Source organism: Acinonyx jubatus, chromosome E2, assembly GCF_027475565.1.
Source record: "Acinonyx jubatus isolate Ajub_Pintada_27869175 chromosome E2, VMU_Ajub_asm_v1.0, whole genome shotgun sequence".
NCBI lineage: Eukaryota > Metazoa > Chordata > Mammalia > Carnivora > Felidae > Acinonyx > Acinonyx jubatus.
In genome coordinates, this window is record NC_069396.1 from 26,967,541 (window position 1) to 27,226,627 (window position 259,087).

The 259,087-nt window shown below is 52.9% G+C and overlaps 9 protein-coding genes across 30 annotated transcripts; 3 read left to right on the forward strand and 6 right to left on the reverse strand.

Moving 5' to 3' along the window:
* Window positions 1-1,373: 1,373 nt before the first annotated feature.
* On the reverse strand, window positions 1,374-22,858 carry DRC7 (dynein regulatory complex subunit 7). Its single transcript, XM_053210493.1, has 18 exons — window positions 22,738-22,858; window positions 19,009-19,240; window positions 18,435-18,609; window positions 17,287-17,412; window positions 16,332-16,526; window positions 14,466-14,624; window positions 13,419-13,637; window positions 10,592-10,720; window positions 8,220-8,292; window positions 7,280-7,408; window positions 6,966-7,094; window positions 5,472-5,692; window positions 4,466-4,681; window positions 3,776-3,886; window positions 3,576-3,686; window positions 2,482-2,676; window positions 1,748-1,887; window positions 1,374-1,655 (listed from the first exon to the last, which is right to left on the reverse strand). The coding sequence occupies exons 2-18, from the start codon at window positions 19,203-19,205 to the stop codon at window positions 1,562-1,564; spliced, it is 2,619 nt and encodes an 872-aa protein (XP_053066468.1). The 5' UTR covers window positions 19,206-19,240; window positions 22,738-22,858; the 3' UTR covers window positions 1,374-1,561.
* A 5,199-nt stretch (window positions 22,859-28,057) lies between these two features.
* Window positions 28,058-58,708, reverse strand: ADGRG3 (adhesion G protein-coupled receptor G3). 4 transcript variants are annotated; one of them, XM_027075855.2, is made up of 13 exons: window positions 55,304-58,708; window positions 50,601-50,760; window positions 38,767-38,902; window positions 37,073-37,219; window positions 36,082-36,216; window positions 35,503-35,542; window positions 35,233-35,333; window positions 34,987-35,099; window positions 33,634-33,849; window positions 32,662-32,942; window positions 32,373-32,466; window positions 30,778-31,061; window positions 28,058-28,913 (listed from the first exon to the last, which is right to left on the reverse strand). In XM_027075855.2, exons 1-13 carry the CDS (start codon window positions 55,362-55,364, stop codon window positions 28,801-28,803), a joined length of 1,881 nt encoding a protein of 626 aa, XP_026931656.2. In that variant the 5' UTR covers window positions 55,365-58,708; the 3' UTR covers window positions 28,058-28,800. The 4 variants fall into 4 exon arrangements, with proteins under 4 accessions (XP_026931656.2, XP_053067383.1, XP_053067382.1 ...); XM_053211408.1 differs by having other exon boundaries at window positions 33,634-33,819; window positions 53,655-58,708; XM_053211407.1 differs by having other exon boundaries at window positions 53,655-58,708.
* A 148-nt stretch (window positions 58,709-58,856) lies between these two features.
* Window positions 58,857-114,931, reverse strand: ADGRG1 (adhesion G protein-coupled receptor G1). Of its 12 annotated transcripts, none has more exons than XM_053211402.1 (14): window positions 114,563-114,931; window positions 70,418-70,515; window positions 69,227-69,664; window positions 68,461-68,593; window positions 67,758-67,905; window positions 67,084-67,215; window positions 66,609-66,725; window positions 66,353-66,398; window positions 66,006-66,109; window positions 65,112-65,230; window positions 63,198-63,466; window positions 62,127-62,235; window positions 61,459-61,727; window positions 58,857-60,241 (listed from the first exon to the last, which is right to left on the reverse strand). In XM_053211402.1, the coding sequence occupies exons 2-14, from the start codon at window positions 70,479-70,481 to the stop codon at window positions 60,111-60,113; spliced, it is 2,079 nt and encodes a 692-aa protein (XP_053067377.1). In that variant the 5' UTR covers window positions 70,482-70,515; window positions 114,563-114,931; the 3' UTR covers window positions 58,857-60,110. The 12 variants fall into 12 exon arrangements, with proteins under 12 accessions (XP_053067377.1, XP_053067380.1, XP_053067378.1 ...); XM_053211405.1 differs by having other exon boundaries at window positions 69,227-69,649; window positions 114,563-114,928; XM_053211403.1 differs by lacking the exon at window positions 114,563-114,931 and adding an exon at window positions 98,016-98,235 and having other exon boundaries at window positions 69,227-69,649.
* Window positions 114,932-130,621: 15,690 nt separating this feature from the next.
* On the reverse strand, window positions 130,622-150,030 carry ADGRG5 (adhesion G protein-coupled receptor G5). Its single transcript, XM_053209961.1, is given in 14 exon segments — window positions 130,622-132,339; window positions 132,722-132,999; window positions 135,626-135,743; window positions 138,363-138,622; window positions 138,877-138,998; window positions 139,713-139,865; window positions 141,331-141,444; window positions 141,956-142,072; window positions 142,636-142,792; window positions 142,943-142,974; window positions 142,976-143,042; window positions 143,433-143,511; window positions 143,711-143,812; window positions 149,610-150,030. Coding segments are annotated over 13 exon segments (1,662 nt in total). The 5' UTR covers window positions 143,775-143,812; window positions 149,610-150,030; the 3' UTR covers window positions 130,622-132,238.
* A 5,295-nt stretch (window positions 150,031-155,325) lies between these two features.
* On the forward strand, window positions 155,326-177,094 carry CCDC102A (coiled-coil domain containing 102A). Of its 3 annotated transcripts, none has more exons than XM_027075839.2 (9): window positions 155,326-155,452; window positions 163,548-164,286; window positions 166,429-166,655; window positions 169,581-169,689; window positions 172,168-172,284; window positions 172,644-172,853; window positions 173,234-173,404; window positions 174,398-174,501; window positions 176,705-177,094. In XM_027075839.2, exons 2-9 carry the CDS (start codon window positions 163,702-163,704, stop codon window positions 176,832-176,834), a joined length of 1,653 nt encoding a protein of 550 aa, XP_026931640.1. In that variant the 5' UTR covers window positions 155,326-155,452; window positions 163,548-163,701; the 3' UTR covers window positions 176,835-177,094. The 3 variants fall into 3 exon arrangements, with proteins under 3 accessions (XP_026931640.1, XP_053065938.1, XP_053065937.1); XM_053209963.1 differs by lacking the exon at window positions 155,326-155,452 and adding an exon at window positions 158,248-158,468; XM_053209962.1 differs by lacking the exon at window positions 155,326-155,452 and adding an exon at window positions 159,895-160,079.
* Window positions 177,095-197,966: 20,872 nt separating this feature from the next.
* On the forward strand, window positions 197,967-210,520 carry DOK4 (docking protein 4). 6 transcript variants are annotated; one of them, XM_027075832.2, is made up of 9 exons: window positions 197,989-198,122; window positions 202,722-202,822; window positions 203,381-203,630; window positions 207,105-207,212; window positions 207,379-207,493; window positions 207,791-207,910; window positions 208,001-208,190; window positions 208,912-209,050; window positions 209,208-210,520. In XM_027075832.2, exons 3-9 carry the CDS (start codon window positions 203,565-203,567, stop codon window positions 209,565-209,567), a joined length of 1,098 nt encoding a protein of 365 aa, XP_026931633.1. In that variant the 5' UTR covers window positions 197,989-198,122; window positions 202,722-202,822; window positions 203,381-203,564; the 3' UTR covers window positions 209,568-210,520. The 6 variants fall into 6 exon arrangements, with proteins under 6 accessions (XP_026931635.1, XP_026931633.1, XP_026931637.1 ...); XM_027075836.2 differs by having other exon boundaries at window positions 203,384-203,630; XM_027075837.2 differs by lacking the exon at window positions 197,989-198,122 and having other exon boundaries at window positions 200,054-202,822; window positions 209,208-209,331; window positions 209,449-210,520.
* Window positions 210,521-210,812: 292 nt separating this feature from the next.
* Window positions 210,813-219,514, reverse strand: POLR2C (RNA polymerase II subunit C). The gene is made up of 9 exons (XM_027075838.2): window positions 219,352-219,514; window positions 219,120-219,169; window positions 216,713-216,781; window positions 216,514-216,566; window positions 213,445-213,573; window positions 212,971-213,022; window positions 212,584-212,752; window positions 212,364-212,438; window positions 210,813-211,837 (listed from the first exon to the last, which is right to left on the reverse strand). Exons 1-9 carry the CDS (start codon window positions 219,435-219,437, stop codon window positions 211,693-211,695), a joined length of 828 nt encoding a protein of 275 aa, XP_026931639.1. The 5' UTR covers window positions 219,438-219,514; the 3' UTR covers window positions 210,813-211,692.
* Window positions 219,515-221,237: 1,723 nt separating this feature from the next.
* Window positions 221,238-235,313, reverse strand: COQ9 (coenzyme Q9). Its single transcript, XM_027075831.2, has 9 exons — window positions 234,995-235,313; window positions 232,261-232,429; window positions 230,745-230,880; window positions 226,400-226,542; window positions 226,032-226,116; window positions 224,444-224,548; window positions 222,565-222,720; window positions 222,250-222,303; window positions 221,238-221,923 (listed from the first exon to the last, which is right to left on the reverse strand). The coding sequence occupies exons 1-9, from the start codon at window positions 235,296-235,298 to the stop codon at window positions 221,888-221,890; spliced, it is 1,188 nt and encodes a 395-aa protein (XP_026931632.2). The 5' UTR covers window positions 235,299-235,313; the 3' UTR covers window positions 221,238-221,887.
* CIAPIN1 (cytokine induced apoptosis inhibitor 1) lies at window positions 235,095-251,875 on the forward strand. Its single transcript, XM_015074522.3, has 9 exons — window positions 235,095-235,236; window positions 240,864-241,039; window positions 241,498-241,650; window positions 243,105-243,181; window positions 244,861-245,029; window positions 246,475-246,548; window positions 247,437-247,552; window positions 250,553-250,634; window positions 251,157-251,875. The coding sequence occupies exons 2-9, from the start codon at window positions 240,883-240,885 to the stop codon at window positions 251,265-251,267; spliced, it is 939 nt and encodes a 312-aa protein (XP_014930008.1). The 5' UTR covers window positions 235,095-235,236; window positions 240,864-240,882; the 3' UTR covers window positions 251,268-251,875.
* Window positions 251,876-259,087: the final 7,212 nt, after the last annotated feature.

A 259,087-nucleotide genomic window follows, 5' to 3' on the forward strand; every position in this document is an offset into this window, starting at 1 on the left:
TGTAAATTGGAAGTTAAAACTTGATTAATTCAGGATCAGCATTTTAAAATACTTTGTACTGAAGTATCATGCACATGCTCCAAAGGGCATAGACTCTAAGTGTCAAAGTGAGTTTTCACAAACTGAACATGCTCAGGTCAGGAACATTACAAACTTCCCAGAAGCCCCCCATGGTGCTCCCTCACATTCACGAACCCTTACACCCCAAGAGCAGTGATTACCCTGATTTCTAATACCATCAACTAATTTGTCTGGGTCCCCCCACCCCCCATATAAATGGAATCAGGCAGCATGTACTTTTTTGTATCTGGAAATCTTTTGATATTGTATATGAGGAATCTCCATGTGGCTTATAGTTCATGCATTTTCACTGAGCCTAAGTAGAGTTTCTCAACCTTACCATTACTGATATTTTAGGCTAGATCCTTTTTTGTAGCAGGGAGCTGTCCTGTGCATTGTAGAATGTTTAACAGTATGCCTGGGCTCTACACACTAGAAGCCAGGAGCATTCCCATACAGTTATGACAAAAATCTCTCAAGACCACAATATATGTCTCCATTCTACTCTTGATGTGCATTTGGGTTCTTTCCAGCTTGGTACTAATAATAGTGCTGCCATGAATGTTCTAGTACATGCCTTTTAGTGGATGTATATGTGCATCTTGGTTGAGTTGTTCATCATTCTTGTTCATTGGATGAGCGGGTGAATAGATGGATGGGGGAGCGTGGATGGATGGGTGGATGGAATGGAACCTAGGAGCAGAATTGTTGGGCCAAAGCTTAGTCCTAGATACCTCCAGTTTTCCAAAGTGGTTGTACAGATTGACCTTTCCACTGGGAAAGCTACGGGAGAGTTCCATTTGCTTCTTATCCTCCTGACACGTATTCATGGTATACATACTGGTGGGTTTGTGGTGGCATTTCATATCCCTGATGACTAATGAATTTGACACTTTCATGTGTTTCTTGGCCACTTTTTAAGCTAACATTGAGTGCTTTCTAAGTGCCGTTTCCAGCCCTCTCTGATTTACAAGTGTTATGGAAGACAACAATGCCATGCCATTTCACAGATGGCTAAATAGTAGTTGCTAAGAAGAGGAGCTGGGCGCTGTTCCTGGCAGTCTAATATGGAGCCCCCAGGTCCTGGAGCATGCACCTTGGCTTTGCCATTCCCACATTGTCAGCTGGGCCACCCTAGCCACATTGAGATCTAACCAGTTGTTTGAAGGTGGCTGTGGGACCATCTGCAGAGGTGCTGCAAAGACTCAACATTCCAATGGGAAGATGGACAGGAAGCAAATAAAGAAGGTGGCCAAGGTGAGTGGGCAGATGGTGGCCCCTAGGCTATAAAGACTAAACATGAGGTGCAAGCAGCAAATTCAAAGGGTGTTTATTTACGGGAAGGTCATGAGAAGCAGGAACAGACAGGGCCACAGGGAGGCGGTGTGGCAGTGAGGTCGCCCAAGTGGACTGTCATTTTCCGGGTGTGGGGGGCACAGGGGCCAGGCTGTGGGGGAGGTTTCTTGCCCTGGCAGCTTTGGCCAAGGCCCCATGGCGGGCATCAAACAAAGACTTTCATGAACTCCACCAGGCGTGGGTCCTTGTAGAGCTTTTCTTCCAGAGCCAAGTACTTCAGCGGGGCCAGCTCCTTGTGCCTGAAATCAGAGGCAGGAACAGGAGGTGGTGAGGGTTCACAACGCTCTGCTCCAGCCTCCTAATGGTCCTGTCCAGCTCCCCCGTCCCTCACCGGTTGAGCCGCTGCTCCAGGATGCGGATGCGGAACATGGCCTGAGAGCAGTAACTCAGATACAAGTCCTCGTCCTCAACCGTCAGGGTCACCTGGTTCTCCTGGTACCACTGCTGCTGCTTCTGCAGCTCCTGGGTCTCCTGCGGGCATGGGGAGCAGAGAGCAGAGGAGTCGATGAGGGCCGGCCTTGCTACCACCATCCACAGAAGCCAGAGCGGCAGAGGCAGGGGCCACACAATGTCTTGCATGGGAGCCAGTGGGGGGGGTCACATTTAGAGACGTGTCGTGTTCATGAGGAGCAGGCCTCAAGACTGAGAGCCTGGTGAACAAGTTTCCAATATTTTCAGAGCTTCCAATTCCTTGTCTGCAGAATGAAGGGTACTGTATACCCTTGCACACACCAGAGAGCATTGCGTGCAGGTTAAAGGAGATAATGCATGGAAACTACATGGCACGTAGCTGAATATGAAATGCAGCGAGGACTAGGGGTTGTTATAATATACCACCCCTCCATCCACCCCCCACCTCTCCACCCCTCCACCCCTCCCTCCCCGCTTCCACCCAGCAAACAACGAGGAAGGACAACTCGGTCTTCTGGAAAATTCCAAGCACTGATTGACTCATTCCCCCTCACTGCTCCCTCGAAAGTGTGGAGATGGCGAGCAGACAGCCCTGAGTCCATTTTCTGGATGAGGATGCCGAGGTTCCCTCCCCTGCCCAGGCCCTGGCCGCACCTTCTCGAACCGGGCCTGGATGAGGTTGGCCTTGTCGATGAGCCGCTGCTTAAAGTCACTGAGGCACTCGTCCTTGACACGCATGGCCTGCCAACGTGTCATCTTCTCACTCGGCGGGAGCTGTGCCAGGAAGGGGGCCAGATAGTCCAGCTGGGCCTCCACCTGCCGCAGGTGTTCCTCGTGCATCACGCGCTCCTGTGGGGGGGAGGGGGAGGGTCAGCTGGACCAGCAGGAGCCGCAGAGACCTCCTGACTAGCTCTGCATCAACATGTGATGACACAAAACTAGGCCTTAAATCCAGATCCCAGGGCCTGGTGCCTCTGGGACGGAGGCTGCGGAGGGGCCCTTTGTGCCGGCCCTCGTAGCAGTGGTCACAGTCAGTAATAGCCAACTCTGCATACCTGAATTCACATCTCTCTGCCTGAGCCCCGGCAAATAACCAACGCTCAGCCGATGCTTGTTGAATAAATGGTAATAAATGGTGATCATAGTAACGGTAAATCAAAAATTGCCAATAACTCCCTTCTTTCTCTCTCTCACCCCAGGTATTCTAGCCTGTATCGGCTGAGAACCAGTGAGTGGTCTAATGCCCTGTCCTGCCTCGACAACCCCAAACTATTTTTAGAAATCTCCACACTTGGTGGGTGAAGGAGATTTAGAAGCTGGCCTTGAAAACCCAGCTGGGCCTTGCAACCCGAGGGTATCACCCGAAAGTCCTGTGCGGCAGGTGCCCGAGAACTCAGGCCTGTGGCCAGAGTGGGCTCCCTGGGGCTACCGGCCCAGGTCCTGACCTTGAGGGGAGCCCTGGGTGGAGGTGGGTACACGATTTCCATTATTTTCCCATGTGGCAGAGGGCCTTGGCTTGGCCACAGCCCCTGGAGGTGGGGGGAGACCTTCTGGATCCTGAGCACCCTTTGGTGTTCATTACAGAAACGATCAGCTCAACAGCAAGGAGGACCACAGTGGTGTCAATAGCTTTGTCCCCTATAAGGAGCTCCCTGGCAGAGTCCCTGATTGTCCTCACTGTCCCGGAGGCCTCGGGGGGCAGCGGTGTCCAGGAAAAGCCGGGGCCTGGGCCAGGACACGAGGCTCACCATGGCCTCCCGATACTCTTTGCTCTTCTCGTTGCGCTTGGTGTCATAGATGGAGATGGTCAGCCTGTGCTCCTCCTCCTCCTCCTCTCGAAGCTTCAGGATCTCCAGCACCTAAATTGGAAAGCGGGGGATGGCATGGATAAGACACCCTCTACCCTTGCCTCCTCCCACCCACCCACCCACCCTCACCACGGGACCACCTCCAGCTCCGACTCCCAGGCCTGATGTCTGGACAACTTCTCCTCATTCTTCAGCTTCATCATGGCCTTATACTGGTAGAGCAGCTTCTTGGTGTGCTCCATGGGCTCCACCTGGGACAACCACAACCACAGTGACAAGGAGAAGCAGCAATGGCTAGGGTCATGGGCAGACTCTGGAGCCAGACTGCTTGGGTTCAAATCTTCCCTTGCCGTTTTCTAGCTGTGTGACAACAAGCAACTTGCTTGACCTCTCTGGGCCTCAGCTTCTTCATCTATGAAAGTATAGATTATAAAAGAAGGTGAACTGGAAGCTCAGAGGGACTAAGGAATGTGCCAGAAGAGTGAGGAAAGCCAGCTCCTCAGAGGTGGTAGGACCTTCTCCTACTCCAGTGTTGGTCCGGGATCTGGGGTCAGCTTGGTCTAGGACTGGGGGGAGAGGACGAATAAGGAGAGTAGCCTGCTGGGTTGCCTTTCTTGATGGAAAAAGGGCAGATTTTCAGAGGAGCTGCAAAGATGAAGGTCCCCAGATGGGAGCTCTTGATTTTCCCAAGGGGCAGAGATGCATTTCCGGGCTGGGAACCATGAGTTTCCATCCCAGTTTCCCCAAGTCGTTGGGATGGCACAGAGGGCCCCGGGAACTTCTCCTCACCCACCCGGCCCACCCGGGCCAGCCACGGCGCCCAGGCCCACCTCAAAGCTGATACACATGTCGGGCGTCATGACGATCTTGTTGCCCTTGTTGTCCACCTCGGAGCGCCGCAGGAACTCGCGCTTGGAGGCCGTGATGTGGTCGTCACGGCAGTGGTAGCGCAGCTGGATGCGCTCCTCCGAGATCAGAAACACGCGTTCCGCCACATCCTCATCCGCAGGCTGCTCGGGGTTGCGGGCAAACCGCTCTGTGATTTTCTGGGAGGCCAGATCATCATAGGATGGGAGGTGGGGAAGGGGCTCTCTGTGCACACCCCTGAGGGTGGAAGTAAAGGACAATCGGACACTGGGCTTTGGGGGCTCTTGGGACTTTATATGGAGCAGTCCTTCCCAGCCAGACAGTGGCTCTCTGGCTCCGTGGGTTCTCAGCACCCGGCCACCTCAGCCCTGTATGGTGCGGCGTTTCTTCTCTAGCTCTCTCCACAAGATTCTATTTGCTCACCTCCAGAGATGGGGAGCTCACCACCTCTCCAAGCACCCTGCTTTATCATTAAACATCCCTTACTTCCAGGAAGAGCCTCTTTGGTATACAGCCGTTAAACACAGTTGCCAAATAATTTGTAATGATGTAGAGGAAAAAGTGCAAATTTAATGTTAAGTGAGTGATGCAGGGATTCTACCTTCCCTCGCACACACACACCACACACACACCTCAGTTAGACTTAGACTCTCAAAACCAAACCTATTAACACATGGCAATATCTGAGAGATACCATCCCGAGATACTTTTCCTTTTCTTGTTATATTTTTCCATATTTTCTAAATGTTTGGTCACGAGTGTGCACTTTTTATAATAGTAAGGCAGTAACACATCCATGGCCCAGTGGCTGAGGGCACAGCCTGGCATCTGACAGCCTCAGGGTCACAAAACAGGAGAGGGCACTTGGGAAAGATGTGGCTCCAGAGTCAGAGCTGTCCCCACCCAGGGTCACCTCAGCCTGCCGGAGAGAGTGGGCACCCTATATCCCCAGGCCCAGTGAGCGCTCACCACAATCGGCCGGGGGTTTGACTCTGCACTGTTCAGAGACAACTTCTTGACCCTGTCCCCGAAACTGACATGGCGATAGGAGAGGAAGTCAGACCGTCCTCGGTAATACTCCGTCATTGTCTTCGATGTCTCCTCCCGCTTTACCAGGCCGTCCACACGGGCTCTGTCGTAAAACTCCATGATGCGGTCCGTTTCAGGTTGCATAGACTTGTACGAGTGCACTGTAGTGGGAGACAGGGTCCGGGAGGTCAGCAGGGTGAGACCAGGAGCTCTGGCCACTGGCTTGAGAACCCAACCCCAGACCCCAGGGACAAGGCATGCCCCTGAATGCTCATGGATGACCACGAGTTCTGTAACCAATCCCCTACTGCTGAGTATTTAGGTTGCCTCTGTCCTTTTCGTTATTATAAACGACACCATGTTGAACATCTGCATCATGCATTTTTCATTCTTGCCCATTATTTGCTCAGGACAAATACCAGCAGTAGCACTGCTGGTCAAAAAGCATACATAGTTGAGGGGCACCTGGGTGGCTCAGTCAGTTGAGCGTCCTACTTCGGCTCAGGTCTGTGATCTTGCCGCTCGTGGGTTCGAGCCCCGCGTCGGGCTCTGTGCTGACAGCTCCGAGCCTGGAGCCTGCTTCGGATTCTGTGTCTCCCTCTCTCTCTCCCTCTCCCCTGCTCATGCTCTGTCTGTCTCTCTCTCTCTCCCTCAAAAATAAATTAAAAAAACATTAAAAAAATTTTTTAGAAAGCATCGTTGGAAGCTACTATTGATTATTTTGCCCAACTGCTTTCCAGGGACATTGCACCAATTTTCTGTCCTACCAACAGTGACAGGGGGCAAATGTGTTTGCTCACACCCAGTAGGACCATTTTCTTCACCTTTGCCAACATGAGGCTCGTAAGATGGTCCCTTATGGATTTCCTTCCTTCCTTTCTTCCTTTTCTTTCTTTTCACTTCAACTACCAAGTGAGATTGATAATTTTTTTTAGATGTATATTGACACTGTGTTTTTCTTTTGTGAGTCTTCGGTTAGGGCTGTTGATTCTCTCCCAACACATGTCCTTCCCTCACTTCCCAGACTCTGGGGCTCATGGCCACACCTCCGCCCCCTGCTGCATCGTCCTTGCGGAGCACATTCATTGGTTTTACTGCTCAGCATTCTGACCCCTTGGAAATGTGACACTCCCCCCCCCCCCCCCCCCCCCCCCCCCCCCCCGTGTACCTAGGCCTAGCCACAGAATGGGCCCCGTGGCCCTAGTTTTGACTTTCCTGGAGGGACATTTGTCACATTTCCTTGGATTTTCTGCACTTCCCCTGACCTCCCACACATCTGATTTGCTCCGGGAGGCAGAGGCGAAGTACACTGCTTGCTGCCTAAGAGCCCTGCGGATGCCTGGGTACTGGCTCCTCCCAGCACAGGCCAGCCACATGGAGGCTGCTCCAGGAATGAGAAGCGTCCCCACCCCGGCCTCCCAGCCGGACACTCACCACGCAAAGCCTGGAGGTGGCCTGGCTTGAAGTAGTCGACATTCAGGCCTGTGCTCTTGTCTATGTGCTTCAGCTCCAGCATGTCCTCCCGATTCTGAAACCACTCCTTTATCTCCAAAGTCTTGGTACCTGCGGGGCGCGATGGGTGCTTGGTGCAGCCAGGCCGGCTCCCCTGGCCTCCGTCCACCTGCCCAGCACAGAGGCCGGCAGGGCCCGCACTCACACCGAGAGAGTGGCAGCGACGTGCCCGAGGTCACACACCGGGATGGGGACCCCGGCTCTCCTGCTCCCACGGGCGGGGCTGCCCCCCTTACACTCCAAGTCCTCGTAGGTGGTGAGGCGGCACACGAGGCCGTTGCTGTTGAGATATGGGGCCCACTTCTCCAGCTTCGCCCTCTTGTACTGGATCACCTTCTTCCCATTTGGGCAGCGGGTCTCGAAAGCTGCAGAAACAGAGCAGGCTGGGGTCGCTCCTCCCCAGATCAGGGCAGTGGGGGGGGGGGACCAGAGGGCCACCCTCCCCGCCCTCCCCAGCCACTCATCTAGTCGCTGTCCGCTGTGCTGTCTGCTTAACTCCAGGCCCCCAGCCCACTGCAGGGAGATGGAGGAAAGTGGTCACCAGGGTGGCTCTGCCCCGGGGGACTTCTCAGGTTTGAGCCTGGCCGTGGGAGCTGTGACCTACCACACCAGTCACCCACTGCCAGGCCTTGGCCTATGCAGGTCTCCCTGCTGGAAACACTCTCTGCCGGGAGGCTGGGCCGGGTGTTCCTCCCCTGGTTCCCATGAAGCCTCCTCTAGCCCTTCCCACCTATTAGAATAGCCCATGCCCTCGCCGTGGGTCTGGGCACCCCCAGACAGGCACCTCAGCACCCAGTAGATGCCGGCATGGGACACGAGTGTCCCTGCTCTCCTGCTTTCTCTGCCTGCTCCTCCTGGTCCTGACACCTCCACTCCCCTGTGCCACCTGTACTATGCTTGGCCTCCTCCTGGCAGGGAGGGTGCGGGAGGGGAATGACTGCGTCCTGGTCCCCTGTCCTTTATCACCCACCCTGTGTCACCCAGCGCGGCTTAACTGAGCCCCCTCCCGCATGCCAGGTGTCAGGCCCTCGGCCACAGAGCTACTGCATGTAGCAGGAAGGAAGGACGAGGGTGCGACAGAAGGCAGAAGGGTTGGAAATGAGGGGCTGGGGCAGCCTCGGCTGGCTCACCCCGAACGGGTCCTGGGGAGGTGGGTGAACACATACGTGCATATACCTTCTGGGGAGATCTCAATCTGCTCCACCCATGAGGGCGGCATGTCGAAACTCTTATCCTCGTCCTCCTTGCCCTGTTGGGAGAGGGCGGAGGGGGCAGGCTCTGGTCAGGGCTGGGCCTTGGAGCGGCAGTTAGAGGCAGAGCCTCTGTCTTGCCCGCCAGGGCCAAGCCACAGTGGCCATCAGCTCCCCCAGGGGAGCCAGAGGTCACGGACGGTTCTGACCTGGCGTGACCCAAGGTAGAGAGGAAGAGGGGTGGCTCAGGAGCCTTCCCTTGACCGCCTGGCTAGGACAGGAATCCCCTGCCCTGCGTGTCCCACCTCCTGTCAGTCAGCACGGGCACCGGGAACAGCTACACATCCTTCCTTAAGAAAGGGGCTTCTGGAGTCAGGTGGACCCAAGCCCCACCCTCCATCTGACACCAGCTTGGCGTCCTGGGGGAGTAAGTCCCTTAACTGCTCTGAGCCTGTTTCCTAACTGTTAACTGGACCCCGTGGGAGGACTAACTGATAGAATATACAGGGACGCCTGGGTGGCTAAGTCGGCGAAGCGTCTGACTCTTGATTTCGGTTCAGGTCATGATCTCACGGTTCTTGGGATTAAGCCCCAAGTCTGGCTCTGTGCTGACAGCTCAGAGCCTGCTTGGGATTCTCTCCCTCTCCCTCTGTCTCTGCCCCTCCCCTGCTAATGCTCTCTTTCTCTCTCTCAAAATAGATAAATAAACATTTACTAAAAAAAGAATGTACATAAACCACTGAGGCACTGCCTAGCTACTGTTTTTTTTCCCCCTCTTCAAGCCTTAGTTTCCCCATCTGTAAAATAAGGACTGGTCTACACAAATGGTCCTCAAGCTAGGTAACCACAGAAACGTGGATAAGATTTTCTCAATGTAAAAATGTTCTCCCACAAACATGGCTCACACCTCTGCCTCTTGTTCATCTAATCTGTGCTCCCTGGAGGCCAGCAGGGGGCGCCTGTGTCCCAGGATTTAGGGTACACGGAGGCTCTCTGGTCTCCAGAGATGAGGACGATGAGACAAGTTCGTCGTACCTATGGTCTCCTTTTGTCCCTGAGCAGTCCCAAGAGGTAGAACAGAGTCACTCTTCAGAACCCAAACTTGGGAGTCAGACTGTCAGATCCCAGGTTCAAGCCCCAGCTCTGTCACTTACAGGCCATTCACCTTTGGGTAAGTTACTTCACCCCTGTGTTAAGTCTTCTTGTCTGTAAAATGGGATGATGATAATCATGAAGGATCATACGAACACCCACCTCACCAGGTGGTTGTAAAGACGTGGACGAGTTAGTTCAGGTCAAGTGCCTCCTGGCACTTAGGGTCATTCGAATGTTACTGGGGTGGGCTGAACTGTGTCCCCCTAATCATGCCCCAAAACCAGTACCTCAGGATGTGGCTACATTTGCAGACAGGATCTTTAAAGAGGTAGTTAAATTAAAATTAGGCCATTAAGCCAACGTGACTGGGTCCTTATGAGAAGAGATTAAGACACACACACAGAGGAAAGACCGCGCGAGGACCCAGAGAGAAGACAGCCATTTGCAAGTCAAGGAGAGAGGCTTCAGCAGAAGTCAACATGCCCACACCTTGATCTTGGACTTCCAGCCTCCAGAACTGTGAGAAAATTAATTCCTGTTGTTCAAGCCCCCCAGTGTGTGGAACTTTGTCATGGCACCTCTAGCAAACTGATACACCTGGTACTATAACTGACCCCACTCCCACATTTTACACACAGATGGGGAAAATGAAGCTCTCCATGACTGGGAAGTTTGCCCAAGGTGTCGCAGCCAACAGCCAAGGCCTCTGGGCCCCCGACCTCCAGGCACGGGTCCTCATGGAGACCTGCCTGGAAGGCCCCCGGCCAGGATATAGGAGAGGGGATGCTGATGCCGTGGGGAAGGCCCGAGGCCAATGGGCTGATTAGACAGACAGAGAAAGGCCTGGAAGCATGTGAGGGGGACCGTGGTGGCTATGAAGGAAGGTCTGGAAGTGAGGCCAGGGCTTGTGGGCATGGTCCCATCACCCTACTACAGGGGACATGCTCTTAACAGAAGCAGGGCAGCCCCTGACCAAGGCGGGCTATGTGTGGGGCAGGAGCCATGGATGCAGGTCTCAGCCCTTCCCTACCCCACTGGGTGTCCCAGGCAAGTCAGTGGACCTGCCTGGGCCTGAGTTTGCCCATCTGTAAAATGAGAGCAGGGTCCAGGCCCTTCTGCTTTGAGGGATCTATAACTAGTCTGTCTGGCACATTCCCCACCAATACACATACACATGGTGGGGGACATGGGTCAGGTGGGCCTGAAGCAAGACAGGGCGTGAAGACCCCGTCCCACCACCCAGCCCGCGCTGCTGAGACTCACCAGGTTTTCCATATCGTCGTCATCATTCAACCCATCTTCATCTTCCTCAGTCAAGGACAGGTGAGACTTCTCGGTCCCCAAGAGCAGGTACTCCCATCTCACAGGGTCTCCCAGGTCAAAGACCAAGTCCTGGTGGGGGAAGGATCATCTGAGTGCACCCCACCGCCAGCACACCCCCTCCCGTTCCACGCGGTAGCGGGTAACAGCCGTATCCGGAGTAGAGGAGGGACCTGGGCCAGGGTCTCAGGGGGGCAGAATGTCGGTTCCAGGCCACCTCTCAGAGGCCACACCCATCCTCCTCATTTCAACAGGGAAACTGAAGCCAGCCCCGCTGTCCAATCTCCCTGCGAAGACAATCCCGCTGTTGGTCTCTGTGAGACTTGGCCACTCTCCGGCCTGGGACGGTCCTGGATATGGGGCTTATCCTGCTGCGTCGGCGGGGGAGGGGGTGTCCCAGGCGGTGTTCAGAGCAGATGCAGGCCAGCAAGACTTTACGGATGGGGAAATGGTGGGTTTGAGAAAGGGCCAACTCACGGTTTCTACCCGTGCCAGGGAGAAAGGAACCAGGCAGGCACACGCAGAACTGTATAGAGGAGGCAGGCGGGAATCTCTCCTCCATGGTTGGGGGGGGGCTCTCACCTTTTCAGCCCAGCCTACCTGAGCCTGGGTTCACCTGCCAGATAACTCCCAGCAGATGGGGGCACTCAATGTCCCAATCTACCTCCCCAGGATGGCACCCCCCTGACCCCAACACACCCAGAATCAGTGTCCCAGAGGGAGGTCAAAGGCTTAAGAATAGCTTCCCACAAAGGACTTCAACATGACGCTGTCCTGAAGGCAGCTCTGATCTGAGACCACCCTGAGTCCTGGGGGGCTCTTACTCTGCTCTAGCTGGGAAGTGGGGGGAGAGGAACGAGGAACATGGTGGAGGGCAGGGAGGGAGAGAATTGCCCGCAGATGTAGTAGTGACTGCGGATAGTCAAGGCTTAGAGGAGAGGAAGCTAACCACACAGATGTTTGTATTTCTTTAAAGCACGTCCGCCATTCCATCACCTTGGTAACTAGAAGCAGTAGTTAGGTGTTCTGATACTTTAACTTAAAGTTCTGTTTCCACAGAGAAAGCATACATGAATGGACAACCACCACGTCCGTGAGCCTGGGGTGTGTTTGCACCAGCCAGTTTCTGTGTGGGTGCCTCGCGTGGCTCTCCGTTCTCAATGTCATTTCAGGGTCGTCCGAAGGAACAGAGCAGCCGCTCCCACTCTCCCCTGGCAGAAGTGACAGCCAGTGTCATGATCTATTTCTTCATGGCCTCACTTGGTGATGCAGTACAGCCTCTCTGGCTTCACTTTCCACCAGACCACCCTTCCATCCCCACCTCATCTCATCATCTTGTGCTATCCCCGCCACAGATTTCCTTCTCCTGGCACTGGTGCAGAGCATGCTGGGAGGGGGAGGCTGAGGACCTTCAGTCCAGTCTGGGAGGGGGCGAAGGAGGACTGTAAGCAGCCTCTAAGGGTCCATTAGCCTTTAGAGGGCACTGACCGCCATGGCAGTTAGGAGACTGGGCTCTGGGGGAGGGCAGTCTGGGCGCTGCTCTATCTGTGTGGTGGAGTAGAAGCTCTTTCTGTAAAATGAGAGTAACAATAGCTAACATTTGTTGCACAGGCAGGGACTATTCTAAGCATCTACTGCACATCTACCCCACAACGTTGTGAAGTCAGTGAGAGCCAAGCCTGGAATCAGGCTGAGAGGCCAGCGTGGTGACGGGCGCGGGGGCTGGGCTGATCCTCCCTTCGCTCAAGGCAGAAGTTTCCCCATCTCAGAACATCTGACTTCCACACAGGGTGACTTGCACTGGGGCACAGGTGCATCAATTCTGCCCATCTGCCACAGGGGTGATAGCAGTCCCCTTGGACAGGGTCACCTTGGAAGAGGGGGCAAAGGGCCCAGGATCCACCTTTGGGAAACTGGCCTGGTTGGAAATGGAGGAATTTGGAAACAACAAAAGAGCACAGGATGTGGAGCCTGGAGCCTGTGTCTCATTTGATTTGTGTACAGCACAATGAATTTCTAGAAACTGAATGCACTCTGGTTCCCTGCACCCAGATTAAGAAATAGAATATTGCCCACACTCCAGAAAGTCCTTTTGTGTGCAGTTACGACTCTCCCTCTCCCCCAAACGTGTGCATGTATTTTTAACTTACGTAAGTGGCACTGAATTTTATACACACACACACACACACACACACACACGTATGTGTGTATACATATCTACACACACATTCATGGGAATTTGTTGGACTATACACTTAGGATGAGTATATTTTCTGCATGAGTATATTTTTCTATACTTTAATACATTGTTTTAAAAAATCACTCATATAGGGGCGCCTGGGTGGCTCAGTCGGTTGAGCGTATGACTTCAGCTCAGGTCAGGATCTCGCAGTTCGTGAGTTCCAGCCCCACGTCAGGCTCTGTTCTGACAGCTCAGAGCCTGGAGTCTGTTTCAGATTCTGTGTCTCCCTCTCTCTGCCCCTCCCCCACTCACACTCTGTCTCTCTCTATCTCTCAAAAATGAATAAATGTTAAAAAATCACTCATATAAACAAGAATCCACTTTTCATAAGGATACACAAATCAAGAGAGAGACAATAATATTAGAATGGTTATTTATGGACAAAGGAGTGGGCTATGGGGACTCAGCTAATGGGGAAAGTCTGAAGCTCGGTGTGGTCAGCTCACCCCACAGGTCACTCCCCCAGCATACCCCCCCACCCCCGCCCGACTGTGCCTGTCACATCGCCCCCGCCCCCTGGCCCAGTACCTTGCAGCAGTTCCAACAGTCCTGCATGTTGACCCAGTAGTTCTTATGGTTCCAGAGGCTCTCGATGCCCAGGAAGTGGTCGTCCTGGGTGCTGTAGCTACGTGCCGTGAATGGGTCGATAAAAAAACTCTCAGGCACCTCACGCTTCCCCGACAACACCAGGACCCAGGAGTGCACACGTAGGCCATGCAGGGGGTCAGTCTTTGCTTTCTCCACATCCTGCACAGGAAAGGTGGGTGACCATGGGCCAAGGGGTGGGAAGGGGGGTGTCAGGGGCCCAAACACCTCCCCAGGGCTGGGGAACCAGCAGGCGAGCCAATTTCTGATCCTGATGGCAGCACTGGCTGACTGCATGACCTTGAGGACATCACCCCCCTTCTGAGCCTGTTTTCTTATCTGTAAAATGGGACGGTCTGGGTTTATCTGTAGTTTACAAACTGGGCCCTTTGGAGTCCCGAAGTATCTGGGATTTACTGGCTTTCTGCGTTGTGATTCTGGGTGAGATATCATCCAAAGGAAGGTGGAGGGGTACTGCGTGGCCTCTTTGTCTTCTTCCCTCTGGAAGAAGGGTGACTGTGTCATGTTCTTCTTTGTATCCCCAGTGCCTGGACCACAGGAGATGCTAGTAGATACTATATGGAAGTGAAGGATGGGAGGGAGGGAGGAAAAGGGGGGGGGCGGGGAGATGAGAGTGTGGATGCATGGATGCATGGATACATGGGAGGATGGATGGGAGGATCCAGACCTGGGATGATGGGGAACCAGGGAGGATGGATGAGGAGTATAGGGAAAGAGTCTGGAACAAGGAGGACACCAGAGTCCGGCACAGAAAGGCTGGCTCCAGGCAGCAGAGCTCTCTGACATTAGAAACCCGTGGCAGAAGCTGGCTGACCACCAGTGGGAGCCTCCCACATGGCTGGACTAATGTGGGGGATGGTGAGGCGGGAGGAGGGGATGCTGACCCGGGTGTGTGGATCTGTGTCGGTTTACAGTTGCCAGTGGCCTCTCCCGGAGGACTGAGTGCAGGGGCTGAGGACACGGACCCACCAGGAGGCGCTCTTGCTCCTCCCTCAGCCGCCTCTCCTCCTCCGCTTTGATCTCCTCCTGCTTCTTTGTCTCCTGCTCTTGCTGGAACCTGCTGGTCAGGTCCCTGGGCGGTTTAATGGCGTACTTCTTAGGTGGTACCTTTTCTTCCTCCTGGACCACCTGTCTCCCAACGAGAGAAGGATCAGTGGCCCTGCGTCGCCCGCCCCACTGACCAGGAGGTCACAGCTGCTCCTGGAGTCCCCAGGCTTTCTGGCCCTAAATGCAAGAGCCTCAGCTCCCATTCCCTGACTTCAGCCTCTTCTGTACAATGGGACGGGAATAAGAACCTTCTCTCGGGCTTGTTCTGAGACCTAAAGACAGGAAAACGCCCACGGGAGGTGCCGGGCGCGGCAGAGCTCAGGAGATGAGATTTTCGCCCCTTCGCCCCCCACTGCCCTTATTATCTATGATCTGGATTTGACCCAGAAGGCGGGAGAATTGTCAGGAGTCGGACTTCCCAGATTCTGGCATTGGAGGGTGTCTCGTGTTGACCTAAAGACTCTTCTGGGCTAGGGAGGAGAAGAAAGCCTGTGTGCGTGCACGCACGCGTGTACAAATGTGTGCCAGGTGGTCAGCACAGTGTCGAGGGGAGAACACCGCAGAGGCTGCGGAGGGGGCCTGCCACAGTGAAGAGGGAAAATGGCCAGTCTCCGCAGCTGCCCATCAGCCAGGTGGGGCCTCAGCCCCTGTCTCCGTTCACCAGCCGTGTGGCTTCGGCCACGTTAGTCCATCTCTCTGTTCATCTCTACATACTCGTCTGTGAAATAGGAGAGATAACACCCACCACACAGCGCTGTTGTGAGGGGAAGCCCCGTCAACGGACGTGAAAGCGGTTTGTAAACCCGAAAGTTCTCTGCATCTAGTAGCTATTCTATCACTTTAATTATTAACATTTTGGCGGGGGTAAGAGGCCTGAGTGTGGGCTCCCAGGCCTGCGGAAGCCAAGCGGAAGGCAAGGCGGCCTTCCCTCCATCTTCCTGGGGGAGGTGGACCTGCGAGAGCAAGACTCTCACCCGGTGCCTCCCTCCAGCAGAGCACCAGCCCCAGGGCCCCCGGGAGCTCGCTCAGGTGTGACACAGGTGCACATGCACATAGTGCTGGAGGCCCCAGGCCCCCCGATGCCCTGTCCTGAGCTGCAGACACCCACGGGGGCTTAACTCTGATCACAGAGCCCTGGTGTCACTCCAGTTCCCCAATAGCATTTTCTGTCTGTACCGTGGCTATTTCCCAAAATGCAGAGATGCTTTTGGAATCCTAAAATTAAATTCATTTCAGAGTGTCTCTTGTGTTCACAGCAGCCTCTGGCCAGTTGGGAGCTGTCATGTCAACAGATATAAAAACACACCCACCACCTGCTGGAGAGTTGGTGACAATTTTTTTTTGCTGTTAAAAAGGGGTCTTTTGAATTGGGAGGAAATAGTGGGGCGGAGGGGGGGCGGAGAGCGAACTAAATGCCCACTTGTCTGTTTTTTTCCTTACATGAAAACGGCTAGGGGGATTTTTATCAAACACGGAGGATAAATCTGGGAGAGACTGACTTTAGAAGCCGGTGGAAGCCGGCGGCAGTCACAGAATTCACCTGGTGGGGAACAGCCGCTTGGAAGTGAGTTAGGGACAAGGGAAGGAGGACAGCGATTCAGGGAGCCGGGCTGTGTGTGCTGAGACACCGGGACAGACACACCAGAAGAGACACACCAGCAGCGTGAATGAAGTCCAGGGCAGCGGGGGGCTGCTTGTGGGGCCGGGAAGGGGCAGAAAGGGAGGGGACGCGCTGCGTCACCAATGACACGCCTTGCGGGATGCCCGGGGCAGCACGAGCCCCCGTACCTCCTGGTGCTTCACGGTGAGTGGGCACACGTCCCGCGTCAGGTCCATTTGACACATGTCCTGTGAGCCGTAGCCGTTGACACAGTAGGCATCGTAGCCAGCGCCGAGGAGCATGGAGCAGAGCAGCGTGCTGAAGTCGAAGCAGTTCCCCTCCTGGTACTTGAGCACCGTGGTCGGGGAGTACAGGTGGGAGGGCTGGCCGCAGAGGGCTAGTCAGCGCAGCCGCCCCGCTGCACCCCTACCTGTCCTCCCACAGGCCAGCAGCCTGGTGTTAGGGCCAATGCGCATGCGGGACCCCTCCCCACCCCAGGCTCCTCCCCTTTGTCAGGCCGAAGAGCCTACCGAGAATGGGATGGAAACCTCGAACCATGTGTAGAAACTGCAATCCACATTTGCCTATAATTTTAAGTGGCTGTGGACTTCCTGATAGGAAAGACCATCTGGACTAGTTAGAAGCTTCTGGTCTAATGCTCTCTGATTGGTCGTTTTACGGTTTTATCCAAAGTTGTCCTCACTTCTTCTGATCGAAGGATCTTGCCTTTCTCCCCTCTCCCTGTGCATCTATCCCTCTCTCCCTGTCTCCCTCCATGATCAGTGGGAAACACATTGAGCTAGACAGAAGCCCAAAGATGAGGCTGGGGGTCACAACCAGCAAGGCCCTCCCCTCTCTCCTTTTCTCACCTCCTCAAGTCGTGAGAGGAAGACTCTGAAGGCAGAAGGAGGCAAAGGAGGCAAAGAGGTAGGAACCAGGAGACCAGGCTTGCTGTGTGACCTCAGGCAAGTGGCCCTCCCTCTCTGGGCCCATTTCCCCACCCCACCCTAGAGGGGTCTCTGAGGGGCTCAGACCAGATGCACTATGGCCTGTGGTGTGAGCCTCACTGAGCCTCCTTCGCCATATCCCCGGCTTCCCCTCCTAGGTCCCATGGGCCTAAGGATGCAGCCAGGGGTGGCTTACCGGCTTGAGGGGGTCCGGCAGGGGCACCATGGAGAGAAAGTCTGAGACGAACTGGGCACAGCTGTCCCAGTTGTAGAGCTCAGGGTAGGGCATCAGTGTGGGTCGGATGGTTGTGCTCACGAACTTCTGCAAGGGGAGAGACCACAGACCCCCGGAGGGCTTTCTACCTGGGGGTTGGTGGGGGGAGGCCAGCACTCCCAGCAAGCCAGAGCCCTGGGTGGGGAGGCTCTCTAGGCCTCTGCCCCTCTAGCCCAGATGCCAAATAAGCTTGTGCTCTGCTGAGTGCTGCCAGACCAGGCACCACCTCCCGATCCCCCAACAAGCCTGTAAGTCAAGCCCAGTGGCAGATGGGGAAACTGAGGCTCTGGGAGGTGAGCTGACTTGTTCAGATTCACAGTCAGTAGCAGATCTGGCCTGTCTGGCTCTTGACCACCACCCAGTGCAAGGGAGCTAGTGCTACCCCTTTGAGGGGCTGCTGTCACCCCAGGGCCCATGGCCCAGTCCTCCGTGGTCTCCCTGCAGATTCGAAGAAGGCCCGCCAGCATAGGATGTCACATGGCCCCACCCGTGCAGGCCCGCTGATTGCTCCAGGGGAAATGCACACCTGGGGTTACCAGATCAAGAGAAGCGGGAGCTGGGACCCGTATGGGAATCACTGAGTTTCAAATGCTGGCAGCTAATACCAATGTTAAAAATTACCATGTGGACGAAATAAAACAGTCTGTGGGTCCCTATCAGCCTGTGAGCTGCTGTTTTGCAACCTTTGCATTCATCCCATGCCATTCCACCTAGAGATGGGGGAAACTGAGGCCCAGAGACACTCAGGACGTGCTTGGGTTACAGGGCTGGAGGGAAGGAGGCCAGGGCTTGGGTCCCAGTCTATCTCATCTTATTTCTCTGCCCTTCCCCGGACAGAGCTGGGGTCCGGGGCTGGAGACTGCACCAGATGTCTAGCTGTCCCGTAGCTGGCATGGGGTCTCCAGGCCCCCAAAGGCCCCCAGGGGTGATTCACATCGACCCTGCTGAGGTCTGCTGGCATTTGGATTTATGCTATCCCCGGATATAAACTCTGACCCATGAGCTTTGACCCACCTCCCTCCACCCTCTGCTCTCCAGCCCTTGCCCTACCCTCCACGACCCGGCCTTACGGGCACTTCGCACTCGTTCAGTGGGTGCAGGAAGAGGGGCACGCGGTCTGGGCACAGGTGGCTGTACTGGCAGGAAAAGCTGTCCGCCACCTGCAGCAAGTGTTCCTCCTTGAGCGTGTTGCTTTGGTAGGAGAGGGGTAGCTTGGAGATGTCGATAGTGTCCTTGGTAAAGGTCCTGTGCCCGTAAGAGGGGTGGCATTAGTCCGTGTGAGGCTACGCCTGGCACACAGGGAACCATCAACCCACCTTAGCTGCCGTTGGCTCTATCCTTTCCTCATTTAATCCTCACAGCTGCCTAGAAGCATCATCGTCCTGTGCACTTTTAAATAGAAACGGGAACGGAGGCACAGAGAGGTTGAATGACTCACCCAGGGTCACACGGCTAGTGAGGGGCAGAGAGGGGACTTGGACCAGGCCGATTGAAAGCAGAGCCCTCCTTCATATCTGCCTCCCTCTATGTCCGGTCCTGCCTCCCAGCCCTAGGGCCACCGTTCTGTCTGGCTCTTCTCTCACCCAGCCCTGGTCTGACCCTCATCAGGGCCGCCAGGCCCGAAACCCCCACCCTGGCACGCACGAGAGCTTCTCCGGGATGGCCATCTCAATGTCTGACAGCTTCTTCTCCAGGTCTCTGAGCATCTCCTGTGTCATGGGGGCTTCCTCCCTCTGCACCTCCATCGGCCTCACCACCTTCTCGCCCCTCTCAGCCCGCACGGCCGCCTCTTCCCGCTCGGCCTCCTCCTCCTCCTCCACTTTCTCCTTCAGGACCTCCATCCTGGCACGTCTCTGGCTGCCTAGAGGCGGAATGTCTGTGGGAGGGATAAATGCACTCAGAATGGCCCACTTCGGCCACCAAGACCACCTGTGTCTCTGGGAGGTGGTTTAGAGGGGGGACAAGCGAGCCCCTCTTAAACTTCTCTTCTATTGGGGAGAGTCTTGCTTGGTGCTGGCATACCTGTAACACCTTTCTGACATGTGCAGACCTCTCTTAAAAACAAAGACACAGCAGGCCACAGGTTGAAAGCTATTGTCAAGGCCAGAGTAGGTCCTGGTCCAAACTTACTAATGCTGCTTGCCAACCTTCCCTCCATCCCTCCTTCCCTCCTCCCTCCATTCTTTCTTTCTCTCTCCCTTCCTTCCTTCCTTTTCTTTTTTCTTCCTTCCTTCCTTCCTTCCTTCCTTCCTTCCTTCCTTCCCTCCTTCCTTCCTTCCCTTTCTTCTTTCTTTCTTTCTTTCTTTCTTTCTTTTCTTTCTTTCTTTCTTTCTTCTGAAAGTACCTTCTCTTTATGGCAAGCAACACTAATACCATAGGGGTTACAATGGTATTATGAAGTTTCCTATTAAGATATACTTATTAAGTCGGACAAGTGAATTGGAAAATTATTCATAACAGTAAAGTGATATGGAATATGATGAAAGGAGAAAGAAGGAAGGAAAAAAAAGTAACATCACCAAATTCGGAGCTGAGGCACAGAGAAGGCAAGGGCAGGGCACCTGGCCAGGGGGCAGGTGTGTGGGGTGTGACATAGCCTGTACTCTCCGGGCCAAGCCCTTTGTCAGCCCACAGGATGGAGGTCTTTTGGGGAACCACATTGAGATGACATTTGTGCTCATGTGCCCTAGGGAAGCCCTTACCCGCAGCTACAAGGCAAAGCCTCACTGTAGTGGACCACTAGTTGCCTCCCCAAAGATCCAGTCCCCTCTTCCATATATGGCAGAACCCCAATTTCACTGGTGGCAGCAATGTGCTTGGTTTGAAATGTTCAGTTCCCGGCCTCACTTGCAGCTGGGGGTGGCCTCGGCGATGTGAACCCGGTTCTGGCCACTGAGATGTGAGTCCAAGTTGTCGGATGGTAAAGTGCAGGGCCCAGATGGCACGGACTGTTTGCCCTTCTCTTCTTCCCGAATAAAGCAGGAGGTGGGACAGCCAATGCCTGATCTTGAGATGACCACACATGAGGACCAAAGCTGCCTGTTAAGGACAGCAGAGTGGAGAGACGGGGGGATCTGGGGTCCCAAACGGAACCCTGGCGGCCCTGAGTGCCACCTCCAGACTTCCCGTCATGTGAGAAAATCCAGGCTCTGCTTATGGAAGTGGCCATGTCGGGTTGCTATTACACCAGCCCAGCTGATCCAATGGCCTCCTGCCTCCTGACTCCATCTCCAGTCTTTGGTATTTGCAGTGCTCTACCTCAAATGTCCCATTTCTTTATGGCACACAGGGCAAAGGTCCAGAGGGGAGGGAAACCAACCCAATGCCCAGGGTGTGGTGGAGTGGGAACAGGGGAGAAAAGAGCAGGGTCTCCCCAGATTTGGGTGGAGCCAGGATCCAGGGGTGGGGCAAAAGGGACCAGGAGGTAAAGGCTGGGCCCACCTCCCCACTCCAATCCCTATCTGGAGCCTCAGCTTCTTGGGGAGGCAAACTGACCGCCAGCCTGGCTAAACGGAGAACTTGGCTGTGCCATCAGTTTCTGCTGGGGCCTTGGGCCACTCCCTGCCCGTTTCTAGGCCTCATTTTCCCCTTCTGCAACATGAAAGGAGAGACAGATGTTTTCTGTCCCATGCTGACATTCTGTAGGACTCAGGACCCAGTAATGCACCTGTTACTGGAGATCAGCCCACTTGAGGCCCAGGTGGCCGACATCACGGTGGAGGCCTGTGTCTAGCAGGCTCATTCAGGACCCCAGTTCTCTGCAGGCAAACCTCCCACTGTGCCTGCCAGCCCCGCAGCACAGCCCAATGCTCAGATCTGTTTGTCTGCCCCTTGGGCGCAGAGAGTATTCCTCCACAGGGAGGACAGTAATAACCATCACTAGGTGCTTACTGTGTACCCAATACCTACTGTGTGCCAGGCACCGTGCTAAGGGCTTCCCAGAGATAATCCCACACATCCTGCAATGAGTCAGTGAGATCCCAGAAAATATGTATTGGTCTGTGCCTCAGTTCCTGGCACAGAGCTCCAGAAACGCTTGGAATTTCCTGAGTGATGAGAGCACAGGGAGCATCTTTTGTTCTGACGAGGCGACTCTGGGTGGGCTGTGGATGGGGCTGGTCGCCGCGAAGGCCATGCTATGCTTAGAAGCTCAGAATCTTCAGCCCCACGACCCCCCACTTCTCTAAAGAGAGGAGAGCGGTTTGGAAATGAAGTTAATAATTGATGGTGCTAAATGAGGAAGCCTCCATAAAATACCAGCCGGAGGGGGGTTTGGAGAGTTGCCAGGTGGGTGAACCTATCCACCTATATGACACCACCACCCCCACAGGGACGGAAGCTCCTGTGCCTAGGTCCCTTCCGGACCTCACCCTATTACCTCTTCATCTAGCTACTCATCTGTATCCTTTTTGGATCCTTCAATAAACTGATGAATGCAAGTAAGTGTTTCCCTGAGTTCTGTGAGCCATTTGAGCAAATTAATCAGACCTGAGGAAGGCGTCATGGGCACCAACCTCCAATTTGTAACCAAGGAAGACAGAAGTTGTGGGTAAACCTAGGGACCTACTACTTGAGATCGGTGTCTGAGGTGGACGGGCCATCTTGTGGGACTTAGCCCTGAATCTGTGGGGTCTGATTCTATCTCCAGGTAGATAGTGTCAGAATTGAGTTACGTTGTAGGACACCCAGCTCACAGAGAATTGCTTGGTGAGTCACACATTTGGTGACCAGAAGTGTCAGGGGTGAAGTGTCCCATGTGAGTAGTAAAGGAGAAACACACAGGAGATAGGACACTGAATTGAGTTTTTCCATTACGGACTCTAAGAAGCAGACAGTGCTATGATACCCACTTTGCAGATGAAAAAATTGAGTCCTAGAGAGGTTAAGTGCAGTGCCTAAGGTCACAGAGCTAGTAAGTAGCAGATCTGGGGTTAGAAGCCATATATTTCTGGCTTTGAAAGCCAGGCACTTAAGGGCCTACTGAGATGGGAAAGTTCTAGAAGGGATGAGGCGGGGGGAGTGGGAGAGGTAAGTAAAGATAGAAATGGGGATAAGGCCAAGGTATCTGTGGGCTGCAGAGGGTTACAACTGTGACAGGCACTGAGATGGGCCCTGAGCCCAAGGTCACAGAACACCTTTATCAGAGGTGGAGCTGAGCTAAATACTCCCCAAACCAGACTGCCTCCTCAGCTACAGCCCAGTGTGGGGAGGGCAGTCCCTGCCCAGAGGCCCTCCCCAACCCACGCAGGCCCTTTTCTGCACCCGTCCCTGGCAGCAGCCTACACACACACACACACACACACACACACACACACCCCTTCCCCAGAAAGATCAGGGCTGGAAGCCCCCTCCCACCACCACCCTACTTCTTACCCTGCCACCAGCTACCTCAGGTCCTGGGCTCCCTCCTCACCCCTCTGAGAACAGCCCGCACCATCTGTTAGCCCATCTCCATGGTAACAGCTTTCGGAAGCTGAGGACAGGTTCTGGGAGAGGAGGCCTCTGGGAAATGTAGTCTGTCACTGTCCCGGCCTCGGTCCGGAAGACCACCTGCTATAGGTCCCTCAGCGAGCGACAGGCTGGAGCCAGTTTGTGCCAGTTTGCAAGAGCTGATTGTTAAAATTTCAGAAATGTTTGCAAGCCCTTTGACAAACAGCCACGATTACACATTAAATTAGAAAAACTTGTAAATAAATAGGTTATATTAAAGCAAATGTAATTAATACTCAAAATTCATCACTTGTTAATTATTTTACTACCTTTCTCTATCATGTATGTTCTTGGAGTTGTTTACTACTATTGTATCTCTATAATGGAAATAGGCAATGGTGAGCTCCTCTGTATCTCTTCCCAGCTTCTCTTCAGTGATGTCATATCAACGGCTTAAAATTGGCCATGGGGTTACTTACACCACAGAACCAGCCTGCCTAGCTGAGGCCTGGGTTCTAGTCCACCCTGGGCCTCTGCTTAGTGTCTAACTCATGGGACAGGGAAAACTTATCCAGAAGGTTAGTGGTCTATAAAAATTAATTCTAATTGCTTTCAAATTCAGAAAAAAAAATGAACAGACTAATAATAAGTATATAATTATGAGTCCACTCTGGATTGTATTCGTCTTTGTACCGATGAGGTAAAAAAAATATATTTTTACTCTTTTGTTATTGGAGGAAGGAGCCCACAAAAGTTGTAAAGCACCCTGTGGGGTGTGGGGGGCCACTTCTGGAGAAACACTGTCCTGACAAGTTTACACAGTTGCTGCTACTGGGGGAAACATAGCAATAACCTCAATTCTCAATAATAAATCATGATTTTAAATTCTGGATGGAATATTATGCAGTCACGAAAAATAAAGTGTGAAGGATAAATTAAACTGTCGTGGGACCGTGTGCCCTGCAATTACCCCTGAGGAGTCCGCCTGGGGCGAGGGCAGGCAGGGAGGAGAGAAAGGTAAACACAGGGTGTGTCAGGCTACACCCTGTATATTTCTTTATTCCTTTTTATCCTCATACCCACTCCAATTATCTGATTCTTTTTTTTTTTTAAGTTTATTCATTTATTTTGAGGGAGGGAGGGAGAGAGAGAGGGGGAGAAGGAGAATCCCAAGCAGAGAGCCTGATGCAGAGCTCAATAATGAACTGTGGGATCATGACCTGAGCTGAAAATCAAGCGTCAGAAACGTAACTGACTGAGCCACCCAGGCGCCCCACCCCATTCTCTGACCTTTATAGGCAGCCATTCTGATACATTTTTTTTGTTTCAAAATGAGCATTCTTTTGCACGTTGTTGTTTTTAACTCACATAAGTGATACGGTGTTACTACCTCCTCTGTTTCTTACATTATTGCTAAAAACTGCGTTTTTAGATCCATCCATGTGGCTGTGTGTCTGCTGTAGGGATTCATTCTATTCTCCCTGTGATGGACCCTACCTCCCCTTTGCCACCAGCTCCTTTCCACTACAAATAATGCCATAAATAATGCCACACACCCGTCCTCGGTCGTGTCCCTTCTAGGCATGTAAGAGTGTTCCTCTGGGGTCAATAACCAGGAGCAGGATTGCTGGATAATGAGCAGCAGCACCCCATTTACTCCAGGCCATGAAACCTACACCCTACACAACCTCCACAATGCCCCAGGAAGCCAGCATCCATAGTATCCAGCTTCCTATCATGCGTCCTCCAGTTTAATAGGGATACAATGAGGTCCCTCTGTCATCTTAATGTGCAACTCTGTGATCACTCATGACTTTAAAATTTGTTTTAAATTTTATTTTTGAGAGAAAGAGAGAGAGAGAGAGAGAGGGTGAGCAGGGCAAGGGCAGAGAGAGAGACACACACACATACAGAATCTGAAGCAGGCTCACGGTCTGAGCTGTCAGCACAGAGCCTGCCCCGGGGCTTGAACTCATGAACTGTGAGAGCTCATGACCTGAGCTGAAATCGGACGCCAACCGACTGAGCCACCCAGGAGTCCCTTTTTTAAAAAAAAAAAATTTGGGGGGGGGGCACCTGGGTGGCTCAGTCGGTTGAGCATCCGACTTCAGCTCAGGTCATGATCTCTTGGTTTATGGGTTCAAGCCCCGCATTGGGCTCTGTGCTGACAGCTCAGAGCCTGGAGCCTGCTCGGATTCTGTGTCTCCCGCTCTCTCTGCCCCTCCCCCACTCGTGCTCTGTCTCTCTCTCTCTCTCTCTCTCTCTCTCTCGCTCCCTCTCAAAAAAATAAACATTAAAAATTTTTTTAATTTTTTTTAATGTTTGTGGTCACTGATGACTTTAAATGTGTCTTCACATGCTAAATTCTTACTTTTAGATATTGTCTTCTCTGAAATTGCCTTATAAAACCTCAGCCCATTTTTCTGTATTAGGGAAGTATCCTTGCTTTGATTTGCAGGCCTTCCAGATGTTAATCTCTGGCTTCAGATATTGCAAATACCTCGCCCTATTCTGTCCCATGCTGGCTAACATCGCCTATGGTGTCTTCCATGGAACAACAACAAAAAAACTCCATAATTTTGATGTACTTAAACTCACCAGGTTTTTGGTCTGATGTTTCGCGCTTATCGTTTTTTGTTTGAGAAGTCCTTCCTTGTCCTGAGGTCACAAAGCTATTTTACTGCATTAACTTTATAGTTTTGCCATTTTGTTTAGAACCTTTACTCTGCCTGGAGCCCATCTCTGGATGAAGAATTAGATATGGATCCCGTTTTATTTTTCTTCATATAATAAGCCAGTTTTCCAACACCATCATCACACCATCTGTCCCTTACTGGTGATGCCACTAATATTGTGTCTTAAGTCCCCCAGGTGTATATAAGTCTGCTGCTGAGCCCTTCATTCTCTTCCACTGGCCTTAATGCCTCTCCCTGCTCAGACCCCATGTTGGATTTACCATGATGGCCTCGTAATATCTTTCTACCAAGTCTTCTTTCCATGCCCTCTTTCACTAAGGGTGACCAGCTATTTGAGGCCTATATGCCTTCAAATGAATTTTAGAGTACATTTTTGGGAAGTCTAAACAATCCTTTGGAATCTATTAGAACTGTATTGTATTCATAGGTTAATTTGTGAAGAACTTTTGTCTTTCGATATTAAGTTATCCATCTGGCACAGAGCCAGTATGTCTTATTTCCTGTACATTTGTTATAATGTAATGAAAAATACAAGGAATGAAGAAGCAGGAGCAGAACAGGAAGAACCAGCCATGGAGGCATGCTGGAGGGGGACCCTCCTTGCAGCACACAGATGGCCACTGCAGCCCAGGGCCTGAGAAGCTGGTGGCCCAAGCAAAGCTCTGGCTTAGTCACTTTCACGCTGGGCCGGGGGTCCGGGCACTGGGCTCTCTGCCATATCTCTTGGAAGCCTCATCCATTCCGTGGGGCAATTACTGCTCTCCCTGCTTTATGGGTTCAGTAGGTGAGGAATTGGACCAAGGCCAGTTGCAGAGGAAGAACTTAGTCCAGACAGGCTGACCTCAGGCTTTGTGCTTTTAATCATGGTGCTGTCTACCTCCTAGTTTGCTACTGGATCACGTGGTGATAGTGGAACCCCATCCATCCTCACCGGGCCTTGGGGTGCCTTTTGGCCATCACTCCACCTGGCCTTAGTACATGCTCAGCTGGACACTCAGAGTCACTTTTGCAGTGACCCCAAGTAATGACGGACCCCGGCCCCCCTGCCCCTGCCTGGCCCTGGGGTAGACAGCCAGCTGGAAAAGAAACACATCCCTGCCATCGACCACGTCTTCCCATCTTCCCTCTCCAGCTGCACCAGGAAACCCTGCGCGTTTGGGACTCGTGGTTTGGCTGCCCCCACGTCGGACTGGGAAAGCCAGAGCCCGGGGTTTCCGCTGAGACTCAGGGACCAGGACTGAGGCAATAATTCTTGAACCCAGGAAATGCTCTAGGAGGAAGCATCAGCAACCCAGAGAAGCCTCGCTCTGCATCAGCCCAGCTTGGAGAATAGCCTTGGGCAGGTTGCTAGACGTCTCCCGGCCTCCATTTTCTCCTCCCCACATAGGGCTGGTCTACTTGGCAGAGCTGTAGAAGGAATCTGGAAGGGATTTTTAAGGTTCACACCTCTCCTATTTTACACACAGGTTGCAAAGGTTCCCGTTTCACACAAGGGTTCCACCTGATCTTTCTGTGAGCCTCAGGGGTCTCTAATTCCTGCCGTGTCTGTACCCGGCACTTTACTTTTGTCCCTTCACTTAATGCTCTCAAGTCGGGGCAAGAATTTGATGATTTTCGTTCTATGGATGGGGCACCTGAGGCTCAGAGAGGTGAGGCGACACACCCAACATCACACAGCCCCTAAGTGGCAGAGGCAGGCCTGTCAGACAATGAAGCAGCCATGGAATACAAACGTTTGCCCTCAGAAACTCTGAGACTTTGAGGTAAGAGGGCCACGACCTTCAGCGTGAGAAATTGGTGTCAGTGAAAGAAAGTAAGTCCCCAGACCCACCAAGTTTGTCCACAAAAACTGATATACTGTGGCCCGGCTGATGCAAGGTCCACACCCTAGAATTTCCCTTCCAGGAACACAGCGACTTGCATAAAGCGAGGGCCCCTGCCTTCCTGTCTTTCATCTGTTTGTTGGGCGGGAGGAGGGAGAAGGGAGGGCGTCCACTCAGCATAGTCATCGGGGAGCAGGAGATGGCTGGCGGCCCAGAGGCTGTGGGGGACGGTCTGATAACAATAACTTCTCACCTACAGCAGGTGCTTGACCTTGGCCAAGCCCACTGGGGAGGGTGGGGGTGAGTAGGGAAGGTGAGATGTCCCCAGTGGTTCGGAACTCAAGGCTAGACTTGGGGCGTGATCGTGGGCGTGGGGGTGGGCCAGGGGGCTGCTGTCTTTCTGTCCCCTCCACTCTTTTCTTTCTTTGTGTTGGTTTATCTGTTAATTCCCTCTCTCTAGCTGGCTTTCTCTCTCTCTTATCTCTGCCTCTTTTGTTTCCTACTGAGGAAACCAGCAACAGTTGCGAAATGGAGGCCCAGCCACGGGCCTGGCCTGAGACACTCCCCTGGCTCCGAACCATGCAGGCTGATGCCAAACTCATACATCCATCTATTCAGACAACAGATATTTATTTGGGGCCTGAAACGTGCCAGGCTCGGGCTGGGCTGAACCGGTGAATGAGGCTGATGGACCTGCTTGATAGGAGCTCAGGTTCTGGGAGCAATGCCTGCCCTCTCTCTGCTCAGCCCAGCCCTCTCCCCTGCCCTGCCCCTCGGCCCTCAGGTGTGCGGAGCTCTGGACCATCTGCCTTCCACCCCACTATGACAGCAGATCAGAGGTCAGGCCACACGTGTGGCGGTCAGGGTGGGGAGGGGAGCCTGCTTATGGTATCCCACCCACTATTGAGTAAGTGGCCTTCTCTGAAATTCGGTGTCCCCAGACAGCTGGAGGGTGGGTGGCCCCCGGTGGCAGGGGCTCCTGCTTATCTATCCATAGATAGACCCAAACCTCTAGTGCACAACTGTCCAAGTGCCTGAGAACAGGCAGCCAGAGGGTGGGGTTGTGAGAGGGTGGTGGTAAGAGGGAGAAGAGGAGAGGCTGGGACTCCTTCAAGGGGCAATTCTGATAACAGAGTCCCCTGTGACTAAAACCAGAGGTGGCCAATGGCAGAGATGAGCTGTTTTGCTCGGTAGGCAGGAGGTGCAGGTACAGGTACAGGTGAGGGCACCTGCTCTATGCTGGCAGCGGTCTTCAGACTCTCGCAATCCTGGATTTGTGGACTCTAGGACCCACAGAAGTATCTGGACGGAACCACTGAGGCCAGGTGGTCCAAACTGGCCCCCATCACCTCCCTTCCCCAGCCACATTGTACAAACATAGAAACTGAAGGCCAGAAGGAGGCAAGGAGCAGCCTGAGTTCACACAGGGAGTCAGAGCCGAGTCCACAATGTGCGGCCGGCTCCCAGCCTGACCCCAGGGAGGCCCCCTATTCTTGAGACGCGGTGTGGACCTGGTCAATTCTGGCAGTGCCAGAAGAGGAGGCCACGGCAGTCCGGCTGGGGAAGTAGAGCACGGCGAACCAGCAGAAGATGAAGACACCTGTCAGGAAGGAGAAGGACTGGATGAGCTTGGGGTCGGACCGGCAGGGCGCTGGGCAGCCTGGCTGACGGCCGTCCGGAGGAGAAATCTCTCCACTGCAAAAGCTCAAGAACGTATGGAAAAATCAGGCAAAAATGAAGCCAACCCCTGAAAGAGAACCAAATGGAAATCTTGGAAATGAAAAACGGAGGCCATGAAATCACGTATGCGTACATCTATCACAGAAAAGAAAGAGCAGATAAAAGCATTTTCAGACATACAGAACAGCCACCACTATAGTGACCTTCCTTTACCCCCCTCCACGAAGGATGATTACAGGATGCACCCCAGCCAGAAGAAGGGGGAAGGTGGGAGCTATCAGAAGTGTAGCAAGTACAGACATTGATAGAAAAGTTAAAACTTTGTGTGTGCTTAAAAGAAATTTACACCACAAGTTTTAACCACGATAAACTATTGAGAAGCGTTCAAGGGCAGCTGAAGTGTAGGGACTGTTGCGTTTGGGAGGAAGAAAGATGGACTGAGACCCGCACACTCAGCTGAGACAACTCGGTAGGGTGAAGCGTTCAGGCGTAAATATTAAGAGCAACCTCCAGAAGAATAATGATATAATCTAGTTTCAAGGTGTGTCCCTCCCCAGCCCCAGATGTTCCAGATGTGGGCTCCTGTTTCTTCCCCCGGGGATCGTCTCAGAGAGCCTGCTGTTGCTGACAGAGTCCGCACAGACCGAAGGCCTACTGTGTCCCCCACAAGTACTGTCTCAGGTACTCATTATGAAGTCTGGTGAGATGCCTGGGTGGCTCGGTCAGTCAAGCGTCTGACTTTGGCTCAGGTCATGATCTCACGGTTCATGGGTTCGAGCCCCGAGTTGGGCTCTGTGCTGTCAGCGTGGAGCCCACTTCGGATCCTTGGTCTCCCTCTCTCTCTGCCCCTCCACTGCTTGTGTTCTCTCTCTCTCTCTCACTCTCTCCCTCAAAAATAAGTAAACATTTTAAAAACTTTAAAAAATAAGATGGGGGCGCCTGGGTGGCTCAGTCGGTTAAGCATCTGACTTCTGCTCAAGTCACGATCTCGTGGTCTGTGCGTTCGAGCCCCGCGTCGGGCTCTGTGCTGACAGCTCAGAGTCTGCTTGGGATTCTCTCTCTCTCCTCTCTGCACGTCCCCTGTACTCTCTCGCTCTTTGTCTCAAAAATAAATACATTAATTATTTACCAAGCTGTGTGTATGGCACAGTGTGAGGAGCGAGGAGGATGGGGGGACCGTCACCCACACCCCGGGTGCCTTCTCCTCTGCTGGGAAATCAGAGGGAGGACGAGGTGGGGAGCAAGGAGCACACCTACCCATCGTTTCCTCTGCTAATCACTTCCTTCTGCCAGCACAACTCCTTACAGACTGTCCATGTCATGTGGCCATCACATCACGTGACCCTGCCCTACAGGTCACAGCTGACCGGACCAAGATGGCTCAGTCTGATCCTTGACTCTCCTAAAAACACGGACCGGACTGAATCAGAGCACCCTCCCTAGACAGAGGTCACAGAGGGTGGAAGAAGCCGTCTGCGAGCCTGGGTAGGAAGGGACAGAAGCGACAGAGGACAGAAGGGACAGACAGAAGGTGAGAGACTACACGCAGCTCCAGAGAAAAAGATGGAGGTGGTATCTGCTTTGGTTTGGGTGGCTTTTCCTGATTCTGGTACCCGTTCCCACGAGGCCGGTCAGCCTTCCCGTCCTGGGGTCCTTGGGAGAGCCCTTGATTTGAGCCAGCCTGAGTGGAATCCTGTTTCTCGCCGTCTGCCTCCTCCCCGTGCCCCCAAAGCACCCCCTTGCAGGTGAGGCAACCCGCCACCGCCCTGGCCCGGAAGCCTCACCTTGCAGGGAGTTGAACAGCGCGAAGACATAGACGGTGGATCGGCCCAGGGGCGTGAGGATGGCCAGCCACCAGGTCACACCCACCAGGCTTGAGAGGCCCAGCACGGTGAGCACTCCCTTCCAGTTCGGTCCCTGCTCCTTGCCTGCTGTGGCAGTCGACAGAGTGAAGATCTTCCAGGCCACCAGGCCCAGGACCACAGCGCTGAAGAGGCAGGTGATAAGGAAGTAGCCATGGACGGTGACGTAGAGGGCAGAGACGGCGGTCTTCTCACGGAACCAGCACCTGGAGGCAGTAGATGGCCCCTGGGATTGGAGAGGTGGCCCTGTCCAGCAAGCCCCACGCAGTCTTCCCTAACTGACCTTCTGTGCTCAAGAAGACTCCTTCCCCCACTGCTACCCACCAACCCCCTATTCTCCTGGGAAGGGGCTGTCAAAAGGCTCCTGTCTGCCATCTCTTTAGGCCAGCGAGGGCAGGGGCACCTGGGTGGCTCAGCCGGTTGAGCGTCCGACTTCGGCTCAGGTCGTGATCTCGCGGTTTGTGAGTTTGGGCCCCATAGTGGGTGCTGACAGTTCAGAGCCCGGAACCTGCTTCAGATTCTGTGTCTCCCTCTCTCTCTGTCCCTCTCCTGCTTGTGCTCTGTCCCTCTCTCAAAAATAAACATTAAAAAAATAATAAAAATAAAATTCTTCCTAGACCAGCGAGTGCAAAGGGGCAAATTTAGGCCCAAAGACATGTTTCATTTGCCCCACATCATGTTGTTAAACAATTGAATTAACAACCACCCTTTAAAAAGTGGGAGGCTTGGCGTAAGCATCCAGATTTCTGCTTCTCTTGTAAAACGACACCCAGCAGCTCTGTGGATGCCCTCCAGAGGGACGATAGATGGGTGTGTGACTGCCAGTCTACTGCAGTCTCCCCCTGGACCACCGCGTGTGCTTATGTTACCTCTCTAGCCCCTGTGGCCCCTGCATTTGAGGTCCTGGGAACAAGACCAAGGCCCCACCAGCCTCTCTTAGCACAGAGCCATGGGCCCAGGGAAGGCATTCTGGGGGAGGCTCAGCTCAGCCCCGTGCAACACGCACTGCAGGGCAAAAGGTGTGAAAGAATATGTTCATCACACCTCATTGTACAGATGAGGAGACTGAGGCCCTGGGAGGGGCCAGGCTAGGCCACACAGCAATTCAGAGGCAGAGCCCAGAGAGAACCAGGGCTGTCACTAATGTTGGGCAGGTTGTATCCTGCACAAGGGCAGCTGGCTGAGGGGGCAGGTGGGGCTGAGCCCCTGGCATGACAGGTTGGCAGAGCACCTTTTTAAATTTGCCCAAAGGTACCATATGGGCCGGTGGTGGCCCAGGCTAGAGCAAGGCATACTGCCTCCGTTCGCTTTCCTCCATTTCAGACCCTCTGTCTCACTGAGCTTTCTCCATCCAGTCCTCAGTTTACCACTCCAGGCCATGAGCTAGCTGGAGGATCCTTTGCCTTGACTTACTCAGTCTCTCTTCCCAGGATTCCCTCCTCTCCCCACATCCCTCTGGCCCAGATATGTGCAGCCAGGGACCTGATGTCACCCCTGCTCCCACAGCCACCACTCACAGCTCCAGCGTGGCCATGTTCTTCTTGTCGCGGATGGCATAGTGGCCATAGCTGTTGGCGCTCCCGGTGCCAATGACGATTAGGGCAGGCAGGCCTGTGCACAACAGGAGGGGCTGCGGCACTGCTGGGCTCCCTTGGCATGTCCTCCTCCCAAATCCCCTCCAGCGGCCCATCCCCCAGGTCCTGAGCCTGTACAACAGAGGGAGCCCCTTCTCTGCCCTAGGCAGCTCTCCCTCCTGTCCCCCTCCCAGGGCCAGCCATGCTCACTGCCTGTCTGAGCTGCACCTACCCCAGCCCACGAGGCTCAGCTTCAGGAAATAGTGCCCAAAGTAGGTGTTGAAGACCTTGATGACGAGCAGGTAGAGGTGGAAGGCTTCCAGGCCCATCCAGGTAAAGGTACAGAGTAGGAAATAGTGGAAGATGGCCCCCCGGGCCCAGCAGGTGGCATCTGATGGCTCACGGCCATGCCCCACATTGATGAAGAAGGCTAGATTCAGGAGAAACAAGCTAATGCTCAGGGCCACGTGGACCTTGGGGGCATCTTCTGACTTGAACCGCTGCCGGTAGAACCTGGGGTGAGAAGGGCCAATGAGAAGCTGCAAGAGGACGCAGCTCCCACGGGGCACCACGGCCTCTCCATTCCACCTCCTCTGTTCCGCCCCTGCCAGCAGCTGGAGTGTGGATGCTGTCCGGTTCAGGTGCAGAAGCCATCTCATGGCCCTCAGGGTCCTGTGGGGTCCAGATCCTGCTGGCCTCATCCCTTGACTCAACGCTCTGGCCAAACTGCATTCCTTGCAATTCCCTGAGCGCATTCTGCTTTTCCACACCTCCTGGACTTTGCCCCTGCTCTTCCCTCTGCTCTCAATGCCTTTCCCTACTCTTCCTTCAAAACTTCCCCGGGCCTTTCCTTCTGAGGAAGCTGTCTCTGACTGCCACTTATTCCAGGCTGATTTGGAAGTTTCCCGCAGCTCACTGTTGCCACCCCCCTCCTCTCTGGCTGTGACCTCAGGCTAGCACAGTAGGCCGGAGCCAGCCTTGCGTGCATTTGGTTGAGTGAGTAGATGGACTGCGGGACTGGGCATGGGTGCAGGAGGCTGGGACGTCGTAGGGAGAATGAGGCCCGGAGAGGGCCGGAGGCTCACTCCCTGTCCGTGGAGTTCACACTCTGAATTCCTAGCAAACAGATCCCCAGGGCTCTCACTGGAGGGATGAGAGCCCAGGGCTGCCTGGACAGGAGCATGAGGCATAATGTGCATCTCACTTGAGACGCCAGGGCCCACCCTCGAGAGTTGGTGACGATTCCTTCTGGCGCTCCAAGCCGGGCTCACAGGGTCCAGCAGCGCGGCCAGCTGGCAGGTCATGCTCAGCTTGTTGGGGATGGGGGCTGTGTCCCAGGCGGGGGCTTGGTTGGGGACAGGGGTGGCACCGCTCACACTCACGGCTTGCTCTGAGACGGAGGGAGTGGGGCTGCTGGGGGCTGCAGCCCAGGCCCGCATGGTGACAGAGGCAGAGAGGCACGTGGAAAAGGGCAGTCAGAGGGCCCCAGACTGAGTCAGGAGACCCCAGGGCTGCTCCAGGTCAGTCACGGGTGGGGAGGCTGGGGTCCAGGGCAGGCTGGGGCATGTGGCTGCTCCCGCAGGCTCCTTCAAGCCCACAGTTCCTGTGGGTCCCTCGCCCATGGCCTGGACCCAGAGAACCTGAGCACAGGCCAGTGATCTCTGCCTGTCGGGCACCCACTCCTCCTTCTGGAACGGGTTTCCCTGAGGAACCCCCTTTCCCGCTCTCAGCCCTGCAGTTTGGCTGAGGTTAACCCTTTGTTAGTTCAAATAAAAGCAGGCACATGACCTGGCTTGGCCAATCAGTGTAACCCACCCCTTGACCACAGTGACCTGTTCCATCATGGGCAAATGGTTCAGGTTAGAGCAAAACTCAACTCTGGTATACACGGGATAAAATTGCATAGAAATACACACACACACACACACACACACACACACACACACGCACAGAGGAAGGAATGCATGTAAAAAATTGTGGAAACTGTATTCTAGTTAGTAGCACTGTACCAATGCCAATTTCCTGGTTTGGGTATTAATACTACAGTTATATAAAATGCTATCACTGGAAAAAACTGTGGGACTCTATGTGGTATATTTGCAACTTCCTGTCAGTCTATAACAATTTCAAAACAAAATGTTAAAAGAAAAAGGCTTTAATTCTGGAACTTCGCTTAGAAAATTCACTGCTTAGGCAGACAAGCCTGGGACTCCCTGAGTGTGAAGAAGCTGCTTGACAAGACTGACAAAGGAGAGAGCAAAGTTGGGAGAAGCAGAGGGAGAGCAAGTCTTTTGAGCCCCTGGATCCAACCGTGCCTGAAGGCTGCCTTACAGGAACCACATATTCCCCGTTATATTTGAGTGACTTTGAGTTTCTGCCACTTTCAACTGAAATAACTCTGACACATTTCAACCCCCAACCCCATTTTACAGATGAGGAAACTAGGGTTTGGAGAGGATATCTATAATGCTGCACAAGCAGTGTACTTTCTAGCCTGTACCTCTCCTGACTTTCCGGACAAGAAGGAGACATGGGGTGGGGGGGGGGGGTCACCCACCTCAGGGCAGCATACAGGAGAACAGTGAAGGCCAGGAAGATCATCGAGGCTCCACAGCCAGCCTGGGAAATGCGAATGAGGGCCTGCACCGTGGCCCGGTCCAAGATCGGCCTCTGTGGGCAACACCCCCGGAACCGGAACCACATCAGTCAGAGGCCAGGCCCCACACATCCCAAAGCCCCTGGCCCCTGCCAGGCAGCTTTGGTGCCTCCAGAACTGCTGGGATCAGGGCGGGTGAGCTGTTACCAGCAGCAAAGCGAAGAAGGTCAGGTGGTCACAGCGACAGACAGTCCTCTTGGCGCTGAGCTCTGTGGAGCAGCCTGTGGAAGACCAGTCTCCTGTTGACCCTGGAGAGGAAGGGAGGAGAACATAGGAGAGTGTATGGGAATATGGGGGAGTGGCAGGGATCTGAGAGGAGGGGAGGGGAACAGAGAGGAAGGAAGGGAGGGGGAGGGGCCCTGCCGGTGGCATTCTGCCCCCCACCTCGCCAAGGGAGCCCGCACTCTCCCTGCCTACCTTTAGTCACATCCCAGAATACACAGCTGAAGGTCATGTTCTGAAACCAGAGAATGGGCATCAGGGTGGAGGCATGGGGCGGTTGGGAGAGGAGAGAGGGCCGAGGAGAGTGTGGGGAGAGGAGGGGAGAGGACAGCGTGCCCCCCCACCCCCCGCTGAGTGCGCATTGGGTAGAAAGCAAGGCTCACCCCGTGGGTCACACAGGACCATGGATTGCACCATTTGGAGTGCCGTGGACCAGCGCGTGAGAGGCGTGGGGCTGTGAGTGGGAGGGTTGCGTGTCTGTGTGCATGTGCCTTTGAGGGAGCACGTATGTGGGTGGCATACTGGTGGGTTTGCCAGGCCCTATGTGCACGCCCAAAAGCACGAGTGGGAGGGGACCCGGGGGTCAAATGGACATTCGTGTGCAGGTGGCATGTGTCCCTGGGCACAGCCGTGTGTATGGTCTTTGCGGCTTCTGCCGGGTGGCTGTGGAAGGATGGGAGGTGCAGAGTCCTATGCGTGTCTGCCTGTGTGCTTGTGGGTGACCACCCGCCTGTCTGCCCCTTAGTAGCAGCCAGGCCCGGACTGGGGGCTCACAGAGGGTGGGCGCTGGTGGGAGAAGGTGATCTCCAAAGGCTCAGCCAGCCTGCTGACAGATATATTGCCCAAACTCAAGCCCACCAGGCGGTTGTTCAACACGCTGCTGCTGTCCTCCAGGCTGAGCTTGGGGCCCTGTGGAGGGAGATGGGGAGCTGGGCTTAGGGAGGGGCTGTCCCAACCAAACGCTGTGGGGGTTCCTGGGAACGTCCAGGACCCATCACCCTTGTCTAGAGAGTAAAGTCTGTGGCTAGGGGACCAGGGGACCGAGGGATCATGGGCGACTTTCCTCCTGCTGCTCCCTGTAGTCCCCTGCCCAGGCTGGACCCCAGTGAGCCCAACACCCCAGGCCAAATGGTTACAAAGCCATGCGGCCAACAGCTCTCCATTGCCGGCCCCAGGGCTCCTCTGCCCACTTAGGTGGAGAGCGTTGGGCTAGAAGAAAGACCATGTGTCCTACTGGAGGGCAGTGGGTGCCTACGGGGGGTGAGCACCAGCCCGCAGCAGCACTCATCGTGCACTATGTCTACACGTGAGTGGATTACACACCTCTGGACAGGCATGCCTGGTACACATTTGCAAGAACATGGGTACCCTCACTTGTGTGGACACGGTCACACAGGAGCACACGCGATTACATACACACCAGGAGTCTGAAAGAATATGCGCATCTGTACATGCACAAGGACACACAAGGGGACATGAATGCTTGGGATACACGTACAGGTCCAACCAAGGACACTGGTGCGTGGGGTCCAAACATCTGAGTGTGTGTGACCAGTGTGAGTTTGCAGTGCACAGACTCCGAGGACAGAAGTCTGGGATGACCTTGGGCTGCTTTAGAAATGTTCTCCGGAGGCTCATCACCTCCTCCATCCCCGTTGGGACCCACAGCAAAGACCCGAGAGAGGGCAAGCTGGGGCACAGGTCCCTGGTGAACGGAGCACTGACCCACTGAGCTGCCCTGAGCCTCCATCAGGCCTCTCCTCACCTTAAAGAGATTCCCTGGACCGATGTCCAGGAGCGTGATGGCCAGCCGGACCACCGACCTGCTGTCCTGCAGGGATTCAAAGAGACTCCGGGGCAGCCGGACTCTGTCGGGGGGCTCATGCTCCTCCTCTGTCACTGGCCTTGGAACCTGTAACCACAGACCCCGCAGCTCCCGTCTTTCCCCCAGGGTTCCAAGACACCTGTCTTGCCATTCCCCTAGTTGGGAGGGGAAACTGAGGCATTGGGTGGAGGGGTGGTGCCCGAGGGCATCACTCTGAGAGGCAGGACACCTGGAGGCACACTGCAAGCTCTGCTCTGTCCAGACTGTGAGCCCCTGGACAAGCCCCAGCCTCATGGACCCTCAGTTTTCCCAATACGGAGAACGGAGCTAACAAGTTGCCTGTGTGGCCACCCGTCAGGGTCAGGCCCAAAGAAGTCAGTGAAGTTCAGTTTACAAGTGTGAGGGAGGGTCGGCCAGCTTCCTGCCAGCCCTTGTAATTACGTAGGGTTTTATGGTGATGGTGTCTGGCTTCTGATGAAGGAATAACTGGAAAGAATAAAGTCCCCCAGAAAGGGAGACCATGAGAGCAGAGGCGGAGAATACAAAACACATAGAATGTGATTTCCCCCCTGCCTGATGACATATTTGGTAAAAGCTGAGAATGGTTAAAATACTAAATTTCATTGGTAACTTGTTCATTCTCTGACCTCACTGGTCCACTGGGCTGCAGCCGGGTCCCAACTGGTCCCGCCTCAAAAGCACCCCGTGGACACTGGAACAGGAGGAGCTAAGGGTAGGAGGCGAAAGCCCCACCTTTGTCCTTCCCATCTGGACCCTTGTCAAAGAACATGGGGGTGATCTCTGGGGCCAGCGGGTGCCCCCAAGCAGAGGGCTCAGCTGCTTGGGTCACATAAATAAAGGGTTGGGAAAGGTCTTCTCTTTCATCACTCCTTTTCCAGACAGACCTAGAAGTACCCTGATGATAGCCAACCTGTCTGCTGCCTGAACATCATCCTCAGCTTCCCTCCTTAAGGGAGTGAAGTCCCTGCACCCAGGACTCCCTGTGCATTATCTCACTTGCTCCCCCCATAACCTTGAAAGTGGGCACTACTGTCACCGTTTTACAGATTGGGGAAACCAAAGCTCAGAAAATTTCGGTCATGAGCTCAGTATCACATTAGCTGGTAAAGGGCAGCGCCGGGATTTGAATCCAGACCAGTGTAAATCTGGAGTCTGCCTGTGGGGCCCTTTGCAGTATGGTGAGGTGTGCCTTTACCTGGTTTCAAATGTGTTCCCTGGGAGGGAGGGCAGAAGGGAACCTCTGACCTTGGAGGAGCCTTAGTGCTCATCTTACAGATGAGGGCTCCGGGGCCCAGAGACAGGAAGGGGTTTCCTGGAAGACACCTAGGGAGGGGGTGGGGAGCCCAGGACTGGAACCCAGATGCCCTGACTCTCAATTTGATGATCTTCCCTATGTGTCTTCCTCCACCCTGGGTAATCTGTCACCAGGATCCACTCATCCCAGTAACTCCCTAGCACCCATTAGCAAAGTGGCAGAGCACTACCAAATGGGACAGGAGAGGGATATAGTTTGGGGGGCACCAAGCACAGACCAGGAGTCTCTCAGAATTCTGAAAAATACGTCTGAGGGAAATGGAGCCAGAAACAGCCAACAGGGACAGGGGCCTCTTCACCTGGGAAGGCGTCAGAGAGAAGAGCAGGTCTTCTGAGATGTTGGTGCTGACACTCTGGACAACAGCCTTCAAAAAAGACGTATTCACTATCCCCATCTGATTCTCCACCAGATGGAACTCGTATTTCAGCCAGTATCTGCAAAGGGCCGGGAATCAGGGACAATAGATAGAGTCTTGCAGGCTGGGATTGCGCACTCACCTGGTCCCCAGCCTGGATGGCGAGGAAGCCACCATCAGGTTCCTGGGGGAGGAGGGGTGACCCAGAATATCAAAGAAAAGACTCTGGGATCACGGCAGGAGAAGCAGGGTGTCATGAGAGCAAGCCAGGCTCGTTCTGGGAGATTCCGGCCAGTAGTCCCTCTGAATAGTTTATGTGTTCGTCTTTTTTGGTAACAATATATACGTAACATAAAGTTTACCATTTTAACCGTTTTAAAGTACACGATTCAGCGGCATCAAATACATTCACAGTGTTGTGTGACCGCCATCGCTATCTAACTTTGGAACATTCTCATCCCTCCAGAAGGAAACCCTCTACCCATGAAGCAGCCATCCTTTCCCTCAGCCCCTTGCAAACACTAATCTATGAATTTGCCTGTTCTAGAAGTTTCTTATAAATGGAATTGTATATCTGGTCTTTGTGTCTGGCTTCTTTCATTTAGCCTGTTCTTAAGGTTCATACATGTTGTATAAGCATGTGTAAGTATTCCATTCCTTGCTATGGATGAATAAAACGCCATTCTATAAATATACCACATTTTCTACATACACTTATCCATTGATGGACATTTGGGTTGTTTCCACTTTTTGCCTATGATACCCAGGGCTGCTTGTATTCAAGTACAAGCTTTTGCTTGAGGACTTGCTTGGAATTCTTTGGGGGTATATACCTAGGAGTGGAATTGCTGGGTCATATGGCAGTTCTGTGTTTAACTTCTCGAGGAAGTGGCAAACTGCTCTCCACGGCTGTACCAGTTGACATTTTCACACCAACGCTCGAGGGCTCCGTTTCTCCACATCCTTGCCAACGCTTGACATTTTCATTTTATGTTCTTTTGTTTGCAATGATGCCATCCCAGTAAGTGTGAAGTAGTATCTCATTGTGGTTTTAATTTGCATTCCCCTAATGACTAATGATGGTGAGCATCTTTTCGTGTACTCAGTGGTCTTTGTATATCTTCCTTATATAATCTTCTGAGTATTTCAAACAGTAGGATGATAATTGCGTGCCATGAGTGCCAACTCACATTTATTGAGTGCTGGCTACATACTGGGAATTTGCCCTCTAAAGGCTGAACTGTATGGGAAATGGCTTATGGGCACTGAACCAGTGTTAGAAGTACAGAGAACACAAAAGTTAATTGCCATTTATTTTATCACAGCCCCTTTGCCATCAGCTAAAAGCAACCCCCACCCCCCGCACCCCCCCTACTCTCCATGGTACTGAAAGATCCCCATGACCAGAGTTCCTTTTCCTAAGCTGGGGTCCTGAGATGTGCTGCCTACCTTTCCTTAGCAACTCTGAATAGGTGAGGGCTGAGGTAGCAATGGGAGAGAAGGGGATACAGCCAGATACAGCCAGATCAAGGCTGTTGGAAAGGAGTAGCTAAGGAGAGCCTGCCAGGGAGACAAAAGGGAGGCTTTATATTGCCCACTATAGAGAGTAACGCATGCAAATATGTGCAAATGTGTTTAGGTGCGGCAGGCAATTAGAACACCATCCAGCTAGAAACGGTGGGTTGAGGTTGTCGAAATCTACTGATTGAGCTACACTGAGTCTAGCTTTTTATTTACCCTTTAAAATTAAAAAAAAAAATTGTGATTTTCATTGTTACCAAATAAAATAAATTCAATATTTTTTGTGCACTTAATTGTATCTCTCTATGTGTGTGTGTGTGTGTGTGTGTGTGTGTGTGTTTAAAAATCTTTGACCTCACAAAACAACCCAATTCACTTAAAAAAATATTTTTTAATGTTTATTTTTGAGAGAGAGACAGAGAGACAGAGTGTGAGCAAGGGAGGGGCAAAGAGAGAGGGAGACACAGAACTCGAAGCAGGCTCCAGGCTCTGAGCTGTCAGCACAGAGCCTGACGTAGGGCTCAAACTCACAAACTGAGATCATGACCTGAGCCAAAGTTGGATGCTTAATCAACTGAGCCACCCAGGTGCCCTGCTCCCAATTCACTTTCTTAAGGGAAGATTTCCTGATCTAGTTTCCAGAGCACTTTTAAAAATTGTTTTAGTTGTGAAATGTAACATAGAATCAAAAAGTCTAATGCATATATGTAAAGTCGAATTTTTAATTACAAAGTTGATACCCATTTAAACATCATATTCTTTGTCTGCTATTAACATAGCTACTCAGATATCTTTGGTTCATGTTTGCGTGATACGTGTTTTCCCACATTGTGCCTGTTTTTACATTGTTAAGTGGTGGGAGTTTCAACAGCTTGCCTTTTATTAACCTCCCAAGGAGGGGATATCTCGATGTTCTCCAGACCTCTGAATACCTAGGAAATTCCCTGAAGGGAGGGGCCCCTGAACTCTTGTGGGGTTTATTTGCCGTGTTCTAGTTCACTTTCATCTTCCTAAGGCATCTTAACTACTTGCCACTTTCTGCTCATCAGATCCAATCAACATGATGTTGTCCATAAAGCAGACCAGGGTGATGCTCTATAGAATATCAGGATTAATACGGTCTCTGTGAACTATATGACAGAGATCAAGAGAATTGACACGGCTCTGCAGTCTACTGTTGGCTTTGCCAGGTAGAAGTAAACTGCTTCCAGTAGCCCTTGAAAATTAGTATGGAAAAAAGTGCATTAGCCATGGAGTAGCTACATATCAATTGCCAAGGGAGGTGTGTTGATATGTTTGAGTACACGTACTCATCTGGGACAGCAGCTGCTAGTGGTGACCACCTGATTAGTGTAAGACAGTCCAGAGTCATTCTCCAACACTCACCTGACTTATGGTGAGGTAAATGGAATTATGGGAGCCATCACCACCCCTGCATCTTTCAGGTCTTTCCTGGTGACATTAATCTCTGCAGTTGTCCCCAGGGAGGTAGTTTGGTTTCTGGTTTACTATCTCGGTTGGGAGAAGACATTCCAAAAGCTTCCATTTAGCCCATCAATGGAATGCCCTTCCAAAACAATTCAATGGAGAAAGCATTCTTTTCAACAGATAGTGCTGTAACCATTGGACCTCTAAATGCAAAAATTAATAACTAATAATGATATAAAGTTAGACATTTACCTCACCCTGTGCACAAAAAACTAACTCCAAATGCATAACCTAATTATAAGAGCTAAAACCATATACACTTGTAGAAGACAACTTAGAAAAATCCGTAGCTAGATGAACATCTCTGATGTGATATCAAACACACACACACACACACAAACACACACATTTAAATTTGATTTCCTCGGGGCGCCTGGGTGGCTCAGTCAGTTGAGCGTCCGAATTCAGCTCAGGTCATATCTCATGGTTTGTGAGTTTGAGCCTCACGTCAGGCTCTGTGCTGACAGCTCAGAGCATGGAGCCTGCCTCAGATTCTGTCTCCTTCTCTCTCCACCCCTCCCCACTTGTGCTCTGTCTCTCTGTCTCTCAAAAATAAATAAATGTAAAAAGAATTTTAAATTTGACTTCCTCAAAATTAAATGTTTTTGATTTTCAAAAGACATCATTAAGAAAACAAAAAGACAAAACATACACTGGGAGAAAATATTTGTAAATCATACATCTGATAAAGGACTTGCATCCAGAATATAGAAAGGATTCTTAAAACTCAATAGTGAGAAGATAAAACCCAATTTAAAAGAAGAGGGAAAGGTGGGCAGGTCAACAGTGGGCAGAGAAGTAGGGGGACCCAAAGTTCTCTTGTCCCTCAAACGCAGCAGTATTGAGGCTAGAAGATTGGGAATTCCAAGAATCTGGGCTGAAGAGTGACAGAAACGTCTCTAGGGGCCCACGGGGACAACTTGGCAGGCCATAGGTGCATGATTGTGAACTGGGAGAGATAAGACAAGTGGTGTAGGAATGGAGGGCAGGGATCCCCTTCTGTGCAGAGACAAAAGGAAGAGAAAGATAGCTGTGGAAGTGTAGGATTGTATTTGGACAAGAGAAAAACCACGGACCGGGGATCGGAAAAAAACAGAAAAAGATCCAATTTCTAACTTTGGGGTTTTCCCCAGACTGGAGCCAGCTGCCCAGTTCACATGCCTGTGGGGAGGGGAACCAGCCCTGGGCTCGGTAGCCAGCTCAGAGGCGCATTTGCGGTCGGTCGGAGAAAGCAATCCCCTCCCTGGAGGGCAGTGGAAGAAGGCAAAGAGCTGTTCCAAGGACAAAAGACCCTGCTTGCACCCACCAGCCAGAGACCCTTTGCCGGCTGGGCGGAGTGGCACTATCCCGGAACCAGGGTGTGCAGGGCGGGATCCTTTAAGACATTGGGGTTTGCATCCCAACATCTGGGAGGAATGGGAGGCTGTGGAGTGGAACTAATGGGCCTGCTCACACCTGCACAGCACTGTGAGGATGGCCTGAACAGAGTGGTTTGGGTCACCCAGTCCGGGGAGGAGAGACTGGGGTGTCACCATTTTTCTTCCCATCACCAACAAAGTGGGGCTTCAGGAACAGACAGGGCTGGCAGTGGAGGCAGAACCTGCCTGCACCAAACCACACCCCTCCATGCCTGGTAACTGTGTATCTACCAGAGCAAGACTGACACTGACCTCGCCCAGCGGCCCCTCCTCCAGACCAGCACAGCCACGGGTTCCAAGGCACCATCAGATATCAGTCCAGTGGTTTTGCATCTTCTGACTTAATTCTTGGTCAGTTCTTATTACATATATATATTTTTTTCTTTTCGTCTTCTTATTTCTTCCCTTCTCTAGTCTGGTTACACTGGCCGTTGGTTTGTTTAAGCAGACGTAATTAATCTATTTGTTTTAAACCTCTTCTGTACCTCCTTCTTTATTCTCCTCTCTCTCTCTCTCTCTCTCTCTCTCTCTCTCTCTCTCTCTCTGGATTAAGTTGTATAGTTACTCTCCCTGGTCAATTTTCTTTTCTTTTTCCCCACCCCTGTCATTTCTCTCTTTGTATGGGATAAGGCTTCTTCCGCAACCACCACCCCCGTTTTTTAAAAATTTTTTTCCAGGGTTACTTCAATGAACAAATCAAAACACACCTGATGGAAGGTCCAAACCACCACTACGAGTAGAGAGATAAAGCAACCAGAGTCACAACAGCAGACAGCACACAACACACTCCAAAAACACCTCCTGAAGGGCCAGGCCCTGGACGGCATATGACCCCTTTTTAATATAGTAGTGCTCGCAGGTGCAGGACACATAACAAGCTATTAAAACACATAAAGACAGAAAACTAGCCAAAATGATGAAATGGAAGAATTCTCCTCAAAAGAAATTCCAGGAAGAAACGATAGCTAAGGAATTGCTCAAAACAGATATAAATAATATATCTGATCAAGAATTTAGAATAATAGTCATAAGATTAATCGCTGGGCTTGAAAAAAGCATAGAAGACAGCAGAAAATCTATTGCTGCAGAGATCAAGAAACTAAGAAATAGTCACGACGAATGAAGAAATGATGTAAATGAGGTGCAAAATAAACTAGATGCAGTGACAGCAAGGATGGAAGAGGCAGAGGGGAGAATAAGTGAAGTGGAAGATAAAATTATGGAAAATGATGAAGCCAAGAAAAAGAGAAAAAAACATACCGGACCACAAGGAGAGAATTAGAGAACTAAGTGACTCAATGAAATGGAATAATATCCGTATCATAGGAGTTAAAGAAGAAGAAGAGAGAGAGAAAGGGGCAGAAGGTGTACTTGAACAAATTACAGCTGAGAACTTCCCTAATCTGGAAAAGGAAGCAGACACCCAAATCCAGGAGGCACAGAGAACTCCCTTCAGATTCAACAAGAATAGGTCTTCTCTATGGCATATCATAGTGAAACTGGCAAAATACAAAGATAAAGAGAGAATTCTGAAAGCAGCTAGGGACAAATGGGCCTTAACCTACCAGGATAAACACATAAGGGTAGTAGCAGACCTGTCCACTGAAACTTGGCAGGCCAGAGGGAGTGGCAGGAAATATTCAATGTGCTGAATAGGAAATATATGCAGCCAAGAATCCTTTATCCAGCAAGCCTGTCATTCAGAATAGAAGGAGATAAAGGCTTTCCCAGACAAAAAAAAAGCTGAAGGAGTTCTTTACCCTAAAACAGCCCTGCAAGAGATCCTAAGGGGGACTCTGTGAGTGGAATGCTGCAAAGACTACAAAGGACCAGAGACATCACCACAAGCATGAAACCTACAGATAACCCAATGGCACTAAATCCAGATCTTTCAATAGTAACGCTGAATGTAAATGGACTAAATGCTCCAATCAAAAGACATAGGGTATCAGAATGGATAAAAAAAAAAAAAAAGATCCATCTATATGCTGTCAACAAGAGACCCATTTTAAACCTGAGGACACCTGCAGATTAAATGTGAGGGGATGGAGAACCATCTATCTTGCTACTGGAAGTCAAAAGAAAGATGGAGTAGTCATACTTAGATCAGACCAACTAGATTTTAAACTAAAGGCTGTAACAAGAGACGAAGAAGGGCATTATATCAGAATTATGGGGTCTATCCATCAAGAAGAGCTAACAATTATAAATGTTTATGCCCCCAATTGAAAGAACACAAATATATAAATCAATTAATCACAAACATAAGCACTCTTATTGCTAAGAATACAGTAATTGCAGGAGACTTTAATGCTCCACTTATAGCAATGGACAGATTATCTAGGCAGAAAATCAATAAAGAAACAGTGGCTTTGAATGATATGCTGGACCAGAGAAACTTGACAGATATATTAAGAACTTTTCATCCAAAAGCAGCAGAATACACATTCTTCTCAAGTACACATGGAACATTCTCCAAGATAGATCACATACTGGGTCACAAAACAGCCTTCAATAAATATAAAAGAATTGAGATCAAACCATGCATATTTTCAGATCACAATGCTATGAAACTTGAAATCAACCACAAGAAAAGGTTTGGAAAACGTCCAAATGCATTGAGGTTAAAGAACATCCTACTAAAGAATAAATGTGAATTAAAGAAGAAATTAAAAAATAAATGGAAGCAAATGAAAATGAAACCATGACAGTCCAAACCCTCTGGGATGCAGCAAAGACAGTCCTAAGAGGAAAACACATTGTAATCCAGGCCTATCTGAAGAAACAAGAAAAATCCCAAATACAAAATCTAACAGCACACCTAAAGGAACTAGAAGCAGAACAACAAAGAAACCTCAAACCCAGCAGAAGAAGAGAAATAATAAAGATCAGAGCAGAAATAAACAATATAGAATCCAGGGGCATCTGGGTGGCTCAGTCAGTTAAGCATCCGACTTTGGCTCAGGTCATGATCTCACAGCTTGTGGATGTGAGCCCCGAGTCAGGCTCTGTGCTGACAGCTCAGAGCCTGGAGCCTGCTTTGGATTCTGTGTCTCCCTCTCTCTCTCTGCCCCTTCCCAGCTCATGCTCTGTCTCTCTCTCTCTCTCAAAAATAAATAAATGTTAAAAAAATTTTTAAAGAAATTGAAGAAGACACAAAGAAATGGAAAAACATTCCATGCTCATGGATTTGAAGAACAAATATTGTTAAAATGTGAATACTACCCAAAGCAGTTTATACATTCAGTGCAATCCCAATCAAAATTGCATATGCATTCTTCTCAAAGCTGGAACAAACAATCCTAAAATTTGTATGGAACCACAAAAGACCCCGAGTAGCCAAAGTAATGTTGAAAAAGAAAACCAAAACTGGAGACATCACAATTCTGGGCTTTAGCCTCTACTACAAAGCTGTAATCCTCAAGACAGTATGGTATTGGCATGAAAACAGACACATAGACAAATGGAGTAGAATGGAGAACCCAGAACTGGACCCACAAATGTATGGCCAATAATCTTTGAAAAAGCAGGAAAGAGTATCCAATGGAAAAAAATCTCTTTAGCAAATGGTGCTGGGAGAACATGGGCAACAACATGCAGAAGAGTGAAACTGGACCACTTTCTTACTATACACAAAAATAAACTCAAAATGAATGAGAGACCTAAATGTGAGACAGGAAACCATCAAAATCCTAGAGGAGAAAATGGGCAACAACCTCTTTGACCTCAACTGCAGCAATTTCTTGCTTGACACATCTCCAAAGCCAAGGGAAATAAAAGCAAAAACGAACTATTGGGACCTCATCAAGATAAAAAGCTTCTGCACTGCAAAGGTAACAATCAACAAAACTAAAACCTTTGGATACTAAAGGGTTAGTATCCAAAATCTATAAAGAACTTATCAAACTCACACCCAAAAAACAATCAAGTGAAGAAAAGACATGAATAGACACTTTTCCAAAGAAGACATCCAGATGGCCAACAGACACATGAAAAGATGCTCAACATCACTCATCATCAGGGAAATACAAATCAAAACCACACTGAGATACTACCTTACACCAGTCAGAGTGGCTAAAATGAACAAATCAGGAAACAACAGATACTGGCAAGGATGTGGAGAAACGGGAACCCTCTTGCACCGCTGGTGGGAATGCAAACTGGTGCAGCTGCTCTGGAAAACAGTATGGAGTTTCCTCAAAAAATTAAAAATAGAACTACTCTATGACCCAGCAATAGCACTGCTAGGAATTTATCCAAAGGATACAGGAGTGCTGATGCATAGGGGCACATGTACCCCAATGTTTATAGCAGCACTTTCAACAATAGCCAAGTTATGGGAGGAGGCCAAATGTCAATTGATGAATGGATAAAGATGATGTGGTTTATATATACAATGGAATACTACTTGGCAATGAGAAAGAATGAAATCTGGCCATTTGCAACAATGTGGATGGAACTGGAGGGTATCATGCTGAATGAAATAAGTCAGTCAGAGAAAGACAGATATCACATGTTTTCACTCATGTGTGAAATTTGAGAAACTTAACAGAAGACCATGGGGGAAGTGAAGGGGGGAAATAGTTTCAAACAGAGAGGGAGGCAAACCATAAAAGACCCTTAAATACAGAGAACAAACTGAGGGTTGATTGGGGGGGGTGGGGAGAGGGGGAAATGGGTGATGGGCATTGAGGGGGGCACTTGTTGGGATGAGCACTGGGTGTTGTATGTAAGCGATGAATCATGAGAATCTACCTCAAAACCAAGAGCACACTGTATACACTAAGTTAGCCAACTTAACAATAAATTATATTTAAAAAAATTTTTTTAATAAAAGATGAGGGAAATATTTAAATAATCATTTCACCAAAGAAAAGATACAAATGGCTAATACGCACATGAAAAGATGTCCAACATCATTGGTCATTGGTGCAACACAAATTAAAACCACAGTGAAATACAACTCACACTCACTGGATTTGCAACTGACAAGGTTGCAAAGACGTATTAGACCTGCAGTCCTTTTGCATGCTGATGGAAAAGCAAATGATACACTTTGAGGAATAGTCAGGCAGTTTTTTAAAAGCTAAACATATGCTTACCAGATATCCTTGCAATTCTGTTCCTAGGTATTTACCCAAAAGAAATGAAAACATATGTCTACAAAGATTTGAATTCAAACGTTCATGGCAGCATTATTCATAATCACCAAACTGGAAATAATTCAAATGTCCATCAACTGATGAATGGATAAACAAAATGTAGTATGTCCACACAAGGGAATATTACTCAGTAATAAAAAAAGAACTATTGATACATGCTAATATATGAATATAACTCAAAACCACGGTAAGTGAAGGAAGCAAGATTTAAAAGACAACTTATTGTATGAGTCCCTTATGGAAAATATCCAGAAAAGGCAAATATATAGGGTAGAAAGCAGATCAGTGGTTGACTGTGGCTGGGTATATGAACAGGGATTGTCTGCAAACAGGTATGAGGGTACTTTTGGGGCTGATGCAAGTGTTATTAAAATGATCATAATAATGGTTCCACACACTGCATAATATACCATAAATTATTGAACTGTACCCTAACAATGTGTAGATTGGATGGTACATAAATTATACCTTAGTAAAACTATCAAAATTAATAAAAAGAAATGAGATACCACTATATCCTTTCCAGAATGGCTAAACTTAAAATGACTGGTAATACCAAGCATCGCAAAGGTGTGGGATAACTGGAATGCCCACACATTACTGGTGGGAATGTAAACTGATATGGCCACCACAGAAAATTATGGCAACGCTTACTAAAATTCATCATACCTTTGACATCGATTCCCTTCTAGGTATTTACTCAAGAGAAATGAGTGTATATGTTCATGAAAAGACATGTAAGAAAATGTTGATGGCAAGATATATTTTAAAAATTCATGCCAGTGTTATTCATAATAGGCCCTATTACGGACAAAATGTTTGTGCCCTCTCCCTAAATTCCTATATTGAAATGAGTTGATGGCCAGACCCACTTCAGAGGGTTGTGAAGATAAAGGAGGTAACTCGGTTAACTGATGACTTGGGAACAGAATCCACATCTTCTGATCCCAGAGCCCCTGCTTTTTCCAAAGTGTTTATCCCCGTCATAAAAGAGCACACACAGGAGAGCACAGGCTATCCCTGAATAGCCTCCCAGAGCTAAGAAGCTACTGAAGCAGGTGCCGGTGGGAATGGGAGTGTTTTCAGGCCCCTGAAATGACATAGTTCAATCAGATTGCCATCTTAACACCGAGCCTGAGAACACAGGCTTTTCGCTCATTTTTTTTGCAGCAAGCATGAATTGAGTGCCAGCTATGAGGTTGTCCTGCATATCTCAGAAGAATTCAATTATAGCCAGCTTTGATTGGAGGGGAGAGAGGCAAAAATTTTTGGAGATGATTCTTAGAGACGTCATATTCTAAACCCCTTCTCCCTCAACCCACTAATTTTTTGGCCTTATCAGTCTCTTGGTCTTACTGATTCTGCGTCATACAGTGTTTCTAATTCATCCCTCCTTTCCAGGTGCACAGGGCTAATTGGTGCTGCTGGTGGTGATTTAGCACCTACCCAGGTGATTCACTCCTACGCAGACACTGTGGTTGCATCCTGGTCCATGTCTCTTCCTGCACCACCACCCTTGTATCCTTCCCTGAAAACGGAGTGATCTTTCTAAAGTGCGAAATTGACTATGCTTTTCTTCTGTTTAAAAATCTGTCCTTGCTCTGCCTCCTCCCACATTAGTACGGCTTACGCGACCCTTCACACTTTGGTCCCTGCTTATATTTCTAGTCTCTCCCCTACCCGGCCCACCTCCCCATTGTTGCCTGCATCCCCAGAATGTCACTCTTTCACATTTCAAAGCAGTGTGGTTCTCCCCCCAACACTCCTGAAGTTCTGCTGTCTGTATCCCCTAACATTGCTTGGGTCCAATTAGAAAACTCCCATGGAGTCTTCAAAGCCTTTTCCTGAGTTGCCTCCTCTGTGAAGCCTTGGCAGTCTTCCTTTGAGCTAAGCCAGCCCCTTGTCCACCCTTTTGTCTGATCACACTCTAGAATCATCATCATTTGGGCCCCTGTCTGACCCTCCACAATGGTAGGAACAGGGGCTGATTCGTCCCTGCATCCCCTGGATCAGAAAGGTCTCAGTGAGTAGATTGGAGGGAATGTGGGTGTCAACGGGGTGGAAAGGTGAGATGGCAGCCTCACTTTCTGGAGCCGTGGGGGCTGATAGCTCTGTCTCTTCCTAACAGCCTCCCTGCCACCCTTGAAGGAGCCCCAGATCCCTGCTCTAGCTCAGAGGGCCCCCTTACCTCTGTAAGTTTTTCAGGTCGCAGGGTTCATTCCCTGACTGCCTGCATTTTGTGAAGCAGCCAGCTGTGTTCTCCAGGTGGAAGGACTCATAGTTGCCCTCATTGATGAGCCCCAGGCAGACGTTTCTCGGTTGCTCCAGGATCCTAGAATTTTCCATACCTGAAGGAGGGATGCAGAAGGTGGGAATGGTCTGGGTAGGGAGGCAGCAAGGGCAAGAAGTAGAGGGTAAGATGCTCAGGCCCCAGGGTCTGGTCATGTAGGCTGAAATTCCAGCTCCATCCATCTACGCTAACTAAGCACACGTGAGCTGGATTCAGTTTCCCAAGCAAAAGGAGATACTACGCCTGACCTCACAGGGCCGGTGGGATGCTTTGGGGGAAAGTGTGTACAAAGGGCTTGGCACATGGCTCCTATTACCCTTTACCACCTCCTCCAGGGAGCCTGCTGGGCTTTCCACAGTTGTTCCATATCAGACATTCCAAAGCCCTTGCAACTGTGGCCTAATGGTATAACCCTTGGGCATATTCTGTCTCAGTTTGCCTTATTCCCCGACGTTCTCATTACAACCCTCACAGGCTACCTCCTGGGGTAGGGGGAGAACACAGCAAACTGAGGGCCCCTGGGGCACAGTGACTTGAGTGAGGTCACCAGCTAGCTGGGGGGCAGCTCCGGGACGACAGACCAGCTTCTGTGACTTCTCGCTCAGTTCCCCTTTCACCTGGCACGGGGCATGGAATGGAAGCTCTGAGTCATTTACTCGCTGTGTGACCTCAGGGACACTTAAACTTTTATGTTTCCACTTAAACTCTCTGAGGCTCCATCTTCTCATCAGCTGAATGGAGCTAATAGTACCTTCCTTTTGAGTTTGGGGAAGGATTAGAGTTCAAACACATAAAGGGTATCGCTCATCGTAGATGTACAGAGAGTCAGTATTCCTTATTCCAGGAGGTGAGAATTTCATTGTAAAACCGACTCTTTATGTATTTGTGTATTTATGCTGGGTGTATGTATATGTATACATATTTACCTGTCTCTCAACAAAATTAATACACGGACAGAGGTTTCTTTTTTTTAAAAAAATGTACAGGGCACCTAGGCAGCTCAGTCGGTTAAGCGTCCAACTTCAGCTACGGTCATGATCTCATGGTCCGTGAGTTCGAGCCCTGCTCCAGGGTCTGTGCTGACAGGCCAGAGCCTGGAGCCTGCTTCAGATTCTGCGTCTCCCTCTCTCTCTGCCCCTCCCCCTCTCATGCCCTGTACCCCTCTCTCTCTCTCTCTCTCAAAAATAAATAAACATTAACAAAAATTTAAATAAAAAAATACATTAAACTGTACACAAGGACATAAAATGAAAAGTAAAACTCCCTGCAGTTCCCAGGTCACACTCCAGAGTTCACGACCCTTTGCAATTTACTGCACAACCTTGCAGAAATTTCCTACGCGTAGGCGAGTGTTGTGATATAAATCATTTTAAAATGTACGTGACTGGGATCACTCAGCAATATATGTTGAAGAACTTTCCACATCGGCACCTGCCGATCCGTGTCTTTCTGTGGACATTTGAACACTGTTCCTTCCGTTAGGTGGGTCTTGTGACCCTTGTTCAACCGCTCCTCTGTTGGCCGGCTTTTAAGGTTGTCGCTCTTTTTTTTTTTTTTTTCCTGTTTTGAACAACACTGCTTACCTCTTGTCAGCCTGTGTTAAGAATTCATAGAAAACATTGCTATCATAGGAATCTCTGGGTCAAAATGTTGAGCTTTTAAAAATTGGTAGGTGTTACCAAATTTCCTTCTAAAGGGGATGCACCTATTTCTACCTGCAGCAAACAGGGTGGCTATGGACCCACATGTTCCTAATCCTAGACTTCACCAAACCTGCAAGCCTTTGCCAACCTGAGGAGTAAAATTATATTTTTGTTTTAACTTAAGAAGGAGTCGGAGCATCTATTTGTATGTTTTTTCCTGTGAACGGCATTGTTTTATCCGTTGTCCATTTGTGGGGGTGTCTTGACAACCTGTGCACCTTGGCCTTTCCGATGGGCACACCAGGAACGGTTAAGGGGGGGCTACCTCTAGGACGTGCGGTGCTAAGGGTGAGGTGGGTGGGGCAACATTTACTTTTCATTTCTTGTATCCTTCTCTGGTGTGTGGGTTCTTTTTCAAGAAATCACACACAACATGACTTTTGCAATAGAAGAAACAAGCTAATTTTTAAGATAGAGACACAGATAATGGCAGATCAAAGTTAGAGTAATGTAGGGCTTTAAAAATTACATTTTAGGAGCACCTGGGTGCCTCAGTCAGTTAAACATCCGACTCTCCATTTCAGCTCAGGTCATGAGCTCGCGGTTCATGAGTTCGAGCCCCGCGTCAGGCTCTGCACTGGCAGCACGGAGTCTGCTTGGGATTCTCTCTCTCTCTCTCTCTCTCTCTCTCTCTCTCTCTCTCTCTCCCCTTCTCTCTCTGACCCCCCCAACTTGCGCCATCTCTCTCTCTCAAAATAAATAAATAAACTTTAAAAAATTACATTTTAGAGTGGATTTCGTAATAATCAGATCTATGATGACAGTGTTTTAAGTAACCTATAAAGAAACTTTAACTTTCTGTTAGATTGTAAAAATATTCATGACACCGTTTAATGGGAAGAAGCAAATGCTCAATGAGTATGTGTATAATATGATCTACATTTGCTTTTTAAATAAAGGAGGAAGAGAGAGAGAAAAGAGGGAAAAAGAGAGAGGGGGAGAGAGAGGAGAGGGAAAGGGAGTGGGGGTGCCATTCTCTATGTAATCCTAGCCCTCTTTGTGCCCGAGGGGTCCCAAATGGGTGCTGGGCACAGGTGGCACCCCAGCGGGTGTTAACATAGCCACCCTCCTGCCTGCCTCAAAATGTTAGCACAGTCGAGTATGTGAAGCTTTTGGCGAGGGCAGAAAAGATGATTAAATATCTTTTTGTGTGAATATTTTTTGAAGACACTGGAAGCATTTAGTCCAGACAGAGACAGCCTGAACCAGGCCCGTGTGAGATGATGACAGTCCCCACCTCAAGACCTACACTGCACTTCCCCATCCTGATCTGCCCCAGGAGCTGGCCTCCAGGAACCACCTCGATCCATGGTCAAGTGGGAAGCAGGCCGGAAGTCAGAGGGCGGTTTTTGCCCCTCCCTACAGCTCAGCATCAGGCGACTGCTTTTCTCTGCCACAGCCCAGCCTCGTTGGCTCAGGGCCTGGCCCTGCGAAGAAGTCACCATCAGTGTTTATCGAATGAATCAATCAAGGAGCAGACAATGCTGAGTAACCCATAAATATCCACAAAAGAAGGAGACTTACCTTTACATATAAATGTATAAATCTCTCAGGCCTCCTCATGCTATTCAAATGGCTGATGCTTTGCCCAAACGGGAGCTCCCACATCGACCATAGAATAAACCCAACCACTGTGGGGAGCCTCGAAGCCCCAACCAGCGTAGTTACCACTTTTGTGAAGGGCCCGGGGTCCTTATGATGCCCGCTGAGACCGGACAATAGCCACCACTGGCTATCGTGGTGGCCGGGGAGGGGGTCAATCTGTGAAGCATTCTGCCTGACGGCCTGTTCTGCCAGGAGGACAACATCATCATTCCCCCCCTTTTTTGAGTCGACTGAACTTTTCACTTTGCCGAATCTCCCAACATTGAAGAGAAAAAGGTTCTTTGAAGCCCAAAGAGCTTGACCCCATGTGACCCCATGACCCCACGAAAGCCACATGACCTCGTGTTGGACAGACACGTAAGGGGACCGGCATGCAGGCCACTCACTGAGTCAGGAGCAAAACAGGAGAATGGGGCGTCTGGGTGACTCAGTTGATTAAGGGTCCAACTCTTGATTTCTGCTCAGGCCATGATCTCACTCTTGTGGGAGTGTGCCCCTGCCTCAGGCTCTGCGCTCTCAGCATGGAGCCTGCTTGGCACTCTCTCTCTCCTCTCTCTCTGCCTCTCCCTCTCTTCCTCTCAAAATAAACTTTAAAAACTTGTAAAGTAACAACACTAAAGAACAGAACAGGAGGGGCACACAGGGCACTGAGCTAGGAGAACCCCTTCTGCCTGAGAGGGTCACTGCAGACATCACAGGGTGCCAAGGAGGGTGAGAGCTGGCCAGGTGGGCCAGGTGTGGGCTCAGATTTCCTGGGAGAGAGTACAGCAAGGGCAAGACCTGGGGTCCTCAAACTGCTCAGGAGAACCACCACGTATGCAAGGCTGATAGTGGGTGAGGGGCGGAAAGCCTTGTTCCCGGCTTGGCTCACCGGAGACTAGGAGGCCATTGCCGGGTCAGGGAGAGGAGAGCTGGCGGGGGCAGGGGGAGCCATGGGGGAGCTCAGTGCAAGCCCCACCTGGCCTCAGCCTCCAGAGCGTCCTGTCCCCTCCCCCGGGAGCTCAGAGGCCAGCTGGATATGAGCGTGTCCATGGCCCAGTTGTGTCCCAGAGCCAGGCCCGCCAGGAAACCACAGCCCAGAGTAGGGGCGGGAGGAGATCACCTGAGACCCAGGCTGACTCGAGTTCATCATGACAACGTCTAACTCAGGATGAGGTGAGAGAAGGTGCAGAGGCTGGCAGAATGGTCTCCTTGGACACACATGCTCAAGACACCCCGACCATACCCCCTCCCCGGCCCCTATCCCTCAGTGTCCCGGGCTCGGGAAGAGGGGATGAGGAACCAGCTGCTCACCTGAGGCCCAGAGCAGGAGGAGCAGGAGAAACAGGACCCTCAGGGCCCCGGGTGTCACCATCCTTGGCCAGCCTTGTGCGCGCTGGCCGGAGCCCGGTGTCTATGTGTCCCTCTGGCCCCAGGCTCTGCTGTGTGGCCTGCCTCCACCCCCTCCCCCCACGCAGCGTCACGGCTTCCTGTGGCCTCTTTCTCAGCCTTCCTGCTCCATGGCACCATCGGTTGGGTTGTGAAAGGTGAGCGTGGGGAACTGGCCAGCCCTCCTGTCTCCCCCCACTCTGCGACCGCCTGCAGAGGGGGCCGCTGCACCCACCCAGGGACACTGCCGGGCGCTGTGAAGTTGGGGTCCAGCGGCCTCAGAGACCTCCGCGCCCAGGCGTCCGCTTGGGCGCGGAGGCCCAAGCGGACGCCTGGGGATGGTGAGGGGCACCGGCTTTAGAGTCAGGCACACCGAGCGCAGACCCTCCTCTCACAAGCTGGGGGCCTCTCTGAGCTTGTTCCTTCCTCTGTAAGGCAAATACAGTCATAGGGCTGTCGCAGAGAGCCGTGCTGGGGTTTGAGGACACCTGTAATACACCAGGCACGCAGCCTGGCTGCAGGGGTAGGGATGGTACTCAGGCTCCTTCACTCGTGCTTATGGCTTGAACGAGACCAGGATCAAGGCCATGCCTGCTGGGGTCCTGGGAGCAGCAGAGGGCTGGCCCTGGAGGCCCCGGCACCACCCTGCCTCCTACCAGACTGGATAACAGGAGATGTGGGACGGGGTGGGCAGGAGCATGGGCTCTAGGGTTGGTCAGGCCTGGGCGTACATCTGTCCTGGCCACTTCCTGGCTGGGTGAGCTCGGGTGAGCTGTCTGCTGCTCGGGGCCTCTCACAAGACATGCGGAGAACTCATGAGATCATGCGTGTGGAATTGTCCAGGCCAGGGGGCAGGGGGTGGCCACCAACACTATCTCCTTACAGGACTGTCAGTTCTTCACAATTACTGTCATATCGCCCGGCTGGTCACGGGTGGCCCAGACAGGAAGTGGGGGCAGCAAACACACATGGAGTGCAGCATGAGGGAAGGGGAGGGGCTGACCACTCAGGCCCCAGCTCTGGGGACTCCAAGGAAGCCGTGCAGATGAGGCCAGGGCCCTTGGCATGGTCGCACGGTCACTGCAAGATCAAAGTCCGAGAGCATCCCACCAAGAAGGTGCATCAGGACCAGCATCTCCTACCACACGGCCAGAGCTAGATGTGCTCCACCTCGAGGGTCTGAGGACCACCTCCCTGGCCCCTTCCCCTTCCTCCCAGACAGTGTCTAGACAGGATTCAGTCCCCCACTGGGCCCTCTGGGCCTGGCGGGGCCGGGGGGAGGTTGGGGAGAGGATGTCGGGGTCACTCATGGGGCGTGGGTGACAGGTGGGAATCTGGCATGGAACCCCAGGCATTTCCTCTGCAGGGAAGGCTTCGGGGCAGACAGGAACCACTGGGCCTGTCCTGCCTCCTTCCCAGCTGCAGCCAGGTGAGGTGATAAAGTGGACAAGCGCTTTGTGAAGTGCGGACTTGCTGGGTCCCCAGTGGAAACCCGTCCTGGTGCCAGGGCCCTCAAAGGGGCTCACAGGTGCCTGTTTGTGAAGGAGGGTCCAGAAGGAGGGACCCAGAGCATCCAGCACACCTGGAAAGACAGGACCAGGGGTCTAGGAAAGTGGCAAAAGATGGCTGGGCAGGGCCAGAGTGAGGGCTACCCCTCTGGGGCCCCACCGGGGCTGGGGACTGCCTTGGAGCCATGGACAAAGCCCTGGGATCCCAAAAGCCCAGGGCAAATGGAACTGCAGTTTCCCTTTCTGCCACCTCCACTGCTTGTCCCCGTGGCTCCAGATGGGCTCCCGTCTCCTGGCCAGGCCTAGCCAGCGTTCACCTTCTAGCCACTTCCATCCATTCATTTCTCATGCCAGAGCAATGTCTCCACACGCAAACCTGGTCATGTCCATCTGAGAACAGCGGTCCTGCTGTCCAAGGCCCTACAGCCCAGGGAATAAGGACCATCAGGGGGCCCATCTAGCACCTGTCTTAAGTAGATGGGATCCAACCCTCGAGAGGCCCCTCCTTGCTACCTGAGCCAGCCTCAAAGCCAGAGCCGAATGTTCAAGAATTCTCTGAAGTGGGAGAATTTGTTTGAAGGGAGTGCCATCTGCCTGGGGAAGGGGGCTGAGTCCTTTCTTTCCCTCCTGAGGATGGGGGAAGGTGCCCCCCCCAGGTCTAGCCAAGTGACGGGGCCCCAAGTGACCCTCATTCAGAGAGACTGAGCAGTCTGCGAGGAGGGAGTTGGCTCTGATCCCCCTGAGCTGCCCAAGCAGGTCACTGCGGGCAAGGCTTCCCTCTGTCCTCAGGACTTGCCAAAAGGTGGAGGCAGACGACAATGAGAGAGGGGACAGGAACAGAGGAGCTTCGGAAAAGAGGCAGGTGCAAGGAGGTCCCATGTGCTGAGGTCCCTGCAGGTCCCCAGATCCCACATTCATGCCATCAGAGGGCGCTACCGGTCTACCCCCGGCGGCTAAGGTGGCTTCGTACCCATCCCGTCCAACTCCAGACCCTGGTGCCATTTTTCCCAGCCCGTGATCCCCCTGGAGCAGCCAGATGATAAGGAAGGAGACTGTGCAGGGCAGAAGCTCAGGGAGGGCCTGGGATGGACCTGCACTGGGCTATGAGACCTGGATGCAAGCAGCAGTGATCACTCGCCAGTGCTCTCTACTGAGTGGGGACAGAAACCTACCTGGTCTGCCTCTCCGGTGCCATGGCACGGGCACAGCAGACTGGACGCAACCAGTTTGGAGGTAGTGATGGGAGGCAAGTCTGATCATTTCTTCTTGCAGCCCGTCAACTACACACTGGCCCACAAACTGGCTACATACATCACGCAGCCAGCCAAGGGCTGAATTCAGTCCCAAAGCTGATTTCTTTTGGCCAGTGAATTTTTTGGATGAGCCTAATCTTTAAGTCAAGGGATTCTGTACCCCCACAGCCTGGATTTCTTTATCCTTCCTTTTTAAAAAATGTTAATTTATTTATTTTGAGAGAGAGAGAGACAGAGACAGGGAAAGCAGGGGAGGGACAGAGAGAGAAAGGGAGAGAGCCTGACGCGGGGCTCGAACTAATGAACTGTGAGGTCATGACCTGGGCAAAATCAAGAGCCGGACGCTTAACTGACTGAGCCACCCAGGCGCCCCTGGGTTTCTGATTTATCATAAAAGGAGGGTGGTCTGGCTACCTGGGCCCTCATCCCTGCGTGGTGGTAGGCGACTGGAGCTGAGTGGCTCCCTCGGCATCGGGCTTGTAATCTTTAATCCACCACAGACCACAGCAACCCCCACTGCTTCCCCAAAGCTGACGCCAAGTTACCATTTATCCCCCACTCGTCCTGGTGGGTAAAGTTTCCAGCGGTTGATTCTTTTTCACACGCAGCCTTCTTCTCTCATTCCTGTTTCCCAATTGGCCCCAGGATGTTTGTATCAGTGACTCTTAATAGAAGCACAGAAGGAAGCTCAGAAGGAAGTGCTCCAAACTGTTTACATTGGTTTGTTAGGTGATAACAAGAGATGATTTTATTTTCTTCTGTGTACTCTTCTACAGTTTCCAGATTCTCTACAACAAACGTCTACTTCTTTAAATTCAAAAGACAAATGAGATAGCAGTACTTAAAAAGAAAGGCCTCCACATCTTTAAGGCGGAGATCCAGATCAAAAGCTGCCTCCTACAGGAAGTCTTCCTGGGTCCCCAGCAAGAAACGATGGCTCTGCTAACCCCACACCTGTAGCTCTGACCCTTTAGGAGCACGTTGGGCTCTAGGCCAGGGTCACCAGGGGAAGCACGTCTCAGTCTTCTGGGGCACTGGAGCAGAAACAATTCTGCATTGCTGTGCCCCACCGTTCTTGCCACAAGAGGGCTTCGAGAGAGGCTGAGGACCCCTGTGAGGGATGGGCTTGGCAGTGGTGAGCAAGGGTGATGCAGCTTATAGAAAGGCCCAGATGGACAGACAGACCTGTCCCAGCCCATAATGTCTATACTCTGCCTGAGTCAAGGGCAGGCAAAAGTCCGTGCAGTAGATAGAGGTTTACGGCAGGCACCAGGCAGCTCTTGGAAACCACAACCCAAAATATAGCATTGGGCCTGGGGGCCCCCAGGGGACCCCCTGGGGCTGAGTGGAGGGCTGGAGAGGGCGGGCTGGGGAGGATGACGGAGGGCCCTGGGCTCCGAGGTAGAGGCGATATTGCCCAGGAGGGGGCTCTCCTCCAGAGGTCTGGCTCAAAGCTCTGCCCCAACCCCACATGCCCTGAGTACCACTCTCAAGCTAAAATAACAGGACTGCCGAGCGCCCTCATGGTGATCACCAGAGACAGAACAGCTATGGCACATTTCTGTCTTGGGTGGGGGCACAGGACCAAGGTTGCCACCGGGCCTCACAGGCCCGGGACCTGACCTTCGGGCCGTGAGGGCTCCCATCACCAGCCATGAGGGCCAGGCCCAGCGGCGGTGACTTAAGAACAGCCTTCGGCCCCCAGCGAGGACAGCAGCGGGACGGTCCCACTCCTGAGCCCCATGTGAGCTGGACCTGAGAGCCGAGCAGTCTGCAGGCCAATTCAGAAGGCCCAGCCTGGGGGTCTGGCTGCCAAGGGCAACCGTCCCCTCACTCTGAGGTCCCTGGGCCTTCTTCTCAAGTCTCCGGCTGACCCTGAAGTGTCCGGCCTGGCTGCGGGGGCGGCGGGCGGCGGTGAGGAGAGGCCGCAACTCGGTTTCCTCACACAGCTCCTGGAAGGTGGCTGATGGCCTAGATGCGGCTGGACGAGGTGCTGCCCGAGCTGATGGGGAGCCTGGCGCTGTCCGAGCTGCTCTTCAGAGGGGAGGGCCCGCTCCGGGCCTGCAGCCGCATGGACCAGTACCAGAGGAAGATGAGGAAGCCTGTGGGCAGCAGGGGGGCACAAGGGTCAGCAGGCTGGGGGCAGCCCTGCCCTTCTCCGTCCTCCCTCCCCAGCCTACCAGCACCCATGTGATCCAGGGGAGCACCTGCTACGTGTTAGACACCGTGTGATTCCCTGGGCCCCGTCTCATGTTATTCTCACGAGATCCTTATGAGGTCAGGCCTGTTTGTTACTCTTCTGTGTCACTAATGAGGAAACTGAGGCCCAGGGAGATAAGGGGACTTGGCTGAGGCAGGAGTTAAACAGTGGTGTTCAGGTTCCAGAGCCTACCCGTTTAAGCACCTCTCGGCCAGAACAGAGGGGGGTGTGTGTGTATGTGTATGTGTCTGTCTCTGTCTGTCTGTCGGTCAGTCGTGGCAGGGCGGGGGATGGTAGAGGGGTGCAGGTAGAAGGGACCCTGTGGCATCAGGCCCAGGCCCTTGTGACCCAGCCCCTCTGCTCCTCTCCCTTCACCACCTCCCCACTGCCCCCTCCCCCCACTAGCCCTTTCGCCTCACTCCCCCTCACTATTCTTTCAACACACGACCAAATTCCAGCCTCAAGACCTTTGCTCCCTCAGCCTGGCCCACTCTCCTTAGGCCGGACCGCCTCAGCCTGTGGCGTGCACACCCACTCTGGGCTTCTGTTACAATGTAGATCTGATTCTGCACGTCCACACTGCTAGCGGGCTTCCCACAGTGTTGATGCCCACAGTGCAAGGAACACACACAGAGTGACAAGGCCCTTGATCTCTCCCCGGCTGGACCCTTCCGTTGTCTTCAGATACCTCCTACAGAGGCCTCCCTGGCCACCCTCCCCAAAGCGGCCCCCACCCCAGCCCAGATGGTCTGCCTACCACGTCACCCACTGTTACTGCCCTAGTCTCTGAGATCCCCTCAGATGGCTGCTTGGTCCATGCAAGCAGGGGGCTGCTTGGCCCCTCAGATGATTTCTTGTCATGCTTGGTCTTTCCCACCAGAGATGAGCTCCATGGAGGGAAGGCCCCGACCCAGCCAGTTCAAGGTTTAACATAGGGCCTACACATAGTAGGTACTCAATAAAGACTTGTCAACTACGGCCAGGATGCCCCCATTTTCCGCATGGGAAGACTGAGGCCCAGAGAAGTGAACCTTTCAGGTTGGGTCAGATATTCCCTGCCCAGTGCTCCACATACAGGCACCCTGCCCAGGCCAGGGGTGGGGTCTTCTCCGTGCCTACCTTGGAAGGAGGTGATGATGCTGAAGAAGTAGAGAACGACCAGCTGGAAGGTGCCAGAAGCAAAGGAGAAGAAGATCAGGGCCCAGGGCAGACCGAGGACCAGGCTGAGACCGAGCAGCGTCAGCACGTGGGGCCACTTCTGGGCGTGGGGGCGCAGCCGCAGGATCTGCACCACCATGGTGCCCAGCATGGCAGTGTTGAACAGAAACACCAGGCTGAAGAGGCCCAGGTTGGTGACGTGGCTGACCAGGGAGTCCCGGATCCAGCACCTGCGGGCGGAGATGGGAGGGCTCAGCGCACGACGGGGCCGCACCGTCCTTCCTGGGCCATGGGTGTGCACCACGGTGATCCCCAGAGCCAGGGAGCTTCGACTGACTCACAGGGGGGGCTTATTTTCTTTTTAATTCTTTTTAATTCGTGCCTTCATCCGCTCCAACCTATATTCCCGCTCACAAAGGAAAGAAACCAAGGTGCTGCGCGAGGTCACCTGGTGAGCGATGGGCAAATCCAGGCCTGTGCTCACCCTCGCTGACCCTCCAGCCACTGCCGGGCTCCAGCAGCCCTGGCACCCAGGAGTCCCCTGGTCAGCGTCGCTCAGGCCCAGGCCGCTCTCTGGCCTCTGCACCCCAAGGCCCCTATCCCCGCCCCCGCTGCACACAGCCACTCACATGGAAGGGTAGATGACACTCTCCGGAGTCCTGTGCACAGCCAGGATGATGGAGCCATAGTTGTTCTTGTCTACCAGTGCCACCAACGTCACCAGGAAGACGGGGAAGCCTGAGGGCAGCAGGGCATAGGGTTCCATCTCCCACCCTCCCCTGCCCTCTGGCAAGGCCTTCGGACCCTCCCCTTCCCGCCGCTCCAGTTTGGGTTTCCCACAGAGAGCCCCAGCCCTGCTTCCCCCCCACCATCCTGGGGGCCCGTGGGAGAAAGGGCCCACGCGTCCCCGCTGAGGGGCAGGACATCGCAGGGAGAGGTGGGGGACACCGGGAGGGGAGGCCTCCCAGAGCCTGCACTGGGCCTTGACCTTGTCCATGGGCTGGAGATTGAGAGCTCTCCAGAAGTGGTCTCCCACCACCAAACACCTGCATCTCGACACAGAGCCAGCTCTGAAGGAATTTTATGTAAATCAATGGAGTGAACCAAACAAGGGCCAGATGAGAAACACAAGAGGAGTGGCAAACTGGGTCAGGGACATGCGGAGGTTGGCGGGCCTGTGCAACATCCACTTGTGATGTGTCCCCGGGCCCAGGCCTGACTGAGAGGTCTGGGCTATAGGTAACTTGGGTTGTCTTAGCCAAAGACAGATGCCAGAGCTATGGGGAATCTGTTACCTGAAGCTTCAGAGGATCCACAGACAGAGCCACTTCCAGCCTGGGTGATTTAGGTGAGTGGAGGACTGGATTGCAGTCCATTCACCCCCAACTGGGTGCCCTTGAGCAGTGCACAACCTGCACATCCATACGTGGTGGCTATGTCAGCAAACCCCCCTTTTAAAAGAGTGAGCAATGTGGAGAATATGTGTTTCTTGGGGCAGTGCTCACCATCTCATCTTCCTAAAGGGGACCTTAACCTGCAGCCCAGGTAAAGAACACCTGTGGGTGGCTGGGTGGGTGGGTAAAAGGAAACGGTGAGGGAGCAGTCGGAGAGGTAAGCAAAGAAGCGGAACCAGGTGCCCGGGTCTTGCCACGTAGCGGAGGCAGGTCCAGAGGGCCCACCAGCACCCTCTACCAACTTACCCCAGCCCACGATGCTCAGCTTGAGCAAGTAGCCAGGGACATAGGTGCCAAAGACCTCGACCACGAGTCGGTAGAGGTTGTAACCCTCGAGGCCCATCCAGGAGAGGCAGGCGAGCAGAGAGAAGTGCAGGAAGATGGCGCTGGCCCGGCAGCCAGCCTCGGAGCCTGCCAGGGCCACGGGCTCACTCAGCAGGAAGCTCACATCCAGCAGGAAGACAGCCAGCAGTAGGTTCATGTGCACCTTGATGGTGTAATCCCGAGTCTTCCTCCTGCGCAGGGGAGGGGGTGGGGGCAGGTCACCCTGGTGGCCAGCTTGGGAAGGTCGGGGCAGCCTTCCCAGGGCACACACATTCGCACCCTATCTTATTCCTATGGCTGCAGCTAGGTCGTCCCCACTTGTCCCCGTGCACCTACCGTGTGCCCAGCAGCCACAGACTGAGGCACCGTGTGCACCTGTAACAGCAGATTTATCCAGACAGAGCCAGTGAGACAAATCCAGCCACGAGAGTCAACCAGAGGCTCCCAAAGGTGGAGGGGAAAGACTCTGGATTTGCTGCTGTGTTTGGAGAATCCGTGCCACCCATGTTCTGTGTCCACCTGTCTGTCTGCACAACCATGCGTCTGTGAGGCTGTGAATGTATGTGCGTGTGTGTGTGTGTGTGTGTGTGCACGTCTGCCTGTCTGTCTTCAGGTTTGCAAATGTGTGTGTGTGCACAGTCCAGCCCCGCTCGGATGATCCAGGGCACTGTCGGCCTTTCCTCCCCGGGTCCCCACGCCCCCAACTGCGCTCTGCCTGGCACCATCCACCACGTGTTCCAGCGGGCACAACAGAACAGCCTCGCCCACCCACCCTAACTCCAGGTACCACCTTGGGCCGGTCCCTCAGTTTGCCCATCTATGAAATGGGGGGACGGCCACTTCGCAGGGTAAAGCGTCTGGCACAGATAAAATGCTCAGTCCCTGAGGTTTCCTGTCCTTGTCCTTGGGCACTTTTGTGACTGATGAGTAGCTGCCAGGAGGCTTGTGGCCCTGCCCCCTGCCCTCCCCTGAGCCTGCCAGTTGTCCCTTGTCACCCACCACGTGCACAGCTGTGGGCTCACGTATGCACACGCATGCACACAGCTCACCCTCCCTTCCTCCCAGTCGAGAACACCCACAGGGTTTAGAGTGTCTGCCCTCTGCCCAAACGGGCCCAGGCCCTGACTGCAGGTGGACCTCAAATTAGGCCAAGCCTGGCACTGACGGTCCGGACCCGTCCACACAGCCGGTCTGAGGATGGGCGAAGGCACTCTCCACCAAACGCTTCCCATGGGGCACCTTCTACCTCAAGGCACCCAAGTGCCGGCCGGCCGTGGACTCACAGAAGCCTCCATCGGGGGATGGGAGAGGCTTTGTCAAACTTGAATGCCTGCAGGGGTTCTGCAGAATCAGATACCTGGACCCAGCCTGCCTGGGTTTAAGGCCGCCTCTGCCACTTCCTTGCTGTGTGACCGCAGGCAAGTCATCACTTACCCTCTCTGAGCTCTCTTTCATAAGGCCCTTGTGAGACTGAAGCGATTTTGTGCTCGTAAAGCACTCAGAACAGTGTGTAGCCCGTGGGAAGCTCACCATCATATTATCATGTGCCTCCAGCAGTGACACATCTGATTATTCAAAGGCAGAAATCGCGAGTTTTATGTCACCCCTCTCGATTTTCAATGCTGGCAGACAATGAAGATCATAAGTGCTAGGTCGTCCCAACACCACAGATCTGAGCAGGACGTACAGCCCCCGGGGCCAGCTGACCGCGCCTCCCAGGGCTCCTGCGACCGCAGGCACATTTTGCAGGGGGGTCAAGCCAGTCCCCAGGGTGGTCCTTGGGGGTGGTGGGGTCCCAGAATGAAGGTTCTCCTTCCCGCCCCTGCCAGGCCCTACCTGGAGCAGAGGTAGGCGGCGATGGTGAGGACACAGGCCAGAGCGGAGATGACACAGCCCACGTAGGAGAGGAGGGTCAGGTAGTGCTTGTGTATGGCATCTACCTCCACGGAGGCGACCTGGGTCCACGACACGGGCCAGAGCTGGCCTCAGCGTCCCCAGCTCGACACTGAGGGTTTGCCCCGGGGGGGAGGGGTGGGCCTCAGGCGTCTATGAACCACCGCCACCCCAACCTGAGCAGAGCGTGGCCCCGTGAGTGCGTTATTCGGACGGGGGGCGGGGGTGAGGGTGGCGGTAGGGGTCTGTACTTTTCATTCACCACGTCCTCACAACGGTCAAGAACCCTCCACTAGGGGATCCCTTCTCCGGCCCGGCACTCCTTGTTTTTCTACAACCTTCGTCACCGGAGTGAGCCTCCCATGAGAGACTGGGCACCCCACACCCGGGAGAGCTGGAAGCCCACTCCGATCCCACAGAAGCTGGGTCCCAAGATGCTGGGAGGGTGAACCTAGGACTCAAAGCTTCTGTGCCCTCGGGAACCCTGAAGTCCGCTGTGAGGGCCTCCACAATGGGCCTCAGTATCCCCTTGAGGGCTCACTGGAAATGTACTCATGGCCCTGCCCCAGCCTGTGGAATTAGGATTCTCAGTTAGGGCCAGGGCTCTGCATTTTTATCATGCACCAACATTTGGGAATAAAGAGCAGCTTTTTTACTAACTAGCTGTGTGACCTTGGGTGGATTGCTTAACCTCTCTGAACATAGGTTTCCTTATCTACATAATGGGACGGCAGCAGGAGGCACCTCGGGGGTTGGTGTGAGGCATGAACAACACGTATGTGCAAAGTGGCTGGCATCCAGCCCGTGATATGGCTGCGGGGCCGGAGCACTGCTCACCATCAGCACCGCAAAGTAGGTCAGGTGGTTGCAGAGGCAGGACGTCTGCGTCTCTCTCCTGATGGTCTCACACCCCGCATCACTCCAGCTCCCCGGGCTGCTCACTGAGGAGGGGTTCCGTGGGGCTCTCATCAAGCCCCGTCCTTTAGGACCCCACGGGATACCCCCGAAACGCACGATCCCATGACTGCTCCAAGCCTTTGCAAACATCCACTCGGCCGTCATTCCTTCTTCAAAGCTCACCTTTCTCCGGGAAGCCCTCCCTGATTAACCCCATCTTCCCCACCCTCCGAGACCCCCTTTCTCCTCCAGATGCCTGCCCAGTTCAGGGACCCCTCCACACTCACATGTCAGGTCTTCAACCCAGAACACACATTGGAGAGTCACGTTCTTCTGCCGGGACAAGAAAGGAAGAGTGGACCCCATCACAGTCTTCTCCTTTCTGGGCCAGGCTGAGGAAGTCAGCGTCAGGCCACCACCCCGTTTGCACCTGACTGTCTGGTGCCCTCAGCCAGCGGGTCATTTTGTTAAAGGTGAGTGATTCAGAAGGCAGGGCAGAAAAGGAAGGACCCTCGTGTCCTTGGTTGGTTTGCTCCCACTCACCGGCTGTGGCTGATGCTGGAAGGTGAGCGTCACAGGCTCCGAGAGGTTGGCTACTTTGGTGTTCTGCACAACGATACCCAAGACCTTCTCACCCAAGACTTGGCTAGAATTCTTGTCCTAGATATATGGGATGGGGGAAGAAAGTGGGGGGGTGGGGGGTGGTGGTGAGGCCTGAAGGCTGAGAAGAAAGGCCAAGGAATTTCCTGGTTTCTCTAGACTCCCACACGCTGCTCCGACATGCGGAGGCCCCCTCTGTAAACAATTCCTGCACATGTAGTCATTTACACTGTAGTGAAAACAACATAATTTAGCCTTCTCCGGGGGAGATTTGCACATCACGGTCCATTTTCTGACTTTACAAGGAAACGCTCTGACTTGCGGAGGACGGGGCCTGGCTCCACGCCTGCCTTCCACCTCCCCACCAGACAGAGACCGCTTTTCCCCAGGGGAGGGCGCGAGGATGTGGGCCCCGTACCTGGAACAGGGCTTGACTGCTGAAGTCCACCAGAAGCAGCCTCTTTTCAGCCTCCCCCCTCCGGCCTTTGGTCTTCTGGAAGAGCACGCGGGGCAGCAGCACCGAGTACTCCCGGATCTCGCTCTGTGCCTCCTGCGGACCAGAGTCCCTGTGGGGCTCAGCCAGCGGTGGGCTCCTAGGTCTCCTGGACACGCACCCCCAACACCTCCCTGGATGCTGCCACCTCCAAGCCCACCTCCTTCAGGAAGCCCTCCTGTCCTTGGCTCCAGCGCCAGCTGGGGAGCCTTGTGGTTAGAGCCCAGGGCTCCAGGGGGATTCACGCAGTGTCGTGCTGTCTGGGCCTCAGACGCCAGTGCTGCAGACGGCACCCCAGGTGGCAGGATGTGAGGACTCCCAGCTCCCAGCCCCTCAAGGGGCAGCCTTGAGACTGAGGCGCACCCACAGGCACGTTGGGATTGGTCTTCTGTTTACACGGGGGTGCCATAGGAGCCTCTGATGCCGGTCCCCCCCACCTCTGTCCCCATCCCTGGGGAGGGTCCTCTGCCATGGGGTAGCCACTAACAGGGTATTCCCTGGGCCGGAGATCTTCCTTGTCAGCACACATCTGGCTCCCAGAGTGCTCACGCCTCCACATCTGTTTCCTGCCCCGGCCAGCCTGGCCCCTGCCTCCTGACCTCAAGCCTGGAGTGGATGTGCAGGTCCTGGAGGCTGGCTGTGGGCTGGAGCTTCCACACCGTGGCGTTGACCAGGTCCTCCTCGAAGGACAGGGTGTCCCCCGTGAACTTCACAGAGGTCAGCTTCGACTCCAGGGTCTGCAGCTGCCTAGCAGGGGGAGAAGGGGTGGAGAGGTTGATCAAGGCGGGTAGGGAGACGGAGCAAGAAGGGGAGACGAGGCAGATACACCGGAAAGAGGCAGGCAGAGAGTGGGGGGTGGGAGGGAGAGAAAACAGCCCTCTGGTGCTGGCGCAGGAGAGAGTAACCTGCGGGAGGGGGGGTGGGGGGGCAGAGGAAGCTGGATCATCAGAGCAAACAGGAAAGGGGAGGCTATCCTGAGCACCAGGTTCCGGGCCCAGCTCTGCCTATACTGACCCCCTCTTGGCCATGGAGGAGCCCTGCCCATCTCTGGGCCTCAGTCTGCCAAGCTCTCAAACGGGCCCATCAGGTTTTCTTGGCGGGGAAGAGGGCTTGGGTGGCCGTCCTGGGATGACTCAGTGTGATAGTTTTGACAAAGGCTTGGCCTGAGGGCTGTATTTCCATTCCTCCAGGAGGAGGTGGAAAGATGAAGGGAATGTTCCAGCCCCAGGAGAGGCTTCCTCCATCCTGTCTCCTGCTCCAGGTCACCGTCTGCCCACCTCCGGGTCTGGGGGCCACGCTTACTGGCTGGCAGGGGTGGACGAGGGCCTCCTCGAGGTCTTTCCGGGGTGCTTCAGAAGCTGGCTGAGCAGCTCAAGGTCTCTTTTCAGCTCACATATGTCCACCGAGGCATTGTGGGAGGCCTTCTGGGGGGGATCTGGAGCAGAGGACAGACAGACAGGCCTGAGGCTAGTAAAGGAGGTGCCACACCGCCATACTCCCATTTAACCCTCACATGACTCTGAAGGCCTCCAACCCCAGTTCTACGGAGGATGAAACTGAGGCTCCAAGATGTGGGGTGGAGTCCCCCAAGGTCACCCAGAAGCCAGCCAGATGGGGGCTCTGCCACATGAAGCCTTCCCGCAACTCCAGCCCCAGCAGGGTAGGCTGGGACACAGCTACCCAGGTGTCCTTCTGCCTACACACCTGGGCCGAGAGGGCCCATCCCAGGAGGGTTCTTGGGGTGGGGGGAGGGGGCGGGGGGCTTGTGTGGCCTCTGGCTCCTGACACCTGGTCCTGTCTTTCCGTTCTCTCTGCTCCCACCCTGGTCAAGCCTCATCTTCCTTCGCCTGGACCTTCCCTGCAGCCTCTGGATGGGACTTTGCTCCTCTACCTTCACCCCCTACCTTCCCACAAACCTCCTGAAGCACATCTTGGATCACACCCCTCCCCTCCTCAGACACCTTCAATGGCTCCCCAGTGCCCAGGAACAAAGCTAAGCTCTGCGGCCCAGGCCACTGCCCAGACTCCAGGCCTTTGCGCAATTCCTTCTGCCTGGAGGTCGCCTTACCGTGGAAGGAGAAGGTGAAGCCAGCAGCACTGGGCAGACTGGTATTCTGGGGGCTCCACCAGGAGCTGACAGAGGTGGCGAGCAGTGGGGGACCCTGGGCCAGGCTCTCCTTCTGGTGCCGGAAGCACAGGAGTCTAGAGGCTTGGTCACTCAGCAAGAAGTCGTTCTTGCCATAGCGAAGATGAAATTTCCCAGCATGGCGGTTCCAGTAGAGGCAGAAGTGGTAGAGGCCCCTGGGGTCGGGGAAGAATCGGGAGGTCGGGAGGGCTCCCGCGAAGGGGGCGTAGATTGTGAGGGCTTCCTCGGAGTTCTTGATGGAGATGTGCAGGTCTGATGTCTGCCTGTAATGGAGGCTGCTCTTCTCTGTCTGATTCCTCTGGCCACAGAAACGGAAGTCTTCACGGGGGCTCCTGCCACGGGCACCTGAGGAGGGAAAGACTATAGACGGGACTCTCCGGCAGGGAGCAGCCAGGGGCAGAAGAGGGGGGCAGGCCTTGGGCCCAGAATACAGGATCCCGGTGCCTGGGACTCACACATGTTCCACGGGCCTATACCTCCAAGGTCTACAAAAATGTGAATGTGCCCTGCTCACAAATGATGAAAAGAACTAAAAAGTAATGATAATTTCAAAGGCGAAAACAATTTTTTAATGTTTATTTATTTATTTTGTGACAGAGCACAAGCAGGAGGAGGGGCAGAGAGAGATGGAGAGGGAGAAGATCCCATGAGGGTTCTGAGCTGTCAGCACAGAGCCTGACATGAGGCTCAAACTCACAAACTGTGAGATCATGACCTGAGCTGAAGTCAAGAGTCAGACCTTAACCAACTGAGCCACCCGGGCGTCCCAAAGGCAAAAAAAAAAAAAAAAAAAAAGGCAATAAAATACTTCCTGAGGCCATGCCTACCATAGACAGTTGTGCAGGCTGTGCACTGCACAAGGATGTTCTGGCTGCAGAAGTGAGTGGGGCCAAAACCCAATCCATGTTCCCCATCCCAAACTGTGCACTGTGGGGCTGCATCTGCCAGAAAGAAGGGGTCCCTTTTTCTGCAAGATACCGTCCACTTGCTAAACTGTGTCTAAAGTCCCGTGCCTGCCCAAACGGGTTCGTGGATATGCTGGCAGCTGTCCCAGACATGGGGGCATTTTAATGTAAATCACAACGGTCCCACAGCGTCTCCAAGATAGCCTACCTTGAACCAGGAAGAGCAGACCCAGCAGGAGCAGTGCCGTCTGCAGTAGCGCTTGGGTGGCCATCTTCCTCCCCAAAGTCACCCTGAGAAGTCACCGCCTGAAAGAGGCCAGGAGTGTTAGCTGGGGCCAGCCCCACAAGGTGGTTGGGCCGGCCCTGCAGAGGGGGAAGCCAGTGTAGCTTGGGTGGGTGTGGGATGTGAGGTGGGGAAGCAAGTGTGGATACAGCCCATGGACCTCGCCAGAGCTGCCAGAAGCTGAGCTTCAAGGGGCGGCGCCCGGCTGAGTTCAAGTCCTGGCTCCTCCCCTCACTTGCTGCGCGACCCTGTGTAAGTCACAGAAAATGGGGCCAATAGGACTTCCCTGCAGACCCAGCAGCGATGGGTAATCTTGGCCAGAATCTGGTGGGAAAGGCTTCCCAGGACCACCTGGAACCACCCCCACCACCCTGCCCCTCCAGGCCTGGGGGAGATGCAGGAGAAAGGGGGCCCTCCGGCTTCTCCTCCAGGAACCTCACCATCATCATCCCCAAGACCCAGTTCAGAGGACACCTCCTTCAGGAAGCCTTCTTCACCTCCCTCTACAGTCAGTCCTGGCCTCCTTTGCTTCCCACTACTGGCCAGGGCCTCCTCTGCCTCCAGGCAGTGCCGGATGGTGTACCCCCTCCTCCGCTAGAGAGGGAGCCCCTGGTCCATCTCTACCGACAGGGCCCAGTGCGCTGAGCTTGTGGGACAAAGGCCGGGCGGTTGGAGGGGTGAGGGAAATGGAGTGAAGCATCAGTGCACCCACAGCGCCCTCTGCAGGGAACAGAGGAAAAGGGTGCTTCCTGTCATGACCACCGGGGGGAGCCAGGTCCCAGCCCTCCCCCGCACCCCACCTCCCCCACAGCTGGAAACGCCAAGTGTGTTCAGTCTGACAAGGACACGCTGACAGTACGGCCCAGCTCCCCCCCCAGCTCCACCCCAGCGTGGAGTGGGCCCTCGGAATCCCCAGGATCTCTGTTGGCCGAGAGCCAGTCTGCCAGCCTGTGCTCTCCCGCCGCACCTCTGTGCCTGTATTAATCCTCGCTTCAACCCCGTGGAGTGGGCGCCGTTCTTGGCCCATTTCACAGACAGGGAATCTGAAGCCCAAGGGGTTAAACGACCTGGCCAAGATTACCCAGAGGCCAGGGCTTTCCTCACCCGGTCGGGACTGTGGGGCCTAGCAGGGAACCTGCACGCCTGGCACTCAGAGAGAGATGCCAGGCGGCTTGGTGCTCACCACTGCCAGCCGGCCCTGTGACTGAGCTGGGAGCTGACAGGCACAGACAGGCATCTTCATTGCATGGGTACCTGCATATGGCTGCGGCTGCAGATACAATCATCCGTCACAAGCCAGACAAAGGGAAGCCTAGAAAACTGGGTGCACCCAAGGAGTCTAAGTTCAGGAGAAGCCAAGGGGGGCTTCCAGGATGAGGTGGCTTTCAGACAGAATATTTGAGGGTAACATTCGAGGGACAGGTGGCCCCGGCAGGAGCTCATTGTCTCCTTCCTTGAACCCCTGGCCCCCTAAAACTAGAGCCAGGCTCCTATGTCCCACCATGCATAAGGGAACCCCAATTTTTTAGACCTTGTCAGTTCAGACCGTGTCATCATCTTGCCTCAGTGGCATCACAGGACCCCTCAGAAGAAGCATATGAGGGGCTCCTGGGTGGCTCAGTTGGTTCAGCGTCTGACTCTTGACTTGGCTCAGGTCAAGATCTCATAGTTCGAGCCCCGCGTAGGGCTCTGTGCTGACAGCGCGGAGCCTGCTTGGGATTCTCTCTCCCTCTCTCTGCCCTTTCCTGGCTTGTGGCAGGCATGCGCCCTCTCTCAAAATAAATAAACTTTTTAAAAACAATGTTCTTTTTAACACATATGAAAGTGTTTTAGGGAAAGGCCACTGCTACCCACGTTGTGATTTTTTAGATTTCACCTTGTGTTCTCTCTGAGCATTTTGCCTCCTTTTGAAACTGCCTCCTGTCACCTCAGGCCCGCAGGAGGAAACCCAGCATCCGGAGACAGCAGCATGTCCGGACCCCTTTCTTTTCTGCCAGTCCCTGTTGCTGTCTACCTCTGATCCCTGATCCAAACGTCACCTCCTCCAGGCAGCCCCCCTCACAGTGGCCACGGCTCTATACTTGTGAACTCGTAGCTGACGGATCACTTGCGAATTTGGTCCAAATCTCCATGTTATGGTATTCGGATTCAAGGCCCAGAGAGGGCTAATGGCTTCCTGACATGACCCAGCAAGCAAGGATGGGGCTCGCCAAAATCCAGGTCTCTCTTTGGCCGGCTGACGTTCAGAGTGAGCTCCCATTACTGGTAGACGAGGGCCCAGGACAGCGCAGAATCATCCACATTGCATCGACCCTCCCAGATTGAGCTTCAAGAGCAAAAAGGCCAAGACGAAGAAGAGAACTTCTAGTCACTGGAGGGGCATGAGCGAGGCCGCACCCCCACGAGTACCATGGAAGGGACTCACTCACAGATACAGGCCCAGCTGCACGACCCTGACACTTCCAGGCTCGTGTCCACTCCATCTTAGCTGTTTCAACAGCCACTCCAAAATGGACAACGTTGTCCCCGCGGACATTTTGGGGATCTGAGTGGGAGGGTCTGCCTGGTTTCCTTTAACCCACTCTCAGGCAGTGGAGAGGACTCTGGAGCCAGACTGTCTGCGTACGACTTCCAGTTTTCCTGCTCACTTGCTGTGTGTCCTTGGGCTACTTACTCTCCCTCTCTGGGCCTCCTGCAAATGAACTGATGCTTGTAAAGGACTTAGAACAGGACCCTGCATGTGGTAGGCGCCATGGGTGTCAGATAAATAACTGTGTGCTTTCTGACCAGCTAACGCCTGACCCTAAGTCAACCCCCGGCCTTCCTTCCACCCCTCCCTCCCTCCATGCCCCCTGCCTTGTGGCCCTGGCCAGCTCAGCCTCCAGAGCACCTTGACAGGAAATTCTTAGAGCATGAAACTTCCCATCCGGGAGTGCAATGGGGAGACTGAAACCCCACCCTTGTAGCCTGGACCCGAGGCTGTTCACAGAACAGAAGATAGGAGATAGGAGAGTGGGACTGGGGACAATGAGAAGATTCCAGGCCCTACCTGGAAGGGGGAGGGCACTGCCCAGCTTGTTCACTTAGCACCTTCCCATCCCCACTTCACGCAACAGAGAACTCCGCCCGCTGCCCATCTCATCACACCCTCCTCCCTCGCTCCCCCCACTGCCCATGGGCAGGGGGGCTCCCCACCGTCTGCCCCCTGTACACACACCCGCCACCCCACGCAGCCCACATCAGCATCCTCGATGGGGGCCACACTCTCCCAGCACCTCCCGTGGGGCTGCAGAATGCCCTCGTCACCACCCTGGGTGCCCCCCACTTGGCTCAGCCCGGAGGGAGGGATCCTGTGCTTTGGAGGCTGAACCCCAGACTCAGCAACCATCGGCCCCTACGTGGACCTCTACACAGACCATGTGGACAGAACCTCGTCCCTGGCCTTGGGACCTGTGGACCGGCAGAGCGGGACCGAGTTTGGCCACCAAGTACTCCTCAAACCAACCATTGGCCCGCAGGCAAGACCCTCGTGAAACCTCACGCAGCACTGGGCCAGGACTGGGGAGCCGAGGGGGGCTATCCCAGCAGCAGCACCACGCCGATCTCTGCGGTGGGGTCACCTGCGCTGTCACGTGAAATCCCCAGAGCCGCTGTGTCAGATTGGTCCTACCGTTTGGCCATTCTACAGACCAGGAAACTGAGGCTAGGGAAGGGCCGTCCGATCCAAGGTCACTCCAGGTGGAGCCAAGATACAGGCCTGGGTCTCGCTCTGGAGGGCTCCTCGCAGAAGTGGTACGGGCAGAGGTCCTAGAGATATGTGCTCCCCTGGCTTTGGGAGATCCCCCCCCCACTTCAAAAAATGAGGGGGGTGGCCAAGACCACCGGCAGTGCAGACAATTCCAGCCTGGGAGAGGGGGTTTGGGGGCCAAACCTCAGGAGAGACCTCCCCCGCCTCTGGAGCAGCTGCCCTTGACTTCAGGCCTTCCGTAAACACACGCAGAGAACAGAACGGTCCAGCCCAGCTTAACACAATGGGTTAGCATCACAGGGTCCCCAAGGTCCCCAAGGACACTAGTGGAGGGTGGCCACGGCTCGTCTAAGTTGACACTTTCCCCACCCCCACCCCCACCCCCGGGCCCTGCTGGCCCCAAGAGGCCTGGCTCCAGCTCAGGCCCAGCCCTGCCCATCCTCACGATTCGGGAGGGGGCAGTGGGCAGGGGACCCGTGGCTCACTTTCTCCCCCCCGGGGCCTGAGTCACTTCCTCTGCCATCCGTGTAGAACCACGAGTCACCGCTGGCCCAGTCCAGGCTCCTGGAAAACCCATTTCCTCGGAGGATGGAGATGGAAGCTGAGTGGACAGGACCTGATCGGGCTTGGGGTTAACCCTTCCTGGGCAGGCACCTCTCCAACATATCCGGCTGGGCTGATGCCCAGACCTGCTCCCCCACTGCTTTCCTCCTTCCCGTCACACACCCTGATGACCGCAAACACCTCGGTGCCACCTCCAGACTGACCCTTTACCAGGAATGCCTGCCCCATCCCTAGGATGACCCAACCCACCTACTGGGACTTAGTTAAGACACACCCTCCCCATGAAGAGTTCCCCAACCGCCCAGTCCCTATCAGAATTAACTATGGGTTCCTGGGGGGAGGGGGAGCCCTCCATTCTATATGGTCCCCACTGCCACAAGACTTCATTCCAGAGGTGCCCAGACTCGCCCGAGGGCCAGAATCATGCCAGGGAGTTCACTAAAATGCATTTCACACGCCCCGCACTCTGAGGATCAGAGGCAGCAGGTCCGGGGTGGGAGTGGGGAGTCTGGCTTTAACAGGCATCCCATGGATTGAGACTCCGAGGGCTTGGAATCATGGGTGACAAGCCTGGGCTAACGGTAACCGTGTTTTACAGAGAAAGTCAGAGACAACAGGGGCCCAGCCCCAGATCACTCAGCCGCTGAATGGCAATGGCTGGGCTGGGGGCAAGGACATGTCGTGTTCCTCTGCGGTTCACCTGGCGTTTAGCAGGGTGCCAGGAACCTGGAAGGGGCCTCCCAAAGGACAGAAGGGAGCAGGAGGGCATGGGTGGAAGGGGAGCGCTGGCGTGGGTTTTCGGGCGTGAGCCCCATCTGGCCCTCCTTGGGGGTGGGACAGAAGGGAGAGGACCCAGCTCGGCTTTCCAGCTCCAGCCTGGATCCTTAGATGCTCTCCAGTAGGTGGGGGGCAGCATGGTGCTTCGGGCTACCCCCCTGAGCCCCGTGCAGGGGGCTTAGGAAAGAAGGATTTGACCCAGGACAGGGAAAAGGAGAGGGTGGGTGAGCATGAAACCTTGCGAGTGTAAGCATGCATGCGAATGCGAATGCGTGTGCACACACGCGAGTGCAAGTATGCAGAGCAGCAAGGAGAAAGCCGAAGACGGCTGGGAGTGGGGGCGGCTGGGAGTGGGGGCAGGTCAGCTCTGTGGGGGAGGAACAGAGGGCTGCTCAGACCTCAAAGGGCAGCCGGGAAGGCAGTTAGAACAGAACAGAGAGCAGACGCCTGCAGGTGTTTCCTCTGTGAGGGGTGGGCTGGGGGGGCTGAAGACCCTCCACTGGTGCTTTCCAAATTACTTGATTAAAGTAAATCTTACTGGGGCACCAGGGTGGCTCAGTTAAGCATCCAACTTCGGCTCGGGCCATCATGACCTCGTGGTTCGAGGGTTCGAGCCCCATGCTGGGCTCTGTGCTGACAGCTCGGAGCCTGGAGCCCGCTTCGGATTCTGTGTCTCCCTGTCTCTCTGCCGCTCCCCCCACCTCTCATAAATAAACATTTAAAAAAAATCATTAAAAAGTAAATCTCACTTAGAAACACCATGTATCCAACAAATCAAAGAGCGAGTCCCCGGAGTCCTGAGTGGGACCCAGGGCCACAGCCCCCTCCTCGTCCAGCCCTCCACACTCTGCCGGGGCTCACTGTCTCCTCCCTCTGCTCCCGTTCCCCAACTGGGAACTGGGAACAGGCAGCTGTGCTCAAGTTAGGGGACCACCTAGGCCGGAGGATTACCCTGGAAGGGTGTTCTGGGATGGCTGGGGGAAACAGTGACTTCAGGTGTCAGGAATTCTTCTACAATAAAAGAGAGTAAAAATGAAGCTAGCTGCTGGCTGCCAGAGGCTGGCGGATGCCAAGGCTGTGCCCACTCACTGCCCCACTCACCGCCTGGGGTGAATCTGGCTTTCTTGCACCAGACCTGCCGGAGGGCCGACCCTGCCCGCACAGCCCCACAGCCCCACCTCCCCGCGGCTTCTGGTCCAGCCAAGCCCTTAGGCAACGACTCCCTCCGCGTGCCCAGATGGGCCCTGGCCCTGTGGGGAGACCGAGGAAGGGGAGAAGCAGAGAGTTCCCTGCAAGGGGGGAAGGAAAGGGTCTGTCCACGTAGAAGGACACTGAGTCCTCCCCAAGAGCCAGTTACCAAAGCCACACACCCTGCAGCCTGTCAGCAGAACACTCACTTAAGAGGCCTCAGGGGGTCCAACAGAGAGTTGCCACTCGACCAGAGGCGAGCCCAGGCTTGGGGGTTCCCTCCTCCGAGCCTTTCCACACACCAGTCCTCCTCCCTGATGGCAGCCTTGAGATGTATCTCATGCCCTGGGCCTCGGGCCTCTACTCCCTTTCCCCACTGCCCCCGCACTCTGGCCCCACGCCACATGGCGGGTGGGGTTGAACAGGGTCTGTCTGGCACAGGGGGAGGAACCCCGGAATCCAAGGACAGGGAGGACGGCAGCTCCATTTGGCAAGTGCTCAATTTGTGCTGGCATCATGCAAAGCATTGCGCAAATTATCACTCAGCCCCCAACATAAGTCTGTGAGGCAAGTGCTATCATTACCCCCACTTTTTTAATGTTTCTTTAATTTTGAGAGAGAGAGAGAGCACACGAGAGTGGGGAGGGGCAGAGAGTGGGGGACAGAGGATGCCAAGCAGACCCTGTACTGACAACAGTGAGCCCGTTGTGGGGCTCAGACCCACAAACCGCAAGATCATGACCTGAGCCAAAGTCAGATGCTTAACCGACTGAGCCCCCCAGTCTCCCCATTACCCCCACTTTAAAGATAATGAAAGTGACGTTCAAAGAGGTTAGGTGATGCCTAAGATCACGTAGCAAGTAAGCAGCCAAGCCAGGTCTCAAACCTAAGGCCTCCCAACCTCAAAGCCATGCTTTTTGTCATTGTGGTCTCCAGAGTCCTATCCCTTCGAGGAGACTGGTTCCCCATCTCTACCAAGCAGTAACTTGCCAGAGTACTTTCTAAGAAGTGCTAGTTCCCAGTTAGAGAAATGCAGCAGGCCCTGTTTGGTCTTATGTATTAGCACATCAAAGGCTCTGATAAGTCCTGCAAAAAGAAAATCCACAGAGCTTGGTTGGGCTTAGTTTCCCAGCCCACCGTGATGGTGTATCCTTTTTAGCATGAGCACCTGTTGTCAACATGAGAAACATGTTGCTCTCAAAAATCTTGACTCCACACACATAAGAAACCTGTCAGCAACCTCCCTTCCAGCCTCTAGCCCTTCCCCTCCCCTCTTAGGCCATTAGCTAGCCTGAGATGGGCTGTGGGAGCCATTCAGGCTGTGATGTTCCCCAGGGCAACTCATCACCATCCTTGACTCTTCCAGGCAAGAGGTCCCCAGGGAGCTGGAGGTGTGTGAGGCCCCATCCCACCTCCCTTAGGCTGGCAGCAGCAGCTCTTGAGGAAAGGGGACACTGCCAGCTCGGTCCCCAGGTTAGCCATTCCATTAAAGTCAGCCACAGCCAACTGGGCTCTCAGCCTCGCTTCAAGCAGCTGTGACACTTAAAAGGCTGGAATTGAGGGGGAAGGAGGGAGAGAAGGGCAGAGAGGGAGAAAGAAAGAGACAAATGAACATGCCAGAGCTTTTAGAAGCTGAGAATTAAAGCCTCTTATAATTTGAGAATGGATTATAGGGACCTGCCACCTAAAGAAGAGAAGAGATCAGAAGAGTCCCAGATCTGGCCCAGGCTGGGTTTGGGCTCAGGCGCCAGGATTTCCCAAAGGCAGTCCAGGGACCCTGGTGCCAGCTCCGTGCTGCCAAGTCTCCCCACCGCCCTGTCCCCAGGGAGCAGTTGAGGCTGGACTCTAGGACCCCAGGGCACACACTGTCGGCACCTGCCCAGGGAATGCAGACTCCCAGAGCAGAGTTGGCGGGAGTTAGATGTGCAAGGTCCAGACCTGGCCCCCCGAACTTTCAGCCAGCCTGTCCCCTCTGTGAGCCTCAGTTTCCTCCAGTGTTAAGTGGCTGACTGTGAGCCCTGTCCCTGCCGCCCCCCCCCCTCCCCAAAGTCTTCTCTATAGCCCAGGCCCTCAGGATGCTTACAGGGAAGGGCAGGGCTTACCTCCCAGGTGACAGAAAGGAACAAAGAAGATGCTGGGCCCCTCTCCTCCTGGCCAGACTCTCTTCCCTCTCAAACCACAGGCAGACCTCAGTTGTCTGGCTGAAATGTGCCTTCCCCATCTGTGTTCCCACACTGCTCAAGGCCAGGCCTGCGAGGTCAGCACAGCTACCTCCCTGCTCTGGGGGCTACAGGTCAGCTAGGCTGGGCCTGGCAGAAAGCCCGTCTTCGGGGTATAGGACCCTCGCATTTCGAAGGCCAGCCACCAACCCTCCCTTTCTTCCCTCTTCCTCCGGTCCCGCTCCTGGCTGAGAGGACAGCGGGACACACAGCCTCCTCCCCCAACAAGGCTGGGGGCCTGGTCAAGGCTGAGGGACCAGCCCCCTCTGGGGAAGGGCAGCGGACGCACAGACCAGGATCACATCCAGCTCGCCGCTCCCACGGCAGGCGCCACCCAGGACCGCGGGGTCCGACACCCCCATTCGCACACCTCAAGGGCAGTGTGCCCGCCACCTCCCGTAACAAAGGCAACATGAATTAGGTTCTTTGGAAACGCAAGATTTGATTCTAAGCTCTTTACCCAAAGTAACCCTCATCCTCCCCCAAACCTTAAGAGACAAGTACCATTATGCTCATTTGACAAATAAGGAAACTGAGACCTATAGCCAGCGAGTGGTGGAGACGAGATGCTGCTCCCAGGACCTGGCTCCAGAAGGGATGCTCTTGTTCCTGTAGCCCATTTCCCCTTGACCTTACCTGACTGCTAGAAAAGGGTTCTCTTTAAAACTCACAGAAGAGATGCTCCAAAATGTGTTTCCTTGGGGTTAGCTGAACACCCTTCCCCTGAGGGTCCAGGGGACCCCCATGCCCATCATGGAGCATGGCTCCTGCCAGCCCAGCCAGGGACACAGCCTCCCAACACCTCTCAGAGGCTTATCTTTAATCATTGGGGGTGGAGCCCAGAGAGTGACCGAGGGGAGGGTTGTGGGGCCCTTACTCTCAACCATTCCTCCTTGTTCCTGAGCCGCTCTCGAATCGAATTGACAAATCCCTCTTAGCGTAGCATCTGTGACTCTCCCAGGGTCCCTGGTGCCACCTAGCTCCACCCCCACCCCACCCATCAGCTATAGGTGTTGGAGAGAAAGGGGAGATGGGGAAGAGGGATGGAGGGAGAGAAGAAAGAGAGGGGGAAGGGAAGGAGGAGGAGAGGAGCAGGGGAGGGGGAGGTAAAGGAGGGGAGGGAGAAGAAGGAAAAGGGAAGGGGAGGGGGAGGAGAAGGAAGCAGGACCAGGAGTGAGAGGGATGGAGGGAAGACAGGAGGAGGGGAAGAATCGTACCTGGAACTCCGCCTTTGTGGCACCGAGTGGACTGCAAGTGCATAAAGAGCGCGAACGCGAGAGCAAAGGGTTGGCCTCCCTTGCAGACTGCTGCCTGCTGGGGAGGTGGCTCAGTCTCCGTGAGGAGGATTTCCAAGCAGAGCCACCCCAGCCCCTGCCCCCTCCCTGGAGCCTCAAACAAAGCGGGCAGCCAGGGAAGACGGGCTGCAAGCCCCAGCCACCAGCCCGGGAGAAGGGGCGCAGGTGACAGCAGCCCCTGGCAACCGTTTCCCTGGCAACTGTTGGCAGCTGCAGGAAGGCAACTACGTCACTCCCCGGCTCCGACCCAGCACAGCACAAGCCCCCTAACTTGCCTGGTACCCAAGTCTCCAGACTCAGATGCTGCCCTGGGTCCAGCAGGGAGAGCTGGCGGGAGGAGGTTATAGAGAGCACTGGAGGCCACCTGCCTAAGTTTGTCAGCACTGACTTTAAACCAAATCCTTTTGGGACCCGGTGGGGGCTACTCTTGTCACCCAAGATGCTTACTGTCAGCTGCATTTGCCCCTGGGGGTTGCCAGTCTGTGGCCTTGACCTCATCCCAAGCTGGACACCCCTCTAGCCTCCCCCACCAACCATTGGCTGTCAGAAGTACAGCATGTGTACCTACTTCCCTAGAAGAGTCTTAGGGGGGCACCTGCTCCAGGAAGCCTTCCTAAGTTGCCAGACCCCACCAGGAATCTTCCTTCTGAGTTATCCTTAGGGCTGGGGAGCTTCCCCCTGGCTTTCTTTCAGAGAGTTTTCTGAGGGCCAGGAGTGGGTCAGACTCTCCTTTCTGTGATCCAGAGTAAGTATCAGTGCGGGGAGGGAAGAGAACAGAGGCAAAGCTTCCGAAACCCCTTCTATGTGCCAGATACTACGCCAGGCATTTTGGAGATCGATTTCTACCACTCTCCGAGGTCAGCCCCGTTGAAGCTCTCTTACAGATGGGGAAGCAGAGGCTCAGGGAAGTGAGGTGGCCAGGTCAAAGCCGCCCAGCTGGCAAAGGAGGGGTGTGGGACTCAAACCAAGATCTCCTCTGAGACATGGAGACATCAAGACCAAATGTCCCTCTGATGCTTGACTAATCCTGCCCCCCATCCAGTGGACATCTGAACTTAATTTGATCACCTCCAGTGATAGGGAGCTCACCTCCTCCCAAGAGGGCGCATCACTGTGACCTCTAAAAAGTCCTCCATAGCCAGTGAGTCAAAGAGGAAAGGACATCAAAGGCATGGGTGGCCTCCACGTGCCAGACAGGCCAGGGAAGGGAACCAGGGACAGACGTCTCGGCTGGAGTTTTGGCTCCAGAGCAGCGGCAGATCAGAGACAGGGTGGCGCTGTTCAGGGGGCTAAGGGGCTAGGGTCGCAGCCAAGCAGCTATAAACACTTTCCCAGAACAAGTGGGGAACCCCCTTGGCAATCGCACGCAAAGGGGACGGAGGGGCTTTGCGGTGGTTTCTGGCAGAGGCCATGGGAAAGGCAGCAGGGCTTGGGGCCAGGGGGATGGAGTGCCCATGCACCCTCGCACCTCCTCCCCCACCCATGGACCAGAGCCAGGAGGCAGCTATTGTCTTGCCGCTGGCCCAGAGCTGTGTCCCATTCAGGCACTATTTTTGGCCCCGGGAGGAAGAGGAAAAGAAAGCAAAGAAAGGAGCTGCTGTTCTCAGTGGAACCTTCGCCCGGAAAGGATTCTAGAGCCTGCTGGGCCAGAGAAGGGAGTCACTGTTGGATCAGAAGATTCTGTGCTTAAAAAGAGTTGGCAGGGGGCTGCAGTTCAGGGGAGCCAGGGGAGGACGCAGATGGGGCCCCCCCTGGCCTTTTACACACACTTGGTGCTCACTAACTGCAGCGACAAGCGGGGAAACAGAGGCGAAACATCCCAGGTCCCACCGAAAGTCTCCAAGCACTTGCGATGACAAAAATACCTACAATAGCTCATAGGTCATTGCCGCCCTGAGCCAAGTCTCTGCCAAAGACACTGACAATGGTCTTGACACTGACGACCAGAGTGGAGGTGTGTGGGACAAAAAATGAGGCTCCTTTTACAAATCAGGCAGCTGAGGCTCAGGGAGCAGCATGGCTGCCAAAATAAGCTAGTGACCCCACACCACTCTCTCTCCACCTTAATGCCACCCACTCCCTGCTGAGTTCACCAACTGGCAGCACACTAGCCTTCTTTCTAGCCTCAGACACACCTCAGGGCCTTTGCATGTGCTTTCCCCAAAGCATAGCACATTCTTTCCTGGACCCATTCTCTGATTGGTGTCTTCTCTTCTCAGTCCTTACTTCAAATATCTCCTCCCCCAAGAAGCCATCCATGATTACCCAACCAAAATTATCCTCCCTGTCATCACTCTCTTCTGTGTCGCCTTATCTTCTTAACTTTACAGCACTCAACACTGTCAGATGATCCTCCAATTAGCTTACTTGGTCTCCATTTCTCAACATTTACCTTGTCTTGTCTGTCTGGCTCACCACGTGTAGCTCCCGCCCTAGCAGGAGTCTGGCCCCCAGTAGACGCTCAATGACTACTCGTTAAATACACGAATGAATGACCAGAGCTGGGATTCTAACCGGGTCAGGCAGGCTCCAAGCCTCTTGCCAATAGGAGCCAATTCCCGATGCTACAGATTTGAGCCAAAAGTGCCACTTGCGGCAGGGGGTTCCAGCACTGAGCCATCCCGACTCCCCAGCGTCTGACTGGTCAGGGGCACACGTACCTCTGCCAAGTGCTTGGCCAGAGAGGGACTCCCAAGACTGCACAGCTCGAGAATAGGGATGGGACCTGAAACTCCAGCCTAGCATTTCCTTCAATACACGGCTGCCTGGTAAAGGCTCTGAAAAGTCCTACAATGCAGAAGCTTGCAAGATCAAGCCTTTTCTAAATCATTGGGACCAAAACAGACTTTCAAAGTTGCTAGATTAGATGATGTCTGATATGCCACCTAAATTTGTGATCACTGAACCTTGGGTTTTCTCTTGACACAAAGGCAAAGTTATTAACATCAGGCCCCTTGACCACTCACTCCTCTGGCCCAGGGCTAAGAGGGGGCCCAGGGAGGAATTTGCCCGTGAAGGTGGGTCCCATTCCCACTTCTGCAAATGCTTAACTTCCATCTGGACTCCTGTGGGCTCCCCAAGGTGGAGCAGGGATGGGAAACAGCACATGTCTGTGGCCACGGAGGACCCTGGGGTCTAGGAACCTGGGGGTGGGCATATCCCAAGGGCCAGCACGCAGAGACTCACAAGGCTGCTGGGGCAGGGAAGGGAACGACGTGGGTGCACAAACCATATGAACTGCACCTGACTTCCATAATGCACATGCCCACTCTAGGAGGGGACACTATTAGGCCCATTTTACAGCTAAGGAAACTGAGGCTCAGAGAGAAGAAGTCGCTTGCCCGGGGTTACACAGCTGGCAAGACTGGACTCCAATCCAGCTCTATACACTCCCTTAGCTGCACTGTCCCCATTGCTCCCTGTGGCCCCCCAGGCCCCAGTCCTGGCATCTCCAGGACATGGAGAGGAAGCGTCAGCCACTCTAGGGAGGTGGATATGCAGGTCTACAAGGCTGTGCTACATCCAAAACTTCACAGCCTGGGAACAGGGGCCAGGCCCCCTCCTGCCCACACCCATGGGGTCTGCAAACACTCCTACCCTCCCTGGACGGCAGTTACTGTGGCTTCCAGCTCTGTGAAAGAGGGAACCCAAGTTGGGGAGCCGAGGCAGGACTCCCAGGCGTGCTGACACCTGCTGCAGAGTCTCCGTGGGAAAGCACCGGCCGTCCTCCCAGCCACAGCTAGTGACGGGTACTGCGCCTCGGCCCGGTGCCCCCTTTGCCAGGCCAGGCACCAGGACCCGGGCATCCTTGGCTCCCAGCCCAGGAGCTGGAGAGCAGACCCTGTCCATCTGGTCTGGGGTGTGTGCATAGGCGGCAGGGCCCAGGAGGCTGTGGCAGGCTCAGCCACAGACATACGATAAATACAGCTTTGAGGAAAGCGCGTGAGGACTCCTTCTGGCCCTGCCTGCTGCCCTCAGCTCTCTCGAGAGGCTCTGTCACATGCAAGTGTGTGGGAGGGGCTAGAACCACAGAGTTGGGAACACCCGTACCCAGGCACAGGTCCATGGGATAGGGAGAGCAAGGGACAGCATCAGCTCCCTGATGATTGGGGGGGGGGGTCCCCCTTTCTGACCCCTCCATCACAGCCTCCTGTCTCAGTTGGTCCCTGAGCCCCGATGCCCTCACACCCGGTGCCCCTTCACCTGGCGTGCTGGATGATTAGGCAAACAATGGGAGTGTCCCGAAGATGCCACTGGATGGGTGCTAATGGTGGAAGTCTGGACACAGTGACAGGCAAGGCTGTGAAGGCACCACCCGCCCACAAACACCATCTGATACCATTAGGATGACCAGTGGGCTGGCTGCTCAGGGACCTAATGCCTGGGGAGAATGTGGGAATTGGGTGCCTCTCCCGCCCACGGCCAGAAAAGCTCCGGGCTGGAAGGAGCCGTGAAGAAGCTCACACTCTGCTCAAGCTCCCTCTACACTTCCCTGCCAAACTTAAACACTTGCAGGGACGGGAAGCTCACTACCGCAAATGGGTGCAGCCATCTGTGGTGCTGTGGGAAACAGCCCAGCCCTGTGCTCAGGCCCCCACTGCCACTGACTGGCCAGGGAACTTGACACCTGCTTCCTTATCTGTGAAGTGTGGATAAAGATTCAAATCTCCAAGGGCCAGCAGCACCCAGGACTGAACGAGGGTCTTTGTAGGCAGTGCAACTGTATGTCCTAGGTAGGAGTGGGGGTGGTTATGAGTCTCTCCGGGGTTTGGCGCATGCCCAGATGGTGACACAGCTGGTGGAGCACTGGGCAGAGGGCGCCAGGCCAAACGTGACTCAGTTGCTCCAGTCGGCCCCTGGGGCTCACCCCTCCCTCACATTTGTCACCATGAAGACAGGTGGGTCTGGGCAGTTGTCCCCCCTGCCACAGGGTCAGAGACCCAAGGTACTAACCACAGAGCCCTCCCTGAGAGCCATACTTGGCCAGGGGCCCAGAGGGGGTCAGCCACCCAGTGCAGGCAAGGGACCAAGAGGCCAAGGGAACTCAGACCAGCGGAGAAGTAACCACAGAGTGCCGCCCTAGGAAACCCGCCCAGCTTGAACTCGGGCCTCCCGTACAGGCCCAGCACAGTGGCCAAGCGGGCCAGTCCCTGGGCCACAGAGAAGAGCAGGAGGGAGCCCCATTCTTGAAGAATGCATGCCAACAGATCAAGACCCCCCTAGATGGGGGCGTCCAAGGCCCCACGGGCTCTCCGGTGCCTGGCGACTTTCCCAATGATGTCATGGGGGCACAGGGCTAATGCTCCAGGATGAACTCACTGTTGCTCCCTAAGGTCTTGGTGGTGGCCCGGAACAGTGGCAACGACAAGATCGCTTATGGCGTGCCAGGCACTACACTCAGCACCTAAAATTTAGTGGCTCACTTAACCTTCTCAAGGTGCCATTACCATCCTCATTTTTTTTTTTAACGTTTATTTACTTTTGAGACAGAGAGAGACAGAGCATGAACGGGGGAGGGTCAGAGAGAGAGGGGGACACAGAATCCAAAACAGGCTCCAGGCTCTGAGCTGTCAGCACAGAGCCCGACGCGGGGCTCGAACTCACGGACTGTGAGATCATGACCTGAGCTGAAGTTGGACGCTTAACCGACTGAGCCACCCAGGAGCCCCTGCCATCCTCATTTTTAAGATGGGGCAAACAAGGCACAGAGAGACTAATACACCTGCCCAAGTTCACATAGTTGATGGAGCTGGGACAAAGCCAGACAGCCCCAGGGCCACCATGCTGCTTCTCTTGGGGAACAGCTGAACTGGATGACGGAGGAGCAAAGGTCTGGGACAACTGGACGTGGGGGTCTACTGCCCGTGGGGCCCTACGTGTTTAGCTGTCTCAGCTAATCCCCACAGGGTCCCCTAGAAATACCAGGTACCTTCATCCCCATTTTATAGCCTGAGTAATGAGGCTTTGAGAGACAGAGCTTCCCGCTCAAGGTCACTTTTCAAGGATTGGAACCTAGTTCTAACTTGGCCACCATGTGACCCTGAAGACAAAACCTTCAGCCCAGGTTTAGGGAAGGCCTCTCAAAGCTACACAACATGCTTAGGACACACTTTGCCCCCATCGGCTGCCCCAAATTCCAGCAATCACCCAGCCAGGGGGTGGCACTCTCCTCTCCACGTATAGCGAGGACACTGAGGTCCAGGGAGGTTGCACCCTTGGGCCCCTGTAGCCCTCTGCTCTCTCCCCTGGGCCTTGAAAGCCAAGGCCAGGGCTTCTGGGAGGGGGAAGGCAGAGGCCTGAGGACAGGGCAGAGACCTGAGAGGTCTCTCTCGTCTCTCATTGCTGTCATTGTCGTGCTCATCTCCAGAGTTAGTTTAAGTGGCCCTGAGCCTGGGGAGCCAGCCTGGAGTCATTAGCTGCGAACCGCCAGCCTCTTTCAGGGAGCTGGAGCTGGGCTGGCTTCCAGACAGCGAGGCCCCCGCCCCGGGCCGCCTCCCTGTAATGCAGAGCCCTGTCCTCCGATGCCCAGAGGCCCCGCCGGCTTCTCTGGAGCTACGCTTTTATCTCTGCCTGCCTGCAACTGCCAAGCACGCGCAGACTGTCTGAGCCCGAGCCTGCAGCCGCTCAAGAGCCCGGTGCCCACGCCACTGACCTCCACACCACAGCACAAGTCAGGCAGGAGGAGGAAGGGGTAGGTTCTGCCAGAGCCCAGGCGGCCCCGGCTCTCCCCAGGGGGGAGGCAGGATGAAGCACCCAATCCTCCCCTTCCCCCCCTACTGCTGCCGGTTGTTACAAGTTGTCTCCGGGCCTCAGTGCACCCATCTGCCCTCCGTGGAGATCATATGACAAAGACGAACGTTTATACGGGCCAGGCGCTATGCTAGACGCTTTACTGCATTAACTCCTTAACGTTCACAACTGCCCCCCAACATAGACACTATGGCTATCCGCTTTTTCCAGGTAAGGAAACCGGGGCAGACACCCCAGTTCACACAACCAGAGGGGAACGAAGCCAGGATTCTCCCCAGGTAAACCGACCTTGCTGTCTCTGTGGGTCCTGGCACCCTAGCGGACCGTGGGCTCGGCAGTGGCAGGGATGGGGTTTGAGACAGGGGCACGTGCCCTCTGGCACCCAGCGCGGAGCCCGGTCTGGTCGAGGAGCCCCCTCCTGACTGAGGGGCCAGGAAAGCACAGTGGACAAGATCTCACACTCTGCAGCCCCAAAGACCAGCACTTACTCATGGGTAAGCCTCCTGTGCCTCAGGGTCCTCGTCTCTCAAGCAGGCGCACCTGGGGCACGTGCCTCACAGGAACGAAGGGTGTGCAAAGCGCGGAGCCCAGGGCCCAGCGGGGTCTGAGGCCGGGAAGGGCCAGGATGTTCCCGCCCCGGCCAAACCACTGGGATCCAGGGAGAGTTGGGAGGTTAAGGGACCCGGGCAGGTGCCTCAGCCCACCTGTGCCCGGGCAGGCTGGCACCCGGCAGGGGTCACATACTGGTGTCCCAAACTCCTGCCACACCCTCAGCCCTGCTCCCCAGCAGCCCGGGCCTGACCCCAGGATCTGCAGGGCTCCACAAGGGCCTCGAGGAACTCCTGGTGAGGCATGCCGACCGGCGGAGGGTAAGCCTGGAGAGGCGGAGGCCCAGCCAGCCCCTCCCCGCTATTCGAGGGACCCCTCTGTGCCAGCCCTGCCCCACTTCCCACTCGCCATCTGTCTGGTCCCTGGGCGCCTGCGTCCCTGATGATGTGCTCACGTGATGCCCCATCTGCCGTGAATCAGAAGGCAGGGTCCACAGGGCCTCCCCGAGGACGGGACTGCGGGTGCCAGGCCCGCTCGGGCTCTGGTTCAGGGGGAGGGGCGGCACTGGGCTTCGGGGCTGTGTTGCCACATTTTCCCATCTCCCCACCTGCACCCCGGACACCCCCACTGCCTCCTCCACGCCCTGCCTCAGAGCCCTGCCCCGACTCTTCCCCCCTGACGTGTAGAAGCCCACCTGTGCCTGCATCCCCCAAAGGGGCACTGCCCCCAGCACCCACCACCCAGCACTTACCACCCACACCCACACCCACACGCGGCTCTTGCTGAGGATGAAGCAGCCTGTGGCCCGGCTCAGCTGGAGCACGGTCCACATGGCCCCTTCGTGGCTGTGCCTGCCCCCCTCACCCCTCCGGTCTTTGTCCTGCCCTGCCCTGCTAGGAAGGCGATCCCCGCAGCACAGAGACCCCACCACCGCTCTGCTGCCTCTTTCACCTGCTGTCCCTTCAGCTGAGCGGCCCCTCTGTCCCCACAGCCATGAAGCTGCCTTTCAAGCAAGAGCCCTGAGCCCTACAGCCTGGGCTTCGGGCAGCCAGGCCACGGCGCATCATAGCCCTGCCCTCCCCATCCTGTCGGGGTCACAGCCAGAGCACCCAGCCCCCACCCAGCACCCATCTGACCTGGCTGTTGGCTGCTGTGCTGCTCACGTCATCCTGCCAGCTCTCCTCCGCAGAGCAGATCGAGACCTGCCAGCCTGGTTCTGCAGGCCCCATAAAGTGACCCGTGCCAGGTCTCCAGTGCCATCATCTGCCCCATTTCCAGGCTCGCATCATTCCGAGCCCTTCTCTATGCAACTGCCTCTGCCCGAAATGCCCCGCGCCCCACCCTCCCAGAAGCACACCAGCCCTCTCCACCACTCTCCAAGCCCAGCCGGGTCCTCCCAGCCCAGAAAGTTCTCTCCCCTTCTTGGCAACATTTTGACACTCCTCTGCCTCAGGTCCTAGCTATCTTGTTTGTCTGTGTCCCTGACAAGATGGGGTGTCACGGCCAGGCTGACCAGCCCCTGCCCAGCGGCCCAGGGCCCTGAAGCCAGCAGCAAGAGTGTGCACAGGCCGCCCGGCACAGCGTCTCCCTCACAGGCTGGGCCTGGGGTGGTATCTTTCACAAGCCAACACTCTCGGAGCCAAGCCCCAGGACCACTGGAGGCAGGGCATCTATCATCATGCCTACACACCCATTTAGCAGCTGAGACAACTGAGGCCCAAAGAGAGAGGCAAGGCAAGGTGCTATGACTGAGGTGGACCCGTATCTCAGGTCCCCGGGGTCCCCACAGCAAAGGGGGATTAGGTCCGGCCTCAAAACGAGTCCAACCTCTAGATGTCGGCAGAGAAGGTCCCCTAGGACCCTGGCCTGGGCTGGGGAACCAACTCAGCAGCTAGCGGCTTTCACTGCCAGGAGATGCTTCTTCCCACTCAGTCTCCAACCCCAAGAAAGCACCTCCACCCTCAGGGCACCCACAGTGAGGGGGCAGGGGCCCTGGCGTTGGGCCTGGGCCACCCATGGGTTCTAAGACACCTTGTTTATCTCATTCACTGCCCCCACCCCCAGGATATCATACACACAGCAGGCACTCAATAAATGTTCAGGTGAATAACTTCTTTGGCCCTCTGGAGCTGCAAAGCCTGTTCTTACCCACCCGCCTAGGCCAGGCCGGGACTGCTCCAGGCAGGATGGGCATTGGGGGGTACGGCGAGAGGTGCCCATCTCAGTATATGCCCCCCAACCCTCCTCAGTAAAATGAGCACCAGTTCCTCCTGTGGGGCCACCAGAGACCTCAGCTCGGCACCGCAGGAAGGAGGCTGGTTGGGGAAGAGGGAAGAACAGGATCCAGCAGATCCCCCAGGGCGGGCACTGCGGTAGCACCTGGAGAGAAAGCCCTATCCGTTCCACACAGATGGGGGCACCGGGGTCTGGAGGTTAGTGGGCAGGGGGCTCCAGCCTCAGCTTCCACTTCCCCATGTATCTGCCCCTAGTTCTCAGGACCCTCTCTCACCCCCCACGTTCAGACCCCATGGCCGGGACTACCTCCTCCCGAAAGTAGCCTGTGTGGTGAAGAGCCAGACTGCCCCTGGCTCACTTGGGGACCTGGGACCCAGCCCTGGACATCTGTGAGCAAAACTGTCCACGAGGGTCCTGTCCTCCCTCGGACTGGACCCCGGTTCTTTATCCCCGGACTTGGTACCTGACGTTGGGTAAGCCACCTGAGAGCCTTAGCTCTCCCATCTGTGCAGTGGGAGCAGGAATGGGGAGTTGTCTCACAGCCCAGAGAGCAGACCCCAGCTTGCTGGGTCCTGTGACGATACCACTCTGAGCCTCAGTTTCTCTAGTTAACAAAGGACTGGCGGCTCTGAGAGATTCCATCCTGTGGGGCCCCGTTCCCTTCTCAGACACCTCCCTGTCCGTCTACCCCCAACACTGGAGACCCCGCACAGCAGCATTCATCCGGGCTGGCTGCCCCCAAGAGGCCTCCCCCTACCCTCTGCCGCACACCTCCCTCCTCCCTCCTGCTGTCACACCCTTGATCTGGTACCTGGTGCCGGAGGAAGGTCCTGTGTGGGACCAGGCAGCTGGAACGCCTTTCAAGTCCCACTTCAGAGGCTTAGCCCCCCAGCCAGGGTCAGGCTGCCCCCAGTGGGCAGGCTGGTGAGTGTGGGAGGCACCCAGCTCCTCTCTTGCAGCAGAGCAAGGCGGGCAGGCAGCTGCGGAGGCAGGCGAGGCGGTAAGGCTGCGACTGTTTGTGGGGGGACGGCCCCCTCCTGCCCCAGTCGGGCTCCTCCCTCTTCCCTAGCTTGGCTGGGATGACGGGACCATACGTGAGTCACAGATTTCTCAGAGGGGGCAGGGCTGAGAGAGCTCAGGCGGTGACCCTGGGGGATGCCCGTGACTCAGCTCTGGGCAAGGGGGCACCTCAGCCTCACCACCCACCGATCCTGGCAGGCAGGTGCCAGGCTTCGCGGACAGACAGCCCCGCCTGGGGATAACTCTGCCTCCCTGCCCTCCATCTGTCGCTTCCCCAGGGCTCTTCTCCCCAAAGTTCCCGCAGAGAGGCTAGGGTTGCCATGGTGACAGGCCACTCAGATGCTGCCCACCGCACTCCCCCCCCGCCCCGGCCCCGCCTCAGGCCCAGGCGACAACTGCCCCTTCCTGAAGGAGAGTCCAGCCTCCTTAGCAGCAGACAGGAGCCGGCGCTGACCGGCAGAGCGGAAGGCACTGGGGGAGGGGGGGTGTCAAGTGGCTTGGCATGTGGCCACCCAGGCCACGCACAACTGACCACCTGACCTTGAGACTTCCTTGAGCCTCAGTCCTCACAGCAAAGGGACTCATCTCGATGCTTCCCGGGTTCCAACATTCTAAGACTCCCGTTCTAGATTCTGAGACCCCAGGGGCTTCCGGAAAGGTCCCTGTTAGTACATCTGCTGGGCCAAAGGGGAAACTGAGGCCCGGGTGAAGAATCACTCCTGCTGGCTCCAAAAGCTCAAGGGGAGAAACTGGGATTGGGGCTGATGCCTACATTCCCTTCTGGCCACTGGCCTCTGTCAGCAGCTCCCTCCCACGGCTAAGGTTAATAGCCACCCTAGGAGTCAGGAAGCTTCGGATGGCTCATGGCCCGCCCTGCGCCCTGTGGAGCAGGGACTCCCTGTCGTCTCTCATCCCCACACGACTCCCAAGTCAAAGGTGCTGTAAGAATTTCACAACATAATGAGGGTAAGTGGTGACAGCAATAATAATAACAGTAATAATAATGATTACATTTACTGACCACTTACTACATTCCAGAATCTTGCCTCACACCACACCATCACCATAGCACCACAGGACAGTGGCGAGGAGGAAAACACATTGCTCAGGCCAGTGCCCGGCACTTGATGAGCCCTCAGTAAATATTTGCCGTGAATGTGGCGACGACAAAGGGAGAGCACAAGGCTGAGAAATGCAGCTCAGAGAAGGGAATTAACTTGCCCAAGGCCACAGAGCTGGGAAGTGGCAGAGTGGGGATGCAGGCCCGGGAGGTCTGGCTGCACATGGCTCTCCTGACCACTCATGAATCCAGCCTCCCCAGACCTCTGGCGTGGGGCCTGGGCACAGCAGGTGCTCAGGGCACCGTAGGCCCCTTCTCTTGTGCGGGGATCTGCATTCGAAAAGAGAGACCTGAAAAAGTCACGTGATATAGCACGAACGGAAGTTTTTTAGGCAGTCCAGGAGGCCGGGGATCTGCTGCGGGGGAAATGCAGCCCTCACTTGCCTGCACAGATCCTGCTGCAGGGAGGAGAAAGGCAATAAAGCTCATGGTGGGGTGCAGGGAGGCCCTGAGGTCAGAGCTTCCAGTGAGCAGCGCTTTGCTCTCCAAGTGATCAGCCCCCTGGCGGCCTGTGGCGGATGCCCAGGGCAGGCGGGCACTGTAGGCACTTGCTCATTGCTGGGCCTGGAGGGGCAGTTCACACTTGGCGGGACGAGGTGGGGGGGGGGGAGGGGGCAGGAAACAACAGAGAAGAAAAGTGGGTTATCCAGGAAAGGATGTGGGGTCCCTGACATGCAGTGTTCCTGAGCAAGTTACCACCTCTAAGCCTCAGGGTCTCCAAGGTCTGTCCTTCAGGGCCAGGCCACTGGTAGCTGGGGCAGCCTCAGCTATTCCCCGGGGGCCACGCTGGCAGGGAAGCGGGCCCTCCCGAGACACACACACATACACACACACACACACACACACACCACAGAGGGTGCTGACCAGCGGGACGTGGGTGGAGTGTTGGGGGCGCCACTCTCTCCGCATGAGGCAGGGGCACCCTAAGCTGGACATCTGAGCGAGGGACTCAGAAGCCAGGAGCCAGCTGCCACTCTGGCCACACAGGAAAGGCCTATGTGGTGGGCCGGCCAGGGTAGCAGAGAGCTTGCCAAAGCTCTGTCTGCCCTGTCACCACCGGGCTTCTCAGAGACCTACTACGTGCTGGGCACTGTGCCAGCCTCCAGAGCAGGGATGGGCAGCAGGCCCACCCAGCCCCGAGTCTGGCTCACATCAGGGTGATGTTGGGAGTTCGTTACTGGTATCGCAGAGCTCCCAGCCTCAAAAATGAGCAACCAAGTAAATTATTATTAGTTACAATAGTACCTATTATTAGTACTAATAACAGGACTGCTAATAGGTACTGTGTCCATAAGACTCACTGTGTAAGATGCTCTGTTCTATGTGGATCATCCTCATTTCATCCCCCCCAATACCTGTGGGCTGGGTGCCACTGGTATTTTAGAGACGCAGAGTAATTCCGCGAGGAAAAGCCTGGTTTGGACTCTAAGGATTTACACCGGCAGTGTGGACAGAGGGCAGGTCTGGTGGGGCGTGGAGAACATGGAGGCAGAGGGAGGTGTTGGGGGGACACTTTGATCCAAGAAACCAGAAGCAGGGCTAGGACCCTTACCCCACACACATGAAGACAGAGGGAGAGAAGAGATGTTAGGAACTGCCTTGAAGATTGGGCGGGTGCTGGATGGGGTACAGAGCTGACAGGCAGGGAAGAGGCTGCCCTTGGATACGGCAGAATGGGGGTGCCCCCATGACATGTGGGGGAGCCTTCCAACAGGCCCCTGGAAACACATCGCTGGGGCTCAGGGGCTCAGGGCTGGGATCCCCTAAGCTCAGAGAAGGTCACGTGCATTACTGACTGGTGACAGAGGCCAGAGGAGGGGGAGGGAGTGCCAGAAGGTGAAGGTACAAAAGGGTCTTCATTTTGAGGGATGGAGGAGAGGCTGGAAGCCCGGGCTCTGGGCTCAGGCCAGCTAGCTTCTCCTCCCGGCTCCGCCAGCTGGGTGACTCAGGCACCGTCTCTCCAGCCATCCACCTTCTCCCCTATAGAGTGGAGACAATGCTGATAATAATTAACAAGGCCACATGCATAAAGCAACACAGCCCAGGCACGAATGAGCACCCCCGATGTGTTTGCAAGGGCTTGACTGTCCAGAGCAGGCTGAACATGAAACAGACACAGGGCTGCGACCACGCGTGGCCCCCAGGACAGGGATAAGCCGACCGAGCTCCACGGAGCCCACTGTGACAGAGCCGGGAGGAGAGGCTCTACCCTTCTCCGTCTCTCAGCCCCCAGCCAGGGCCATGTGAGTGAGCCTTAAAGACGGTGAAGAGCTGTGCCCACCTGTGGGAAGGGTCACGGGCAACCATCACCTGCATGGCATGGGTTTTTATTGGACAAGAGCACTTGCAGCCCAGCCTTCTCCCTTTGCAAGCTGAGTGGACTCATCAAGCATTGAGCACCACGCCTGACCGTAGTAGGTGCTTGATAAATAATGGCCAATGTCGTTGCGGTTATCATAAGGTCAACACAAATGCCAAAGGCCTGGCCCTCCACAGTTTGTGAAGTCCGCTCACGTCCAGCATCTCCTCTACAAAACAGTGGTGATTGTTCCCATTTAACAGAGATGGAAACTGAGGCTCAAAAAGAGAACCTTCCCGAAGCCTCACAGAACATCAGCAGCAGAGCCAAGACTTGAACCTGGGGTCCTGGGATCCAGACCATGTGCTTTGTGGCCAGTACTCCCAGACACCTCCCTGTTCATTCCCGTGGGAAAGCCTCCTGGCCACAGGCGCGGGGGCAGCTGTAGCCCCATGATAACACCATCTCCCGTCACACCCGCCCCAGGGCCCGGCAGGGATGGCATTGCCCATGTGACTCAGCCGCCCTCACAAAGGGAGCTGTGTGCCCTGTGCCTTAGGCCTGCCTCCCCCACCCGTGCTCATCCCCTGGCTGGAGCAGGAACAGGGAGTCCGACATATCCAAGACTTGGGGAGAGCAAGGGGCAATGTAGGCCATTAAAATGTGACAAATCTAATAGAGATTCAAGCCCAGGCTTGGGATGTAAGAGGTCGGTGCCAGCTTCCAGAGGGAAGGCAAGGCCAGGCACACAGGAGGGTAGAGACCGCCCAGGTTCCACGCCTGTTTTTCTGAGACCTTATTTGGAGCTCCAAAAACAGACTCAACCCAGCTGGCTCCCTTGGGGGTGGAGCTGAGGCACCTGCCCACATTTACCTGCATCAGATTTCAAAAGCTCTGGAGCTTGTGGTCAGGGAAAAGACACTCCCCGATTGCCAGCAGGGCTCCTGAGTCTACACCTGTCCCCAGCACTGCTCTTTTTCCACCCCTTCCCCCAGAAGGCTTGAGACGCAGAACCCACGCATCCCTACTGAGCACGGTGTGCCAGACAAGTGACTTGCGTTTTCCTCCCACAACTCTAACAAGGAGGCCTTGCCCCATGTGCTAAGGAGGAGACTGAGGCTCAGAGGGGAAAGGGAGCCAGCCCAAGGTCACACAGGATTTGAGCCAGGATCTAACTTCAAGGCCTGAAACTCCTCCAGTCCCTCCTTCCTGGTTCCAGTAGCATCTTGACCTCATGCGATCAAGAAGTGGCCTTGGGCCCAGCACAGACAGGCAGGCAGGCAGGCAGACAGCCCCCCACCCCCACGGTCACCCTGTTCCTGTCCTGCCGGGAGGGGACCGCTACAGAAGGCAAATGCTTACAGAGTGCAGGCTGGCTGGGCATCCAGGGACCACCCCTGCTGACCTCGCCAGGAGGCAGGCACACCTAGGTGCCCAGCGGCCTGAGACAGAAGGTAGACAGAGCTGCCACCCCCTCTTCCCAGGCATGACGGAATGTCTGACCTCAGCCCAGCCTCCAGTCGCAGTTGGCAAGAGGGTTGGATCCAGCCAGAACAGGCCTGGAAGGTCATTCTGGCCACACTCCCGCCTCTCAGCCTTCAGAAGCCCCTGAGCCCAGGGCAAGGATGGGCCCACTGAAGATGGACCCCAAGCTCTCTCCCCACCCCACTTCCATGCCCGGCCAGCCCAGACCACGCTTGCCATGGGAAACAGGTGCAGGGACAGGCACGTAGAGGCCTGGATTCCTCAAGGGAGGCCCTAGCCATCTGTAAACATCAGCCCCCACCCCTTTGTAGCTCCGGAGATTGGAGCTAGGTGGGCTGGGTGGCGCCTTCCCACTTGGCCTCCGGAGCCAGCAGTACAGCCCCTCCTCAGAGTGACCGCTGGGAGGGACCGCTCTTCCCCTTGGAACCCCGGGTGCCCTGCTCAGGCCTGGGGGAGACCCAGCGACTGGGAGGCTCCAAACTGCCCCTCGCTCCACCTAGACGCCTCCCAGCACGGTCCCAGAGTCCTTCAAATAGCACAACACGAAACCCAACGCCAAATTGTTCCCCTCTGAGCTTTCTGTGCCTCAGTGTCCCCAGGTGTAAAATGGGGACACCAGGCCTCCTCACAGCAATAACAGGTGTTGTCACTACCCCAGGCTCTCTTTTAAAGGCAACTTCCCTCAATGGGGTGAGGGGTAGTACCCGGAAGAGACTTCTAACTCCTCCTCCTCCCTGTTCATACGGGAGGGCTGGGACAGGCCACCAGCTGATGTCTCCACGGCTGTGCCCCTTCTGTCAGCAACCCCCTGGGCCCTGGCCTGTGAGGTTTGGGTGGCAGCTGCTTCGACACCCAAGACTTAAGCCAGAGGCCTCTGGTCCAGCAGTGAGGCATTGTAGCTCCCGGGCCAAGGGAGGCAAATGCGGCCCGGAGAGGTCTGGCGAGTACCCATCAGGTGGCACAGCAGTGTACAAAGAGGCAACATTTGCTTTGTCTTGACGATGACTACGTGCCATCTCACTTGACTGCCATAGGGTCCCCAGGGCCCGGGATCTCGCCTTTGCACGGGGCTGTGCAACGGTGCTGGCTGCAGGAGGCCCACCTGGAGAGTCCACAGGAGGGGGCCGCAGTTTCCTCACCCGGGAATCCGGCTTGCACGGCTTCTCTTTCAGTAAAACAAGGAGCCGGGGTTGGACATGTTTTGTGGACAGCGCACAGAGCGCCCCGCAGTGCCTCCCGAGAGCACCGCCTTCTGCACATGCCTCCTTCCCAGCAGCCAGGCAGCTGCCGGGGTCCCCCCTAAGTGCGGGGGCGCAGCTGGCTCAGGAGGCATAATGGAGCACAAATGACAGCCACTCACTAGTGAGGGCTGGCTAATTGACAGAGGGATCGTGGGGGGCCCGTTTTGCCGCCCACACGCCGCAAGGGAGCAGAGTGGGTAGGAGCAGAGCTGGCCAGGAGCCAGGCTCCTCCCATCTGCAGCCACCCGCTTCTTGTCTGGCTGATGTGTGGGGCTGGGAGACCGGGAAGGCTGCGGGGTGGGGGCACGGGGTGGGGGGACCTGCTCCACTCTGTTTTCAGACCGTGGCCCTTGCCCAGCCCCCTTGCCCAGCCCCCCTTTGGGTGCAGAAACCACCCAGAGAAGGAAAGCCTGGCCCTAGAGCCCAGGAGGCACAGCGGGGCCGGGGCCTTGCCTCCACGGCGGCTCTCCTGTCCCCGTGTATCCTCAGCCACCATATAGGGGTCTCATCGCAGAGGCCTGAGGGGTCCGGAGAGAGGCAAAGAATCCTGGGCATGGGCCCGGTCCCCTCCACTCAGCTGACCAGGGCGAGGCTGCCTTTCTCTTCCTTGTCAAAAGTCACATAACCTGGGCCAGCCTGCTCCCAAACCGGTTTCCCCTGGGATCCCAGGAGGAAACAGGCTGTGGGTGGCTGGAAGCAGGCAGAGGCCCTGGGTGCAGCCTCCTGCCTCCCCACATAAGCATTAGGGCTCCAGCCTCACCTTGGACCTCAACCTTATGTAGTCGCCCCGCCAGCTTCCCTGTGCCAAAATGACCACCACGCCTGCCCGGCAAAGGTTGACCTCAGGACAGCCAGGGCCTCCGAATCAACCCAGGACCCTGTGCAGACCAAGGGCCAGGCCTCCCACATGTCCTCAGGGCATTGAACTAGACCTGAGAGCCTGCCGAGGTCAAGCAGGCCAGGCTGGGAGTCAAACTCTGCTGAATTTTCCTGTCCCGTCCTCCACCATAAACAGCCAACAGCAGCTTCTTACCTCTGAGTCTGGGCACGCCAGGCGCCAATGGCCGGACTCTGCCTCCTCCCCTTCCACCTTCTCCTAGGGCTCACGGGCACCCAGCGGGAGCCTGTCTGGGCAAGCTGTCCCAGGTAAGGCCCCGCCTGCCTGTCTTGCCATTTCCGGTTGGCTGCCACCTCCCTCTGTCATTCCTGGATTTCCCGGCAGGCGCTGACCTGGCCCCACTGGGTGCTGAGCGCCCTCGCCCCTGGCCTCAGCCTTCCGTGGGTTTTCGGCACTTCTACTGAACGCGTAGACTGCTGGCCCACCCATGGCCCCCAGACGAGCCTGGGGGAGTCACCTCTGGGGGATACTGCCCCATCATATGTAATTACCACCTCTGTGAGTTCCCTCCTGCCTCCTTCCTGAGCTCAGGCTCCACCTGAAGCCTGGGCCCAGGCTCACCTGCCTATAATAAAAACAAGTCAGCAGACCGAAGCTGGCTGGAGGCTGGAGGTGAGGGGGTGCAGTGGGAGGATGGGGAATGGGGTACACCGTCTCTACTCTCAGAACATCCAGCCTCCTGCAGGACACAAAGCAGGAACTGAGTCAGACAAAAGGTGGGGGCAGGGATGGGAGCTTCTTCCTAAGGAGTGGGGGGCAGCTGCTCCAGGTACCCACGGGGGTACAGAGGCAAGTGGTCCAGGCAGGCTCTGCCCCACCTAAGAGGCTCCCATGGGGGCCCTGGGAACACCCTTCCCAGCCTCCTCCTGGACCACTGGCCCCTAGGCCTGCCTGGCCAGCCCCAGCCCCAGCCCCACCCTTTGGCCTCACCTCAGACCTCCAGTTCTCCGGGCACGGAGGTCTTTTCAAGGTTCTTACAGCCAGGAACCCCTTTCCCCAGGTGACTTCTGATTCCAGCCCCCACCTCCGGTATCCTTAGTATCGAGACCTGAGCCATCACCTCTTCCAGGAAGCCACCAAGGCATCAACTCACTCAACAAAGCCTGTATGCTGTGCCGCTGTGGACTGCCCTGTGCCCTGGGAAACTTCCCTCGCCTCTCCCCTCCTCTCTATCTGTGTGCCCTGCCAGGTCACCAAACCCGAGCCCCGGCACAGGCCCAGATGCAGAGAAATTCTGAGTGACTGGTGGATGACAGAGGAAGTGTGGGAAGACGGAATGGCTGATGAGCAGGTGGGAAAGCGGACAGGTGGATGGACTCAGCCATGCATTTAGCGAGTGCTTATTGAGGACCTGTTGCATGCTGGGCACTGTTCTGGGCTCTGGGGATACATCAGTGAACAAAATGCAAAAATCTCTGCCCTCTTAGAGCTGGAGGGGGAGATAAAGAATTAATAAGCAAATAAATGTGAAATATATCCAGTGGTAAGAACTATGGAGCAAAGTAAAGCAAGTGGAGGGGAAAGAGATGGAAGAGAAGGCTTGGTTTCACCTCTCTCTGAGCACGGGCTGAACATGGCAAGGGAGGCCGACTGCACAATGTCTGGAGTGAGAGCATTCCAGGTGGCAGGGACAGCACATGCAAAGGTCCGGTGGTGGGTGGGCACTTGGTGTACCTAAGGAACAAGGAGGAGGTGGGCAGAGCTGAATGAAAGAAGCAAGGTAGACATGAGAGGAGGGAGGTGAAAGAAAGCCCGATAGACAGATGGACAGAAAGGGAATGGGGTGGAGCCAGGTCTGGACAAGTGTTAGAGAACTCCAATCCCAAGGGTTAGGCCCTATTGGCCACAGCTCAGACCCACTGGAGTTCCTCAGATCACCCCCTCACCTCTCTTCCCTGGGCAAATTTCCAGCTGCTATACCGCCTCTGCTCTGCCCATGGGCACACACACATGCCTGCTTTGCTCAGCAGGAAGCTGCGGGCCCCTGCCACCCCCATGGGCTGAGCACAGATGAGGGGACACTAGAGAGACAAACAGGCCTGCAGGAAGACGGCCTGACTCTCAAAGCCCCAGGATTTCCCCAGGGCCCTGAACGCTGTACCCACAGCCCCAGAGATGCCACCCACCCTGATAAGGACACCAGGGGAGTCCCAGTGACTCCTTGTATACCCGTTGGTGACTCCCCTACTCCCGACACCCAAGCTCCACACCCGCACCCTACTCTGCCCTCAGGCCCCCTGACAATGATGCAATCGCCAAGCCCGACCAAGACAGATGGGGCTGGGACTGGAGCCTTGGGTTCCACCCTCATTCGCTGGCGCACTGGGTAGTTGCTTCACCTCTCTGTGCCTTAGGTCATCTATTAAATGAGAACACGTGCCTTTGCCCTGCTTGCCTTCTGGAGGAAAAGGGATGGGGTCAGCAACGTGCCAGAGGACGTATCTGAGGAGTATGTGTGGGGCTGGGGCTTGGTCTCAAGGACTGCCCCACCCCCATCCAGGACTCCTCCTCACTCCACCCTATGAGATAGGACCCACTTTTTACTGCAGGTTTTACAAGTAAAGGTGAGGGGTAGGGGCTGGGAAGTGTTAAGTAACACATGTGAGGTCACACCCAGGAGGTCCGATCCAGGACTGGGACCCTTCATCTGTCCCTGGGTAAGCCCAGCCTCCCTTTGCTCCCCCGCCCCAGCCCTGCTCAGTGGGGAGCCTCAGGCAGTACAGACTCCTTCTTTATCTGGGCATGTGGGAAGTGTGGAGGGGCATGAAGGGCTCCCCAGCTCTGACATCTCATGCTCTAAGAGGACCATAGGCTTAGCCTCCACACTCCCTGTGAGAGCTAATGCTGCCCACAAAATCAGGAAGTGAGCTCTCCATCCCTGGGGGGAACCAACGAGGTGCTCAGCTGGGGTGTCACAGAGAAGACACCCGCCACATCCCTGGGGAAGACTACATGGTCTCTAAACTCACTTTCCACTCACAGGTTAATTCACATGGGCCATTTTTACTACTTCGTGTGTTTGCTCACTCAACTGATAACGACCAGGTGCCAGCACCTTCTGTTTTGGGACACACAAGGCCCACAGGGCAGGCAACATAGCGGCGACTGGGTGAGGGGCTCTGAGTGGGCTGCCCGGGTGCTGGGGCCAGCTTCACTTGCCAGTCACGTTACCTCCCGTAGCCTTGCTTTGCTTGTCTGCAAAATGGGATGACAGACAGAGTATCTGTCCACGAAGTTGTTGAGAGGAGTAAATGGGAAAATGTTAAAGTGCTTCCAACGGCAGCTGGCACGCAGATTTAAATTCCAGACTTTTTTTTTCTTTTGAGAGAGAGCCGGGGAGGAACAGAGAGAGTGAGAGAGAATCCCAAGCAGGCTCTGCACTGTCAGTGCAGAACCCCCACACAGGGCTCGAGTTCAGGGACCATGAGATCATGACCTGAGCCGAGATCAAGAGGCTGACACTTAACCGACTGAGACACCCAGGTGCCCCTAAGCTCCGGACCTTTTTAAAGCCCCTTCTGGTCCTTGCTGTGGCCCCTCTGTTGAGTGGAGTTGGCCTCTGCTCCTCCCATTAGAATGAGAGCAACACTTACCTCCATGTTGGCCACATCCGAAAGAAGGTGATCTCCAGAGCGGGATGTGAGGGTACAGGCCCACAGCTCTTTAGCCCCGCCAGCCTCACTGTGCTGGGTGGGCTCCCGCTCTTGAGAAAGGAAGTGGAGAGACAGCCAAGGGCGTTCTCCTGCTGCCCTCTGATGAGTTCGTTCTCCACCGCCTGCAGCATTTTAGTCACTCCCACCTTCTAGGTGCCTCTACCTGATCGCCCATCTGCACCCCGTTCTGGAGATCAGCTCTGGGGCTGCTACCCACCGGCCGTATGCTGCAGAGCAGGTCAGGGCCCTCCTCTGAGCCTCGGTGTTCCCCATCTGTGAAATGGGAAGAATAAAAGGACCCATCCTGCAGTGTTTTCAAATGAATGACATGAGGAGCCAGGGCAGAAACCATCTGAAATGTACTATGCCAGCCAAGACTCATTTCACTGTCCCAGCAACTCAGGGGAGTGTCCGCCCCCACTTCACAGGTGAGGGGACTGAGAGCAACCCAAAGAGTCAGCGCAATGGCCTCAGGCCACATCCTTGGCTTCCGTGACATGTGGGAGCCATCCTCGTGCAGGTCTGCCCCGTGTCAAACTGACTCGGTTCTACCAGGGTTGGTAGTGGGGCAAATGAGTCACCTCCTCCTGGGGCATTTTCAGACGGGCCTCCCCATGTCTCCTCAGAGTCAGGCTTCATTGTGTACAAACCAAACACAGGAAATGGGTACAAAGGAAATGTCAAGGCCGTGGGGGCAGGGAGGCTGCGGGCTGAGAACAGGGCAGCTCGTGCTGGGTCTATCTCTGTGAGAAGCATCAAGAGCATCTCATCCAGCCCCAGGGTAGGACTGACTTGCCCATGGGTCTCTCCCTGGGACCTGGTGTCCCTCCTCTCTCCAGACCTCCCACCCCCATCTCTGCCTAGAGAAATTTCACTTACCTCCTTGTATGGCCCATTTCAAATGTCCTCTCTTCCAGGAAGCCCTCTTGGAGTTATCCCATCCTTTCCTACAGGAAGTCAGCCTCTGAGTCTCTGAACATTGGAAGTCTTGCACTTTACCTGCAAGAACACTAACACCCAACTCTCTTGAGCGCCTCCGTGCATGCCAGGCTCTTTCCTAAAACTGAATGGATTCACTCATTGAATCCCCATCGCCATCTTATGAAGGAGGTACTGTTATTACAGAACAGAGACTGAGGCCCAAAGGGCTTTAGTAACGCATCCTAGAGCACATCGCTAATGAGTGCCAGAGCCAGGGTTTGAACCCACATCTCTGTTGGAGTGTGACGTATCCGTGTCATCCAGCCCCTCAGTAAATGTATTTGATTCATTCACTCGGCAAACTTTTTCCAAGGTCTCATTAAGTGCCAGGCCTCATGCTGGTTTTGTGGACAGGAGATGGATACCACCTCTGCCTTCATAGAGCTTATATTACAGTGTGATGGAATGAGGGATAAAAAAAAAAAAAATCAATGAAGTCATTAATTAAGCAAGTAATTCAAGATGTCTGAAGACACATAATGACATATAATGCAAGGACAACGAAGAAACCAAACCAAAAGCCAAAAGGACAAAGCTGGCATGCAACAGGGAACCTGCTTTAGCCAGGTAATCATGGAAGTCTTCTTGGAGGGGGTGACATTTGTAACAAGGTCCTGATGGATAAAGAGAAGCCAGCCTTGGAAAGGTTGGGGCCTGGGGCACAGAGTGGGCCTGGGGCATAAGGAACAGCATATGCAAAGGCATGGAGAGGGGAATGAGCTCAGAGAATTGGGGAAAGAGGCAGCTGCTAAGTGTGGGTGCAGCAGGGGGGCAGGAGAGATGGGGCCAAAGAGCAGGACCATGAAGACAAGGATGGAGGTGCAATCTTCGTCCCCAAGAAGGGGGACGCCATGGGCGGGTTTAAACAGGAGTAAAGGGATCAATACACATTTCAAGGGAGAGTAGCTGAAGGACTAGACTCTGCCCTGATTAGGTCAAGGCTCTTGGTCAAGGCTGGGTCAAGACGGGACCCGGTGCTTCCGGGTCAGCCTGCATCCCAGGCCAGCCCTGCTCAAGAGTTCAGCTGCTCACATTACCACAGGAAGCTAAGAGAGAGAGGTACCAGGCACTAAGCAGGAACCCCGCAGAAGTACCCTAGGGCAGTGGCCTCCCACGCCCTCCGTGCCGGAGACACTGACTCTAGTCCAACCACAGAGCTAGAAGGCAAGCGGCCATCCGTCCATCAAGCAGTCTGTCTGTCCATCTACCCATTAGCCCTCTGCAGCCTTGGGCCCGGAGCTGGTCTTCCAGCCCCCACGGGTGCTGAGCTGCTAAAATGTAACAACTGGCTCTCTGAGTATTGTTTGCACGCCAACACTGACGTTTTCCTTTACACCGCCAAGACAAAAGTGAAGTGACAGAGACATGTCAGAACCCCACTTGTCCATCAAGGTCATGAGTGGTGTTTTTTGTAGAACTGGACAATAGTCTTCAACTACTGGAATCCTTGCGGATTCTGATCATGGCTTTTGACACGCTGCTGAAGGGGAGAACCGTTTTCAGTCTTTTGTGCTATTCATGATGTAGTGACCACAGACATGACACTGGAACGAATGTGCCTGATCTACATTTCCTCCGCCCCCCGCCTTAAGTCTAGCTAGACAGCCAACAAAAAGGCAACTCGGGGCCTGATCTGTAGCGTTTGCAGGTTTCTGTGGTGTAAGTACTCCACGTGGCCAGTGTCAGGATACAAGCATTGACCGTGGACTTGGGGCCACAGCTCAGCATCCTACGGTATTTCTGCCATACCAGAACCATAGGCGTCAGTAACCTCAGAAACACGATCAGTGTGCTGGGGCCTCTGTGACACAGCAGCACAGACTGGGCGACTTAAACAACAGAGATGTAACGTCTCAGAGTTCTGGAGGCTAGACGTCCAAGATCAAGGTCCCCGTAGGATTGGTTCCTCCTGCAGGCTGTGAGGGGGATCCTGTGGCATGCTCTCCCCTCACCTCTAGTGGTTCACTGGCCACCTTTGGCGTTTTCGGCTTTGAAGAAGCATCCCCCTGATCTCTGCCTTCACCTTCAGGCAGCATTCTCCCGATGTGTCTATATCCAAATGTCCCCTTTTATAAGACACCGGTCATACGGAACTAGGGCCCACCCTACACGCCTCATAATAACTCGATCACCACTGTAAAGACCCCATCTCCAGGTAAGGTCACATCCTGAGGCACTGGGAGGTAGGACTCTGCCATATGAATTGCAGGGAGGGACACAACTCAACCCTCAACAACGGATGTAGCAAAATGTGGCATAATAATTAGAAAGTAACACACATGTACGTTGAATATATATTACACTATATTTTTTAAATTTTCTTAATGTTTATTTTTGAGGGGGGGGGCGGGGCAGAGACAGAGAGGGAGACACAGAATCCGAAGCAGGCTCCAGGGTCTGAGCTGTCAGCACAGAGCCCGACGCGGGATTCAAACTCATGAACTGTGAGATCATGACCTGAGCTGAAGTCAGACGCGTAATGGACTGAGCCACCCGGGGCCCCCACGTGTGATTTAATTCTTAATAGTGGCTGTGTTTGACGATCAACTCCTACGAGCCCGTACAAGCAGGCTCCAACACACCACAGGCCCTCGTCACGGCCCTCAGCCCTGTCCCAATTTCCTGGTTGACCCCCTCTGCAGACTCAGATGAGGGACCGGTCAGGAGAGTGGGGTTGACTCACGTACATCTCCACACCCGAAGCCCATCTTCTCCCACCCGGGGAGGGGTTCCTGAGGGAAGAATGCTCAGTGACGAGCCGTGGTCACGAGGCTGCCCAGCCTGACCAGCCAAGAAGGGAAAGAGTGCAGGGGTCCAACACCAGGCAATGACTCGGAAAGCACATTGTGCTCTGTGCCCCTACAGTGACCGACTGTCTCCATTTGCCCGGGGCAACAGATGGGCTGTTCCTGCTCTAGCACTAAAAGCTCTGCATCCCAGGAAACCGAGGCAAACCGAGATAGTTGGCCACTCTCGCCTCAGGGTCATATGGCCATGACCAAAATAGCTCTTACTGCTAAGTTCAGTGACAATCAGCAGAAAACGAAGGTGATGTCTCTCCCCGTCTCAGGAGTTTTATGTCTCTGCTTTGAGGCAGGGCTGGCACCAGGGGCTACTCAGAAATGCTCCTGTATGGAGTGAACGGTGAGGTCGACGTTATGTCCAGCCTAAAGGTGGCAGGGGTGTAGGGGAAGGAGAGGGGTGGGGCGAATGCAGGACACTGGAGCAGGCTCAGATCTTACCTTTAACACATGCTAGCTGTGTGACTTGAGGAGATGACCTGACAGCTCCGTGCCTCAGTTTCCCTATCCGCAGCCCGTCCCTACTTCACCGGCCGGTCGTGCAGGTTCAGTGAGAGCAGCCACGGAAAGCGCGGTGTGTGACCCATGGCAAGTGCTTCAGCAATGCTGCCGGGAGGCGAAGCCAGCAGCTAGGATGGTGGGGGGCTCTTCCCATTTTCGAATTATTTCCATGATGGCTGTTCTAACGTAGTTTGTACAAAAAAACAGAACAGAATGAACACCTTGGTATCTATGTGCATGTGTATATAAACAGAGCCTGAAACCCAATGTTGGACTGTGGTGGAGGGGGTAGTGGGGCCTGCTCCTGGGACGCTGCGGCCGGCCCCAGAGCCGCCACTCCTGGAAGGGTTACCTTTAGGACAGCTGACAGGCACTGTGATTGGTGCGTCTCTGAATTTATCCAATCCGTGTCAGAACTAAGCCTGAGAAGACAGCTCCACTTGAGGAAATAGCAGGGACACGGTAGAAGCTTCTGACACAGAGAGGGCGTCTGTGTTTACAGGGCAGCCCAGCACGGACACGGCCACAGCTAGCACCGTGGAACTCCCCTCCAACTTGGGGCTGTCCCAGCCCCGGAGGCGGGGAAGCGGGGGGAGGCTGTCTTTTTACACAGACGGGGGCAGCTGCGCCCTCTCAGTTGGCTTTTCCACTTGTCTCTGAGCTCTGTCCCGAGAATAAGTATGTCCTGTGTGTGGTGGGGTGAGGGAGGCACCTAAGGTAGAAAAGTTAAGGAGGTGCTCGCTGTCAGATGCCAATGACCCTGCAGCTCCCTCTAACTCCACGACTCTGTCAGGCAGACTGTTCTTATCCCATTGCATAGTTAAAACAACAAAAAAAGGGCTCAGAGAGCACAGGTTACTTGCCCTGAAGAGTGACAGAACCAACATTTGAACCCAGGCCTGCCATGTTCTAGCAGCTACTTGTTTAAGCACTGAGCCATCCTCCCCGCCGAGCACAGGGGCACTTGGCTAAGCCTCAGCAGACCGACGTGGCAAAAAGCACCCTGAAGCTGAGTTTGCAGGCTGGGAGCTAGGGTCCCAACCCCGGCCAGGCTCACTGGGTGACTCTGATCTGTTCGGCCAGCCTCAGCTTCCCGGTCCGCAGAAGCTGATGGCTGCACTGGGCTAAGAGTTACAAATGTAGTGCCCTCAGGGGCCAGCCAAGCCAAGCAGTGAGAGCAGGTAAGAAGTGGGGCGGGGAGAATATGGGCCCATGTTCTCAAATGACGCTCGACTGGAACAAACCATCACTTGAAGGGCTTTGGGCACCGTAGAGCCTGACTCTTCAGTTTTTCAAGAGAAGCCAGAAATCTGATTTTTTTTTCTTTTGGTGACATCTACATGGTTAAAAGTTGGGAATTCATTCAAATGGATTTAAAGCCCTTTGAGAATCAATCAAGACCCATTTAGGGACAGACACGATCCACGGGCCTCCAGCTAACAACCCCTAGATTTCAAGTCAGATGGTTTGGGTATTTGCCAAGAGCCACTGTGCCTTCTAGAGGAGGGACCCATAGCTCCTCAGAATATCATCCCCTAGTTTCCCTTGCTGCTTAGTGTGGCCACAGAACCAAGAGCACCCATCTGCCCGCCGTGGAGATCATATGACAAAGACGAACATTTATACGGGCCAGGCGCTATGCTAGACGCTTTACTGCATTAACTCCTTAACGTTCACAACTACCCCCCAACATAGACACTACGGCTATCCGCTTTTTCCAGGTAAGGAAACCGGGGCAGACACCCCAGTTCACACAACCAGAGGGGAACGAAGCCAGGATTCTCCCCAGGTAAACCGACCTTGCTGTCTCTGTGGGTCCTGACACCCTAGCGGACCGTGGGCTCGGCAGTGGCAGGGATGGGGTTTGAGACAGGGGCACGTGCCCTCTGGCACCCAGCGCGGAGCCCGGTCTGGTCGAGGAGCCCCCTCCTGACTGAGGGGCCAGGAAAGCACAGTGGACAAGATCTCACACTCTGCAGCCCCAAAGACCAGCACTTACTCATGGGTAAGCCTCCTGTGCCTCAGGGTCCTCGTCTCTCAAGCAGGCGCACCTGGGGCACGTGCCTCACAGGAACGAAGGGTGTGCAAAGCGCGGAGCCCAGGGCCCAGCAGGGTCTGAGGCCGGGAAGGGCCAGGATGTTCCGGCCCCGGCCAAACCACTGGGATCCAGGGAGAGTTGGGAGGTTAAGGGACCCGGGCAGGTGCCTCAGCCCACCTGTGCCCGGGCAGGCTGGCACCCGGCAGGGGTCACATACTGGTGTCCCAAACTCCTGCCACACCCTCAGCCCTGCTCCCCAGCAGCCCGGGCCTGACCCCAGAATCTGCAGGGCTCCACAAGGGCCTCGAGGAACTCCTGGTGAGGCATGCTGACCGGCGGAGGGTAAGCCTGGAGAGGCGGAGGCCCAGCCAGCCCCTCCCCGCTGTTCGAGGGACCCCTCTGTGCCAGCCCTGCCCCACTTCCCTCTCGCCATCTGCCTGGTCCCTGGGCGCCTGCGTCCCTGATGATGTGCTCACGTGATGCCCCATCTGCCGTGAATCAGAAGGCAGGGTCCACAGGGCCTCCCCGAGGACGGGACTGCGGGTGCCAGGCCCGCTCAGACTCTGGTTCAGGGGGAGGGGCGGCACTGGGCTTCGGGGCTGTGTTGCCACATTTTCCCATCTCCCCACCTGCACCCCGGACACCCCCACTGCCTCCTCCACGCCCTGCCTCAGAGCCCTGCCCCGACTCTTCCCCCCTGACGTGTAGAAACCCACCTGTGTCTGCATCCCCCAAACGGGCACTGCCCCCAGCACCCACCACCCAGCACTTACCACCCACACCCACACCCACACCCACACCCACACGCAGCTCTTGCTGAGGATGAAGCAGCCTGTGGCCTGGCTCAGCTGGAGCACGGTCCCATGTGGCCCCTTCGTGGCTGTGCCTGCCTCCCTCACCCCTCCCGTCTTTGTCCTGCCTGGCCCTGCTAGGAAGGCGATCCCCACAGCACAGAGACCCCACCACCGCTCTGCTGCCTCTTTCACCCGCTGTCCCTTCAGCTGAGCAGCCACCTCCCCCTCCATCCCCATAGCCACAAAGCTGCCCCAGCCCTAAATTTCCTCACTGCCCCCACTCAGCCTGCTTCTCTCCAGGCTAAAGAGGCCTTTGACCTGGACTGCTACGTAGTCATCCTATGGTTGCTCCATGACCTCGGTACATCTCAGCCTTCTCTGGGCTCCTCTCCATTCTAGACCCAAGGCCTCCCACCACAGTTCCTGATTTAACTGGTTTGGGATGATGCCCAGCACTGGTCATGTTTTTTTCACAAGCCTCTCCAACCGGGTGACTCCAGAGTCCAGGAATGGGAGTGTGGTGCTTTCTTTCCAAGGGTCTTGGGTATTAGGTGCCCAACCCTTCACCAGCCTGTCACTGGTTCAGCCTTTCCTCTGGAGGTATCAGGTACACAGGGGCAGGGATCTGGGCCCCTGCACAGTGGAGAATGGAAGCCTTGGCTGGTCAAACACCAGGAGGCCACACCTGCTGCTCGGCAAACACACCCGCTGCCGCCTCTGAGCAGAGGACACCGGGGGGGGGGGGGGGGGGCACTCAGCCAGCTCCACCCAGCTCCAGCCTTGCCGAACCTTGGCAGAGTGAGAAGGCAGGGAGTGCACCGCTGTCCCCCATGGGGTGAGCCGGCCACAGAGCATCCCAGAAGCATCCAGTCCCTGGAGATACACAGGCCAGGGGTCTGGTATCCCTCCATCACCACCTTGAAGTGACCTTGGACAAGTAAGTCCTTGTTTGACTGTGAGCTTCAATAGACCTCGACTTAGCAACAGCGGGATGAACGGCTCACCCCAGGGTCCAACGCAAACAGCAGCATAACAGGAAAAGAGAGAAAAAAAGATAAGCTGATTCTTTTTTCCAGGGCTTGTAGAAGTCAATAGATAATGCCCAAGTTTAATAAATCAAGAAATAGCTGTATACACATGTTATTTATTGCTCTGGAGGTAACGGCCACATGAACTAAAACTGTCTGAGGAGGGCGTCTGCAGGAAACTGGGCCTTTTGATAAGGTTTTCTTTTTACCAGTTCATGTTTTTTAGTGTCTGTTTATTGTAAGTATTTATTAAAAAGTGACTCAGCCTCTCCAGTGCTGTTTTGAGAGGTCATCGTTGTTAACAGAACTATTGTTGGCCTTTGAGGCCAAAATAAAATCAAATGCTCCAGTTGTGGAGGTGGGCTGCGGGGGTTCAAATTTTGGCTCTGCAACTGACCAGCTGTGCCACCTTGGACGAGTAACTTAACCACTCTGTGCCTCAGTGTCCTCATCTGTGGAATGGTCATAATAACCCCATGCTGCTGACATGGACAGTACACAGTTTTTTGAGCTATTATTATTTTAGATACTTGTCACTCATATATGCAATTGTTTCACAAAGATATGATTACTACGTTATATATAGTTTCGCAACTTGCTTTCTTTTCTCTTGCCCAGATATGATGGATGTTGTTCCAGATCAGTAGATAGAGTTCTAGTTCATTCTTTCTAATTGCTGCAGGAATTCCATTGTGCAGAATATAAAATTTCTTTTTCCATAAACCCCTTTTGAAGGAAATTTAGGCCGTTTCCAATTTTTAGTAAAATCTATTTTCCAGTAATTAACACATATTTTGGGGCACACAGGTGGCTGTTTCTGATGGATAGATTTCTAAGAGAGAGATTGCCAGGTTGAACTGCAGAGAATTTATGCAGCTCAAACTTTTCTAGGTGCTGCTAAATTGCAGTAGCTATACTTTAAGGTAGTACCTTAAGGGGCATCTGGGTGGCTCAGTTGGTTAAGCGCCCGACTTTAGCCCAGGTCATGATCTTGGGGTTTGTGGGTTTGAGTCCCGCATTGGGTTCTGTGCTGACAGCTCAGAGCCTGGAGCCTGCTTCTCATTCTGTGACTCCCTTTCTCTCTACCCCTCCCCCGCCTCAAAAATAAATAAACATTAAAAAATTTTTAATATTTCCCATACCGTATCAATGTTTGTTTTTGAAGTTTATTTATTTATTTTGAGAGAGACAGCATGAGAGGGGGAAGGGGCAGAGAGAGAGGGAGAATCCCAAGCAGGCTCCACGATGTCAGCACAGAGCCCGACGCAGGGCTCGAGCCCACAAACCGTGAGATCATGACCTGAGTCAAAACCAAGAGTCAGGAGCTTAACTGACTGAGCCACCCAGGCATCCCTCAATGTTTTTTAACTTTTGCTACTCTGGAGAAGGGTGACATTATTGTCTTAACGTTCCTATCTGTAATTGTGAATTGTAATCATGTAATTTCATAACTTCATCGTCCATTTTTATTTCTTCTTGTGTGATGCAAATGTTCATATCCTTTACCCATTTTTAATTGGGCTTTTTGTCACTTTCTTACTGATGTATAGGACCTTTTTACATATTAAAATCCTCATTCTTTATTACATATGAGGCAAGGCACCTGGGCAGCTCAGTCATTAAGCATCTGACTTCAGCTCAGGTCATAATCTCACGGTTTGTGAGCTCGAACCCCACTTTAGGTGAGTCCTGCTTCTCTCTCTCTCTCTCTGCCCCTTGCTCACTTGCACCCTGTCTCTCTCTTACTACTACTACTATTACTAATACATATGAGACAATATTTTCTGCATGCCTTTTAGTCAAATTCCTAGTGTGTTTGGTCATAGAAAGTTGTCCATTATTATTTAGTCAAATGTAACGTTGCCTTATGATCTTTGACTTTCATGTTTTGACTTTTTCTGGTTGAGTTTCATTTTTAAAAACCCCTCTATTTTCTTCTAATACTCTCAAATACTCTTATCATTTTCTTTTAACATTTAATCCATCCATCTTTAATCTATGTGGACTCTTTGTGTGTGTGTGTGTGTGTGTGTGTGTGTGTGTGTGTGTGTATGGTGTGAGGTAGGGATCTAACTTGATTTCCTTCTAAATGGAGGGGCCAGTTGTCCCAACACTATTTATTAATTAATCAATCACTTCATGTCTGACTTGTGACATCTTTTTGCCAAATGTAATTCTCTGACATTTTAAGCACCCTTGCTGTGACCGGGGCATGACAGAACTCTGTAAATGGTGGCTTTGGGAGCAGCTGAAATGATAGCTGAATGGGAACCAGCATATACTCTAGTGCAGCAAAGTACAGCCCTCAGAACTCAGACGTAGCAACAAATATTAGTGACCCCCAACATAAATGAATATTTGTGGCCTTGGTTTTAAGTTTGTTTTCAAATCAGCTTTATTTACCTATAATACGATTTCCACATTTTAAGTGTACAGGCTGATGACTTACAAATGTGTACACTCATGCAACAAACACCCAAGTCAAAGTATAGACCATCTTCATCTTTCTAGAAAGTTCCTTCCTGCCCCCTTTGCAGTCAACCTCCCCTCCATCCCTGCCCCCAGGCAACCATGATACTTTTTAAACTATGTGCATGTAGTATCTTGATAACATTTGCAGAGAAGTAAATAACTCACTGCAGCATGAGCCTGATGGCTCAGGAGGAAGGCCAGCTTCCCCTCTGGGAAAGGACTTCTCTCTTGAAACTGCCAAACCGCTCCCTGGACTTGTCTGGTTAAGAAGAGAAGGGATAACCCAGACCAGGTCTCCCCAGCTTCAGGCAGGCAAGTTCATTCTCACTGTTTTTTTCCAAATCTAGAAATCAAATCTGCCAAATATTTACCTAATGTTTTCTTTTAGGTCTATTGATTTTTTTGAAAATGTAATTCAAAATGATAGATTTTCAAAGAAAGTGCAATATCACTGTGTTAAGTGACCAGAGTCACATGCTGTAATTGAAGGATATGCATAAAACTAGGGACGCCTGGCTGGCTCAGTCAGTACAGCATGCCACCCTTGGTCTCGGGGTTGTTAAGTTCGAGCCCCACATTGGGTGGAGAGATTTAAAAATAAAATCTTTTTAAAAAATAAAATAAAGGCTATACATGAAACGAAAATTAAAATGTAATCTTCCTATGCCATCTAAAACCACATTATCATTGCCTTGTGGGGAGAACCACAGACAAGGAAGAGGTAGGTAGTGAGAAGCAGAGACAAATCCGGAACTTGAAGATTGGACCTGGAGGGGACCAGCCAGCCTCAGCATGTCTGAGGTCCTGAGGGCTTCCTTCATCACTAAAGCAATGGAGTTGCTATGAAAACAGACCTGAGTCCAAACAAGTCTTCCCTGCAAGGCCATGAGGGAGTTGGTCAACAGCCCCTTAGCTTACAGGTTCTGGAGACTTCCATCCATAAAAGGAAACTGGTGTTTGAGAGGCCACTCAAGGGGAAAATACCTTGGAGTCAGACCCACTGGGATCCATTTGTACTAAGTTATGTGACCTTGGGAAAGAGAATAGCCTTTCTGAGCTTCAGCTGCCTCACCTATAAAATGAGCATAATAACAGGACTTTGGGGGCACCTGATGGCTCAGAGTGTTAAGCACCTGACTTCAGCTCAGGTCATGATCTCATGGTTTGTGAGTTCGAGCCCGCTTCCAGTGAGCTTGAGCACAGCTTCGTGCTGACAGTGTGGAGCCTGCGTGGGACACACTCTCTCTCTCTCTCTCTCTTTCTCTCTCTCTCTCCCTCTCTCTCCGCATCTCAAATAAATAAATAGAAATAGTACTTCACTATAAGACTGGATGAGGTGGGATTTGCACACCACACCACTTGGCACAGCACTGACTCTGTATTTCCTCCCAGCATCTTGGAGGATGCAAATCCACAAATATCAGCCTTTGTCCAAGTGACTAAGTGGTTAATAAAATCAGTCTCTGTTGAAAGAAGTTGCTCTGGAAGTCATCGGTTTTATCCATTAATTGTTCATTAAGGTCTTCCTGTTTTGCTAATGGGAGCAATTAACTGCCTGCAGACTGGGGGCCCTAACTAAATGATAACTAATTTGGGGGTTGGCCTGGAGGCCCAGCAGGATATGGAAGCCCTGGCTTTGGGAAGGAGACTCCAGCACCTGCTCTGGAACTGGGGCCAAGGCCTCTTCTGAGTTCTGACTCCCTCTGGGATGGAGGCCTGGGGCCTGCAGAGGCCTGGGAACGGACTCCAGCCCCTGAGGCCTGGCAGAGGCAGGGAGGGGCACTGGTGGGGTGGGAATTGCTTTCTGTCATACGGAGCACGGACACTGTGCCAGGCCCGGGGAACCCCGTGAGCCCCGCCATGTGGGTGCTGCTCTCCGTGCCCGGGTGAGGAGCACTGACCCTCGGAGAGCTCAGACCATAGGGTGGTCTGGCCGGGGTCCCTGTGCTCACACTCAGCACTGCCTTTCCCCTGCAGTGGCGGCCGGTGGAGACAGGGCCACATGCTAGGAGGGACAGTCACACATGCCTGGTGGGCAGGTCAGGTGGAGCCTTATCTACGCTGTCCCCCATCCCATTTCTTCCACGGGGGACTGAGGCCCAGAGAAGGGCAGGGACTGATTTGAGGCAGAGTGCAAGGCCCGAAACCTGGTGTCCTGCCTCAACCCACGGAAGGCAAGACCGAAGTCTCAGAGGCCCAGAGAAGGCCTGCCTGCCTGAGGCCACCTAACTAAAGGGCTGCAGCAAATTCTCACCCCGAGCGGTGGCCTTGTCACCCGCCCCTCCCCGTGGGAAACTGCTTACTCAGGCCAGCTGGTGGGTAACACCTTCATAAATGCTCTAGGTATGGTAGCAGTTGGTTTGAGGCTACAGGCTCTCAAGCTTGTGGATTCCCAGAAGGCAGCTTCCACTCACCATTCCACTGCACGTCCTCAGCGCCTGTGGGTCCTTGAGTGACCTCAGCAACTGCTAGCCCCAGACCTCTGAGCACAAGCCTTGGGGCTTGGTCATAGTGTCCTCCACTGGTCTGATGGAGCTGGGAGCAGGTGGAGGAATGACCAGCCTTCCTTGTTGGTTCACCAACAGGAAAACCGAGGCCCAGAGAGAACAGACCAGGCCACGGTCACACAACCAGTCACTGGTGACAGAGCTGGGCTAGAACCCTGGAGCGCTGCTTTCCAGGTCAGGGGGCCAGTGGCCTGCTGGGTGGCCTTGGCTGAAGCTCTGCCCTCTCTGGGCCTCAGTTTCTCATCTATAAAATGAAGATATCACACTTGATTAACAGAGCAGGAACAGCAGTAATATTGTGTCCATGGGGCACCTGGGCGTCTGACTCTTGATTGCAGCTCAGATCATGATCTCATGGTTTGTGGGTTCCAGCCCGATGTCAGTCTCCGTGCTGACAGTGCGGAACCTCCTTGGGATTGTCTGTCTCATCCTCCTTCTCTGCCCCTCCCCCGCTCGTGCTTGCTCACTCACTCTCTCTCTCACTCAAAATAAATAAATAAACATTTAAAAAATATATTGTGTCCATGATTTCAGTTAACCTGCAGAGGTACATGAGACAGTTTTTATCATCCCATTTTTTAAAACAGATTTTATACCACTTGGTACACACCAGGCACACTCTTAAGTACGTTGCATTTAGTAACTTGTGTGTTCTCCTATTAACTCCATGAGCTAGTTACCATTATGACCATCCCCATATTGCAGATCTGGAAACTAAGGCATGGAAACGCTAGGTAATTTGTCTGCTTCCTGGTAGTCACGCCTTTATGCCATCCCTCCACTTCTTTGGGCTGTATTTGTTAACTCACTTCGACTGAACGGAATGTGGCAGAAATCATGCGATGTCATTTCTGATATTAGGTTATTAAAAGGCTGTGGATCCCATTTTAGGTGCTCTCAAATCTCCTGTCCAGGGGAAGCCAGCTGCCATGTTGTGAGACAGCCCTATAGGTCCCCTCCACAAGTCAAGCATTCAGCCCCAGCCACCAAATTAATAGCGATTTCACAAAAGACCTTAAGCCAGAGCCATCCAGCTAAGTACCTGATTCATGAAAACTGGAGACGATAAATGTTTCTTATTGTAGCCACTACTTTTTGGGGTGATTTGTTACATATCAATAGGTCACTAACACAACCACCATGTATAATATTTCAAAATATACCAAGTACCTAGAAATAAATCTAACCAGAAATGTGCAAAATCCAGCTAAAATTCTAAAACTTAATTGGGACATAAAAAAACAGACTGGGGTACACACACCAACGGTCCCACACATATGTGGCTGCCTGGTTTATGACCGACGTGGCATTTCAGAGCATTGTGGAAAGAGTTGACTTTCCAGTAAATGGTGCTAGGACACTTGGGTGTCCATACAGGAGAAAAAAACAAAATTTTACCTTAACACATACCAGTCACGAAAACCAACTGCAGGTGAATTAAAGACCTGGCAGCAACAAACTATGAAACTTCTGGACAATAATATAGAAAGATGTCTTCCTGACTTTGAAGCTGGGAAGGAGTTCTTAAACACAAAAAGCACTAACCATACAGGAAAAGTGTAATTCATTACATTAAACTAAAGAATTTCGGTTCATCCAAAGACTACAAGGGGAAAAGTGAAAAGACAAATCACAGACTGGGAGAATACATTTGCAATAATATAACTGACAAAGGACGGGTGCCTGGGTGGCTCAAGTCGGTCGAGCATCCGACTCTTGATTTCAGCTCAGGTCATGATCTCACGGTTTGTGGGTTCAAGCCCTGCATCAGGCTCAGCATTGACAACACAGAGCCTGCTTGGGATTCTCTCTCTCCTTCTCTCTCTGCCCTCCCCCACTTGGACTCTCTTTCACTCCCTCAAAATAAATAAATAAATTAAAAAAAAAAACTGACAAAGAAGTTGTGTCGGGAATATATAAATATCTCCTACTGATCAAGAAGAAAAAGATGAGAAGTAAACCTGAGACAACGGCTTGGGTGCAACAGTGTATCTAGAAGATGACACCAGAGGTAGGAGTGAAGGTTGGAATGAGCAAGACAGGATAAGCAGACACCCCAATATAAGGGCATCATCAGGTCTCTACTGAAGGCCGTGGGGGCTCCACAACCCCTAGGGAGCACCAGACTCGTTTGCGAGAAGGTCGGGAGACCGAACTACCTCTCCAGCTATCATCCTGCCATTCCAGTCTTTTCCACAATGCTGGAGAAGACCCTGAGGTAGAAGTGGGAAGGCTGGCCTTCTGACAGCAGGAGGTTTGTTCACCACAGAGTGGCCGAAGTCAGAGGGACACTGGCAACAGAGGCATCCACTATGAAGACAGACAACCCAGTAGAAAGCAGCCAAAAGATTCGAATAAACACTTAAAAAAAAAAAAAAAAAGGAAATCCAACTGGCCCATCAATGCATGAAGAGGTGCCCTATCTCATTAATTGCCTTAGAAACACTTGTAATACCAGTGAGATATCCCTCCATGCCCAGCAGATGGCCAGAAATTAGCTATGCCAAGTGTGGCATTGGGAGCAATGGGAACGCGCATCCAGGCTGGATGGGAAATTTGTTCAACCACTTCAGAACACCGGTATCACGCAGTAGGGTTGAAGATACATGTGACCTGTATTCCAGAAATTCCGCTCCTAGACGCATAGCTTGGAGGAAAACGTGTGTAGTGTGCCACCACCTACATAGGAGAAGGCTCCCGCATCCTTACAATAGCGGGAAATCGCAAGCAACGTACCCAGCAAGACGCTACTGGGTTCATGACTTGCAGCAATGAGCATGCGCAAACTATCTACGCATGCGCAAACTGTATCTACAGACGCATGCATGCGCAGTATCTACGCATGCGCAAACTGTATCTACGCAAACTACACAGAACAAACAGCACGGGTGAATCCTACAAATATAGGTGAGTTGAAGGACTGTGGGCTTTTGTTTAGATAAACTTGCCAAACAGGCAAAACCCAAACTATTGTTTAGACATGCAGATACAGGTGGTAAAACTATCAATACAAGTGAGGAAGAGATTCTTTTAAGTGTCAGGATGTCTCTCTCAGGGAGGTGTGTAATGGAGAAAGGGGGCAGGGGGTTTCTGGGGGCGGTGGTTACATGGGGATAGGCTTTTATCATTTTTTGTTAAATTGTGTGTATATCTCTACATCCACGGTGTTTTGTAATGTTTAAAAATGATTAAATCAGTAAAACTGCCTCACACACCACCTGCTCTCCCGTCCTGTGCGCCCCACCGCAGTTACAGACAGGCCACTCCAACCACCCAGGACCCCCAGGTATCAGCTCTGATGCCTCCCAACCCTAAACGACATCCAGTCAGGCCTTCTACCCTGCGGGTCCTCCTTGCAACTCCTCTCAGAGCCTCACCCCCTCTCTGTACCTGTATCAGCACCACTGGGGGTGGGGAGGCCCAGCATCATCTCGGGTCCACCCAAGGACAACCGGAGACAGCTGCTCCTCCCTGGCTGTCCCTCCAACCTGTCTCCGCCCTTTTGAAGTGACCTTTTGAAACACCACTTGATCAAGAACTCTCCTGGTCAAAGGCCTTCAATATCTCCCTGCTGCCCAAGCTCCGTGACCGAGCCCCTTCTCCTTCCTCTGGCTTCCCTCCTGCCTCTCTCACTGCCACCCTGCCCACTAAACCCACTTGCTTCTCTCTCTCTCTCTCTCTCTCTCTCTCTCTCTCTCTCTCTCTCTCTCCCCCCCTCTCTCTCCTTTTCACCACCCCCCCAACCTCAAGCCTTTGGCCAAAACACCTCTTCCCCTCTTCCGGTCTCACCCTATTCAAGACTGAGGTCTCAGCTAGAAGCCCCCTTTCACAAGAAGCCTCCCTCCCTGCTGGATTACACCCCCACCCTGCCCCAACACCCTGCCTAAGGAAGCAGCCAAGCCCACAGGCTCCAGGCTCTGGGCCATGGGGAGGCTGGTGTTCCTGCAACCCAGGCACCTGGTATGAGGGAACGAAGCCAGGACTTGCCAGAGACCAGAGGCTCCCACTGTTGGGGACAGCTGGAAGGAAGGTCTGGGGTGCCTCTGAGATGCAGCCAGTCAGCTTCCGTCCAGCGAAGCTTTCCCTGGGCCAGAAAGCCTGGGGAGGGGCAGGGAGAGAGCCGATAGAAGAGATTCCATGGGCTCCAAAACAAGGGCTCCAGCAGTGATGATGAAGGGTGAAGGTCTTTCCCCCATTTTCTTTTAGGAGCAACATAAGCCTCCCAGATTTTCATTGAACTCAAGGGCCTTCTCCACAAATGACAAACTGAATGTCCTGCCCAGGCAGGGGAAGGGGGTATTAGGGTCTAATGTGAATTAAAAATTAATAATAATGAAATGTGACATTTTTGCCAACCCCCCAAGTCTGTCCACATACATCATACTATTTTATCACTGCCTGGTTTGTCTTCTGTCCCACCAGATGGTGAGCTTGGCAGCGGGGTGCTGGAAGCAGGAACTGTACCTCCTCCCTTCATGGGGAAACCCAGGACTGAGCAAGGTCTGGCTCTATAGAAGGTCTCAGTGCATGTGGGATATACAGTGGGTAGATGGACAGATGTTAGATGGATGGATGGATGGATGGATGGATGGATGAAGGGGCACATGGGTGAATAAAAAGCATGATATTAGACAGATGCACAGACATTAGGATGGACAGGTGGACAGACGGATGAATGAAGGACAGGTGGATGGCTAGATGGTCCGGTGGATGGCTGGATGAGGGGGCAGATGAATGGATAGATGAACAAATGGAAAATAAAGGGAAAAAAATGGATGGATGGACAGACAGAAAGATGGATGAACAAACAGACGGGTGAAGACAAAGGGACAAAGGATTGGTGGATCAGAGACGGGTAGACAGACCCACAGCTGGATGGGCAGACTTACCAATTTTCTTCTTTAACGGAGGTATGGAAGCCAAGTAGGTCAGGGCTTCAAATGCACTCTTTTTGCCAATGCCCCACCCTGCAGCTAGCAGGAAGGTGGCTGCCCCTGCTGCCCTCTGCAGGCCACCTGAGGGAGCTGGGACCAGGGAGAAAGGCAGACACGGCCAACGGTGACCCCTGGTGGTTGCCATAAGAATGACCACCCCAGATATCCCGGAGACTGGATGACTCCGTTGGTTAAGTGTCCAGCTTCAGCTCAGGTCATGATCTCACGGTTTGTAAGTTTGAGCCCTGCATTGGGCTCGCTGCTGTCCCTGCAGAGCCCACTTCGGATTTTCTGTCCCCGGTTCCCTCTGCCCCTCCCCCCCTCGCTTTCTCTCACAAAAATAAATAAAAACAAACAAAAAAAGATGTGAAGAACCACAAAAGTCAAACAGTAAACATTAAAAAAAAAAAAAAAAAAAAGAATGACCACCCAAGAGCCTGGCTTGGCCACCCTGGCCGTGACCTGCCAGCTGGGGAGCCCACCTTCGCCCTCACCCCAGACACTGACCTCCTGGCTCCTAGGCTGAGGCTCCCATCAAATTGTTCTTAGACACAGCCCGCAGAATCTATGATGTGTCCAGTGGTGGACCAGGCGTTCACTTACACTGTGGAGGGCCTGCCATCTGCCCAGCCCTGTTAGAGATTGCCTGGAGAGAGTGCCAAGGACATCTGTGGACAGGTGACCAGTAACAGCCCACATTTAAGCACTTAAGACCAGGCCACTCGCAGCTTTTTCTCTCTGATCCCTCACCTCACCCCTAGAAGTAACAACTTGAGCAATCTCCATTTTACAGGTGAGAAAGCTAAGTCTCAGAGAGGCCAAGGGCTGTGGTGAGTGAGTGAGTGAGTGGCAGAGCCAGGATTTGAACCCAGGTTGTCTGGGATTCCCCCATCCTTGCTCCCTGCCCCTCTGACAAATCCTGCTGTGACAATAATTGTGGTTGACTTTCTGAGTATCCAGGGGGGGACCACAGCATGAACACACACATACGGCCTCCGCCACAGCAGGACTTGTCACCTGGTTGGGTCACTTCCACCCCCTCATTGTTCAGCACAGGCTGGTTTGGATCTCAGCTTCAGCACTGAGTAGCTGTGTGACCTTGGGCGAGTCACTTAACCTTTCTGTGCTTGGTTTCCTCATGGATGTAACAAGTATGATAATAACCACGTACCTCACTGGCTTGTTAGGGAAATTAAATGAGCTATTACACATAGTGAGCATCTGGTACACATAGTAAAGGTTTCCTCTCACCATTATGAGGGAGAAAATGGGGCTCAGAAAAGGAAAAGCCTGAATATTTACAGGTGTGACAATTCCCTGCCTCTACACTTACCTTCCTGTGTTAAAAAAAAAAAAAAACAACTTTGGGGCACCTGGGTGGCTCAGTCTGTTAAGCGTCCGACTTTAGCTCAGGTCATGATCTCACAGTTTGTGGATTCAAGCCCCGTGTCGGGCTCTGCTCTGACAGCTCAGAGCCTGGAGCCTGCTTCAGATTCTCTGTCTCCCCCTCTCTTTGCCTCTCCGCCACTCACGCTCAGTCTCTCTCCATCTCTCAAAAATGAATAAATGTTAAAAAAAAAATTAAAAACACAGTACAATCACATCAGCCTTCTCCCTGGAAACAAGTCCCATCCTGTGTTACCTTCAAATAAAATCCAAATTCCAGAGCCCCCCTCTTCTCTTCTCCCTCCTCACCTCTGCACCCCAGAGGCTTCCTGAATTTTGCGGGTTTCATCCACTTACTCTTAGTATGGATACACGCATGGATATTATTTACTTTTGTTGGTTTTACACTTTATAAAAAGAGCATCAGACTCTATCTAGTCCCTGAGACTTGATTTTTTTACTCAGTATCACATGTCTTAGACTCACCCACATTATTGCAGCATTTCTGCAATTGTAAGCAGTGTTATCATGAACATCCTCAAGCTGCATGTATCTCTAGGTGCACCTGCGAGGCTTCCTCTTCGAATCCAGGGGTGGGGGGGGCGAGATTCCTAGGACACAGGTGTGCCAGGGTCCATCTTCACAAAGAAATGTCCCACTGTCTTTCTATGGTGCTTGAACCAATTTACTCTCCTACCAGCAATTTTCGGTTTCTGTTGACCCACATCCTCGACAACATTTAATAGCACCAGACATCAGACTTTTTACCAGTCAAATGGGGAGAAAGTAATGTCTCATTGTGGTCTTCATTTCCAGATCCCTGGTCACCAGAGAGTGTAAGCCTCTCACTGTGTTTTCTGACCGTAGCTGGTTCATCATTCGTGAAATGCCAGTTCACAGTTTTTGTGCATTTTTGTCTTGAGCTGCTTATGCTTTTCTATTAGTCCTGCTCTTTTTGCTGTTGTTGTTGTTTGTTTATTCGTTTGAAGAGGCCCCTAGTCCAATGTGGGGCTTGAACTCATGACCCTGAAACCAAGAGTCGCATACTGTACTGACTGAGCCAGCCAGGTATCCCTAGTTTCTGTTTTCTCCTTCCTTAGCCTTTTAAAAAGCTTTCAATGTGTTTGTTTTCCTACCTTTATCTCTCTATTGGAGTGAAATGTATACATTCCAGTTTCATTTTTTTAGTCATTATCCTTGAAGTTTTACCATGCACATTTAATTAACAATACCTAATGTTAAACAATATATTGATGACCCCCCCATTCCTCCCAAGTGCAAGGTCTTTAAAGCACTTTAGCCTTGGTCTTACTCTGCCCCCAATGGGATCGATTCCTTGATTTCTCTGTCTGTTGCTTCATTATTGGTGTGTAGGAATGCAACCGATTTCTGTGCATTGATTTTATATCCTGCAACTTTGCTGAATTCATGAATCAGTTTTAGTGGGTTTTTGGTGGAATCTTTTGGGTTTTCCATATAAAGTATCTTGTCATCTGCCAAGAGTGAAAGTTTGACCTCCTCCTGGTTGATTTGGATGCCTTTTATTTCTTTGTGTTGTCTGACCGCTGAGGCTAAGACTTCCAATACTATGTTGAATAACAGTGGCGAGAGTGGACATCCCTGTCTTGTTCCTGACCTTAGGGGGAAAGCCGTCAGTTTTTCCCCATTGAGGATGATATTAGCATTGGGACTTTCACATATGGCTTTTATGATCTCAAGGTATGATCCTTCTATCCCTACTTTCTTAAGTGTTTTTATCAAGAAAGGATGCTGTATTTTGTCAAATGCTTTCTCTGGATCTATTGAGAGGATCATGTGGTTCTTGTCCTTTCTTTTATCAATGTGATTAATCACATTGATTGTTTTGTGGATATTGAACCAGCCCTGCATCCCAGGTATAAATTCCACTTGGTCGTAGTGAATAATTTTGTTAATGTATTGCTAGATCCAGTTGGCTAATATCTTGTTGAGGATTTTTGCATCCATGTTCATCAGGGAAATTGGTCTATAGTTCTCCTTTTTTAAGTAAGGTCTTTGGTTTTGGAATCAAGGTAACGCTGGCTTCATAGAAAGAGTTTGAAAGTTTTCCTTCCATATCTATTTTTTGGAACAGCTTCAAGAGAATAGGTGTTAACTCTTCCTTAAATATTTGGTAGAATTCCCCTGGAAATCCATCTGGCCCTGGACGCTTGTTTTTTGGGAGATTTTTGATTACTAATTCGATTTCTTTACTGGTGATGGGTCTGTTCAAATTTTCTATTTCTTCCTGTTTCAGTTTTGGTGGCTTATATGTTTCCAGGAATTTGTCCATTTCTTCCAGATTTCCCATTTTATTGGTGTATAATTGCTCATAATATTCTCTTATTATTATTTTTATTTCTGCTGTGGTGGTTGTGATCTCTCCTCTTTCATTCTTGATTTTATTTATTTGGGGCTTTCCTTTTTCTTTTTGATGAAATTGGCTAGTGGTTTATCAATTTTGTTAATTCTTTCAAAGAACCAGCTTCTGGTTTCATTGATCTGGTCTACTGGGTTTGTTTGTTTCTTTTTTGTTGTTTTGTTTTGTTTTGTTTCGATACCATTGATTTCTGCTCTAATCTTTATCATTTCCTGTCTTTTGCTGGTTTGAGGTTTTATTTGCTGTTCTTTTTCCAGCTATTTAAAGTGTAAGGTTAGGTTGTGTATCTGAGACCTTTCTTCCTTCTTTAGGAAGGCCTGGATTGCTATATACTTCCCTCTTACGACCGCCTTTGCTGTGTCCCAGAGGTTTTGGGCTTTGGTGTTATCATTTTCATTGGCTTCCATGTACTTTTTAGTTTCCTCTTTAATTTCATGGTTAGTCCATTCATTCTTTAGTAGGATGGTCTTTAGTCTCCAAGTATTTGTTATCTTTCCAAATTTTTTCTTGTGGTTGATTTCGAGTTTCACAGCATTGTGGTCTGAAAATATGCATGGTATGATCTCAATCTTTTTGTACTTGTTGAGGGCTTATTTGTGTCCCAGTATGTGATCTATTCTGGAGAGCATTTCATGTGCACTGGAGAAGAATGTATATTCTGCTGCTTTAGGATGAAATGTTTTGAATATATCTGTTAAGTCCATCTGGTCCAGTTGTCATTCAAAGCCATTGTTTCCTTGTTGATTTTTCTGATTAGATGATCTGTCCATTGTTGTAAGTGGGATGTTGAGGTCCACTGCTATTATGGTATTATTATCAGTGAGTTTCTTTATGTTTGTGATTAATCGATTTATATATTTGGGTTATTCCACATTTGGAGCATAAATGTTTACAATTGTTAGGTCTTCTTGGTGGATAGACCCCTCAAGTATGATATAATGCCCTTCTTCATCTCTTGTTACAGTCTTTATTTTAAAAGTCTAGATTGTCTGATATAAGTATGGCTATTCCGGCTTTCTGTTGTTTGACCATTAGCATGGCAGATGGTTCTCCATCCCCTTACTTTCAATCTTAAGGTGTCTTTAGGTCTAAAGTGGGTCTCTTGTAAACAGCGTATAGATGGATCTTGTTTTCTTATCAATTCTGTTATCCTATGTCTTTTGCTTGGAGCATTTAGTCCATTGATGTTTAGAGTGAGTACTGAAAGATAGGAGTTTATTGCCATTATGTTGCTCGTAGAGTTGGAGTTTCTGGTAGTGTTCTCTGGTCCTTTCTATTGTTTGTTGTTTTTGGTCTTTTTTTTTTTTTTTTTTTGTCCATCTTTTCTCCCCTCAGAGAGTCCCCCTTAAAATTTCTTGCAGGGCTGGTTTAGTGGTCACAAACTCCTTTTTTTTTTTTTTTTTTTTTTTGTCTGGGAAACTTTTAATCTCTCCTTCTGTTTTGAATGACAACCTTGCTAGGTAAAGAATTCTTGGCTACATATTTTTCTTATTCAGCACATTAAATATATCCTGGCACTCTGTCCTGGCCTGCCAAGTTTCTGTGGATAGGTCTGCTGCAAACCTGGTTTGTCTTCCCTTGTAGGTTAAGGACTTTTTTCCCTTGCTGCTTTCAAGATTTTTTCCTTGCCTGAGTATTTTGTGAATTTGACTATGATATGCCTTGTTGATAGTCAGTTTTTGTTGAATCTAATGGGATGCAACATTAGATGAATGTGCTTTCTGGATTTTGATGTATGTGTCTTTCCCCAGGTTAGGAAAGTTTTCAGCTATGATTTGCTCACATAACACTTTTACCCCTTTTTCTCTCTCTTCAACTTCTGGGACACCTATGATTCTGATGTTGTTCCTTTTTTAAAAAATATTTTTTTTTCAACGTTTTTTATTTTTTATTTTTGGGACAGAGAGAGACAGAGCATGAACGGGGGAGGGGCAGAGAGAGAGGGAGACACAGAATCGGAAACAGGCTCCAGGCTCTGAGCCATCAGCCCAGAGCCTGACGCGGGGCTCGAACTCACAGACCGTGAGATCATGACCTGGCTGAAGTCGGACGCTTAACCGACTGCGCCACCCAGGCGCCCCTATTCCTTTTTAATGAGTCACTGATTTCTCTAATTTTTAAATCGTGCTCTTTTGCCTTAGTCTCCCTCTTTTTTTCTGCTTCATTATTCTCCATAAGTTTGTCCTCTAGATCGCTGATTCTCTGTTCTGCCTCATCCATCCTTGCTGCCATGGCATCCATTCAAGATTGCAGCTCAGTTATAGCATTTTTTAATTTCATCCTGGCTAGCTTTTACTTCTTTTATCTCCACAGAGAGGGATTCTAATCTGTTTTTGACTCCAGCTAGTATTCTTACTATCGTGCTTCTAAATTCTGGTTCAGATATCTTGCTTGTATCTGTGTTGATTAAATCCCTGGCTGTCATTTATTCATGCTCTTTCTTTTGGGGTGAATTCCTTTGTTTTGTCATTTTGAAGGGAGAAAAGGAAGTAATAAGGTAAAAAACATAAAATTAAAAAATTAAAAACAACACACACACACACAAAATCAAATAAATGATGCTAGATCCTATGTGTGCTTTGCTCTGGTTGTTGAAAGGAGCTTGATAGATTAGAGAAAAAGGGGAAGAAAGAAAAAGAAGAAAAAGGAAAATATTTGAAAATTTGAAAAAAATGAACACACTGCAATAGAATAAAATGAAATGATGGAAGTAAAATAGAATTTGAGAAATTTACAAAAAAAGTAAAAAAATATAGTAGAAAAAATAAAGAAAAATATTTTTAATAAAGATTGAAAATAAAAGTAAATTTTTTCTCTTTCTGTATTCAAGGAAAAGAAAAGAAACGAAAAAGAGAAAAGAAAAAAGAAAATGGAATAGATGGACAATGAAACAGACCGAAATACGATTGATATTACATCGTTTTCCCCTAGAAGTCAAACTATGAAGCACTTTACGGTCTGTAAACTCAGCAGGTGGAGAGACTTGTATTCCTGAAGAGTGAGGTTGTCCCAGTTGGGCCGGGCTTAGTGTAATGGCTCCGGTCTCCACTAGATGGCGCTGCTTAGCTTATTGGGAAGGATTGTTGTGGCGCTCGTAGGTGCGTATGCGTGGGAGCAGTGAAAATGGCGTCACCCAGCTACCCAGTCTCTAGTATCAGAACTCTGGTCTCCCCGATCAGTAATTGCTCACCCGTCCTCTGTCTTCAGCTTTCGTCCACTCCCCGCTTTTTCACTGTCCGTGAGCCATCAGGCTGCCAGGCAACACCTCCCTCCTGAGTTTTACCTCAAATGAGCCTGTGTTTCCCGAGCCCTTACTTCTGAGGGACTGCGTTTGGCCTGCTCCACTCCTCCGCGGGAGGGTCTCACCGAGCAATGGCCGGGTGCTGGCTGCACCCAGGAACGTTTGAGGGACTGTGCTGCTGCCGCTGATGCCCAGACTGCGGCCAAGTGCCAGCCCACCCCAGAAAAAGTCCATGCGATCGTGTGGCAGCAGCGTTTCAGGGGTTGTGGCAAATCACAACACGCATCTGGCACCAGGCTTCACCCCCGACGACCTTGTTCCAGCACCAGCGAATGTGGTTGTTCTCCGGGTCCGCTGACACCTTTGCCTGTGGGGGCGGGGGCCACACAGCCTCAACCCGATGTCCTGTCTGCAGGGGAGCCACCACTCCCCATGTGGCCTGAGGACCGCCCAGACTTCACTCTGCTCCTGGGGACTCGCCCTTCCCACCAGAGCACCGCCAGGTATCAGCTGCGGAGTTTCCGACTCTGCGCTCCCCCTGTTACAGAGTCTTAGTGGAATTGAAACCCTCTCCTTTCTCCCTTCTCTCTTTTTAGTTCAGTCCCTGCAGCTGTTTCCACTTTTCCACTTTCTCTCCAGCTGCTTTTGGGGAGGGGTGCTTTTCCCGTATTCTCCTCCCCTGTCTCCGTCCTCTCTCCGCAAGCAAAAACAGCTCCCTGCCCTCCACAGCTTCTCTCTCCCCCAGTTCACCTCTCCGCACCGTGTACCTGCTGAGTTCTGTGGTTCAGGTTGTGCAGATTGTTATGTTAATCCTCAGATCAGTTTTCTAGGTGTGCAGGATGGTTTAGTCTTGGTCTGGCTATATTTCATGGACGCGAGACGCAAAAACAAACAAACAAAAAAACCCCAACTTCCATGCTGTTCTGCCATCTTCTCCAGCGTTTTCACTTCTGTTGTGGTTGTTGAGAAGTCAGCTCACGTTCTGTCATCCCTTTGGAGATGATTTGTCCTTTCTCTCCCACTGCGTTCAACATCTCTCTGTGTCTGGCATTTTGTGGTTCCAATAAAATGTCTGTAACCCTTACATTTCTTTTTGTTTATTATGCTTGAGATACTTTGAGCTTCCTGGTTCTGTGGATCTGTTTTTCACTGCTTCTAGAAAATGTACAGCCATTAATGTCTTCAAATGCTGCTTTTCCTCCATTCCCTTTTTTCTTCTACTTGTGGGGCTCCAGCATATAAGATCTTCTCATTCAATTCTCTGTATCTCTTAATCTCTCATTCATATTATCCACCTCCTGAATTCATTATGTGCAACTTCTGGTCCACAAATTCTCTACTCAACTGTTTACCATTGATTAAATTTTTGATTTTGAAATTATGTCTTTCACTCCTGGAATTTCCATATGTTCTTCCCCCAAATCTCTCTCTCTTCACCCTTCTTTGTTTATATGTTCATCTTTTCTTTTTTTTTTTAATGTTTATTTGTTTTTGAGAGAGAGACAGACAGAGCATGAGCAGGGGAGGGGCAGAGAGAGAAGGAAACACAGACTCCGAAGCAGGCTCCAGGCTCCGAGTTGTCAGCACAGAGCCCGACGTGGGGTTCGAAGTCATCAACTGTGAGATGGTGACCTGAGCCGAAGTCAGATGCTTAACCTCCTCTGTGTAACTATTTTTTAAACATGTCATACGTGGCCACTCTGTATTCTGACCCTGGGGGACTCGTGTGGTGCTTCCTGTCTCTGCTGTCACTCATGGTAACTTGTCTTCTTGTGACTTGGTAAGGTTTGTATTTAAGCTCATCAGCGAGTCTTACTCTGCAGGGGTCCTCCTGGCCCACCTGGGGGAAGCTTTCCTCTGCCGTGAGTTTACTTCTGCTCCTGCCAAGAGCCGAGGGCTTCCCAACCTGGGACCACCTCACCAGCCCCCCTTTAGAGTTTTTCGTCACAACAGATACAAGTTCCCATCTTCCCCATCCCTAGATCCAAAGATCACTGTCACCATGTGGCAAAACCTCTAGAGGACTCTGGCCTTGGGGCTCCCCAGGCAACCAGCCAATCAGGCCAGCTCTCTGACTCTCTCCTACCCACCCCAGCACCTCTGGATTCATTCTCCAACCCCCTCTGCTGAAACCCGAGCCCCCGGCCTCTGTATCCCCTCTCCCTCCTTTATTTTTCTAATCGCATGAGTTCCCACTAATGATACCCTATTTGTGTGTTAAATGGCTTATTATATGCCACCGTCAGCAACCTGCACAGTGTCTGGATTGTGCCTCACAATTACGTGATGGACATATAATAAATGAAGGAGTGAATGAGGCATAGTACCTGTCCCCCAACTGCTCTCAATCTGGAAGCTGAGACAGACCAGGAGACAGAGAAATAACTACTGCTAAGGGGAGAGAGCAGGGGCCGTGGAGGCGAGAGAAGACCCCACCCTAGATGCTGGAGGGCAGGGCAAGCTTCCTAGTCCAGACTCCAGGAGGTCAGGGGAGGGTGCAAAGCGGAGATCTCAGGGTTGGACTCTCATCTTTCCACAAATGAAAGCACTGAGGGACAGTGTTCTGGGAAAAGAGAACAGCTTGTGCCGAGGCCTGGCAGTGAGAAAGAACCTGTTCGAGGACCTGAAAGGAGTTGAGTGTGGCAGCTGCTGGGAGGATGAGGAAGGAGTGGTGGGTGATGGGCTGGAGAAGAGGGCAAGGGGCAGACCCCCAGGGCCCTTGGAGCTCCTGTGAGGAGTTTGTCAAAAAGGAGGAACAGAGTATAGAAGGGCATGACCAGGCTGAAGGGTGGAAATTCCCTCTGGCTTCTGAGTGAAAGGAGGATGGGAATGAGGAGACAGGGAGGCCGGGGAGGAGGCTCTGCAGGGATGGAGGCTGGGCCAAGGTTGGTAGCGGGGGAGGGGTGCAGCACAAGGCCGACTCCTTGAGCGCCCTCTCGGCGACCTTGGCAGGAAAGGGGAGCACCGAGGAGAAGCCTGGCTGAGTCAGCCCGAGTGTGCAGGGTTTGTTCAGTGGGCAGAGGGGCTCCCCAGTCAGCACATCTGGGGTACAGTTGAAGGGTAAAGAGTGCATACCCTGCACTCCCAAGCCGATGCTCCTTTGTAATAGGTTTGCCAGACAGCCAAAGAAAGGGGGAGCATGATAGACAGACAGTTACAGGATTCGCAGCTAAACTTGAATTTCAGATAAACAGTGAATAATTTTTTAGTATATGTCTCTCAAATTGGGCATTCTGTATTTTATCTGGCAACCCTGCTTTCAAACCCCACCCCGTCACGCACACACTGTGCCTTCCTGATGCGGCAGCATCTAAACAACACAGACACCTCTAGTTTGCGGCCCCATGGCATCCATTTGTCATCCTACCCGGTCCATCTCCCCACTGGCCTGCAAGCCCCCCGAGGTCTGAGCCCAGTCCCCAGGCTGGGCCAGGCCAGGACCCTGCTGGGAGTGAGGGGAGGGCAGGGAGGTCCAGCAGGTCTCTTTCATCCCTGCCCCCACACCTGGGAGGGGCATTTCTGGGAACTGATCCCCATGGTGCTCAGGGCCACATGCCTGGGCCTGTTTTCTGGAACGACCAGAAAGACCCCTTGTCACTGTGGCCACATCCTCCCTTGGGATATAGCCCTGGGCTTGGTAGGGTCTAGAGGTGGGGCCTGAACTAGTGGGGTGGGCCAAGTCACAGGCAAGGCCCTTGTTCACTGGGCTACAGAGCCGGAGCTGTCTGAGACCAGGAGTGGGAACCTGCCCTGATCCCTCAGCACCCTCGTTAGTATGAGAGCCCCCCTCCCCCAGGCCTAAGGAGCCTGGTACCACTCAGGACTGGGCCAACCCCAGGCAGGGGACTTGGATGGGGACCCACATCACCCTGATAGAGGTGGGGGGCCACTCTGAAGTCGGAGCAGAGGCCACTCTAGGGAAAGTGGGGGAGGAGGTGATGAAGCTGAGGGACAGCAGGTTGTGCCTAGTGATGGCATGCCCTCTCAGTTGACTCTGTTAATAATAACACCAAAAACACTAATAACAATGATAACCGTTTGTTGAGCACTTACTACACGCTAAACCTCTTTATATGGGTTTTTTTTTCATCTTCAAAATAGGCACCCCTACTACTACCTCTATTTTACAGATTAGAAAACTGAGGCACAGAGAACTTGAGTGGCTTGTCACATAGCTGGCAAGTGGCAGAGCCATCTGAGCCCAGGCAGTCTGGCTCTAGAGACCACAGTACTCACCACCCAGAGAAGGGCTATTTGCATCAAGAAACGAGCAGAGGGCAGAAGACCCCCCCCAGGAGAAAAGGGATCCAGCTCCAGTTCCCTCTCCGCGCCCTCCACAGCCATTATTACCTGTCTGACGGCCTGGGGCGGCGCCCTGAGAGCCTACCCCAGCCCACGGCTTTAGCGCCGGATATGCCCAGAAGAGCCAGAACCGGCAGCTGCGTTGGGAAAAGAGAGAAATGGCCATGTAAACGGTGTGAGAACTCTTTCTTTGGTCCCTCAGCAGGAGCAGTTCTGGAAGCAGGACCTCTGCAGCTCGTGTGTCAAGTCCACAGACCGGTGACATTTCCAGATGGATTTTGGAGCCAACGGAATTCTGAGCACAGGCCAACAGCGCCCTCTGGTGTGCATCCTGGGAATGCAGCTGGCTTCGTGAACCCTCTCCCTCTTGGTCTGATGGATAGGTCAAGGTAGGTCTCTACAACTGTGGCCTTAGCTTGGGTTTAGAATCCATACCCTCACGCCTACCAGGGGAAATTCGATCCTAACCGATCATCAAATACCCAGGTCACAGGCCCAGCTGGCTCAGGTGGAGGGGAAAGAGGCTCTGCCCTCCTATCCCCAGGAAGCCCTATCGCCAGCTTCTGTTCTACATGGCCTATAGGGGTCTTGGGAGCACTGGAGGAGGAGCTTCTGGGAAGGACTGGACTTCCTGATCTTTAAGAACAGGCCTGGAGTTGTGGGTCATCATAATTTGGGGGGACTGAAGGAAAAGCAGCCTCAGGCATAAGCTGGTGAGGTCTCAGACACTGGGTGAGACTCAGCTCTGGGCTGGGGACCCTGGGCCAAGATGTGGTCTGGCCCTCCCCAGAAGGAAGGTGGCAGGGCCCAGCAGGAAATATCCAGGGCAGATTGGCAGAGACCCCGCCCCCAGCAGGCAGTTGGAAGTAACGGGGCCCACTAAGACCTTCTTCCCTGGTTTTACTCAGTCTTCACAAAGCTCTTGGGCTAGGCAGGACCGAAGCCATCTGCCCCATGTCACAGATGTGGAATCCAGGGTCAGGGAGATGACAGACCCAAGGTCATACAGTAAGACTCGGAACCAAGCCTCGAAATATGGCCTCCTGACTCCCAAGCCAGCGCTCTGCCCATGGGCCTGACCAGGTACCCTGGGCCCAGGCACCCCAGTAAAGTTTGCTGACCCCCAGCGGAGTTGCACCTGTCCCGGGGCAGAATGCCCTGCCCTCTGGGCCCAGGGAAGCCATGGAAGTAGGAAAGTCTCCCTGGAGGGCACAGGGGCTTCTGGTGTCCAGCAGCTGGCCTGCCACCTTCTCTGGTGGGAGCCAGAGTCTCAGGCTGCAGGCAGCCAGAGAGGCTACGGGTTCTGGGCCAGCGGGCCCAGACTACGGCATCGTCTGGGAGGAGCTGAACGCCTCCATCTCTGCCTCCACTTCTGCCTCTGAGCGGCACCTCTGGGAGCAGAACCACAGGAAGAGGAAGAAACCTGCAAGCAAAAGACTGGTCAGGGGGACACTGGCAGGAGCAACATGGCGCCCCACCCCGAATCCAGGGATCTCCTTGCTGGGGGTGAGCTGAGCTTCCTTGAGGCCCAGGAGTCATTCTTAGGGCCCCTTACTGTTGGAAGCCAGAAGGGGCAGAGCGTAGAAGCTGGAGGACCAGCCACCACTAGGCCAGAAGGTGCCTTTGTGCCAATTAGAAGGACATGCTCCTTCCCATGGGCAGAAGGAGCCCCCAAACCAGCTTGGCAGGGGAGCTGGATTTCGGCCCCTGACTCGCCCCCTTGGCCTGAAGCCCTTCGGGCTAAACATCCACCTGCCGCTGTGCACTCCCCTTGGGGCTTCTTCCACGCCTCCCGCGGGCCCTACCATACAGCGAGTTGAAGACGGTGAAGAGGAAGAGCTGGGGCAGCAGGAAGACACCAAAGGAGAAGAAAGCCAAGGCCCAGGTGGTGCCCAGCAGCATGGTGAGGCCCAGCACGGTGACGCTATCTCGGCAGGCCCGGGTGCCCGGCACCTTCTCCTGCGCCCGCAGCCTGCACACGGCCCGCAGCGCCCAAGCCAGCACCACCAGGTTGAAAAGGGATGTGAGGCCACCATAGCCCATGACCAAGATGTTGTGCACCCAGGGGCTCCGCACCCAGCATCTGTAGAAGAGGGGTGAAGTTCAGGGTCGGTGTGGCTCCCAAGGCCATGGTGGGGAGGAGATCCTGGTCTCTGGGCCTCTGGATGGGCTCCCGAACCTGGGCCTGTCTCCTGGCCCAGACCCATTGTTTCTTTTCCGACCACACGTGTGGTGAAGTTCTGGGCCCAGCTTTCCAGCCAGGCCACCACATTAGGCCCCACCTGCCACCTCAGCCTCCTGCCTCAAGCCCCCCAAGCTCTCCTTTCCAGCCACACAGGGCTCTTCATGCCTCCATGCCTTAACCCACCTGAAAACTCTTCCTCTCCTTTCTACCTCTTACCTCTCTCCCCTTCCACGGCCAGCCAAACTGCCAACTTGTACGATACTGTCAGATCATTGGCCCGGGGGCCCTCTTTCCTCCTCCCACCCGCCACACAGTCATCACCATCCAATCAGCATCTCTGTGCAGTGGACCCCTCCCCACCTAGACTGGGCCAACATGCTGGGCTCTGAGCAGCAAACAAGCTGTTGCAAGTCGGGGCAGCCTGGTGGAGGGGCACTCACGGTGACATGTGGACTGAGGAGCAGAGAAGAAACAGCAGGAAGATGCCACCAAGGACTGAGGAAAGAGCAGAGGCTTGGCAGTGGCCCTAGCCCTGTTCCTAGACCCTCCCTGAGGGCTTCATGCCCTTTGCTTCCCCAGGACACCTGCAAGACAGGTGGTACCTTTTACCCACTCAGACACCGTGTTCCATGCTTTCCGTGGATTAGCCCATTCAGTTCTCACGATGACCCCATGAGGCAGGTGCATCACCATCCCCGTCCTGCTGACGAGGAAATTGAGGCTGTGGCTTAGGAACATGCACTAGTAAGAGGCAAAGGTGGGATTTGAAGTCCCAGGCTCAATGCCTGTGTCCCTGTCACAATCGCCTGCTCGAGCCCCTGCTGCGGCAGCCACCATTCTTGAATGTGATCTTGGGGATTTATCCAAGGGACTGAGTGTGGTCATGGATCATTCCTTTTCACCACAGTGTGGCAGTCCAGCAGGGGTGGCTCTATCACAATTTACTAACCAGTGTCCTGTCAGCGGGCACTGGAGTACGTTCAAGGTTGGTTTTTTGTTATTGCTTTTTGTGTTCAGGAACACATATCTACATAGGAAGGGTCTTTTAAATGCAGGAGAATAAAAGTCACGAAGCCAGATGAGAGGGAAAGGAGAAGGAAGGAAGAAGCTTTGGGAGAAGCTGGTCCTTAGAGTGGGGAGTGCTCTGACAGCCCAGCAATAATGTCCTTCCTGTCCCCACTGCAGGGCACACAGCACATATTATATTAAAACTCATGGTGAGGGGCACCTGGGTGGTTCAGTCAGTTAGGCATCTGACTTCAGCTCAGGTCATGATCTTGTGGTTCATGAGTTCGATCCCTGCATCAGGCTCTGTGCTGACAGCTCAGAGCCTGGAGCCTGCTTCAGATTCTGTGTCTTCCTCTCTCTCTGCCCCTCCCCCACTCGTGCTCTGTCTCTCTCTCTCTCTCTCTCTGTCTCAAAATAAATAAAAATTCTTAAAACATTTTTTAAAAAAACTACATGGTTAAGGAGCCCCAAGTCACACCTCCTCTGACGAAGCAGCCTGACCCTTGCCGTGAGGAATGAACCCCACTCTGCTTCCACTCGGTGCCCAGAGTCCTCACTTCCTGGAGGCTGGGGGGCCGAGCTCTGGAGCCATCCTGCCTGTGGCCAAGTCCCAGCTCTGCCATTGACCATCTGGGTTTCCTTGGGCAGGGTTCATCAGCTGTCTGTGCCTCAGTTCCCCTAACAGTAAACAGAGGCTGACAACAGGACCCACTCCTTGCTGCAAGGTTTAAACAGGATAATTCATGAGGCCTGCCACAGAGTTGGCCCTCAGCAGTCCTGAGCTTGTGTCAGCCAGGAAAGAAAGCAGGATGGACAGCCGAATACTGGAGCTAGGTCGACGGGAGGTTATTAAGCTATTCTCCCTACATTGGCTGTTAGAAACTTCATAACAAGAGAAAGGTTAATGTCCGAGAGCACAGGAAGAAGCAACAGAGTCTGGCCCCCAGACCCCCAAGCCCCCCAACACACACACATACACACACACACACACACACACACACACACACACGTGAGCCCTGTCCTTGGGATGTCCCAGCCCTTGCAGCACTCTCTCTGACCAGGAGGGTCTGTGGGCTGGCAGTGCTATGCCAGGCACAGATTGGGAGGTGCAGGAGGCTGAGTGAGCACAGCAAGGTGGTGGGAAAGGACAGCAGAGTCAGGCGCAGGCTGAGCTCCCCCAGTGAGGTCTGAGAGCGGGAGGGGCCGCTGGGCCTACCTCTGTGCTGCCAGGAGGTGGAGGGCCTTCTACCCGCGCTTGGGAGGCCCATGAGCAAGCACCAGAGTTCATGCCAGGGCTCCCTAGGGTTAGCTGGCCTAGGACGAGAGCCTGCCTCTGCAGGAGGCTTCAGGGATCCAGCAGAAGGTGTGGCAAAGGCCCCTGGAAACCACCCCCTCTCTGAGTCCTGGTCCCCTGCTTGCCCCACAGCCAGTGTCCCGCCTACAGCACACCCTGTTCAGAGCCCCTGGGTCCTTCCACCAGAGCCAGAGAGCCTGCCACAGCCCTGAAGGTACTCACATGGAATTGTTCTGGAAACCTGTGCCATTTCCCCGGCTGTCGAAGAGTGGGATTGTGTGAGGTCCATACACTGAATTCTGGTCAACAAGAAGGAGCAGCACCAGGAGGGCTGGGACCCCTGAGGGATGAGAGAGTTCTCAGCATCTGTCAGGTGACCCCAGAGAAAGGTTTGTCATGGGTCCCTGGGGCTGCTAAAACAGAATCCCACTGAGCAAGTGGGGAGGGAAAGGGACTGTTCCGAGCCCCCAGCCCCTGCCATATTGTCCAGCTTCAAAACACGTAACCCGGAGGTCTGAGAGGAGACAGCTCTCCAAGATGATGTTAGTGAGGACTCTAGGGTGGGATGGTAATGGCAGTAGCAGTGGGGAGATCGAGCTAATGGGACAGAGGGTTGGGAGAACTTGTGAGGAAACAGAGATGCTAAAGAAGGGCTAGGATGGCGATAGAGGTGCCAATGATGGTGATGCCAGAGATGGTGGTGAAGACGAGGATGAGGATGGTGGTGATGGTGGAGGTGGTGGTGAAGATGATGGTAGAGTCAGAGGTGGTGATGGAAGTGGTGGTGGTGGAGTTGATGGTGTTAGAGGTAGACATGGTGGAGACGATGGCAGAAGTGATGGTGGTGTTAGAAGTGGAGGTGATGGTGGAGGTGTTGGAAGTGATGGTACTGGAGGTGTTGGAGGTAAGGTGTGCAGGTGATGGAGGTGGGGGGGATGGAACTGTTAGAGGTGTCGGAGATGTGGAGGTGTTGGAGGTGTGGAGGTGATGGAGGTGTGGGGGTGGGGGGAATGGAGGTGTTGGAGGTGTGGAGGTGATGGAGGTGTTGGGATGGGGGAATGGAGGTGTTAGAGGTGTGGAGGTGATGGAGGTGTTGGGGTGGAGGGAATGGAGGTGTTGGGGTAGAGGGGATAGAGGTGTTGGGGTGGGGGAAATGGAGGTGTTGGAGATGTTAGAGGTGTGGAGGTGTTGGAGGTGTTGGAGGTGGAGGGGATGGAGATGTTGGGTGTGGAGGTGATGGAGGTGTTGGGGTGGAGGGAATGGAGGTGTTGGGGTAGAGGGGATAGAGGTGTTGGGGTGGGGGAAATGGAGGTGTTGGAGATGTTGGAGGTGTGGAGGTGTTGGAGGTGTTGGAGGTGGAGGGGATGGAGATGTTGGGTGTGGAGGGGATGGAGGTGTTGGGGGTGGAGGGAATGGAGGTGTTGGGGTAGAGGAGATAGAGGTGTTGGGGGTGGGGGGAATGGAGGTGTTGGAGATGTTGGAAGTGTGGAGGTGTTGGAGATGTTGGAGGTGTTGGAGGTGTTGGGTGTGGAGGGGATGGAGGTGCTGGGGGTGAGGGGAATGGAGGTGTTGGGGTAGAGGGGATAGAGGTGTTGGGGGTGGGGGGAATGGAGGTGTTGGAGATGTTGGAGGTGTGGAGGTGTTGGGATGGGGGAATGGAGGTGTTAGAGGTGTGGAGGTGATGGAGGTGTTGGGGTGGAGGGAATGGAGGTGTTGGGGTAGAGGGTATAGAGGTGTTGGGGTGGGGGAAATGGAGGTGTTGGAGATGTTGGAGGTGTGGAGGTGTTGGAGGTGTTGGAGGTGGAGGGGATGGAGATGTTGGGTGTGGAGGGGATGGAGGTGTTGGGGGTGGAGGGAATGGAGGTGTTGGGGTAGAGGAGATAGAGGTCTTGGGGGTGGGGGGAATGGAGGTGTTGGAGATGTTGGAAGTGTGGAGGTGTTGGAGATGTTGGAGGTGTTGGAGATGTTGGGTGTGGAGGGGATGGAGGTGCTGGGGGTGAGGGGAATGGAGGTGTTGGGGTAGAGGGGATAGAGGTGTTGGGGGTGGGGGGAATGGAGGTGTTGGAGATGTTGGAGGTGTGGAGGTGTTGGTGGTGTTGGAGGTGGAGGTAATGAAGGTGTTGGGGTTGAGGGGATAGAGGTGTTGGGGGTGGGGGGAATGGAAGTGTTGGGGTGGGGGGAATGGAGGTGTTGGAGATGTTGGAGGTATGGAGATGTGGAGGTGAAGGAGGTGTGGAGGTGGAGGGGATGGAGGTGTTGGTGGTGGAGGAGATGGAGGTGTGGAGGTGATGGAGACGTTGGAGGTGGAGGGGATGGAAGTGTTGGGGGTGGAGGGGATGGAGCTCTGGAGGGGATGGAGGTGTTGGGGATGTTGGAGGTGTGGAGAGGATGGAGGTGTTGGGGTGGAGGTGATGGAGGTGTTGGAGGTGGAGGGGATGGAGGTGTTGGGGGTGGGGGAATGGAGGTGTTGGGGGTGCGGGGGATGGAGGTGTTTGGGTGGAGGGGATGGAGGTGTTGGGGGTGGAGGGAATGGAGGTGTTGGAGTGGAGGGGATGGAGGTGTTGGAAGTGGAGGGGATGGAGGTGTTGGGGGAGGGGTGGATGGAGGTGTTGGGGTGGAGGGGATGGAGGTGTTGGAGGTAGAGGGGATGGAGGTGTTGGGGGTGGGAGGGGATGGAGGTGTTGGGGGTGGGGGAATGGAGGTGTTGGGGTGGAGGGGATGGAGGTGTTGGGGGTGGAGGGGATGGAGGTGTTGGGGTGGAGGTCGCCATGGAAGTTTGGAAGTAGAACCGACGATAAGAATAGCAGTGTAGAAAGTAGTGGTGAGCGTTGGCAGGGATGATGATCAGTGCTCATGGTCGCTATGAGGAGGAAGAGGAGAAAGAGAAGGGCAAGAGAGGGTAGACCGCCTGTGTGGCTGGAACCCTCAGGAAGCAAGAGGGGAGGGAGGCTCTGCTTACCCCAACCCACTGCACACAGCTTGAGCATATATCGGCGGATGTAGATGTTGTAGACGCGCACGAGGAGGAGGTGGAGGTTGAAGCCTTCGATGGCCATCCAGGTGAGGCAGCTGAGCAGCGCAAAGTGCAGGATGGCCGCCAGTGCTGTGCATGCTGCCCCGGCCCTGGCCAGCACAGGACTCAGCAGGAAGGCGACGTTCAGGAGCAGCACAGACGCATGCAGGTTCATGTGGATGTGTGTTGTGGAGTCACCCTGCTTCCTGCGGGTGGGAGCATGCCCTTCCGTGGCCTGGGGACGTCACCCAGGCAGTGCCACCCCCTGGCCTCACGGACACACAACGATGGGAGCGCCGAGGTTGAGAGGTCGCGGGGATCCAACAGCAGCCACACAGCAAGGCTGGTCTCCTGCCCCCATCCCCTGGAGAAGTCCACCCCACTCTGGGGGATCAACTGGATAAGGAGGGGTGCTGAGCAGCAGCGGGTGGGCGGTCCTGGCACGGGGACCGGGGAGTACCTGGCTTGGAAGTGCAGCAGGATAGTGAGAAGCGAGGCCACGACGGAGATGCTGCAGCCCCCCAGGGAGATGTACGTAAGAGGCGCCAGCAGCTCTGCGGGGATCGGGGCCGGGGAGAGTTGCTGCAAGAGGGAAGGGGGGATGGAGGACAGAATGCCCTCCCGGCACTCACAGGGACCTGCTAAGATCTCAGCTCCAAGCCCCCCCGCCCCCCCACTAAGCCTACCATGGTCCTGACTTGGAAGAAAAAGCTCTGGCTTTTGCCCCCCTCAACTCCCATCTCCCCTCTCTCTATGAGAACCTCCCCTGCCTCGCTGTCTATGCACATAGACATATATGGACACTGTGCGTGGACAGTGCACCAGGCCTGACTTATCAGAGCCTTCCCTCCTCCTGCCCAGAGTGATTGAGGGATGGGAATGTGACACACTCCAGGCCAGTGGGACTCAATCCCCAAACTAGCTGGCAGAATTGGGAAAGAGCCAGTTAGAGCCTACTGGCCTAAAAGCTAGTAGGACACGAGCCAGGATCTGCTAGCAGCCGTATAATTATCCTGAAGGGAAATTCCGTCTGAAGCCCAGGCCAGTACAAAGCAAACACAGGTGAGAGATATAGAGCCTTGTCTTGGTGATCTTGAACATCTTGATCAAGCCATGTCTGAAGCCCAACATAGCCTCTTCAGCCACAGGAGTTCATACGTTTCTCTTTTTTTCTCCTTAAGCCCATTTGAGTTGGATTGTCTGTCCCTTGCACCTGCCTATGCCCTGCTCCTCTTGCCTAGACATGGGGTCCTTTACAGCTTTGACTCCCATCACCCAGACTGGATGCACACATACCATGAGAACAGCAAAGTAGCTGAGGTGGTTGCAGCGGCAGAGCACCTGGGAAGGTGACGGCTGCTCTGTGCGACAGCCCTCGGGGCTCCAGACCCCCCAGTGATCCTTGCTGGCTCCTTCCTTCCAAAAGACACAGGTCGCTGTGTAGCCTTCCTAAGGGGAGACGGTGGAGTTGGGTATGGAGGAGGTACGGGGTAAGGGGTATGGGGGAGGGCCATGGATCAGAGTCTGGAAATTGTGGGGGCCAAAGCTGATTCAACTGCACCCTTGTCAGCTTCTTACAAGGCACTGGCTGGGCTTTGGCCAGACGGACCCAGATTCCAGACTCACCTCCACTATGGACTCTCAGAGTAACCTGGGCAAGTTGCCAAGCTTCTCTGTGCCTCAGTTTACTCATCTGTAAAATGGGATCCTCCATACACAATTTCTCAAAGAGGGTATTAAATTACGGGCAATGAGGAATCTTGAGTGACCAGCTCTGGCTGGACAGTAGGTGCTCTACAATCAACTGTGCCCTTTCCCCTCCTCCTCATGGGGAACAACGATATTGCAGGTGCACTGCCCAGGGCGGGAAAGAGACTCATCCACAGACAACCCTGATGCTGAGCCACGGGGGTGGTGGGGTGGGAGGAACGACACAGAAAGTGCCATGGAAAACCACTGAGCAAGGGGTAGGGGAGTCCCAAGGAGGGAAGGGACGATTGGGGCACTGAGGTCTTTGAGGACACATCAGATCTCAGCAGAAGTGGAACGAGGGCAATCCAGATAAAGGGAACCGCGGGAGCAAAGGTTCAGAGGAAAGTAAGGGAAGGATGATGGAGAAAATGAGAGTGCAGAGCAGTCTCATGAAGCTGATGGAAAGTCAGGGCAGAATGTAGAGTCTCTGGGCTTTTCCGGAATGCCAGGGCCAGGAGAGCAGAGACACCAGGGCTTGTGCTCACCCAGCAGCCCTTCTCCCTCACTCCAGGACCAGCTTCTGAGCTTCCCTTGAAGACCCATACCTGCCCCATGGCAGATCAGATGAATCCAGCCCAGTCCCCAAGCCGTGTGACCCAGGCCTGGCCAATCCACACGTTCCATCCACCTGTGTGCAGTGATGGTGCAGGGATGGACACATGACCCAGCTGGACCCTAAGGACTCCATTTTGGAACCCTCGTTTGCACCGATGAGGAAGAGCCTCCTGGGAAGAGGGGATGGAAGTCCAGCACTTTTGCTGCCATCTTACCAGAGTAGAGATCCAAGATAGGAAACCATTGCTGAGAGATGGAAAGAGGCTGAGCCAGAATGGCATTGCATCAGCCCCTGGATCCAACCAGGCCTGAAGCTGGACAGCCCTGGACATTTCATCTGCATGAGCCCATCCTTCCTGTGTTTAAGCTGGCTTGACTTGGCTTTGCATCACTTGCAACTCAAAGAATCCTGCCTAATGTGGTAAGTAAAAAAAATTAAGCAAAACTTCTCTCTCTGATTCCTTTGACAGGAATTTTCAAACTGTGATCGATTTGAAACGGTTTGTTTTCAAAATGCTTCCACGGGTGTGGGTTTAGTTGAGCCAGAGTTCAACAGGAGCCACAAGGGGCAGGGGTGAGGTGGAAATGGGGGCACCCCCAACAGTACCAGGCTTCGGTTGTGCCAGAAGCTGATGTTGATCGGCTCACTGAGGTTGTTCACGTGTCCGTGACTCAGCTGGGCTCCCAGGACATAGTTATTGAGCAAAGATGAGTTGATACTCTGGAAGGACAGCAGAAGGGCTGACTGGAGAGGATGGATGCATGGAGACCCCGGCTGAGGTCCGAGATCCCCCCTTCACCAGCCCCTTCCCCCGGGTGAGAACAGCAGTGTGCCTTCACATGTGGGCCAGCCTCCTAGCCTTTGCGTATGCTGTCCCCTCCAACTGGAAAGCTGTCCCTTCAGCACTCACCCCCCACCTCTCCACCATGGATTCAGTGCATTCCAGCCTCCATCTGTCCTCGCTCACTTTCAAAGCCAAAGTTAAAAACACCTTTGTCTGTCTCCCATCTAGGGACAGACACATCCATGGTAGATTTCTTGTAATTGCACCCCCAACACCATTCTCCTAAAACCAAGGCCCAGAAAGGACAGCGGCTGGCTCAGGTTGCACAATGGGCTGGTCCCACCTGGTGCTGGTCCCTGTGCAGAGGCCAGGCGATGGTACGGATGCCTGCAGTGCCCGCAGGAAGGGGCCGGCACCTACCCTGCTTGGCCCCCGTGTGGCACTGACCTGGAAAAAGTAGTCAGTAAAGAAGTAAATGCAGATGAGGCGCAGCTCCCTGGGGCGGGTCCTGCAGGCATTCTGGGTCAGCTCTGCCGGGAACTGCATGGCGTGCGGCACCGAGGCCTACGGGCAGCCATGGACGGGCTAAGCCACACCTGGCCCCAACACTTCCACTGCTCCCCACTCCTTGTGAAGCCTTCCCATCCTGTTCTTTCCCTGGGGCATTTCATCCCTAGGAGCCTCCATCTGCAGAGCCCTCTCCTCCCAGGCTGTACTTCCTCCCCAACTTCCTGAGATCCCAGGCCCTTCCTCCAGGCTGCCCCTGCCTCGATTTACCCCACCCAACTGGGGCCCCTGGGGATGGAGCTCGTCAGCCCTCAGCGCCCAGACAGTCAGCAGGAATCACACCAGAGTCTTCCAAGGACCCTGGCTTCCCTGGCCTCTCCCACTGCCGCCTCCCCTCGGGGACCTGCAGAAGCAGGAAGAGGACATTGCCCTTGAGGGGCCACAGAGCACCCTCTCTTTCCACCATTCACGTGAGGAATGTCAGCCCCATTTTACAGAAGAGGCAACTCACAGCTATTAGGGCAGACCCGATTAGTTGGGGGAAAGTCCAGACCTGAAGCCCCTGGAGGATTTCTAGGGTCGAGACCCTGGCTGCCCTCCATCTCCTGGCCCCCTCTGACCTGGGGGACCCGCTCCAGAGTCGCACTGCTCAGTGCGAGGCCAGTGAAGTCACATCCCAGCTTGAAGGCCAGTGTCTGGATGCTGTGCGTCTGCAAGGTAAGGTTCTTGCCCTCGAAGCTGGTGTTCAACAGGCTGCACTCCAGGCCCCGGATAAGCCTGAGGGTGAGAGAGCTGGCTAGGGTCTGGAGTGGGCGTGGGGGCAAGAGGGGCCCCAGACAGCCAATAAGGGCAGGGCCTCCCCCAGCCCACATCTGCTACCCCTACCTCCGGACCTTTGCACACACAGTGTCCCTGGCACACTCTTACCTCTCCACCCCACTCATCCACATCTCCTGATTACCTCTTGTTCAGGTCCAGGTCTTTGGACACCTCCTTCAGGAAGATTTTTCTGGATTTTTTCTGCTGACTGAGTGAAATGCCACATAGTCCCTGTGCTCCCCCTGGCCAGTCATCAGCACCATCCCCTCGCCCAGAGCTGCGAGACCATTCGAGAGCTCGGTCCAGCTTTGCAACTCCTTCCCAGGAAAATGCAGAGACCCACGATTCTGCACCTGATTTCATGGCATCCATAGTTAAAGGCCCTAAACCAGACAGCAAACTTGATAAGGGCAGGGACATGGTTAACCTGCATCTTCCAAGCCTCGTGCTGGGCACACAGTAGGTACTCAATAACTGAATGTTGAATAAATGGATTAATGGTCTACACTGGACAACCCTGGACCACTGACTCAAGGCGCAAGCTGGGGGTGGGAGGCACAGCTGACTCAAGGGGGGTGGGGAGGGCCGCCCAACTCACCCACGAAGCGAAGTCACATTGCGGCTCCTGGACATCGTCTCCAGGTTCTCCATCCAGCTCAGGGGTTCTTGGGACTCCTCTGCGGGGCAGGTCATGCCTCCACATCAGCCTCTGTCCCCACAGCCTCTGGGCCCTTCTACCACAGCCTCAGCCTTGCTGCTGCCCCGGGAGACCTCAGTGCCCTCTTTCAAGCTCCCTTGGTTTGGGTCGTCCCCCTTTCACATCACAGCCACGGGCCCGGGCTCAGATTGCCCCCCAGTTCAGCAGCACCCCCTTACCCACTGTATCACTGTGAGCAATCATGAGGCACAGGCAGAGGAAAAAGACCCTATGGTCATCCATGTCCTGTTCCCAGTCTCTTCCAAAAACTAGTTTCCAACCTGGAAAAGATGCATGCCATTGTCACCATGGTAAAAGAGTGAGCTCTAACTTCTAGGTGTCCGGCATGTCCCAAAGGTAGGACATCTAGCATTTTATATATATATTTTAAATGTTTATGTATTTTTGAGAGAGAATGAAAGAGCACAAGCAAGGGAGGGGCAGAGAGAGAGGGGAACAGAGGGTCCAAAGCGGGCTCAATGCTAACAGCAGAGAGCCTGATGTGGGGCTTGAACTTGAGAACCATGAGATTACAACCTAAGCCGAAGGCCATGCTTAATCGGCTAGCCACCCAGGCACCCCAGGACATGTAGCATTTTAATTAATCCTCGTTACTCCTGCATTTCACAAATGAGGAAACTGAGGCTCAGAGAGCAAGTGGGCTTGCTCTGCTTTAGGCTCCCTGAGCCTGGTCTCTGCGACTCCAAGAATCCCAGATTGTTTGTTCAGAAATGCCCACCATTACCAGCTTTGCCTGAGTCACTCTCCCTCCCAAAACAATGGTCTGTCTGGGGGCTTCTCCAGGGCGCTGACTTCACCCAGGGGGAAGTTGCTTGGGAGCAAGCAACAGGTAACCCTGTTGAGCTGTGTCATTAATTCACTGTGTGACTTTGGGCAGGGGTCTGTCCCTCTCAGCCTTCATTTTCTGTGGTTTTAAAATAAACCAATAAACGTCTGCTTAACTATAGCAGCAAATCTATGTCAACCCCCCGAAACTCCACTAAAATGAGAGTGAGTGGGTAAACGGGCGCAAAGCCACAAAGAAGAGGAAAGAAGTCAACAGCAGGTGGGAAATGTTAGCAAAACTTTGGAGGTTCCAAGCAGGTGACCACCTGGTAATCAGTTTAGCCAACCGTAAAGAGTTGAGCCCCAGTGTCTGCAGGAGGGAGAGGTGTGGAGTGAGGGAGGGGAGAAGGGGAGGGGACAGGGAGAAGGTTTAGAGCCCTGGGAGCACTTGAGAACCAGAGGCATCGAGAACCTCTAAAAGAAGGGTGAAGGCAAAAAAATGGGGGATTGATGTTGGTGAGTCTTTTAAATGACCAGCTGGGGCCCCAGATCTCCTCTGTCACCCGGGGTGCCCAGGACTGTTGTCACCACCCTACCACCCTCAACCGCATTCCAACATAAAGTTCATTCCCGGGAAACAGTGCATGCCAGAGGACCTGAGGGCAAGGATGGGATGCCATTCAGGTATAGAAAAATTAAGCCGTATCCCTTCCTCACCACTTCCTCCACTCAGCTTCCAGAAGCCTGCAGCAGCCAGGTGACGATGCTCTAAGCCAGGAGAAAACTCTTTGCTGAAGAACTGGCTATTCCAAGAAAAGTATCCTATAGCTACTGAGGTTTTGATGTTCCTCAGTGATATGGCCAGGACCGAACTCAGGTTGGAGCTTTCCCAGTTATCAGCCCTGACAAGCAATAAGGCTTTAGTGCTGCACTCTTAAAGGTGAGCGGTCAACCGAGGATCACTAGGTATTTTAAAACATACACCCTCTTTCAGAAAGCTGCTGGAGGACGCGCTCCAACAGAATGAGGGAGGAACTTGTGAAAGACAACACAGGACACAGGAAACCCTAGCGGAGAAGAGACAAAGCTATTCCCCCGGTTGTAGGTTGGACAGCAGGACCAGGTATATCCTGTCCAGAAGGGAGCAGGAGAAAAGAAGTTTCCAGGAGGAAGGCTTCAACAAATAAAAGGAGGAGAAGGAGGAGATTATATAGATTAATTGGGTGAAGCATACACAAAATCTTTCTGTACTATTTTTTTGCAGCCTCCTATGAATTTGTCATTTTTTCAAAAGTAGAAGTTCAAAAATACAGTACACGGATCGCCACGTCACTATCGAAAGTTATGATGTCAATAGTAACATAAAAGAGGAACACAGTATATTATTACGCATTGAAAAGAGCAAGTTGAACATAACACTCACAATATAATCACATGTATGGAAATGTGTGCAAATATACATGCTTAAGCCTAGGAGGGTATCTAGAAGAATGGTCACCAAAATGCTAATAATGTTATGGGAAGGAGGATTACTCTCTTTTTTATGTTTTCTGTATAGTTCACATTTTCTGCAATGAACATGTGTTATCTTCAAAACAGAAAAGCAAGTTTTTAATGCTTAGAGTTTTTTTATTTTTTACTTATTTTTTAATTTTTTTAACGTTTATTCATTCTTGAGAGACAGAGAGACAGAGCATGAGTGGGGAAGGGGCAGACAGCGAGAGGGAGACAGAATCTGAAGCAGGCTCCAGGCTCGGAGCTGTCAGCACAGAGCCCGACGCGGGGCTCGAACTCACGGACCGTGAGATCATGACCTGAGCCGAAGCCGGACGCCCAACCGACTGAGCCACCCAGGTGCCCCAACTTAGAGTTTTTTTTAATGCTCCAAATGACTAGCATTATGGAAAAAATAATGGTGACATATTGCTTATGTAAAACAAAAACCATGTTGCAAAGCAGTGTAATCCAATCCTTGTAAAAGTCATATTTTTTCATATATGCAAAATGTGGAAGATGCAGGGGTCACTTCTGGGTACTAGTTTTGACTGCCCATATTTTCTGAAGTTACCCTGCGTTATAGTTATATATTTCTCGATCTTTATTTGCTCTTTGCTTTTGGAATTTACATCTTTCAAATATAAACAATAAACAAGCACACAAGCACATAAAATCAAAGTATCCCTGCTGCCCGTGTCACCCAACCACTCGGTTCCTCGTTCGTCACCCCCAGGTAACTACTATCATTAGTGTTTTGTGGACTTTCCCAAGTTTCATATATAGATAAGCACACATGGGGCACTTGGGTGGCTCAGTCAGTTAAGTGTCCAACTCCTGTTTTTGGCTCAGGTCATGATCTCACAGATCAAGTCCCGTGTCGGGCTCTGTGCTGACGGCGTGGGGCCCACTTGGGATTCTCTCTCTCTCTCTCTCTCTCTCTCTCTCTCTCTCTCTCTCCCTCCCTCCCTCCCTCTCTGCTGCTCCCCTGCTCTCTCTCAAAAGAAGTAAATAAACTTAAAAATATATATATAAGCACATATATATGATTCTCCTCATTTTATTAAAAAAAAAGCACACTTTTTCCTGTTCTGCACTCTGCATTTTTCTCTTGAAAATATATCTTGGAGAGCTTTCTGTAACAGTTCCTAGAGCTTCCATTTTTTACTATTACAACCTCATAGTCTAACGTTGGAGGGATAAACCCTAACTTCTTCAGTGGGTGCCCTGTGAACAGCTAGTTGTGTTGATTCCAGTCTTTGGTTCTTTCCAAAGTGCAGCTGTTCTGATGTCATTTCCCACGTGTGCAAGTTCACCATCTGCCCTTTTTTAAAAAAAAAAAAAAATGTTTCTTTCTGTTTGAGAGAGAGACAGAGACAGAGAGAGACAGAGTGTGAGTGGGGGAGGGGCAGAGAGAGAGGGAGACACGGATTCCAAAGCAGGCTCCAAGCTCCCAGCTGTCAGCACAGGGTCCGAAGCGGGGCTCGAACTCACAGACCGCAAGATCATGACCTGAGCCAGGGTCGGACGCCCAACCAGCTGAGCCACCCAGGAGCCCCACATCTGCCCATTTTTACATCAGGTTCGACTCTTCCTTATCTTCTCAAAACTCTTCACATAATAGGAAAATTAGCTCGTTGTCTACTGTGTGAGTTACAAATATATTTCCTAGTTTGTCATTTGCCTTTTAACATTACACATGGTCCTTCTGCCGGTAGGAGTCTTTTTTTGTATGTATAATTTTTATGTAATCAGAATTAGCAGCATGTTCTCTTAGGTCTTCTGGATTTTGAGTTATAGCTAGAAAGGCCTTCCCTGCTCCAACATTACAAAGGAATTCTCTTAAGTTTCTCCTCGTCCTTTTAAGTTTTCATTTTTCACATTGGAACCTCCAGTCCATTTGCATCGATCTCGGAGTACAGTATGAGATGGGGATGTGATGGTTTTTGCCGGGTAGTCGTACATGTGTCTTAACACTATTAATATATGTGTTGATTTTGAAAAGGGAATAGAGACTTTGGAGTCACAGAGTGCTGGGTTCTTATTCATTTGGCCACTTGGTTATTTATTAGGCTGTGTTACCTCGGGCAATTGACTTGCCCTCTCTGAACCTCAGAGAAGACAGGAGGGAAAACATTTGAGGGGACAAAGGAAGCTGCTGAATGAAACAATTTAAAACTTTTCAGATAAGAAGTCTGAGGACCCAATAGCGCAGACAGATCTCGGGTCATCTTGTCTACCGCCTCACTGTGTGAATGGAGGCCCAGACAATGGTGCAGATTTGACCTCTAGGGTCTGGACCGTAAAGCCAGCTCCCCAGGCCCTTGGCCACCCTGCTCTGTGTCTACAGAGGGAAGAGGGGCCTAACCCCACCACCATCTGGAGAAATCAGGGTCAAAGCAGAAGTGACACCTCCCCCAGACCCCTCAAATAGCTGTGGTTACCACTCCCTTTCCCAGGGGGCAAATCACAATCCTCACCTCTGCTTAACACACCCCTCTCCCCTGCCCTTCAGAGAAGCCACCGTGCAGCATTGCCCCACACCCTCACCCGTCTCACCGTGGCCCACAATTCATTATCTCAAGCTCCGTGGGAAACAGAAACCCCCTACCTGAGGTCCAAGACGGTTCCAGTTGACTGTGGGGAAACTGGAAACCACACAGGAGTTTGCCTGGGAGGTGACGGCAGTCCCGTGGTCAAGCCAGGACTCAAACCCAGGGCCCCAGGCTCCAAGTCCAGTGCTGTGTGCCACAGGCTCCCAAAGATGGTTGGGTTGCTCTACGGAAGAGTAAGCCTCTATCTAGGTCAACAGAGAGATAAGGAAACAACAGGGTGCAGACTAGAGCCTCTAGAAGATGCAAATTTGATAGCCACTTCCAGTATTCAGTGCCTGGGCTGGGACGTGGGGCAATAACTCTACTTCTCTGTGCTTGAGGGCTTCCCATCTGTAAACTGAAGCCAAGGATACCTATTTCTCAGGGAGAGAGACACATAGACATTTCCATGATCCCACTGCAAGTTTAGGGCTCTGACCCAAAGCCCCAGCTGGGGATACATCTCAGCATATGCCTTGGGAACCCCTGCCTTCCTCCCTGGAGCTGACCGTGCATCCCCCCCCCCGCCCCCCCCCCCCCCCCCCGCAGCCTGCCCTCTCCCCGGCAGCACCAGGCCTGCTGAGCCAGCCATGCTCCTGGAGCCCCCACGGCTGGCCTCACCCCAGCCTGGGTGAGGACTGAACCTGTGGTCTCTGCAGGAAAGCCCTGACAAATACCATTATTAGCCCCATTTTACAGGTGGGGAAAGGGAGGCCACGCCAAGGCCCAACTTAGTGACTAAGCCAGCACTGGAGCCATTTCCCTGAGACATAGAGTCCCTGGGCCCCAGTCCAGGTCACTCTGAGAGGAATGGCACCAGCTCCCGTTTGCCCAGTACAAACTCCATCCAGGCCCTTCCCAGTGTCATCTAAGGTGCAGGCTACCAGATTAACCCCACTGTACAGATGAGGAAACTGAAATCCAGGAAAGTCTAATAACTTGCCATAGGTCGCAGCAGGGAGCCAAGATTTGAACCTAGTGCCTAAACACTCCTTCGTTTAAATTGCTCTCTTTTTTTAAAATATAGATTTCTACATTCCCAGGGATCTGGAGTTGCCCCCAGAGAGTGAAGGGAATGAGGTGTGTCCCCAGCTTGCTGCTCCCAGGATGTCACCAATCCTGGGCCCCGGCAGGCACCTGCTGGGGACCGGGTGGATAAGGACAGGTGAGGGAGTGGGGAATAGAGATGCTGGATGGGGCTGACCTGTGAAGCCGCTGCTGCTGTGCTGTTGCCACGGGCTCCCAGCTCCGGTCCACAGAACAAAAGGGAACTTGGATGTCTCTGCCGGCCGCCTCCTCTCTGCTCCCCTCAGTGCTCGGCACGGGCTCTCAGTCCTCCCCTTCTCTCTGCTCTCCTTGCCCCCACACGACACAACACAACACGCTCTCACTTCACTTCACTTCTTCTTTCACTGCAGCCTCTTGCTTCCTCTGGTCTCTGGGCTCAGAACACTTCTTGCTTTCACTCCCCAGCTCCTGCAGCACTTCCTGGGGATGGCAGTACCTCAAGGAGATGTCTGGTGTCAGTGGGGGAAGGGGGGAGAGCTGGCCCTCGTGGCACCCCACAAGGTTTCAAGACCTGCCTCTGCTCTGCACCTCTTCAGCCTCAGTTTTCCCGTCTGCAGAAAAGGGAGAATGACCCCTGCCTGAACTGACAATCAATGAGAGTGATGATGGCCGGGACCTCAGGCAAAGGCTGGGTCAGATTGCCTGGGTTCAAATACCAAGCCTGCCATTTACTGGCTGGGGGACTTTGGGCAAGTGACTGAAACTCTCTGAACCTCAGCTTCCCCTCTGTAAAATGGAGATAAGACAGTACCACGTAAGGGCGCCTGGGTGGCTTGGTGGGTTAAACATCCAACTCTTGATTTCAGCTCAGGTCATGATCTCTGGGCTCATGAGATCAAGCCCCGAGTAGGGCTCTGTGCTAACAACACAGAGCCTGCTTGGGATTCTCTGTCTCCCTCTCTCTCTGCCTCTCTGCCCCTTGTCCACACACACACACACACAGTCTCTCTCAAAAATAAATAAACACACTTTAAAAAGGAAAAGAGAGAGATAGTACCACCTCATGGGGGTAGTGTGGGGCTTATAAAAGGAAATGCTGCGAAGTCACCAGAAGCGCTCCACAAAGCTCCCCTGTTTCACACATGGGGGAGACTGAGGTCTGGAGAGGACAAGAGCCTGGTCGGGAATTACCCAATGCAGAGCCCTCTGGGGCAGGGTCTTGCTCGGTACAGCGCTCAGAAAATGTGGCCAGACTTGGGGCTGGCAGGCTGGTCAGCCGGTCCTATTCCAGCCACTTCCTGTGCAGGATCCTAAGGGGAAGGGGAAGTATCTGTGTATTTTGGTGGGAGGCAGGGTGCTCTCTCTTGTCCAGCCAGACTCCCTGGGCAAATTCCGGCTCAGGAAAGCATTTTTCTCCCCCCGCGATGAAAAGGGGTTGCAGCAAGGAGGAGACAGGCAGGTCCCAACAGGGTCTCTCTCCTCTTTCCCCCAGCCCGTGGCCCTTCCAGCATCAACCCAAGTGCCACCCACAGGTAGCTCAGGCCTCTCTGGGAAGGGGGAAGAGAGCTGCCTCTTGGAGGGCAGCGAGATCTGAGGGGAGCACAGGTCCACGCATCCAGGTTCCGCACTCCCTCCCCCACTGCAAGAGGCTGCAGGGTAAAGGCTTTGCAGAGACACCTGTGCACTTGTGTCCTGAACCCTTGGCCACACTCTTGCTAGACGACTTGGGAAAGTCCTTGCCTTTCTCCGCACTTTGGTTTTCTGTGGCCACAACCCAGGCCATGACCTCCAGGCCCTTCATTTCTGAGGTCTCCTGGCCACCTCTATCTAGGGCTATAACACCAGCAGCCTTCCTCCTCGTGCTGTTTGCGAGCCCAAGAGGCTGCTCTCAGGGCTCAGGACGAGGCCCTGCTCACGCCAAATCCCCTCTATTTCCCACCTGGGATCTGTGCCAACTTCACAAAGCCTTGCCTCAGTAGCAGTGCTGGTTTTACCTCACCGTGCACTCCAGACCCTGGAAATCACCACCAAGATACTCCCCGGCTCATAAGCCAGCAGTGGCTCCCGATTGCCTTCGTGGTCCAGCCCCGTCCAGCTTCCACCCAGCTCTGGATGGGCTTGCCACATTCGCATCCACCTCCCCGCTCTGTCCCAGCTGGGACACACACGTACTGGGCAGGACCCCAGCTCTTCTCCATCCCTCAGGCGCTCAGGGGCAGCTCCCCTGAGTCCAGCTTCCCCTGAGAAGGCTGATCTGCCTCCAACTCCCCTATAAAACATTCCAGATGCTTCAGCTTTAGCAGGCATGCCAGTCCCTTGCTCAGCCCCCCAGGCAGGGAGGAAGCAGCAAGTCACTTCCCTCTCCCCATCCTGGGAGAGCCCCACACCATCCCTAGGGAAGCATCTCTCTCTCCCCATGGGGGCTACTCACCCCGTGATCTGCAAGAGGACAGTAAGTGGGACCCCCAACAGGACATTACCTAAACTGAGTCACACCATGAAGAAGTCACTCACTGTTCATTGTTTTTCAATCCTGGCTGCATCCAGGAGAAGCCTCCATTTAGAGCTGAATTCTCTCTAACTTGTCTCTACTACTGCCTTGTGTCCTTATCTTTTCAGTTCTCAATCTTTTATATTGGACTCAGAAAACTAGATACCTGATTTTTAATAATGTTTTATTGTGGCAAAATATACATAAAATTTACCAGTTTAACCATTTTTTAAGTGGACGGTTCAGTGGCAGTAAGTACACTCACAATGCTATACAACCCTCACCACCATGTGTCTCCAGAACTTTTCCACCTTTCCAAACTGAAACTCTGTCCCCATTAAATAGCAACTTTCCCTACCCTCCTCCCTGCAGCCCCCTGGCAACCACCAGTCTACTCTGAATCTTACCACTCTAGGAAACTTCTAGAAGTGGAATCACACAATATTTGTCCTTTAGTGACAGGCTTATTTCCCTTAACGTAATGTCTTTACAGTCAATCCATGCTGTGGCATGTATCAGAATTCCCTTCCTTCTTAAGCCTGAGTAACTTTCCTTTGAATGTACAGACCAATTTCACCTATCCATTTGTCCACTAACAGACACCTGGGTGGCCTCTACCTTTTGGCTATTGTGAAAAATGCCCCTATTTAACAAAGAGCAAGTTTCTAGCTAGATTTTAGTAGCATTGTTTGTTCGCATGACATTAATTTTTATGATTTTCTTCTATTTATGGCAACTGATACAGATTTCCTGCTTACCCTAAAATACACATACATCCTAAAAAACGAAATTATTTAGAGGAAAAGAGCTATGTGTTGATGGCAAAAAGTGGGGGCAGAGGTACAAGACAGAAATGCTGGAATGTGGGAAATACCAATACAAACCTCAATCGAAGGCTGAGTTGGGGAAGGAACCCCTTTGGTGGGGCCACTGGGAGGCTGACACCAGATTAGATGCATCCAGAGGGCAGTCTGGGTGTGTGGTTTCAGAGACAGGGGTGACAATGGTAAGATTGAAAGAGTCAGATCTGGGTGCTGAGACCTTCTGGCTCTGTGACCCAGGGCCTGTCACTTGACTTCTGATTCTTACTTTCCTATGAGTTGGTGATAACAACTCGCGGGGTGGCTTAAAACTGAGATAATTCATGGGGCTCCTGGGTGGCTCAGTCGGTTGAGCGTCCGACTTCAGCTCAGGTCATGATCTCACGGTCCGTGAGTTTGAGCCCCACGTCGGGCTCTGTGCTGACAGCTCGGAGCCTGGAGCCTGCTTCGGATTCTGTGTCTCCCTCTCTCTCTGACCCTCCCCCGTTCATGCTCTGTCTCTCTCTGTCTCAAAAATAAACATTAAAAAAAAAAATTAAAAAAAAAAACTGAGATAATTCATACGAACTGCCAAGCCTATGGTCAGTACCCATCTTGGTTCCATGACTGGGTGGGATCTCCCCATCCCCTGCAAGACACTCCTAGGACTACTTCCTTTCTTAGGAGAGAGGGCCCGACTGTGATGTTCTCATTGGAGCTCAGCTTCACCACTGACTCGACCTCTTCAACCTTCTTTATCCCTCTATCCCTACTGTCACCTCCAGAAACCCTGGGAAAGAACCAGGGGGTTCTTGGCCCATTGCTGTCCTTACCCGCTGTGGACTTCGGGGAAGTCTGAGCCAAAAGCCCCCCCACCCCCACCCCACCCGGAGCATTTCCTCAAGTTTAAAAGGGGGAAGTCTTGGGGCACCTGGGTGACTCAGCTGCTTAAGCAGCAAACTTCGGCTCAGGTCACAGTCTGAACAGTTTGTGAGTTCCAGCCCCGCGTTGGGCTCTCTGTGCTGACAGCTTGGATTCTGCTTCTGATTCTGTGTCTCCCTCTCTCACTCTGCCCCTCCCCTGCTCAGGCACTCTGTCTTTCTCTCTCAAAAATAATAAACACTTTTTTTTTAAAAAAAAGAGGGGGAGAATCTCTGTCCTCTGAGTACTTAGTAACTGACTCTCACAGGCCCAGGTACAAAGCAAAGCAAAGGCCAGCCTCGCAACATTTACGGACTAGATCTCTCTCCAACACCACATCCTCTCCCCAAATCTGTCTCCATCAGACATCAGCATTTAACCACGCAAGTAAGAAGCAAATGAACTGACAAGCAAAACTGCAAATGTTGCAAAAAGCGCAGGGCTTCGTGAAGTTGGTTAAAGTGACATGGGACAAATGAAGGCATAGCTGTCCACAGAGGAAGAGAACATCGCTAAAGAGAAATGATCGCGTCCTTCCAGAGAGAACTGTTAGACTACCAAAGGATTCAGAGCAACATTTGCACGTGAAACTCTCAAATATATTTGCAAAAATGACCCTGTTTCAGTAAAGGACCAACTCTTCATTCTAATGTCTGCATGGTTGCAATCATAATCTAAATAGTGTTAGTGAGTTAAAGCTAGTCTTTCTTCATCATTTTTCGTTTCCTTTTCAAGGTAGAGTCCCAATGTGGTGTTGTTGCCTCCACTCTCTCCGTGAAGTGTTGGCGATCTTTTCAGAAGGATTCATGGCAGGGGCTTTTCTGGCTGGCTCAGTCAGGGGACTATGCAACTCGATGTCAGGGTCATGAGTTCAAACCTCACAGGTGGCCTAGAGCCTACTTTAAAAAAAAAAAAAAAGAAAGAAAGAAAGAGGATTCACCACAGTCGCCCTCCAGATACAGGATATGATGAGAAGCCCTCCTGGCACCCATCCCCCATCTCGCGGGCAAACCACAACCACCTTACTCCCAAGGGCGGAGGAAGTCCCACAGCCACTGGGCGCACAAAAGAGCGCGCCTTACCGTAATTGCCTGGGGACAACTGCCTGCTCCTGTCCCAGGCTGGGCGTACCCCAGCACCTCGGAGAAAATCTCCCCCCGCCCCCACCGCGGGCCAAGTGCCGCACCACGCTTCTCAACATGCGTGAGGTTACTCTGGTGAATCCCTTTGTGGTACAAAGGGGAAACTGAGGCCCTGTGAAGGGCAAAGACTTGCTGCTCCACGGCCACTCGGTGGCAGAGCTGGCACTAGGAAGAATGCAGGTAACAAAAGTGAACATTTGGTAAGCGCGCCCCACGTGCTGTCCCGGCCCAGGCGGTGCCCACTTCGGCTGCAGGGCGCCTAGTGCGTCGTTGGCGCTCTGGAAGCCTGAGGCTGGAAAGCCGAACCCCGCGGGGGCCCCCAGACCCTGCCTTTCGTACCCCCCCCCCACCCTCGGCCCCAAGCGGAGGTGGGGCCTCCGTCCGGGTCCCGCTCCCTCTCTAGCAGAGCCCGCCGCCCCGGCCCGTGCCCCTCGCCTCCAAATCAGGCTGGTGCCCCCACCCCGGCAACTCGGTGGGCCCGGGTCACATTGGGGCTGCAGCTTGCCGGGGCCCACCGCCACCGCCCCCGCCCCGCCGTCTCCTCTCCCTCCCCTCCCTCCGGGAGGGAGGAGGAGACTCGGCGGCCCTCCCTCGGCCCTCCCGGCGGAGGCCGCGGCAAGCCCCGTGCCCGCTCCGCCCAGCCGCGGCGGGTCGGACGTCCGGAGCCCGCGGGTCCCCGGCTGAGGTGAGCGGGGGCGGCAGCGCTGGGGGCAGCTAGCCACTGCGTCCCGGGAACTCCCTCCAGGCCGCGAACCTTCCGCGGGAGGGAAGGGGTTAAGTTGGGGGGCGTGCTGGAGGAGAGGGGCAGAGCGTCCGCAGCAACCCCCAAACTCCGAGAACTTCCTAGCCCTCTCCCGGGGCTCCCCAACTTCCCGGGGCCCCAGGCCTCGGGTGTAGAGGGGTTGCCGGGAGTGGGGGGGGGTGGGGCAGGGCCGCCTTCGGAATGCTGCGGGCCGGGACCGGACGGGAGGGGGGCGGCGGGCGGGGGCGGAATTTGGAACTCTCCCGGGGGACCCAACGTGGTCACCATGGCGAGTGCGGGATGGACGGGTTCAAGGGCCAATCGGAGCGCGGCGCCACCGCCCCAAGCCCGCGGCGGCCGCCAATGGGGGCCGCGCGGCGGGGTGGGCGGGACCGCGCCGCCTGGGGCCGGGAGCCCCCTCTGCCCTCCGCCAGCCGCTAGAGGGAGCGGGGCGTCTTTGCTGGACCGGGGCAGCTGGGGAAGGGGCGAGGAAGTGAGGGTCGACGCGACTTCTGGCCGTGGGCGGGCAGAAAGCGCATTTCTGGAGGGAGTTGGGGCAGTTAGAGCGATGGCTCAGTGCGAGGAGAATGGAGTGGTCCTCAGTTACCCCACCGTTCTAATAGTGCCAATTGATGATAGCTGGCAAACCCACTCTCCGCCCTGGGCTCCTGTTTCTGTGTCTTAAGTGAGGGTTGTACAGACCTGTGTGGGGGTTGGGTTGGCTCTGATCGGTTCAGGTGGCACAAGGTCTGCCCACTTTGTTGGACAGAGCTTTTAGGAATCTTGTTAGTGCCTCTCCCCATCGTACAGACAAGGAAACCGGCCCAGACAAGACAGAGAGTTGCAGATATCACACAGCCTACCAGTGGCACAGCCCGGACTGGTGGGATGTCTGCTCTACAAAAGCGAATAGTTCAAGGAGTCGCCGAGAGGCCGGCCGGCCCGCCCCCGTGAAAGGCTCTAACTCTCTCCCATACCAGCTATGCTTGGCCACTTGGCCCGATGCCTGAGGACCCCCTCTTATAAGTGTTCCCAGGGGCATCATGCCCCTTAGGCAGACTTAGCCCAGGAGGGGAAGGATCCAATCCCAGCAGTCCAGCCCCACCCCCCCCACACACCCCGCCCCCACTTTGCTGCTGGTCCTCTGGGTGGACGTGGGCAAGTCGCTGCTCCTCTGGACCTAAGTTGGTCCATTGTAAAGAAAGGAGTTCTAATCAGTGATGTAGGACATCTTTGTGGCTCCTCGGTCTGAGATGGGGGTGCCTGGGATAGTCTGCTCCCCAGGGGCTCAGGTCTAGCTGGCAGGCCCTGCTTACCTCCCTCCCTCCCTCCCTCCCTCCCTCCTCTCCTGGCCATCCAGTGGCTGGAACCCAGGCAGCAGGTCCGAGGGACAGGTGCCCGCAGTTTGTGGGCTGACCAGCCTTGGACCCTGCACTTATCCAATCAGGCTGTCCTCTGCGGTTTCCTGCTGGGCTCTGCTCCCTGCCCACAGCCAGGCCTGTGGCCATGGGCAGCTCCAGAGCGCCACCTGAAAGGTTCTGGAAGGACACAGCGGGGTTCTTAGCTTGAGGGAAGAGCTGGGCCGCTGCGTAACCCCCAGTCCCCTCAGCTGGCCCCCATCCAGCCTTCAGCATTGCTCCCTTCTCTAGCTGGATAGTGAGAGTCATCTAAACATGCTAAAGACAAAACACAAAGTTGTCCTCCTGTGGGCCACTTAAGCTTAAGTAAGAGGCCCAATCCCTAACCTGGCCATGAAATGACCTCTGACTTTGACCTTGGCCACAGACAGGCTCACACACCTGCCTGTCTTGGAGTCTGGCTACAAAATGACTCTTTATCCTTAGGACAGTTCAACTCTCCCTCTTTATAAGGGGATCCCTAACTGTTGATCTTCTATCCATCAACCTAGAAAGTATTTATGTGTCATCTGCTGTATGCTGGGCCCTGTGCTGACAGCCAGAGAGATCAAGATTTCCTTATGACCATTGCCTAAGAACAGGGTGGTGTGCCAGTGCTTTGGAAACACTCACGTGCTCTATATGAGATCAGAGAAGGCTTTCCAGAGGAGGGGAAAGTAAAGGTGGGTCTTGAAGGATGTGTAGGAGTTTGCTGATGGAGAAAGAAGGAGGGAGAGACCTTCTAGACAGTAACACAAGCAGCAGGAACCACTGGTCACTTTCTGTGGACAGAGTAGATGAGGGCCTCGCCTGAGCCAAGTATTGGATCAAAAGATTCCAGTTTCTGTCCTAGAGTGAGCCCACAGCTTCCTGCAGCAGTGAGGATGGCTGTGGGGCTGGGGTTCGGGAGTTCTGAGTCCCACTAAGGGGGACTGCCCAACTAACGGGATGCGAGGTCACAGTTGAGCCTTCTGCTCTCCACCCGCCAGCCAACTTGAAGCAAATCCTGTATTCAAGGCCTGTCCTAGAAGCTGTGGGTGGCACAAGCGTCCCGTCTGGGCCCGGGAAGCCTGCGCTGCAAGAAGAGAGGGCAGCTGGCCAAATGTGGCTGTGAAGGTTTGTAGGGCTGTGCTCTCTGGGGAGGAGGAGCTGGAGCTGAGGAGATCGAGGCATTTCCTGGAGGTGGCAGAACTGAGCTTGAGGGATGATGGGTGGGGGTTTCGGAGACTGAGGGGCAGCGTTCCGAGCCGGGGGGGGACAGCCTGAGCAGAAACCCTGAGGATTAGAGCAGGAATAGACCCGTCTGGCTGGTGGGAGGCAGGAGAGGGGAGGGTGGGGTGAGGAAGGCTCTCTGGGGCCTGTGGTGGCTGGTCCCTCCCCGACCTGCTCTTTGGGGGGTAGTGTCACCCTAGGGGAAGCAGGAGGCCACACACACACACATACAAACCACACACCCTATGGGAAGAAGGCACTGAGCCTGGTGGAGAAGGGGCAGGAAGGGCAGGGCGGCAGCAGTCTGTCTCTGTAACTGTGACCTGAGCCTCTGTGTTGCACGACTCTGGGTGAGTGTGGTGACTGTCCGTTACTAGGGCTCTGTGTGTGTGTCCCCAGGGCTGTGTTGTGTGAGTGGGATGGGAGTGAGGGTGAGGGGAGGTGTTGCTAGGCAGGGTCTGGCTGCCGCGGAATCTACGTGGGGTGCAGGGTTCCTGGTGTGCCGGGGGGTGGGCTTCTCCAGAAAGCCAACCTTGGGGCCCCCACCCCTTTCCACACGTATGTACACACGGCCCCCAGGGGACTCTGGGCTTGCAGGAGGGCTGTTCAGAGCCCCTCTTTCCCCGCTGCTCCCCTTCCTCCTCCCCCAGCCCCCAGGAGAGACTGAGCCAGGCTGCCGGGAAGGGCAACGGGAGCTCCGTCTGGAGCCCACCCCTGCCTTTAGTGTGGGCGCCTGGAAGCCATTAGGGGCCTGGGTGGCGCCTGCCCTGCCCCTGAGCGACAGGCTTGAGATTCCTGGAAAGAGCCCACCCCCGCCCCCTCACTGCTGAGCCCCATGCCAGGCCTGGAAGCTCCCGGAGGCCAAGAGGATATGGCAGTGGCCCCCTCCCTGCCACCCTCTCAGTTTAGGGGCTGCCAGAAGGGCCCGGCAGCCAGATCCTGGCGGACCTCCCCACCACACCCCAGAACCAGCACAGGGCTGGCACTGGGATTTCCTGCCTCCTCCCCTCCCCCTCAGGCCCGCACATTGTTTCTCTTTTCCAAGAGCTTCTTCTCGTGGAGCTGGGCCAGGGAAAGGCGGAGAGGAGGAGTGTGTGTTTGTGTGCGTGTGCATCTGTCTGTCTTAGGGGTGAGTATCAGCACGTGTCCGTGTGTACCCATCGGTGTGTTTTCACGTGCGCGTCTTCGGGTGCCTCCGTGACTCTGTATCTACAGGGGAGCATCTCCATGCATCCGTACCGTGGTGCGTGCATAGGGGTCCATCCCTGAGGATACGTGCCTTCCCGTGTCGCTCTGTGTCTGCGTTTAAGTGTGTGGGATTGCATGCGTGTCTGCAGATGTGTCCGGGTGTGCGAAGATGTCTGCGAATGCACGTGGTATCTAGGCCAGCCACCTCACTGCACACACAGAGAGCCTGTCGGAGGGCACGCAGCCTGCCAGGGAGGTGGTGGTGTATGGGGAACTGGAAGCTAGGTCCGTATGGCTGTGTCTGGCTGTGTGACTTTGTGTAGCTGTTATTGGCATCGAGACGTACACGTGTGTCTGTATGAAACTAGGGGTGGGGACGAGGCATCACCATGTACTCAAATGTCCCCAACCTGGACTATAAAAATGCAGATCCCCAGCCCCACACCTACTGACCATGAGGCTCTGGCAGGGCGTGGGGGAGGTAAGGCCCAGGAACAGCATTTTAAGCAAGTATCTAGGTGAATCCGAAAAATCCCTTGATCAGGAAGCACTGGTCTCCCTCACTCCCACGCCACCCGCATCCTACAGGTGGAGAAATGGAGGCCCAAAAAGGGGCAGTGGCTTACACGAGGTTGGTGACAGAGGTTAGAACCGATGCCTGGTGACGGTGGACAGACAATTAACAAACAGCCAACGGACGAGAGAAATACAGGAGGATCGCCGGGCAGCACTGACACGCGAGCGGTCACAAACGTAAACTGCTCCACCTGATGGTAAAACCCGCGTGTCTGGCTGCACAGGTGGAGGCAAGACAGGCAGAGCAGTGGAGGTGACCTAGGTTGGCACTGCCTGGGGAGAAAAGAACAGGAGAGGGGCTGGGGCGCTGAGGGAGTTTGCCAGGGTGAGAGCAGGGCCGTGGAACGTGAGCTGAGCGAGGGGAGCAGGGCTGGGGGGCGGAGGGGGGGGTGGGAGGCAGGTGGTGCGGACCGCAAACAAGTGGTGGGATTGAAGGATTTTTGTGATTGGGACTCCTAGAGGGAGCGAGCTCGGACTTGACGCTAGAGGGGGGTCACCGCTATTGCCAACAACAAAGCGTGGCCAAAGGTTGGTGTTCTTTAAAAATGTTTGTTTATTTTAAGAGAGAGAGCGCCCGAGCAGGGGAGGGGCAGAGAGAGGGAGGGAGAGAGAGACTCCCCAGCAGGCTCTGTGCTTGGGTCAGGGCTTGACCTTGTGAACCTCGAGATCACAACCTGAGCTGACGTCAAGGGTCAGATGCTCAACTGACTGAGCCACTCAGGTGCCCCCAGGTTTGCATTTTTAAAAACTCACTCTGGGGGCACCTGGGTGGCTCAGGCGGTTAAGTGTCCAACTTCAGCTTAGGTCATGATCTCACCGCCTGTGAGTTTAAGCCCTGTGTCAGGTTCTCTGCTATCAGCGCAGAGCCTGCTTCGGATCCTCTGTCCCCTCCCCCTCCCCCAAAATAAAAAAACTTTAAAAACAATTAAATTAAAACTCACTCTGGCTGCCACTGTTCAGAATGGATTTGAAGAGTGGCACATGGGTGGCTCAGTCGGTTGAGTGTCCAACCGGCTCAGGTCATGATCTCGCGGTCCATGAGTTTGAGCCCCGCGTCGGGCTCTGTGCTGACAGCTCGGGGCCTGGAGCCTGCTTCCGATTCTGTGTCTCCCTCTCTCTCTGCTTCTCCCACTCCTCCCACCCTGCTTCTCCCACAGACTCACACTCTGTCTCTTTCTCAAAAATAAAGAAACATTTAAAAAAAAGAAAAAAAAAAAAAAAGAATGGATTTGAAGAAGGCAAAGGTGATTCCAGGGGGAAAGCAGAGAGGCAGTGGCTGGGCTCACCCAGGTGGGAAATGATGGTGGTGGGCTTGACAGGTTAGTGACAGAGTAGGAAGAAGGTGGATAGATCCTTGTGACATGTGGCAGACAGACCGACAGGAGTTGGAGGTGATGGGATGAGGGGCGTGGGGAGAAAGCAAGATTCCAGAATGTACTCCACAGCATGAAGGAGTGAGGAAGTGCTCTTCTCCCAGAGTGGGCATCCAGAAGGAAGAGCTTGTTGTGGAGGGAATGGAGAAGGTGAGTTCCAGTTCAGCCAGGCTGAGTCTGAGTTATCTGAGGAACATCCTGGTAGAGGCGTGTGAGGTTCCGGTGGGGCACCTGGGCTAGAGAGAGAGATTCAGGGCTGGTGACGACATGGTGGGGTGGCTCAGGCCGGGTGGTGAGAGACAAGGAGCCCCAGGACTGGATGATGCCGCCACTCAACAGATGCACCCAGGTTGTCCCGGGAAGGCTGGCGGGAAGCAGTTGGAGGGTAGGAGGAAGACCTGGAGGGCACGGCGTCCTGGATGAGGGTGACGCAGGAAAGCAGGAGAGGCTGACGGTGCCCACACTAGAGAGGGTGCAGCAGCGAGGGCTGAGACTTGCCTAGTAGGTAGGTAGGGCAGTGTGGCCGGAAACCAGCCCAGCGTGGCCTGATGAGAGAGGGCAAAGAGACTGAAAGGGTGGACGGGCCTTGACAGGGAGGAGAGAGAGGAGGGGAGAAGGGGGGAGGATCGTGCCAGGAGAGACTCCAGCAGGGGTGAGGCCCCCTAGAGAGGGCATCATTGGCAGAGATGGGAGAAACCAGAGAGGGGACCTTTGGCCCAAAGAGGGACAGCCCTTCCATCCTCTTAGGGCCAGAGAGAAGGGGGCCATGGGCCTTGGAACAGGGCCTGGAGGGAGTGCCAATCTGATGGCTTCCCTTTTCACTGCAACTATGACATTAGATCACCTGCTGAGAGAGGGGGTTAGAGGTGGGAGGAGGATGAAGAGGGGACAGAGAGGGCTGGCCAGGCAGTGTTGGGATTAGCTGGTGTTGAGGCACTTTGTTGTGGGGCTGAGTCCCGCCAGAAGCGCACTGGAAAGGAAGGGATGGCTATCGGGGCAGGGCCTTGGGTGAGGATTTGTGGGACACGCTCTGCTGAATGGGGAAGGAAGAGCATGATGTCCCAAGAGAGGCTGCTGCTGGCGGTCAACACAAGGCCACAATGGAGGGAGAGGGGGACAGGCTGGGGACAGAGAGAGGGCATGTGTCTCACTTTTCTTTTAAGTTTAATTTATTTTAAGAAAGAGGGGGTTGGGAGGGACAGAGAGACATAAGGAGAGAGAGAATCTCAAGGTGACTCCACACTGTCAGTGTGGAGCCCAGCTGCAGGACTGGGACCCACAAACCCTGAGAGCATGACCTGAGATAAAATTAAGAGTTAGATGCTTAACCGACCAAGCCACCCAGGGGCCCACATCTCGCTTCTTTTAAAGTGATGGGGCCCACAAATAGCAGAGTCCAGCAGTGGGACCGATCCCTCACCACGCCACACCCCCACACTGCATACAGGCTTATTTCCATCATACCACCAGAACACGTGCTGCATTCACCAAACCCTCACCAGTGTTTGCATTTGGGCTCCCAGACACAGTATCTGCGATCAAATCCGAGGCTTTAACCCACCTTGAGTTGAGCCTCCCTTTCCCCTTAGGTAAATGGCAGTCATTTCCCTGGAGTCTATTGAGAGGAATAAATGAGACCCTAGGCATGGTACCCGGCCTGTAGTCAGCCCTCCACAAATGTCATTGCCATTGTCATCATATGCTGGGACTAAAACAGTGGCCGAGAGCCAGCCGCTGCCCTCAGCAAACTCACAGGATGGGGAGCAGACAGGGATACAGATCAATGGTAGGTGAGGTTGGTTAGACTAATGATGGAGACACAGATGGGGCTGGCCACCTGGCCTGAGGCGGTCCGGGAGGACTTCTAGGAGGAGATGATATCTCAGATAAATCTTACGGATGAGAGTTAGCCCAGCGCAGCAAGAGGCAGGGAGGGGACTCCTTCAGCAAGCACGCATGCTGCATTTGGGGTGGAGATGGGGAAGTAGTACCAGCCATTCACCTTGTGAGATTGGACTTGAAGGTCAGGGAGAGCAGATCAAGGTTTCAGATAAGCTGCCTCGGCTGCAGGGTGAAGGGACCATAGGGTGGTGTCTGGAGGCCAGTGAGGAAGTGGTTACAGGCCCTCGCTCACCACTACAGCCTCACTGGGACTTTCCTGAAGCAGACCGTTTCCCCCCTCCTGCCTTTGCTCATGCGGTTCCCGCTGCCGGTTTTGCCCTTCCCATGTCTGAGCTTATGGGTATGGACAGGTGGTAGCCACGACCTAATAACGGTTGTGTTCTCCCACAGGTCCAAGGAAGAAGCGTCCCCCACCTAGTGGCCAGGAGAGCGGTGGGGAGCAGTGGCCATCATGCACAGCCGTATCGCCTCCGCCGGGCGTCCCCCGTGCCGCCCCTGAGTCCGGCCGGAGTTGGGACGCAGGGCCCGCCCGCGCGGCCGCACCATGAGCCACGGGCCCAGCCCCCGACTGGCCGAGTCCCCGCAGCTGTCCAAGGGCAGCCTCCTGACCATCCTGGGCAGCCCCTCGCCGGAGCGCATGGGGCCGGCCGACTCGCTGCCGCCCACGCCGCCCAGCGGCACGCCCTCGCCGGGGCCGCCGCCCGCGCTGTCGCTGCCGCCCGCGCCCGCGCTGCTGGCCGACGGGGACTGGGAGAGCCGCGAGGAGCTGCGGCTGCGGGAGTTGGAGGAGGCGCGCGCGCGGGCGGCGCAGATGGAGAAGACGATGCGCTGGTGGTCCGACTGCACCGCCAACTGGCGCGAGAAGTGGAGCAAGGTGCGCGCCGAGCGCAACCGCGCGCGCGAGGAGGTGCGCCAGCTGCGCCAGCGCCTGGACGCGCTCACCAAGGAGCTGGCGGGCGCGCGGCGCGAGCGCCAGGAGGCGCAGGGCGAGTGCGAGGCTCGGGGCCGCGAGCTTGCGCGGCTGCGCGGCGCCCGGGGGAACGCCGACAGGACGCCGGACGGGCCGGAGCCCGAGCGGGAGCAGGAGCCGGTGCGCGACGTCGGGTCGGAAGTGCCCCAGGGCAGCCAGGTGTGCGGCGCGCGGGTGGGGCTGTGGGGCTGGGGACGAGGTGGGCTCCTGGGCAGGGCCTTGACACCGGGGTCCGGAAGGGAGCGCTGCGAGACTCCGAAAGGGGGATAAGGAAGGGCTTGGTGCCCCGGGAGGTTTCACTCCCCTGGGTCGGCCTCTGCTCCCCAGGGCCTCAAGAGGCCATTCTTCGGGGGAGAGGGAGATCGCCAGGGTGGCGAGGCCTGGGACCTAGTGGTCCCTCCACTCCCACATCTGAGCAGTCAACAGAACCATGAAATCGTCCCTTTGGGGCAGGAGTATGATCCAAACAGTTGCCTAGTAGGCGTCCATTAGCATCGCAGCTGAATTCATTCGTTCTTTCAGCTTGAATGGGGGGCGGATAGGGGTGAACATCTATAACCGGTGTCATCAAAGCTGAGGGGATGGGGGATTGTCAGGGCAATAGGGGCACAGAGAAGGTCCCTGAACCAGGCTTTGGGAAGGGGGCTTCACAGCTTTCCTGGAAGAGGTCCCATTTCAGCTGAGACTAAACGGATGTGGAGGAATTAGCTGTGAAACGTGCAGGCAGACATCCTAGGCATGCAAAAGCCCAGAGGCTGAGAATAACAGGTCCCGTCATTCAGTGGGCACCTACACAGAGCACTAAACTCTGCGTGTGCCATATCTAGTTAATTCGCACAATCCCAAGGGGTGTTTGCTTTGTGGATGAGGACACTGAGGCATAGAGAGATTAAGTACCAATGTCTGCCAGCTGGTGACTGGGGCGTTGGGTAGTTGAACCAGGTGAACTCCAGGACCCACTGTAATAATCAGTCTGGCTGGAGCATTAATGGTGGGTGTGGAGGGCAGCATCCCCTGACCCAGTAGGCCTTGTAGGAGCAGAGTCCAGACTCACATTCCTCCCAGCTCCATCCCCAGACAGGCCAGCTCTTCCAGCTCAGATTCTTGGCTGCCCCTTTCCCTCCCCTTCCATCCCTGCAGGCTGGAGTGGGCACTGCTGCCGCCTGGTGGCTGAAGCCCCGCCCCCCCCCCCCCTCCCCAGGCCTGCCTGGTGTTCGGAGGTGGCATTCATTGCTCTTCTTTGGGGCAGATAATGACAGCTCCTGTCAGCCAGCCTCAGGTGCTATTCCTGACCTGTCCTTGTTGTGGTTGCCAGTCACAGCCCCGGAGGTGGCAGTGCAGTGGCAGGAACCTTGGGATTACAGTCTGAGGTTTTTTCCTCCAGCCTAGCCAAGGGGCTGCTGGTGGTGATCAGGGTCTGGGTCTGAGACTCAGAAAAAGCCCCTTCCCTCCCTGTTTCCCTGTTTATGAAACAGGACTTTGGACCAGGTGGCGTCCAAGGCCCCCACCCAGACAGTCTGAGATACATTAGGAGTAGAGTCTCTCTCCCCAGGTAGTTCCCAGGGCCGCTGTCCCAGTCCAGATAGGGAAACGGAGGGCCAGACCGGGAAGGAGTTGGCCTAGACTCATCTAGAAAGGTCACAAGGGAAGCCAGGCTGGAAGAGTCCATGGATGTCTCAGGTTCGTGGTCAGAGACAGGCCGTGGGTGTAGCAGGGGCAGGCTGAAGGGGCCAAGGGGTAGGGGGAGGCTGGAGGAGAGGAAGAGGGCTTGGCACTGAGTTAATAATCCCTCAGTGCTTCCTGTCTGGGAGCTGGTTCTGCTCACAGGGCCTGCCTGCCTGTGCCTCTTTTACCATGTCACACATCTCCTGGTGCCTTAGTGTTGGCACGTGAAGAATGGGATATTCGAGCCGGAATTCCCTTGGAGAGAAGTTAGGTCTTATCCATTATAAGTGTCCCTGCTTCTGCTTCCATTCACACCAGTGTCCCACCATATGCTTGCATACTTCCAATGGCAGGGAGCTCACCATCTCCTGCAAAATCTTCTCGGATACATTGGTGGCTGACTCAATGCACAGTTCCAGGAAGTGAAGGGGGAAGCCCAGAAGAGGGGGTGTCTCTCCTTCTCCAGGGATGGAGAGGCAGGCTACGGAAGAGGAAATTGGGGCCCAGAAGGGCTGTGTGATTTGCCCAAGGTTACGTACAAGCTGATCCCAGACCCCGGGCCTGGGAAAGGCCAGGAAGTTGGCCAAGAGGGGGGCTCAGCTGCCACTGGTCCATCCTCCGCCTTGGTCCCCACAGGAACTGGAGCTAGTGGAGAGCCTGCTGAAGAGCAGACCAGAGGAGCCCGAGGGCTGCTGGGAGGCACGCAGCGTGGGGGCCGGGGGCCCACGGGGCAGCTCCGGCCGCCAGGAGCGCAGCCGGCTGCCCTGGGAAGACACAGCCACCATCGAAGAGGGTGCATCCAAGTTGACCGCCCTGCGGCTGCGGCTAGATGAATCCCAGAAGGTGCTACTCAAGGAGCGAGAGTGAGTCCTGGGAGGGAAGCAGGGCCCCGGGGGGTGGACCCGGCCACACCAGGGCACCCTCAGAATCACAGAATGAAAGTCAGTGTTGTGGAACGTGAGGCTCGCTGCAGGTGAATGGCACTACTTAGGGCTGAGTCTTGGAACTTTAGAGCGGCGTGCTCTACCGGAGGACCCAGTGCAAGGTTTGGTTTATTGACTTATTTTAATAATTCATTAGTTAAATAATATGTGTCGTGCATTTACTCTGGCAAACCCGTGCTCGGCAGTGAGGATACCGCTCTAAATACGACCAAACCTCCCCGCCCCTGGCCTCACAGAGCTTTTCTCCTGGCAGGGAGAGGGTGCCATGGACAGTCAGGGAGGTTGAGGGGTTGCCGATGGGAATTCAGGTTTGGACTGGTTGAGTCTGAGATGACAGGGAGACAGCTGGGGACATGAGGAGTCTGGAGTTCGTGAGGTGGATCTGGGCTGGAGGTAAGAACTCAAGAGTCAGCAGTGAATAGGTGATACTGGTAAAGCCACGAGCCGGGTGAAGGGAGGTCAGAGACGGAGCCCTGGAGCCAACCTAGTTTAGAGATCAGAGGAAGGGCCAAGCAGGAGACGAGACAGGAGAAGGGAGTCCCGGAAGGGACAGGGAAGCCAGGAGCACCTGTTTCACAGAGGAGGCAGTGAACAGTTGAATTGATCAAGTAAGGAGAGGACTAAGCTCTGACCCATGGATTTAGAACAGGGAGGTTCCCAGTGACCTTGATCAGGGCACAGGCCTGATTGCAAAGAATATTTTGTAACGCCCCCTTTTCTGTCCAGAAATTAAATGCATAGATAGTGTGAAGACAGAGGTCAGTGTGGTGCTTCTATAATCACGGAACCCCAACGGTGGCCCACAAACTCCCAGAAGCGAGGGCACAGATTCCCTCTCGTGGGCCTCAGACAGAACCAGTCCTCCTGACACCTTGACCTTGGATTTCTAGCCTCCAGAACTGTGAGACCGTAAATTTCTGTTTAAGCAAAACAGACAAAACTCAACCTGTTTCATTAACTGAAATTTAAAGCAGAAATGAGGGGAGCCTATCATAAAATATATGTATCGTGACATGGAAATGCTCAGGCCCAGCTCCCCTAGAAGAAATAGTGAAATGCAGTCAACCCTTGAACAATGTGGGGGTTAGGGGCACTGACCACCCCCCGTGCAGTTGAAAATCTGACTCCCCAGAATTGGACTCCCCAAAAACTTAACTAATAGCCTACTGTTGACCAGAAGCCTTACTGATAATGTGAATAGTTGATTAACACATATTTTGTATGTTAGTCGTATCATATGATGTATTCTTATAATAAAGTAAGCTAGAGAAAAGAAAACATTAAGAATAGGAAGGGAAGGGGTGCCTGGCTGGCTCAGTTGGTTAAGCCTCTGACTCTTGATTTCGGCTCAGGCCATGATTTCACGGTTCATGAGTTCGAGCCCCACGTCAGCCTCTGGGCTGCCAGTGCGGGGCCTGCTTGGGATTCTCTTACTCCCTCTGTCTCTGCCCCTCCCTTGCTTGGGCACATGCGCTCACTCTCTCTCTCTCTCTCTCTCTCTCTCTCTCTCTCTCTCAAAATAAACAAACATTTTAAAAAAAGAAAAGGAAAGGAAAATATACTTACAGTATTGTACTGTATTTATTGAAAAGTGTGCATGTAAGTTGATCGGTGCGGTTGAAATCTATGGTTTTCAGGGTCAAATGTAGTTAGCATCTGGTAACTTTATAAAGAATGATAGCAATGATAACCATACCAGCAAATACTCCGAGCCAGCCACTGTCCTGCAGCCTTATGTGTGTTCACTCAGGTAATGTCACCTCCCAGGGCGGCTACAAAAACGGCAGGTGCAGGTGTGTGGGGTTAATAACTCAAATACACAAGGGCTGTCTCTTTGGTGACCAGATTTCCTGAGAGATGAACAGCCTTTGGTAGAGTTCTGAACAAAGCAGAGCGCGACGTTCCCTCAATTTACACAGCGATTCTGTTCCTGGGGAACACCACGTTATACTGAAGATACTTTCTGTTTATATGGGAATCAGCCTGAGGTTCAAGGCTCAGATCCTTTTCACACCCAGGGATGTCCAACAGGACATGCACGCGTTACAGGGATGCGGGACAGTTCCTGGGTGCACAAGATGTCCTGGGCGTTGACTGCAGGACGTAGGCACACCTTGTCCCTGCCCACTAAATGACCCAATCATGCGTGATTATCAGACATACCTCCTAGAAGGTGGCATTGTCTCTTCTGAGAAGCCCATGTTAGACGTATGACACGTCAAGCTTCCTGAGAGTGGTGGCGGGGGGGGGGGGGGGCAGTCGTGAGGCACAGCATGCTGAAGAGTGATGATAAGCACAGCTCTTCGTTGAGCACCTACTGTGTGCCAGGTCCAGGCCTTGTGCTCTTTACTCACAGCATCTCATGCATGCGCAGAGCAGAGTGCAGAGTGGGGATCGCAGGAGACCCACCCAGGGATGATGACAGGAAGTGCCCCCTCCATCTAAGACCCACTGGACAGTATTTTCCAGCTTTTCCAACTCCAGAACACTGTGTGCAAACCAAGCCTTACAGGGAACCCCAGTACATAAAACAGGAACAGACGTCATATTTGGTAGTTGAGCCTGAGACACTTGCCCAGGATGGCCACTGCCCTGGAGTCTCGGTCACCTCCCTACATCGTAAGCCAGGCACCCGCGGTTGTGCGTGGGGTTGGGGGTACCCCTCCAAAAGGAGTGCAAAAGCAGGGTGCCTGCCACAGTGTGGGGTGCCAGGGCCTTGAATGCCAAGGCAAGGACTTTGGACACGGACTACTCCTCCCGTGCAGACCAGCGGTGAGGGCTTTCAGCAGAGGGCCTCAGTGAGCTCACCCCCATGTCTGCCTCTCCTCCTCCTCCTCTCTCCAGGGATAAACTGGCACTGAGCAGGAACATTGAGAAGCTGGAAGGGGAGCTCAGCCAGTGGAAGATCAAGTATGAGGAGCTGAACAAGACCAAGCAGGAGATGCTCAAGCAAGTAAGTCCTGGAGCTGACGGTCTTCCTAGGAGACGCAGCGCTGCGCTGCTGAATTTCAGCAGTGGGAGCAGGAGACAGGGAGTTCAGTCATTTCCTCGCCAAGCACTGGCTGTGTGCCATATGCTGTTCTGGGTGCCGGGGCAGGTGATGTCCCTGCCTTCAGAAGCTCACCTTGTGGAGGCCACGGGGTGGGGCCCGGGGGATACCGACAGTAACCAGGCAGGTACGTTCAGAAGCTCTGAAGCACTCAGAATGAGAGAGATGGGGTGGTGGGTCACGAGTGTCCTCTCTAGGGGCGCCTGGGTGGCCCAGTCGGTTGAGCGTCCAACTCCGGCTCAGGTTATGATCTCACAGCTTATGAGTTCAAGCCCCGCATCAGGCTCTGTGGTGACAGTGCAGAGCTTGGAGACTGCCTCAGATTCTGGGTCTCCTTCTCTCTCTCTGCCCCTCCCCTGCTCGCACTCTGTCTGTCTGTCTCTCTCTCTCAAAAATAAACATTTAAAGAAAAAAAGAAAAAGAAAAAAAGAATGGCCTCTCTTGGAGTACCTGGGTGGTTCAGTCAGTTAAGTGTCCAACTCTTGATTTCGGCTCAGGTCACGATCTCACAGTTTGTGAGGTCGAGCCCCGGGTCGGACTCCGCGCTGTCAGCATAAAGCCTGCTTGAGATTCTCTATGTCTCTCTTTTTGCCCCTCCCTGCTCTCTCTCTCTCAAAATAAAGAAATAAAGTATAAAAAAAAAAATAAAGTTCACAAAATCTTAAAAGAAAGAAAGGAAGGAAGAAAAGGAAGGAAGGAAGGCAGGCAGGCAGGCCTGCCTCTCTAGGAAGGTGATGTGTGAGGCAAGAGCTAAAGGAATTAGAAGCCATCCTTGAGACCATATGGAAGCAGAGTTCCTGGCAGAAGGCACAGCAAATGCAAAGGTCCTGCGGCCAGAATAAGCCTAGTGTGTGCAGGAAACAGGCCAGTGTGGCTGGAGGGTAGTGAGAGAGGAGGTTACAGGGGAGCCAAACCTCACTGGGCTTTGTAGACTGTGCTGAAGGGGAGGAGTCTGGATGTAGTATTCATTGGGCACCTAGTGTGTGCTCTCACTGATGCCTCGGGGTGGTCGAGGAGGCTGGACCCTGATGTCCCCATTTTATAAATGACAAAACTGAGACTCCATCTGTCAGAGAGGGGATTCCACCACGGTAGCAGGGGGATTCCGGGTAGGCAGAGATCGCCCTGGGGGGCCGCTACTGCCTCCTGTGCAGGCCCCTATAGCCACCAGGGGGCGCAGCCACCCAGAGAAAGCCTGTGGATCAGCTGCATTTCCAGAAGGTGCAAAGATCCAGACCTCAGAGCCTGAAACTGCCCTGGAGGCGACTAAGGCTGGTCCCGTGGTAGAATCTCTTGGGAAATATCCTCAAACCCTCACTCTCCTGAAGCAGCATCTTTGGGGGATGGGTCCAGGAATCTGCCTTTTTAATCTTTTCAAATTATGAAGTGGAATCATTTGCGGAAAAGTGAATAAAACATGAATGTGCAGTTTAGCAGATAATTATAAAGATTCTCTTTTGTAACTGGCTTCTTGCCCTCACTATTATGTATTTGAGGCTCATCCGTGTCGTTGCACAGAGTGGTAGTTTGTTGGTTTTCCTGCTGTGCAACAGGGAATGTGCAACTCTGCCAGAATCACCCCAGGCGATCCTGACATGGCCTGCCCCGCACCCATACGCAGACCCTGTTCGGGTCTATTGTGTGCATTCAGCCAGCACAGGGCTACCCAGGGCCGAGACCATCGGGGATACAAAGGTGGGCAGACAGGCAAGCTCTCTGTCCTCCCGAGCTCACATTCCATTGGGGAGTAGGACAGAGAGTAAAGGAGGCACCCCTTGTAGTTAGGGAGGAGGAAAGGGGCCTCCTTGAGGAGGGGACATTTGGGCCAAAGCCTGAGAATGAGTAAAGTCAGTCCTGTAAAATACCTTGGAAAGAGTGAACCAGGTAGAGAGAGCCGTATGTGCAAAGGCCCAGCGGTAGACAGGAGCTTGGTGTGTTTGAGGACTAGAGCCTAGAGCACAGTGAACTAAGGGGAGAGAGGTGGGAGATGAGGCTGAGGAGAGATGGACAAGGGTCCAACCACGCAGGACTTCATGAGACCATAGAAAGGAGGCGGGTCCTTATCCTAAGCAACCCAAAGATGGAGGTATGATTGGATTTGTCTTTTTAAAGAGCTCCTTCTAGGCTACTCTTGTGGAAAGTGGGGTGACAGGGGCCACGAGTAGACACTGGGAGGCTAGCGGGTAATGAGGTCGGAAGCGTGAGATGTCAGAAATGGCACAAGTGGTGGGATTCAGGCTCTGTTCTGGATACTCTGTGGCCCACGTGGGCCCCACCTCAGACTCTTTGCAGAGCGTTCCTGCACCAGAGCCCATCCCCCAGAGCTGGTTCCAGATGCACCCAGGTGGTTCTCACATAACCAGGCTGTGCTGTATCCTGCAGCTCAGCATCCTGAAGGAGGCCCACCAGGATGAGCTGGGTCGCATGTCCGAAGACCTGGAGGACGAGCTGGGTGCACGGTCCAGCATGGACAGGAAGATGGCCGAGCTGAGGGGTGAGGTGAGGCCGCGGCTGGGAGCCGGGAGAGTTTGGGACTGGGGGGAGCCAGGGGCATTGTCTCCATCAGCCGACCGCTCAGAAGAGGGCAAGAAGCAGGCCTGTGCGCTGAGGTGGGAACCAGCCACACCCCGGGCTCCAGCCTGCAGGGGGTGACGGGCCTCTCTCCCACACAGAGACCAGAAGCTCCCTCACATCCTGCACACCGTGAAATCAGCCCAGGTTAATTATAGCTGCTGCAGCCGGATCTGCTTCCTGGAGCCAAAATTGGCTACAGGAGGAGATGGGGAGGGGGAGCATCCAGCCCAGACCCTGCTGTCCCTTGTCCCCCGGAACCCTGACCCCGTCCTGCCCTGTTGTAGATGGAGCGGCTGCAGGCGGAGAACGCAGCCGAGTGGGGTCGCCGTGAGAGGCTGGAGACCGAGAAGCTGGGCCTGGAACGGGAAAATAAGAAGCTGCGGGCGCAGGTCGGGGACCTGGAGGAGGCGCTGGCCCGGCGGCGGAGGCAGACAGCCAGCGCGCTGGACTGTGACCTGCGGGCCAGCCAGGCTGCACTTTTTGAGAAGAACAAGGTGGGGTAGCGGGTGGTACGGCCGGGGCTGGGGCACCTCTGGGGCCCCGTGCAGCCAGGGCAGAGCGCCTGCTGGGTGTCCACCTCCAGCCCACTGGGGGCCGGGGACCCCTGAAGTAACGACTAAGGACAGGTGTGGCAGTCGCCCTAGAAGCTGCTCCTCCTGGGTGCCCACCGGGGGCGAGGCTTACCGAGCACTTTACTGGGAGCCTGGCCCCGCGCCAGTGCTCTTTGTTCGTTGTGTCGCTTAAGCCTCTTAATCCTCCAGATGTCCATCGGGCACCCGCTGGGTGCAGCCTTGTTGTGGGCACTGGAGGCACGGCGGCAAACAGGCAGGTGCCCTCTGACGCCGAGTCCTCCCCCGTCTCCCCTGCCCCGCAGGAGCTGGCAGACCTGAAGCACGTGCACGGCAAGCTGAAGAAACAGTTCCAGGAGAAGGTGGCAGAGCTGGCACACGCCAACCGGCGGGTGGAACAGCACGAGGCAGAGGTGAAGAAGCTGCGGCTGCGGGTGGAGGAGCTCAAGAAGGAGCTGGCCCAGGCCGAGGACGAGGTGAGCACCTGCAGGAGCCCAGAGGGTGGTCTCAGACCTCAGCCGGGGTAGGAGTGGGGCGGCAGGGCCCTCCTGTGTCACTCTGCGCCGGGCCCCCGGTGCCCGGCATGAGCCTGACTCTCGGGAGGTGCCCAGGGTAGAGCGGGATGTGGGCGTCCAACGGATGGTAAATAGATGCGTATGTAGCAGCGTGGGAAGAAAAACGGGCGAAGAGATGAGTAGTTGAATAGATTAATGGATGGATGAGTGGGTGGATGTGTAGGAGGCACAGGTACCACATAGATGTGTAAATGGAAAGACGAGAGAGTAACTCTGTGGATGGATGAACAGAAGTATGAGAGAACAGATGGACAGGTGGATGGGGAAGGGAGGGGGAGGAGGGAAGAGGGAGGGATGGAGAGGATGTAACGATAGATGTATGAAAGGTGAGTGGGTGGGTGGGTAGATGGGTAGGTGATTGGATGGGCGGATAAATGACAGATGAGTGTACAGATGTGTGGAAAGACAAATGACAGTGCAAAGATGGCCAGATAACTGATTGGATCGGTGGGTAGAAGGATGAATGGACAGAGAGAAAGAAGGACAGAAGGATGGAAAGATGGGATAATAGGTGGGTCTGGGAGAGTGGAAGCAGATAGACAGGGCGGATGGGTGGCCGGGTAGAATAAGCAGTGGTGAGTGGGCAGGTAGGTAGGTATCTCCATGGACAGATGCTATTCCACGGCTGAATGGTCAGATAAACAGACCCACAGGGAGAGACGGGCAGGTGGGTTGATAGCTGCATCAGTAGCTTGGGGTGTTGGAAGACGTGTAGACTTGGAAGGCAGGGGCGCAGCAGATACAGAGAGGAGCAAAGGGATGCTTCCTTGGAGGAGGTGGGCCTTGGTTTTGGCCTCGATGGACAGACAGGGATTGCTCTTGGGGAGGGCAGAGGAATGGCAGGAGTGGCTGGCCCAAGGTGACCCTCACGCTCTTTCCCTGCTCACCCACCAGCTGGACGAGGCCCACAACCAGGCACGGAAGCTGCAGCGGTCGCTGGACGAGCAGACGGAGCAGAGCGAGAACCTACAAGTGCAGCTGGAACATCTGCAGTCCAGGTGAGCCCGGCATTGCAGCAGGAGGGCCAGCGGGGAGAGGATTCCCAGCCAGGGCACAGAAACAGGGCAGAGAGACTTCCTCCCGGTCAGGGTTGGAGCCCCAAACTCCTGCTAGAGGGGAAGGCAGTGAAGGAAGAGATCCAAGACCCCTGGGGCCAGAATCCTGTCCCCTCCAGGCAGGAAGGGCCAGGGCCAGGAAACCAGGGAAGGGGAGTGCAGGAAGTGAGACCAGCTGGGAGCCCTGGAATCATCTCCTGTGACCTGCTGGCAGGCAGGTGGGCGGGTGGTGAGAGGGAAGGAAGGGCGGCCAAAGAGGTCAGGTCCTAGGTGGGGCAGTGGGCAGGGACATAGGGTCTGGAGAGTCATGGCCAGGAAGAACAAGCAGCCCCCAAGGTCCCCGGGCTGGGGTGACCACAGGCCAGCTGGGAGCTGAGGAATCGGAAGGCAGGGAAGCATGGAGGAGCCCCGGCCCTGATGGTAGACCCAACCCATCAGCTCTGGACAGGACGCGACCGCGTTAGTGAAGGATGACCTCAGGGTCTCTGGGGCACCCAGCTAGCACTCTTCATCCCTTCCCTGACCACCCCATCCCTGGACTCTGTGCACTCTCCCCGGGGCCATAAGGTAACAGAGAGCCCAGCCTAAGCCCCTGCCTACTTCGTAGGTGCCCTGCCAGCCAAGGGCATCATGACCACTATACTGACCAACTTCCTGTGCCAGGCCCTAGCCAGGCCCTTAGTGGCATCCTATTATTTCACAGAACAGAGAGATACGGGCTCTGCAGCCAGGCTGCCCGGGTGGTGGGAATCTGCACTTAGTAGCTATGTCAGTGGTCAATGTGGTCTTGCTTGGGTCACTTGCTTAAACTCTCTGTGTCAGTTTCCTCCTCTGTAAAATGGGGGAGATACAGTTCTTACCTCGCGGTTATTGTGAGTTAAATGGGCTTATAAAAGTACCTGGCACATAGTAAGTGCTGCTACTGCTGTTATTGCCTCTGCCCCCGGGGAGCCCCTCGGGGCTGTTGGGGGGTACTTATATTTGGGACCCATGTTGTGCCTCAAGAACCATGCTCCTATGAGAGAAGGGAAGTAGAAGATATTTTGTTCTAGGGAGCTGGCAGACGAGGAAACTCAGGCCTAAGAAGGTAGGTGTCTTCACGGCCACACAGTGGACCAGTGTTCTGGCCAAACTGCCCCCTGGCCATCTGTGCCCTGATTTACTAAGCACGTGCCATGTGCTGCCGTGTGTGGAGTTTTCATGGCTGGGAATTCAGGCTATGAAGCCAGACCTGAAGCCATGTGACGTGGCCAACCTGGCCTCAGTTTCCCCGTCTGCCTGGGACGAGACCCATAAAGTGTTGTGCAGGGGCCCAGGCACCAGTCCAGGCATGGCCGGCACTGGCCACTCTACCCCCACAGCACACACCCCTCAGAGGCCGCCTAGCCCCGGGCTTTCCCGCAGTGTTGGCCACATTCTTTGGGAGCCATAAACTCCCCAAATGGACAGGCAGACTCTACCCAGCCTCTCAAGTGCTTCCAACGGGGAGGGCAGGGCTGCCCAGGACCGCTGCCTCGTTTTATTTTCCAACTTTTTGTGCTTTAATGTTCCGGGGACAGCTCACTAAATCACGGCCCAGTAATGGAGGCCCCCGCCGGGGCCCCTCCCTGCCGTGTTAATAATTCATGCCTTCCAGTAAGATGCAGCCAAGGCAGCCACTTGCTGGGGGATGGGCATTTCCTCCACCAGCCCTTGTAAATTTTGGCTTTAGGAATTTGAATGTGGGGAAGAGCGAGGGCGGAGCACTTTCTCACTGTCCCTGGGGGGGTAGGGGACTCAGACCCCCAGCCCCAAACTCTCTGCCTGTGATCTTTGGAGCCTGACGTGGGTTCAAATCCCAGCAGTATGACCCTAAGCGGCTACTTTACCTCTCCAGCCCCAGCCCACCGTGGAGCCCAGCCTCACTCACTACTGTCCGGGGGACTAGGCAGATTACTTGGCTGCTCTGTGCCTCAGTTTCCTTGTCTGCCAAACGGGGATGAAGTAGCATCTCCCTCACCTCCGTGGTTTCTGGGAGGATGATGGGTGATGAGGTGATGGATGAAAAAGGCCCAGCCTGGGGCCTGGCAGCAGGGAAGTGCTAGGGAAGGCTTGGCCGCTTGCAGCTGACAGACTCCCCTGACCGTCCTGTCACCCGGCCCCACAGGCTCCGAAGGCAGCAGCAGAACGCCCCCCTCTTCGGGAAGATCCGAAGCGCTCGCTTCGGCACTGAGGAAGCCGGGGACGGAGCCAGTGACCTGGATGAGGATGAGGACCTGCAGATCCAGGTGGCCTAGAGCTCCCAGGGCCGGACAGGACTGGCCCGTGGCCACAGGCCCCTGGGTGCCTAGGCGGACCGGCCGCTCGGACTGGTGCAGCCACCCGTGTTCCCCGCCACAGCTGACTTCCTCCTCTCCCAGGGTGGGGGTCAACCGTCCCACCCTAGCAACACCTCTTGGAAGGGAAGCCATCGCCTGTGTTTTATACATGTATATTTTATGTATGTGCGCGGGGTCCTTGGACCCATCTGATGTTATAAAAACAGGACCGCTCCCGGGCCCGGTCTCCACACCCCCATCCACCCAGGACCTTCATGCAGGGGCGAGGGGGATGGCAAGGGGGGCTGTTGGGGCCTCGACCCAGGCTGCCTCTCTGAAGCTTGGGGGTCAGGTGGAGCTGTTTATAGTACAATGTGATAAACTCAGCCTTTTGTAATAAACCGAGTTTGGGTTCTCAGGGCAGAGTCCTGAGAGTGTGGCAGATGTGGGCAGCTGGTGTAGGGGACAGCACCAGCCTGCACCTGACACCTAGCCCGAGCTCAGGAATGTCAAGTTACGTAATGAATGACTGAATATGCAAAAGAATGAATGAATGAACATCTGAGCTGCTAAATGGTCGGGAATCCGGCTCCCATGAGGGGAAGGAAGAGGTACAGTGTGTGTCTAATCTGAGAAGAAGAGACTTCCATTCTGCTCCGGATGGATTCAGATCTCTGCCTCTGCCCCTTCCTGGCTGTGCAACCATGGGGAAGTACCTGACCTCTCTGAGCCTCAGTTTCTCCATCTGTAAATTAGACATCTCATACAGCTATCGTGAGAATAAGATGAGTTCATCTGGAGCTCAGTAAAGGTTAGTTCTTATTGAAATACGTGAAGGTGTGCGCCAGAGAGGGGGGATTTGCCCGCTGGGTTCTGCCGCATGGGATGAAGTTCAGGTGACCAGAGGTAGGTGTAAACACAATAAATAATAAATCCTTGTATCTTTACCCCAGCCCTGCTCTAGGTAATGAAATTGCAGGTAGTTTCCGTGTTATTTTTGATACTTAATGTCTAAACTCTCTATAACCAGCAGATTTATGTTAAATCTGGTAGAAACTTACTCAAAACACAATAGCATACATTTTTGAATCTGCAAGTCTAGGTGGCATTGAGACACCTGCCCTTGGATGAATTCTCAGCAGCAGGCCTGCTTTCTGCAGAAAGAGGCTCCGTCAACATTGTGTTTTAGCAGGCAGAATGGGTGAGTTCCCTGTGCTCAGGGGGTATGCAAGGAGCAGTTGTGGCTCTGAGCAGGGGCCTGGCACCAAAGAGGAGTTCGCTTCAATTGGGAAAGAGACTCTGTGGCTGTGGTGGGGAGCTGCACCCCGTGCTTTCTCTCTTGTGGCCCAGTCTGAGGGGGCCCCCAAGGCCCCAGTGCTGGGCCGTAAGGGGTGTCAGGAGCCCAGCTGGTGATCAGTGACCTAGCAGTGCTGGTGAGGTGGGATTTGCTATTGTGGCGGAGAGGCCTCAGGTTCCCTCCTGGGCTCCAAGGGCAAAGGAAGGAGTGGGTGAGACCCAGCCATGGGGATTCCCCCTCCCTCCACCATGGGTCTTTCCCCACAGGCCAGAGCCAGCGGAAAAAGCGCTGTGGGGAGAAGGGAAGAAGACCCATTTCCTGCTGGGGCCTGTTTTCTCTCCCAAACAGGAAGTCAGTCCCAGAAGGGGCTGAAATGCTGCCTGCCCTTTGACCCCCAGGAGCCAGGCCCTCACTGACAGCAGCCCTGAGAGCCACCTCCCCAGGCCCCGGGCAGACCTGCCGGTAAGGCCGGCTTCCCCAGACTCCCTGGCACCCCTGGAGAGAGTGTTGAGCAGGGACCCCATTCCAGCCCGTCTGTGGGCAGGGCCGCTCCCGAGAACAGCAGTGAGGAGAGGGTCTGGCCTCCCCTATCAGCCTCCAAGGGAAGATCAAAGTCTCGGGGGGGGGGGGGGGGCGGCACACGCGGAACTGGAAGATTCTCCAGGCCTGGAATGTGCTGCCTCCCTGCTCACAGCCCGTTCGTCCTGCGTTCGCGGTGGTGGCGGCAGCAGCTTTGGCTCACGTGATACTTTGAAAACTATATTAAACGCATTGCTAATATGAACAATGGGAAGCTTCTCAGAAAAATGAGAGTTTCCTTCTCATGAGGAATCGGCACATCGGACCACGTCGGGTTCACGCTCACACGTGACTGCAGCCGCTGGGCGGAGGGGCAGGTGCTGTCTGGCACAGGCACCTGGGCGGGCCATAGTCCTCACCACTCCCTGCAGCCTTACTCTTCGTGCACCTCATTCACATCACTGCCCGGCCCCCGGAGGCACCTGAGGGTTTTTCCTCTGGTCCGGTCCAGTCTCTCCTTGAACAGGTGAGGGAACTGACCAAGAAGGGGAGACACTGGCCCAGGGTCAGGGTGAGGTATAGTCAGTCCAGGGACACGTGTCAGCCATGAGCTCGGAACTCTTACCGGCTCCTCGTCAACACAGGGGTGACTTCCGAGAACGGGTAACCGTGTTGAGCCACGCCGTGCACTTCACACCCGCTGAGGCAGGCGCTACCATCATCTTCCCACTTTTCACCGAGGATGCAGAGCCTCAGAGGGGGCAAGTAACTATCCCAAGGCCACACAGCTGGTTGGTGGTGATGTTGCCATTCCAGGTCCGATGGATCCGAGGCCAGAGTCCGAGCTCTCGAGGACGGCTCCCTACCCCACCTCTCCAAGGCAAGGCCCCACGTGGTGCAGCCCCTGCCCTCCCCTGCAGCCCTACCCCACTCCACTTCTCCAGAGACCCTGCAGCTCCAGCCAAGTTGCACCCCCTACTGCCACCAGCCTTGCCCCTCCCCCATCAAAGCCCCACCAGTCCTTCAAAGCTCAGCCTACTTTGTTCATTCTTAGAGTCTTAAGGGGTTGTGTACTCATCTGCTTCTCCTGCCTGCCCCACCAGATGCTCCGGGAGGCCAGAGAATCCTGCCAGCAGCTGTCACGGTAGTCTGGACTGAGTGGGCATCTTTGAAAGAGGGAAGGGAGGGAAGAAGGAAGGACAGATGGATGGAAGGTATGGTAGAAGGCTGGAGCTGGAACAGGAAAGAGAGGGAGGGAGGGAGAAGGATGGATGGTTGGATGATATGATAGAAGTCTGAAGCTAGAACAGGAAGGAAGGAAGGAAGGAAGGAAGGAAGGAAGGAAGGAAAGGGAAGAAGGAAGGGAAGGGAGGAAGGAAGGGAAGGAAGGGAAGGGAGGGAGGGAGGGAGGGAGGAGGAAGGAAGGAAGGAAGGAAGGAAGGAAGGAAGGAAGGAAAGGGAAGGGAGGAAGGGAAGGGAGGGAGGGAGGAAGGAAGGAAGGAAGGAAGGAAGGAAGGAAGGAAGGAAGGAAGGAAAGGGAAGGGAGGAAGGGAAGGGAGGGAGGGAGGAAGGAAGGAAGGAAGGAAAGGGGAGGGAAGGGAGGCAGGGAGGGAGGGAGATGGATGGCTTGGTAGAAGGCTGAAGCCAGAACCACCCCCCAAATCCAGCCCCACTGCAGTACCTGCAGGACTGGTCCTGGATGGGACTCTCTGCTGGTCAGATTAGAAGTCTCCCAGGGCAGAGGGCCGAGTAGGAAAGCAGCAGCAGCCCAGGGGTGGTGGTGCCAGGCCTCTCCTCACAGGCCTGGGGTGCCCAGACAGGCTAGAGAACCGGCTGGGCCAGACTGCCCCACCCAGCCCCTCCTCCCCCTGCAGGGACAGGCTGGGGGCTCTGGAGTCAGTCCTCTGAAGACTCGGCCTCCTGACGTCATTTTGCCAACCCGACTCTACTGGGCAGCCCCCAGGGTCGCCTGCATTGAGATCCGTACCCGTACCCGTACCCGGGAGTGACCCTCCCCCCTGCGCCCGAGCCCTCCAGATAAACATGGTATTGGGCCCCAGCTCTTTCCAATTGGCTGTCTGCTGGCTTCTATCCCTCTGGGCTTTCATTTCCCGATCTGAAAATGAGGACAATAGCACCTGGGTTGTCCAAACCCACGTCCAACAATACGACTTTACTGTTAGTATTGTTTTCCTGGCTTTCCCTATGCTCTGCATTCCCTCCCAAGAATCCAGTGCCCTGTCTGCCTGGGGCCTGCCAGCCACCCTGGGCACCCCTCTGGGGCAGCGGGAGGGACCTCGGACGCAGAGGCAGCACCCATCAACCAGCTGCAGCTCTCGGCACGCCCCCCCCCCCCCCCCCAGCTCCTCCGCCTACTAATTGCAGGGTTGCAAGATGCCAGCTGCCTCCCAGGCCCCAGTCGGGCTCCTCCCAATGGAGCGGGGCTCCCCGGAAAGCCTCCCAGTTCTCCTCCAACCCCACAGGCCCAGCTGCATTGGGGGTTGTCTCCATGGTGCTCGGGCCACCCCCACTTCCGCAGGAGGTAGCCTTCCTCTGTGGCTTTCCCCTTTCCCAGGCTTCCTGAAGTCAGAGAGGAGCATCCTAGCCTCCCCTTCCCCCACTCAAGAACTAGCCGTGGCTCCCCACTGCTAGACAAATACAGCCTCACTCCACATCCTGGCCCTGGGAGTGCTCTCTACATGCCCTTAAGCACGTGCCCCAAGTGGCCTTGGTTTCAGGTCCCTGTGACTCTACGATAAAGTCCAGACGGGCCCCTTGCTGTGGCCTCTCTCCCATCCCCACTGGCTTTGCCAGCACTGTCTCCACACCTACATCAGTGGCCTGGGACTGCGTGACAGTTCCTGGCAAGCTGCTCACACCTGGCCCTCCAGCTCTGAGGGCCCAGGTCCTGCCTCTGGGAATCTGGATCTCCCCAGGAGGGAGGGAGAGGGTCCTTCAGAGCTGATGCCCTCCGCCAGCTGTCATTTCATGTTTATATAGGTGCACAAGGGCATGATGGGGAAAACGAGGCCCAGAGAGGGAAGGGACCAGCCAGGAGAGGACAGGGCTGGGACTGGAACCCAGGCAAATCTAAAGGCCGTTGTTCTCAGCTACAGCCGTCAGCACAGGGCTGAGCCGGTTCAGAGCAGGCCGGAGGGAGGCAGGAGGGAGCTAATGATGGAAAGAACCTCTGACATCAAGCCCTCTTCCCTTCAGAGACTCTGCAAGGCCCTCTCTCATCCAGCAGCCCACTTCATCCCCTAAGGTAGGCAGCTCGGAGTTGGGGATCTCACTACCTAGATGGGTAAACTGAGGTTTAGAGAGCGAAGTGTGACCTGGGACTCCCTGGGCCCTTTTAATAGGGTTGTGACCCTTCACTCCTTTGACCTCCTCCATTATTATAATAACTGGAGACAGCACAGCCAAACAGATGTGCATTCACCTTTACCACTAATAGGCAGGAAGCTTGCCTCCCTGGGCCTCAGTTTCCACAGATGTACCATGGGGTGCCGTAGGGATTAGAAAGCACGTTTGCCAAGCTCCCAGCATGAGGTTCAGCTCCCAGCAGAACTGTTCGCTTTTGTCCCAGGACCCTGCCACGTCTGTGTGGAAGGCCAGTGCACTTGTCCGTACGGGGTGGGGACCTTTGTCGGGGATCTGCCTCTGCCTGCATGTACCACCCACCCAGCCACGCTCCGCTCCCCCTGCCCTCCATCCAATCTCAGGAAGTTCCACCTGACCACCCACCCAGTTGCCCAGGTATCTTGATTTCAGGATGGAATGGGGTTCAGCGGGGTCGCACTAGAAAGCAAAGGCAGCTTTGTCTGTTCCTGGACCACAGCCTCCCCGCCACCAACCCCACCCTGTTGGATGAAATGATGTGTGTAACAAAATCCCTGGAGATTTGGCCGGTGGGCGTCTCTTACCAGATGAAGTTTATCTGATCACCCCGTTCCCCCCAAGGGCTGACCAGAGGAAGCTGCCAAGCTAAGGAGGACAGAGAAAAAAGGGGCCACACCAGGCAGTCGGCCTCTTGTTTCTTTTGATGCTCATGGCAGCCCAGTGAGGCATCACAATTATTTTCCCACCTCACTGGGTGAGAAAACTGAGGCTGAGGCCCCCAGCAGCTTCCCCAGGTGTCACAGCAACTAAGAGGCAGGATTTGAACCAGGGCCACCACTGTCCGGAACAGACGCTGGGACCTCTGTACCAGCGGCTCCTGGTGCACTTTGCAAGTAACAGGTGCCCCTCCCCGGCCTCCGGGCCCTCCAAGGTCCGCGTGGCGTCCCCTTCCTCTCTTGCCATGTCCCTCTCATTCACTGTGTCCCAGCCCACTGGCCGCCTGTTTACTCCTTCAGCGCCCCAAACCCGTTCCCGCCTCCAGTCTGCAGGCACTCTGTTCCTTCTGCCCTGAAACATCTTCCCCTCCTTCACATCCTTCCCTGGCTCCTCTAGCCACACAGATATTCCCTCTCCTATGCCCATTAACCTCCATCCCAGTCCCTTGACATTGATTTTTCTGGATGACTTCTCCTTTTGTAATTGCCCATTTATTCACCTGGCCGGTGCTGACTTCCTGCTCCCCTGTCAGCCAGTGAATTCTCTGAGGGCTAGAATTCTTGGTCCTTTTTAGTCACCTTCGTATCCCCCAGTGCCTACGCCTGCCACACAGCAGGACCTCACTGAGTGTTCAACGAACGAATGAATGAATGAGTGAATGGAGGAACGAATGAATGAATGACCTTCCGTGCTCCGTCTCAGGCGCCTGCTCTGGGTGGCCCAAGGCCAGTCCCAGAGGTTCAGGTCGGTCAAAGGCAGCAAGAGATGAAGTTATAAACCAGAGCAGGCAGATGGAGTGTGCAAAGTTTTTTGAGAGGAAACTCAAAGATGCGGTGCTATTAAAAATTGATATTTCAATGAGATAATCCCGCTCCTAGGCTTTTAATTGATTGTCTAAAAAGCCTTCCTCTGTTGTTATGCTTCTTTATTTGCAGGGACCATTAATTTTTCTATGGACGATCAAACCCAGATAGAGTGGAAGGGCTACCGCACAGCTGATCCCAAAACAGTAACCAAGGAGCCAGGGACAACATCTGGGGGTCGACCAGGACAGGTGAGATGGCCATGGCGCTAGCCTTGGCTCTAGATGCTGGGAGAAGGGGAAGCCCCTGCACGTCCTGAACACACACGTGCACCTGCCACTGCCCCTGGCCCCCTGGCGGTTTGGGAAGGGAGGAGGAGCAGGTAGGGGCTCCGCAAGGATGCTGGGCAACCACCGTGAGGCAGAGCCCGCTCTGGGAGTGGGGACCCCTGGGATTCCCCCCTTGCCACCGGTGGCCAGTCCCCCACCACCCCAGGCCTCTGTTCCCCCTCTGTCCCTTGCAGGGCGTGGCTAGAGGTGGACAAGGAAGAGCGGGAGGGTGGGAGGCAGGACATCTAAGGTCTGTCATTTCTTCCCTAAAAGGGTGACAATGGCACCGGTCTCAATGGGAGGCTTTGAGGCCCAAGCACAGAGCCAGGAAGGGCCACGGTTGCTCACACTGTTGTTAACCTCAGCATTCCTCTCCTGGCTCTATGGGCAGCCCTCAGATCTGCACCCCCTAGCCCACGGTGACCTTGGCCACCGCCTTTCCCTTTCCTCTGGCTCTGAATCAGCCTTTGTGCTCTTCTGCAAAGCTTGTAGCCGCAAAGGTGTTCTGTGCGCACCCGTCTGCCGGATCTCTGGCCGCATCTGCTTCTTCCCCCTGCCCTGTCCATCCACTCCGTCAGCCTGCCAGGCAGCCTCAGAGAGGCCCCAGAGGGTCCCAGCTACAGTGGCAGTGAACCAGGGCTGGGCTGGGCTGTGCTGGGTTGGGCTGGCCCTTGGCTCTTTCTTAACTGACACACCCACGAGCTGGCGTCCCTCACCTCCTTTCTGCTGCTCCATACCCCTAACACACCTCTTTTCTAGACGGGAGAGACCGCCAAGGAAGGCTGGCTTCATGGGCCTGTGCCCTGTGCAGTCACACTGGGCCCTGTCCTTGGAAGGACCTCATGTTTGCTTTAATGCTCTGTTGTTGCCAGCTTGCAATGAGCAATTCTAAAGGGAGCCCCACATTTTCATTTTGCACTAGGTGTCGTAGCAGGGAACTTGTCGCTGCCAAGGGACCAATCTGCTTCAGGGAATGGCCAGGGGGTGGGTCCCCAGGACAGAGCACCCCTGGCTTTAGACATCACTGAAGGTCCGGCCTTATCCCCACATCTTTCCCCCGACCTTACCCATGTCTCCCCCACTGAGAAGCCCTCCTGGCTCTCACCACTCCGCCAGAGGACGAGCACAATCGTGGGGAATGACTTCTCCAGGCATCTCTCTGTCTCCGACTTGGGGTGGGGGCTCACAGAGAGGCAAGGGGGTCCTCAAATCTACGTGTTTCCCCCAGATAGGTATGACTCCTGTCAAGCGGAAGCACGGATGCCTCAGAGCAGATGAGGCACAGGTTCATTTAAACGATTCGTGGAATTCATTATAGCCTTTGGTCAATATGCGTTTTCTTCAGGCAGTGGACACAACCGTGTTGGCCTTATGTGTACTGGGAAAGTTTTCTCCGGTGTATGTCCCCGAGGGGCAAAGGGGTAGAAATCCTCCGCACGGCAAACTGGCACAATGCAAGAAAAACCGGTCACATGTAGAACCCTATCCTAAGGAAGGCTGCAGGTGAGTGAAAAATGAGATTTGAATGTAGCACACAACATGGGCTTGGTTTTCTCTCCGCACGTGTGTAAGAATCGACACCATGGTGTTAGTCTCTGGGTCTTTCTTTTTTCTTTTCTTTATTTTTATTTTATTTACTGTATGTATGTATATATGTATGTATGTATATATGTATGTATGTATGTATGTATGTATTTTTGAAAGAGAGAGAGAGCAAGCATGGCAGGGGCAGAGAAAGGTAGAGAGAGAATCCCAAGCAGGCTCTGCACTGTCAGCACAGAGCCTGATGCGAGCTCAATCCCACAAACTGTGAGATCGTGACCTGAGCCGAGATCAAGAGTCTGACACTTAACCGACTGAGCCACCCAGACGCCCAGGTTTTTCTTCTTTCTTATCCCTGACTCTCTTGGCTCCCAGTGGCTAGTCACCAAGGAGTCAGAGACGCTTGACTTCCTGAGGATCCCTCAGATCTGTCCCCTGCCACCACCCCTGTCACTCCCCTAGCCATACCACCTCTCACCTGCAAAACTTGTCTTCCCTTTCTGTCTTGCTCCCCACAATTCCATTCAGGCCCCTCCATCTATCCTCTCAGGGCAGCCAGAAGGATTTTTTTCAACATGCAGATTGGATCCTGTCTCCTTCCCTGTTTGAAAAGCTTTGACTTGGGACTTCTGGGTGGCTCAGTTGTTTCAGCATCCCACTTAAGCTCGGGTCGTGATCTCGCAGTCCATGAGTTCAAGCCCTGCAGCAGGCTCTGTGCTGACAGCTCAGAGCCTGGAGCCTACTTCGGATACTGTGTCTCCGTCTGTCTCTGCCTCTCCCCTGCTCATACACTCACCCCCTCTCTGTCTCTCAAAAATAAACAAACATTGAAAAAAGTTTTTTTTTAACCCTTGACAAATTCTCCATTTCTATTAAGATGGACACCAAACCCTTGAACTGGCCTTCAAGACTCTGTGTGGCCAGCCGCACCTAGCACCACACTGCCCCTGTTCCCTCTGTGTTTCAACCACTCTGGCCTCCTCCCACAGTCTTATACAGAGCAGGATCTCTTGTGCCACAGGGCCTTTGCATGTGCAGTTCCGCCCATCCCAGAACACCCTCCCTCCCCTCTTCACCTAGTTAACTCACTCTTTTGCTTTCATCACTTCCTCTGTCCTCTGTACACCTTCCTAGACATGTCAGCTCTCCCCATCTCCTCTGGCCCCAGATAACCCCTCCCTCACCCTCTCTGCCCTTCCCACAGTTGCAGCTGTGACTGAGTTTTTAGATCAATGCCTATCACTTTCACTAGACCATGAACTCCTCAAGGGCCAGGTTGTTCTTGTTGTGTCCAGTGCTTGGCACAGAGTAGGTGCTCACATGTTTGTTGAATGAGCCAATGAACCAGTGAGGGAGGGAAGGCTGACCCAAGCACTCAGCCTCCCTCCATTGCTGGCTAGCATGCCTGTCCAGGGAACAGCTTGTCAGACCTATTAGCATATCACACGAGTGTTCAGGAAGGCGGCCCAGAGAGAAGTGGCCTCAGACAGAGCTGTGCACGGGGAGGCGGGGCTGGAATTCTGCCTCCTTCCTGAGAGCAGCTCTCTGCATCCATCGGAAATCGCCCCTGGCCCAGCCTCCTTTGGAGGAAGCGGAGGGAGTGAGGGGGCCCCATCTCCTTCCTCTCCACCCCCCTCCTGGTCATTCCCCTTTGATGTGAAGGTTCCTGGGGAGGCTGGTTTGTGTCACTGTGGAGCTGGGGGAGAGAGACAGTCTGGGGCCTCGTCTTAACTGGTGAACTGGCCCAGATCTTCGTGCTCTCCTACAGTAGAGAAGCCGGGAGTTCCCACAAATGCCATCCTCCCCCAACAACATTTGAAAAGAATCCACCAATCTGATGATGGTGGTGGTTTGCCTGGGAGTTCCGGGGACTCCTCCAGCCTCCAGATCCCATCTCATATGACACTGGCTCTGCCGAGCCCACCCTTTCCCACCCCCCCCCACCCCCCGCCGGGAGCAGACCTGGGGATGGGGGTGGGGTGGGGTGAGGGACTTGCAGGTGGCCCCCTGGGGGACCACCATGGAGCAAAGACTCCCATCTTTCTACGTCATGTCAAGGCCCCAAGAAACAGAGACCCCACAGTCTCTAGTTCAAGTTCTGACATGGCTACCTCATCTTGAACTGATTCCTCTATTTACCGGGCCTCAGTTTTTCTACCCGGGAAATGGGGACTGTGATTGACACTCTGGATTGCCACTGCGAGGTTCAAAGGCTAGTACGGTGTTTTCCCCAGTGTCAACGCACATCACCACAGCGAACAGGATGATGTGGGTCACACTCCGCTAAACAGCCCGAACCAACATGGGTTGTGCAATGAGAAGGCAATTCTCTGCTCATTTTTCTTTTCATCCTTTGCTGACTTGCCAAGGAAAGTCTCAGACAAGCGGTAGGTAGTGTGGGTTCAGTACCAACTTGCTCAGCTCCTTTTTAACAGGAGCCTGTCAGGCAGGCAATGTGAGCCAGCGCACATTTAATGCGTTTGTTTTATTTTTGAGGTATTTTATCGATACTGATTGTTCTCAAAGCAAAAGAAAAATGTGAGTGGATTTCAAATATTGAGCAAATAACAGTACAGGAGATGCTTGAATTGGGCCCAAAATCACGTGGTTGGAGTGGCTGGGGCTGGGGAAATACTGCGGTAGTGTGGATGGAAATACTCTGTAAGCTGTCAAGTGATGTGCAAACACGGAGCAGGGGCGAGGGACCCGGAAGGGTCAACGCTGGAGAAGGGCTTTGCAGTTCCTGGGAGAAAATCTCAGGGCACTGTTTATGACTTAAAAATAGTAACACGTGATGCCATTCTGGGCACCAGGTGCTGGGCAGATACTTCCACAGATAGTATTTTATGTAACCTTCCATTCGGGGGCCGGGTGGGGGGGGTGCGGAAATTGAGTTTCCAGATGGTGAAGGGTCTTGCAACAGAGCCGGGATCGTCCCCCAGGTGCTTCCCTGCCTCTGTCCTCAGGATTTCCAAGTGTCTTGGAATGCTCCCTCTTTCCTGCCCGCTCCCCACCAGTGGGCACCTGGGTCTGGCCCTGAGGCCTGGGTTGTCCCCGGCACCCAGATGGGTAATCAGAGTCCAGTGGATAAGTCTCCCAGAGCACTGTGCCCACACCCCGCCCCCAAACAACCCACTCGAAGCAGGGGCGGGGGGAGGGAGTGGCAGAGGGAATAATCACATCCCTTAATTCCAACTAACGGCTTTTGTACTTAAATAATTTTTAAAAATTTTTTCTAATGTTTATTTACTTTTGAGAGACAGAGTGCATGCGAGCAGGGGAGAGGCAGAGAGAGTAGGAGACACAGAATCCGAAGCAGGCTCCAGGCTCTGAGCTGTCAGCACGGAGCCCGATGTGGGGCTCGAATTCACAGACCACGAGATCATGACCTGAGCCAAAGTCAGATGCTTAACCGACTGAGCCACTCAGGTGCCCCTGAATTTTTCAATTAAAAAATTACCGGGGTGCCTGAGTGGCTCAGTCGGTTAAGCATCCAACTCTTGATATCGGCTCAGGTCACAATCTCACACTTTGTGAGTTCTGGCCCCACGATGGGCTCTGTGTCAGCACAGAGCCTGCTTAGAATTTTCTCTTCCTCTGTCTCTGCCCCTACCCCAGTCATGCTCTCTCTCTCTCAAAATAAATAAACTTAAAAAAAAAATTTTTTTTTAAAAAGAAAGAAAAATTCACATGTGGCCATTGTAGGAAACTTCAAAAACTAACAGACAAAAATAAATACTCTGGACGAGGACTATAACCTGTTTGAGGAACACCCCACTGGCAGGATCCTGTTCCAAGGGCTTTGTATGTATTTCCTCAGAATTTATCACCCCCACTGTACAGACAGCAAAACTGAGGCACAGAGAAGCTAGGGAAGTTACCCAAGCAGTGAAAGCAAAGCTTGAACGAGTTGGTCGGTTCCAGAGCCTACATGCTTAAGCCACGGCCCTTCTCTGCCTGGGGCCCTCCTGTGCAGAGAACAGTCTCTCAAGCAGGCCATGTGGGGTTTGCAACCCCTCCCCCCATCAGTCTCCACTGTAGCGGCTCAAGTTCATTCCCTCCCAGACACACTGGGCCACGAGCAACTGAAAACCCTGATGATGCTCAGGCAAAAAGCAATGCTCGTCTCCCAACCTAGAAAGAGTGTTGGCTGCAGAATAAAAAAAGTCAGAAAACAAAATCAGTCTGCCTGGTGGGGCCAGAGTGGCTGGTGAGCTCAGCAGGCTTTGGGCTAAAGGAGCTAATAAAGCCAACACAGCAGGAGACCAGGATGCTGCCCAACCCTGCCCCGGCCCCAGGCCCAGCATCGGAGCCCACTGAACGGGGCTGGAGCCGCTGGCCGTGAGCTGGAGAGCTGTGCCCACTTGTGTGCCACCCTCACTGAACCTCCCCTGGCCGACACTGGAGGACAGAGCAGGGCATTCACTCATAAATTTGATTTTAAGCGTGAGGGCCATCAGGTTCCGGGAGGGGAAAGGATTTGCCAATGACCTCACAGCCAGAGGTCTGCAGGCTCCATTAAAAAAAAAAAAAATCTTTTTTTAACGTTTATTCATTTTTAAGAGACAGTGAGCAGGGGAGGGGCAGAGAGAGAGACACACACACACACACACACACAGAATCCGAAGCAGGCTCCAGGCTCTGAGCTGTCAGCACAGAGCCGAATGCAGGGCTTGAACCCACAAACCATGAGATTGTGACCTGAGCCTGAGCCAACGTCGGAAGCCCAACCGACTGAGCCACCCAGCCACCCCTGTAGGCAATATTTAAAAAGACTTTTCCCCGAGATTCACAGCAGCCCAGCCTCCCCTACCTGCACCTACCCCCAAGGGTTGAACGAACACCTCCTTCGGACAACGTCTAAGTTCAGATTTGGAAACTTGATCTTAAAAAGATTGTTCAGAGTAGTATTTTGCAAATATGTAATTTTAGGTAGCATGTGGATGAAACAGTTGCATATTTTGGAATGTGATATATATATGTGTATGTGTGTACAATCTGTTGTGAAATGTTCTATTGCGATATGGGTATGTGTATGTGGTTTTTTTTATTTATTTTTTATTTATTTTTTAATTTTGGAGAGGGAGAGAACAGGGGAGAATGGCAGAGGGGGAGAGAGAGAGAGAGAGAGAGAGAGAGAGAGAGAGAGAAAGAAAGAAAGAATCTCAAGCAGGCTCTGTGCTTAGCATGGAGTCCAGTGTGTGGCTTGATCCCACGACCCCAGGATCATGGCCTACCTGAGCTGAAATCAAGAATCAGATGCTTGGGGCACCTGAGTGGCTCAGTCAGTTAGACATCTGACTTCAGCTCAGGTCATGATCTCCAGCTTGTGGGTTTGAGCCCCATGTCGGGCTCTGTGCTGACAGCTCAGAGCCTGGAGCCTGCTTCAGATTCTGTGTCTCCCTCTCTCTCTCTGCCCCTCCCTCACTCACACTCTGTCTCTCTCTCTCTCTCTCAAAAAATAAACATTAAGAAAAAAATTTTAGCATCACATGCTCAACCGACTGAGCCACCCGGGTGCCCCCGTATGTGTGTGTTTTTGTAATCATACGATATATATTCTTTTTTTTTTTTTTGTCTGCCTTCTTTCATTTTCTCTTAGCATAATTATTTTGAGATTCGTCCGTATCATTGCCTCTATCAGTAGTTTGTTCCTTTTATTGCTGTCGTATTTCACCCTATGTATACATCTGTAGGGTTAGTAAAAAATGCAAACTAATATAGAGTGACAGGAAGCAAACTGGGGACTGACAGGGGTGAAGGAGGGGCAGAGGAGGGATGAGAGGAAGGGAAGAAACTGTGGAATGACGGACATGTTCACTGTCGTGGCTGTACTGATGAGTATACCTATGTCAAAACGCATCACACCATGCATTTTAAATATGTGCACTTTGCTGTGTGTCAGTTACACTTCCATAAAGCTTTAGCATATGCAAAACACACAATATCTACATATATAGTATTATATATGAACTGGCACTCATCCAACCTGTGATTTGATGAACAGTATTACTTAGTTCGAGGGCAAAGCAGGGATGGTATTTATGGTTTTTACCTTTAGTGAGTTGGCACTTTTGCTTCTGGAAAGATAAAGTAGTTCCACTTTTCTCTATTCCTCCCACTAAGTATAAGGAAAAACCCTGGAACTTATATGTAAAACAAATACAAGAAGACTCTGAAAAGCAGCAAGAAGAAGGCAGACAGGCTTGGGAAGGTGGGATCCAAGCAAGAACACAGTGGTGAGTTCCCTGGATTTTCATTTGGCCTCGTACATTGCACACTTGGAGCTGAAGAAGTCAGCAACCCGGAAATGCCAATGGGCACAAACAAACAACCAAAAACTCCAACAAAAGCCTGCTCTGTCTAGCGAAAGGACCAAGAAAGGGGCATCCTGCCAAGACAGAAAGCTTTGAGACAATAACCATCTACTCCAGCCAAAGACAAAAAACAAAACAAAAATCCTGTGGCCCCACCCTCACCCATACCAGTAAAGGCTCAACTGGGGAGCCTAGTCTTCAACCCTCAGCAGTCTCCCCCAGCCAACAATGGGGCTCCCCGGCTGCCATGCCAGTGGATACCACATGGGGAGCCTCGGCTTCCACTTGATCTGGCAATATCGAGGCACCCCTCTCCCTTTTCTCTGGGGCGGTATCAGGAAGTCTAGTGCAAAGTCACGACTTTCACCACCATCCAGTGGCAATGAGGCCACCTCCTAACTGCGGTGTCAGTAGAGGACAGCCCTGCCCAAGAAGAATGAGGACTCCTGCACCCCCACTTGCCAACATTAGCAGAGCAGACAACCTAAACTTCTATCTTCACCTGGCTGTAACCAGGTGGTGGCCGCCCCCTACCACCTCCCCACCCCTCTGTGGGAGCAGAATCAGACAATGCCAGCTAAGACAGAAAGCTTAAATGAAATCTAGAGTCTCATACTATGAATGTGTCCAGATTTCAAAACGTCACTCATACCAAGAATCAGAAAGGTCACAGATGAATAAGAAAAGACAACCAATGAATTTCAACACCGAAATGACAGAGATGTTAGAATTGTCTGACAAAGCTTTTGAAGCATCCATGATTTAGAAAAAATGGTTGAACGAACGATCACAAACACACTTGAAACAAATGAAAAAATAAAAAAATCTCAGCAAACAAACAGAAGGTGTAAAGAAAGCTAAATGGAAATTTTAGCTGAAATAAAGTCACTGAAATAAAAAACTGAAAAAGTTTTTTATTTCAATCACTGAAATAAAAAACTCAGTGGATGGGCTCAACAGCAGAATAAAGGAGACAGCGGAAAGAACCAGTGAACTGGAAGATGGAACAATAGAAATTGCTCAATTTGAACAACAGAGAGGAAATAGACTAGGAAAAAAAAAAAAGGCAACAGAGCCTCGGGACTTGTAGGACTGTAACAAAAGATTTAATATTTGTTTCATCAGAGTCCGGGAAGGAGAGGAGAAAGAGGACAGGTCTGAAAAAGTCATTGAAGAAATGATGACTGGAAACATCTCAAATTTGGTAAAGGATGTAAACCTACAGATTCAAGAAGCTGAATGAATGCCAAAGAAGACAATCCAAACACAGCCACTCCAAAATTAAACTTCTGAAAACTAAAGATGAAGGGGAAAAATCTTGAAAGCAGCCAGAGGAAAACAACAGCCTAGGTATAGGAGGGAAACAATTGGAATGACAATAGATTTCTCAACAGAAACCATGGAGGTCAGAAGAAGAGGCAAAATATTTTTCAAGTGCTGAAAGAAGAAACTGGTAACCCAGAATCCCATACCCAGTGGCAATGTTCTTCAGGAATAAGGGAAAACCTAGACATTTTCAGATGAAGGAAAACTAAGAGAATTTATACTTACCCTGAAAAAAAAAGGACTAAAGGGAATTCTCTAAACTGAAAGAAAACAATAAAGGAAGGAGCTTTAGAACATCAAGAGGGATGAGGGGCACCTGGGTGGTTCAGTCGGTGGAGCGTCTGACTTTGGCTCAGGTCATGATCTCACAGTTTATGAATTTGAGCCCCACGTTGGGCTCTGCACTGGCAGCTCAGAGCCTGGAGCCTGCTTTGGACTCTGTGTCTCCCTCTCTCTGCCTCTTCCCCAGCTCACACTCTCTCTGTCTCTCAAAAATAAATAAACATTTTTTTTAAATTGAAAAAAAAAAAAAAAAAGAACATCAAGAGGGATGAAAGAACACGGTAAGTAAAAACATGGGCAAATACAATCGTCTTTCTCTTCTTGAGTTTGAGTTTTCTAAACTATGTTTGACAGTTAAAGCAAAAATTATTACACTTCCTGATGTGGTTCTAAAATAAAAGGAAGAGAAAAATGGAAAGGCAATTAAATTATAAATGGAGGAGGGTAGAGGGATCTAGAGGGAGGTAAGCAGCAAGCAAAATCAGCAAACTCAAACTCAAACTCAAACTGGCAAACTCATCTGTGCCAGTAGACTGTGATAAGTTACAGACATGATGTAATACCTAGAGCATTCACTAAAAAGCTATACAAAAAGACACACTCAAAAACATAATAGGCAAATCAAAGTGGAATTGAAAAATGTTCAAATAACTCATGAGAAGCAGGAAAAAGAAAACATAGACATGAAAAAAGGAGCGGACAAAACAAAAATTGAAATGGCAGATTGAAGCTCTACTATATTAATAATTACACTAAATGCAAATGGTCTAAATACATCAATTAAAAGGTAGATATTGCCAGACTGGACTAAAAACCATGAACCAAGGGGCACCTGGGTGGCTCAGTCAATTAAGTGTCTGACTTTGGCACAGGTCATGATCTCACAGTTCAGGGGTTCAAGCCCCTCATCGGGCTCTCTGCTATCTGTCAGCTCAGAGCCCGTTTTGGATCCTCTGTCCCCCTCTTTTTCTGCCCTTCCTCTGCTCATTCCCTCCCTCAAAGTAAATAAATAAACTTTAAAAAATCACAAACCAAATATATGCCATCTTTAAAAGATTCACTTCAAATACAATAATATAGACAGTTTGAATATTAAAAAATGAAAGAAGATATATCATGAAAACACTCGTCAAAGGAAAGCAGGAGTGCTATATTAATATCAACTAAAGTAGACTTCAGAAGAAAGAAAATTATAGAGACAGAGAGGGACAGTATATACAACTAAAAAGACCCTATAAAGAAGATATAACAAATTCTAAATATGTATGAACAAAAAAACAGGACTACCAAATATATGAAACAAAAACTGATAGGTCTGATGAGAAATGGACAAATCCACAATAATAGTTGAGGACCTCAACAGCCCTCTCTCAACTATTGATAGACAACTAGATAATCAGTAAGGATATAGAAAAACTCAACAACACCATCAGCCAGCAGGATCCAAGTGATATTTATATGACAATCCACTCAAGAAATTGAAAGCTTTTCCCTTAAGACCATGAACAAGACAAAGATGTCAGCTCTCACTACTCTTACCCCATATAGTATTGAAAGTTCTAGGCAATGCAATAAGGCAAGAAAAGGGAGCAAAAGGCATACACATAGGAAAGGAAGAAATAAAACTGTCTCTGTGTGCAGATGCCATGATTATCTCTGTAGAAAATCTCACAATGGTGCTGGAACAATTAAACATCTACAGTCTAAAGGGAAAAAACACAACATCAACCTACGTCTCATACCTCATACAAAATTTAACTCAAAATGGATCACAGACTTACATGTAACACATAAAAATTTCAAACTTTTAGAATAAAACATAGGAGAAAATCTTCAGGATCAAGGGCTAGGCAAAGAGTTCTTAGTACCAAAAACACAATCATCAAAGGAAAAGTCAATAATTTGAACTTCATTGAAATTTTATAATTTTACTTTGTGAAAGATCTTGTTAAGTGGATGAAAAGACAAGCTACCGACTGGGAGAAAATATTTGTAAAACACATATCCAAAAAAGGACTAGTATCTAGAATATATAAAGAGCTGTCAAAATTCAACAACAAAAAAAGCAGATAATCAAACTAGAACACGCACAAAAGACATGAAGAAACATTTCACTGAAGGAGATACACAGATGGCAAATTAGCACATGAAAAGATGTTCAACAACATCAACCATTAGGAAAATGCAAATTTAAATTGCAGTGAGATATCACTACACATTTATCAGAATGGCTTTAAAAAAATAGAAAAGTAGGGACGACTGTAATGCTGGCAAGGTTGTGCAGAAACTGGATTATTCATACATCACTGGTGGGAATATAAAATAGTATAGCCATTCTGGAAAACAGTTTGGCAGGTTTTTGTTTTTGTTTTTAACTAAATCCAATTATCATATGACCCAGTAGTTGCACGCCTAGGCATTTATCCCAGAGCAATAAAAACTTATGTTCACACAAAACCTGTACATGAACGTTGATAGCAGCTTTATTCATAATAGCCCCAAACTGGAAACAATCCAGACATCCTTCAATGGATGTATGAATAAGTAAACCGTGGTACATCCATCCATACCATGGAATACTACTTGGCAGTGGAAGGAATGAACTATTGATACATGCAGCAACTTGGATGAATCTCCAAAGAATCATGCTGAGTGGGGAAAAAAAAAAAAAAGCCATTCCCCAAAGATTACATACTTATGATTCTAATTGTAGAACAGTCTGGAAATGACCAAAGTATAGGAATAGAGAACAGATTGGTGGTGGCAGGGACGGTGGGGGGAGGGGGAGTGGGTTAAGGAGGGGTGAGAGCGGGAGGGAAGTGGGTGGGGCCATAAAAGGGCAACAGGAGAGAGAGAGAGAGAGAGAGAGAGAGAGAGAGATCTTGGTGCTGATGGAAATGTTCCGTATCTTGTTTCGATGTCAGTGTCTGCATTGGGATGCTGTGGCACAAATGCCACCATTGAGGGAAACTGGCTACAGGTACGTGGATCTCTCTGTATTGTAGCTTCTAATACCACGTGACTCTTCAAATATCTCAAAATAAAACATTTAATTGAAAAAAATTTAGGCAACAACAATGCAGACGGAGACTGCATTGGGGGAGATGAGAGAAAGAAGCTCTTTATGAAACCCTGCTCTAGAGAAGATGCTTGCTTATTGTGAATACTCTTTTGTTGTTGTTGCTGGCCAAAAGTTCTCCCGAGGTTTCTGGTGGCAAACACAGTTTGCCGTGATGGATCAAGTGCCGGAGGGCTTTATGGGCTGTGGTTTGAAGCAAAGCAGGTGGGGTCAAGTTTGGGAGCTGCATGGGGAGGTCAGGAGGTCAAGACCCAGGCCAGCTTGGCCGGCAGGGACCGGTGCAGCTGCTTCCTCCCCTGGCAGTGAGGGGCTGCTTAGCTGAGGCCCAGGGTGGGAGGCTGCTGGGAGTCCTGGGGGCACCACAATGACTATCCAGGGAAACTTTCAGGGGAAGGGAAGCAGCCCCCTAAGAAGCTCTCAGGCAAGCCTGGGTAAGGTTGAGGCCCGGCGTCTTGGAGGCAGGGGCAGGGACTCCATGGGTGAGTGCTGTGATTCTTGGCCCCTCCAGGTGTTAGGCCTATCTCTCTGATGACACCTGGGCTTGCACTTGGAGGTGTTTTCATTTCTCAGGGTTTTGGTTGTTCAGGTGCGTACTTTTGTTTCATTTTGTATATTGGGTCGAAAGCAGGGGATAGTGTGCATCAGAATCACCTGGGAGCTTGATAAAACACAGATTTCCTTCCGGGGGCTACTCTGAGAGTTTCTGATTTCATAGGTCTGGAGTGGGGTGGGGAAGTTGCATTTCTAATACGTTTAAGAGTGATGCTGGTGGTGATTCCTCTGGCCCAGAAAGCACACCCAGAGAACCACGGGTGTAATGGGGTTCAGACATCACAACCAGAGGGGTGAGACAGTCCCTCCCTGGGAAGGCCCTAGGGAACTTCCCCATCCCTGCCTGGAACAGCTGAGGAGGCCTGTGGGTTGAGATTCCAGCAGGGCAGCGATGGGATGAGGGGCAGCGAGGTGAGTGTGTGTGCTGCAGGGAGGGGGGGGGGGTGACAGAGAGGAATGGGGTTTGGACTTAAGGCCGAAGTCTCAGGGGGGACATAGAATGGGAGTACTGGGTGTTTCCAGGGTGGAGTGGAGGCCAGGGGAGGGAGAGGCCGGCAGACTGCTAGGGGAGCAGACCTCTGGAGTTGGAGGCGCTGTAGCGGGTACCCGAGTGTGTGAGGAGGGTGCGGGGTACCGCTGAGGTCTCGGGGAGGCTGGGCTTGGAGGGACCAGGGAGTCGTAGAGGGATAGGGGAACAACGTGTGTGTGTGCGCGCGCGCATGTCATTCCCGAAGGAGTTAAGGGTTGAGATTTGGGGGCTGAGGGCTGTCGTTGGGTTCAGCTTCCAGGGGCTGAGAGGCGGTAGGAGGCTGGGACAGGGGTCCAGGGAGGGACTGCGGGGCTGGGCCGGTTACCGAGGGCGAACTGAAGGGGCGGTGGAGGCGAGCTGGGGGCGCCGGAGCGGAAGTGCGTGTCCCGCGGCTCGGAGGAATACGGCGGGGGCGGGCCTCGGGGCGGGGGGAGGCGGGACCCCGGCGGCGGGGCAAATGCAGCCGAGTCCCAGCCGGAGCCCAGCCCGGCGGCCGCGCCTCCCTCGCGCTCACTGCCCGGAGCCCGGCGCCGCCACCGCCCCGCTGCCCCCGCCGGCCGCGCCGTGACGCGGGTATGAGCCTGGCCCGCCGCCCGCCGAGCAAGCGCCCCGGGCCCGGGCCGTGGCGCCCAGGTAACTTGGGGGGCGCGTGGCGGGGAGGGGGCACCTAGGCCACGCCCGAGCCCGCGAGACCCTGGGCGACTCCAGCCCGAGAACTCTCCAAGCCTATGGGACCTACCAACCCTATCGGGGGAGGGGGCCTCGGGGACCCTCCCACAAAAGCCCCCCCCCCTCCCCCAGGCCCCTGAAACTCTCTCCGGGCTCCTCCTACACCAGCTCTCGCCTACAGGGGAGCCCTGGTCGGGGCCCTGACCTCACCTGTGCCCCACACCAGCCGTCGGAGAAGCCCAGGCCCCTGTGGTCCCCACTCTGGGCCTGCCGCCCGACCGGGCATATCCCAGCCCATCGCAGCCCCCAGCTTCCTCCCCACTTTCCTGCTCCCCATGGCCTGCTCTCTCTCAGCTCCCCCAAATTCCAAGAGACTTGTCTACCCCAGCTGCCCACTGCCCACCACACCTGCAAATGGTTCCTGTCCTACAACTTAAACTCATGGTCAGCTCCCCTCCTCTCCTGGAACCTTCCTCCCCTGGCCATAGGGGACTGTCCACCTTCCCCTCCTGCCAGAGCCCCCAAGGCCCAGCTTCCAGTTAAATGCTTTCTGTCACTGCAAAGAAGCTTGAGCAGAGGCTGAGCACCTGGGTGATGTGGGCAGAGCAGGGCCTCTGTGCAGCCTGCCAGCCCCAAGCTGTGGGTGCCTGGCAGTTGCCAGGATACTTGGATGGAGCATTTGGGGTGTAGGGGTCTGCAAGTCAAGGGCAGTGAGGGGCCTAGCAGGATTCCTGGCCGTGGCGCGAGCCTGGTCTTGTTTAGTGCAGATTCTTTCCTTGCCCCTTTCAGAGAGATGTGGCTGGAGAGCAGGCCATTCCTGCCCCCCTTGCAGGATGGGTTTCAGGAGCTGTGACCCCTCCCACCCAGTTGCTTGCCTCTTTGTGCTTGGGTGCTGGCTACTTTTAGCTCTCCCTTCTCAGGCAGGGCAGCAGGGCTGGGCATGACCTCACCCTACAACCCTGACCAAGATGGGGAGGCCTGGCCACCATGTCAGCAGTACTCTCTCCCCTGAGGCAGCTTTGAACCCAGCTGGGGCCTGGCTGGTTGTTCAGGAACAACAGTTTGCTGACCATGACAGTCAGCCCTGGGAAGGCCCCAGGACCCGGACCCAGGGAGGTGGGAGCCCATCGCTACTTAACATGCGCGTGGAGGTTGAGCTGGGCCCTGCCAGGTGGCTAAGGGTGGTGGTGGGAGGGTGGGTGAGGAGGACAAGTGGAGAGAATTATGCTTTCAGTCCCCAATTACTGAGCACTTACTCTGCACTAGACATGGTTCTGTGCACTGGGATGGAGCTATTAACTAGACAGACAAGGCACTGATGTTCTAGAGTGTTCTAGGAGACAGTGGCCAAGTAGCAAATGAAGAGCTGAAGGAACAAGACAGTCCTATAGTGATGTGTGTGATGAAGACAGTGAAGCTGGATAGAGGCTGACTGGCGGGGCTTCTTTGGCTCGGGTGGTCCGGGAAGGCCTCTCTGAGGAGGTGACCTCTGAGCTGAGACCTGAATGAAGCGTTGAATGAGCCTTGGGACCGTCAGAGGGAACAGTGTTGTAGGCTTGGAACAGCAAGTGCAGTGGTCCTGCGTGGGAAGGATTTAGGCGTGTTGAGCAACAGATAGGAGGCCGTGCGTGCTGAGCCGGGCGGGTGTGGGGGAGATGGGCCCAGAGGGGTGGGTGAGGGGCCCAGAGACAGCAGAGTGGCAGTTGCGTGGAGGCATAACATCATTTGCCTGACTTAAGGGCCCAGGAGACTGTGGTTGTTCAGATGTTCCCTCATCCCACTCTGTCGGGTTGGGTACTTGATCCGTCTTGCCACCCGCCTTAGATGAGACCCGCAGTGTCTGAGCTGGTGGTTTCTTCAGGGGATTTGCATGGGTGGAGGCAGAGGGTGGGATGGGAAGACGCCCTCGTGGCCCCTGATAACAATCACACTGGGGGAGAGAGGGCCTGAGTACAGGTGATGGGAAGTGTCCCTGGTGCCGGAGAGAATCCTGCCTCCTGCCGATAGGATCTTTGCCATGGGGCGAGACAGGGAGATGACAGTGAGGCGTGTCCAGGTAGGGCTGTCCCTGAAGCCCTGATAAGATCCTATCCCCCACGGGGTGGGGAGTGGGGAGGCCCGGCCAGGCAGGCAGCCAGCCGCTCCTGCTCAGTCATTGGTTGCCAACAGCAGCAAGTAGCGTTTGTTCTGGAGCCAAAGCCTCCAGGCAGAATCCAGGTGCCGGGAAGGAGTGCTCAGAGGGGCTACCCTATGGGGCTGGGAGGCCCTGCCCCGCCACTCTGCTGGGCATCAGGGAGTCTCCTGCCCTTTCTGGGGAGAGCTGGGGGAAGGGGGCCTTTGAGTCCAGCTCTCTCTGTACAGGAGCCCTTAGTGGCCTGGCTCAGGGTGGGTGCTGTCTCTGGTTTGGCAGCCATGTTGATGCCAGGCTGGGAGGAGGAATGGGGGGCCCCCGCTCTCCCCTGCAGTACTCAGGGGGCTGCTGAGCACTCTCTGGGTGTTCAGAGCTGAGCTCACAGGCCTGAGACATCAGACCTTGAATTAGTGAGGCATTCTTTGCAGCTGTGGGCTCGAGAGAGGCAGAGCTGGCGGTGGCCCAGGAGTGATGGGGAAAGTGGCCCCAGGTATGGCAAGGCAGGGACTGCCTCAGCCCCGTGCCTGGACTTCTGCGTTCCACCATGAGGCCCCGGTGGGCCCTCACAGGCTCAGCCCGGGGCCACCTGTCCAGCTTAATAATACAGTCCCTCAGGGGATGAGTTAGTTCTGGGCACCCCCACACCGGATCCCGTTGCCTGTCCAATTTGGGGGTCCACCTGTTGACCTTTCCCCCTACCTCCCTTACCCCCCTTTGCCATATCATTTTGGGTCCCAGGCTGGGTCTTGCTCTTGCAAACTTCATTAGGGTCTGAGTGTGGCCAGGAATCCCTGTGACTTAGGGCCAAAGAGGGAGCTGCCGAGCCTTTGCCCCCCGGGCTTCCCGTGGAAGATTGCTCTTTTGCTGGGTTATTTCTGTGGGGCTGGCTCTAGGGCTTAGGGTGTGGGCCTGTGGACAGACAGGGCAGCGGTGCTCCTGAGAGCTTGGCATCACAGTCACTTGGGAAGCTAGCTGGTTGGCGGGGCCATGACAAGAGGCCTGAACTGGGCAGGTGGAAGGCTTGGTTATGATAGTGTCACAGCCCTTGAAATAAAAATAGCCTTTGTTTTGGGGGCGGAAGCTCTGGGTCCAAAGTGGGCAAACAGGTACCCCCATGAGGCATTTCCTCAAAGTGGGACTTATTTTCTGTCTCTCTCTTTTTTTACTGATGGGGAAACTGAGGCATGGAGCAGGCCGCTGGATTCACATTCCTGGCTGTGTCACACCCCAGGCTCCCTTGAATGAACCCAGAAGCCTTGTGGCCAATGGCCAGCCTTGGAGGGGAATTTAACGGAGGTGGTCCTTGCTGTGGGGGCGAGGCAGCCCCATGGGCAGGCAGTAGAGACAGAGCTGGGGAAATTTACCAGTCTCTGGCTGCCAGAGCTCAGGTGTGGTGGGGCTGTTTGGGGGTCAGTGTTGGGAAGGGGACCCTAGACCAGACTTTATAGGAGGAAAGCAAACCACTTGGATATCCCATCTGGGAGGGTCTTGGAACCCAGGGGGGCCGGGATAGAGGGACCGAATGGGCAGGGAGGCAGCTGAGGGTGTGCGGAAGAGGCTATCAGGGTGCAGGTAAGCTAGGGGAGCATCACCCTCTCTGCCCATCCCCTTGTTTGTGTGTGCCCCCGGGGTGGGGGGGGGTAGGCCCATCTGTTCCTTGTTAGGTACTCAACAGACCGTCTTCCAGGAGAGTAATTAATGCCAAGTTGCTGGCGGATCCAGCAGCAAGCCTGTCCCAGGGTTTTATCCTGGCGGCCCAGATGCCCTGCTGACCCCAGAAATGCTGTTCCATTCCCAGCCAGCAATCCTGGAGACACGGGGGGCCGAGTTGCCGGCAAAGCCCCTGCTTCTGAGCCTGAATGGTAGAGAGGGCTTGGGTGGTGGTAGGCAGCCAGAGATGGCCACAGGACGTTCCACCTTCCCTTGCCGCCCCGGGCCTGCCTCCGCCACCCACTCTGAAACTTCTCTTTCGTTGCTGGCTGTGCCCCAGACTTGCTGTGCGACATTAGCCATGTTGCTTATCCTTTCTGGGCAGCTTTCTTTTCCCCCTCCGTCTGTAGAATGGGTGTCGGACTGCGCCATTGCTGAGGACCCCCTCCCCTTGTCTTAGTCTTAGCTTTTATCTGCCTGATTCAGAGCGGCCCCTGCTGGCATCCCCATTTCCTGCTCCCTGTAGACTTCCCCTTGGTGCTCCTCACCGCTCTCTGGCTGTGTCCTCTAATCCAGGGCCAGGTGACTGCTGGCTCTGTCTGTAATTAACTCCTGCCCATGCTTGGGACATGGGGCACTCAGCGCCAGCACCCCCAGACCAGCGGGTTCCCCTAGGGCCAGGGAGAGGTGACTGTTTCCACAGTGGCCACCTCCAGTCGGCCCAGCACATTCCTCAGGCTTATCTGGGGGCCCGCCCCACTGGACTCTGCCCTCCCACCCAGGAGGCAGCACCCAGAGGAGCTACTGAAGAGTTCCAGGGGCCGGGATGAGGGCCTGAGTGGGCTTGACTCTCAGCCTCCCTCCTGGGGCTGGAGAGAACCAGGTATAGACTGGCAGGGGGAGGGTGGGCAGAGGGATTTGGGGGTCTGCTGAGACTGACCAGGCAGACTGTCTTGAAGCTCGGGGAGTGTGGATTTCACTCACACCAGACTGTGGGCCACCTCCTGGGCACCCCACCTCCCCTCTCTCGGAAGGCTCTCCCCTGAGGCCCCTGTGCATGGGAGGGGGCCTGGCTCTGGGAAGGTCACCTTAAGTCTGCTCCAGAGTTGTAACAGGAGATGGGACGGGACAACGGCTCCTGGGCCACCTCCCTCTGTTCCCACCTCCACAGTGGGAGCTGGCGCCAGCCCTTCCAGGAAGGGGTTAACCGCCAGCCCCAGCCGTGAGGGAGGGGACTGGGCTGGACCATTTTCCTCGCTGCTGCCTCCACCTCGGTTTTCCTGAATGGTTCTGTCGTCCCAGGGTGGGGAGGGAAGGGAAGGAAGAAGGGCGGGCGGAGGGAGGGAGGGAGGAGTGTGGGAAGAGGAAGGAAAAAAGAGCGAGACAGCCAGGGGAAGAGAAAGATGTCACTGTCTAATCTCCCTGTCATTTTTATTTCCAGCAGGCGCCGGGCAGAGGAGCTGCTAGAACAATGCTGAGGCGGGCGAGGTGAGGAGCGGCCCTCGCGGCCCCCCCGACGACGGAGTGTCTCGAACAGGTGATAGGAGGATCCGGAAACCGAGGCCACCTGGGCATCCCTCCCCGCTCTCAGCCAGGCCCGGCACCCCAAAGGCAGTGGGGAAACCATGGCGACCAATTTCAACGACATCGTCAAGCAAGGCTACGTGAAGATGAAGAGCAGGAAGCTCGGGGTGAGCCACCCTCCGAGGGGCCTTGCCGAGGGACGGGTGTCCGAGGACCTGGTCTGGAGCCTGCCGCGTCCTGTGCGCGGGTGCCCGCCTGGGGCCGCATCGCGCAGTTGTGGTGTCGAAGCTTCTGGCCAGCCGGCTACCCGGCATGTGCCTGCTGCGGCCCCCACCCCAGCAGGGCTGGCCGGCGTCCCAGCGGCCGGGCCAGGGGTGGCGGCCGACGACGGGCAGGCGGCTGCCCTGCCATTGTTGAAGTTGTGGCCAGGACAGCGGCTGGAAGTGCGGGGCTGTGTCTGAGCCTCTCACTCCCCCTTGTCTCCTCCTCGCCTCGCCTCTCTGTTTCTCTCCTCCCTCTCTTGGCCCCTTTTCTCTTAAGTCCCTTGGTCTCCCCCAGCTTCCATTGCTTTCTGTGTACGGGTCCTTATGTATTTATTTTGGCTATTGCTTTTACTGTTAAAGGAGTGTGTGAAAAGGAGAGTGGTTGGCTGTGCGGCAGGGCAGTGATGTGAGGGTGCAGAGGCTGGTATTTATGTGGTTTAGGAATGAGAACTTAGAGCAGGATGGCCTGTGGCTCTGGGACAGACTGCTTTCCTCTAAGTTGTTGGCGGTGGCTCCTTGCGCACTGGGTGCTTGGCCCAGAGCTGGGGCTTGCTTACAGGGTCTGTGGGGATGAGGCCTCAGATACACCTCTGTGGGCATGCGCCCCCCTCACCCCCTCCTGGTGAGTACAGCCTCCCCTCAACCCCCAGAGAGCATGACCAGGGGCTCCTGGGACCAACTTAATGATCTCAGTGAGGTTGTCCAAGAGCTGCCTCTGTTCCCCTGCTGACCCTCTCCCACCTCCAGTGAGGGGTCCTTCCCCAGTAGGAGGGTATCCTTGGTGACCGAGGTGGCCCAAGTCTTGTGTTTTCACGGGGTCTCCCTTCTCTATCTTCCTCCCCTCCCCCATTGCCCTGATGGGGGTGGGGTGAGATCAGACTTCTCAAGGCTTCCTGGCTCAGCCTGAGTGGGGTGGGGGAGGAACAGGGCTCTGATATGGTTTCCCTGCCTGGAAACCAGACCAAGCAGGGCTGGCCTTGGAGAGGGGTGGTTCTTGCCCCTCCCCCCCTTTTGTGGTCCTGCGCGCCCCTGTGGGCGTGTGTTCTGCCCAGAGTGTAGGAGCTGAGCTGTAGGCATGTCTGGAGTCTTTGCTAGATTTGGATTTGTATCCCAACCTGGGTTTCAGTCCAGGAGACCGTGCCTGGGTGGGCACCACCTTGCTCGGGTCCTGAGAGAGGGATGGAACCCACGTGGAGCACAGAACTAGAGAAACTGAAAATGAGGTGGGGAGGCCAAGGGAGTAGGGGCCCAGCTTCTAGTATGGTTCCTCATTCCTATGGGCCTGGGTCTAGCAGGTCCCTGGGGCAGGGGGACCACCTGGGCCAAGGCCCTGCCCAGTGCAGAGCTTATGGGGAAACGAGAGCCCCCTTGAGGCAGCCACTTGCACTTAGTATCAGACCTATTCCAGGAGGAGACCTGAAACCAAGTGGCCTACAGGTGGACACAGCCAGTGGGAGAGATTGGGAGCTGGGGTGTGGCCACATCCAGTTTGGGTCTCCCTCTACCCAGGGCATTCAGCCTGTCCCTGCAGGTCTGATATGAGGGGCTTTCAGCCATTCTTGTGCCAGGGCAGCCATTCTGGTCTCAGCTCACAAAGGTGAGCCAGGAGGGGCTGAAAGAGCTGGGGAACAGACCCTCCTACCCGCCAGGGCCTTCCTCTGGCAGAGCTGTGGCAGAGTGTTTCTGAAGTGCTGATCAAAGACCATGAGAAGTGGGGAAGGAGGGCTCTTGAGCACAGTGGCTCCCTGGGGCTGTGCGTGCGTGCGTGCGCGCGCGCGCGTGTGTGTGTGTGTGTATCTATCTGTATCTGTAACCAGGCAACCAGGGTGCTCAGGCCCCTGGGCCTTCTGCCCCTACACTGCAAGCTTCATGGAGCCCAAGTTGGCAGGGCATATTGGGGTCGACAGCCTTCATTCATTCATCCAGCCATCCACGGTCTCTTCATATGGTCATTCACTTGTTCAGTAGAGCTGTGTTAACAAGGTTACCAGGATGTGAGTGAAGATTCTGAGAATAAAGTACAGTCTCTGTCCTAAAGGAGCTCCCCAGCTAAGAGCTGAGGCCTGCTGTGGTTTAGGTGGATAGGCCAGGGGCTGTGCCAGGGCCCTGGGTACAGGAGCAGAGATACCTCCTAGAGTTCCAGATGGTCCCAGAAATGGCCTGGTTCTGAGTGGCTTCTTGGCCTGGGGCCCTGCCTACCTGGGGACTGAATGGCAGGGCCGTAGGCATGGGGCTATGGGCCTCTTGCTTCCTCTGCTCTGGGCACCCCCAGTCTCCCTACTGTTTGCCGGTGAGAGGGGGCACCTGTGATTTCTTGGAATAGGCTTTGCCGGGCTTTTGCAGTGCCCACTGACAGAGTAGGCTGAGAGAGAGACTGGGGTGGAGGAGGGGGCCAGGGAAGGAAGAGTCTGCAGCCTGGGCCGGTGGCTAGGCCACCACTGGGGGTGGGGGTGGGGGGGTCTGACAAGCCAGTTTGCCCTGGAGCATGGTTGGCTCCCTGCACCCTGGCTCCTTGGCAGTCAGGATGAGCCCATGAAGCTCTAGAGAATCAAGGCAGTTTTAGGCACGGGGTCATTGGCAGTAGTCGGACAGGAGGGAACCTCGCCTGGGGAGGCACTATGCTGTGGGATAACCCCAGGTTCTTGGCTGTGCCCCTCTGGGGAACCACTGAGAGCCTCTGGTTCCCCAACTGGAACAGGGAACTAATCCTGACCTCCTATACTCCAGAATGTCAGAGGATGACAAGAGAGGGTGGCCAGAGACGAGAGGGGGTATTACCCCCATCAAGAGCCCTCCCCTGCCCCTGAGAACAAGGGCTGTGGTGATGTGCAGGCTCAGAATGGTCAAGGGTCTGATCCCTGTCCCTAGGACACTCCCTCTGTTGTGGCTGGCACTTCCAGAGCCCTGGGCAGACTGTTAGGGGTGGCCTCCAAATATCCATTCTGGATCTAGCCAGCGCTTTGAAAATATCAGCACTACCATTTATCAACCGTTACTTATTGGTGCCTCAGTTTCCTGTCTGTAAAGTGGCAACGATCATCAAACCAACCTCAAGAGTGAGCCTGAGATTGACTGTGAAGAACACTAGGAAGTACAGAAGGGAAACAAACGTTGGCTATTTATATTAAGCTTCGAGCTGAGCAGTAAACAGTGATTCAGAGCACTCTTTGTGCAACCGTCTTGCAGAGCCAGGGACGAAATGCCTGCTTCTTCAATTTGGGGAGGGGGCTTCGCTGCTGGTCCCAGGTTTTCTCCTGGGCTGGGTTTCCAGGGAAGGCTGTGTAGCACTGCCCCCTGTGGCAGGCAGGGGTTAGTCAGGGCCATGTTGGGTGGGAGTGGTCCCAGGAGGCCTGATCCCACTGCCCTCTTGCCCCACAGATTTACCGGAGGTGCTGGCTGGTGTTCCGGAAATCCTCCAGCAAAGGGCCCCAGCGGCTGGAGAAGTACCCAGATGAGAAGTCAGTGTGCCTCCGAGGCTGCCCCAAGGTTAGGGGGCCTGGGTCCTAGCTACCCCAGTCTGTAAGCAGTGATGATTTGCCAAGCCCTGAGGTCCAAGAGCACCCTCCTGGGGGTGGCACCACCGGGGGGGGGGGGGGGCGGTACAGAGGGAGGCATTCCAACCTGGCTCAGTCTCTCCTGGGTGCTGTCACAGGTAACTGAGATCAGCAACGTCAAATGTGTCACGCGGCTCCCCAAGGAGACCAAGAGGCAGGCGGTGGCCATCATATTCACTGACGACTCAGCACGTACCTTCACCTGCGACTCAGGTGAGGAGCGGGGGCTGCAGGTTTCCAGCCAGACTCCCCTGGGCCAGTCATGCTCCAGTGGTGCAGTCGGGAGGAGGCAGAGCAGGACGATCCCTGGCTGGGGGTGATGTGTGGGGGTGAAAGTAGTGTGGGGGGGTGGGGCTTGGAGGGAGCAGGCCCCCAGGACAAGGGGAGACAGGCAGGTAGCATCCACTGGCCTCACTCTCTCTGCCTTGCATGGTGGGACACTCTGGGCTGAGGGCAGATGGATGGGCTGTTGGGGGACCCTGGGCTGGCACGAGGTACCATTTTCTCTAGAGCTGGAGGCAGAGGAGTGGTACAAGACACTGTCTGTGGAGTGTCTGGGGTCACGACTCAATGACATCAGTCTGGGAGAGCCAGACCTCCTGGCCCCAGGAGTGCAGTGTGAGCAGACAGGTGAGGCCTGCCGCTGCCGAGGGGGTGGGAGGAGGGAGGAGAGTCCTCCCCTGGGGAGGCTCCAGCCCCACTCCTCCTCTCCCGCTGCAGACCGCTTCAATGTCTTCCTGTTGCCCTGCCCCAACCTGGATGTGTATGGCGAGTGCAAGCTGCAGATCACCCACGAGAACATCTACCTCTGGGACATACACAACCCCCGCGCGAAGCTCGTCTCGTGGCCCCTCTGCTCGCTGCGTCGCTATGGCCGGGATGCCACACGCTTTACCTTCGAGGCTGGCCGGTAGGACCCTCCTGCCCCCCCACCCTGTCCCACCATGTCCCACCACGATCATGCTGTCGGCCGTCGTTCACTCTGTCAGGCACTGTGCTGGGAGCTTATTTATCAGCATAGAAAACCAAAAGGGAACGTAAGATTTCCAGTTTATAGATGAAGAAATTGAGGCTCACGCCAGGAAGGTCAAGTGCGGCTGTTTCAAACTTCTGGGGCTCAAATCAAATGCTGGCCCTGGCACCTACAGCTCTGTGGCTGTGGACCACGTCTGTTTTCTTCATCTGTCAAATAGAGGATAAAAAAAAGTACTCCACCTCCTAGAATTATGGTGAGGATTGAGCTTGAACTCTGGAGCCAGCCTGCCTAGACTTAAATTCTGTGTAATACCCTGTATAATCCTGGCTAAGCTACTTACCATCAGTAGGCCTCAGGTTCCTCATCTGCAAAATGGTTTGAGAAAATTCAGAACAGGAAACTAAAAGTGCGCAGACCAAAGGGATGGGAGAAAAACCTGAATGGGTTCATTCCTGTAAGGCGTTTCGATCACTGGTACACAGAAAATGCCCAGCACGTTTGGGCTGTGCGGCCAGCACCCCCGGAAGACAGAGGGGGTGGGGTGCAGAGGGCCTGGGGCGCGGCCAGTCTGCGGTGCCAGAAAGCCGGACCAAGCACCTGTGTGTGCGTGGTGTAGTCCCCTCTACCTCGCCCTCGGTGCCTCTCGTGTCCCTAGGATGTGTGATGCCGGGGAAGGGCTCTACACCTTCCAGACACAGGAAGGGGAACAGATCTACCAGCGGGTCCACAGTGCCACCTTGGCCATCGCTGAGCAACACAAGCGCGTCCTGCTGGAGATGGAGAAGAACGTGAGGGTGAGGCAGCGGGCACTGGTCCAGGCTACCGGGGAGGCTAAGAGCATGCCAGTTGTCTCCAGCTGGCGCGTACGCCAGAGGCCGGCAGGGTGCTGGGCTGGAGGCAGGCCGCTGCCCCTGGAGCTAACGGGAGGGCCCCCCCTTCTCTGCCCCATAGCTGCTGAACAAGGGCACGGAACATTACTCATACCCTTGCACGCCCACCACTATGCTGCCCCGCAGTGCCTACTGGCACCACATCACAGGTTCCCAGAATATTGCCGAGGCGTCCAGCTGTGCCGGTGAGTCCCAGCAGCGCCCCACACTCACCTGCCACAAGGTTCTGTGGAGGACCGGGCCTTCTGGGCGGGGGTCCTTTGACCTGCGTCCAAGTCCTGAGCCTGCCTCCGTGTCCACAGGTGAGGGGTACGGGGCAGCCCAGGCCAGCTCAGAAACAGACCTCCTCAACCGATTCATCCTGCTAAAGCCAAAGCCCGGCCAGGGGGATGGCAGCGAGGCCAAGACCCCAGCCCAGTGACGGCAGGGCCGGCGCGCGCCAAGGACCGCCGGGGCTGCCTCTTGCTGGGCCGACTGCAGCGTGTTGTGGACGCCCTCGAGGGGCTGCTGGCCAAGAGCCTGGAGAAGCAGAGCAAGCTATCCCTTCCTTGCCCCCAGGGTGAGGCTGGACCAAGGCAAAGGGCTGGCCACACCGCCAGAGCATGTGCGGGGCTGGAGCTACTGTGGGACTATATACTGTTAATGATTTTAATATATATGGCTTATGACATATTCTGTACTCCTGAGATTTCCCCCATCCCTCCCCGATACCACATACAGTTTTTAATCCCATGACCGGGTCACAGTCAAGGCTGTTTTTGAACGTGAGGGCAGCTGTTCCCTGTCCTCCATGGCACAGCCCTCCTGCTGCCAGGACTTGCTTGAGTGGCCAGGGCCAGAGGAGGGAGACAGAGCTCCAGGCTGGCGCTGGGACCGCTGGCTTTCCCCAAGCAGCCCAGGGGCTGAGACAGCAGGTGGCTTCTCAGTTCCTCTGGGCCTAGAGGGGCACAGGAAGGAGTTGAGCTTCCATTGTGCCTCTTGGCAGCCTTGCACTTGGGAGTTTTAAGCAGAGGTGACATCTGGTTGACACCTCAGGTGAAAATCTGGTTTTAAAATGTAATTTTTGCCCAGGCTCCTTCCTGCTTAGTAGGCTGAGAAGATCCCCCAGGGGTGGGGGTGCAGGTCACCTCAGCGAGGAGGAGGAGGGCCGGTCTGAGCTCTTCCCCACCCCGGGGCCAGGCTGCAGGGAGCACCCCTCCCGCACCCTCACTGACCTGGGGGTAGGTGATGTCCCAGCAGAGGGAGCCCCTCTGCCCTGTTTGGCCACCCTATGGCCGGCCAAAAGCACTCGGAAACCGAGCCCTTCCCATCTCCTCTTCCCCACATGGTGCTGAGGCTCCCTGCTGAAATGCAATTAAAGCAATTGATTTTCTAGTGCTGGTATTTATTGACTACCTTGCAGAAGGGCTATCTTTCTATTCCCATCAAACCCTCGGTTGCGTGTGTGGGTTTTTGTTTTTTTTTTTAAATACTTTAGGGTTCTGATTTGTGGAACAGACCCTGTTGTAAATAACCACTATTCAAGCTGTGGCAGAATGATACAGCAAGAGGCCCCTCCAGGAGCGCCCTGGAGCCAGAGACGGGCCACAGCCGGCTCGGCACCAAAGGCCTTGGAGAGGGAGGTAGGGCCGGCTGGCTCAAGTTAGTGGCACGATGACGCATGAAGGAGATTATGTTGTGCTCTTTATTGCCAAGAATAAAAACTTTTAAAAAGACAACTCCTGAATCAATAAATATCCCTTCCTTTCTGTACCGAATCTCTGGTTTTCTCCAGGCTTCTCCTGCCAGGCTGCCTAATTAACTACTTTGGGCATGATTCTACCCTACAGGGGTAAGGGGTCAAGGCCAGACCTTCCCTTCATTAAGGCCCTTGCCCCCCAGCACCCAAACTTAAGTAATCAGGCTACTGGCAGTGAAGTTCATAACTAATGGGTAGAGAATGAAATACAGGGTTTACCTGGGGCAGGGAGGCAGCCAGGCTCTAACACTCTTCTCTAAGGGTTCTCAAATTAGGGACACTTGGAGATTTGAGCGAAGTGCCAGCAGCCTGGCTCTGGGCAGGGACTGGAAGGGGTTGTAGGCAACTTGAAGGAGGGTTCTAACACTCAATCCTAACACTGGAAGTCCAAGGTACAACTGTGAAACCTCCAACTGTTGGACAGAAAGGGTTTGAAGACCTGAAATGACCAACAGAAGAAAGTCCAGCTCAGTGGTTCTCAACAGACTCCCCCAAAGGCACATAAGAAAACGCATTGGAAGGGATGTCCTGGGGAATGCCACTGGCAATGAGTGGGCAGAGCCAGGGACGTGAGATGTCTAGTAAAAAACTGTCCTGCCTCAAATGCCAGTGGCATGCCTGGCAATCTGAGCAAAGCTGGGATAGGCCGCCTCTTCCATACGGCTCCCTTTCTAGTGGGTACTGACGGTTTGCCAAGAAGCCCGAGCCAACAGCTGTCCACATCCCAGTAGCTAGAAGAGGCTCTGGAGAGACAAATCCAGCTGCTGGCCCAGATCCCCCCCTTTTTTGTTCAAACAGGTGAGCTGTGCTAGTTTATGGTTAGGACATCACTCTGGATCTCGTGGCTTAACTGGGTCTGTAAATCACTCAGCTTCTTCTTCAATCCAGAGAGGGCTGACAGGACAATGGTCTCAGGGCGCAGAGAGCCACAGGACTCGACGTTGTAGTAAAACCTAAGAGGAAGAGTCTGGTGAGAGCCCTCCGCGAGGCAGGCTGGCTCAGCCGAGCGTCGGCCTCGGATCATGCGCTCTCTCCTGGGTGGCTTCAACCTCTTACTAACGGGGGTCCTGCTGTACATTACGGGACTCCAAGGAGGCCACAGCTAGCTCAAAAAGCTACTGGGGAAACCTTAAAACACTTCGGAGTGCATGTGTTCCACATGGAGACAGTGGAAAGTCAAGTTAACAGTGGCTCACGTTCACTGTCAGAAGACTGGTCACTTCTGGCTCTGGGCAGACCTCTTCTTTGGGGATTGCTCATCAGAGGAGGAGCAGAGTGAAACAACCGCAGGGCCCCTCATCCCACAGTGACCAAGGGAGATGATCACCAGCCCTGGGACCTGCACCCGCCATGGATTCTGCAGCTACCCTTCCTTCCTCAGCTCACGGGCACTGGGACGTGAGGGAAGGGTCTCCCGACTCAGACCTTGCACCAAAACCATACATTCTTACACACTTCATGTGCCGGCCTGGATCTTACCTCTCTGGCTTGCCGTTGGGGTCGTAGGGAGCCTGTGACTCATCTTCGTCCAGCTCTGAGTACTCGCTCTTTGGCCTGAGGTCAAATACAGGTCAGCACAGGGCTGCTACAGCTGCTTTTAGGGCACTATGTCCACAGTGAGCCTGCCCCGACCCCAGTGACTGGGAGCCATTTCCACACCAACCCACTCTGAATGCCTTTACTCCCAATGAGAACATACCATTCCTCAGGCTTGGGGTACACTGTGTGCCTCAGGGCATTGTCAGGATCATATTCAAAAGCCACCCCTGCGGTAGGGTTCCACTTGGCATGCTCCTTGCCAAAGCCCTTTTTGGCATAGGCTCGAAGTCTCAGCTCCTGGCCCTTCCTCAGCTTGACGATGAGGATGTCTGTGGGGAGAGGTGTGAGTCAGTCAAGGGCCGATAGACACCGTCCCCTGAATTTTGACCTGGAATACCACCAGAAGACCACACGATCAGGAAAAACAGCCCAAAGGTCAGCTGACAGAGACCAGGGAGCACGAGAAGCTGTGTCTGGTCTTGCCTCTGTGCTGGCCTGCAGAACGACGAGCCGGGCAGAGATCCGCATACTCCCCCCAGCCCCTTACCGTCCTGCTCGACGTAGTCATTGGGGTCATTATCTCGGTTCCGGGAGGTCACCTGGAGGGAGCCCAAACAGAGGCATTTATTAGCTGCTCGTCTCCCCAGTCACCTCTTCTGGCAACCATGTTCCCGCACCTGCCGACCAGGGACAGGATGCCTGGGAATGAGGGGTACTAGGATTAAATCTGTGCTGGAGCTGGACTCCAGCCTCTGCCTCACGGCCTGGTGACAGCCTTTTCAGTCAAAACAGTACCCTCTCAAAGGGTCCTTGGGTGACAGAGGGTGGGCACACAGCACAACAATGCTCCTGTCCACCCTGGCTACTGTCCAGAATTATTAGCACTTTTAGGCACCAGGCTCAGTTGAAGGCAGAGGGTAACTTAAGGGAAATCAGCATCTTGTAAGAAACCACCGAGTCTGGCTCACTTCGAGCCAGGAGGAGAACAAAGGTCCTGGGTAGGACACTGTAAGACACTGACTGGAATGACCCGGGGGCTGTTGGAGATGAGGTCTCGAGACGTGACGTGACGAGTCTGATCTTCGTTGCACCGCACGTCAAGAGTGAACTCCACTGAGCACTCGGGGCAGAACTCTTCGCACGTGCAGTCCTGAGGTGGGAAGACAAGCAGGAATGAGCCTATGGAGAGGTGGTGAGCCTTGAGCTCCCTGCTTCTAACACCCAGTTCCTTAGATTTCTTAACGTAAAAGGGCTGCTCTCAGGCTCCAGGCTCTTGTGGGCCATGCCAATCTGGTACACCATTCTCCCGGGCCGCCCAAGTGCAGGCCCTTCCCAGTTTAGAGACCACCCGTACCTGTTGACGCCTGGGTTTACTTTCCACCTCCAGCAGCTGCCAGGCCACCACCGGGAGACACATTGCTAAACTCTCACCCTGGCCCTCGGAGCGCCCTTCTTCAGGGATACAAGGCGTTAAGCAAGAGAATGATGCTTTCACGCTTTAGAGTGCAGCTTCCCATGAACTATGTGGACTAGCTCGGGAATGCAATCATCATTTAAAATAAAATGATCCAGGCAACAACAGTAAAGTTCTTTCAAGTTCTAGACTACTTTTTCTTTTAAAAACAAAACAAAAAAACCTTTCCATAATGGAAAATCTCATGCATTCACAAGAGCAGAGCAAAGCAGAAGAGACTACCACCGTGTAACCATCACTCAGCTTCAATAACTAGCAACAGTTCTTTAAGCAACGACTCTTGAAACAATCCATTCCTACGTTAGGGACCATCTGCTGCAGTTTAACTTCAGGCGAGTTACTGGAATGTAACCAAGCAAACTGTTCGCCCCCTCGGGCCAATGAGGAACATCTAACCTGCTTCTGAGGTTTTTCAGACTAGGAGGAAGAGCTAGACGCCACACCTGGACAGTGTGCAGTCACACACAGGTGAGGCGGGCAGGCAACCGAGACCCTAAGTAGAAATATGAAATGCCTGGGGTGCCTGGGTGGCTCAGTCGGTGACGCATCCGATTCTTGATCTCAGTTCAGGTCATGACCTCAGTTCACAAGATCGAGCCCCGTGTCCGGCACTGTGCTCACAGGGCAGAGCCTCCTTGAGATTCTCGCTCCCTTTCTCTCTGCCTTCCACTACCCCCCTTCAAAAATGAATGAATAATTAAGTAAATATACAGTGAATATATATATATATATATATATATATATATATATATATATATATATATATATGAAAGAAATGGAAGGGGAGCACCCGGCTGGCCCGGTCAGTAGAGCATGTGACTCTTGTTCTCGGAGTTGTAAGTTCGAGCCCCGCATTAGGAGATAACAAAAAGACAAAAACAAAAACCTACTAAAAAAACACTAAATTAAAGAAACTGGCATGAAAGAGATGAAAAGGTACACAACCTCAAAAAAATATATATCATAAAGGAGAGGGATCTGAGATTAAGAGCCTAAAGAAGTGTAACAACCAAATGCATGCATGGATCTTTGCTGGATGACAAAAAGCAAGAAAGGACATGTGAGGGACAACTAGGAAAATCTGAATATTTGAAATACGACAAAATAATGCTAATAGTCTTAAGCATGATGGCATAGTTATGTAGGAAAATATCCTTATTTTTAGGACAAGCATGCTGAAGTAGTTAGGGGAAAAGTGTTATGGTATCTGCAACTTTCAAATGGTTCAACAAAAATAACACGGATAGGAAAAACAAAGATGTAGCAAAATATTAGCAATTGGTAACTAAAGCTGAAAGTAAGTGGCTGTTTATTATTTGATTCTTCTAACTTTTCTGTAGATTTTCAGGAAAAAAAAAAAAAACAGAAAAAAGGGGAGGAGACCATAACATCTTTGTTCAGCAAATACTAGAAAAACACTTAATGGATGGAATTGCTAGGTCATGGGGCATGCATATCTTCACCCACGACATTGCCAAACTGCTCTTCAACTGGTTGTACAACTGTCCCCACCAATATCTGTGATGTTTCATTTCTTACAAAAATCTGGAAACGTGAAGCAAATATTGCAAAATGTTGGACTATGACAAGCTGTTTGGTGGGAGCAAGAGTACTGGTCAGATTATCTCCACACTTTCCTGTGTACTTCAATCTCTCTTTAAAAAACACAGATTTAGGGGTGCCTGGGTGGCTCAGTTGGTTAAGCATCCAACTTTGGCTCAGGTCATGATCTCACAGTTCGTAAGTTTGAGCCCCACGTCGGGCTCTGTGCTGACAGCTCAGAGCCTGGAGCCTGCTTCAGATTCTGTGTCTCCCTCTCTTTCTGCCCCTCCCCCCCTCCCCCGCTCACACTCTTATCTCTCTCCCTCTCCTCTCAAAAATAAATATACATTTTTTAAAAATTCAAAAAAAAGATTTATAACACATATCAAATTAGCCACACAAAAATGGCATGACCTTGGGAATATTAGAGGATGGGCTGATTAAAAATCACCCAAAGCCACCAAGGGGGAAGAGTCTCAAGCTGTTATCTAATGGAGCCCTGGGGAAAGGATGCAGGGAACCTAGTCCTGTCCCACTCCTTCCAAGTCCAAGGCCTGTTAACATATCACAGGAAGGAAACACAGCCCTAGAGGAAGGGCCATGTTTAACGAGGACCACCTACAAGGAGAGGCACATATCTGGCAGACAACAGCCCTCAGGTGCTGCTGTGGGGGACAGTCCCACTCTCTTTCCTTGATCTCACCCCTACCTCTCCCTAATTCCCTAACCTTCTGTTGACTCCCTTCAGCCTCCTAGGCTCCCGTTACTGGGAAAAGACACCCTGGAGAGCAGAGTCTGAACAGATCAGACTCTGAAAAGGCAGAGCCCCCACTGCTTGGTATAAATGGGTATTCTGGTATATACCCCATCTTGTGTGGCTGGCAGGAGAAACTCCCTGATGCCCCTGGGGCCTGATCATCTGAAGCCTGGCAGGACCAACGACCAGTGCCTGCTTGGGCTCTAAGGCAACATTTCCATGCTGTCTTTCTAAAAGCTAGAAGGAAAACGTCAGGAAAATCCCTGAGAACTGAGCCCCCTACCCCCACGCACATCCCACCCAATCACACAGCATACCCGGGAGTATTGCAGCTTGTCCACAATGTCGTCACTTGTGAGGGGGATTAGTCCTGGAAGAAACAGAAAGACATTTTAAAGCAGTCCAAATGGTCAAGTCAAAAGGAGAACCTAGAAGCCCCCTTGGGAGTGAGGAGGCTCCCTCCTCTGACACCAGGCACAGCCCCCTCCCTTCCACCTTTCACAACCCGGCACTCACCGAGCCTGTGAGCGATGAACTCATCATGAAGGACTGAAGAATTGGCATCAATTTGAACCCAGTCAATGGCTAAAAAAAAAAAAACAAAAAAACCCAAAAAAACCCAAGAAAGCAGACATGCAGTTCGGCCACCAAATTAAAGACCTCGAGCAGTGGTTCTCAAGATTTAGGAAGCACCTGATGCTTACTAAATTGCAGGGGCCTGGGCCAGACTGCCAGAAACTGATTCCACAGCTCCAGTGGGGGCTAGGAATCTGTATTCTAACAAGAACCACATGCAACACAGCCTCCATCCCTACTCAGGCAGATTTAATGCAGGGGGTTCCCTGTCCCACACAAAAAATACTGACTTAGGGAACAGCATGGCAGTGAGAACATGTTTCTTTAAGCTGAATATTTCTGTGAGAAGCATTTACATCTGCTATCCGTGTCAACACCAAATCCATAAACACAAACTACTTGGGCACTTAAAAGTTAGGGAAAATTGGGGCACCTGGGTGGCTCAGTCGGTTGAGCGTGTCTGACTCGGCTCAGGTTATGATCTCACGGTTCGTGAGCTTAAGCCCCGTGTTGGGTGCTGTGTTGACAGCTCACAGCCTGGAACCTGCTTCAGATTCTGGGCCTCCCTCTCTCTCTACCCCTCCCCGGCTTGCATTCTCACTCTCTCTCTCTTTAAAAAAAAAAAAAAAAAAAGGCCAATCTCACAGAAGTAACACAGGCTTATGGTCCATATCTCATTTTATGATACAATGACCAAATTACTCAATGTAACTCTTTATCATCAATCAACTAACACATAAAGAATTCCTTTAATGTGCACAGCATACTAAGTATCAAACCCAATTCCTACCAGCAATGAGCTAGTAGAAAGGTAAGGACTGTATTCCCACACACACTTGACTTAAACACATTCATTAACACCTGTATGCAAACAAATTCATAAATCAAATGGCATTGGAGCCCAACTACCAAAAAGGGTGTGGACACTAAGAGTGGAAGTCAGAAGAGGACCAGTTAGGACCCAACCCGCTTTGTCCTACACTTTCTATTGTTTCCCCAAGCCAAGTAAGGACCATAAGCCAAGCTTTTCTGACTCCGCCTCCTTACTCCCAATAACCTCCTACTCCCACGTGCCCTTACCCTCTCCTGCGCAGGTGTAAATCCTCTGAGCCTCCTACAAACCAAGCCTCGCCTGCCCTCTGTGATACAGATACCAACACTTCCTCCCTGCAAGCTTTCCCCTCACAAAACTCTGTCCAGACTAAAGACACTTGTCCATTTTACACTGTGTTATATTTGTGTATGTCTTGTCTCTACCTCAAGCTTCGGAGAATCCTGGAGCTGGGGTCTTCAGATGTCTTAACTTTTGTATTCCCCCTGTGGCCTGGAATGTAGCAGGTGATCAGAATCATCCGCAGAACTGAATGTGTGGGGCAAGTGGCATTCAGCCTCTAATACCAGGGCCGCCTCACAAAGTACAACTCCCTCGTTTTACTCATGATGAAACTGAGGCCCAGAGACATGGAGTGGTCAGGGAGGAGGAGGAGGGTCAGCACTCCAAGCTCTGAGTTGAAGAAGTGCCTGGGGATTGCAGTGGTGGAAACTCCATGCTCTCCTTCACCAAACCCTTGGCCTGCTTATTTCCTTAGGAGTCTGCACACTTGTTGTAGCAGCCGAGTTACATTCCTTTCTCCAACCCAAACTTTGAGTTGACACTCCGAAAATACCTGTAGTATATTTATAAGGGTGAAAAATACCTGGAGCGACGTGGCTGGAACCAGAGCCGATCCTCCTCCCTCTAAGCGCCAACAGCACTGTAGCTCTACTTCTCAACTACTGACCCAAGGCTACCCCGCAGCAGCCTCAGCTGCGGATTCGCCTTTCCCGGGCAACCCCACTGTGTGCTCCACCAGGGCAAGAACCCTGCACCGTGCAGCCTTGCAGTCCCAGTTCCTAGCACCCTGCCTGGCACTTACGTGTTCCCTAAGTACGGCTGAAGGACCGGATTCATAAAAAGACATCTACCGGTACTCAACACGAGGCATTTAAGAGAGATTCCGTTACGCAATCCCTGCCATCGCTCTGCAAGCACTGTTAACGTCCGAATGCCACAGAGAAAAACACGGCACGCAGCTGAACACTTGCCCAAGTTGCACAGGGGCAGTAAGTGAAAACGGTGTTCAAACCCGAACACGCAGACTCCCGAATCCATGCTCTTCGCCAACCCGTAGGTTAAGAGTGGACCCAAGTGGCCCTGGGCCGAGGGTACAGGGTCTGATCAAATCTCCAGCACTGCTGTCCTTTCAGAGCCCCCACTACCGGCCCCACCAGGCCCTGGGTGTGGGCGGGCAGCGGCCCCGAGGTGTGTGGGGGAGTGTGTGGGCAACGAGAGGTGGGGTTCGCTTACCTATTATGGGCACCTCGGCGATGAAGACCCTCCGAATGGAGTTGGCCACCCTGAGGGATGAAAACCAATCGGCGTGAGGGCGCCGCAGCATCGACGCCGGCGCCCCGCGCCCACGGTTCCCAAAGCAAAAACCCCGCCACTCGAACGCAGCTCTAGGACACGACCCCCACCCGGCCCGCGCTCGAGCCCCCCGCGCTCCGCAGCCGCCGGCCTCTTCCCTCAGCGGCCTTACGCCAGGTCCGTGTTCTCGATGATGAACTTGACATTCTCGTCGGTGAGCTCCGTGATCCGGACGGTGGGCTGGTTGGCATACGGCATCGTGCCCAACCACCCGCCGGACCCTAGGACTTAGCACCCGTGCGCCGCCGCCGCCGCCGCCGCCGGAAGTGGGTCAGCGCGGCCCGCGCCGCTTCGGCACAGACACGCTCACAGCGCCACCTGCTGCTCGGAGGCCGCCGCCGCTCCGAGCCTGGCGTTTCACACCCCCACCTGCTTTAAGGGCACCAGGTGCAACCACCTTGAGGGGCGGATTTGACAAAACGTGCTCACGCCCTCGATTCCACAACACTTCCAGGAATTCATACTGCCTGCAGTTGTCAGCAAAGATACACGTACAGGGGCGTTCACTACAGCACTGCTTGTAATGGCAGAAGATAACAAAACTAATTGTCCATTGACGGTTAAATACACGAACATAGGAGTACTATGATGTCTTTAAGAGAATGAAGTAAATCTGCCCATTTACGGAAAAACAGAAGCATACTTTAGCAAAGTATAGTAGAATGGCAAATATATACCCGTACCCTTTCCCTCCACCCCCAAGTCTGGATCGTGCTCTTTGGAAAATGCAGTAAGATACAACGCCCATTCAATGCATCATCTGCAGCCTGTGTAGTCGTGGTGGGTGGGTAGGGGCCCTTCATCTCTGCACCCGCATCTCTGCATGCCTGGCAGCGTGCCCCTCACAGGGTGGATGCTCAATAAAGATTACCAAAGTCCTCTCAACAGCCTGGAGAAAGGTTTGAATGGGCCTCAAAAGGTGACAGCTGCTCATACAGAGAAGAGGCTCTAAAGTAGAACTTAGCAAGAGCTACATTTAGGGGGCAGAATTAGAGAGGAGATAGAGTTTGATTTAGCTAGACATGACACCTCTTCCTGAGGCAGAGGGAAAGGGCATGGAGGGGGCCTTTGCTTCATAGCCTGTGTCATCTCAGTAAATTAAGAATTATGGTTGTCTGCGGAGTGCGAGAGGGATGTTACGAAGGATAAAAGAGAGCATGGGATGAAATTTGCAAGAGCTACCATAGGGGACCTGCCAGGGTGTCACAATACAAAGAATTAAAGAGGTGCGGAAGGGGGCCAGTGAAAGGCCAAAGGACTTGAAACACTGATCAGCTTGTGACTTCCCCCATCGATACCCAGTGGACCTAGAAAAGACATGGCAAAGCAGGAGACAGACGCCCCGGGCCGAACCGTGTCCCTCTAAAATGCTGAAGCCTAACACCCGACACAATGGCATTTGGAGTTGGGAGTCTTTGGAAGGTTATGAGAGGTCCTGAGGGTAGGAATAGGGCCCTTATAAGAACAGAAGGAGACACTAGAGCTCTCTCTGTCCTGTTGGAACATGGGGAGAAGGTGGCAAGTCAGAAAGACCACGAGAAACTGAATTGGCTGGCACCTTGATCTTGGATTTCCTAGCCTCCAGAACGTGAGAAACAAGTATCTGTTGTTAAGTCCCAGTCTGTGGTATTTTGTTACTGTAACCTGAGAAGACCAAAACAACCGTTAACCAGACTTGCAAAGGGAGCTCAGCCAGTGTATAAACAGAAAATTATTAATGCTAAAGAACGGATCACTGAAATAATTAGTGACAGAAAATAGCAGCCCAGGGAGTAACGGTCAGGGGCAAGGCCACTGTCACCCACACTTACTGAAGTGAAGCACGGGCCCAGAGAGGCAGAGCTGCCGTAATTACCCATTAGCACTAGGCCACACCAGGACCAGAACCCAGGTCTCCTGGACGCCAGCCTCAAGCCTTTTCCACAACACTTCTGTCTCCCTCTGAGGTCTCGGATACCCACTGTGGCCTAGATGGAAACCAACTGCACAACAAGAAACTGCTTCAAACATATTTATTACTATTTGTACAGACTCTTAACCCTACAACACATGCTGGTGTAATGCGACAACGGCCTGGGTTCACGCCTCCGGCCAGGCTGGGCACCACTGTCCAGCAGGCACCAGTCTCAAGTGAGGCAGCTTTCTGAGGGGTTCCCAGGTGCAGCATCTCAGGACACCAGAAAGGGGAGGGGTGCAAGGAACACCTGTGTGCACAAGTCTGTGCTGTGCTGGGGATGGGCTGCCACTTTATAAAGGTTTCACAGCCTGACTCTGATTTGGGAGCCCCAGAGATTACTCTAGGAAGGTTAAGACATGATCAAGTATCTGTGAGACCATAGATAGGGACATGCCGGGTTTCTGTGGCTTGAACGCTTGGATGAGAGCCTCATTTTTTGTCACACAGTGGTAATGCAGAAAGGCATCAGGAGGCCTGGCCTGGTATTTAGAACTGAAGAAGTAGCCTGATCGCAGGCTACAGCTGTATCAAGTGCTCTGTGGTTTCCAGGTGGCTGTCATAGTGACTCAGGAGTCCTTCAGTGTTTTCTCATTAACACCCTGTTCCATGGGCGGCACTTCATATCTTTCAAAGCCCTTTCAATGTATCTGCAGATTTTCTTCTGGGCACTCTAGCTCACACCCCATCCCGCTCACCGGCGCTGGTTTAGACCGGTCAGGTTCTTGAGCTGATACAGGGAAGGAAACAGAATGATGAGGCCTTGCCCTGCCATTAGGACTCCAGTGGGAGAGACTGGGGTTTTCAAGGCGGCAGGCATGGCTAAGATCCACAGATCTGACATGCTAGGGGCCTGGGAATCAGCAATGTTTTTTAATGGCAGCAAAAAAAAAAAAAAAGAGATGGGGTACTGAGGATCAGAGACTGGGGCTGAATCATTGTCCGTCTTATTAGGAGTTTTCTAGTTTAAAAGATTCAGGAACATTGACACGTTTTAAGGGTCACAGGGCAGGACGGGGACGGGAGGAGGGCAGGGATGAGTGAGACAGTACTTACCGTCACTGCTGCACCCATGAGTCCTTGAACCAGTGCCTCTCCAGTGGACTTTACCTAGAAGGAGTCAGGGTCAGGCTCTCTTAAGCCCCCAGTACAAGCTCAAAGATGAAACAGGTAAGACAAAAGCGGGGGCCGGGGGTGGGGGCGGGGGGACTCATGAGGACCCTGTGGATTGGAGGAAGAGCCTATGATCACAACCACAAATGGCCCAAGTATGGCTCTTAGGGAAATGGCTGGCACACTCCCTGGGCAAGCCTTCAGGAGGAGGGGGGTGTGCCTAGTGAGGAGGCTTCCCAAATGGCTAGCCCCAACTACCTGCTTGGCAGTGTGGCCCATGTTCATTGCGTCATTAATCCGGTTTTCCAGGAAGTGCCAAGTGTCCTCGAAGTCTGGGGACGAGTCCTGCATCATCACCAGCTCTGTCGTGTTGTAGATGCCAGCCAGCACAGCTCGGCGGGTATACCAGTTAAACTGCAAAGAAACCCACCCAGGAAGGTGGGTCACTGCTACTGCTGTGGGCTGGGGAAATCTGGGGGTTCCTACCCAAAGCCACGGGCACTAAGGGGTCCCTCCTGATCTCTTTTCCCCACAGATGCATTTGTTTCCCTGCAAGACATTGGTGTTCTCAAATTTGGCTGGGCAACAAAATTACTGGGAGATTAAAATGCAAGCTCCTGGGCCCAACTTCTCAGAGTTTAGAGTCAAGGGGTCTGAAGTAAGTGCAAGGAATCTGGACGTCTGATTAGCATCCCAGGCGATTTTGCTACAGGCATCCATTTTGAAGCCTGTGAAAAGACTGCGTCTTAGGCCGCCTAAATTCTGGGGAGGTTCTCTGGTCAGCCAGTTATGACCAAACCGTGGTATGCTCACCAGTAAAGTGAGGGCTGAGACAGGCCCACGGACGGATTCAGAACACCCAGGAGGAGCGAGGGGCTCCAGTCCCTCAGCCACTTCCGGCTGGCCCAGCAAATGGCTCTCTGGAGCACTAACTCAGCTGCTTTGTGTTTTATTCCTTTAATTTCTTTGCTAATTTCATTTTCCCACCAGCTCTGTTGGTGGTGTCCTCCGACATGGGGGAAGCTTGTTAAGTCCTTTGTTAGAACTGTGGCAGGAGTAGCTCTTCGCCTCCCCAGCCTGGACTCCACAGAGCACCATTACATATTAACTTCTTTTATGAAGGTATACTTTTTATTTTTTAATTTCCTACCAGAAATATGACAGCATTGACAAGTCAGAAGCTATCCTGGTGCCTGTTTAAAGGCTAATTGATCTCTTGGCAAAGCAGGCCAGGAGGGGCTCGGGGGAGGGAGTTCCTTTTTAAAATTTTTTTTTTTAACGTTTATTTATTTTTGAGACAGAGAGAGACAGAGCATGAACGGGGGAGGGGCAGAGAGAGAGGGAGACACAGAACCCGAAACAGGCTCCAGGCTCCGAGCCATCAGCCCAGAGTCCGACGCGGGGCTCGAACTCACGGACCGCGAGATCGTGACCTGGCGGAAGTCGGACGCTTAACCGACTGCGCCACCCAGGCGCCCCAGGAGTTCCTTTTTAAAGCAACAGCGGCTCCATGGCGTTCTGTTCACTTTTTTAAAATCAGTGTCATGAGGGGCGCCTGGGTGGCTCGGGTGGCTCAGTCAGCTCAGTCGGTTGAGCATCCGACTTCAGCTCAGGTCATGATCTCACAGTCTGTGAGTTCGAGCCCTGCATCAGGCTCTGTGTTGACTGCTCAGAGCCTGGAGCCTGCCTCGGATTCTGTGTCTCCCTCTCTCTCTGCCCATCCCCTGCTCATGCTCTGTCTCTCTCTCAAAAATAAACATTAAAAAATTTTTTAAAAATAAATAAATAAAATCAGTCTCATGAAAGACACACACTGAGAAATCACATCGCAGAATGTGAGTCTTAGGAGATTGAGGGGAAATGATTATAAAACGGCAGCCTTGTCACCAGGCCCTCTGATGCTGCTGTCACCAGGAGGGGACAGAGGGAATAATCACTGGTTTGTGGCTCGAGAGTGCATCCTTGAATGAGGACGTAGGTCCCACTATGGCTTGTTGAGGGAGCTTCCTCGTCCCTAGTCTCTCCTTTCCAAGACAGGAGTGGCACTGCAGGCCCACTGAAAGGCTCGGTGATCAAAGACCTTTCACAAACTTCCCGAAGAAATGCTTAATCCAAGCCTCTCCTAGAAAGCACTCACATCAGTGGACTGGTCCCCAGCGTAATGCCACATGTCATCCACCATACTGGTGATCAGGCTTAGGCTGGATGGGATGTTGTGCGGGAGCATGAGGATGCTGAGGGCCTGAGGAAAGAATGACAGAAACAGGTACTGCACACAGGGAACACAGAGCACAGGTGGATGGTGCGGCGCCTCGCCTCTCCACGGAGGTATGTGAGAGGGCCTGCCCACTCCCCTGCTGAGACCCACCATCTCCGCCCGGTTGGCGTGAGCTCCTGGCAGCTGACAACCCTGGCTACAGCTGATGGGAGCCAGGGGCGGCCCCTACCTCAGCTGGCCCACTCAGGTTCTCCATCCCCGGCACGTGGACTTGGGAATGCAGGCAGCCGGAGGGTCTAGAGTGGTCTAAGAGTACTGAGAGCAAGGATGGTGGAGGGCACCCCATTCTGTAACACGGAGATAGAAGCAGAGCTAGGAGGAGGGTCTGGGGGTAGTTTCTAGGTCCAAATCCCTGGGCCCAGCAGCATTCCTGCCCTTGATGCCCCATGGCAACCTCACAATAAATTCCTCCCTGGGGTTTTGCTTAACTCAAGTTGGTTTCTGGTATCTGAAACCAAAAATCCTTCAACTAATACAAGCAATAGCACGACCCAGAGACGCTTCCTTAGCAGGCATCGACTCTTGAGAGTACAAGGTCTTGTCACTTTACCAACTCAAAACTCCACTGGCTGTGGCCTGCGGGAGCTGGGTCAGAGGCCCTGGCTCGGCTGGAAAAGTTTTTTCTTATCGAAGTAGCCCAGAAGAAAATGTGCTGAGTCAGAAGGCAGTCAGGGCCCAATACACACACTTCCACTGCTTTGACTGCAAGGTGGAATGAGTCAGGCCAGAGGTCTGAAAATCCAGCGTGGCAAGCACAGGCAGGGGACAGGACTCTGCTCTCGCGATACTCCCTCCACAGGCAGCCTGGGGTTAGGTGCACCGCTGCTGTTCCAAGGTCTGTCAACTGACTGATGGGCGCTATTGCTCAGTAGTGGGTGGAGGACACTAGATGATCCCTGCTGCCCTCTCATTCCTGATGTGCTTGGACTCCATTTTCTTAACTAAGAGAACGGCCCACACTGTGATATGCTTTGAAACAGGAAAAAGGAAGCTTCAGGAAAGGGGACAAAAAAGCCTTGGAACGAATACTCCAATTTTCAAGCATCACATCAACAACTGGAAAAGACATCCCAGTCCTCTGAGATCCAGGACACGACAGGCCTGTTAATGACGATGGCCAATAAAATCTCATTTTCTAATCTCCTCCATGGATTCCTCCTCACTGAAGACCTGGTAGCACACTCAGGCCACCAGGAGCCAACACGATGTGACCCAGTACGCAAGCCACTCACACTTCTAGGAACTGAGACCCAGATGGCTCAGTTACTCCCTCTGGCATGCCCAAGTCCACACTCCCTAGCTCTACCAAGTGCACGGAGAATCCGCAGGTCTGTGCGGATTAATGAGCTAGCTTCTGAAGACTGTGCAGGGTCCTCCGAGTGCAAGGTGCTGAGAACTAAGAACACGAATGCATTGGTGCCCTGTAGCCTAGATATGGACTCTGTACCCGGGGCCAGTGCTCAATGTACGGAATCAGCATTCTCAGTCTGGTTTCCACTGCATCCCTCAGGAACTGGTCTGTCTTCCTCTTCCTGGAAGAGGGAAAAGAAAAGAGTGGGTCTCTGGGTTAAAGGCATGGGCTCGGGGCTATCCTGCTTACTCAGCGCTAGGGAGGAGGGTCCCACCAGCTCCTGATGTTGGCCTGACTACAGCTGTCACAGAGAGGCAGCTGTGTTCCAGTCCCCTCAAAGCAGCAGGGCTGCTCAATGCTCCTCTCTTTCGGCTCTGCCTGGATTGGCCTCCCGAGACTGTTAGTGGGGCCTGAGCCCCCTGATCCTTAACTGCCAACCTGAGCAAAAATGCCACAGGACTTACTCAGCCTGGCCCAGCTGTACCAGCTTCTGCTCCTCTTCCAGCACATGAGTGAGCCGAGCATTGCACTGGGTCACAAAATGCAGTACCAGCTCACTGCTGTCATTCCCAAACATGCTGGCTGCTGCAGTGGAGAGACCCAGAGACTACAAAAGGAGACAGAGAAAACAGAAAAGTGGCAGACAAATGTAGTGGACATGTGTTGTCTGTTCCTCACCAGCACCTCTTTTTCCAGTAACAGCAGCTTGATTTTTAATGGGATAACCCTATTCTTCACCCCTGGTCCATGTGATTTGGGTAAAGCTGACCAGCAATCCTCCATCCTCCATCTACCCTTTGGTGTATTTTTTTTTTTTTTTTTGAGAGAGAGAGGGCGTGAGTGAGGGGCAGAAAGAAAATCTCATGAGGGGCGGAGAGAGAAGGTGGGGGGGAGAGAGAGAGAGAGAATATCCCACGCAGGCTCTACACTGTCAGCACTCACCTGAAGCAGGGCTCAGGAGCCAGCTCATGACCTGAGCCGAAGTCAGATGCTTAACCAACTGAGCCACCCAGGCGCCCCCTTTGGTGTGCTGTAAAGCCTGAGATCCAGACTTGGATAACTGGAGCTCACAGTGACTAGCTCAGGCACATGGACATGACCAAATCCAGGCCCTAAGAGGCCATCTCTGGACTTTTGCTAGTGCTCACGGAAAAGAAGTGCTCTCTTTCCACTGGGGCTGCTGAACCATTTTTAGTCCTGCGTGGGAAGCCCCTGCTGGGAATGAAGCTCACAGAGAGGAAAGCAAAGCAGACAGGATGGAGAGATTCCCAGCAGCACAATGGAGCTACTTCCAGACTTTTGTTATTAAATGAGTCTGAACACACCCTTGCCTGCTCCAGCCAATCAGAATTGAGCTCTGACACTTGTAACCCAGAGTCCTAATATAAAAAAGGGGGCTGGGAAGAGCACTCAGCTCTTCCTCACCAATTCACTTAACCTAAACCTCTTGGAAATTAGGCCTCTCTGTTGTAAAAAAACAAAAAAACAAAAAAACAAAAAACAAAACAAAAAGCAAAAAAAACCCAAAAACCAAAAAACATTTTTCTTTTTTTAATAAATGTTTATTAATTCTTAAAATATATTCTTTTTTTAATGTTTATTTATTTTTTGAGAGAGAGAGACAGAGCATGAGTAGGGGTGAGGGGCTGAGAGAGGGAGACACAGAATCCAAAGCAGGGGCTGTAAGAATCCAAAGCAGGGGCTCAAACTCACGAACCATGAGATCATGACCTAAGCTGAAGTCAGACGCTTAACCGACTGAGCCACCGAGGCACCCCAAATGTTTATTCATTTTTGAGAGAGACAGAGAGAAGGGGAGGGGCAGAAAGAGGGGGACAGAGGATCTGAAGCAGACTCTGCACTGACAGCAGAGAGCCTGATGCAGGACTTGAACTCACAAACCATGAGATTGTGACCTGAGCTGAAGTCGGACGCTCAACTGAGCCACCCAGGGGCCCCAAAACATTTTCTTTTATGAGTTGTTAAGGAGTTAACAATGCCACGATGGTCCTTTGCTCTTCCTGATACGTGGCAATCATCGAGCATCTACTGGAGGCAGAACTATGAGAGCACCAGGGAGAGAGGGAAGGGAAGGAACAAAAAAAGTACTAACTATAAATCCCTCCTATTGGGAGTGGAGAAAGTGCCTCTGTTTTGGTGGAAGTTATAGAGGGCAATTTGGCAGTATTCACAACAGACTTGCACCCACATCAATACTAATGGCAACTGATGTTTACTGTGTCAGGCACCCTGCTAAGCACATGACACACACGATCTCACTGCGGCCTCGGCCACATAGCAACTCCAGCTGGTGGGTGTTATCCTCACTCATTTTACAGATGAGGAAACTGAGACTCAGAGCTCGTCACCACCAGGCTATACTGACTCTACTATGTATGTAACAACACCCTCAAAAATATACACACTCAGGGCTCCTGGCTGGCTGAAACACAGCATGTGACTTTTGATCGTGAGTTCAAGCCCCACATTGAGTGTAGAGATGACTTAAATAAATATTTGGAAAAAAAACATATTTTCTCTCTCTGGACCAGGTGGGGAGTTATTGTCTCAGCCTCCGCTTTGTGATGCAGGGGCCGTAGTCCACAAGCCACACTTCCAGCTCCATGTTAGGCTCTGCCCATCCCATCGCTGGAGGGAGACCGTGAGGCTAGAGGAGGAGGAAGGGTCCCTCTCCTTCCTGTGGACGTCCTGTCTGCTGGCGGCTCCGTGAGCATCTCCCCAGAAGCCGCCTTCACCCAGGGGCAGCACTTCCCTCTGGTGGCCTGGCCCTGGCCGAGCTGGTCTGTACCCTTCCCAGAACCCAAAGAACTGGTTCCACTGAGCCACCATCACCCAGGGGACCCTCTCTCTAAACTTAGAGACAGCACCACTGGCCAAGTAGCTCCTCCTCCTCACCTCCACAGGGACTCTCCTTCAAGCCTCCCATTTTAACAAGTCCAATTTTCCCCTTTGTCTCCTTAGCCCTGGAGATGGGAGCTAAACCCTGTGGCAACCTCCGTAATACCCTAAGGGCTTCTTTTTATCCTGCCAGTTACCTGGTTACCAACTTTACACCCCACTCCCCCTTCACTGTATTAAGTTCTATTTGAATAACTGGTGTAGTTTCTGTTTGGTCTGATACACCACAAAATAGCAACTCCATTTCTCAAAATGCACTTAAATGTTGTACAAATAGGTTTAGAATACTAAAAAACTGGAAACAACCCAAATGTTTATCAACTGAAGTCAAGTAAATACAATGGGTATTATGCAGCCACTATGAATGAAGATATACACAGGACACAGTGAAAAAGACCAGTTACTGTAGACTAATGCAGTATAAGATTTTTCCAAACAGGGGCGCCTGGGTGGCTCAGTCAGTTAAGCATCTGACTTTGGCTCAGGTCATGATCTCATGGTTTGTGGGTTCGAGCCCCGTATCGGCTCCGTGCTGACAGCTTGGAGCCTGGAGCCTGCTTTGAATTCTGTGTCTCCCTCTCTGTCCCTTCCCTGCTTGTGTTCCATCTCTCGCTCTCAAAAATTAATAGACATAAAAAAAAAAGTTCTAGGACTGTGAATATAGGTAGCTTTGATATATAGTGATTCCCTCCCTTTAAAAAAAAAAAAAAAAGATTTTTCCAAAAAATCCTGTTACATTTCTGTTCCACCACTTCCTGTAATAATTCTTTCTAACATTCTCTGCCACCCTCAAACCTTTGTCTCCTCTTACCCTTAACTTCAGGTTCATGAGACAACCACACCTACTTCACAGGGAACAGAAGCTGTCCCTCGGGAACTCCCTTAATATTCTAAAAACTAAACCCGTAGCTGTCTTCTCCAACCTCACCCCTATTACATCAAAGGCCAGTGCTCGCACTCATTTCCCAGATCTCCTAATTCTTGCCTTGAAGGGGCTCTGGACTTCGGATCTTGCCACTTTCTCTCATACCTGTACTTCACCCTTGTTTCTGTGCTCTCGCCAGCGTTCAAACGTGCTCACCCTTCCATCCAATTTCCCCGCAAGCTTGGGGTAGGAGACGTGAATCTGGAAATCCTTTGCTTTCTGTTCTCACTGTGCTCTCACAGGGCGGTATCTGGCTATGCTTGACAATTCTGTGCACCATGGCCTCCAGGTGAGCCAACGGCTTAATCTAAAGCAGCCATCTGTGCCAACGCAGGAGCAAACACCGTCAGTCTTACTGACAAAGCAAGGCGTGTTGGTCTCCTAGATGGTGCCCTCTTGCATTTTCAAACACCAGATTTCATCAATTTTAAGATGCACCTATTTTTTCATTTCATTTTATTTTTATGATTTTTATTTTGAAGTAATTTCTATACCCAATGTGGGGCTAGAACTCACAATCCCAAGATCAAGAGTCACACATTCTACCAACTGAGCCAGCCAGATGCCCCCCTTCTTTTTCATTTAAACATTCAGTGTGAATCATGCAATTAACAACGTGCCCCAGTTTAATAGGTAGCATTTTTTCTTTTTTAGTGATGCATAAATAATGGCACTTCTTACAACCACTGCTGTCTTAGAGTCAATGAAACGTGGTAACTGTGATCATAGGCAACACCTATGCCTAAGGGGCTGCCTTTATAACCTAGCTCGCAAGAACCAACTCCATGGTATAATCTTTCTGTATTAAAAAAATAAAGCTATTTTTACCCTATTGGGAAAACACACCCTGCCCCAATCCTGTAGCAGTGAGGGGCTCTAAGCTGGGCCATAAGAAAGCATGAGGCCCTCTGCTTTGGCCGGTGTGACTCCCTCCCGGTCCCCATCCCCCCTCCTCCTATACACACCTGGGCTCCTTCCGCGATGGCCTCTGCTGTCCACCCGTGGGCAGGCACGAACTCCAGGGCTGCGGTCAGGATGCGGTGCTGCAGCTGCTCCTCGCTCTCATGGTCCTCCTCCTCCTCACCGCCCTGATCTGTGTACCTGAGACCCAAACCCAACAGACCCGTGGGGACGGAACCCAGCATACCTCATCTCACTGCCGGCTGCCTAACATGCAAAATGCGCCTGACCGGAAACCGGAGGCTCTGGGCCTCCTCTAAGCGCACACTGGGAAGACACTTACTTTTCACCAGTACTGATGTTTCAATGCCAACAGAACAAAAATTCTATCACCTTTCTCCTCTCATACAGTCACTGAGACAAGGGATCCCATGAGTGAGGAGGTCATGTCATAGGAAGGCAAATGTTCCCATAGCCCCCTGGATTTCTCTGTTTACAGCCCTTAGCACACTGTTTCTTCATCTGTATTTGTACCAAACGATAACTCCATGAGGACAGGGACAACAGTTGTAGTATTCACAGGGCCTGGCACAAAGGAGATCCTCAGAACATATTTGCTGAATGGAAATGAGAAGCACTTTAATCAGGAGACCATAAAAATGATGGGAACACCCTAATTTCAGAGCTAGCAGAACTTCTCAGTGGCAGAATTAAGAAGAAAAAATATCTAATGGAAACGTAAACTATTTTCACCTCCCTAGAGGCCAATTTGGTCCCACACATGTAACAAAATTTTAGATGTGCACCTGCTTTGATTCAATGCTCCCCCTGCTGAGAGAATCACACACTTGATCACATTTTTTATAGCAGTGAAGGAAATCTAAATATTCATCAATAAAAGGTAGGTTAAATAAATTTAAATTGTTTTTAATGTTTATCCTTGAGAGAGTGAGAGCATGAATGGGGAAGGGGCAGAGAGAGAGGGAGACACAGAATCCGAAGCAGGCTCCAGGCTCTGAGCTGTCAGCACAGAGCCTGATATGGGGCTCAGACCTACCAACGGTGAGATCATGACCTGAGATGAAGTCGGACGCTTAACCGACAGAGCCATCCAGATGCCCCAAGATAGGTTAAATAAATTTTAATACTGCCATTTGCTGGCATAGTATGCAACCATGAAAATCATACAGACTGAGAAAACATTAAAAATGTACTATTGAGTGAAAAAACAGGTTCTGGAATGGTGTACAGTGTAATTAATCACTTACAGTATATAGATTTACGTATGGAGTATACTTAAAAAACATCAAAAAAGGACATTTGCAAAAACATTAGAGTTTTTTCACGGTTTGTGATTTCTGGTAATTTTTGCTTTACTTTTATGAGCTTCTTTACTTTGATTAGATATTTTAGAGTGTACAGGCACAATTAAAATATAATAAAAAAGCAACAGTTTCCTTTCAAAGATAGCCTAGAAAATGATGGAAGGTGAAAAGGAGGATAAAGAGGAGAGAGGAAGGACAGACACACCCAAGCATGCAAAATGGCCAGAAATGGATGGACTGTGGTCCTGATACATACCTGGGGGGTGGACGAGGGGACTCTGGCTTGGGTTCTTCTGCTCTGTGTGTCTCAGGATGTTGCTGAGAAAAAGACGGGGGAGGTTGTTGCTTCTGCTCATCTGAAGACTTGAGCTGCACAGCTGAAGCATGGAAGGCACGTGACACCATGGCTGACTGGCAACGGGACACTGAAACAAGAACGGGGCTGGTCAGGCAGGAACACTTACCAGAGAAGACTCTTTGATGCCCCGAATGGCGTGAGGGATGGGGAGAGGAAAAGCAGGGCTGAGTCTACTCCAGAACCACTTATCCGAGTATTGAGTCCCAGACAAAACTCTTCGCTAAACTGGCAACCTTGACACATGATGTGGTGGCAAAAGCATGAGCCAGGGAACCGAAGACCTGGCCTCTGGCCTTTTGCTATCATTTGTTCACTGTATGGTAATGGACTTCGCCCCAATGAGCATGATTTTTAAATATGCAAATTAAGAGTAAGAATCTGCTTGCTCACTGGGAGTGTTGTGAAGCCCAATCAAAAAGTGAAAATGACCTGAAATTGCTACATAGTTATATTATACCAAGAGCACTGGACTAGAAATGAGGCCTGAGTACTGATTCCTATAGTATTTATATGGCGTCTTCACACAGGTCACTAATCTCTATTTACTTACTCATTTAATTCATTTGAGCGAGAGAGACAGAGACAGAGTGAGTGGGGGAGAGTGGCAGGAGAGAGAATCTCAAGCAGGCTCCATGCTCAGGGTGGAGCCCAACATGTGGCTCAATCCCATGACTGTAAGACCGTGACCTGAGCTGAAACCAAGAGTTGGATGGCATGGTCAATGGTCAACTGACTGAGCCACCCAGGCACCCCACAGGTGTGGGGTTTTTCTCATGCTGATGTTTTCTCATTGGCAACACCTGCAACACCTCATTTACTATGGGAAGGGCTTTGGAAAGTCCAGGCTCATACTCCTTTTTTTCTTTCCCAACATTTTATTATAGAAAATTTCATACAAGTTGAAAGAACTATGGCATGAACACCTGTGTACCCACCACCTAGGTTCTACATATCTATCACACTCTCCCGTCATCAATCCATCTTACGTTTCATGCATGTTGTAGACCTCAGTATTCTTCAGCTCCACACATTCTGCGTGCATATCATTAACCAGAGTTCAACATTTATTTACTGGTCTTTTACTGAGGTGGTAGTTATATACAATGAAATACACAAATCTTAAATGTGCCAAATCTGAGTCCTGACAAAAGTGTACACTTGCATAACCTGAACCCCTAACGTGAAGAATATTATCATCACCCCAGAAAGCTTATGCTCCTCCCCGGTCATTCCCCACCCCCCCCCACCTACACTGTTCTGAAATTTCCACCCTGTCCTGTCCTAGAATTTCATCGAAAGGGAATCATACAGTATATCCTTTTTGTGCAAAACTTCTTTTGCATAATATATTGTTAACTGATTAGTATTTTTGTGGAAATCAATTGCTACTTTTTATTGCTGAGTGGTATTGCATTAAGAAACACTAGTCTGTTGATGAACACCTGGGTTGTTTCAGCCTAGCCTATCATGAATAAAGTTGCTGTAAATGTACTTGTACACACCTTGTGGTGGACATATGCTTTCATTTCTCCACCTAGGAGTGGATATTCTGGGGCACAGGCATTTCTTTAAACATTTGGATTGGAGTTTTGTATTAACAACAACAGAAGGACACTCGTGTTTTAAAAAGAAATCTATGGACTAACTCAGGGAACGATGATGTTAAAAGAAACACAGAACAGGGGCACCTGGGTGGCTTAGTTAGTTGAGGCTCAGGTCACCATCCCAGGGTCATGAGATGGAGCCCTAACATCGGGCTCTGCACTAAGCTTGGAGCCTGCTTAAGATTCTCTCCCTTTCTCTCTCTCTCTTTCTCAAAAAACAAAACAAAACACAACACAGAACAGTAGGTGTAAAAATATCGGTATTTTAGTATTTGTACACACACAAAAAATGGAACAAATACTCATAAAACTTCGAATAGGATGGGAGAGGTCCCAAAGCACGACTGTGGAAACCACCGTGGGGCACAAGATTTGATGAAATCCAGGAGAATATTATTTTATTAGTTGTATGTTTATGTTAACACATCAATGTATACATTCTATTTATGGAGGTGACACTGGTTGTCCATTTACAGTAGCAATATAAAGCTACCTCTTTTAAGTAAACGTCTAGTATTAAGAACTTGGGCGTATAAACAAAAATACTGACTATATTGTGGAAAAGGTGGGACAATATCATAGAATCAATGAAGTGAGGAGATGACCGACTTAGGAAACAACGGACTAGGGGCTCTCTGCGGCCGTTACCAACTCTGACCCTGAAGTGGCCCTTCCCGGGGACTTGGCGGTGGACTTGCCGACAGACTGGGTCTGGGTCTGCCAAGCTGCAACTGCCGAACTGTGAGACCCTGGGCACCCACAGCCCTCTCTCTGGGGCTCCGTTAACTTCGTGAAATGGGAGAGAGGCCCCGCCCCGCCACTCCTGCCCTTCACAGCTCAAGAATGGGGGCAGAAACCAGCCAGGCGGCCCCTTCGAGCCCTGGACGCCGGCGGCTCCGCGCCGATGCCCTTCACCTCACCTTGCTCGTGGGCCGCCACGGCGGCCTCTTCCGCCCCGCACCCAGCCCAGGTCGGCTTCGTGCCCCCTCCCTGCTCCTCCCCGCTCCCCGGCTCGGCCGCCCCCTCACCGGGCAGGCACCGCAGCTGCAGGAGCCTCCAGCCCGCCCGGCCGAGCGCGCCTGACGCCGCCGCCGCTGCCGCCGCCATCTTGGAAGCGGGCACGCCTCCGCCAGTGACGCGGCGGACACCCGGGAGCTCGCCAAGGCCACTTCCGTCCTGCCCGCACTCCCGCAGAGTCCTCACATCGCGAGAGGCGGGAGGTGCGAAGCCGGCTGCCGCGAAGAAGCCGGGAGCGAGCCCCGAGAGGCAGGTGAGCGTTGTTGAGTTGCGGCCCAGGAACCTGGTCTCCCCAGCTGTGCCCTTCCGGCCCATCCTCGCCCCTGGAGCCTCTTGTTTCCTATTCCCAGCCCCGTCCCTCGGTGGCCACGGGGCCATGACCATCTCCCAGGGGAGCACGGCGGGCTTTTCCCCGGGGGAGCCCGTATGGGTGGGGGGGGGCCGGCCGGCCCTGCCTGTCTCGGGCTCCTGCGCTGTGGTGGCTTCTGACCTTCCCGTGCTGCCTCCTCTCATGCGCTGCCGGCCCGAGGTCTGAGGCTCCGAAGTCAGCGCGCTGAGAAGGAGGAGCCTTGACCTTGCGTCCCCAAGACCTGGGTCCTTCAAGACCCGCTTCTGCTAATAGCCAGCCGTTGTGACCTTGGACCTCAGGCCCTCGTCTCAAACACTGGGGGAGCTGAAGCCTCGGTCTTTGGGGGAGGTGGGGTACTTAACCCCCAGGTTGTAATTTTGAGCTAGTGACTTGCCAGAATCTCCAAAGTGTGGAGTTGGTGTTATTAAATAACAAAAAAGTAACCGAGTAACTTTTAAAGATCTAATTGGCTTTATCGAACAATTCATGAATTGGGCAGCATCCCATCCCAAGTAAAGGAAAGGTTTTTTTTAAAGGCAGAGGGGGTGAGACAGGGAAGTTATAATGGGGGGAGGGGATTATTTCAGGCAAGGGGACAGAAGGGGTCTGTTAGGCAGATTACCTTACTAATGCTGACTGTAAAATTCCAAACTGACCCCTGAATTGAGATTACATTCCTGGAGAAGGTAGAAACCACAATTAAGTTAGCTGTTAGTTTCAGTTTGTTGATGATGTGTGCTTAGCACAAGTGGCTCCATTTGGGGCCTGTGGTCATCTTTTCAGAAGTATAATTTAATATTTCCCAAACTTGCCAGATCAAAAGAACCATCCAGGATGCTTGCTAATAAATTGGGTACCCAGGTCTTTCTCCTGGAGTGTTGATTCAGTACATCTGGGTGCAGTCCAGGAATCTTATTTTAACAAAGCCCCCAGGTGACTTGTAGACTCTGCAAGTTTAGGAAAGGTTGGTGGTGTCCATTCTGACATTAAGTGCCGATCTCTGAATGACTCAGGGAGGTCATGGACCAGGCACTAAACTGAAGTGTAAATGCAGAGTGCCTCCCTGTGATATCTGTTATCAGGGAAGGCTTCATATTAACAGGGAAAAGTACATGGTTTCCATGTTAGGAATAACTGATGACAGGAACAAAACATGTCATTCTGTAAATTTTGTGTTTGCAGTTAGACCCTTGTCTTTGTATCTCTTTTGCACAATGCTTATCAGCTAGTCTTTTCAAAACATCTTGCCCTCGGGGCGCCTGGGTGGCTCAGTCGGTTAAGCTCAGGTCACGATCTCGCGGTCCGTGAGTTCAAGCCCCGCGTCGGGCTCTGGGCTGCCGGCCTGGAGCCTGGAGGCTGCTTCCGATTCTGTGTCTCCCTCTCTCTCTGCCCCTCCCCCATTCATGCTTTGTCTCTCTCTGTCTCAAAAATAAATAAACGTTAAAAAAAATTATTAAACAAAACAAAAACATCTTGCCCTCCCCTGCCTGGATGTGGAGAAAGCCCTTCTGAGCCAGAACTACTCCCCAGATGTTAAAATTTCAGATCCACAGCTCTGGATTTCATTAAAACACTACTGATCTGTGAGGTTTTGTTTTCTGAGTTCTGTCCACCGATCCTCAAATGAGCCTTTCCTGTGGAAATTCTAGCTCTGGGGTATCCTTCCTGAAATTCTTAATTCTTGACACATACCTAATTGTCCGGAGACAGTCTTCTATTTTCCTTTGAGTTTCTTGTTTTCTTGCCGATTATCACCTCTTTTTCTCTGTGTGTGTGTGTGTGTGTGTGTGCGTGCGTGCACACACACACACACGCTCATTACATTTAAATGTTTCCTTTTTGAGAACTTTCAGTATTCTTAGAAGTTTTTAGCCACCTGACTTAAAAGGATTGATCCTTGGTAAGAACTGGTATGCAAACTTCAATCTTATTTTCTTTTCTTATTTTTTTTTTAATGTTTTTATTGGGGGGTGCAGGGGCAGAGAGAGAGGGGTGGGGGCACAGAAAATCTGAAGCAGGCTGTGTGCTGATAGCCCAAGCCCGATGAGGGGCTTGAACTCATGAACTGTGAGATCATGAGCTGACCCAAAGTCGATTGCTCAACTGACTGAGCCACCCAGGTGCCCCAATCTTCTTTTTTTTCTTTTGGCTCCCTTCATCCTTCAGAGGAGCCAAATGCCTCAAGATTTGATGTTTATTGGGTACCTGAGAAATAAACAAGTGCATCTCCAGAAGTTGTTTTCAGACATCTGCTTTCCCTGCCTGCCAGTAGCATTTTAGAAGAGCCACGGGCACTTGTGTATAGCAGGCAGCGCTGGAGCAGTGCTTAACAAGGCCAGTTACGTGACAGTGCCTTCTTCAACTCCACCTCTTTTTAGATATGAAACTGAGTCACACTTGTAAGTATGTTGACTTAGGTGCCGGACATTTTTTCCTTAGAGTTGCTTTAAAAAGGCAGATTGACAGCCACGCAGAACGCTGACGATGACAGGTATCGCACTTTGGCTTTTAGATACTTTAAAGAACGTTGTGTCCCATTTTATTCGGAAAATGCTGGCCGAGAGTGGTGGCTATGTCTGCGTTTTGAGGGTTAATGTTTAGTAAATGTATTTTATGAGCTCCCTCTTGCCAGAGAAGATTAGTTTGGGGGGATATGGAACGCAAAGCATTTTACATCCTTCTAATGTGCTGACACAGTCCCACTGGAGTAGTGCCTAAGATGTCATAACGTGCAGCTCTTCTGTGTGATTCTAACAGTGAGAAAGAAGCCTCACATCTCTCCCTGGGGAGTCCTCAGTGGTCATAGCTGAGGAGAAAGAACAGGCTTTATAGGGACTCTTTGAAGCAAAGGCAAATAAACTGGCCACCAAAAACTAAGAGTTCTCTTAGAATATTATTTTGTTGAGCTCTGTGCAGCAGACCCTGCTGAGGATCTGCATGAAATATGTTTTGCATATTCTTATCTTCTCATTTACTTCGTACAGCAGCCTTGCAAAATAGGAGATTATTATTCTTTATTGATGGGAAAAGAGGCTAATAACTAACCCATGGTCATGTACTAAGTAGACAGTCCAGTGGTCGATAGAAGCCCAGTTCATCTGTATTCAAAACCTGTGCTCTGTAGAAACTGCCTCCATTTAAGGTTGCTGAAAAGGTCTAGACACCTGGCTTTTTGTTTTGCTCTAACAAACTTTTGCACCTTCTTTCTTTCTTGATGCTTTTTCTGTGAGTACAGTGTAAGGTTTGTAGTTGTTGCTGGTGGGCAGGGAGCTGGTCACTTTCTATTGTCCCAGCAGAGAACCTGGTGCCAACATCATTCTAGAAACAAGTTCTTTATTTCTTATAATCTGATGCCCAGCAATCCATGGTCCTATTTTCCCTGGCTGGTTCTTCTGTGCTGACAGCATGGAGCCTGCTTGGGATCCCCCACCCCCACCCCTTCCCTCTCTCCTCCCTCCCTCCTCTGTTTACATGCACTCACTCTCTCTCTCTCTCTCTCACAATAAATAAATAAACTTAAAAAAAATATGTTTGCGGGAGTTCTTCCTCAACATCCTGTGCCTGTTAAAAGCTTAAAAGTTTCATTTCTTTATTGTGTACTTTTTAAGGATTTAAAAACGATTCAGTGACTAAGGAATGTTGCTTGTCTGATAATACTTGGCATCCTTTTTACTGGGGCTTGCAGTCAGGTCGGGATAATAAGAAGTGGACATTTTACATGGAAGCAATTGGATAAAAGGTATGATGAAAGCAAAAAGGCAAAGGTTTTTCATAGAACAAGGAGGGATTCACTTTGGAGAAGTGGGAGATCCAGGTGGAGCCAGATTATTTATGGAGGACCTGATTCCAGAAGAATGACTTGATTTCACCTAAAAAATAAACTTCTTTAGGAAGTGAGTGACAAAACCAAAGTACTATAGTATTTAAGGATGACAGGCTAATTTGGCTAAGATTTGTAGGTGGAGGAGCAGGTCGTTTGAAGTGAATATTTTTAAGTTTTTATTGTTTTATTTTTGAGAGAGAGAGAGTGCGAGCAGGGGAGGTGCAGAAAGAGAGGGAGACCCAGAATCCGAAGCAGGCTCCAGGCTCCAAGCTGTCAGCACAGAGCCTGACGCGGGGCTCAAACCCATGAACCACGAGATCATGACCTGAGCTGAAGTCTGGCTCTCAACGGACTGAGCCACCCAGGCGCCCCTGAAGTGAATATTTTTGAGGGCGGAAGAATGTAGTAGACGTGGCTTAAATTCAGTCCGAGTGCCTGTGGTGGCATAATTGTGACTGAGTTAGCCACTTCTGCAGAAGACAGGAGTGTTCAGCACAACACTGATCCATGCTTGACCTGGCTACCACGGCTTCTGCCTTTATGCCATTTATTAGAGCTATTTTAGGTTGGAAACTTGGTGGCATTAATGTTTAAGAAAGAAAGGAGGAGCCAAGTAGAATGCTATCGCCTGACCTGATTTCATTGTGAGCACATTCTAGACTCATCTCGGTATCCAGTGGAAGAGGAAGTTGCCTCAAGGTGGTGGGGGGAGGGGATTTCCATAGGTTAAAAGCATGGGCTTTACAGTCATATGGATTTGGTTTCAAATTCCAGGTCTTTATCTCACAACATTTATTAGTTGTGTGACCTGGCAAGTCCATGGCTTCAGTTTTATAGCTGTAAAATGGGAATATTTAGTTTAAGGTTGTGCTGAGGTTCAGTTGAGATAATGTATTTTAAGTGTTTTGAACAGTCTGGGTAACTAACATTAAACGTTAAAGACAGTAGGTAGTATTGATCATTGCAGATTCAATGGAATTGAATTTTCATATTTTGATGAAAGGGAAAATATCATTATTCAATTTGCTAAATTTAAATATGTTGTCTTCTGGGGCGCCTGGGTGGCTCAGTCCGTTAAGCATCTGACTTCAGCTCAGGTCATGATCTCACAGTTTGTGGGTTCAAGTCCCGCGTCAGGCTCCGTGCTGACAGCTCGGAGCCTGGAGCCTGCTTTAGATTCTGTGTCTCCCTCTCTCTCTGCCCCTCCCCGGCTTACAATGGATCCCTCTGTCTCTCAAAAATAAATAAACATTAAAAAATTAAAAAAAAAATATGTTGTCTTTTTTCTAAAGAAACATTAAGCTTGTGGTTGGGTTATATCTGCCCATTTATTGGCCTTCTTTACTGAGTCCTACTTTTGCCTAATGAGCGTCTTGTGTGTTTTATATTCTGTTCAAGCTGAGTTGTCTCAAATCAAAGCAGAAATAATCTTTCTGCCTTCAACTTCCTAACTTGACTGCCAAGATAGGCCTCTCATCAGGGTAGCAGCCTGCCTTGTTTGGGAAAGTTGGGGTTATGATCCCTTGAGATGGGTTCATTTCTTCACCTCTCTAGCATCTACAGGAAGATATTCTAATGTGGTCAGCATTCCCTGGCGAGAGGTCCGAATTAAGGTGGTGATTCTAACCACATTTGATGGTTCCTCATGGATTAAATGATGCTTTTGTCTCTGCTCCGTCTTGACTTTCCTTTGTCTCGTCGTCTGTAGGTCCCTCGGCACTGCAGGAATGGCAGATTACGGGGTCTCGGCTGGCCAGTTTGTGGCAGTGATCTGGGATCAGTCATCCCCGGCGGAGGCTCTAAAAGATCTGGTGGAGAAGCTTCGAACGTTAACCGGCGACGAGGGCCAGGTGTCTGTGGAAAACATCAGCCAGCTGTTGCAGTGTGAGTGCCTGCACACATCGTCTTTGCAGGGCGGCAGGGGTCGGTGGGATGCTGCATTTGTGTAGTTCCTCAATGTCTGAGTTGTTTTGGGTGGCAGACGATAGCAGTGGGTGGTCACGCTGCTGTTGTTCAGTTGAGATACAGTGGACTTCAGAGTGTAGTTGATTTGTAGAAGTCTGTTGTTTCTTATTAAATATTCCGCATTTTTTAAGCCACCTTTCTTTTTTACTCCTTTCCCTAAACATAGGAAAGGATACAAAATTAGTAAGACTGAGGGAGAACAGCAGCTTCATTGCCCCTCTTGCTAGTGATGGTGGCCTCGTAACATTTGCTTGAGGGGGCGGTGTTCATTCTTCCAGGGCCCCAGGCCTGCAGCCCTCGAGGGGGGCTTGGCAGGGGTTGGCAGATTGCCTCTGGGGCCCAGGTGCTTGCTGAGTAGAGTCTTCCTTTCTTTTCAGCTGCCCACAAAGAATCTAGCTTTGACGTTATTTTGTCGGGTGTAATTCCTGGGAGCACCACTCTGCACAGCGCTGAGATTTTGGCCGAGATGGCCCGGATCCTTCGGCCCGGTGGATGTCTCTTTCTGAAAGAGCCAGTAGAGACAGCTGTAGGTAAGGAAATCTTCCTTTGAAAGACTAGAATTTAACAGCGTTCCATCTTTAGGTATGTTTACTGCATCTCTCTGAGTAGGAGGTATCATTTGGAGATCCTTCTCCTTGGTGGTAAATGATTGTACAAATCTGAAGCAGGGCACCTGAAGGAATTGTGACCTTTGATCCGTTCGGTAGTAAAATAGAAGGAAACTGCCCATCTGACAATGGCTGGGTCCTTCAACAGGCTGGCTGGTTAAACTGTGGTACGTCCATACCATGGAAAACTCTGGAGCAACAAAAAGGAATAAGCTCCTCATACGTGCAGCAACTTGGATGACTCTCCAAGGAATCGTGCCGAGTGAGAAAAAGCCAGGCTCAGAAGGTTGCATGCTGTGTGCTTCTGTTCATGCAATATGCTTGAAATAGCAAAGTTATAGCGATGGGGACCACATTGAGGATTGCCACGGGTTAGGAGCGGGAGGCAGAGGATGTGTGAGGCGGTAAAGGGGTTGTCAGAGGGCTCCTTGTGATGGAGCATCCTGGATCCTCCCTGTGGTAGTGCTCACACAGAGCTGCAAGCGTGGTAAGGTTGCACAGAGCTGCACACATGCAAGCAAGCTCACGTAAAACTGGTGACATCTGGGTAGCGCCGTGGACTCCCGGTGACAATTTCCTGGTCTTCACCGGTGTGCTATAGTTGTGAGATGTTACCATGGCAGGGGCGTCTACGGCCATACCACCCTGAATGCACCCGATCTCGTCAGATGTTACCATGGGGGGGGAACGAGGCGAACGGCCCTTTTTAAAACAAAGCAAAACAAAACTTTCTATGCACCTATAGTTATTTCAGAATAACAAGTTAGAAAATAATGACTGGAAGTCTGGGAGTGATGAGTGGTCTTGTTGACTCGTGTGAAACTAATGATGGAATCCAGGAGGTAAAAGCCTCTCGTTTTTGCTCCGTGGTGAAGCTGTCAAAACACCGTCCAATTCTGAATTTTTTAACTTTTTCCATCAATATGTGATGACTTAACTTAAAACACAATAAGAGAACGAATGTATTTTGAAATGCGTAGAGGTGTTTGTGCGGACGTATAAATTTGAGACGCAGACCGCAGATGACCAGCATTCTTTGCTGGGAACGTAGAGTTCGGGTGGCTGCACACAGTGTCTGCCAGAAGTGTACAGAGAGAACGTCAGTGCCTTACGTTTCCTCAGCCTCTTTCTCACTCGTTATCCAACATCCCCTGGAAGGTATTTCCAGGAAGCCAAGAGTGAGAAGAAACAGTAACAATGGAAGTACTATATGACACTTAAGAGCACAGGTAAGAGCACTTTGACCAACCAAAAGCATGTGTCAGAATGCCTTCACCATTTCTGTTTTATTGGCTGCTGACCCAAATCGGATGGAGCCTTTATTATTTTCCCTGCTTTGTCCCATGAAGTACTAATTGGGGTTTTCCTCTCGGCAGTTAACAGTAGCAAAGTGAGAACGACATCTAAGCTGTGCTCAGCCCTGACTCTTTCTGGTCTCGTGGAAGTGAAAGAGGTATGTTGGTAGACAACGTTCTTTGCTGGGAATTGAAGCCTTGGGCGACCACACCCAGGATCTCTGTGAGTCAGTACAGAGAAACTCAGGGGAGTAACAGCCCTGAAGGTGAGGTGCACAGTGTCGCGTACGCTAGGAAGCAAGCCGGGAAGTGCTTTGTGTCTAAGATACGTGATGCCGCAAAAGACAGAACTTTCTGGAACACCTGTCCTTTGAAGAGACTCAGCTTGCACCCATGTGGGTTGGAGCGTGTTCCAGTCTCAGTACTGGTGTGGGGGTGGTGGCCACAGTGGCAGGGAGAGCGCAACACAGGTCCCTTAATGGACACAAATCCTAGGCCCAAGAGCGACACAGGCACCGGGACCGTCCTCAGATATTTGGTGGGAGGCTGGAGCAGGTTGGGGGGTGGGGATGGGAATGCCATCTCTGATAGTTCAGTAGAAAGACTGAGGTTAAATGGAGGTGTTCATATTTCTACATTCTTCTTTGATGTTGAAGTTTTCTTATGTGAGAGGTGAGTGCTATACCATGATCACTGGTAATACCACCTGTTTGCCACATGACCTAGGGCCTTAGTTTCTTTACACCCACTCTTTCTTATTTTTTTCTTAGTTTAGGGTTTCTGTTTTATATTCTAAATAAGAGATACTCATCAAAATTCAATACTAGAGCATATAAACATAAAGTGACGTGCAGGCCTTCCTCACTCTTCCCTTCCCAGAGGAAGCCACCAACACATTTTTTGTGTGTGGCTAAGACCTTTTTTATATATTTACGCGTGTGTGTAAGAGAGACTTTTTTAAGTGTAAATAAGGTTGTATATATACATTGTTCAGTCACTAGCTTTTCCCCCCACCTTTAAATGTCTTTTTTTTATGTTTATTTATTTATTTTGAGAGAGAGAGAGAGAGAGAGAGAGCACGATCAGGGGAGGGGCAGAGAGAGAATCCCAAGCAAGTTCCACACTGTCAGTGCAGAGTCCCATATGGGGCTCGATCCCATGAACCCATGAAATCATGACCTGAGCTGAAACCAAGAGTCAGACACTTAACTGACTGAGCCCCCCAGGCACCCCTAAATATCTTTGACATTTGCCCACCTTCAGTGCATTGCCCCTCATCCTTAATGATGATGTGACAATATTGAGTGCTATGGATGGGCTAAGATTTATTCAACCATTCTGTAGTTGTTGGGCAGAGAGGTGGCATTTCCACATTTTTTTCTACCTTTATCAATCGTCTGCTACTGCTTCCCAAGAAAACATTTCCCTCCCGCATGGTCCTTTTTCTCTAATTCATTTCCACTCTCTTTGTTGTGGGCATGTTTCCCTGCTGTAGGCTGTGATCCTTTTCAACATGTCTGTTTAGCATGTCTGATTCATCTTCATAATCATAATCATTATAACCCGCAGAATGACTGGCATAGTGCCTTGGACCTAATAGACAGGTGTCTGGTAAATAATTTAGGGTTGGCTCAAAGTAAGCACACAGACGGAATGACACTCTAGGGGACAGGTCACTGAGAAACCGAATGTGAGGCATGAGGTAACATCTGTCATCTGGTGCTACTATATGCTTAGTACACAGAAATGAGTATTTGACGCCTGTATAGGTAGACATAGTACAACGTTATTTTGTGGAAAGAGTGTGGCCTAATGCTTTTGGTGTCTTGAATTCCAGCTGCTGCGGGAACCCTTGAGCCCCGAAGAGGTACAGTCTGTCCAGGAACATCTGGGTTACCAAAGTGACAGCTTGCTCTCTGTGCGCATCACAGGCAAAAAACCCAACTTTGAAGTGGGTTCTTCTAGTCAACTGAAGCTTTCTATTGCCAAGAAGTCTTCTCCTCCAGGTAAGACTGGCCTGAGGACCTTGTTCTGTCCAGGTGGGCCTAGAAGGACATGTGAGACATTGAGCCAGAGATCTGAATACAGGCAGTGATGTCTCTAGAGGACCACTCCTTCCTTAATTTCAGTCATTTCCTAATGGAAGAATGTTTAATGTACTGTTGTCCTGGGCAGATTCAGATCCACATCTGACATAATGCATAGGTATTACTTAATTCAACCCCTTCTGCACCAGAAGACACTGAGGCCTCCAGATTCTAGAGGCCTGAGCATGTGGTTTAGCTCACAAAGTCTTTCCACACCCCAGAACCATGACATTTATTCTCAGGAGATCTCCCATTGGTGGTCATGGCCACTAAGAGTGCCCTGCTCCTCTTCCTGTCTTTTCCATGCTAGTAAAGTCAGCTTCTCTTACTTTGAGGATCTTAAGCCACTTGTGAACATATTTCTTCTCAGAAAGTTGCACTTGCCCTTTGCCACCCCTTCACCCTTCTGATCACTATTACATGAGGCCCGAATTGAGAGAAATTGTCCCAGCTGTGAAATATGCGAAAATTTACAGGTACGTTCACACTGCTCTGCTTTGACTGGCCAGCCAAAATCTTTAAGAAATCCTCTGGAATCCCAGCCTTCGGAGTCATGGTTCCAGAATGGGTAGGGACGGCTTCGATGAGCGGTTTGCCTTGCAGAAGGCCTGAGCATTCAGCTGCACAGTGATCTGTGGAGATGCACTTACCCCCAAGGCCCATCTGAGGACCTGCCCACAGACTCGGGGCCCCGCTCTTTCAGGGCCTTCCTTGCACCCCACCCCTGACCCAGATAGAGCCGGGAGGTGTGAGGCTTGTGTCTGCAGCTGGTTTGTGTTACACCACCGCCACCAGCTCTGGAGCCAATTTTCTTGTACGTGACAGGTTCACGTGAGTCAGAAGCTTTGCTATTTATGATGGTTTTTGGCAACTTTCTCTCTGATCTTCAGATCTTCCTGCAGTAGGTGTAGGGAGTATGATTAGCCCCAGGTTCTGGGGGTGGAAACGAAGATAAGGACACAGCAACATGGAGTGAAGTCAGAAGCATTGGACAGACTCCTGTTTGTGGCTCTTTACTGTAAAAGTGGCCTAAATGTGGGAACCAGCTTCCTCACCTATAAAATTAGGACACCACATACTTAGCTTGTAAGATTCTTACCAGGATTTAATTAGGTAGCATATATGAAATACTTACCATAGTATCTGACACAAAGCAAGTGCTTAGCAAATGATGGCTTCTGTCACTGCAAAGCAATCGGCCCCAGGCCATGCCTTCTCTAAGTGGTAGAGCTGGGCCTCGGACCCAAGCCTTTTGACTCCCAGTCCAGCGTCCCCTCCCAGTCTCAGTAGAAGGCTCACGTATGCCTGTGGTTTGTCTCTGGCTGCTTTTATGGAGCTCTTTTTCTTTTGTGGGTTGGACTCAGTGAAGCCTGCCGTGGACCCTGCAGCAGCCAAGCTCTGGACCCTCTCAGCCAACGACATGGAGGACGAGAGCGTGGTGAGCGGGCACTGTGGGCAGTGCGGGCTCTGCGCTGCTTTCTTGTAGGCCTCGCTGCGGGTATGAGTGGTTGTCATTGGGAGTGGCCTCTCCGGACTTGCAGCCGTAAAGCCCAGCACTGCGGCTGTGCCTGTCACTGGCATTTTTGATTCAGGAGGGAACTCCGCATTGGTGGCATTTTACATTTCTTTTTCAGCATCTCTTTTCCTCACAGGTTTTCTTGTTCTCACTTCATGTGATATGTTAAAAGATTCTTGTGGGCATGCGTGAACCTGAAAAAAGTTTGTCAGCTTTATTTTATTGGCTCCTTTGTCTGGGCAAGTCACTGAACGCTCACTGTCTTAAGAGCAACACTTTCCCATCTTTGATCAGTACTGTCTATAGTAAAGTTCTTTATTTCTGTGACTGTTGAAATTCTGGAGATAGCAGGACAGGCTACGGTTCATGCCCCCGTAGAGCTTACAGATGAATTGTCCACACATTTATCAAAGAATTGCACACATGTATGTATCGTTATTTGTCTTTTTCTCGGGAATGATATAAAATATATTTCATTCCCTTTTTCACATGACAGCCCTTCATATATTTGAATAAATATAACACTTCTCTTTTTGTTCTTTCTGCTCCCTCCCTACATACACATGCACTCACATTCTCTGCACATTGTAAATTACTTCCCCCCAGTCCCCTCACAACTGAATGCATCTTCTGTGGACATAGTTTAGATCCCTCCAGTGGTCAGCTGGAGTGTGATGATCAGCCCAGAATAGGGCAGTGGAGACCCTCTTTACGTGGACCCTATAAACCCACTGCCACCACAACCCTTTTTTCAGCCTTCTGTTAGCAGAGATCGTGACCGTGTCACTAACTTCTTCGAACACTCTCCAGGATCTCATCGACTCCGATGAGCTGCTGGATCCAGAAGATTTTAAGAAGCCGGATCCAGCTTCCCTGCGGGCTCCTTCATGTGGAGAAGGGAAAAAGAGGAAGGCCTGCAAAAATTGGTGAGTGCTGGCAGAAGCAGGGTCTGCCGGGCTGCTTCTAGTGGCTTCTTGAGTCTCAAGGAATCGGAATACTTGACTGTTGTTAAAATATATATTTTATAGTGAAATCTATCATATATACAGAGGACTTTTTTAATCAGGTACACTTTAAACAGTAATGAAATGAACACCTGTGTACTGATTACCCAGGTGAAGAATCGGAAACATGACTAGTATCTCAGAAGTCCGCTCGACAGGCTCCCTCAGCTGCGTCTTGCTCCCTCTCGTCACAAATTACCATTCTCCCAAGTTTATGTTAATCATTCTTGGCTTATTTGATAGTTTACCACCTAGTGCGAAGCTCCAAATAATACATTCTTCAGTCGTGAAGACCTGAGTAGTAAGCCCACCCCCGATGAGGCAAGGACAGGTCAATATTCCACATCTGTGAAGTCTCCCGGTGAAAGATAAGATCTGCAGTCTCGCCTGGACTGGGTCCCTTCCAGGGGAGTCAGTAGGAAGAGTCACGAGGGAGTTCTCGGAAACCAAGGGCCTGGCACAGGGAGAGCGCTGGCGGGGCCGCAGAGTGACGCAGTGACTGGCGACCAGCAGAAGTGTGGTCAGAGGGAGGGACTGCTCTACGTGTTCTGATCCAAACCCGCCGGGACCAGAGCTCTCCTGTGCGGAGCAACCACGGCGGAACACACGTGTCCTCGGCAGAGCCTCCGGGTGTGGGGGGAGGGCACGCTGAGTGTCGCCCGCACACGGTCAACATAAGCCAAGGCCCTGGGCTGGCTTGCCCACCCTCGGGTAAAAGAGTGGCCTGATGGCAGCTTGGTTGGTGACAGTGGCAGCCTTCAGTGTGTCTGTCCCTCGTGCCCCTGCCCCGTGCACACGTGTGACCTTGTCCCCAACAGTGCGGAAATCTTGGGAGTCCCCTTCACTGTTCCCCTGAGGGTTCCCTTCCGTCTGCCTTACGTTAGCTTTTCCGTGTTTTGTATCCCTTGCTTCTTTCTTGGTTTTCTCTTTTCTCTTGGTAGAGTCCATTCTCTAATAGTTTTTTTTAGAAAAGCTACTTGAGAGGTAAATTTTGTTTTGCACACTTTGTGTGGCTAAAAATGCCTTTTTTCTATTCTCATACATGATTGCTAATTTAGGTATGGAAATCTAGATTGGAAATAATTTTCTTACATCATTTTGAGGACATTTCTGTGAAGACGTATCTGGGGCCATTCAGTTTCTTGATCTTTCTGTAAGACCTCTTTTTCCATTTTGGAAGTTTGTAGAATTGTCTTTATCCCCAGTATCATTTTGCAATATGTCTTGAAGAGGGGTCTGTTCACATCTCTTGCACTAGCCACTCGATACACCTTTTCAGTCTAGAAGCCACGTCCATAGCTTGGGAAATGTTCTTTAATTTTGAATACCATTTTTGTCTTCTCTCTTTGTTTTCTCTGTGACCTGTTACTCAAGATGTTGGATCCCTTTAATAGTCCTGTAAATTTTTTTCTTTCACATTTTGTTTATGCTTTACTTTCTGGGAAATTCTGCAGGTTTATCCTCTACACCTTTTGTTAAGTTATTTTATTTCTATCATGGTTACGTTTTTTTAATATTTGTTTATTTTTGAGAGAGCATGAGCACACATGTGTGCACGTGGGGGAGGGGCAGGGGGAGAGAGGATCCCAAGCAGGCTCCTCACTGTTAGCGGAGAGCCTGACACAAGGCTCGATCCCACAAACCATGAGGTCATGACCTGAGCCAAAACCGAGAGTCAGAAGCTTTACTGACTGACGCACCCAGGGCGCCCCTCTACCACCATGTTTTTAATTTCTAAGATTCCATTTTTGTTTTGACTTTTTTCTTTTCTTTTTTTTTTTTTTTTTTAAGCACAGTGTCCTATTTTTATTTTGTGGGTGTGATCTCTTCTCTTTTCTCCCGAGGTTAGTGATAGTTCTTTGTAGGTTTTTTCCTCCCTGCACAGTCTCTGTTTCTTCCAAGTTGCCTTTTTTTTCTTTTTTTTTTTTTTTTAGCTTAGTCTCTCACTTCGAGGTAGAGGCCTTCTACCTCCCACGAATCTTGGTTGTCTCCAAGATAAGAGTGGAGGACAGAAAGCTCCCTGGGAGCCCTGAGCTCAGTGGGGAGTTTGTTGGCTGTGCTTTAGTGACAGGAGCCAGGGTGGGCCTGTGGGGGACTCGGCAAAGTCAGTATCTCTGGGTCTTTCCCTTTGGGGTGTTAGAATTCGCAGAGAAGGAGGGGCCTTTCTGGTGCAGGCAGTTCCTTTGGAGGGTTTGGGGTGTGATGTGGGTTGGGGGTCGGCCACCTACGTGGTGGTGGCTTCCTCACTGCCTGCTCAGAGTTCAGGTCCCCTCAGTCACTTCTTCCCGTCCTGCTTTGCAGCACCTGGCACCGCATTGCTGCTGTCCCCTTTCCCGTAGCCCCTGTCGTTGGGGGGTTATGTGTTCACTCCAGTTTTGGTGGGACCTTGAGGGAAAGTAAAGTAGAGGCATGCGTGCAATCTGTCCTCTTAACCTGGAAAACACTGGTCTTAGTATTTTTGCATTTGTTTCATGGACGGAAAGGGTGGTAAAAAGTTAAATGGTGGCTTGTGGGCTTGCTGAGTCATTGGTGTTTTTTTTTTTTTTTTAAAGTGTGAAAGTTGCCAGGATTCACAAATCAGGAGATTTCAAGTAAAAATCCAGTTTGTTTGTTTTTTCTGTTTGTCCTTAGCTTTGGAAAATGTGCCAACACTGTCTGCTTCTCCCCAGTGTGTTAATCAGCCGAAGCTGAGTAGTGGCCGGCCTGTGTAGACAGGGCGTTTCCCTCGGGGCCACCTGCTCCCCACCACTCTGTCTCCCTAAACGGCCTCACACTTACATCATCAGCCTGGCCCTGTGGGCGTGTGCATTAAGACATCCTGGTGTAAAGAGAAAAGTGTGAGGGCGGGCTTGGGCTCTGCCAAGGATTTGGAGCCCCTGGGTGGTGGCTCGTCTCACTCACAAGCTACTGATGTCCCCCCAGCACCTGTGGCCTCGCAGAAGAACTGGAAAGAGAGAAGTCAAAGGAACAGGCGAGCTCCCAGCCCAAGTCGGCTTGTGGAAACGTAAATATCTGGATCTTTACTCAGTATTCACAAAACCCCCAGTGGTATTGGGCATCATCCTAAACCCAGCACAGACTAGCTCCTGCTCTCACTTCCTGCCCAGATATCTAATTAGGCAAATATGTGAGAACGTGTGTGCAGGAGAGAGGTCATCGTCTGAGACTGGGCTGGCATGCCCTCACCCCGGGGGGAGCTCTTGTCATTTCTCGGTTTGGGCCCCGTTCTTCCCACTTCGTCGTGGCCGGATGCTCTTCAGCCATGTGGCTGAGCTTGGCTATGATTTGAACTGCTGAGAATATAGAAATACGGCCTCTAAGGAACTTCTCCAGATCGCTGATTTTTGTAAAACCGGAGATCTTAAATACTCTCGGTATCTGGATCTCAGTCGGACCTACATATGCACCGGCCGTTCCCATCGGGCCTCTATGGCCATGTCAGGAAACGAGGGATCCCTTTCTTGCCCATGAATCTGGGACACGCTGACCCTCCACTTCCCCGTATGACTGTCTCTTCCCTCAACAGTGCTACCTGGGCGATGCCTTCCGCTGTGCCAGCTGCCCCTACCTTGGGATGCCGGCCTTCAAACCTGGGGAGCAGGTGCTCCTGAGCGCCAGCAATCTCAGTGACGCCTAGGAGGGGCCGCCGTGGCGCATCTCTGCTCCTCGGCCAGCTCCTGCCCCTCGAGTCCCACCGCTGTGGTTCCTCCCACCTCCTCTGGATGTGCTCACTCTCTGCACGAACTCCGATTGCAGGGGGTGCTGGGTAAACAGTGTGAAGCTGGCTGTGGGGTGCAGTGGGGTGTAGCACTGCTATGTATCCAAAGACCAAGGTTAATGGGGCCTGGTTACTCTGAGTCAGGGGACCTCTTTCTCCACCTAGTGTGAGGGAATGGGAGTGCATCCTGAGGAGGCCCCTCTCCTGATGTCACAGTGCTGACCTCACACTCAGAGTATTAACACTCTGTGACGGAGGCCCTGCCCCGATTCTAAGCTCAGCAGTAGTGCCACTGCCTGTCTTCCAGAGCTGGTGGTTTACTCAACCTGCAGTTGTTGGTGACAGGAGTCAAGTGTCTCATGACCTCAGGGCACCAAAGGAATCACCCATTGGTTGCTATGATCATATTCAGTGTCCCTCTGTCCTTTTATCCCCACCCCACCCCACCCCACCCCTGTTTTACTGTATCGTACCTGTCCTGTGGTTTCTGTTACTCTACAGTCATTAAAGTTGTGTACTTCTGCATATTGGTTGTGGAGAGGGGTATGTTTGTGTGTGTGAGGTCTGACACAGCCATCTGAGCTCAACTTGGACCACGAAACTTTCTTTTTTGGAGAGACTTAGTATCACACAGTGGGGCCAGTCCTACATTTAAGGATCAGGCCTCTCTGCATCTACTTTGGAAAAGGCCAGGGTGGTAAGAATTTAGAAGAAAGGAGGACAGAAATCTGAACCAACAATAAATCTCTCTGACCAGGAGATCTTTCATTCTCTTTGTTACACAGACTTGGAATTAATCTTGGCAAAAAGTTGGAGACTATGGACTTAAGAGAACAGGATTTGGAGGGTCCTTGGCAGGCTCAGTTGGTAGGACATGTGACTCTTGATCTCAGGGTTGCGAGTTTGAGCCCCATGATGGGCATAGAGATTACTTAAAAAAAAAAAGAAGAAAAAGAGAGAGAAAGAGAGAGAGACCAGGACTTATATATTTTATCAGTAAATGCAAATGTTCATTGGTGTTTGTCCTTGAAACTGCACTGCATTCTCTGAGTCTGCTTTTGTTTATCCTGGTCCCTGCTGGTGGATTTTATGGGTGTGGCTAAGTTCTAGTTTGACTCCACTCCAAAGCCCCTGTGGTAGGTAGGCTCCTAAGATGACCCCAACCCCCTTGTTCGATCCCCTGTCCCTGAGTTTAAGGAGGACCTGTGAGTAGGATGGGACATCACTGCTGTGATTAGGCTACATCACGTGGTGAAAGTGAAAAGATTTGGCAGATGTCATTCAAGTGCCTAATGGACCTTCAGTTAAAAAGGAGCTTACCCTGAGTGGGCTGCCTTAATCAGGTGGTCCTTTAAAAGAACTAGAGAACCAAGAGTTTCTCGTGCTGGCCTTCTAAAGCTGCCATGTGGAGAGAAGGCCCTTGCAGGGCCTCTGGGAGCCAAGAGCAGACCCTGCTGGCTGGCAAGGGGAAGGGGGCCTTCACCCCTACGGCTGGTGAGACCCCAGGCAGGGGCCTGGCCTCACTGTGCCTGCAGTCCTGACCCACAAAATCTGCAGCGGTAAATGTGTATGGTCTTGAGCCCCTAGATTCGTGGTAATTTGTTATGCCACAACAGTAAACTAATTCAGCCCCAGACAAGATTTCATGTTAATATTTATTGAGAATGGCTGGGATGCTGTTAGTTGCTTCTGTTGCAGTTGTCAAGATGAAGGACAAAAAACTCTAACCTTCAGGTCGAGGACACAAGATTCTGAACCAAATAGAGTCTCGGGACGGATCTAGCAGAGCTCTGGGCAAATGCCACTGGCGCTTGCTGACGTGACGCTTGTTTTGCATTTCCGTCGCTGCTGGCAAGAAGGATGACCCTGTCTCCTGTCTGCTACGCTTGGTGTAGTGAAGGGTCCCATGTGGGCAGCTGTGGGAGGGCTCAGGGTTGGGGCCAGTGGGCTGGAGAGAGGCCTTGCTGGTCTGCAGCACACATCTGGCCATTGGGGCTCAGGCGGATTCAACACAGTGAGCAGACACGGGGGACACTGCTGGTCCTCACGCCTTGTGACCCTGGAAGACCGCAGTTCTCAGGGGAGGTTTTATTTTATTTAATTTTTGAAGTTTATTTATTTATTTTGAGAGAGACAGACACAGTGTGAGTGGGGGAGGGGCAGAGAGCGAGGGAGAGAGAGGATTCCAAGCAGGCTCTGCACTGCCAGGGCAGAGCCCGACTTGGGGCTCAAACCCATGAAGCCATGAGATCATGACCTGAGCCCAAACCAAGTCGGTCGCTCAACTGACTGAGCCACCCAGGCGCCCCTCAGGAGAGGTTTTAGAGCCCTAAACAGCCTCAGATGTCACTAACTATAACCTCCATTTACATTTGAGGACACTGGGTGTGACAGAAAATGACCTGCCGCCGGCTGAGGACCTTTAACAGTAGAGGTGCCCGATGCCCTTGACCATTCTGAGTCAGTCATGAGTCTGAGATGGGGCTGAGAAATCTTAATCTTTTTTGTGTGTAAACTCTATCAGGTCTTTTAGTTAGAATTTCACCCTCTCCCTGAAGTCACTCTAAAGCACTAAGTGGGATGGACAGCAGAGCAAACCACACCTTCCTTGATTATAACGGGGTTCAAGCACGCAGGCAGGCAGTGGGGCTGAGGGAAGAATCGTACAGGGAACCTTGTGAGCAGGAGGCACCGGTTGTTGGGCAGGAGAAGAGAGGCTTTGCTCTGTGACCGTCTTACAGCCACCTGTCTGCTGGGCAGGGAGAGGTGGGCTACACATGGAACCATTACCAAGAATTGGTGAAGTTGCGGCCAGGTGGGATTCTTACATGCTGCCGATGGGATTGGTTTGGACAATTACACCCTACAGTGTCGGTTTCAACTCTGGCTGTGTGTTAGAATCACTTGGGTAGCTTCAAAAAACCAACAAAAACACCTATGCTGGAAGCCCTCCTTGCCAAGGACCAATTAAGTCCATCTTTTAGGATAGGACTTAGGGTGTCCGCATACATGCAGAACTTTCCCAGGCAATCAATTCTGAAATGCACCCAGGATTGAGAACCACTGCCCTGGAGCAACTCTTTACACGTGCACCAGAAGACAAGCTAACCAATGCAGCACTATTTGTAATAGCTGGAACCTGGAAGTAGCCCAAATGGCCTTTAACAAGAGGATAGATGAATGAGTCGTGGTGAGAAAGGAGGAGGGGTAGTTGTGCACACCAGCGTGGAAGAGTCTCACACCACACAGAGCCATAAGAGCAAGTCACGGGAGATGTGCGGATGAAAAACCTCGCCTCTCCTATAAAGCGCAGAGTTTGAAAACATACAGCATGCGTCAACGTTAGAGATACATATCATACATATATTGTGTATACACACACATATGTGACAAACTAAAGAAAATCAAGGAGAGGGGCACCTGAGTGGCTCAGTCCATTAAATATCCGATGTCAGCTCAGGTCATGATCTCTCAGTGCGTGAGTTCCAGCCTTGTGTCAGGCTCTGTGCTGATGGTGCAGAGCCTGCTTGGGATTCTCTCTCTCTCTCCCTCTCTCTCTCTCTCTCTCTCTCCCCCTCGCTCTCTCTCCCTCTGCCCCTCCCCCACTGGCACTTCCTCAAAATAAATAAATTTTTTTAAAAATGGAGGATGATAAACACAAAATTCAAAAACATAATTGTCTCTGGAGGTCGATGGGAAGATAGTAAGAAGAAATGGGTCTTCTAAGCAGAAGGAAGATTCTATTAAGCTGGAGGGTGGGTGTACAGGTGCTCATTCTATTATTGGTTTGTATACCTTACATATACATTAACTATTTTGTATTTATAAGAAATTTCATTAAAAAAAAACACACACACCTAGGAAAATCCATCCATAAAAACCCTTGGTCTTCAGGAAAATGCCCGCCAGCCCAGAACACAGTCCCGCACTTCTCTGACATGAACCTCCGGGAAATCTTTTGGCCCAGTTAAAATTTCATTCAAAATCGTAAAAGTGGAACCGACACCAGTCATAAGAATAACAAAGCAGATGAGTGTTGTCTGTGCCCAAAACCACTGCTGCAAATCACACAAATGTAGAAAGTGCGGGACAGGGATACAAGAGCTGAGAACTGATTAATAAGGCATGAGGAGAAAGAGAGGGATTCCTGTGATGGAAACCTGAAATAGCAGAGTTGAGGCAAGGCATGAAGAAATCTAAAACCCCAAAGATGAAGTCGATGTGAGAGGGAGAGCTAGGAGGAATGGATAATGCTAAAAACGGGTGGTGAGGACAGGGTAAGAAAACGAAGCAGGGGCACCTGGGTGGCTCAGTCACTTGAGCTTCCAACTCTTGATTTTGGCTCAGGTCATGATCCCAGTGTCATGGGATCGAGTCTCACATCGGGCTCTGAGAAAACCAAAACGAAGTGTAAATGAGAGAATCAGCTAGAAAATGATTTAGTCACAGAAGGTAAAAGAAACACAGCATCTCAGAATAATCACTTAGAGAGAACTCAAGAGGGGCACCTGGGTGGCTCAGTCGGTTAAGTGTCTGACTTCGGCTCAGGTCATGATCTCACTGTTCTTGAGTTTGAGCTCCATGTCGGGCTCTGTGCTGACAGCTCAGAGCCTGGAGTCTGCTTTGGATTCTCTCTCTCTGCCCCGCCCCCACTTATGCTCTGTCTCTCTCTCTCTCTCTCAAAAATAAACATTAAACATTTTTTTAAAAAGATACAATTCAAGAAATTTTCCAGAAATAAAGCAAGAGTGGATCTATACATTGAAGGAAAAAGTGGTACAGAACATTCAATACTAAAGATAATAGTTTTCTTAGCTGCGGTCCCTGACCCCGGCACATGCAGAGTGCTGTGTGTTATCGAGGAGGCGCTTGCTGTTAATTCTGAAGTTCCCTTACCACTAAAACAGGGTGATGCGATTTGTAAATCAGAGCAATGAAGATTTTGTGGTCTAGAAAAGTTTCCGGTTTGTGCTTCTCTGTTCCCTCAGTCTTCCCTTGCTTCCGTGGCTGTTCTGTCACAGTGACAGACTTGGGAACAGGGAGGGTGGAGCGCGGTGGGGACAGCTGGACAGCGGGCTAGGGACCGAAGGCTCCACTCAGCCCCTCCTTGGCGTCAGATCTCACTTTCCGTTGTCACTTCCGGGTGGTCCAGGTATGACCTGACCCCGCGCCCACCGTGTAGCATGGGGCCTCCGCCTTGGAGGATCTGGAAGCTGCATTAGGCTCAGCAGGGCTCAGAGGCGATCGAAAGTCCCTTCCTCCCTTACTCTCTTCTCCGTTTACAATTACTTCAACATTTTTTCTTTTACATTAAGCCAGATTTCAAATACAATTAGATATACTGTAACACAGCTGGATTTCTTTGTTTTTAATTCAGATCAACTCTTTAAAAAAAAAAGGAGAAGTTTATTGAAAACACTGCAAGGAAGCAGCTGGCAGGACAGCAGAGGAGAGGCCGTCTAGATCAACTCTATTTCTTTTTTTTTTTTAATACGTGTGGCGTTCACAGCTGTGTTAACCCTTTCTCTCCCTTCTCTGCCCTCCCCAGAGGTGTTCTCTCTCCTGAAGTTGATGCACGGCACACCCATGCTGCTTTTATATCATTTCTCTGCAGAGGAGAGCTTATATGAAATGTGTCCTTTTGAGGTCAAATTGGCATAACACAAAATTAACCATTTAACGTGAACAACAGAACCTCTACAGTGTTGTGCAGCCATCACTTCTGTCTAGTTCCGAACGTTTCCATCACCCCCAAAGGAAACCCTGTACCCGTCAAGCATCTGTGCTTTATCCCCTAGCCTCCCTGCCTCTGGTAACGGCCAGCTGCATTGTGTCTCTGGGGACTTGCCTATCCTGGGCATTTTATCGGAATGGTAGGTGACCGCAGGGACCTTCTGTGTCTGGCTTCTCTCGGCATGTTTTCAGAGTCCATCCGCCTTGCAACCTGTATCAGTACTCCTTTCTGGGGCTGAATACTATTCCATCGTGTATATACGCCACTGTTTATCCGATCGTCCACTGATGGACATTTGGGCTGCTTCCGCCTTTTGGCAATGGTGAATAGCGCTGCTACGAACATGTGTGTATGGGCACTGAACACAGACACCCTGACTCGGTCCCTGAGTGGCTGCAATCAGAAGTGGGTAAACCGGGCCGGCCCCTGGCGAGAGCAAAAAGGCCTGGCCTTGGCTGTCAGGCACCTCGGCTCAATCTTTATCGGGAAGCCGACGCGCCCTCTGGTGGCCAAGCGCAGAGCAACTTGATTCTAAATTCCGCTTAAAGGCCAAATTTGAAATCTGGTTGTTTTATCACCGCACCGGTTCCTCCGGGATTGCTCCTTCTCTGTGTCTGCCCCTCGTGGAGTTCAGCCGGGGGCTTGTTGATGAAGATGTAAATCAAATGTCCACTATGCACGAAGCACCTCTCTCCCACCCCCTTACAAATGAGGCAGGGACTGAGTCAGGCAGGGCCTGACTCAAATACCAACCCACCCCCCCACCCCCCCCCCCCCCCCGCCCGCACCGTGAGCTCATTGGCAAGACAAGCGCGCAATAACTATAATAAAGGGGCAGGGTATGACAGAGGTCAGGCTGAAGGCAGAGCTGGGGGCTGATGGAGGGTTAGTACAGCCACGTTGAGCTCTGAAGGGATACTGGATTTCAGTCAAGGGAGGGGACGTGCCTTCCTGGTGGAAGGAACAATGTGATGCCAGAGCCCTCACTGTTCTCTGTTCTCTGGTCCCTTTCTGGTCTATTTCTCACCAGTCAGGGGAGTCCCCGAGTCACAATTCATTAATGGCCCCTTTGCAGAGGGATATGGTGGCTAATCCCTTCTTCTGCATCTTGCTCGCTGCCCCCCAACCCACGTTCCATCCTGATCTTGCTGTTAAACATCCTCACTGTCCACCACGCAGCTCTACTCCTCTGAGTTTACAAATGGGCCTCTGAGGAAGTTTTCGCTTGGACAAAAAGGTTTTGTTTCTTTTAAAACAACTTTTCTCTTTACGTGGATGAAATGTGTGTCCTCTGAGTGTCTTAGGCTCTGGACGGCAAGGGTGAGGGGTCCCGCCCCAGCCCTTGTTCTCCTTTGCTGTCACAGGGGCTCCTTCTTGCCTCCCTCTACTTTGAGATCATCTTTCCTCCAATTCCCACCCCCCACCCTGCAGCCCCACCCAGTGGAACCAGAAGACACTTTTTCACAAAGCACTCAGACGAGGCTGTCCCAGGATTCCAGGTCCAAGGCAGTCGTTGGCGGGGTACTCCTTGGGATCAGGGCAGGGGAAGAGCCCACCTGGGGGCAAGGAGACCCTGGGGCTACAAAGAAGCCAGTTCACCATCAGCCTCATTATTGTTGTTTTTCTTTTTTTATTCCTGCCCCTACTGGAAAGTGGGCTTGGGTCTGTCATCTGGCCTGCAAGAAGACAACTGACCACAAGGGGGAAACAGGAGGCAAAACTTTGCCTAAAAATAACTCCTAATTGCAGCCCCCTCGGACAAGGCAGATCACAGACCCCTAGGAAGAAAAGGACCCCGTGCTCCTGCCCCTAGACAGCATCCCAGAGAGAGAAGCCATGAGGCCCCGGCTGATCAGGAGAGTGAAACAGAACTAGAATCCAAAGACCCTAATTCTCCCCAGCACCCTATGCGCTGTGGCTCCAGCCCTGAGTTGGGCTTGCACAGAGGGGTCTGGGGGAAGGGAGTCCATAACTTCCCCATCCCCCATCCTTCTTAACATGTGGG

Bases quoted from the DNA above. Each gene is read 5' to 3' on its own strand.
- DRC7 (XM_053210493.1), bottom strand. From the start codon at position 19,205: ATGGAGGTCCTGAAGGAGAAAGTGGAGGAGGAGGAGGAGGCCGAGCGG. The intron at 8,293-10,591 runs GTGAGTCTCAGC...CTCTCCCAACAG, and splicing joins ACGACGATATGGAAAACCTG to GGCAAGGAGGACGAGGATAA. The intron at 4,682-5,471 runs GTGAGCGCTCAC...CTGGCCTCCCAG, and splicing joins CAAACCCCCGGCCGATTGTG to AAAATCACAGAGCGGTTTGC.
- ADGRG3 (XM_053211407.1), bottom strand. From the start codon at position 53,850: ATGGTGACTTCTTCGCAGGGCCAGGCCCTGAGCCAACGAGGCTGGGCT. The intron at 36,217-37,072 runs GTGAGGAGAGGC...CTCCCTCCACAG, and splicing joins GTCCAGGGAATCTCTTTAAG to GGCCCCAAGCTCAGCCTGGA. The intron at 32,467-32,661 runs GTAGGTGCAGCT...TGTTGTGCACAG, and splicing joins GCTGAGCCTCGTGGGCTGGG to GCCTGCCTGCCCTAATCGTC.
- ADGRG1 (XM_053211402.1), bottom strand. From the start codon at position 70,481: ATGGCCACCCAAGCGCTACTGCAGACGGCACTGCTCCTGCTGGGTCTG. The intron at 69,665-70,417 runs GTAGGCTATCTT...TCCCGTCTATAG, and splicing joins TCTGCTCTTCCTGGTTCAAG to TCTTTCCCTCCTCAGGTGCC. The intron at 61,728-62,126 runs GTGAGTGGCTGT...CTCCGCCCGCAG, and splicing joins AGTGTCATCTACCCTTCCAT to GTGCTGGATCCGGGACTCCC.
- CCDC102A (XM_027075839.2), top strand. From the start codon at position 163,702: ATGAGCCACGGGCCCAGCCCCCGACTGGCCGAGTCCCCGCAGCTGTCC. The intron at 172,854-173,233 runs GTGGGGTAGCGG...CCTGCCCCGCAG, and splicing joins CACTTTTTGAGAAGAACAAG to GAGCTGGCAGACCTGAAGCA. The intron at 173,405-174,397 runs GTGAGCACCTGC...CTCACCCACCAG, and splicing joins TGGCCCAGGCCGAGGACGAG to CTGGACGAGGCCCACAACCA.
- DOK4 (XM_027075834.2), top strand. From the start codon at position 203,565: ATGGCGACCAATTTCAACGACATCGTCAAGCAAGGCTACGTGAAGATG. The intron at 203,631-207,104 runs GTGAGCCACCCT...CTTGCCCCACAG, and splicing joins TGAAGAGCAGGAAGCTCGGG to ATTTACCGGAGGTGCTGGCT. The intron at 209,051-209,207 runs GTGAGGCAGCGG...TCTGCCCCATAG, and splicing joins AGATGGAGAAGAACGTGAGG to CTGCTGAACAAGGGCACGGA.
- POLR2C (XM_027075838.2), bottom strand. From the start codon at position 219,437: ATGCCGTATGCCAACCAGCCCACCGTCCGGATCACGGAGCTCACCGAC. The intron at 216,782-219,119 runs GTAAGCGAACCC...TTTTTTTTTTAG, and splicing joins CGCCGAGGTGCCCATAATAG to CCATTGACTGGGTTCAAATT. The intron at 211,838-212,363 runs GTAAGATCCAGG...TCTTCCTCTTAG, and splicing joins CCCAACGGCAAGCCAGAGAG to GTTTTACTACAACGTCGAGT.
- COQ9 (XM_027075831.2), bottom strand. From the start codon at position 235,298: ATGGGCCGGAAGGGCACAGCTGGGGAGACCAGGTTCCTGGGCCGCAAC. The intron at 222,304-222,564 runs GTAGTTGGGGCT...GACTCCTTCTAG, and splicing joins TGGGCCACACTGCCAAGCAG to GTAAAGTCCACTGGAGAGGC. The intron at 221,924-222,249 runs GTAAGTACTGTC...TCCCTGTATCAG, and splicing joins TCATGGGTGCAGCAGTGACG to CTCAAGAACCTGACCGGTCT.
- CIAPIN1 (XM_015074522.3), top strand. From the start codon at position 240,883: ATGGCAGATTACGGGGTCTCGGCTGGCCAGTTTGTGGCAGTGATCTGG. The intron at 246,549-247,436 runs GTGAGCGGGCAC...AACACTCTCCAG, and splicing joins ACATGGAGGACGAGAGCGTG to GATCTCATCGACTCCGATGA. The intron at 247,553-250,552 runs GTGAGTGCTGGC...ATGTCCCCCCAG, and splicing joins AGGAAGGCCTGCAAAAATTG to CACCTGTGGCCTCGCAGAAG.